We start from the raw sequence: 288358 nt of genomic DNA, 5'->3' as shown, positions 1-288358 counted from the left end.
TCGATTTCATTGTTTATTTCCGTAACAATGATCAATCAGCAATTAGTAAACAATGACGTAACAATCACAATTTGTGCAGCCGCTCAGGCACTCCTCTCACTCAAGCAAGCTGTTTAAGCATGTGTGTAAGCATTGCATCGTTTTCGTGGTTCGCGTGTTATATGTTCGTTTCAGTTGTATTTGAGTAAAATCAAATAACTCGATTGTCATTATGTCTTACGAGCAGCTTTAGTTTAGTTCCAATATTCAAAAATTAGTCCCGGAAAGGTGCGATAGACCAAGGTGAAAGTAGCTATCAGGGGTGGTGCAGCCAGTTTGCGTACGATTTCATTCAAACCGCTATAAAATAAAAACCAATATTTCTAACCCGGTAATTTTTCCACTGTATGTTCATTGGCATTTATTGTACACGCTACAACTCGAATTAACTTTTTACGACCAGGGGTTAAAGCTATACAAACCACCAAAGTACGACAATCAGAAGACGAAATTGCGACCGAACGACCAGCGTGCGACCACGGATTTCGAGCCTTAAACATCGTTTCGGCTGCGTCGAGACTACAACATACGCAGTCATGCGTGGAAAAATTGAACTTTTAATTGCATTTTTGACCGTCATATATTTTAACAACACGGTTATTTCGACAACCCATATGTTTTTGAATATACGTGCCGCGATTTAGCCTTCAATAGTGGCATCAAAACAATAAAATAGCATAACCTCAACCGTCCTTGAAACAATAAAATTTTACTAAATGACTTTGTTGCTTTCGACGCAAACAGCGATTTTTACCTGATATTTTCAACAAAATTGCCATTGTGTTCACTTCTCATCAAAAGTTATATGTGATATTTTCAAGTTTCTGCCTTATATGTTAGAAACATTACCCTTTTGCGTATTTCGTACATCACTGGCAATTTTTAAAGACTATGTTTTGATTTAAACTATGACCATATTTTTGTGTACTGGTAGATAAAATGCTTAGAATATAAGACACACAATCAATTCCAACAAGAAGTTTTTATCACTCGCATAGTCGCAGTAAAATATTCTATATGGCAGAAATACATTTGCAGCAAAACCAACGAAGTCCCTCTACTGCTGATGCGCTTAAATGCGGATTCAGCTCGGTGCAGTGCAGATGGAACCACTTATCGCACTGATCGCACGCAATCCAGCGTGGTTCATCAGGCCCACCATTGAACTGCACCTTACATACATTGCAATGTTCCTTGTTTTTCTTTTTGTTTTATAGACAAATTTCGTCTCCTTTTCAGAGGTTTGACTTTTTCTAATCTCATGTTTTTCTGATCTTTGAATTTTGCCTATCTCTTTTCTGTCTGCCCTTTTCCTTTTTTGTTCCTCAGCTAGCCTTTTTTCCCGGTTGAATCTTTCAACTCCGTTACAGCTCGATCAGATGACAAATTATATAGTGGCATATTTTTGTAATTTTTCACGGGCCTTTTCTTTTCTGGTATTTTAAACAACTCTTTTCTAGCCAAATTTGTCGAATCCGTATCAACACAAAAACTTCTTATTTCTCTTTTTCTATTTTCTAGTTCTTTCAAAGTCTCCAACTTTAGGTGTCTCCATGCGATATATACCCCAATGCCTTCTATGTCTCCACACTCTAACTTCTTTTCAAACAGTGTCTTTTCATCTCTATTCATATCCCTTTCCAACGCCTCTAAAGCTCTCCTGCACTTGGTGACAGACTCTCGTACATTTTGGAAGCCGGGGATGCTAAAGCACTTGTACTCTGATCATTTAGGTTTAGCTCAACAACATCTGATGTATTACAACCAGGATCGGGTGATCGAGATGTAGATGGCTGGTCATCCAATATATCAGACATATTCAAAGTGATAAGTGCGTCTTCAGGCTGTTCGTCGTCAAATAAAAGTAAATCCAAGTACGACACATCATGATCTAGTTCATTCGACGCCAACATGCTTTTAGTCGGGAATTCTATATTTCCACCTTCAATAAACTTTGGGTCAGCAAGCGACATTGGGGCCACGTCGAGATTATCGAAGACAGGTTCTACGTCAGTAATCGCAGAGCCATTCGCTTCCCATATCTGTTGTTGAGAATTAGCGTGGGCCGAGGGCTTTGGGGATTTTGACATTGATGGTTCATCGTCAACAAATAGGGTGGACGGTAATGCTTTTTCCAAATCCACAGCTCCAATATTTGGAGGCCAGACGCCACATGATTTGAATGAATTTACTATCACATCCAAGCGTGAGGTTCGTAAGTACGCCTGGGTAAAAACTCGACCAAACGTGTACTTATCAACCACACACTGCTCTTTTCCAAAAAAAGAATCACAACAGCGACTCCAATTTCCATAAAATTCTTTGTCCAGTGGCTGCAGAATATGTGTAGTGTGGGCAGGCAAACAGTAGAGAATGATATTATTTTCTCGGGCTAACGTGCTTGTGCGAAAATCTTTGTGGGACGTGTGACCATCAAGAAGAAATACGACGGCCCCTCTTGTTGACTTGTTAGGTAAATTAGGTATGAATAGTTGTTCCATCCAGTCATAGAATGAATCTTTAGTCATCCAGCCTTTATCAGTTACATGACATCTGCTGCCATCGGGAAAATCCAGTGCATGAGACGGATTCATACGCTTGCCGGGGAAAAGTATGTAGGGTGGAAGGATGTTACCGCTGGCGCGAAATTTTGGAGATGGTTAAAAAAAACACAACTCCACTCACCTGCCAATTTTCATGTTTTTATCTATCATATTTCTATAGATTTTCAAGCTATCCCAAAGGGACGATGGGTAGTTGGCAACATGGAAAAATAGTCCGTTTTTTTTCTTCGGTCGGTTATTCGGTCGTAACTAATTTTTTCGGCATTAATTAAATCGATGAAGTTGATGACCGCAAATAGGTCGTGTCCGCAAAGTGGGTAAGCCACCCCTACCTGTAAGCGGCATGTGGTTGAACGTGTTTATAAAAATGATGGGTTTGAACAGGTAAACCGGTTTAAAAGCACCAACTCTCCGAAACACTTTTAAAACAATCGTCAAAAATTTTGGAATGGTCTATTTCTTTTTCTAGTGCAACTTGCTCGTATTTTTAATGATTTACACTAAAATACAGAAAGGACGCAAACCAGGTAACGAAAAGACGACACCTAGGCCGATGAAGTTCTAGCCACTCTTGGTCGAGGGACAGGCGATCACTCCCACGCGACCGATGTTCCCGCAAGCATCGACTCATTGTTTAATTTGGTAACAATGGCCAATCAGAAAGAATTAATAATGAAGTAACAATTGAAAAGTGGGGGTCGCTCAGACACTTCTTTTGCTCAGACAGATATTGAATGTAAACAATGCCCTGTTTTCGTTACTTTACGTTTTATTAGCCAGTTTTCAGTTATGTTTCCAAAAATTAGTTGTGAATCAGATAAATTAAGTGTCATTATGTCTTCAAGGGAGCTTTAGTTTAGTTGCAATATTAAAAATTATATCATGAAAAAGCTGTGATATTGACTATTAGTTATGGGATGATATTACTGCATTTGCCTTGTCTAAGGGTGATTGTTACTTTGTAATCGGATTGAATTGTTATGATATAATGTATTTGTGAACAAGGCGTTACACTCTCAACCACGTTGACTTGCGCGCTTAGTTAATCTAACTGGAGCTGACGCGACCTTTTTCGGAATTATGATGATATATATATAACATGATAAATGCGAAGCATATTCCATTAAATTTTTTGAAATAAATTTTGACATTTTATCGCAAACGTTGAAATTCTTTTTACGGTGATAATCTTAGTGGCTACATTGCGATTGAGCGAAGTGAGTGTTGAAAAACAGTTCAGATATGTCGAATTCGCAAAAATACGAATCAAAACAAGATATAATCGGACACTTTATCGCCCATTTTTGTGTCTGCGGATTGGCGTGTTTTTTTCTGAGTAGAATGCTTTTATTTTGTTGGTGCAAGCGCAGCTTAAATTCATCACAATTGAGATATAAAAAGCAACGCATTTCGGTCACGGATTAAATATTTTACGCATCGGAAAAATCTTTACATATCCTCGTGATCGCGAAGACTGTTTTAGAAGCCGTTTCGCAGAGATTTTGAGGCGATGAAGATTTTTTAATGATGTCCTTCATATACATTTTATTGTTCTAAATTAAATTGTACTTTCTGGGATACGGTAATAAATATTTTGCAAGATCGCAATATAATCGGGCAGTTTATCAAATAGGCTATTATCATGCCCGCGATTGGCGTGGTATTTTAAATTAATAATGCTTTTATTTTGTTTTAGTAAGTCGACGCAACCGCAAGATACCTTTAACACAATAAATTAAAATAAAAACGCATGTTAAATTCTCGTAGTTGTCATGAATTGAATATCACATGACAGAAAACGTCATTACATATACCCTAAAAAAGTAAGCAAAAAAAAGTTTGAGAACCACTGCGGGCGTAACACGATAATGCAACAGTATTGCAAGTGAATTTTCTTTTATTCCACAAATCCAAAAATTATCTCTTTAGCACAATTTTGAAACAGAGAAAAAACAATAATGTGTTGCTTGCGAACTACAAACACTAATGAATAATGAAGAAGTCTAGTCTATGTGGGTTTCTTCCAATTTTCAGATAATATCATGGCCCTGGCATAGCGGTTCGAATATGGAAAGACGGCATTGGCAGGAGTATATAAATATTGAACTCAAAGAATAGTTTCTCCTGCAAAATGAGAGCCGCAAGCCATGCCAGGAGTTTCTGGTAAAATTGATCCAGTTAATACCCTAGCATTGGCTTGTGCTCGGCTTCCGTAGTCAGGCAATTCAGAATATGGCGGAGGGGAGTAACTCTCTTCGTCACGATTGAAAGAAACTGTTTTGCCTCTTTTGTCTTGAAATCTTCTGATGTCCTCCACTTTTCCAATAGTAATCTTCTGTCTCTCTGATTCGTATGTTAATGGCTTTGTCTGAAAATGCTGTGTTTCTGAACTTCGCATATTATGCTGCGGAAGTCTGTCATCTCTATCATAACCTGCCAGTCGCTCTGTGAAAAATATTTGGTGGTTCAATTTTTAAATGATCCAACAGTGTATGATAAATATTTCATGTTGTAGTAGGTAAATAAATCATTATGCCAGGGTTTAGTTGGAGTTGAAAAAAGCACATGGCCTACTTTTAAAGACAGAATCAGCTGATTAATTAACAATATAGTGTGTGGTAAGCTTACATAAACTGACTTTAATTAGGAAAACTGATCAAAGATATATCGATCACGTATATATATATTTAATATTGCCAGGAAATGAAAACTACATCTAATTTAGATTCGGCATTATTTGCAGAAAGGCTAAACGTGGAAAGCAATGGCGAGTAACTGTCTTATATTTAGTAACCTTCATCTTCTTTGGGCTTTGAAAGTGAAATACCTCCGAACTCGAGTGGTAGCATAGGTCTTCTATATTGTTTGTGTCTTCCAACTGTTGCACTTGTTGCTTTAGGATAACTGTAATTTATATTTTGAGCAAGGTAGACTAAAAGCAGTAGTGCAGCGGCTAGGGCCTAAGCCTATATCAACTTTCTGTATATAAATAAAATCCTTATGGAAACCTACTAGTACTACCTACCTACGAATTTTAAAATATGGGTTATTTCTTGTCAGTATGTGATTTATATAGATAATTTCTTTGATATAATAACAATTGGAATCATGATGATTAAATAGTTTTACTTTAATACTCTTCATAAATTCCGTACTTACTTTGTTGAGACCACTGAACTCACAACTGTTCCGCTACTGCATCCACATACGGTATTAGTTGAGAACGTTTGGGGTGTGGTCAATTCCAATCTCATATCATCGCGTGTGGTGCAACTTGCTGTTCTTCTTAAAAACTCATTTTCGGACAATGGAATTCTGCATTTGGTGAATTATGAGTAACGAGTAACATAGTAATGCACATGTTAAAGTGAATCTTGTAAATGAATGCTCTGCATACCTGTACGGTAGAGTATAATGAGGTATCGTCACTCCGGGGAGGTATCCTTCGTTCTGATCACGGCGAATATCACGTGATTTCACACGTGACTCATCTCTCCAAGATTCAACGTCACAAATATTATCTAGCTCAAGATCGTAGTTGACATAACTTGATTCCTAGTTACAATATAATTCAACATGATACAAATGTATATAGAACGGAAAATTTGTATTTTTCACATAAACTTCCTATGACTTACCTTGCTTTCCATTCGATTCAATTTTTTGTTGCTGTCTGGAACACACAGCAATATTGTCAGCAAGAAGCAAGCCACAAATGATGTGAAACATGCAATGGCGTAAAATATAACTAACGTTACTGTGATGGGAGGAAGTGTGGATTCAATGAGAGAGCATCCAGAAATCTTGTTATATGTTATTCCCCCTGAATGTAAAATAATTCATCATTTACTACATCTTCCATTTTCCTTTGTGTTGATCGAAATCGGTGGTTGTTAATTTTCTTTCTCAATTTAACGATTTCTACTATCATAAGCTAAAGCATAATAAAAGAAAGTTTACGAAGAATTTTCCTCAATATATATAAATTTAGTATGAAATAATAATACAATATGTAATGGAATATTTGAATAGAGCATCTAGGACAGTTAAAAGTATGTAAACAATTCAAATCATTATGATAGTGTGTTCATACGGCAAGAAATAGAATTTCAGCATTGTACCTGCTGTAAAGAAATATCAATTTAGCCTAATACACTCCCAGTCTCATCCCCATTACTGGAAAAAAATTATTTTGCTAACCCATAGTTTAGTTTCAACATGCCTGTGAAAGTCCCGTTGAGTTGTTTATCCCACCGTGTGTAAGCTGTACACGTTTGCAATTTTGAGTCAAATTGAAACTTCACAAACGATGAAAACTTGGGCAGAGAGACTGTTGCGGATGAAAGTAACCCAGCCAACGTGATGACGCAAGAACTGATGCTAAAGAATATTCCAGTTAGAATCTAGAACGAAGAGATATGGTAGAATATTTACGTTGTTACAAGTAAAATTGCAATATATTTTACCACAAGTCAGACAGAAAATTTTACTTGTATACTACGTTCACTTTTTTTTTTATCTTAAAAGAAATTTCAATGAAAAATTGGTTCCCCAACTGAACTTAGAGGTAACTAATACAAATTTGATTATACTTGAAATCAGTGTTCACTATTAGCGCACTTTTTTGCGAAAATTGCGAAGCACTTTCGCAACTTTTTTAGGGACTGCGAAATAGCACTTTTTTCGATTTTGAAGAGAAATAGCACTTTTTTCCGATTTTGAATGGAATAAAAATTCAAAGTTAACAAATATTTTCGAGTATTAAGTTGACAAATAAGTAACATACTGGTACTTTTGTAACTCAATTCTGCATATCATAACGATATTTACCGGAATTCTAACCTATGAGATGCAGACATAGGAGATAAAGCTTTTGCATTAACGGCAAAATTCTTGTTTATAATATGATTATTATACAAGCACACGATTCCGCTTCTCCCGCAAAAAACGCTCTCGGGGCGTTTCTTTGAACGAGAGTGGTCATGTGACTATCAATGATATCGATGAATTCAAAATGACTATAAAAAGTGTTAGTAAGGTGTTATAGTAACTTTGGATGAATTGTGACCAAACTGCACGATTTTCAAATCAGACTTAACTTTTAGCAGCATGTCACAGATTTGCAAAATCAACAAATTCACAAAATACCATTAAGTGCCATTTTATTGTAATCACAATGTTGAAAGGACGTGGCATTTTCCGGAATTTTGCGATATTTACACAACTATTTCCCATTGATATGCGAGGAGGGGTGGGCATAAACGTGGTGGAAACATTAAAAAATCGGCAACAAAGCCTTTTTACTGGTTAATTCCGTTGTAATAGCTAATTGTTCTTGTCACCGATCGTTTTGGCGGCGATATCCAGGTTTTGGGTAATCTATATTCCTGCCCTCTCTTTTTTACAAATATGAATTCTTGTGGGTCGGCGGACATCGAAGTTTTATATTTCGGGTTTACCCGTTCGTTCACATCGGCAACAGCTGTTGAAGACATTGAGGACTCAAATTAACATTTGCGCTGGCTTTAATATTACCTATCAAGATTGTAAATTTACCGTCCCAATTTTATGTGAATGGTAATATTATTGTCCATACCGTGATGCAGATATTTATTAAGACGATAAGTAACTTTCTCATGTATTTATATGGTGATAAACTTCGCAAATCTGAAATTGTGCCAATCCTGAATGTTGATTTGAAATAGTGATTGAATAATTCGGCTATAAAGGCATTTCTGCGTGGTCATAAGACGAGATGACGTTAATGAACAGCACTTCTTTTGCAGGATATTTTAGGTATGCGACTTAAAGCTAAAAAGATTGGGCTCGAGTGCCTAATAGAGGTCAGGCGCTAATTGTAACTAATTCCCTCAAGTTTCAACGTGTTTTCAACAAAACAATACCCCGGCGATAATTATAGCTAAAATGTTACCGAGCAATTCACAATTTTATTTATGGAATTTGCAAATTCACCAGTTTCTTGACGATTTTGATATTGTCACGCCCTAATTATTCGTGCAAAAAATACTCCCCTTCTTCCGCGGCGGTTTGACGGGTTCTTTGTTCCATTCTTCAGAAAGTTCTGACACGGGGGATATAGAATACTGAATCCGGAGGGTTGAATCCCTGTCCACTTACTGGTGATTTTCCGTTTTAAAATGCGTGAAACATTCTCTATTTTAAATTAAATGACGTTTCGCGGGCTAGAGTTCTCCCCGAAAATGATGTGTTCCAGACGTTAGTTAGACGATAGATAAAACATTAAATTAATAATTTTCGTGACGCACCGTTTTCGAAAATACAAAGTTATATCGCAAAAAATGCCTAAGATACATTTGGAATGAAACATTATTTACGGTGAATTCAGATCACATTTTACTCTCCATGACACCCGGTATCCGAAAATACAGTTGTATCTCGAAAAATGTGTTTTGTTACATTTAAAATAAAACATTTTTGCGATTAATTTAGATCATATTTTGCTTTTCACGACACCCGTTTCCGAAAATACAAGGTTATATCGCGAAAATGTGTTTTGTTACATTTAAAATAAAACATTTTTGCGATTAATTTAGATCCTATTTTACTTTTCAGGACACCCGTTTTTGATAATACAAGGTTATATCGCAAAATGTGTTTTGTTACATTTAAAATAAAACATTTTTGCAATTAATTTAGATCAAATTTTACCTTTCATTAATAATAATTTTCAACAAAACAATACCCCGACGGTCATTAAAGCTGAATTCGTTACCGAATAATTCGCAATTTTATTTACGGAATTTGCAATTTCAAGATCTCACTTGACGATTTTGATGATGTCATGCCCTAATTATTACTGCTTAAATGCCTCAAAATACAACAAATGTAATCATTTTCGACGATAACAGGCGCAACAATTCGTAAACGAGCCGTTATAACGAAATTCGTGATTGATTTTACCTCTCTCTTGTTTACAATTTTAACATCCCGCCGGCCATGTATGGTCGAATAAAATGTTCACATATTCGAAACATGACTTGGCCAAGGAGGGAAGGGATCACTAAAGAGCTAATAGAAAGTACATACGCGAGGGTATGCTATTAATATCGAGGATATTTGTGAGCATATCACAGGACGGAAATATTTTGCACCCGGCTGTTTGTTGGCAGAACAACGATACGCTTAAGTTAATTGATCGAATACAGGGAAGTATTTATTTATCATCTCACTTGCGAACATCGAGGTTTTGGCGGAATTGTACGATCATGTTGTCTTCCTTAAATAATAACTTTTTCAATAAATGTTCATTTTACTTTTGCGTCTCTATTATATGTCTGGTTTTCATTTATTTTAAATTCGAAATTGTCCGAAATACTCCAACAGGTGTATAGGTACAATTATAATAGTACTTACCAAAGTACCTACCAGGGAAGTTTAGTACACACGATGTGTAAAGGGCGTCGTAACTCCCGTTTATTAATTATAATTTTTTTTTACATTCTGCTTAAAAAACAACGGCAGTCATCTCACGTAACTCTCGCGACCAAATCTTTTTTGTTTTGTATGGCATCGTCTTGGCGACGAATTTATTGCCGACTGAATTTTCATTGTGTTTTAGGTTAGTTATTTTCTGTTTGTTGGTTTCTAAACTTTACAAACTTGGGTAGCAATTACTATTAATGTGAGATTTGTGCATATGAACGATTGAATATCGCGACTGGATGTCCGATATCTGAGAATGCGTAATTCTCTTTCAACATTAATTTTCAGGATATCAGCGTTCATGTGGTCGAATAAAAATTATTTATCAAATGGATTGGTATTTCGAGACACTCTCAAAATTATTTGGGATCCATTATCATATCATTCATTTATTTTTTATATTCATGTTTTTCTCAAGAATCACCCTTGTTATATTTAGTGTACCTTCGCAAAAGAAAACTCTTTGATGTCATTGTTCCTATTAGTGTAATTGAAATATATGGAAACCTCGCAAGTGGCGTTGTGATGCGAATATTTGATACTAGGTCAGCAGCATTACAAAGAGTGCTATTTATGAATGCTGAAAGTACATGACATTACTAAACCTTTTGCCAATATATGATGTTTTCTGCCCGATTTAAACTAACTCGCACGCAAACCAAGGCAAGTGGACATTTAAAAATTACTTGTCTTTGGGTAAGCTCTGAAATAGTATAATATAAATGTAAATGAGAAATTAGGTCACGCTAGCTCACGAAACAAGGATGTTCAAGGAGGATTTTCAAAGTGATCTTGTGTAATATTTCGGAGAAAAAAGTTTGAAAGGAAAGTAGGTCAACCTATCTCCTAAAACAGGGGAGTATCCTGCATAATATTTCGGAGGGAACGTAAGTTAACCTATCTTTCAAAACAGCGGGTGGCGACTTTCAAAGTGGTTCAAAATCACAAATTAATAATTATCAGATTAGGTTTAGAGATGAATCGAAAAGTTGAATTTCCAGGGCACCTAACCCTAATTAGTTGATTGCTATTTATATTTGGGGGGGGGGGGGGTTTGCACCGGATTTGTACAAACGATCCACCCTGTAACTAATATGGTTTCCAGCCGGCCTCGTGTCTGTTAGATGGAAGGAGTAACTAATGTGAAAGTCTTTGCTGTTTACGCGAGTAAGCAACTGACACCGTGATACATTGCATGAAAGTTTTGTCCGCGGCAGGTGTTAGCAGATGTCATTTCGTTGCCGATGAATTTGCTTGTTTTAATTAAACATGAATTCCCTTAAAGGGAACTCGGTTAACGAAAAGGCTTCTCGTTAATTCATAATATTAACCGGAGGAGCCCTTTTATCTATGCCGTTTTAAATGGGTTATATGAAAGGCTAGGGCACCTAACTTGTTAAAATCGGCAAAAGCACTTTCGCACTTTTTTTTTGGACTGCGAAGCACTTTCGCACTCATAATTTGCTTAGAGTTAACACTGCTTGAAATACTTTGCACAAATTTCAGGAATTCCGACGCGTCATACACCTCCAGATACATTGTCTGAATTTTATAAAATACCCGATAAAATTCAGTGATTACTACATTTGTTATCGTGTACATGCTCCCACATCAACAAAAGTGCAAAGTATATTACTCACCATGTAGGGTGTTTTTATTCTCGAGAGTACCATGTCACATAATCCTGATAATGCCACCATCGCCGCTGATAAGTAAATAGGCAAAGGATTTTGTAATTCATTGGTTACTTGATCAGATGAGAATGAGAGAACTACATGAATTGCTGCAAAAATCATTCCGCATACCTGAAGTCATAAAAATTTTACTGTTTACTTAATGTGGCTAGTATGTTGAAGAGTTGGGAACGTCACTGACTTATTCACAAAACAATGTTTGTAGTTTGCAAAATGGAATTTTTGATCACATGGTAAAGTATAATAGATGGTATATATATCCAATATGAATTATTGAAACATAGCCTATAGGTTAGGCATACGCTAACGCTTTATTTAGCATTGTCTGTTACAGCAAAGAAACGGAGATCATGCAGGCAAAGAACATATGAACATTTAGTTGTAGTCTTGTCACGACAAATCCAAAGTACTCGTTTGTTGACTCTGTTCGTGAGTCCTTATCCTTAATATACACCTGAGTTACGTAAGGTTTTTTTTTTTTATCTAGGACCGAGACCGAGTTTGGAAGGCCCGCATCCCGATAAACTTCGTAATTTTCAGTTCAAATTGATGAAGGGAAATTGTGACGGAAAAATTACATTAAAACTGTATAGACTTGAGCTTTTGTTAACCAAGTCAATATAACAACTCACAACTGATTACCGTTTTGAAATGAGAAAGTTATGGTCACACTCACCATTTGAAATATCGCAATTATGATTAAAAATACTTTAACGCATTTTCTGATAGATTTCTGATGATATTTCCATTTCTCAACACAACAGAGCGGTGAATACTTGTAGCGTCTTCTTTCAGTATGCGAAGCACTACATCTGTTTTCCAATTTTTGTAATGATAGATGTCGTGTGCTGCGTAAAGGTAAGGAATTGAGAAAAGTAAGAGATTTGCATTTCATACCCAAATCTATTCATTCAGTCATAACTCGTGACTTTAAAATCTGCAGTTTTTGGTCATCCAGGGGAACGCATGTGGAATAAAAGTGATCAAACATATTTCGTGAATTCGTGAAAAAATGAAAAGCAGCATGTATTTTTAGCAAGTGTTTATAGCTCAAGGAGATCAATGATAAATTTGCACGCATTTAGTAATATGTGCGGAATGAAGCTTTTGTAGTACTAGTTGCTGTGTAGAACATCCCCTTGACCTTTTGGAATAAATTGAAATTGATCTCCTCTGCTCTACCACAAAGATTTCATTCGTACTTGTGTCTTGTTCTCTTACCCTACAGTTACCCTACACATAGCATATTGGGGATGTAAGATATAGGTACAGGCAAAGAATAAGATAATAAAGATAATCAACATGTTCATGCAAACTTGTGAATGTTCCATTTTAAAACTTCATAATGATTTTACTAACCTTGTTGTCGGTGTATCATCAGTTGGGCTTTGGCTACGAAAATCCCGATTCTTGTTAGCAGCCATTGCTCGCAACTCGCTACATCTTCTGTTATTCGTTCTCGAACTGACCCGACGGAAATTGATAGGCAATCTATCTTCAGCTTTCATTTTACTTCAAATATGCATCAATAATTCAGCCGACTGTCGAGAGATGAAGTCAATTGAACTGTTGATCTATTGCAATATGAATAATAATAATTCGTCTATGTTATAATATCCATGCTTGTTTGTCTTTCGTTGGATTCAATCTATAAAGCTTTTATCCGGGCATAAACTATGCTCTTCAACACGTCATAAATTAGGCAGAACGCGTTATGATCTGGGCACGTTATAAGTACCACTTGAAAGAGACACCGTTACAGCAGAATACCGACAATGCGTAACGCACTTGGTCCTTTGAACAGGATACATGCGTGTTACTGATGTTCACAGGATAATGCAGTGAATTTGGTGTTGTACAAACTCGCGTTGATTTAGTATAAGTAACCTATGCTGCAAGCACTCGCATTAGAGACTGATTCTCGAGCCAACTTAAGCTCACTACCTTAGGTGTTGAAAAGCTTCAATAGCTAAATTATGGAATCGAAATGCAAGTCCAGATTGTAGGGAATATTCGGAGGATGAAAACTACGTCATCAAGGAAGCTAGCTAGCTTCTTCAATGTAACAGACGATGGCTCTCGATTTCCGTCTAGCGAAAATCAAATTGAACGACCATCTTCGGCATCTGTCGATTCCTATTCATAAAACCAAACGAATATTGTAGTGAACATCTAATAACATCACATTGAAGTTCGTGAAGTAAATTCACTAGGAAAAAAGTCGAAAGAAATGAAAACTTAGCTCAAATGAAGACTGATTTGCAAGACACCAAGTTCACAAACGAGAATATTGGTCGGAGACCGAAGACTTATCGATCGAAACTGCGATTTCGATTCATGACTCTATAGTTAGGGTTGCCACTTCTGGATACATTTTTTTTCGAATCGAATCTCGAATCAAAACTTTTCGAATCGAATCTTTCCGAATCTGATTCCATTAAGCTTTTTTTTTTTTATTACATGCGTATGTTTGGCCAAACTCACAAAAAAGCTCAAATCTAGAAGAAAAAAATTTGAAAATGGAATAGGCTATATAGCAAGGGTGATGAGGGTTTTTCAGTGAATAAGCCACACTTATTTTCATCATGATAAAAAAGATGTAGGTCATAGATATCACTAATAAATGCATTGATGAAAAACTTGCTGTTGCAACTTATCTGTGAGTCTTACAATACTGAGTTATTGTGTTATACTTGTATCAGGGCTGAGGCAATTTGATGGAATTCATATGAGAAAATAAGCAGGGAACAGTTGTACTGTTATGTCGTAAACACAGTAACAGCACTGCTTTCCCTTGTCCCACACCAGTATATGTGACCGTGGTATTTCCCTTCTTGTTATATTGAATTAGGGACGGCCTTATTACCGATTCTTTATCTTCAAAATCTTAGTACAATATTTTATATTTATGCTAGCAGCATAGAGTAATACGACAAAAACATTCTAATTGCATCTGAATTACTATAAATGGGAAATGCTTACAAGAATATGATTGAAGACGATAAAATTAACCACGATTAAATTAAATTAATTTCGATAAAAACAATCGTTCATCCGACTACGATTGCGAACAAAAATTTCCATAAATATTAGAGACAGTATTATTTGTGGCAAACAGCGTTATTGGCTAACTCGGGCTTCATTATTAATGTGGACTACGTTTAATTTCGTAATTCAGAAAGTCCAAATGTGCATAATGGACGCCGCGCTGACTAGCGATAATTGGTTGACGCTTTATCTCGATCAAACATGGTCGCTGGGGCTAAAGTAAGACGACATTCGCACCGTATGCTCGGTCTGGTATGAAATCTGCCACGTGTTGATGTAAAACAGTGCACAAGTTGCCATTCCTCAAGTATTATTTACTCCCACCTGTCCGTTATGACATTTGCTCGAAATAATCCGAAATGTTTTATCCGCTTGTATCGCGCTAACAAAATTAAAAGTAAATACTACTTTTTTTGGTAACAGCTGAAAAAAGACGTGTATGTACTATTACATTATGTCCCCCTGATTTCGTTTACCGCCACTCGAGTGGAAGCCTGACAAACGCAAACAAAATAAAAATATATTTTAGGATGAGATACATGATTGTAAATTAACATTGCCGGCCGATGAACTCATTCAGCAATAGTAGTCTTCAAATGTACGCGAAATATTGCTCTCAGAACAAAGTTTAAATTAAATTTCAATCAAAATTAAACATTATCTAGACGTCGGTAGCCGATTCTTTATCCAATCATGCCAGGGCGTACAATAACTTAGTGGCAGCGCAGGTGTGCTGTTGAAAATTTTCATCAAAATTGTCACGAATTTTCAGGTATACGATCCATTTGAATTCGCGCATAATGGAAACTTCGGCTATTTAGTGGAAAACTGAACTCGCAGTTTGCTGGTAATTACGCCACACATCATCTCGAGTGATGCGTAAAAGAGTGTGTTGTGTCGAACTTGAAACAAATGACGGCAGACAAGTAAAAAAGTCAATCACGAAAAATTCATTTTCATTTATTTACGTCCCGTAATTTGTTGCTATTTGGAGTGCCGCATAAACGCATTCGGCAGTTTAAACGCCACCGAAAACAACGATTAACAAATATTCAATGTTTTTCTTTCGGTCCCGTAATTTGGTGTTATTTGGAGTGCTGCATAAACGCATTCGGTAGTTTTAACACCGCCGAAAACAACGATTAACACACGTTCAATGTTTTTTTTTCGGTCCCGTAATTTGGCGTTATTTGGAGTGCCGCATAAACACACTCTGGCAGATTTAAAGCCGCCGAAAACGACGATTTAACAAACGTTCAATGTTTTTTTTTCGCTAAATCGCTCTCTTTTTCCGAATCGCGTAAATCTGATTCGAATCGATTCGGAAAAGATGCGATTCGAATCGATCCGATTCGTAAATCCGAAAGTGGCATCCCTATCTATAGTGACACCGCGTGTCTCATCACTACTAATTAATTAATAACTCGCTAATTATATGACATAATTCATCCAAAATCAATAGGCTTCTGGTTCGAGATATGATGAATGCACATGCAAAATTTGGAGCAGATTAAAATCTAGCCTTCGTGAGATATCGCGTTCATCAAACAGACTAACAGACAAATACCTATTAACATACTTACCGATCTTAAGATCGATAAGTAATTATAGTATAAGGTAGTTAGCCTTGGGCACAATATGTGAAACTTTTCTAATAAGGGAGTGGCAATCAATCCAATACCTATTATCTCAAACAACTAAATGGGACCGAGTTTTGGAAGGCAGAATATCCCCTAAAAGATAATGTAGAAATATGATCCACAAACCATCAAACAACATCTTTTCATTTCATAACATCTTCACACATCTTTAGTCAAAACGCTCAATGGAACTTGTAATATTTACGCCTAATAGGGGAGCAGATTATTATAGAAAAATGTCAGCCTAATAGATGATATGTTTGTATATATATATATATATAGATGATATTTTGTTGCTTTCATTTGAATTGTGTCGTGTTGAATTTCTAATAGCAAATGTTTTTTACTGTGTTACGTCTTGTATTGCGCAGATGAAGTTTTTAGTCTTTGAATAAAAAATTAAATTTGCTTCGCATCTGATTAGATGAAGGATGAAATTTTTTGAAACGAAATTTATATGAAAAAGTTAACGTGCACCCTTCTGTACTTTCTTCTGAAATAAACTATTCAACGCACGTAGTAAATGAAGAACATAAATTCCACAAAAACTTTCATCATAATTTATTGTCATCCACGACTCACTGTATTAATATTACATTTTTAACTTAACAAACCTAATGTAGAGGTAGAAAAATAACTTACTCAAAACTATTGCGCAACAAATTTGGGAATCTGAAGTGTACAATAAGAATTCAGCAAATTGGTTTTGGAATCAGTATTCTCAGTATTTGATAATGCTTGCATAGGCATAGCCTATATTTGGTAGCCATACTAAATCTTAATTTTTTGATGAACTTCCTTAATTAATTTTTTTTTTCGAATTCAGACATGGAAGAAAAAATTTGTACCTTTTTAGGATCGCTGTTAAAACGTTTTTTTCCTATGGCCAACTGCTTTGCTCTGGAATTTGATTTGCTGTTGTAAAATACAAGAAATACACAAAAATAAATTAGAAATTGAGAAAAATAGGAAATTATTTCTATTCATCACACTATTAAAGTAATCGATAATACTTACATTTTATACATTTCAAATTAGTCTATCCTCGTTTTCCGTACAAGTTCAGTTAAAGTTAAATAGATAATGGTAGATATTGTTAAATATTGGGAAAATAGGAGCAAACTAGTTGTTGATTCTAATGAAGAAACATAATTAAAAAAAATAAAATCTAGGAATACTTTACTCCCATTACAAGTTTAATTTTGTTTGCATGAAAGTATACTATTTGGGAATATTTCCATGACAAATATACAAGCAACATGACTCCTAATTTGACAGTTATTAATTAAAGTATTAGCAATTAGCATTATTCAAATAAAGACATAGAATACATACAATATCTCAAATTAAGCAACTTCATTCGAATATATAATTTTCTGAAATTATATTTAAATAAATTTCTAAAATACTGGTATTGGGAAATATTCAGTATATTCACATACCAGATTAAAATGTTATATATTTTAAATGATATGAATCAATATAAGTCCAAGAAAGCCACGTCAAATTTGTCAAACGTTCAATACTACGCTAAAAAAACAACACAACATAGAATATCCAAGCCACTAACCTCTCTTCAGAATCTTCTACCTGTTCAATTTCTTTATTAACATCTTTCAGTTCCCGTTTTAATTTCTGTAATGACATAAAAATGTATATACTACGAAACTGCAAGAAGGAAGTGAACTGAATATAATATAACATGTCTATCTATAAATATGGGAACCAACAGATAACAGAGCTATATATATATGAGGGTTAAACATTAATAAGCAAAACAGAACTAGGCAATGTTGTGTTTGTATATCATAAATTGTTACTGTTGAGCAAATGATCATCAGATCTACTTTTCAGTTTTTTAAAGTATTCATTTCATGTTAGGATATTGTAGTTGAATTATTACGCCTAATTTCATTGGTTTTTTAATGCTTTTAGCAAAGAAATTTGGTTAACTTCGAGATCCCCAGGGAATTGATGATAATCTGTGGGAGGTGGCATATCTAATGGAACACCCCAAAATCATATTTGGTGGAACAAAGGGAAAAGTTATGAACAAAGTCTGTTGAAATACTTAACAAGTCGAGTTAAGCCAAATCGCCGGATGAGAACAGAAGGGGCCTAAGTCACATTTTCGGAAAATTGACTTTTTTCAATATTTTGGGGATTTGAGCCATGCTCTACGAGGTGGTGGTCTTGAAATCCTGAATTTCTCAATAATAAAAATTTCAGCTGGACTTAAGACTAAAATATTTGGGAACAGAATGGGCCTGAGTCCAGCTGAAATTTTTATTATTGAGAAATTCAGGATTTCAAGACCACCCCTTGTAGAGCATGGCTCAAATCCCCAAAATATTGAAAAAAGATAGTCCTAAGTTCCAATATGATGGGCATGAACATCGGAAATGAAATGTACGAAACTCACATCCCTAAAAATTTGTTCAGTGCAACTTAGGCCTAAGTCACCTTGTTTTACCTTGCATCCCGTACAAAAAATTTCAGAAGTTGTTGAGGACAGAATGGGCCAAAATCCTTTATGGGGGTAAAAAGGCAGGAGGGAATTGAAGCTGGAGTGCCAAAAATATTGATTACAAAGATATTCTCATCCACATTAAAATAACCAGAGCTCAGGACTTTACTAAGTGTGAATATCTAGAAATTCAAAAATGAAAAAAATTCCAAATTGTTTTTTGCGTTTTTCTCAAAACTCAAAATTGTGACTTCGGCCTGTTCTCTTCTCATCCGGCGAAATTTCAAGAATTTGCACAGCTTAAGCTAATTTTTGATCAGATGGCATTCAAAATCTGCCACTAAATTATGTCAAACAGTCTGGTATATTTCCATTATAATTTCAAGTTATACACTCCAGTGGGTGGGTTAAGAAGAATGCTCCGATACATGGAAGATCTTCTGACCTGACTTAAATATCGAATATTATTCAAGAATAAACAAACCTCAATCTCCTCCAGCAGTATTCCCTTTTTCCTCCATATAGCCTTCAAAATTTCTTGATCTTGGATTGGAAGGTCAAGCACTATGAAAAACAATAAAACAAAGACATTATGCAAAGCTTCCAATTGCAGTAACAGCTAAGAACATTCACCAGAATGATACATATTGGATAAAGGGATCTTATGTAGTATCGTACCACAATAACTTCTAGTGAGCGTGGCATAACAATTTCTGCATATTTCATTTTTAACCCCAACCTGACTACGTTATCTGAAAATTATTCCACTACGACGTAACAGTGACAAAATAAGGACCGCGACTGGGCAATCGTAGCTAAACTTTAGCAAGGTATATGACGTGATTGTGATGTCGCAATGACGTAATGTTTGGATGACGTAGTCAAGTGGAGGTTAGGAATAACATATGCAAAATAGGTTAAGAAAAGCCCACTAGGAGTACTTGTGATACTAAACTACCCTAGACCCTGATAAAGTGAGTTTGTAAAACCACAAAAGCCGCAAACAAAGTACCGTATGCCATGGATGCCATTGGGAGAAGAATCTATTGTTTAATATGTATATAACAAATTCATTAGAAGTAATCTTAATGGTATCCAGGCCGGATAGCGACTGTCATAATATCGACTTCATAATAGCGAGGTAATCGAGTGAACGACTGTCATAATGACGACCGCATTAAAACAGCGACTGGTAGATAGCGACTTATCTCTAAGTTAAGATCGTCTGCGCGTCTTGGATGACAGTTCGTATAGTTTGGAGGGCCTTATTAGGTACGTCACTATGACGTCGTAGGGACGTAGTTTTTGGATAAAGCAGTCGAGCAGTCAGGTGGGAGTTAGGATTGACATATGCAAAACTTGTTATGCTATGCTAACTAGAAGTAACTAGGGTGGTGTAGCCAGTCTGCGGACGATTTCATTCAAACCGCAATAACACAAAAACCAGTATTTCTAACCCGGTAATTTTTTTACCGTAGGTGCATTGACATTTATTCTACACGCTAAACTTTCTACGACCAGGGGTTAAAGCTATACAAATCACCAAAGTACGACACTCGGAAGACGTATTTGCGACCGAACGACCAGTGTGCGACCACGATTTCAAGCCTTGAACATCATTTTTGCTGCGTCGAGACTAGAGCAAATGCAGCCATGCATGAAAAATCGGGCTTCTAATCGCATTTCTGACCCTCATATATTTTAAGAACACGATTATTTCGAACAAAACTCGTCAAATTATAAACAAAGCACCGCATCACAGCAATCAAACAGACAAAAACACGGGGGTCGCAAATTGGTCGACAAAGATATTATCGATGTATTGGAAATGCGCACCCCCCTATTCTTCATCCTTTGAACGTAGAAAAGGGAACTTTAAAGATGGTTAAAAGAAATCTCATATATTTGTACGGATATTCAAGCTTCTTTAAAGGGACAATGGGTAGTTGGCGACATGAAAAAATGGTCCGTTTTTTTCTTCGGTCCAGTTTTCAGTCGTAACTTTTTTGTTTGTGGCCGCTTTTCAGTATAATTTCGCAGAGCTACGAGGAATAAGTGGACGATAACACATGAAAAATATCCTCGCAGTTCGTTAATTTTTTTGGCATTATTTTAATCGATGAAGTTGATGGCCGCAAATAGGTCGTGGCCGCAAAGTGGCTAAGCCACCCTACTTTAGGTACCGGTACCGGTACGAAACTACATGAGACCCGAATTTCAGAAGCCCGACACCTCGCTGTTTGACCGTACAGTCGTACAAGTATCAGAGTCTACAATCACTGCAAACAGTGTCACACTATAATATTTAGGCACCATGTAGACTAATAAAATACCGTACCGGTACCGGTACCGTATGGTACCATAAACAGATAAAGGTCTGATGGTACGGTAGATTGCGACTTCATACTCAGCATTTTAGGTCGGAAAAATGATACCGTATCGGTACCCTAGTCTAATTGATAAAAACAAAATACAGAAATAAATAAAACTGATTACAGAATCAGGAGATACTCACAGGCTGATTCTGCCGTCATCTTCATATTCTGAAAAGTTACCGGTACCGTATGTCCAAAAGTTCGGAATATTCAAACTGTACGGACGGCCTGTATTATTACGATGACTGCTATTTTATTTTGGTTGACGAAATAATAAATCCCTCTCTCTCTCTTTACGGAGGAGTAGAACTAGAATACCGGTAAGGCGGTAACTACAATAACCAGACAGCCAAACCGTAAATATGGTCAAACTGAACTGCAGAACTCTGTATTTGGCTGGTTTGGTAATGCCCCAAATAACCACACGATGACGCTAGTGAGTTGTTATGATTCACAACAGCAAAAAATTAACCGCTAAAATCAACGACTAACTTACCGACTGAAATCCAATGACATTTAATGCTCTTGTAGTTTTAGTTTTTATATGTAAAAGTCAAGAAAATAGTTGATGGCTCAAAATATTTTTTATTTATCATACAAAAAATGTATAAGAAAAACAAAAAGATAAACTCTTGAATAGGAATCGGGCAGCTGATACTATTAAAAGATGTTCCGTTTTCAGACAAACTTTTGGTTTTGCTAATTCATATGGTAATTGTAAAAGTTGAGAAGAAAATGATCAAAAACAAGGGAGCCATATTCAAATATTCACGAAGCATATGAGCTAACGGCTGCTTTGTTACACTTGAGTGGTAATGGACTACGTCTTCGTTTTGCTATATTTCGAAACTTGGGAAAGCAGCTTAGGTCTAGTATTTACGTGTAGTTTTTGACGGATTTTATAAACATAAACAACTAAAAAGTTGTCCCGAGCACTCACATCGGTATTTGAGCAATCCTGACCGAACTCACAAATCCTAGCGTCTGCCAGTGATACTTGCATATGTAGCCTACCAAGAAGCATATACTAGCACTGTCACGTCAGCCGAATAATAAACTGAAAGTCTACTCAATTACTGCCATATTTCATACTAACTTTACATGCACAAGCTTGTGTAATTTCCCTCGCACAATCTTTTCGTATTCATATTATTCTAGTGCTACTTGGTATAACTACTCTGTCATTAAGCAGAAACCTTTGCGGAAAGAATACCCTGCATACGGTGCATTGCATTATCATTTCAGATTCAGATAATTTATTTTATCATTCAAGAATCAATGCATGCTCTCGCATGCTCACGAACTAGTTTGAATTACCTTTCACTTAAGGGAAAGTGGGGAATCGCCGCCATCTTGTTTTTATTTTCCGCCAATGATCGAGGTAAATTTCTCAATTTTTTTCTTTGAAGACATACTTTTTCAACGCAATTCTGACATATGACTTTTTTCTGTAGTGAGGTATTGACGAAAACGCGTTTTTTTATTGTGTGTGAACGCTCAGCAATCTGCCTGAGTGATGTATTCTATGTTTTCAGTAATTTATGTGTCTGGAGGACCTAATACAATAAGAACGTTTCATACAATTTTATATTTCCCAAGTATTCGAGATTAGATTCGAAAAAAATATTCGATTCTGAAATCAGGTATTCGAAAATGCCCAGCCCTATTTACAGCGCTTTGCACGGCCTTTGTCTGTTTGCGGGGACGTTGTACCTCATCTAAGGGCGGATTCAAACATCGAACGGCACACGTGATTCCGGATATAGTACGAGTGTGAGAGCTGATTTTCCACTGTGCCCCATTTCCAAACGTGTCCCACCTTTTCCTACCTAGATTTACTCTCTGAAAATGTCTGCCATTATACGTCAAATTTGATGTGTAATAATAGTGTCATGTTTTACTGTTTATAACAAACATTTGAGTTTGTTTCTAGCTCACCCATCACACTATCTCGGACTGCTGGACTTATTCAATTGCTATAGCCCACATAGTTTGATTTTAGTGCTTGTTTTAAACCGGCTTACATTGGTATGAATAACTTTGCGTGCTTTGAGTAGGAATAATCACGTAGCTTTAGAAAGGATGATAGGGGTTGCCAAGTTATAAAAAATAAGTTAAGCATCAGAAAAAAGTAAACAGCTAAAAAGTATGAGAATATTTAGGTAGGCCTACAGGAGAAAATATAAATTGTCTAAACTAAAGGCAGAGGTGGTCAACACGTCGACCGCGTCTCAAACAGTCAATCGCGTCTGATGTTGGGTGAATTTAATATTCTACCCCGAATATTGCCTTGAACCAGTTTTATGCAGAGCATGCAGTGTGTTTTGAAACAACGAATATAGTACCGCTCATGCGCAAAACGAAATACACACATACAGTATTTGAGTCTGGGCAAGTCCGATAGAGCATATTACCACATGTAAGTTTCGCCGCTGCCAAGGTTTAAAAATGGCTGTGCCGAATATCGCGTGTCTTGGCTAACAAACGATCCTAAAATAACTTCTGCAGTATGCGAAAGATATTGTCTCACTCCAAGAGTAGTGTGATGAATTTTATTCGAGAGTCGCGGCTAAAAATTAGGCAGGTTTATATATATATATATAAATTGTATGATTTGAATAAATTTTAAATAATGATGAAACATTAACTCCGGGTACAGTTGCATAATCAAAATTACAACGAAGTTTGAGGCGATTTTATCTGCATATTCAGTACCCATTTATTTTTGTTTATGACCTTATTACCGATCACTCGATCGCGAGCTATTTTGAAGATTTTAGTCGATCGCGGTCGAAAGCAGATATTCCTTAATTTACGGGGTACCGAAGAACTGAAAGTTTAGTAAATCCCAGTTCTAGAGACTCGAATTTAGTTTAAATGTAAAAACTATACTAGAATATATATTAAAAATTTTCTATTCCTAAACTTTATCTGTGCATCTCGATACAGTACCATAAAACGGTAAAAAGGTAGGTCGTTGGAGTAATACGTTGTTTAGGTATGGGCAATTATTCGACCAATGGTTTTTTAAGTGATTATCAATCATGTGTTTTCATTCACTGAAGACTGCAAATGTTATTGTAGTATTGTGTCATAGAAAAAATCCCGTTCGTAATTTATAATCCGAATTTGCCCGTTTTATACTAATACAATATTCTCATGTACACTGAAAACCTTTGAATTAATTAACCTATTGAAATTGAATTAGTCAACTTTGGATAATGCATCTAAAATAAAAATTTAAGTTGGAGAAATTCCGCACAGTCTAAAATAATTTGAAATTAACATACGCAACTGTGGCAATTTGAGTGGACTTCACGTTAAATACAGTGATTTCTAACATATGTTTACATTCTCGTTTTCAAAGCTCCGGCTTAGTTAAGAAGTACCCCCTCTCTTCGCTTAGATTAAGAAGCAACCGACACAGTCCCATTGAAATTTATTATAATTGTTTCCATTTCCTTGAATTCGATTGGTAACTGGGCACGTGAGTTATTCATTTGATTGATCTGTCTCGCGGACTTTACGCTAGCGTCGTGCGATACATTTTTAATAGTCTTATTTTATGCATTTCATGAAATTCGGATATCCTAACAATGAGAAATTTGAATAAAGTAGGCTAGGTCAAGACTATGCGTGTTTTGAGGCAGAGAAAAAAAGTACATCATAATATTTCCTTTTTTAATTGATAATAATTGGTCTTGGAAAACCAATTGGAAACACTTCCACATTATGTCTTGGAGTCACTTATGAATAACAGGTTCTGTGATTGAGTCACATTTTTAGCTGCAATGAGCAACTGCGTGGGCTAATTTTTCCACAATTTAACACATTTATTTCGCCATTATTGCCAAAATGTGATAATTGCTTCATAGTCATCAAGCAAAATGGTATATATATATATTAGTAAATGCCAGTGGTGAGCTGTAGCCGGAACGCACCGGAACTGAGTTCCGGTTGTTGGACATTTCATTGCGTTTGCGTTCCTGCTGTTGAAATAAAATTATGCCACAGAAAGTCTAGTTTCTCTGGTGAACTTAGTTATTACCTTACGTTTTGTTTTGTCATAATTTATTTTACATCACCGCAGACAAATACTTCCCATACAATTCGTCCCATACATTTTTAATAATAAAATTTGTATTGAAGTGCTATGAATATTCTTGTAATTCTACACAGACATATTTCCGATAATTTTTTCATATTTCATTGCAGTTCTTCGGCTCTATATTAGGACATACAAAAATTCATGTGAGCGCCGTGTTGTAAATATATTACATTTTCACGAATTAGGTGCGTTCCGGTTGTTACGATTTTTTCAGCTCATCACTGAGTAAACCCATATTTTTTCGTAAAGACTAGTTAAGCCATGAATTCAATTTCAACATTAGTTATTTTCTGTGCCTGCCTTTACGTGACAAATGGGTATTCTTGCGGACCTTGCAACCTCGAGGAATGCGAAGCTCCTCCTTGTGAAGGGTCCACAGAACTAGATACTTGTGGGTAAGTACTATGAGTACGAAAGAATTGCTGCATGGTATTTTTGTAGAGATTCTGCGTGGAATAACGACTCGCATAACAACGAACTTTCGGCTCTTGATTTGTAAAGAACATTTGAGCTGCACTTCTACAGTATTTTACACTAAGTTAGTGTAAAGCATGATCTCACGACACACACTATTTCACAAAATTTATAATCACGCAATTGTTTTGTTCAAACATTTCATAGGTGCTGCCAACGATGTACAAGCCAAAAAGGCGAGATGTGTGGAGGAGAATATAATGATTTCGGTAATTGTGATCCCGATAAAGTCCTGGTCTGCAATTATGCGTCTTACTTTATACTGCCCGACGGAGAAGTCATTGATGAGATGCTTGATCCATCCTACCCTGGAACCTGCATAACATCGTAAGTTGAATACCACTACTTCTACAAAAACACTACAAATTTTACAGTTCTGGCAAGCATTATGGACATCTTTTTGTTGACTCAGCCCATATTAAATGTTCAAAGTGTCCCACGATTTAGTTGAATTGTTTAAATACCATATAGATGGTGATAATTATTTTTACCACGGAGTACCGTTAATAAACTTTTTTGTGATGCTAAAGTGCAATCAATCCGTTTTGAAATACACGGATAAAAAGTGACTTTTTTATTTATATATATATATATATATATATATATATATATATTGGAAGTTCTGAATTTTTACAGCCTGTTTGTAAGCGTATTATATATTCGCTATATAAAAAATGATTTTTTTTTTCAGCAAAGAACAAGAAGATATTTTCAATATCATTGCCGTTGGGTACGTGTAGCATACCTTCAGAAACAATTGAAGAAAAAGAATGTAGAAAAAATGCATTGATCAAATTAAAAATACACAATGGCAAACTGAAGTTACTGTGTTTCTTGTTTTCTTAGTTTCCGGGGTGGATTAGGATATCTTAATATGAATTGCATGCGAATCATACGTAAACGTATTATAAGCGAGAGTCGTAACCTGTGGGCTAGGTTAATTTTTCACAATTGAGGAGACTTCCTTTAACCCCTTCAGCCCCTGCTTTCTTTGGTTATACATGGAAGACGCTTATATCCTGGTCTAGAACCTGATATGATTGCCACTGACGCATTAAAATACGAATGAAATAATATATAAAGTAATATATATGCCTTTTTAATTCTACTTCGTAAAGTACGAAAAATGCCAGTGTATTTCACGTGGTTACGAGTTGAGAGGAAACCTGCATGAAAGGTCTCGACCTATACAATAATATTCGTTTTGCTATTACAAATAAACTTTGGCAGTACTATTCGTCGAAGAATAGCAACCAATAAGCTGTTGAAAATATACTTTGGCAGTTGTATTCGACGAAAAATAGCTGAGAATGGATAAACTCAATTGTGTTTACGCGAATATTTATAAAATACAAGCGAATACGTTCACATATGAAAGGTTGCGTCCTTTTTATTAATATTTGCTTTGCAATTGAAAATGTACTTTGCCAGCAATTTTCGACGAAGAAGAACACTTTATGCTTGCATAATAATTCCAAATCCTAAATATGTCAAGTTACTCTTTCGAACCTAATAAAATCCCTAATAATTTATGTGTCGTGGTTTGGCAATAAATTTAAGCCATGTATATTTTTCATTTGGTATGGGTTCCCAGAATATGGATCTCATATTTCTCGGCGCTCCAGAAGTAAGTGTACCAATATGAGGCTAACTAATTTTGTTTGCCTACTGAACACCAAGTTGTGTAAAGGAACGGAAAACATGGGCAGGGGTTATATTCACTTGGCTAACACAGACAGTCCCGAACAGTAATAGAACTAAAATAAGGAAAATTTGATCTTGTGCGCTTAAAGTAAGAATTCACTCAATTATACTTATTATCAAAGTTGAATTGTTTTTGTTCAGATGCGTTCAATCTACATGTCACATGACCGTCATCCCAAATAAGTTGAAGGATCCTTCTTGAATTCAACATAACTAATCAAAGGATGATTCTGTTCGAGACCTAAGTAAATTGTCAATAAATGGTGGCCATCCGTGTATTAATTGGTAAATGCTGATTTCTTATAGATATTTCCATTATTTATTAATTAATGTCACCTGAGAGTTATATAAAATTTGTACTAGCAATAAATCGAAATATATATTTTGAAACCTAAATCCATGTTTTACAGTATCAATCAATTCTTGTGTTGAGGTGGTACTATTTTCCATTTGTAAAATGAAAGTAAAACAAAGATAATGGATCCCGATTCCACTATTAGTGATGCAGATTACAATAAAATTTAGCGCTGTTTTGCTAAACATATAATTGCGCTTTTCCTAATTCAATTAAATCAAAAAACAAGAATTTGCTTCAAGACAACAAATTTATTAAACAAAATTTTTCGGTATCTGTTTCGAATTCTTAATGTTCCATAATTCCACAACTTATTCTCTTGAAACCGAGTGTCTTTCAGAAGCTCTTCCACAACTTACTTTCTAGAAATGAAAATAGGAAAGATATTACTAAGACAAATTTATAATATATATCATTTATCTAATTTTAGTTCATTTCATACTCTTACAACTTGAACATATAGAATCATACTTAGTAAGATTAAATTTTTGCCGCTAAAGAATCTAGAGAATATCTTTTCATATCCTAAACTTTTCTATAGTTTTTCTTAATATTCTGTTTGCCAACTCAATTTTGGCCAAAATGTTAAAAAAAATTCTAGGTATCAACTCAAAATGACAAACTGTTAATATTCGAAGGCAAATAAAAATAAATTTACTTTTGTTTTCTGCAAGTTCCTGCAGTTTGAATGTCAACAGGAGGATACAGGATGCGTCCATCTTGTAGTATTACAGGCTTAAGTTTCTCACTTTTGCATTCAAGATCTTTTTCGCAAGTTCCGGCATGGTTCCCTAATCCACCGCATTCCTCTCCTTCTTGTTTAGAACACACATTGCAGCAACTAATTATAAAAAATAGTTTGGTTGGGCAGCCATTTGGTTATCTTCAAGATACCACACCAGTGGTTCTTAAACTGGGGGACGCGAGAGGTCACAAGATGGAATCGGAAATTTTCTTGTAACGGCTCCTGAAATGATCTCCGTGTTCATTAAAAATACCGGCTTTTCGCGAAAAAATATATATTGTGATATTCAATTTATGACAACTAGAAGAATTCAAAATGTCTCTCCATTTTAATTTAATCTTAAATACCACGCTAATCCGCGGACATAATATTGTGTGATCAACTGCCCCATTATACTTAGTTTTGATATATATATATATTGCGCTCATGCAAATTCGTCATCGTCGTTAGAAAGATCTGGTATAAAATCCCAGAAAGTATATTTAATTTATTACAATGAAAATACATATAAAGTATATTGATATTTGAAAAATACATATTCATCGACTCGAAACCCCCGCTCTTGAGTCAGTGGTGAGAGTACGCCACTCAAAAGAGCCGACTTTTTCAAAGGATATGTGAGGATTTTTCTGTTGATAAAAATATTTAATCAATGACCAATATACGTATTTAAAATGGTTGATTTATTCATTTATTTTGCGATAAATTAAATCTGCGATTGCGTCGAAAAAATAAAAGCACCACTACTCCAAAATACCGCAGCAATTCGCGAACATAAAAATGTGTGGCAAAGTGCCCGATTACATTTTATTTTGACTGGTATTTTCGCAAATTACAGCAATATGAGCTGTCCCTGCAACTCTTATTCCGCTCCATCGCAATGCTGCCACTCGATTAATTTTGAGATATCACCGTTAGAGTAATTCCTAAGTCTGCGATAAAACACCACAGAGTAAAATTTATTTCAAGTCGGTAGTTTTAGAACACTACAGGTGTGGAAAATTTCTGATTTAGGAAGAATAAACACCGAAATAAAGATTTTCACGTCTCAAATAACACGTCACTGACGAAAGCAATCGAGATTTATTCAAAATGCAATCGCAAACGTCATTAGCGACTTTATTTTGCAGCGGTCAAGGGCCGGGGAAACTACAACATGCATAATAACTATTAAAAATCGAACTGCTTTTCTTTATGCTGAAAATGTACTTAATTCATTTGCACTTCTCCATTTTATAAACTGTATTTTTGTACCTGGTGGTTGTCCAAAGGTATTGGTAGTGGATTTTGGAGACGTTAGGCAAGCCAAGAAGTCTATATATTTTATACACACAGTATGTGATTTTTGCATTGCTCAGTAAACAATTGAATAAAATTTTACGTGTCTTATTTTAACGTTTAGGCAGAAAATACATTAAAAACCAAAAAGCATACGTTTATTGCGTGTTTAGTTTTACTTAAAACTTAGTTTGACTTTATCAGTTATTGCAAACTGAGTGGAAACAAGAGATTGTATAATGACCACTATTTGAGTATGGCTTTATACATACGAAAGTGAAGGGCGAAGTTGTACTCCGATGCGTTTTATGCCTAAACAATTTGAGCAATGACGCTATGAGACCAACATTCTTATGGCGCCATCTTAATAAAATGTAACCTGCCCATCACAAAAGCATTTTTTCATATTAAAAAGGGGGGGGGGGCGCAAAGTTTGTAAAAATTTTTAAAGGGAGGCGCGGCTCAAAAAGTTTCAAAACCTCTGTTCTACACAGAGCAAAAGTTCAACACGAACTGAAATTATTTTCTATATATTTTTCGATAAATATAACTGACTCGCTAAAAAGATTGTTTAATTATTATTACGATATAGGTTTTTGTGCATAGTATCCAAATTATCTAATATATTCTAAAAAATGATTAGTTTAATATTGAAGGAAGCATTAGCTTTGGTCTCTTCGGGCAACCTATAAAACTTGGGTATATTGGCGAAATATTTCTGTTGGAAAGCCTACTTTAGTTTTCATTCAGAAATCCTAATAATATATATATATATCTACATTGGGGATAGATTGTATCAATTTTATATTTGTGTTATTTGTGTATGTATGAGGACGGTAGTACCTAAACACTGATGGGTAAATGTCTTGTCCAATATGATTCAGAAATTAAATATAATTATTTTAATTCCCCATACGCTTAAAACATAAACTGTATTACAAAGCAAAAAACAAATTCGAACATTTTGAGTACTTACCCACATACCCCTTTCACCAATGATCCTTCGCATAATACGTCTGGACAGATGTACTCGCTGCATTCCCAGCAACTGAAGGCTTTTGTAGATGCTACAATACTGCACAAAACTAACACTGTTTTCCAGTCCATGATTTACAAGATGTTCATAAACTTTCTATAGAATTTATTTTAGAGATTTGGTATTGTGTTATTCATAAATTTAGTCATTGAAATATTAAAAACAAAATAATATGAATACTTTTTAAAAATGGAAATTAATGCCTGATTCAAGCTAACATATGAAGGATATAAAATTAAAAACAACGACCAGATGCTGAGATGATCAGGGAAAGTCGAACCTAGCAATAAATTTTCTAGATTTAAAAGTTCATTTTAAAATGTAACCACTAATATAATACCGAGCAACATCTCATATAAAAAAAAATAGGACTTCTACAGACGATTTGTTTTGAACTATGCGAACTGAAAAAAACAGTATTTCTTTTGAAATGTTTTTATTCAACCTACAGACTTTTTGCATTAGGTAGGTGCAGAAGAATAGTGATTCACAGACATCGCCTTCAAGTAAATTAATTTTTTGTCAAATATCGTCAACAGTTCTTATTTTTCATCGTATTAGTAAGGAAATCGTTTTGAGAAATTTTATGAGATGCCACGAAAACACAACAACTTTTATTCTTCCAGAAACTTTCAATACGGTAACTATTATGTTTCAGCATTCTGGGTATTTTGTTTTATATAATACCAATTTTTTAGAGAGGTTAAACTTGTCAGTGAGTTCGGCCTACGGCCTATTTGGCCTACATTTGAGTTCATACAAATCAGTAAGTTATCGCTACTTTATAATATATCACATATCTTTGGGTAAACAAATAACAGTTTCAAATCCATTAACAATATTCTAATAGAAGGCTATACAAATCATATGGTATTATAGACAAAATATGCACAAGTCGTTTATGATTTTTTTTTATCCCAGATGCGAATCCGATTTTAGGTGACGACACCAATTTAGGTCTGTGAGAGAATTTCGCTTCGTTTTGGAATTTTCAAACAAATAAAAATATGTGAGATATAGCGGCTTGGTTTAATTTTAATGAAACTTTGAATAAGCTATGACGCAATAACTACCACAGTCTCCATAATAGTTAACGCCGTCATATCTAACTAGGTCTCAACCTTTCGGTGGCGCTATGTCTTCCAGAAGCAGTATTAATTCAATAACGACCTTACGTCCATCTACGTCCTACGACTATAATCTAACCCTCAAAAGCAGCATCGACGCAATAGCCGCTATACCTGGCAAAAACCCTTATGGTGGTTGTGATAGTTTACTGATTACAAAAGCCAACAAAACACGTCGAACGTTTAGAAATTTTTGCGTTTAAATATTTACAATTCGTTTTATAAAACACCGTAAATGAAGCGATGGAAAAGCGTTAAAATACTGCTCTTCTCTTTCAATCACTCTCGATCTCGATAATTACCCATATGTTCGCTCCCTAAAATTTTCTACTTTTCTTTCCCTCAGGTCAAATTTAAAAAACAAGAGAAACCGATCATCGAATCTTATTTATTACGCAGAATAATCATTCTAATCGGTTTCAAATTCTTGATTATCCATAGATTCGAATCCTATTATCTTGAAACCAAATGTCGTCCAGAAACTCTTCCACGAACCTTACGATCTAGAAATGTGAATAGATAAGGTTAACGATTACGTTAAGAATGTCGTAAAACATATTAATGATATTATTTGTCTCTTCTAAGGTCATACAATTTATATCGCATTACCAAAATTCAACATATAAATTTAGATTTTTTTATTTTCTAAAAATCATTTATTTTGTCAAATTGTATCAACGGCTTAGTCTATATTTGTTTTAATTTATTTGAAACTTACTGAATTTTTTACTCTAGTACAATAACTATTGATCGCAATTTTTTGACACATCATTCACCAATTTAAAATGACAAAATCTTACTATCTCTCGAATTTAATGAGGATATACTCACATGGTTTTTCTGCAAACTCCTGGTTTCTGTCTGTCCAAAAACACATGAAGAACAATACCATTAGCCTGAACTAACGGTAATGTTTTAGGCTGGTAGCATTCCAGTTTTTTTTCGGGATCACATTTTCCGCCGTGGTGCCATATTCCGCCGCATGACTGGCCTTCTTGCTTCGAACATTACATTGCAGCAACTGTATTTATTTATAAAACAAAACTTTTGTAACGATAAAACAAATAAGCATCTAGTTATTGATGTCCATTTAAATTTAGAGGAATTGTTTGTAAGTTTTGTAAAATTAAATGATAAATAATATCAATAACCTTCTAGAATGTTTGCATTATTAGAGAGCATATTGATTAATAGCGAAGTTGCTTCAAAGTAAACCATAATATTCTGACATCTTCAAATACTTATATAAGCAATATAACCAATATATTCACGAGGAAAAAAACGCTTTTATAACAAAATGATACATCTATAAATTATTGGTTTTCACATTCCATCGTAATTGTGTAATAGATAGAGCCACCATATGAATGTATATTAAAAACACCGTTGATTTTGAAACTTTATCGGCTTCGCTTTTGTATGTGAAGTACACATGATTTGTACTGATAGATGCCACCTGTAGAGTTATCCTAGTTTACTTATAACTTGGTTGTACTCATCGTGCGCTTGAAGTGTATTACAGAGCAAAAATCAAACAATAAGTAGAGAATTTTTCAAATACTCACCCACATACACCCTTTACCAATGAGCTATCTGGACATGATACCTCTGGACAGATGAACGTGTCGCAACTCTCGCAAGTCAATGCTCTTGTGGATGCTACAAAACTACACAAAGCTAACAGTATTTTCCAATTCATGTTTCGATATCGTTTGGACGTAATATTCTATAAAAGTATCAGAATATACTCTAAACCAAAATAAATTCAAATGATGAAATTGAAATATCGATCACCTCAAAACTTTTATTCTCAATAATATAACAAATTTGGCAAAATCAATAAGTTACGCAAATATTTTGGATTTCATTCCTCTTTTCTGGGTAACTATGAAATATTGTGCTACTTCCCAATTTTATAATTAACTTGATATTTATTTTGCCTGTTTTCTTTTTCGAATCACACAAATCTTAGGGATTGCTAGTAGAAAATTTAGAAGTCATGATGTTTAAATCTCTACACGGTCTGTAGTATTAAACTACAGCTTTTGTGACAATTAAAAACTAAATGCTTGAACGAAGGATTATATAGAGTGAGATTTCCTAAGCCATATTATAATTTATATTAGAATTACTTTCTTTCCAACACTATGGCTTTTATTTCAACGATGTCCGTAAACATTTCTATTCAATTTAGAGTTTTGCCAGAATAAGTCTTGGAAATATATAAAATTTAAAATATTATTAAGAGTATAACCACCAATTAAAAGATAATTCTTTCATTTAAAACCCAAGTGATTATGCTACAAAATTTCACAGAAATATATGTCCCGTTCAATCACATTTATTTTTTTTTCGGTTGATTCTTGCAACTCATAATACAGATTTTAGGGGTCAATACAAATGACTGGTCTATACAAATGGTGACAAAATTTTTATTATATATATTTTAAATTCAGTCTTGATTTATGCTACTAAGAGCAGTTGAGCTGAACTTACCAGTAAATTGTAGTCTTCCAGATGCAAAATGTAATTTCGGAAGTTACCCATTCAAATAATTCTATGATACATTTCATACAATATAGGTAAAATCTCTTAAAGCATCTGTTGTATAAAAACGATAGCTACAGAACAAACTCTGAAAATGATTGTTGAAATACTTTTATTCAGCTATAGAATTGTAGTAGTTGATCAAAATAGTTGTTGGTTATAACTATGAAACACGATTAAGAATTAATTGCATACTTTTTTATATACACAAAAAATTTCATAGCGGAAAGACAAGTAGTTTGTTACATGTTAACCCAATAGACCACTGAAAGGGTTAATAATTATGAAAATATGGTCATAGCAAAATATATACTGCATTTGAGTATTTTTATGAACTTAGGTGTACATGTGATTAATATGTTGAGTTATCTTTATTGTAAGCAATGAAATTTTTTAAAAATGGTTCTTTGCACTTTCATTTAATTTTTTTTTTTTTTTGACTAGTATGCTAGCTTTTAAACAATAACTTATAATGTGAGGTAAGTGTTTTATTACAAAATATTTGAAATCCCAAAATTTTGAATACATTAACTATTTTTGTTTCAACATGCTATGGAGTTATTTTATTTTACATAAATTCAATTTATATGAGATGTTAAACCTGTCAATGAGTTTGGTGATGTATGGAGGAAGAATGCATCACATGACTTTCTGGCCTACATTTGAGTGCATACATTATCATCTTGGGGTGAACAAATGTCAGTTCCAAATTTATTAATCTGTACAAATCATCGAAAACAAAATTCTAAATCTGTACAATTTATCTGATATTGCGAGGCAAAAATAGTTTATAAATTTTTTTTACTTCAACTGTGAATTCGCTTTTATATAGCGATACTAACTTAGGCCAGTGCTACAATTTCATTTTGTTAGACATGAGATGGATCTACAGTACGTTTTGTTAATATGTTTTTGTTATTATAATTAGAATTCTTCTTTTTGTTGTTGTTGTGGAAAAAAATCTTTTCTCTTTAGAACCAATTGCTTTGAAGGTTCCCGTGGTTGAATTTAAAACGCTATCATTTTTATTTGTACTCATATTTCCCTGAATCCGATGAGATCTATTGTTTCATTCAAAATTTTGCTGTATTATTCTTATTCATAGGAACACCGTTTTGTATCCCGCCACGCCTGATGAATTACGTCGGTGTTCCGACACATTTTGGTATGAGTCGCTACCGTAAGGTATACCGGCATTGGCGTAAGTTATTTGCCATCCATGTCCGATATTTTAGCATTGCTCGCTTTATTGTTTTCATATTCTTAAACAAACGCAAATATGTGAGATATATCAGTTTGTTGGAAACTTTTTCAGAAGATTTAAATTTGTATGAAAGTTTGAATATGCTATGACCAGTGGTGGGATTCAAATTTTTTGTCAGCCGGTTCCATCACATATTTTTCAGCCGGTTCTGTTACAAAAAGTCACGTTTTCCAGTAATGCTAACCGGTTCGCTGATCTCATAAAATTTCGTGAGATGGTTCTATAGAACTGGTGCGAACCGGCTGAATTCCACCACTGGCTATGACGCAATAACTGTCATAATTGTCAAAATCGCTATACACCACTAGATTGCAGCTGTTAGGTACCACTATATCTTTTAACATACTCTTGTAATTGTAATATTAAATCCAAATTAAAACTGGTCACAAATCGCTTTAGAAAACAATTGCTTTGATGTTATGTGCATTTAAATCAAGTCGCCAGTCGCATGACAGTATAGACACAAAATTACTTTGCTCCATGTAGCCGCAGTGTTATATATATATGGCGTCTTATTGCAATTTTAAACGGCGAAACGTGTCTTCTTGAACGTTTATCATTTTTTTTTGCATATAAATTTATAAAATTCATTTCATAAAAATGTTTTTCTCTCCCAATCACACTACATTGAGATAAATGCCCACATTAGTGCTTCCTTACATTTTCTACTTTTCGCTTTCTAAGCCCAAATTGAAAAAACAAAACAGAGCCACTTTTATGGAATTTATTGGACAGAATAATCTTTCTTATCGGTTTCAAATTTTTGATATTCCATAGATTCTCGTTCTATTATCTTGAAACCAAATGTCGTCCAGAAACTTTTCCATACCTTACGATCTAGAGATGTGAATATATATTATTGAGCAGGTTAAGTATGTCGTAAAACATATTAATAATATTGTTTATCTTTTCTTCAAATCGTATCAGAGGCTAAATTGACAATTGTTTTTAATTTATTTGTAATTTCCATATTATTGGGTTCCAAACCTTTTACTTTACTACTAATTCTCTACTACAAACACAATTTTATTTTTAATATATTGACACAGGGAGAATCAAAGATGACAAAATATGTCAATATGTCATTATTGAATAAAAGTTGAATGGAAAAAAACTCACATGGTTTTTCTGCAAATTCCTGGTCTCTGTTTGTCCACTCTAATGTGAATAACCTCTCCATTGTTCAGATGTATCGGTTTAGGTTGCTCATAGTAGCATTCCAGATTTTTTTCAGAATCACAAGTTCCGTCAAGGTTCCATAGCCCGCCACATGAATCGCCCTCTTGCTTCGAACATACATCGCAGCAACTGTAATTCATATAAAAATTTAAAAAAAAGCAATTTTAGATATTAATGCGGTAATTTTATAGGTTATTACATAGCTTTCCAGATCTGTCATGATTTTGTGAAAGATCGCCACCAAACGAATATATGCCAGAAACACGATCAAGTTTGAAGTCTCATTGGCTTTTTTAATGTGCGGCAACGTACAAATAAAGCGTACTGATAGATGTCATGTGTGGGACTATCCTGATTCCAGTATAACTTAGTCGTACACATCGTACGCTTAAAAAAAAAAACGCTTGAAAAAACCAAACAATCACTACTGAAATTCTCAAATACTCACCCACATACACCTTTTGCCAATGAACTTCCTTTCTGGCATAATACCTGTGGACAGGGGAAACTGCCACATTCAGGGCAAGTCAATGCTCCTGTGGATGCTACAAAGCTGCACAAAGCAAACAGTATTTTCCAATTCATGGTTCGATCTAGTTTGGACATAATATTCTATAAAAGTATCAAAATATATTCAAAACCAAATAATTTCAAAGGATGAAATTGAATTATCGATTATCTCGAAAGTTTTATCCTCGATCTTATGACAAATTTAGCAAAAGCAATATGTTACGCAAAAATTTCGCATGTCTTTCTGGATAACAAAATTTATTTTCAATTTTTTAATGAACATGAACACTTATTTTGCCTGTTTTCGTTTTCGAATTACAAAAACCGTAAGGATCGCTAGTAGAAAATTTAGATGTCGTGATGTTCAAATCGCTACACGGTCTGCAGCACTAAACTACAGCTTCTGTAATGATTAAATTTTCTGCTTGAACAAAGGATTATATAGAGAGAGATTTTCAAAGCAATATCATAATATTTATTAGAATTACTTTCTTCCCAACACTACGACTTTTATTATATCCATTTCCACGATGTCCGTGAACATTTCTATTCAATTTAGAGTCTTGTCACAATAAGTCTTGGAAATATAATGAAATTATGCTACAAATTTTCACAGAATTGTATGTCCCTCGAAATTATTTTTCGATTGGTATTTGTTGTAACTTATGATACAGGCTTTAGTTGTCAATTTAATCATACAAATGTGGCGAACGAAGTAATATAAATCAATTATTGGTAATGAGAAATTATATTTCTCAGATATACACTATTGATTCAAACTAACATATGTATAATTATGAATAATCTCATCACGGTCAATTTTCTTCAATCATTTCATATAAAAATGATAGCAAAGATCAAATTAAAATAATCTCGTTTGATTGATGAATTGAATAAATATTAGGCGAAAATGAAAATTTTTGCTATCTTGTTTACTCAACCGAGTTTGACGAGTGGAAACTTCTTTGAGGAAACAAGTTCTGCCAGTTCACATCATGATATCTGTAAATAAGCACAGCAAAGTAGCTTTTCTTTGGTGGTTAGGAGTTTGTAGTTCGGGCGCAGTTCTTTTTTGAATTCGGTCTACTCTAGAAGGTTTAAAACTTTAAAACGGTACACAAGCCATATTATGACAGCAATACTCAATGCATGGACGTATTGGTGATTTCAAGTGCAGTATGCTTCCACGGGACTAATATCGGCGTGCACGGCCAAGAGATCCAAATTTCATTGACGCGTTTCGAGCCACTGACGTTTTATATTCATTCCAAGTCAATTCTTTTGATATGGTGAGACCAACCAGCCGAACTTAGATTATTTGCCTAGGTTCTAGACCAGGGTTGTCCAACCTTTTTGGCCAAAGGGACACATTTAGTTTACGAAGATTGAGCGGGCCACTTGACACGGTTGTTATGTTCTAGCTTTCACTACACCGACTACTGATTAATGAAAAAAAAAAAAAAATAATCACACCAAAATTATAAAAACAATAAAAATACAAAGATACAGTTAAGTCAAAAGTTTTTACCACACATAGATACTTTAATTTCAAGTATGACACCGCTTTCATTCAGTAAGTTTGTCCATATTCGGTGCGATAGTCGATGCAGCCATGCATACCGAATTTTTCATATGACTATTAAAAAATAAGTGATCTCGCGGGGGATTTGACATGGTTCATCCACAAAACAACTTGCTCGTACAAATAACTGCTATCAAATATTAAGGTCATAAAAACTACCTTTTCTAGCTTCACAGAAAAAAAATTGAAATACAAGGCATCTTTCTCCAGCAGTAACGCTCACAAAGGGACATAAATAAGAAATAAGCTTCCAATAGCTGGGTGGTACTTCTCAAGCGATTGAATGACCAAGAATATTTTTTTTTATTAGAGATTTCAATAATGGCCCAGATTTGTGAAAGGCATCGTGATTCGAATAAAACCGCGCGGATCACTCGGGGACCTTCGGTGGGCCACATGTGCCCCGCGGGCCACGGGTTGGACGACCCTGTCCTAGACTCTAGGATTTCCCGAAATTGGAATTGGAGATACATCAGAATTGATATATTGATTTGACGACAAGACTTTTCTTCTCAATATAATAGTTGCCAGCCACTGCGCCTCTTATTCGGAACCCCGTGACAAGTCTGTTTCCTGCGATTAGCAAGATCCAAACGGCATTGTTTATCGGACACCGGGTCGAGACTTCATGTAAAATGTTGTGTCGTCAGCTGAATTAGGTAAATTGCAAATGAGATCATATGGAATATCATTGATGAATATTAGGAACAATGTAGGCCGAAGAACTGAGCTTTAGGGAATTCTAGAAGAGATTAGGTATGTCCATCAGCTGGTGCTAGCCATCAAGAACAACGTAATAATTTGATGATGGAACAAATTTGACTAGATATACCTCAGTTTCAAATTTTGTGCAAAAGTCCGGCGTGTCAAGCTCTATTTAAGATCGAGTTTCAATCACACTCACAGTATGCCTTCTGAATTCTAGTAATTAATTGAAGGTGGATATATTATGATATATAACTTTTATTTCATTGATTTTCAATTTTTTCCTGAGCTCATTTGGGCCGATTGCATTACTTATAAATTAACTGATTTAAAAAAAAGCGCCACCACACGGATTTCTTTCAGTCGTTTCCCGGATGTACCTGGTCCATCATCTAGAATTCTTACTAAATTTCCGCAACCAGTTTTTACCATTTGTCCTGCAGTGCAATTGTTCTCAAGACCTTCGACGCCACGACAACAAATGTTATCCGCACGACAAGGTCCATCTTTTTTGTTGAACTTTCCAAATAATTTGAATACATTGCAAAAAAGTTAAAATACAATTGTGATGTCATAATCACATTAAAATTTTGCTGCGAGACGCGTTTCAATACCCAACCAATTTTATTTGTAAATACCCAGGTAATTTTCGATGTTCACATTGTTTGTCAATTACAATTAGCAGAACGCGACAGCTCACATGCCTCCATACAAACAGCATTTTAGGGGTTTCCAAATTATAGTTTGCCTTACTTGAAAACGTGTGTTTATTGGACACGTAGTGGACATAACGATCGTTCAATATTATGTTGGTCTTTTTGTTGTTGTTCTTTGACACTTTTTGGACATCTGATGGAAAATCTAAAAAACCGCTTTTTTCTTTCATAGCTGGACCGATTGATTCGAAATTTTTACTGGTTAAAGATGAAATGTTTCTCCAGAAGGCTTTTACTTTTATTTATTCCAAATATTTCTGTTCGCTCTGTGAGATTTGTTTTTGTTTGCTATGACGTCACTGAATGTTCTGCGGACGCATAGCCGACACTCCTCTTCTTTTTGATAACGTGCCATCGAACGTCGATGGTTCGTAACGAAGTCCTTACGGTACTTTGCTAAGATTTTTTTCCTTACGGTGATCGACGGTACGGTAAACCGTACTGTACTGCGAACAGACGTGTCCATATATTTGGGCGTAGCTCTCTTGTTTACACACTGTTTGATCGTGACCAATAAACGTTTGACTTAACTCGCGTTTGCATCAAGTTTTATAAGTTTTCTTCGATCTTGGTGCCAAAAGTGTTTCATTATCACTGCAAATCCAAACCCAATAACCCACAAACATTCTCTTTGCTTCCTAAAAATTATGTCTTGTGATTTTTTGGGTGATTTCTGATTCCCTCACTAATAAACACAATGTGACTTAATCACATTGTGACTTGACAATAAAAAATAAACAATCTCAAATTTTACTAACTCAAACTTTCACTTTTATTTATAGATGTTCTGGAACAACTGAGAAAAAGTGTCGAAGCAAAATGTGGACTATTTATCTCATTTTAAATTAATATCATTTAGAGCCTGTTCTCAATATATTTTATTAAGAAATTGAATCGTGAAAATGTTATATAATTTACTATCACAAATGATAAGCGTATGGCGTATAAAAGTTCAAATATCAGAAATTTCACCATTCCTGTGTGTAATCTGCTATTAATTTCGCTATTTGATTAAGGTTTGATTAAGGTTACTATTGAAATAATTTATATACTATTTTGTTGTAATTGACTTCATGATGAATGTGGCTAAAAGTGAAGACAACATTTGTTTTGCTCAGCGATCTGAATCAACAACATCAGTTTTTGAAAAAACTTTCGGGGACAGTTGGTGTAGTACTCCACAATTTTCCTCATTAGTTGAAGGCCTGAAGAAGGACATTATGCAGATGCTGAAAAATGAAATCAAAGCATTGGTAGAAATCAACTGTAGAAAATTGATGGATGTTGAACAAGTCACAAAGTCTCAGGATTCACAGACCAAAGTCATCCTAACAGATATCATTTCCTCACAAGAATATGTAATGAATGAATTCAAAGAACAGGAATGTAAGATAAATAAACTGCAAAAGCTAATGGATGACTGCCAGTCTGATATAAATCTTCTGAAGCAAAATATATCTGAATTTCAAAAGAATGAACAACAATACAGACAAACAATAGATGAGATGGATCAGTCAAACAGGAGAAATCTCCTTGAAATACATGGCTATCCTGTTATGCAGAATGAAAACACTATGGTGATTGTGAAGGATGTCGCTAAAATGGCTGGTGTAGAAATAAAGCCATCATCCATTGAAAATTCTTATAGATTGAAAATTTCTGACAAGTCAATTTATCCCCCAATTATCATGGTCAAGTTTTTTGATGTGAATCTTCGTGACAAAATTTTCAGCGGCCGAAAAAATATACAGAAGCAATTTAAGAATAATGCAGGAGATGCTTGGTACTTATCTATTCGAGAAAATCTAACAAAACAAAGGAGAGCTCTATTCAAAGAAGCAAAAAGCCTGGTAAAATCCAATGGCTACAAGTTTATATGGACAAATAATGGTGATATATTGGTACGCAAAACTCCTAAGGCAAGAGTTCTTAAAGTGATGAATCAGAAAAGTCTTCTAAAGATTTGTTAAAATTGCATATGCATTGTATATGTTTCAACAGAAAAGCAAAAGTTATCAAGTTCAGATTTTCTTTTTGGGAAATATACACCATTACCTTGCTGCTTTTATATTCTTGTTCACTTTGGTGGATAAATGGACATGTCTTGAAAGGCTTTCAACTGTGTTCTAACTAAGGATTCACTATCATCATATTTATCTGATGAACCAAATAATGTGTATCCGAATAGAAATGTATCTGAATATATGACAGTTGAAGATGTTAACAGTATCTTAACATCAAAGCGGTTTTTCTTAATACATATGAATGTCAGATCTTTGCAGAAGAATGTTGACTCACTTCAGAGTTTGTTATGTCAATTCAATCATCTTCCAACTGCAATTGCTATAACTGAGACAAAGCTCACCGACCATTCTACTTTGAACATTCAGCTTCCACACTACAATTTTGTGAATATTAATTCCAGGACCAATGCTGGTGGTGTGGGATTCTATATCCTTGAAAATAAGAAATATAATATTTTGAACTTCCCAGGTCAAGAAAGCTTGGATTATGAAAGTATTTGGCTGGAATTGGAACAAAAACAATCAAACAAATCTGTAATACTAGGGTCAGTGTACAGGCATCCTAGACAAGATAACGTGAAGTTCTTGGAATTCATGGATGAAATGTTGTGTTCGCTAAATCGAAAAAACTGTCATTATTATATTTTGGGAGATATGAATATCAATTTGCTGCAGTCAAATAGCAAGAATATTCTTGATTATGTGAACATGCTTCAATCAAATTTCTCGTTTCAATTAATTTGCCAACCAACTAGAGTGACAGACACTTCATCGACCCTAATTGATCATATTTACACAAATTGTCTTAATGCCAATCTTGAATCAGGAATATTATTGAGCGATATTTCCGACCATTTCCCTGTATTTTGTCTGAGCAAAATGAACACTCTTGATAAAAATTCAAAAAGACCTAGAAAACATTGTATGAAAAATTTTAATTTGGATAACTTCAGAAGTGAAGTCTTCGACAACTTTTCCATACTGCCAGATGAAAACTCAACTCCATCACAGCTTGAACAACTTAGTGCAGAATTTATAGATACGTTCAAACGCTTAATTGACAAACATGCACCAATTCGCAAGTTGAGTCGTAAGCAGATGACACTGCTGTCAAAACCATGGCTCAGTCATAATCTACTCAAATCAATCAATCACAGGAATTCTTTGTACAAGTCTCACTTCATCTCTGGTTCATTGGACCAAAAAGCTCACTATAAGAAATATGCCAAAACTGTTCAGCGTTCTATTGAAGAAGCAAAGCGAGTATATTATACAAACAAATTTAAAGAAAGCAAATCTAATTCAAAGGAAACTTGGAAGACAATAAAGTCCTTAATCTCGCCCAAAAGGAATTTATCTTTCCCTGAAGAAATTCTAAATGGAAATGGTTCCATTGTTAAAAATCCATTGGAAATAACCAATTGTTTCAACAACTATTTTGTGTCTATTGGAAATTCTCTTTCGTCCAAGCTTCCGAATTCTGATGTTTTCAAACACTATGTGCAAAGGCAGGTCAAAAGTACCGTTTATCTGGAACCAGTGAGTGAAAATGAACTATTAGCTGAACTAACCAAAATTAATATAAACAAGGCTATTGGGCCTGATAATATTCCACCAAAATTCATTAAGTTTACAGCTGATATTATATCTCCCTACTTAGCAAGTCTGTTTTCTTTGTGTATAAAAAATGGTATTTTTCCATCAATTTTTAAAATTGCCAGAGTAACACCACTCCACAAAGCTGGAGATCGTAAAGTTTTGTCAAATTATCGTCCCATTTCTATACTCTCCTCTATTTCCAAAATTTTTGAACGTTTGATTTACACACGCTTAAAACTATTTTTTGACAAGCACAATGTTATAAGTGACTATCAATTTGGTTTCCGTGAGGGCTGTAGTACCACCCATGCCGTGCTTGATATCATGACATCTGCTATGGATGACTTAGAGAACAATAAAATTAATTGTAATGTTTTTCTTGACTTATCGAAAGCTTTCGATACTGTAAATCATTCTATTTTGCTAACCAAACTGTCCATGTATGGTATTCGTGGTGTTGCTGGTAAATTACTGACTAGCTACCTGTGGCAGCGAAGTCAATATGTCAAATTAGATTCCACAACTTCACAATATCTCCCAATATCTTGCGGAGTTCCACAGGGCTCAATTTTGGGGCCTTTACTTTTTATAATCTATGTTAATGATTTAAATAATGCTACCAATAGTGACACCAGAATGTTTGCTGATGACACATGTATTGCTAAAAGCCACCACTGCCCTCATATTCTTCAAATTCTCATAAATAATGAAATAAGCAAAGTGGATGCCTGGATGAGAGCAAATAAATTGACTGTAAATTATTCTAAATCGACCTATATGCTTTCTCACCAAAAAAATATAAGTAAAGCTTTCCATGTATCTTTTGGTGATAAAATGTTAATTGAAGTGTCATGCATGAAATATCTTGGGATAATTATTGACAACAAATTTAAATGGCATGCTCATACTGAATATCTATATAGCAAGTTATCAAGAGTGACTGGGATTATGTTCAAACTTAGACACTATTTGACATTGCATGCTTTAAAAATCATTTACTATTCATTATTTCATTCTTGTATTCTGTATGGTATCGTAACTTGGGGTTGTTGTGACAAAACCAGTCTTAACAAATTACAGCTAATCCAAAATAAAGCAATACGAGCCATCTGCGGGGTGCCACGCTGGGCAAATTTGAGTAGTTATTACAAAATCCTTGGTATTCTTAAAATAAAAGATCTATATTTTTATGAAATGGGAAGGCTCATGTATCAAGCGGTAAATAGCACTGCCCCTCGCGTAATACAACAATATTTTGTTACAACAAAAAATGCACATACATATGGTACTCGTTCATCTCAAAAGGGAGGATTATTTGTACCACGATTTTCATCCTCGCGGGCCCAAAATTCCATAAAGTACCAGGGTGTGAGAATTTGGAACGATATTAACGAAAACCTAAAGGAAATTCCCAGTTTTAATGTTTTTTCCAAGAAGTATTTCCAGTCTTTTCTGAATAAGTACTGATTCATAACTTTTCTACTTGTACGTTTTTATTTTGTGTGATATAAAACTAAACGCTTTTTCTTGCCGCTTCTATTTTAAATTCGTCTCAATATGTGTCACATTACTCTTGTTGCTCAATTGTTAGTTACAACAAGTTAAAATGTTTTATAATTGGTATAATATAAAATGTAATCTGTCAACCTTTTTTATGCCAGGAGAGTTGTTTCGATTTAGTGACCGTATGGTCCTTCCAACCTCCTATCAATTCCGTTGTTAGTCGATTTATTCTTCTTTTACCTATCGTATGTTGTTGTTTGTGTTTGATTTATTGGCTAATGACTGGATGATGAATAAACTTCTATCTATCTATCTATCTATCTATCTATCTAATCTGCGATGTCGACGATGGCTTCTTATGGCACTAACATTGCAAAACCGGAAATTCCGTTTTTAGGGAAGACGGTGATTTTTGAATAATGACTTCATTAATCATTAGCCTTCGCGTAACTAATTATTTAATATTGTATCTAAGTAATTATTAAAAATGATGAAAATAGGATATTCGTAGAGCTAAGACCTGAGCACGAGCCCACGCAACCCGAAAATCGGGCCGGGTCGGGCCTGAAATGTCAATCATCACGTTCGGGTCGGGCCGGGCTTCTCTATCATTAAATTTTTTTTTAAAAAGTACATGTTTAATAAAAATATATACTAAAACTATGTGTGGATACTCATCAACACGACACATACTGAACTAAACTCTTGCAACGACAATTCAAAAAACTCCTAAATAAAATATGAAATTTTGGGTTTTCTTCGGGCTCGGGCATTGCAAATCCAGTTAATTAGTCGGGCTCGGGCTGAGTCGGGTTTAATACTCACGGGCCTGGATCGGGCCGGGATGAAATTTTTGGCCCCGATCTTACCTCTAGAATAGTGTATGGTTTTCTTGTCTATCTCGAGCGAGAGGAAAGCCATGATACAGCTCAATCATCAGCTGTGGATCTACTACTTCTCGTCCGGTCACCATATCATGTCGGATGTGGGAATAGTCAACAAGTTATTCGTTTTTGATACATGGTCTTGTAGGAGGAAGTCGTACCGGTGCGTAAGCCACCAAACAATGCCAAATGGCCCCGCACTCTTTCGCAATGAATCGTCCCCACGGAATATGATTTAGTGATGCAACGACGTGTTCCTTCTCTTAGCACGTTGCACCCATCGCTAAGACAAATAATATCAATAAAAGAAACATCTACATATTATGGTTCTTATTCGTCTTTTAAACAGAATTCAAAGGCTGGTACCAATCAAGCAACGGCTTTTACTACAAATTATTCAATGATCGAGTCAATTACGCAACAGCAAAATCTAACTGCCAGAATCAAGGAGCGGATCTGGCATCTGCGGGCTTTAGAAACCCTACCTTTCTCAGGTGATCGACGTATTCAAAGTTGAATATTTTCTAATTATTAATTGGGGTTACGAGAGTCTATTTAGGTTTCCCTGCTCTATGTCTTTGCGCAAGTGAATCGGTATTTTCTGGAGCCAAAGGTTATTTTCAAATTCATTTTTTTTCGTTAGATTTATGGGAGATACGATTTATGGTGAGTGCCGTGCCCTAGTGGCCAAAACTTTCGACTAAATCATAGGTGTCCCACAGGCAAAATGTGGCCCACAAAAACAAATTGTGCGACCCGCGGTGAGGTGCCAATATTCAATGCTGTGCTGCCCGCGAAACAAATTTAATATAGTTCAATCAGGTGAGAGTAATTCTAATCTCTTTGCGTTGCATGATCTATGTCAATGAAGTTACAATTCCCTAACTAACAGCTATCTTGTGAATAAAATCAAACACCTCATTACTTACATTTACGTTGATTCTGGTGTTGTACCAAGTGGCAAAAGTAGGATGTTAGATTATTATGCTACTATTAGTTTGGATCACGCCAAAAATATCTACTTCAGCTTGCTTTATATCTCTGCGCCAGTGGATCCGTATATGCGTATGAAAGATGAAATAGCCGAAATAATCAATTGAACTATGTAAATTTGTTGTTATTTTTGTTGCAGCGAATTAATGTCATTGATCACAGCTGGCAACGAGCACACTTGGGTTGGTTTAAGCAAGCATGAAGGTAAATTCATCCGGGCTGATGGCAAAGTTTCAATTGAAAATAACAATGCAGAACAGCCAAGTAATTCGGGAGGTGATAAAGATTGTGTACATTGTTGCGAGATTGTGTATATATGCGAAGCAGGGGCTTGAAAATAATTGATTCTGTTGTTATAAATCTCGTGATTGGTTGCACACAACTGTTAAAAAAAGAACTAGCGGGCACTTTTATTTACAAATAAAAATTGAAGTGTCAAAAAACTTTTTTCTGTTCTGATTCATCACAAACAATAATGTGGTAATCTGTATCAGCTTGGTACTGAAACTGTTGACAGGTTTAGGTATTTGATATTATTCTCTTACAGTAGTTCACACTCTTTTTAAGCTGCGCCCCATTTTAAGAATTTGTCAAGTTTCGCGCCCCATCTCAAACATAACTAGCTAACAATATGCTTCAAAAATATGATCGTCCAAATTAAGGCGGGCGAGATCAAATTACCCAATAGTTTTCTCTGAATCACTGCTATATTAGCGCATCTCATGCGCATTTCATCTGCGTGGTGAAGTGATCGAATCGACTTTATCGTTATTGCTATATTATTTGGACCAGGGATGACCAATCCATTTTGTGCGCATGACGGGCTCTCTTGGAGATAGTTGTGAAATTTTTTTACAACTACATAAAAAATTTATATTTTTTCAAGTCTATTTAAAAAATCCAAACTATCAATTGTTAAAATTGTATTACTTGTCATTAAAACACTTCTTTAAAAAAAAATTCGGGTTACTTTGAATAATAAAAGCTTAGTTATTCAGTTGAAATTTATTTAAATTGCGACCTTTAAAAAAAGACGTTGGAATACCGATTTAGACATAAGTTTTTTTTGAAGTTGAATAAAACCTAGAGTACGAATGTTTGTTGGAGTACTCATTGCCAGGTCACCAAAATTCAACGGTTTTAATCTTAACAAAGATAATATCGTTAGAAAATGTTAACATGAATTACACATGTTATGAATTATTATAGAAGCATATTAATATATGAATTTGAATCAAATGAAATTTATAATTTGTGATATATCTGTCAATATCCAATGTTTCTTTATATAGGAATTACACATTTTATGAATTAAAATAGAACATCCCATTTTAATTAAAACAAAACGTCAAATATCAGTTTCCATATAACTCCGGAAAAATTGAAAAAAATAATAAAAATAAAATGAATACACTTCTTGTGACTTCTTTCTTTATTGTTAAAATTTGAAATCGTTTGGTTCTGTAATTTCAGATAAAAATAATAAGTTTATTCGATGAATGTGTTCGATGTTTCATATTCAAAAATATTTTTTCAGATTGTATTCGAAGTAGTAAAATATTCGGTTTTGGTCATCCCTGGTACAGATATTTAAAATTTCGACTCCGCCTTCACAACGATGGTCGAAACCTTTTTCAAATTCTCTTCTCGCAAAGGTATTTCATTGGTATACTACATTTCATATTATTCAACTTCTTCGAATTGTCAGCGACGTAAAAATGAACGCAATCTTCATCCAGTCCATAGCCATTGCGTTCTCCTGTGTTCCATTCACTATTTTCTTTGGTTAATTGTATACAATCATCAGCCCTAATAAATATTCCATCGTGACCAAAGTCATCTAGACCAACCCAGGTATCATATTTACCTGGCTTTATTATTGAGAGTAATTCTCTGCAATACAAACAAAAAGCTATGGTCAAATATATGAACACGAAAGCCAAAATGAAGTAACACCGATATCAAATCTTTTACAGTACGCTACCGGTATAGTCTTTCCGACCTCGACTGGCCGCCAGATCACTGAGGTGCAACCACAGAGCCACCACACGGTGCGCAATTTTTACATAATGACGTAAGCATGCAAAACTTTAGTGTGAAAAACGAATCCCAATTGGACCACAGACATTTTTGAAATAAATAAAAAGTAATAACCTTCTAGCGACAAAGGCAATCTTCAACCATGGTACATATAAGTTACAAGTCAGTGAAATGAATATGCATTCTCCAACTGAAGCACATCTCAGTCGCGCCCTCATAATGATCTTACCTAAGCTAAGGCCGTAAGAGCACAATCAAGCCTCCTTTAAGCTTAGCTTGGGTTAGGTCGGCACAACGTTTCCCTCTTTAGTTTCCTTGCAGCCTTCTTCAGCTTAGGTTCGGATCATATAAAGATACCGAATAAGATGAAGAGAAGAAAATTATATACTTCACATAGAACCGTGATTAAGCTGATGTTATGTCTCTGGCGTCTGGGTTGAACGGAGAAGTTATTGTAAACAAGGCAAGAATTACCAACGGTATTACACATACCTGTAACTGTAGAGTTTTATTAAATATTTTTAGAAAAAAAAAATCTCTGAGAAGCAATTTCTGTAGTAATCTCTGATATTTGAATCTTGGCGAATAAATTTTACTTGTCTAATTTCTCTGAAGTTTTGTGTATTTTGGGAAAACTTTCACAAAAATAGAATTTGGATTTTATTAAATTATATGACGAAATTTGCTCGTAAAGTATTTTTTTAAATTTGAAAATTGAGTTATATTTTTAGGAGAAAATAAACGAGAAGAGAAGAGAGACTTGAAGAATACAAAATGAGAGAATATATAATACACTAACACATCGTTTTAAATAAAAAAAATATATGTAATTTTATGGGAACCTGCTTGAAAATGAACTAACATTGTATAGTATGAGCAAAGCCTCACCGTTCCACTGATAATGACATATTTCGCACAAGAATATATCATTCTAATCAAAATAAGATAAAATTTACCTACGTTTCATCATCTCATATAAATTTATTTTCAGCTTTCTAAAACACTGGTAGTCCATTATTTAATCAAAAGAAATGCGACATTGTCAATTATACGGTTATGCATCACTGAACCAGATGAAAGTATAGCAAGTCTAACCCATAATAAGTGGTCAAAATCTGTTGAAATTTCAATTTACATTCACATAATGAGGTACAATATATTGCAATTATAGACCAAGGAAATCAATGTTATTTATTTTGCTGAATGCAATTTAAAGTTGATTTGTCTTTTCTAATTGCATTTCTTTAATAAATAACATTTATTATTTTTCCGGTAAATCTGCGACAAGTTTATATTTTATTTATATTGAGTATAAGCTCAGCTTTGTCGTGACCATGTCAAATGGAATTTTCTATGAATTATACCCTTAAAATTTTATATAGACACGATTCGTATTTTTCCGGCAAATAAGACCTGATCAATTATTAGCAATAAAAAATGTTTTTATTTTTATTTTACCGCCCAATATTGGGGAAAAAACTGTATTGCTTCGTTCCAACTTTCGTCATTTTAAGCACCAAATCGCGCTCATAATTTTATATGGCAAAATATGTTAGAGCCAGACCCACGTTTATGTCAAAGAATCGTAGCCACAGAATTATGTATTTCATCCAATTAAAAAAGTGTTGTCTTATCTGCTGCCAATTTTCGCTGAACGGGCCAAACCGTAATGCTTCTAAATTTTGAAATAACGATAAAGAACATAAACAAAATAAGTGACGCTTCATCGCAATAGGGAGTAACCTCATTGCAGGAGTCATGTTGGAAATTATTACAAATAGTTAAATAAAATTCAGGGCGATACTATGTAAGACTGTAAGCAAACCCAGCAATTTAAGTCCGCAGTGCTATCGAATGTATTGGACCATGCTATAGCCGTACGTAGGCCTACTTTGCTACTGGAATTATTTATTCATTTTCAATATTTTACAGGCATACCAACACTGTTTATGATAAATGTCTACATACAGTTCCAATTGAGGGAGAGTACGGTCGACTCGAAATAAATATTTTCTACTTTAAGTACTTGACTATTTGCAATTTACAGTGTTTAAAGATTAAATTTTTCGTTAGAAGGCTATTGTTTTTATTTATTTCAATAGTTTTTGTGACTTCCATGGGATTCACTTATTTGTGTGCCATTTCGTTATCAAAATTAAGAAATAGCTTTCCTTGTTGGGGTTTCTTTTTCGCGTAAGTTGATATCTGATGGTCAGCTGCGGACGGTACCGGTATACAATGAAACGACTGTTAATATTGTCTTGATTATAATGTTGTAATTATAGAATCTTCTTTTAGAAACTTATAAAAATATGCATATCATCTCCATTTAAAATATTCTGAGACTTCAAATCATGAATAATATGTCTTCATTTTTATTTCAGGTGTCGTGGATGAAATTTGAGCAAAGCTAGAAGAAACCAAAACGAATGAAGGAACTAGAAGAATTCAAGAGGCTTGAGAGATGTCGGCAGTTTCACGTGCGAATGCCGTTTTATTTTATCGTTGCAAAGGGCTTGATTGATCTCAGAAATTCGTGGTTGCTAAACTAGCTTCACACTCATTTTATAGGTCATAGTACTTTCTACGTTTACGCCAAATTACACATTTAAACAATCACTCACTTCAATTTGTTAATTTCTAACATTTTTTTATTAAAAACCGCAACGTCATGTGCAGATCAAAATGCTTTATTTTTATACCCTCTTTGTGACAACATTGGTGGTCACCCACTATAAAAAGATTAAAGATTACCTGCAAACCAAAACTACGTTTATTTTTCACGTGTGGACTGGGATAGTTTGCCGGGTATGGGTGATACATTTTTACACATTTTTTATGACTGAATTAGGCTACTCACTAGACCAGGGGTCACCAACGCGTAGCCCGCGGGCACCAAGTCGCCCTTAAAGACCATATGAGTCTCCCGGAGGTCTGTTCCAAACTAAGCTTAATAACGGGGCTTATGAGTAAGCTACATCAGTTAAATATTGTCCTGTTATTCTTGTATGGCACTATATTAAATATTGTAGCCATCAACCTGATTTTTATTTGACTTCAGTAATGTGACGGGTCAATTATCACTCTTCCAATTATGACATCACACTGATATAACTTACCACGAACCCGCGCTTTTTCTTGTCCGTTGTTTTGTGGAGCAGCAATAATATAATTATTGATTCCAAAGAAAAATGGCAGAAAAACGATGAAAAACCCACCATTTTCATAATGAATGGGGGTGGATATATTTTTACCACCATGATAACTGCCTGCACGTGTCTCATTTTTTGGGGCGATTGTAGCGACGGCAAAGCGAAAATGTATTTCACGTCTTGTCACGAAATCTACCCACTCACTATCCACTGGTCAGCGCAGTACGGGCAGAACAGCTCGCGATTCAAATCATACAGCAATACTATTTTACGAGACCATTGTTTCGTTCAACCTATCTTTGTGAATCAACATTTTTGACATAAACTCAGAATAGGATGGGATTTACATATTTATCCCGGGGGAGAAGATAGACCATAAGACGGCTTAATCATATAGCGAACCAGGGCCTCTCGTCCGGTTACCATTTCATGTCGGGTATGGGATTAGCTAAGTATTTGTTTTCGTAAGCATGAACTTAATGGCGAAGGAAGCCATCCCAACTGCGGTAAGGGGTCCAGCAATCCTCTCGCACATAACTATCCTCACATAGAATTCTAACCTGTGAACCTAACGCTTAGCACACTAACGATGGCCACACAGCCGCGATTTTTTAGAAGTGTACATTGAATTGGTAGCCCGCGGCTCAATCTGTAACCAGAAAGTAGCCCTCGGCTTCGAAAAGGCTGGTGATACTTGCACTAGACAAATGCGACGCTACATCACGTTAGGTAAAGGAACTGAAACCTATGGGTAGGAGTATATTCACTTTGCTAACACTGACAGTCCCCGAATTCGTGATAAACTAAAATAGGGAAAATCGGAATAAAATTTGACCTATCCCTAACCTTCTGGTAAACACACTACGGGAGTACCAAATTATATAAATATTCTACTCAAATATACGAGAAACACTTTAACTTAAAATAAACGTCATGCAATCAATAAAACCAAGAACAAGTTGTTTTCCGAACCGGTCTAATGTTTTGAAACGTTTCTTCAAAGTTCCGATTTTTTGCCGAAACGGCAACGTCTATCAAAGATATAATTATTTTGCGGTACTTCCGCAGCGTTTGTACCAGGTTAGGGTTATACATATTTGTTTTGTTGTGTGTAACGAGAGTGCATGCACTAAATTTTTGTTTTATTCACTTTCTTATAAACTTTATAAGAAAGTGAACGTACCAGTTTGTTATGTTTACTTAGTAATGGCATTATACTTTTGCCAAAATCTCGTCGTGAAATAATGTCTCAAAAACACTATAGCGAAAATATGTCAAATTATTAGATACTTAACAGATACGTATAACATATTTTGCTCAATTTTGTATCATTATTTCCGTCATTTCAACTGTCTTATTAACACGGGAATTGCGTGCATTGTTATATCCACTTTCGATTTGAATTTCTACCACTAGATACAGATATGAATGGAAGGAACCCGCAACATGCATAGTCTAGTTGAGAATTTATCATCATCGTAACAATCTTGAAAAGAATAAGATGAGTAGAGGTGAAGGAGGAACATGTATTTAGAATGGTTGTTTGTTACACAAATAGAAAATTGATAATAACGAGATTTTTATTCCTGTGAATATCAAACTCTAGTATATATATATATATATATAGTAAATTTGCATGTGTTGCCAGAAAAGCACCTCGCGTATATTTGTTCGTGCAGAGCAGTTTGTTTATTAGCGTATTACTTACAATACACAATAAAATTCGGATAAGTTTGATAAAAAAATAAAAAAAATGTTCAAAGGTTACGTTTATTAGCTTCATTTACACTACAGGATTTTAGCCTTCGCTTAACTAATAGTGAAGAAAAATGTCACAGAAGCAAACGTCTACTTTTAAAAGTTAAAATTATTTGAATTTAATTTTGAATATATCAGTTTACAAAAACAATCAGTAATCACTAGATTCGAATTATTAGGTTATTGAAATACGCAATAAACAATAAAATTATAGAGTGATAAAAGATCAATGTACAAACAAAGATTAATAATTATATATATATATATACATAGTATTTTTTAAATAAAAATATATTAGTATTTGCAAATATCAGATAAAACCGACATTTATTAGAAATACATAATTCTGTTCAATACTTTCTATAAAATGAAAGATTCAAACATTAAGGGATACGGAGCTGAACAATGGACAATCCCATTTGCTATACTTCTATGCATGATTCAAATAAACGCAGGTCAGTGTTAATATAATATTGCTGAAATTCTGCATCACTTTCAGTCTAAATTCAACCTATTTTATAGAATATTAATTGTCAAATATTTGCTTGCATGTTCTATTGTCACTCATAATATCGTGCTTCTATTTTTTCGAATATGATTAGGCACTTAAGAATCAAAAAAGTTTGGGAAACCTGTATTTTTTGAAAAAAAAAGTCTTCCCTAATCAGTTAGATTGGCCGAGCTCAGCACTGCAACTTCGTGCATTTTAATGATGAAATGTCATCATACGGAACTCGTTGTTTTGGAATTATAAATCCGAAATAAATGTAGAAAAAGAATTTGAAACAAAACATAAATTGATTTAATGTCATTTTGTACATATATTACTCCATATATTATCATTGATGTAATTTAATCAATTAGATTTATTACGATGTTTATTACGATGTGTTGGAAATATATTATTTTGGCCGTTTCAGTGAATTGGTAACTTTAAATGAAGTTTAGCAAACGAGTTTTGTACAGATGAATCTTACATGCTGACACTGCTTTTTATTCTTCAAATTCTATTTGAATTTCTTATTTCGGCTCGAAATATCAACGGTTAGAATATAAATGACAATAACATAACAATGCCACTTATGACTGAAACGTTAATTTGATAGGCTTGATATTGTCTTCTTAACCTACCGCCTTAAACGGTTTCCAACAGAAGAAGGATGCAAAACATAAAATCTCTGACGGTTGATAGCATTTTATTTTATATATTTTCAATACCCTATTCAAAAAAAGTTCAATTTGATTAATAAAATGCACAATATTCGTGTTGGTAACTCTTGTTTCAGTACGTATATTACTTGCATCTATTCTCAGTGAAAAATTGTATACCAACTTTTGGGGCTTATTTTGAGCGTAAAAACCCTGCTTTTATTTTCATATTTATAATTTAGAATTTGATTGCGGAACCCTCAAGCTTCCTATTTCTTCTTTTTGCGATGGAGAAATTGACTGCGAGTAAGTTAGTTTGTATAATATATTGGTGGTTTCATTTTTTCTACATCACTGTACAAGTACATTTCAATCGTAACAAATGTTCGTTAAACATAGCAAGAAATTCTTCAAATGTCACTGCAATTAGTTCATCATGAATCATTAGTATGAACATAGTAACCCCATAACAAGATTGTTCATATCTATTTTATTATTTTAAACGTTAACAATTGGTCAATTTGAATACCGGTAATAATGGGCCGAATACCGGTATGCAAGCTTCTCCCCTTCACCTTACTGCAATGACACATGGACACTAAAGTTATTTTACGCCGAAAAATGTCATAAAAAAGATCTTACACTCTTTGAGTCACAGCGAAAAAATAAAATTAATCAGGTCTCCAAACTATATGAGGATTGAGAAATACCAAGAAGAGTACTAACAACAAAAACAACAACAAGAATTTAGCAAAACGATCCATTGATCTACTTTGTATCACAATAATATTCAACGCTATTCTTTTTCCATAGAGATGGCATTGATGAGATACGACGCAACTTGAGTCTTGACCAATCTGGAATTCCTTGTCGCAGAGACGGGTTTGTTTGTATGTTACCTGAAAATCTCAAACACTTGCAATCAGCAGTTTGTTTAAAAGGTAGAAGTAATTTGTTTATTCAAAAAATATAAAGTGTTTCATCCTTAATTTTAGGCAGATTTGGCGCCACTCCTAACAAAATATAACCTGTTTTGTACTCGAGAATGAACATTAAATGTTATTCTGTATTTGCAAATATGGTATTTTGAAGAAAAAAGCCCCCAACATTTTATAACAAACCCCGGAATTATATATTTTGTCATAAATACGTCCTCGCAACGGGTAGAAGCGTTAGAAGCAGCATATCATATTCCAGGTGCATAAAACATCGCCAGTCATAAACACCATTAAACAATAATAATAACTTTTTCGTTGATATAAATTCAACTTTTACACATTTATTTGTAGATGCTGAATGTTACAACGACGAATTCAAATGTACAGACGGATCAGGGTGTGTACCACGTGAATCGTATTGCGATACCTATATCCACATCACCCGCCATTGCATGTCAGTTGAAAATACAATTTCCATAACTTTATATAAAAATGTTTGTTTATATTCATAGAGCTGTTGATACGTCTTCTCATTATATGAGTTCATAATTCACATTAATACCAAGCGCTATTAAATGTCTTGTGTCTAGGGACAACAGCGACAAAGACTTACGGCGGTTCCTGGACAGCAACAAAACTGGACATTTATGCCGATCCGTCACACATAGATTCTGCTATCTTCCCAAAAGTCAAGCTCATAAAGCCTCCTCCCTTTGCAAAGCAGGTGAAAACAACAAACATCTACCTAGTATCTAGTAAAAAAATTTGTCGGTTTTCCCGTGACAAAGACGAGTCTGTGAAACCCAAGCAGTCCAATTTAAAAACAAATTTTTTTGCAGACTGACTCTAGTATTAATTCATAAATTTTTTAATAAATAATCATTTATCATTAAAGTTTTTTTGCCAATGTTAGATATCACATTATTCGGTGCTACTTTGGTGATATCATCGGATTTTTCAAGTTTTTGTTAAACTATTTGTTCCAAGCATTATTCATATAACTTTAATTTACAAAAATATATAACTCAACAACTCTCAGGTGCATTTTTTTTACTTTCCTTTGCCATTATTTATACAGCAAAAAATAGAAAGATTAATTCAGCAATAATTTAAAACAGATGTGGTAAATATACCACTTATGCTTTTCATATATATACATTATAATTTTTAATCTCCACTCCCAGTAGGATAAAACAAAGAACCAATCATAAAATTTCGAGTACGAAAAAAAAATGATGAATTGAATTTAAATGAAGAGCAAAAATTATTAAAAAGAGTGTGATATAATGATTGATGATGCAATATGCAGTATGGCTTTTTTGTGAATATTGTTCTCGGCCACTCTGTGAAGTTATTACTGCCTTCGCTAAAATAAGTCCGTTATCTGATTTGTGTTTCAGATCCATTTTGTCGAAGCGATGAAACACTTTGCCAATATCCATTTATTTATTGCCAAAAGATTAACTTTTGCACTCAAGGGGGTCTTTGTACGTGAGTAAATTACTAATTATGGAAATATCGTATAATTTTGTACAACCAATCATGTGGGTCTTAGACTCATCATATTACGCAAGTATAGCAATGCGTGTGTAAAATAATTAAGAGCAGAAATTTGATGCCTCACAATAGTCTACAATTATGTTATCTTGCTCACATTTGTAAGAAAGCATGAGATCCCAATCGGGGTTTGCCACTTAGTATTCCATGAACAACCGTTTTACTCATAAACTTATATTTATTGTTGTATATTCAAAACATTGTGTCGATACTTTTGCATCTTGGTCAACTGTCTAATAAATACGATTGTAATATGATGCTTCCATATTCTACTCTCATTGCATCCAATTGTTTACAATCATTTTGTTCGACTCAAAGTTGACAAATTGTTCACTTGGGTAAATTCTTGTTGCTGTTGGGGTTGGTTGATTCTGTTACGGTTGTTTTTATAAATCGTATTATCTCAACTAATGAACCTATCGACCTAAAATTTACACTTCTTCTATAACTTTCATTCAATTTCAAATTACTTCCTAGATCTCTGGGATACGATATTTCACCTCTAATTCAACTGTTTGATTTATATTGAAGTGGAACAGTTTTTATTCCACCACGAATAACCGTCTCCAAATTGTTTTACCAAGCGGGGTACCGGAAACAACGTACTACACTAGAGTCCACATATTTGATCAATGCTTCCATGTTTTAGGGAAAATAGCCCATATCCTTCCGAGCCTAACTTTGATCGAAAACGACAAGAGGGAGATATGCTATGTTCTGGTATGGACGCTCAACGAATGAATCGAAAGTGTCCACTACCGGCGGAATTTATATGTGATTCGTATTCACATTGTTCGGGAGGTAATTCATTATTTAAATTTGTTTTTGAATAAACTGAGAAACTGTTGTTGTATAAACTCATGCTTTAGTATCAGAATTTTGTTTATTAGAGTTTTTCGTTTATTTACGATTACCATACATTGGTTTTATTCAGAATGATTAAATCATTTAACATGTATTATTTTCAATTCGAGCATGTTTATTGGATGATAGCATTTAGATCCTGGAATATGTTTGACTATTATACAAGCATTTCTTAAACTTGACTTAGTTCTTAGAAAATAGCAGTAAAAGCTGTAATATATAAGATGATTAGCAACTTACTTTATTAGATCAAAAGTAGCAACAACCTCTATGTTGGGTATTTATCTTTCGCCCAACAAATATTGTTGGCAGTATAATTTTGATATTATCTCAATTTCTCACAAACTGATGTTTTAGATTATTTCCAAAACTATATGACTTGTAGTCAACTCGGTGGCATTCTTTGGCAAAACTAGGAAGCGTTTCCAAAATTCAAAAATATCAAGAGTTTTTTTGGTTTTTTGTCGTTTTAAAAAGTTTGTAATGATGCAATATTTCAGTATATGTTTCTATTTCCCCTTTATTTTCGTTATTACAGGAGTTGATGAATGCTTTTGCGATGGAAATGAACCCATACTAAATAGAAGTAAGTTCATTTGTAAATAAAAGTAAAATAAAATACAAACAATCAGAACAGATATACACATATAATTTAATAAGTGAAGTCTTGTAGAACAAAAAATGAACGGAATGTTTTCTCAAATGGATTTACTGGTATTTCATTTAGTTACTTTCATTTTTAAAATATAAAAAAAGATACAAAGAATAAAATATAAATATTATCTTGTCACATATCTCAACGGTATTGTTAAAAAAACGATTTTCGTTAATATTATGTCGATTTTACCTATATTAATTCTTATTGTATTACAATTGGAGTTGAATTGGAGAATTGGATAAAAAGTGGCACAGTCTCTTACTGTTTCTGAAACTTGAAGTATTTTGCTAAAATATCAAAGGAATATCAAAAATGTTTAACTGTTTAACTGATTCAGAAGAGTGTAAAAGTTTCTAACGAAAATATCATTTAAACGGCTAACCTCATTTTCTAAATTTGTTGAATTTAATTAATTTAATTTAATTAATTAATTTAATTTAATTTAATTATCACCAATTAAAAGGATTGTTCAAAATTAAGCAACTAACAAAATAATATAATAACTCGCAGTCTTTCATGAAGAAGAGTGCTTTCGCTGTTTCACATCTAAAGAAATAATTCCTTACGGAAAACTGTGTGACGGTATCATAGACTGTCCAGATTTATCAGACGAATGTTTATGCAAACGAAAAGGTGTCATAGACATCTGCAAACACGTTGTTTGGGGTGAGATTTCTTTCTGCGATTACTTGATTTTTGGAAACAATTTATCCTAGAAAAAGACTAAGAATTTTGCTTTTGAATAAAGGGCAACAAGATGGGACACCGTACTTCTCATGTAATGCCACGGAGGCAAACAATAGTACAAAAGTATGCGATAAAATGTAAGTAGGTCACAGCATATTTTGAAAGTATGGAATAGGAGTTAGAATATGAAGACCTCGGTAAGTTGCTTCAATACAAATCTAACTTTTTATTTGAAATTGATTTTGAGCTCAATCTACACCTAAAACGACCATAATTTATGGAATGTTTTAACAGGCTGTACGCTAACATTCCCCTTTTACCCTTCTAAAATATCTATTTGTATATTCAATTTGAATAAAATTTACCATAATTATATTTCAGACAAGACTGCATGGGAGCAATTGACGAAAAATTTTGTCCAGAAACAAGTTGTCCGGGTAACGCGAATTTTATCATATCTATTAATATTTTTATGCAAAATTTACTTCAGAAATACTGTCGAAAATATTTATATTTGTTTTCTATTATTTGGTCTATCATAGTTTATCAGATATTTTGCAATAGATTTGGATTTCTCACTCTTTCAAATATTTTACAATAATTCAAATCTCGGTCTTACAGCACTAAGGCTAATTTCATGACCTTAGAGGTTGTGAATATAGGACATTTTAATTGCCATATGTTATCATTACACAGATGACTCGTGGGATCGGACAGCAGACAAATGTAACTTCCCTTGTGAATCACTAAACCCCAACCGTATGTTTTACAATTTTATAGAATATATATAATCATTGAAGATTATAGTAATTAATATGGAATGAAACAACAATTACAATATACAACTTAAGTCTCAATTAATATTTCAAACCAATTGGGAGCGAAAAATGTATCAGATAGTTTTTGTTTAATTCAATAAGATGTACAATAATTACAATTTGTCAATCACGTGTTGCCTCAAAATATTCACTGAATAAGCTCATCATTAAAAATTTATATTTGTTTTATATCAACCGTGAGGCTCAGTTCACGAGCATATTTTCAAGTCTATCAATAGTCTCTACTTTAGTTCTTTATTTTTTGTTGTTTATGGGATTTAGCTTCTAAATCGGTCTGTTCGATTCCAAAAAAATACATATTTTTGTTAACATCTGTACTATATCTTGCTGCTAAAAAATTCAGTTCATCATTAAAATAGCCCAATTCTTAATTTGAGAAATATAGCAAATTTATCGGAAAGAAAATTGTTGATGTGATAATAAAAACAGTAGATAATGATAGATATTCTAGATAGAGAAAATTACGCCTTTTGTCATTTGACCAGGAAACAATGAAAATATTTGTGTAATTTACCATTGAAAAATTCTCGAATGTTTGTGAACTTTCTTTGCAAACAAACCTGTCAAACTTTCATTATCTCTGATGGTCATTTATATTTCTCAACATTTTTGTTGTTTGTACATACTGACACAAATTCTATAATTAAAACCTTTCAGGTCCAATTGCAACAAAGTGCGATGGAATCATAGAATGCAGTCAGGCTTACCACGAGGAATGTTGGGGTTGCCAGATGATACCCGAATTTTGCAAACACTTTTTAATTCGAGGGGATTATCACTGTTCAAGCAAAACGAGCATTCCAGCCTGGAAGATATGTGACGGAATAGCTGATTGCGAAGGAGGAGAAGAAGAAATCAAATGTCCACGAAGGTAAAGTATTTCTAAATTGCTTTCTGGCGTATGTCACAAACTTATATGTATTGAAGAATTAATAACTATTTCCGCATCATATGGCGTTTCATGCGAGGACCAATCTCATCAATGTACTCGCGGCAACGTTTTGTTTTTCATTTCACAAGTTCTGCTTATTAGTAACATCAAATTAAGTTTAAAATAAAATTAAATATCGAGCGTGTGAAGTGAACCTAGCACCTAGTAATTAAGCCTAGTTTTCCACCTGAGATGGTCTGATGTACTTAGCAAACTATAATATACCACAAATTGAATATAGATACGGGAGTTTCGAATTGGAAGACCTAAAATCATATCAAAAATAATAATAAAACGACTATTAATGAATAAAAATAGTATTAATAATAATAAAAGTTTTGTGAGATGTATACTTCTCACACTGATTAATGAGATCAGAACAAGTAGATTGATTTCAACTTGTCATTCTTCCGTCCACGAAACTCTCTTTGATAAAAAAAAGTTTTCACATTTTATTTTTTTTATTTTCAAAGATTTAATTGCGAAGGGAATAACCCAATAAACGTACCTGACCACAAAGTCTGCAACCTTCATAAAGTATGTGAGACTAATTTATGTTTGTGTTAATAATACGATAATTGCAAATATTTTGTTTTGTTTTATCGGCTACTTTAAAAACATCATCAAGTCTCAAAGACGATAATTACACTTTCAACCTTGGGATGGAAAATTTTTTTGCTAACAAATTACGTCGATATCTGAGTCCTTATCCACCAAATCGTTTTGTCCGTCGCGTAGCTTAAATCTATAGTTAGCATCGCTCTGAGACGTCTCGTTGTCGACCATTTCAAATTCACAATTAGGTTTGGGTTGAAAACAGAGATACGAATTGCTTAACATCAAAATCTATTGTTTGATCTCTCATTCTGAGCAATAAATTTACCAAGTATCAAGTACACGGAGTAGTGAAACTTGGACCCATTGTGATGTAACCTACACTCCCGCGAATAGAACGATCAGTACCAATCGGGTACATCAGTGTTTTTTATGCGCGAACCAATCAGTAGTGAGTGCCTTCGTTAGTGATTGCTCAAACGGGATTTTAATTCTTGATTCGCACGAAAAAACACGAGGTTATAGAGTTGGATCGCTTCCATATTCCGAGCTTCTGACATTAACTGTAATAGATTGCACAACTTACACCTATAACATGTGGTACTTACAATTCCGAATAATGTTATCAAAAATATTTATTGGAAAAACGAAATGCTTTTATTTTGATATGTTGGCTATTACAGGACTGTGAAGATTCTAGCGATGAAATGAACTGCACTGAAACAACTCACTTTTACTGCAATGACACAGGAGATGTTAAATTCATCTCTAAAAATGAAGTTTGATTGCATTTTGACTCCTAAATATTATATTACAAACTGAGGTATGCTTTTTACATACCTCAGATTAGCTCTGAAATCTAAATGAAATATTTTCAAAACAGGAATTTGCAGGAATTTTAGAGAAAACATGTGTTCCCAAACTGTGGGAGTAGCAACAATATTATTCCTTTTGAATATTCTCTCAACTATAAAAGCAATATATATATTAGTGCGCTGATGGATGGTTAATAACTTGTAATTGACAAAGTTACTAACCATCCATCAGCGCACTATTATATATATTTATTTTCCAGTTCGCGATTCCAGCAGATAAAATGTATCAGGCCATTAAAACAATAAATAGCTAGGGAGGAAGAGTTCCTCGAATTGGTAGTAAATGAAAAAATATTTTGACACGACACAATTTCTTGCAGTATGGGATTTGACCAAGCAGACAATAAACCCAAACTTAGTAAAAGGGCAAACGTTGGATGCAGAAACGATTATTCTGTAATATCCTAAATGTCCTGACATTCGTTGATTCGTAATTCATTTGAAATCGAAATCGTTAACGGTATTTTAGTAAGGAATATAGGTGTCGGATCGCTTGATCCCGATAGAGTTATATACATTTGGCGTTATGCCCAAGTTGTTTTGATCTTCACATACTGATAGAGACGTGACAACTAAAATAGTATTGCTTTACCAATATATAAATTTTTACAGATATGTGACGGGAGTCAAGATTGTAAAAGTGGTAGTGACGAATGTCTTCCTGAATGCATTGTCAGTGCATTTTCAGACACAAATTCAATGATCAAGAATACGTTAGTGCTTGCCATTGTATTGGTGACAAGTTAGTGTATATTATATATATAAAACCTAATTGTACGAACCAAACCATACAGGTTATTTCTTAATTACTTAATGTATGTATATTGTAAAGCCTAGAATTATTTAAAACGCAGAATTATTTTTAAAACGTAATAATCTTTGTAATGTCTATCGAACGAAGCGTGGTTCCGCACATACATGAATCAGTTCAAAAGTATTTCAGTTCGAACTATCTGGGGCAATCAGCCAAAGTAAGTTATCAATCATGTCCGATTTGTGAATTTGCATTTGCAAAATAGCTATTTTCAAATATAAGCTGAGAACATTGCAAATTCCTGCGACGTTTTGCATCAATTTATTATCTGTCGACCGTACTCTTCAATTAGAATCGATTCTGAACTGTACGTCGACATTCTTTGTCATACATAGTGTTAAGTTAAGGCCTGTAAAATATGGAAGATAAATAAATATTTTCATGAATGTCTAGAATAAGATAATAAATAGGTGTGAATACAACTTGCCCAATGTTTTGTCTGAAATAATTTATAAACTTCCTCAAGAATGCATCTATATATAGGCGTCAGTACATTTGCATCCGCATACATTTGCACCCTCAAACATGTTAAACGCACCAATAGTCATGATCGCGAATAACCATGTTTCAGACAAACTTTAATTACCAACTATAAATATATATTCGAAATGAAGACGGATTACCAGTTCTAAGTAGTTCTTATCCTTGATGAGGGTCGCTACGTTTTCACTGTCCTTGCGAGTTACAATCCTTTCCTAGTTTCATCGGTCATTTTTTTTTTCGATGAAATAACGCAAACGTAGTCGAATGTGCGGTGGTTAGCAGACGATGGGGAAGGAAACTGGTTGTACATAAATTAATCAAGTCAGTGTTAAATCAATTGTACAAAACAAGAGATAGGTGATTCAAGAAAGAAAATAGATAAGAGAAAAATCAAAATTAATCGGGTTTGCAGTGAGTTCGTCTTCATTACTATTTATAACATTAGGATGTCACTATTTCGGCGCAAATGGCAATATAACCTCTTTTCCAGTCACGAATATCCGTGGGTGCAAATGTTCATGGGTGCAATTGTAAGCGGATGTAAATGTACGCGGGTAAAAAAGTACGTGGGTGCAAATGTAAGCGTGTGTAAAAGTACCTGGGTGCAAATGTACGCTTGTGCAAATGTACGCGTGTGTAAAAGTACCTGGGTGAAAATGTACGCGGGTGCAAATGTACCGGGTGCATATGTCCGTGGGTGCAAATGTACATTTGTTCAAATGTCCGTGGGTGCGAAAGTTCATGGGTGCAAATGTCTTTGGGCGAAAATGTACGTGGGTGCAAATGCACGTGGGTGGAAATGTTCATGAGTGCAAATATTCATGGGTGCGAATGTCCATGAGAGCAAATGTTCATAGGTGCAATCTGTATGTGGGTGCAAAAATCTGCGGGTGCAAATGTATTGATATAATTGTTCATGGGTGCAAATGTCCGTGGATGCAAAAATATTTAGATGCAATTGACCTGAGTGCAAATGTACATAGGTTCAAAGATAATGGAACCCTATATATATATCAATCTATCGTTTAACATAACTTTGCCAGTTATTAAATACTTTTTTGTCAGGTACCGTCACATTGGCAGGAAATGCGTTCGTGATTATTTTCTCTATAATCAAGTTATTCAAGATGAAGAAAGATAAAAAGAATGCTATGATCAACAAAATCTTGATTTGGAATCTGTCAGCGTCTGATTTTCTCGTTGGGGTAGATCAACTTGAATATTTTAGTTAAATATTTGAACATTTTTAAAACATATGATTTTACTCAGGTATACACAATGACCATATGCGTAAAGAGTGTAACAATGCAGGGTGAGTACTGCAAAGAAGATGCAGAATGGAGAAGTGGAATTACCTGTTCTGCTATTGGAGCTTTGCTTATGATTGGAACAGAGTCTTCAGTTTTTACTCTGACGATCATTACAGGATTTAGAGTGTATACTCTTCTGAGGTGAATGACAGAGTAAAATTGATTATATTATTGCTGTGCGTTTATATGAATATATATTTCAGACCATTTGTTGAAGTTAGACTCAGAACAATTCGTCATATTATCGTATTGTCATGGACTCTTGCTATTGCAATTGCCGTGATTCCGTTGTTGCCAGTTACTCAAGACTACTTTGTGGACAATGTATGGTATGACAAAATTTTCTGTTAAATATTGTAAGAACAAATATGAAATGTTCTCTGTCATATATGTAATATCTATTTGTTACTCTATTAGTCTATTAATAGAATTATTTGTTTGTCATTTCCTTATGGGTCGGCATTTCTTAAATGTAGATTTTTTTTTTCCGTCGGAACATCAGTTTCTAATGAAAGTGTACAGTTTTTGACCACCATGATAAGCTCTTTGTTTGAATTTTTATCGTTGTTACTGTTATTCTATAATAGACTTGACAAGAATTAGCATTCATTAAGAATCTTAACTTTTTTGTAAATTACCATGTAAAAAAGGGTTTTTCAAACTTAGGCTACTTAGTCGGTATTCTACAAAATTGTTCTTACTGAGATCCAAATCAATGTCGACCAAGGGTTACAGAAGGCGATCTACTGATGTTGTGCCAATATTTTCTGACAATGACAAATAATTTACAATTTCAGGTTGAGTCAAAATCCATTTTTTTCAATAATCAACAAAAACGAAATAAGGGGAATAAATCAATGGATTTCAACAATACAAACTGAAAATAATGATACATTGAAGTAAGACAATTTTTTAACTGATATAGGCATTTAGAAATATTATGTTTAACTTTTCGTTTTTTTAACAGATTAAGTGACTCATGGTCAGCATTGGAAACTATGCTCAAAAGACTAAATCCTAAATTCAATATTGACCGAAAGTTTGGATATTACTCAACTCATACCGTTTGTCTCCCGACACTATTTCCGAATCCAATAAAGGATATGGCATGGGGTTATTCACTAATCCTTCTCATCATCAATTTCTTGGCCTTTTTTGTGATTTCAGTCGGATATTTTGTGATATATAAGTAAGAACAACAAATTGGTTACGGGGTTTCCAAAGTGTGTTCATCGGATAAAAAAAGTGTAAAATTTTTATTTTACCGACAGGAATTCAACTCGAGAAAATAAAGCATTGACCAACCAACAGTTAAAGAAAAGGGCAAAATCCATGCAGAAAAAAGTTACCGTGATCATCATAACAGATTTGTTGTGTTGGATGCCAATTTGTATCATGGGATTTCTACAAGTTGCTGGTAATTATATGTCGAGAAAACTCAATTGTGGCCATGTACTGTGAGGAAATATAGCTTAATAGCATTACCCATTTATATAAAAATTATGGTTATACGTATGAATAGAAAAATAAATTAAGTTATGTATAAAGTTTTCAAAGCGAGGCATAGCCTTAAATTTACTTTGATGATTGCAATGACAATTGTAATATATATTACAAATTATTTATCCGCAAGAACATTATGAATAATGTTTTAATCATTTATTTTTCCATGAAGGCATAGATATACCAAACGACGCTTATCTTCCTGTTGGGCTGATGATCATACCAATCAACAGTATGATAAATCCTATGTTGTATTACGCTCTTCCCACACCTATCAAATATATTTTGGCTTGGTTCAGAAAAAGGGTTCATGCAAGTAAGTATGCAAAATTTGTAATAACCCGAAGTAAGGAATCGTAAATGATTTTTGAAATTACCGGTTTCACAGTTATAAACTATGTTTCGAAATATTTTTATTTTCTGGGGAGACTTTAGGGAAAGACGAATAGGCCACCGGTGCTGCGTTAGATCTTCTGGAGCATATATTTGAGTATCGCTTCATTGTTAAACATGGCAATTTATTCTTGCTATTTCCCAAATTACTTCATACCAATGTTTAACCCTAGCTTCATTTATTACAGTTTGATGTATTGTAAAATGATGATAATAAATATATTTACTTTACCTAAATGTTCATTATTCGACGTATCATTGTGCTTTAGAACACGAACATGCAGACGAAACCCCACAAAAGAAAATTGACAAAAATGGAAAACAACTTGAAAACTGAACAAGTATAATGATGCATCTTGGCGAAAGAGCACTTCTAAATAGATTTAAAAACTCGGACAACCTTGTAACATAGGCTACAAATAAAAAGTGAAATTGACAATTTTAATCTTCGAACATGCAATATTTAGCGACACAGTTTTGGTATTGAAATTTTGTTACTTCAGTAGTATGTGTACCAGGTTAGGGTTAGGCCATATTTTTTTTGGATTTCCTCATTTTAGTTCTATAGTATTACGAGTTTAGGTACTGACTGTGTTAGCCAAGTGAATATGTCCATAGGTTGCCGTCCTTCTACCCAACTTGATGTAAAGTAGGCGAACAAAATCAGTTATCTCCATTTTGGTACACATACTTCTGGAGCACCGAAATTTTTCTTGTTAGGATACTGTTCAAAATTTGAGGAGTAAAGTTCAAATGTTATTGAATTTCGACTTTTGTGGACAACTACTCTCTATCGTTTGAAAATACAAAGCAACATACTAATATTTGATATTTGTCAGTAATTTCATTATAGATATCAGGGAAAGTTGAAAATGTTCAGCAATTAATCGATGAAATCTCATTTTGCCGAACAAAATGTAGAATTCTTTCCAATTCTAAATAGATGAAAGTTTGCTTTGAATGTTTCTATATTAACTCAATATTATTTAGTTTATATTATTCAGTTTGACCAAATGTAAATTTTTTTCGTTATGTAATTATTTTCGTTATTATGTCGTCATCTAAATTTCGAAAACATTTGCACGATGAAACCAGGGATTGCGGCCGTGGTTCAATAAAAACACTTGCAATCAGAATCTGTCTTTCAGAGAAGTGTACAACATTCAACGAAAGTTTGACTATGGGATTAAATTGCAGTTTAATTTGCGTTGTTATTTTGTTGTTGAGTTCTATTTTGCCATGTGTCTCCTGTTTTTATTTGATATGTCATAGTTACTTCTATCGCAACCTTCTATTTCCAAATTGGAGAACTGATTCAGGTTGTCAGCTTTCTTTCCGAGTTAATTCGATATAATTTATCTTTTTTTGACTTAGTGTTTGATGTTATGAATCATGTTGGATTACGAGTCCTAAAGTTTAAAACTATTATGGTAAAATATTGTGAAATCATCAATAGCAGCATCTAAATTAGCGTCGGCGATCACCCAATGGAATAATCACAAAACCAATTACAGAAGCAAGACATCTCGTAACTCAATTTCAATTTCTCGGCCTCTTTTCACGATTGATGGGGTTGAAATTTTTACCCCATCGAGAAGAACCCCATTTGTTAGTGTTCACTTAGATCTTCGCTGTCGAATATTTAAACGTAACAACAAATTCTTGATCTATCAATTTTAATATTTTACTGTCGGCTAGTTATGTGTTACCGTTACCACGCATAAAAGGTTGACAACCACTACTGCTATTGACCATTGATTTTCAAACTACTACAACATGACATGTAGAAATATAAAACTTTTCGACATTTTCCAGTTTATTCTACAATCCGCTTGTGCCATTTCCGATGACAATTCGCGGTTAGTTGTCGAGCAAACTGGCGACAAAGTTTTAAAAGGACCAATGCATGGCAAACTTCGAATTTGTCCATATGTCGGATTGGTAATGCTTATTATATTGCGCTTTTACAATTTCTTGAAAATTTTGTAAATCATCGTTGACGTGTTTCTACGGCCTAACACTACCAATATTTTACTGCCCAGAAATCGTGACACATTCCTCATTTCAATCAATACCAAGTTTTCTGTCAAGTGTCTTTGTATTTTTCTTCACATTTTGCAACAATGTATTGTGTTTCTTTAAAAATATCTTCTAATTGTAAATACTGAGGAACTGTAAAATAAAATAAAGTGTACATTAGAGCATATTTTAAATGTTTAAAAGTTAATCGAGTCGTAGATGATACAGATCATCAAATTCGCATACGTATTCAGCAAACCCAAGTTAAACATTATGAAATATCAAAAGCAATTAACTAACCTCCACCACTACGATTCAATTTTCAGTTATAACTATCCTAAAATTGATCATGATAAAATCATATTGTTTGACAGTTAGAAGTCAATGTGATTCAATATGGGGCCAGCAATGACTGTGTTTATAAGTTGTTTTAAAGCGGGAACAACTTCAGCTAATTTCCATCAGTCTGAAAATGGGGATATACTTAAGTTTGATAAAATTGAAGATTTTTGGGGGAACATGTTTTTAGAACCAAGGCAGGGCCGAAAGCAGTATAGGATCTGAATTTGATCGTTTTGCATTCAAGTAGTTGCTTTCTAGGATCAGTAACGCGGAAAAACTAAGATCAAACCAATGAATTATAATAAGAAGTTTGAAAGAAGTCTGATATGTATGCTTGAGTTCAAACAAAGTATAATAGGAGGTTGGTGTTTAAATTTTGAATTAATACAATGCCTGCTAATGAAATCCATTTCTATGCTGAAGGTTTTCGGAATTTGCTCGCCGTGGCTTTTGAATCAAACGTTCGCAAAATGTTTCACATACATCGTCCTAAATTCTTTTAAATTTGAGCTAAAATGTCATATGCAGTTGTAGTATTTCTTCGTAAAATTATGGAAATCGACTGGGTGGTTTGCTAGAATGACAGGAAAAATACTGACATAGCTTCATTTCAGCAAATTTCAATAATGTTTTTATTAAAATTCAATTTGCTTTTATTAAAATTGCGTTTTATATATATCTTTTATTAAAGTATTTAGTTTTATAAAATTAAAGTATTTTGGGGGTCAAACCAATGAGTATTTTCGTTCAAGTATGGACACATGATTTACCCTGTGCAAAAGACAGGCCCAAATTTGGATGCACATAGTTCACTGCACACACATATTTTGAAAATTTTACGAGTTTGCAAATGCGAGTAATTCTTGGCAAGTAAGTACAAAATTTATATGAGTGGCACAAACATATCCTCTTAATTTAGCCATTTTAGCTACATGGGCCGTAGAAGCTACGGGATATGGACAAATAAAATGTACAAAAGTTGTCACCTCTTTCTGTATATTGAGTAAGACTGACTCTATATCGCGCGCTTAAATGTTATATATTGAAGATACAATTGCCATTGGCTTCTGAGACATCAGAGTTGAGTGGCTAAAAGGGGAATTTTGGTGAATTTGATGGTATTCGATTTTGTTTAGGATTTTACTATTTACATAATCAGATTTACCTGAATTTTTTTAAAATAATTCCACAGAAATATTATTCGAAAATTACGACCGTTCCTTACGTAGTTTGAAAAACTCACAAGAGTGTGTTGTGTGAAGTTGTTATAAGACATTCTTTTAAAATTATTATTCCGTGGCAAGCCACTTCGGAAGAAAGGCCAGTGTGATATATATATAAGACCCAATAGTGGGATTCAGTCGGTTCGCACCGGTTATATAGAATCGTCTCACGGAATTTTATGAGATCAGCGATCCGGTTAGCATTACTGAAAATAACATGACTTTTCGTAACAGAACCGGCTGAAAAATATGACATTTGTGTGATGAAACCTGCTGACAAAAAATTTGAATCCCACCACTGATTAGATTCGATTGCCTATGGGAATTTGTAAATAAAGTGATAACCATAATACCAATCGTAGCCATATTATGTTTCGCTATAATTGTCACAATTGCAACGTCAAAATATACCGCATTAACTACCGTAATCACTTAACTGTCATAGCTGCTGTAACTTTCACAGCGTCCTTATGTCTTTTTTGTCCGGTATAGTGATAGCTTTTGGTCTTTTAGGGATTGTGACAATTATACTGAAATTTTGACGAGAATTTATAGATATAACCGCGTTAGAATGAGTGGTGGAACACACTAAATTTTCAATATTGTGATATCTATCGATTACTTGTGCCAACTAGAACGTTTTTACGCGGTACTTGCCTGGTGGTATTCATAAGTTAGGCATAGGGATGGATGGGGTCTCGATCTCCGTTGAACAGGCCTCCTCTTTACTTACGATAAAACCTGGTAATCCCAAAGCTATCTTCGGCGATCTACCATAAAATGAATTTATATTTCAGGGCATTGGAAATTATTCACAGCTCTAAATATTGGAGTTTGCTGTCATTATCATCTGAAATGCTCATCAAGATATTACTCATCTGTGCTGGCATAATGCACGCATGTAACGCTTCATCCTGTGGACGTTGCAAACAGAAAAAGTGCAAGAAGCTAACCGAATGTATGGGATCGATCATAAAAGATAACTGCAGGTTGCTAATTGCATATGTGTCTTTTATAATCATTCATTTTATTTGAAGATGTGTTCAACTAAATTTGTTATTCAAACGCAAATTTGTCTTGAAATAATCTTTTCACAAAATACAATAGAATTCCTTATCATACTTATCAAGGCTTCCCTAACTGGGGGTCGCGACACCACAGGGCTGCGTGCGAATTTTAGGGGCCGCAAAGAGTAAACCAATTTCACATCTATTGTACTTTTTCAGACTTGATTGGGAACACAATTATTGAAACTAGTCAGAACATAAATCTCACGATTTCGAGAAAATACATAGGATCAAAGAATCGGTGCATCTGCTAATGCCGACTTTGATCGGAAAAGCCAAAAAGTGGCGCTCTTGCATAAAAATGCTGACTCAACAGGGGTCGCGGAAAATTTTAATATATTGGAAGGGGTCGCGAGCTTAAAAGTTTGGAAAGAGCTATAAGGATAGAATTTAGTAAAACTAGTTTGTGGAAAATATTTATTAGAAATAACATGTAAAGTTTCATTTTAATAGTTATTTAGAAACTGATCTTTCACTTAAACTTTATCAGATGTTGCGACGTTTGTGCCAAACAAGAAGGTGAACTTTGTGGTGGATTATGGAACTTACAAGGTGCTTGCGATAGCCACATGAAGTGCCACAAGGAAAAACCTGAGACCATCACAACGGAAGATGGGAAGATAATGCCATTGTATGATCCGTGGTATTTTCAGAAGCCTGGTATTTGCAGAAAAACTATGTGAGTAAATTGAAATTTAATTAGATACTAAGGAAACACCCGTATAGTTTTAATACTGGGTTAAGGCTTGATTAACTGAGGCAAAATATGAATTTTCTTAATATCATTTTTTTCTTGTAGATATAGATGTATTCAATTTAATTGAGTCTTTCAATTTTCGAACTACTTTAAAACTTGTAGTTTTAGATTCTAAACAGAGTTGTAGCAAGAAAATCATAGTTCTGTCGCCACAGCATTGGTAAGGCTGTATGCCGAAAGAGTTTCTACATTTGAGTTGCTACATTGGTAATATTGCTATCAACACAGGCTATGCGGCTAAATATTCTGTAATAACCGTTTATTCTATAATAATATTAATTAGTATATTTTATTGGTGAACATTTTCTGCACCTATGAATGTTTATTCCTAGATCGTAGTATGGCAACAATTCACGCAGAATATCGCGGGAAACGGAAATCTGACCGGAAACTGCATTTCATGAGAAAAAAATTCAATCTACTAACCAATTGGAATAAATAATAAATATTGTAATATACGTCTTGTTCTTGTATAATTATTTGAATAGTCTAAAATTAGCCGCTAGACAGTTACAGTGAAACATTTGGGCAGTTACAATGAAATACTTGTGAATTAATAGAAACGTATGCAGTATGTACTGGACATACATGACTAAACATTGACTGGCTCAAGTAGTGATGGATGTTTCCCCGAGCATCGATTTCATTGTTTATTTCCGTAACAATGATCAATCAGCAATTAGTAAACAATGACGTAACAATCACAATTTGTGCAGCCGCTCAGGCACTCCTCTCACTCAAACAAGCTGTTTAAGCATGTGTGTAAGCATTGCATCGTTTTCGTGGTTCGCGTGTTATTTGTTCGTTTCAGTTGTATTTGAGTAAAATCAAATAACTCGATTGTCATTATGTCTTACGAGCAGCTTTAGTTTAGTTCCAATATTCAAAAATTAGTCCCGGAAAGGTGCGATAGACCAAGGTGAAAGTAGCTATCAGGGGTGGTGCAGCCAGTTTGCGTACGATTTCATTCAAACCGCTATAAAATAAAAACCAATATTTCTAACCCGGTAATTTTTTCACTGTATGTCCATTGGCATTTATTGTACACGCTACAACTCGAATTAACTTTTTACGACCAGGGGTTAAAGCTATACAAACCACCAAAGTACGACAATCAGAAGACGAAATTGCGACCGAACGACCAGCGTGCGACCACGGATTTCGAGCCTTAAACATCGTTTCGGCTGCGTCGAGACTACAACATACGCAGTCATGCGTGGAAAAATTGAACTTTTAATTGCATTTTTGACCGTCATATATTTTAACAACACGGTTATTTCGACAACCCATATGTTTTTGAATATACGTGCCGCGATTTAGCCTTCAATAGTGGCATCAAAACAATAAAATAGCATAACCTCAACCGTCCTTGAAACAATAAAATTTTACTAAATGACTTTGTTGCTTTCGACGCAAACAGCGATTTTTACCTGATATTTTCAACAAAATTGCCATTGTGTTCACTTCTCATCAAATGTTATATGTGATATTTTCAAGTTTCTGCCTTATATGTTAGAAACATTACCCTTTTGCGTATTTCGTACATCACTGGCAATTTTTAAAGACTATGTTTTGATTTAAACTATGACCATATTTTTGTGTACTGGTAGATAAAATGCTTAGAGAATATAAGACACACAATCAATTCCAACAAGAAGTTTTTATCACTCGCATAGTCGCAGTAAAATATTCTATATGGCAGAAATACATTTGCAGCAAAACCAACGAAGTCCCTCTACTGCTGATGCGCTTAAATGCGGATTCAGCTCTGTGCAGTGCAGATGGAACCACTTATCGCACTGATCGCACGCAATCCAGCGTGGTTCATCAGGCCCACCATTGAACTGCACCTTACATACATTGCAATGTTCCTTGTTTTTCTTTTTGTTTTATAGACAAATTTCGTCTCCTTTTCAGAGGTTTGACTTTTTCTAATCTCATGTGTTTCTGATCTTTGAATTTTGCCTATCTCTTTTCTGTCTGCCCTTTTCCTTTTTTGTTCCTCAGCTAGCCTTTTTTTCTCGATTGAATCTTTCAACTCCGTTACAGCTCGATCAGATGACAAATTATATAGTGGCATATTTTTGTAATTTTTCACGGGCCTTTTCTTTTCTGGTATTTTAAACAACTCTTTTCTAGCCAAATTTGTCGAATCCGTATCAACACAAAAACTTCTTATTTCTCTTTTTCTATTTCTTTCAAAGTCTCCAACTTTAGGTGTCTCCATGCGATATATACCCCACTGCCTTCTATGTCTCCACACTCTAACTTCTTTTCAAACAGTGTCTTTTCATCTCTATTCATATCCCTTTCCAACGCCTCTAAAGCTCTCCTGCACTTAGAATCAATTGGAGACTCTCGTACATTTTGGAAGCCGGGGATGCTAAAGCACTTGTACTCTGATCATTTAGGTTTAGCTCAACAACATCTGATGTATTACAACCAGGATCGGGTGATCGAGATGTAGATGGCTGGTCATCCAATATATCAGACATATTCAAAGTGATAAGTGCGTCTTCAGGCTGTTCGTCGTCAAATAAAAGTAAATCCAAGTACGACACATCATGATCTAGTTCATTCGACGCCAACATGCTTTTAGTCGGGAATTCTATATTTCCACCTTCAATAAACTTTGGGTCAGCAAGCGACATTGGGGCCACGTCGAGATTATCGAAGACAGGTTCTACGTCAGTAATCTCAGAGCCATTCGCTTCCCATATCTGTTGTTGAGAATTAGCGTGGGCCGAGGGCTTTGGGGATTTTGACATTGATGGTTCATCGTCAACAAATATGGTGGACGGTAATGCTTTTTCCAAATCCACATCTCCAATATTTGGAGGCCAGACGCCACATGATTTGAATGAATTTACTATCACATCCAAGCGTGAGGTTCGTAAGTACGCCTGGGTAAAAACTCGACCAAACGTGTACTTATCAACCACACACTGCTCTTTTCCAAAAAAAGAATCACAACAGCGACTCCAATTTCCATAAAATCCTTTGTCCAGTGGCTGCAGAATATGTGTAGTGTGGGCAGGCAAACAGTAGAGAATGATATTATTTTCTCGGGCTAACGTGCTTGTGCGAAAATCTTTGTGGGACGTGTGACCATCAAGAAGAAATACGACGGCCCCTTTTGTTGAGTTGTTCCATCCAGTCATAGAATGAATCTTTAGTCATCCAGCCTTTATCAGTTACATGACATCTGCTGCCATCGGGAAAATCCAGTGCATGAGACGGATTCATACGCTTGCCGGGGAAAAGTATATAGGGTGGAAGGATGTTACCGCTGGCGCGAAATTTTGAAGATGGTTAAAAAAAACACAACTCCACTCACCTCCCAATTTTCATGTTTTTATCTATCATATTTCTACAGATTTTCAAGCTATCCCAAAGGGACGATGGGTAGTTGGCAACATGGAAAATAGTCCGTTTTTTTCTTCGGTCGGTTATTCGGTCGTGACTAATTTTTTCGGCATTAATTAAATCGATGAAGTTGATGACCGCAAATAGGTCGTGTCCGCAAAGTGGGTAAGCCACCCCTACCTGTAAGCGGCATGTGGTTGAACGTGTTTATAAAAATGATGGGTTTGAACAGGTAAACCGGTTTAAAAGCACCAACTCTCCGAAACACTTTTAAAACAATCGTCAAAAATTTTAAACATGGAATGGTCTATTTCTTTTTCTAGTGCAACTTGCTCGTATTTTTAATGATTTACACTAAAATACAGAAAGGACGCAAACCAGGTAACGAAAAGACGACACCTAGGCCGATGAAGTTCTAGCCACTCTTGGTCGAGGAACAGGCGATCACTCCCACGCGACCGATGTTCCCGCAAGCATCGACTCATTGTTTAATTTGGTAACAATGGCCAATCAGAAAGAATTAATAATGAAGTAACAATTGAAAAGTGGGGGTCGCTCAGACACTTCTTTTGCTCAGACAGATATTGAATGTAAACAATGCCCTGTTTTCGTTACTTTACGTTTTATTAGCCAGTTTTCAGTTATGTTTCCAAAAATTAGTTGTAAATCAGATAAATTAAGTGTCATTATGTCTTCAAGGGAGCTTTAGTTTAGTTGCAATATTAAAAATTATATCTTGAAAAAGCTGTGATATTGACTATTAGTTATGGGATGATATTACTGCATTTGCCTTGTCTAAGGGTGATTGTTACTTTGTAATCGGATTGAATTGTTATGATATAATGTATTTGTGAATAAGGCGTTACACTCTCCACCACGTTGACTTGCGCGCTTAGTTAATCTAACTGGAGCTGACGCGACCTTTTTCGGAATTATGATGATATATATATAACATGATAAATGCGAAGCATATTCCATTACATTTTTTGAAATAAATTTTGACATTTTATCGCAAACGTTGAAATTCTTTTTACGGTGATAATCTTAGTGGCTACATTGCGATTGAGCGGAGTGAGTGTTGAAAAACAGTTCAGATATGTCGAATTCGCAAAAATACGAATCAAAACAAGATATAATCGGACACTTTATCGCGCATTTTTGTGTCTGCGGATTGGCGTGTTTTTTTCTGAGTAGAATGCTTTTATTTTGTTGGTGCAAGCGCAGCTCAAATTTATCACAATTGAGATATAATAATGATGTCCTTCATATACATTTTATTGTTCTAAATTAAATTGTACTTTCTGGGATACGGTAATAAATATTTTGCAAGATCGCAATATAATCGGGCAGTTTATCAAATAGGCTATTATCATGCCCGCGATTGGCGTGGTATTTTACATTAATAATGCTTTTATTTTGTTTTAGTAAGTCGACGCAACCGCAAGATACCTTTAACACAATAAATTAAAATAGAAAGGCATGTTAAATTCTCGTAGTTGTCATGAATTGAATATCATATGACAGAAAACGTCATTACATATACCCTAAAAAAGTAAGCAAAAAAAAGTTTGAGAACCACTGCGGGCGTAACACGATAATGCAACAGTATTGCAAGTGAATTTTCTTTTATTCCACGATTCCAAAAATTATCTCTTTAGCACAATTTTACAACAGAGAAAAAACAATAATGTGTTGCTTGCGAACTACAAACACTAATGAATAATGAAGAAGTCTAGTCTATGTGGGTTTCTTCCAATTTCCAGATAATATCATGACTCTGCTATGGCGGTTCGAATATGGAAAGACGGCATTGGCAGGAGTATATAAATATTGAACTCAAAGAATAGTTTCTCCTGCGTAATGAGAGCCGCAAGCCATGCTAGGAGTTTCTGGTAAAATTGATCCAGTTAATACCCTAACATTGGCTTGTGCTCGGCTTTCGTAGTCAGGCAATTCAGAGTATGGCGGAGGGGAGTAACTCTCTTCGTCACGATTGAAAGAAACTGTTTTGCCTCTTTTGTCTTGAAATCTTCTGATGTCCTCCACTTTTCCAATAGTATTCTTCTGTCTCTCTGGTTCGTATGTTAATGGCTTTGTCTGAAAATGCTGTGTTTCTGAACTTTGCATATTATGCTGCGGAAGTCTGTCATCTCTATCATTACCTGCCAGTCGCTCTGTGAAAAATATTTGGTGGTTCAATTTTGAAATGATCCAACAGTGTATGATAAATATTTCATGTTGTAGTAGGTAAATAAATCATTATGCCAGGGTTTAGTTGGAGTTGAAAAAAGCACATGGCGTACTTTTGAAGACAGAATCAGCTGATTAATTAACAATATAGTGTGTGGTAAGCTTACATAAACTGACTTTAATTAGGAAAAATGATCAAAGATATATCGATCACGTATATATATATTTAATATTGCCAGGAAATGAAAACTACATCTAATTTAGATTCGGCATTATTTGCAAAAAGCCAAACGTGGAAAGCAATGGCGAGCAACCGTCTTATATTTAGTAACCTTCATCTTCTTTGGGCTTTGAAAGTGGAATACCTCCGAACTCAAGTGGTAGCATAGGTCTTCTATATTGTTTGTGTCTTCCAACTGTTGCACTTGTTGCTTTAGAATAACTGTAATTTATATTTTGAGCACGGTAGACTAAAATCAGTAATGAAGCGTTTAGGCCCTAGGGCCTAGACCTATATCAACTTTCTGTATATAAATAAAATCCTTATGGAAACCTACTATCTACTATCTATCTATATATAGGTTATCTCTTGTCAGTATGTGATTTATATGGATAATTTCTTTGATATAATAACAATTGGAATCATGATAATAAAATAGTTTTACTTTAATACTCTTCATAAATTCCGTACTTACTTTGTTGAGACCACTGAACTCACAACTGTTCCGCTACTGCATCCACATACGGTATTAGTTGAGAACGTTTGGGGCGTGGTCAATTCCAATCTGATATCATCACGTGTGGTGCAACTTGCTGTTCTTCTTAAAAACTCATTTTCGGACAATGGAATTCTGCATTTAGTGAATTATGAGTAACGAGTAACATAGTAATGCACATGTGAAAGTGAATCTTGTAAATAAATGCTCTACATACATGTACGGTAGAGTATAATGAGGTATCGTCACTCCGGGGAGGTATCCTTCGTTCTGATCACGGCGAATATCACGTGATTTCACATGTGACTCATCTCTCCAAGATTCAACGTCACAAATATTATCTAGCTCAAGATCGTAGTTGACATAACTTGATTCCTAGTTACAATATAATTTAACATGATACAAATGTATATAGAATGAAAAGTTAGTATTTTTACATAAACTTCCTATGATTTACCTTACTTTCCATTCGATTCAATTTTTTGTTGTTGTCTGGAACACACAGCAATATTGTCAGCAAGAAACAAGCCACAAATGATGTGAAACATGCAATGGCGTAAAATATAACTAGCGTTACTGTGATGGGAGGAAGTGTGGATTCAATTAGAGAGCATCCCGAAATCTTGTTATATGTTATTCCCCCTGAATGTAAAATAATTTATCATTTACTTTATCGGCCATTTTCCTTTGTGTTGATCGAAATCGGTGGTTGTTAATTTCTTTCTCAATTTAACGATTTCTACTATCATAAGCTAAAGCATAATAAAAGAAAGTTTACGAAGAATTTTCCTCAATATATATAAATTTAGTATGAAATAATAATAAAATATGTAATGGAATATTTGAATGGAGCATCTAGGTAAATGTATGTAAACAATTGAAATCTATATGATGGTGCGTTTATACGGCAAGAAATAGAATTTCAGCATTGTACCTGCTGTAAAGAAATATCAATTTTGCCTAATACACTCCCAGTCTCATTCCCCATTACTGGAAAAAAATTATTCTGCTAACCCATAGTTTAGTTTCAACATGCCTGTGAAAGTCCCGTTGAGTTGTTTATCCCACCGTGTGTAAGCTGTACACGTTTGCAATTTTGAGTCAAATTGAAACTTCACAAACGATGAAAACTTGGGCAGAGAGACTGTTGCGGATGAAAGTAACCCAGCCAACGTGATGACGCAAGAACTGATGCTAAAGAATATTCCAGTTAGAATCTAGAACGAAGAGATATGGTAGAATATTTACGTTGTTACAAGTAAAATTGCAATATATTTTACCATAAGTCAGACAGAAAATTTTACTTGTATACTACGTTCACTTTTATTTTAAACAAATAATATCTTAAAAGGAATTTCAATGGAAAATTGGTTCCCCAACTGAACTTAGAGGTAACTAATACAAATTTGATTATTCTTGAAACACTTTGCACAAATTTCAGGAATTCCGACGTGTCATACACCTCCAGATACATTGTCTGAATTTGATAAAATACCCGATAAAATTCAGTGATTACTACATTTGTTATCGTGTACATGCTCCCACATCAACAAAAATGCAAAGTATATCACTCACCATGTAGGGTGTTTTTATTCTTGAGAGTACCATGTCACATAATCCTGATAATGCCACCATCGCCGCTGATAAGTAAATAGGCAAAGGATTTTGTAATTCATTGGTTACTTGATCAGATGAGAATGAGAGAACTACATGAATTGCTGCAAAAATCATTCCGCATACCTGAAGTCATAAAAATTTTAATGTTTACTTAATGTGGCTAGTATGTTGAAGAGCTGGAAACGTCACTGACTTATTAACAAAACAATGTTTGTAGTTTGCAAAATGGAATTTTTGATCACATGGTAAAGTATAATAGATGGTATATATATTCAATATGAATTATTGAAACATAGCCTATAGGTTAGGCATACGCTAACGCTTTATTTAGCATTGTCTGTTACAGCAAAGAAACGGAGATAATGCAGGCAAAGAACATATGAACATTTAGTTGTAGTCTTGTCATGACAAATCCAAAGTACTCGTTTGTTGACTCTGTTCGTGAGTCCTTAATATACACCTGAGTTACGTAAGGTTTTTTTTATTTTTTATCTAGGACCGAGACTACAATAGTTTGGAATGCCCGCATCCCGATAAACTTCGTAATTTTCAGTTCAAATTGATGAAGGGAAATTGTGACGGAAAAATTACATTAAAACTGTATAGACTTGAGCTCTTGTTAACCAAGTCATTATAACAACTCACAACTGATTACCGTTTTGAAATGAGAAAGTTATGGTCACACTCACCATTTGAAATATCGCAATTATGATTAAAAATACTTTAACGCATTTTCTGATAGATTTCTGATGATATTTCCATTTCTCAACACAACAGAGCGGTGAATACTTGTAGCGTCTTCTTTCAGTATGCGAAGCACTACATCTGTTTTCCAATTTTTGTAATGATAGATGTCGTGTGCTGCGTAAAGGTAAGGAATTGAGAAAAGTAAGAGATTTGCATTTCATACCCAAATCTATTCATTCAGTCATAACTCGTGACTTTAAAATCTGCAGTTTTTGGTCATCCAGGGGAACGCATGTGGAATAAAAGTGATCAAACATATTTCGTGAATTCGTGAAAAAATGAAAAGCAGCATGTATTTTTAGCAAGTGTTTATAGCTCAAAGAGATCAATGATAAATTTGCACGCATTTAGTAATATGTGCGGAATGAAGCTTTTGTAGTACTAGTTGCTGTGTAGAACATCCCCATGACCTTTTGGAATAAATTGAAATTGATCTCCTCTGCTCTACCACAAAGATTTCATTCGTACTTGTGTCTTGTTCTCTTACCCTACAGTTACCCTACACATAGCATATTGGGGATGTAAGATATAGGTACAGGCAAAGAATAAGATAATAAAGATAATCAACATGTTCATGCAAACTTGTGAATGTTCCATTTTAAAACTTCATAATGATTTTACTAACCTTGTTGTCGGTGTATCATCAGTTGGGCTTTGGCTACGAAAATCCCGATTCTTGTTAGCAGCCATTGCTCGCAACTCGCTACATCTTCTGTTATTCGTTCTCGAACTGACCCGACGGAAATTGATAGGCAATCTATCTTCAGCTTTCATTTTACTTCAAATATGCATCAATAATTCAGCCGACTGTCGAGAGATGAAGTCAATTGAACTGTTGATCTATTGCAATATGAATAATAATAATTCGTCTATGTTATAATATCCATGCTTGTTTGTCTTTCGTTGGATTCAATCTATAAAGCTTTTATCCGGGCATAAACTATGCTCTTCAACACGTCATAAATTAGGCAGAACGCGTTATGATCTGGGCACGTTATAAGTACCACTTGAAAGAGACACCGTTACAGCAGAATACCGACAATGCGTAACGCACTTGGTCCTTTGAACAGGATACATGCGTGTTACTGATGTTCACAGGATAATGCAGTGAATTTGGTGTTGTACAAACTCGCGTTGATTTAGTATAAGTAACCTATGCTGCAAGCACTCGCATTAGAGACTGATTCTCGAGCCAACTTAAGCTCACTACCTTAGGTGTTGAAAAGCTTCAATAGCTAAATTATGGAATCGAAATGCAAGTCCAGATTGTAGGGAATATTCGGAGGATGAAAACTACGTCATCAAGGAAGCTAGCTAGCTTCTTCAATGTAACAGACGATGGCTCTCGATTTCCGTCTAGCGAAAATCAAATTGAACTACCATCTTCGGCATCTGTCGATTCCTATTCATAAAACCAAACGAATATTGTAGTGAACATCTAATAACATCACATTGAAGTTCGTAAAGTAAATTCACTAGGAAAAAAGTCGAAAGAAATGAAAACTTAGCTCAAATGAAGACTGATTTGCAAGACACCAAGTTCACAAACGAGAATATTGGTCGGAGACCGAAGACTTATCGATCGAAACTGCGATTTCGATTCATGACTCTATAGTGACACCGCGTGTCTCATCACTACTAATTAATTAATAACTCGCTAATTATATGACATAATTCATCCAAAATCAATAGGCTTCTGGTTCGAGATATGATGAATGCACATGCAAAATTTGGAGCAGATTCAAATCTAGCCTTCGTGAGATATCGCGTTCATCTAACAAACAAACAGACTAACAGACAAATACCTATTAACATACTTACCGATCTTAAGATCGATAAGTAATTATAGTATAAGGTAGTTAGCCTTGGGCACAATATGTGAAACTTTTCTAATAGGGGAGTGGCAATCAATCCAATACCTATTATCTCAAACAACTAAATGGGACCGAGTTTTGGAAGGCAGAATATCCCCTAAAAGATAATGTAGAAATATGATCCACAAACCATCAAACAACATCTTTTCATTTCATAACATCTTCACATATCTTTAGTCAAAACGCTCAATGGAACTTGTAATATTTACGCCTAATAGGGGAGCAGATTATTATAGAAAAATGTCAGCCTAATAGATGATATGTTTGTATATATATATATATATAGATGATATTTTGTTGCTTTCATTTGAATTGTGTCGTGTTGAATTTCTAATAGCAAATGTTTTTTACTGTGTTACGTCTTGTATTGCGCAGATGAAGTTTTTAGTCTTTGAATAAAAAATTAAATTTGCTTCGCATCTGATTAGATGAAGGATGAAATTTTTTGAAACGAAATTTATATGAAAAAGTTAACGTGCACCCTTCTGTACTTTCTTTTGAAATAAACTATTCAACGCACGTAGTAAATGAAGAACATAAATTCCACAAAATCTTTCACCATAATTTATTATCATCCACGACTCACTGTATTAATATTACATTTTTAACTTAACAAACCTAATGTAGAGGTAGAAAAATAACTTACTCAAAACATTTCTTTATCAAATCAATTTTTAGCAAATCTTCTGATTTTTTTTTCAGAAACAAAAAATGCAAGTTTTATTTTGAATGACTTACAGAAAATTGTGAGTAAAATATTACGTGCTATCAATTTAATATAAAAATTTAAAACAAATTTTTGTTTTATAAAAACAGAACAGATAAAAAGTGATTCGAACACGACAAATTTTATTGGAGCGTTATATTACACAAGTTTTGAACTGTTATATTTCTTCCTCAAATGTGACAATCCAAATCAAAATTTAAATTCAAAATATGAGAGATTTATAACGTGATCTTGGTATAAAACGAATACATATAAACTTGATCAGTTTTATAATTTGTACGATACAGGACTCAAATATTATGGCTATTAACTAACCTAATTAAATGCGATATTTTTCAAACTAGTTATATATATTTTCAAATCTTCTAACGTTGAAAAAACAAACAAACAATAGTTTAAACAAACAAAATTAAAAATACATAGATAAAGCTAAAAAATAATCAAATAAAATAAAGCCAACGTAAGATATAAATCTGAAAAAATGTATAATGTTCTTCCATTGATGCAATTGACTTCATTTTAGTTTATAATCAACTTTTCCATTCCGTTTCAAGATGACAACGTCGAAGATCCGCCTGCAGATCGTGAACTTTCGACAGGAAAAATGTCTCTCTCGCAAAAATGGCGTACACGCATATTGTTAATTGTTCTGTACTCTCTACGCGTGTTCTCTGACATGATTGAAATTCTCTGGCATGGTTCAATCTATAACTCGACACTGAAATAGCACATTCTTTTTATGAACGCTTTATCCACTTATTGCGTTGCAGGCCAGAATGTACGGATTGGTAAGTGCATCAAATAATGATTTCTTAATAGCCTGCTTCTTCGTTTATTCTGGGCCATTTCCAGTTCAGGAGCTGCGCATGGTGAAATCTCAACACTAAAAATAGATACAATAGATATATGAGCTTACAGTGAGGTAAATTTACAATCAATTCAAGTTTTCCTGATACGCAATTACAAAAAATGTAGCCAACCACTAGTTTGTCATTGTACATTCTAACGGAAACATTTTTGACCAATATTTTGAGTAGAAATTTGCTTATATGAAGTATGAACAAGCAGCGCAAATTGAAAGTACAAGAAAGATTAGAAGCTCTAAAGTCTGGATGGAACTTACAATGTAATTACAATGGAACATCGTCATTTGCCTAAGAATACAACTAGTTTAAAGACGTTTTGATATTCGTAAAAAAAGGAGAAGAGTTGATTTCTGACCTCTTTATACTTGTGTAGATTTCTGAATTATCCATCACCAAAGAAAAAGTTCCTTGGCTTGGTCGAACAACTTCAATTTTCATTGTTCCGATGTCCAACACGTTTCCTGCAATTTCCACTTCTTCTAGAGATGATAACTAAATAAAGGGTCCAAAGCATTTTTACTCAGTTCGGATTACTATCGGATGTGTGAGAAGATTTACAGGTAGTGAGAAGAAATAGTCGGAGTTTACCATGTTTTATTTATAGTGTAGTCATTTTTTTTTTAATTCCGAGGAGTATGTGCGACTGCATAGGCCAGCATTTTAGCGTTTGAAATTTATTTTTCTCGTAGATGGAGCCGAGGAAGCGAGAGTCAGAATTTTTATTTATCCGGAGTCGTTTATTTAATTAGGTTAGAGTCTGAACCAGACACTGTCATTCGCAGAAAATTAGAAACAGAGAGTGGCGCAGGTGACAAAAAGGAGAGATTGTCCAAGAAAGGAGATAAAAATGATTATGATAAAATAATTAAAACGAGAGAAGTTTACCTTGTTGTTCGATGCTCGACGATAAGATTTCTCTCTTTTTTCGTTGTCGATAAGGACCAATTGCAACACATCTCGTCCTAGAAAGAAATACCACTTATAAACTTTTCATTTCAACTTGTCAATGGCTAATATTATCATATCATATTTATCCTGAAAGTACCTCTGAAATGATTCTTGCAAAGTGCCATTGGTGTAACGCAAACAGTGTGATAAAACGTATCCTCCATTTTTCCGGTATAAATCAACTGCTGATCGATGCTCCACTATAATAAAATGTAAAATGGTGTAATAAACGACAAGTTTTAATGAAAAAGTTGTTTGAACGGGCAAGGATGGACATAGCCCAATCCGTATATCTCAGATGAATAGTAAGCAATAACAGGCCAAGAGCCACTACAGTAATAGACTGTTCCCAGTTTCGAAGACAATTTCGTTATGTTTTTTGCTCTTGTGAATTCTACCAGATTAGGAGGAACCACATGAGGCATGATTCGTAATGAGTCAAAGTGGTATAAAAACAATATATAAATCTGTAACAATATTTATCTATCATAATTATATATCTTCATTATGCTCATCATAATTGTCAACAACATTACATACCTTTGAATATTCAATTTTAGTATAAGCAGGTGGTGGTCCATTGTCATTAGATAAATCAACTAATTTTCCAAGCTTTCCAAATTTTCCTGAGAAATGAAATAAAAAATTTTGGAAACTCAACTTTAACAAAAGCTTCGTCTATTTCTTTAGCATCATTTTATTTTTGCTTTATAATTTAATTTCTTTGTTTTCCGCCAAAATACCTTAATTAACGAGAAATAAATACGAACCTGCTTTTACAGCTGTTGTATAAGCATCGTGTCCAATTTTCAACTGACAACAGAATACATCGGTGATGACGTCACCCGTACTTGTCACCATAACAACCTAAATAAATTAAGAAATAAAGGCATCTTGTGAGAAGTACGTTAGCAAGAAAAAATTTCTACTTACCCTGTACATATTTATATCTGTCCTGCTGACTGCAAATCGTGAGTAACTCAGCAGTGAACTGGCAATAACCTGAACAAAAATGTTTCAACATCTTACCAGGTAATTTAAATAAGTTATGAAAAATGCAAAGCAGTATTCCTAAACGTGGAATACATTTCCTGGCTTGGAACATATCCAATTTTTTACAGTAACAACATAACAAAAAAATTTGAGCATTCGAAAATGATTGATTGTATATACGATGACAGACAGACGGCTACAGACAGGCGTAAAAAGGTCACACATTTTTTAAGGTTATATATATATACTTGTTTCGCAGCTCCTCATAGTTGATTTAAGCTTGAGTGTAACAAAACGTTTCAAATCATTTTGCTATAATTTATGGAAAAGGGCAAAAAACAATATTTAACAGAGTTTTGTTTCAATTTTTTTCGATTATAATATTATATCACAATTTAGAAACTTGAAATGAATTTATGTTCACATCTTTATAAACTCTGGAAATCGTTTGGAAAAAATGTGGGCAGACGATAAATCGCGAAATTGGTATTTCAATTTAAAAAAAAATTAACATATTGAATCTTTGATTTATTAGCACAATTGCTGTTGAATATACTTTTTCTCGTCCATCGAATAACACACCCCGTCATGCCAAGCAGGTGATAAATATAACTCCTCCAAAAAAAATAATTAATGAAAATTTTCATTTGATTAAAACAAAAATGGTTGATATTTTAACAACACTGCTATCGTAATTTATTTACAAAAACCCTAAACACTTCTAGTTTGCAATTAACGGTTCGTTAATTACCTCTTGTGGCGCCAGCAGCCTATGCATGGCGATTTGCCTTTCTCCACCTAAAGTATTTGTGTATTCTTTGTCCATATCTTCGGGTGGAGAAATCTAAAAAATTGGTGGAATGTGAACAAGTAAATGAATAAATTTTATGTTACTTTTTAGCAATTCTTCATCAACGTTAACAAATGTGAAACGTTTGAAATGTTTATATTTACCTTTGGCAATACTCGCACAAGGTTATTGATGCTCAGTGTCACAGCCGTGTGATACCAGGAGTCGAAAGTTCCCAGTAATTCCCCGATTTTTACGTCACACTGCGCCGGTACATCTGCTAAAAAAGTATTGAAAAAAAATAATTATCAAAGAAATTTGCTGCTGGCCAAGTTCATATCAGTGGATAGGTTTAAAAACTAAGATAAATTTAAATTCTCTTCAAGGAAACGCATCTCCGGGCATTACGATGTTGCATTATTTTTCAGTTGTGTAATGCAAAGTATCATCTGATTAACTAAAAAGAACCTTACCTCTACTTAAAATGTTGTCATTTGCAACAGGCTGATTTGAGCCTATTGGAATAAAGTATAATCTCAGATCAATGTGTTGAAACAAAGGTGCTCTTGTAACTTGACGTTTCCTGGAACCAAAATTTGATATGTTATAATGTATACCAACACTGAGAACACTGCATACATGGTTAGTCAGTTGGTTTTCTGATAACTTTTCACTTGGGCGGATCCAACGAGTTTGCTTTATTTGAGATATTAAGCTGTATTACCTTAAATTGTAGTAGGCCCGAGCCATGTGGCCCACGGTCTTGTCATTCCCAACAAATACAAGTTTTACAACTTTCTTGTGAATGGTTCGTTCTTCTAAAGCATCGGAAATCGATATTCGACCACGACGGCTCGCCCTGTGATTTAAAAAATAGTTGTTTCCAATAGGTTATTGACTCCATTTCTGGTTTCTTTTCCAGTATCTAATTTGCATGGTAGGTCCCTTTTAGCGCCAGTCTTCCGTGAAATATTGATGGATGACAATATATATGGCATCCTACTATTATAATACAGATTATTTTGATTCGTTCTATTTTGGTACACATGAGGTGAAGTTGTTGGCCGTACAAAATCAATAGTACTAACGAATGCGTAATCAATTGAACCACAGTTTTTATGCTGCCATGTACGATTGCTGTAAAATATGTTGAGAGACTAAAATGAGGTTTTCAATGCGAGGCATGTCTGAGTTGTTTGTCTGTTATTGTTGGCAACGCTCCAGTTTCAATACTAAATTAATCGTTTGCTTTATGATTTCAGTATTTATATATACTAAAACTAGACGAGTAATGTATATTATTTAAATACTGTATATTAGATAAATGACAAACGAATGCAGACATTTTTGATTTTGGAAGAGAAAACTCATTCAAGTGAAATAGAACGCCATTTCGACAATTTTTTTTTGTTAAACTATATCGTGTTTCTGCAAAAATTGCTTCACACTCTCGAAAACAATTATAGATTCTACCTCATAGCCTCCTTGACTGCAAACTTTACTCCACCGATACCGTGGTCTTCTGGTTCACGAAATTTGCCGAAGGAAGAAAACGTTCGTTTCCTCATTGCATCAGAAGCGTGCTCGTGACCAATTCCGGAATCGATTCTGAAAATCATAAAAACGTGAATACAAGTTTGCAATAAAATAAACAACTTACAAAGTATGCAATGCAAATTGATCTTGCAGAAAATGAATCAAATTCGAGATCACAAATTCGAGATCGAATAACATTAAGCCAAGGCCAACAAATAAAAAATATGACCAAATCTAACAGCTGGGAGGTCTGATGATTTGCCAGAACGAACTTATGAGGTGTGTGTCGACGAATTCAAATATTTTAAAGTATTTCAAAAATTTTAAGCTACGCTGCAAGTGTAATTAATATGAGGTAAAAAGTGCTTTTAAGGCAAAATATATAAACATGAAATTTATTAAAAAAAAATCGGTCAGAAAATTGAAAAAATCCTAGTCAATAAACTACTATATTACCTTCGACGTGCGTCTTCGTCATCTTCGCCTGCTCCTATCAAAAACGTTGACTTTCTAGGACTTTCTGTAAAAAAAATTTTAACAATTGTTTCTAAATTATCTTGGTGTAAATTACAATTATTGAATAACTACAAATGCATACGCTAACTCAGTATAACCGCATAATGAAATATGATATTGCTTCTTCGTTAACCCAATGGGGAGGTTTTAAATTTAGAGTACATGAATATGGTCACAAATTGAGTTAGGAAATAACATTCAACAATTCGTGTAAAAATGGTTTGCTCCAGCTCCAGCGTTGAGTTATTCCTGCTATACATTGTACCTTTCGTTCAATGTATAATAAAGTAATATAGTTTGCCAGGTATTGTTTCCAGTACAACTGGTATCGTTCTCGCAATAGAATGCTATTGTTGCTTTGAAATGACGTCAGTATTGCACGAAGTTGGAACTGCTGTCTCAAGTTTCCAGGAAATTGCGTGGACTATGGGATATCTCGAGCATACATTCAGTATCAAACGCTTTTAAAATTCCTATTGCAAGGTAGTTTAAAATAGGACTGTGCGTTTGAGCTACGCATCACGTTTAATCATACCTGACCGACACACCAGGTAATAACAAAAGTCACCAGAAATTAATTTTTATCGTTTGTTTGAGTAATAACTTTTCCCAAAAACTGGTTGCAAAATGAAGTTAATATGAATAACCCATTTGATAAAATCGATGCAGTAAAAACCGTACTGAAAATTAGCTGACTGGATTCATTTGCCGATAAAGTTCCACCGGTGTTAAAAATCACGTTAATCAATGTCTAATTAAATAAATAATTTCAACTATTATCTTCGAAAACTGAAAATTTTGAAAGTCTATATTTTGTTTATGGAATACAATCTTACTATAAAATACCCTGCCCAAACTATAATACTCAACAACAAATTCATTTCCATACCTCCATCCGTGGGTGTGGAAGCTTTATTCGTCCTGCTCGGATCATAATCGTTTTCCATTTGTTGCTGTTTTCCATCAGTGAAAATATCATTTCCTATAATGCTAGTTCTATCATGTCCTGGAAGTGATCTTATGCTCAAGTTGAAGGAAGATCTAGGGCTTACGTCAACGTTCAATTTACTGCGTTTGTTTTTAGTTATCAGAGGTGATGAAGACGCACCAATTGTTCCCCGGGTCCACCTCTCACGCTTTTTACGTCCAAACACCGGATCTGAAGCTGTTCTTGTGCGCAATGATTGTGCATCAACTAATTCATCTGAAGTTGTAGACGATTGTGTTGATGACATCGAAGATACAGAGTCGCCTAAAATGATAAAAAATAAAAACTAGGATGATGTTATCTAGCTCGGGAGCTCAGTAAAAGGAATAGTTGTTGATCAGGAATACTTATCAGATGTACTTTTGAGATACTTTTTAGTGAACATTTAACACCTCTAGATATTACCTTGTTATTGTCTCGTCACTAATATTCTGATGCTTTTGGATTGATTATGTTTGTCTTAGACTGAGGTAGATTGAAAGATGGGGCAGGACAATTACCTAATTTAACTTAACTCAAGAATAAACAGAATTTTATGTTTATATGTTAAATGTAAAATAACAATGGGATAATATTGGTTGACATATTTCTGAAATTAAATGAAGCTCACGAGATTCTGCGGCCGAAATTGTCTCTAATTCTCCTTCCTTTTTGTCTTTCCTGGTTGATCGTCGTTTGCTACGCACAAACCTTGATAACCTATTATACTTCTTGCTTTCATTTCTTTTTCGTCTCATAGTAATGTTTTGTTCATTTGGTCCAGACTCAACGGATACCTCCGTCTCAATCTGGCTCGATGTCGTGGTCTCTATGGATTCGCTACGTTCAATCATAATCGTCGGAGAAGAGCATGGAGGTATGTCTCTCTCGTTTACTATTATCTCGCTTTCCGTTATGCTCGAATGCACCGGTTCCACCGAACTACTCTGTCGTCGTTTTATTGTGTTTTCCAATAAAAATGATTTTCTTTGATCAAAAGTCATTGATTTTAGTAACGATGTTAAATCGTCATTTTCCTCTTGATCGAAACCTTTTTCACTGAATTCTTTCCAAAAACTATCGCTATCTTCCGCCTCGGCTAACTTTGTGAAAGATATTTCTGAATCGTCTGTACTGGAAGAGTTAGAAAGTGGAGTTTTATCTCCTTTGTTTCGTAATACTACATTTGTTTTGTACGACTCTTCTTCTGTTTCTTCTATGCGAAGATGCTGCACAGCTGTAGTTAGATTTCTTGTCTCATTATTTGATTCTTCGTCATCAATGACACCACTGTCACGATAAGCATCCTGGTCATCAAGGTGAGCTGAATCTGCTTCAAAGAGTTAAAATAGCATTTTTAAAAGTGCGACAACTACTTTTTGTGAACAAAATTAAAACTGCAATGAAAATATGAAATTAACTTTATAAGATGATTTAAAGTAAAATTTCTAAAGCTCTTTTCAGTTTCAGTATTACCTCTTTTTCTCCCGATGCTTTTCCTTGTACTTCTTTTCTTTTCCTGAACATATTCTTTCGCACTGTTTCGCACAAGTTCGTACATCGTATCAGACAATTCAGATTTGTCAAATGTGTATAAAGAAACCTGTGGAAATGTTCAAAATGTAATTTTTTTGTATAACTATTGATTTACTCCATACTTTACGAAGTGCATGGCATCACGGAATTACAAATAGAAGAACTATTGAAACCATGTTTGGCAAATATTATCCAAATAAGGAACTACAGACAACACTAGCGACATTGCCGATATTTTTTATGTTGAAATAAAAATGTCATTCTGGCACATTACTGCAGGTTGCTTGTCAGGCAATTTTTGACTGTCAATTTTCTTGCTTGGTAATTTATGGTCTTTCAATTTCAAAAAAGACAGACAACGTTTTATCAGATTCCAAGTAGTATGAATAAAATTGAACTTGGCAAATGAATGTGTAAAACCGTGCCGTGGTTTTCAAATTAAATTAAACGTTTCATAGAATTAAAATGAAACAGATCAAAATTAACGTCACGATGAGCGTATCGGGTCAGACTAGAGAACATTTGTATTTTTGTGCTTATTTGAGACTGTCTGAAATAGTAGTTTGCAACAAAAATCAAATGCAATGAAGAAATATTGATTTTGGTCCCATTTTGTTATCGAGTCATTGATGTATATTGAATTTAAACTGCAGTACTACTATCTATCTTATCTTTACATTCAATTTTTGCCTATTTTCTTACCTTGGACCCAATCAGCTCTGCTGGAGTATCTTTTGCCAGAGAATTTGCTTTTGTTGCAAGTTTCTTTGCACCAGTTTGATTGTCCAAACTTCCTGAAGCTGTTCGTCGTAAATACGAATTGTTTCTTCGTGGGGTGCCCGGTAGGACAGCGCCAGATTGTCCGACAGAAGAAGACCGAGCTGGGGAAGATGGATCTCGAATTCGACAGGTTTCGTATAGAACGCTAACTCTCCGGTGGCCCGACCCTTTCAGATGACTCAATGGATCTTTTTCAGCCATATCTGACGCATCTTTTTCGCCGACTTTGTCTGTTGAAATATCAAATTCAAACATTAATATAGGTTCAAAAACAATTTTAACGATAATTGCAAAGTCAGCTTCCTACTGTAAATTTGTGACATTTTAGATGGATTTCTTTTTTAACATTTCATCGCTATTCAAAATGTACATGCCAATAAATTTAAACTTAAACTTATGTCATCAATTACCTTCTAAAAAATCGACGAGTTTTTCTGAAAACGTTTCTAGTTCCACGCGCAAAAAATCTTGTGCTTCTCCGTGCGTTTTCATGGTGGAGGCTCTCTCCATGATCGAGAGTGCTTCATGACATAGTTCCGGGACCAGCTCGGAAGGTATACTCTGAATTTAAACACGATTAGTAAAAATATAAATATTTACTTTACTCAAGTCAAATTTCAGATACTCTGGATATATAGCAAAAAGTCCCCATGGGCTAAAATTCTTCTATGTATTAAATAATTCATTTGTATTGCATAAAATCTACATTAAATGTATCTCAGGCATCAAATGATTAATATTCATATAGTTTATAGGGTGTTCATAAAGTCCTGTCACAATTTTGACATTTTGTTATGATTTCCACCAACAATAATTCCCACCAACTTTTTATTTTAGTCATACTTTTCCAGTAATTTTGTACATAAACTTCTATACTATATGATGCTTAAGATAGCAGTATGTGGTAAAAATAGAAGCCATGATTATCGCATGAAAAATAGGTTATGAACAACAAAGCATGTACTCTTTGTTGCAACGTGGCTGATAAATACCATGTTTGATATTCATGATATCTGTCCTCATTTGTTTTGTTTTTGAGGACGTGCATATATACAGTTATATCACACATATTTCGTATATAATTTGAACATAACATTCGATTCATAGATAATTTATCATCGAATTCATTTAACATTAAATTAAATCCGGTGGCATCGCATTGTGACAAGGCGACATGATGTCACGCCACATGACATGCCTTACTCATCCCAACCACACATCGATGTGTTTAATGTCATCATAACATCAGCAAACAAAATTCAGAACAAAGAAAAAAACTGCTGGAAAATTTTGTAATATCATAATAAATTTATTAACCTCTAAAGATTGCTCCAATGTTGCCAAATCACAACAGTCTGCTCCATACACTGATTCAAATATATGTTTCATTACGTATCGAAACATCCCGGTTTCATCTGTTAGTTTCGATGAAGATCCACGAGTCTCACGAAGTTTTCCGAAAGCTTCCATAACAGCTTCACATTCCGGTATACTTTCGTCAATGAAAACATGGGTTTCGGAAGATCTAAAAATATATATAACATGAATACTACAGGAAGCAAGTAAATGGATGCATCACATTTTCTATCGAATATTTCGAAAAACAGTTTATGTATCTTGATTCTACAGGTCGAAACTCACACGATTAAATTATAAAAATATCTACAAAACCTCGAACAGTGATTTGAAATGTTATACTCACGGCATTTTAGCTGATAGATAGTCAGCCAGAGGAATTTCGTTGTCTTGGAAAAATATCATCCGATAAAAATGACCTGCAAAAATTTTCACATCAATAAATACCATTTATTGTGCTGGGGTCAATTGCCCTACATATAATTTGTCAGTTGAATTATATATAAATTACTTTAAATCAACAACCAGAAAAATGAAATAGTCAGAATGACGGTTGTTGTGTCGCTACTAAATTTCGTTTGTCGCTTCAATACACCAAAACGAAAATCAGTATTGAAATTGAAAAAGACAATTGAGTGGTGGTTTTGAAATGTTCATTGTGCTGCCCAATTATGATTATACCAAAATTGTGTCAATCTGGTATTTGTATATATAAAATTTCATTTAAAAGTTGTAGACGTGTTTTAAAACTTAAACGTGTTGTGTAGTCAGTTGTGCCATGACCAGAAAAATATGCGTGTTGATCATAAAATTTTCTTTTTTTCTTCAATCCAAAGCAAAACTGAATACTAATTATATTATATACTAAGTATATTATTTTTGAACATGGACACGACACATGTGTTTATAGAACTAATCATAATAATAGTAACAAACAAACACTATATTCATATTGTAGATCTCACTCAAAAAAGAATAATCTATAAATAAATCTTGTACGAGCAAATAATCTACACAATACAAGAGTAAATGTATGGCGTCATCACTTTTGCCCTGCCCAGGAAAACCCTTTGTAATGCAGTAAACAAATTATTGCATCGTGATATGACGTTACCATGCATCAGCATATTCCGAATCTCAGTAATAATCGATCATACATGACTTCTGATATATCAACTTAACATAGTAATGCATACAAAAACTGCCGCTTATAAGCGTGACTTTTACACCAAATTTCTATATTGGGAAATAGAAATACTTAGCACGAGTATTATAGATTCATGCGTCTATAGAATTTAATTTTAGCAATCTGGTAACTGACATATGATAACTTCTTTAGGTTGTACTGCAAACCCGTCCTACAAAAGACGTTTGAATGTTCAAAATAAAATATGAATTTGAAAGTATAATTGTCTATTCATATTTGATGAAAATCTCAGCTGCTAGAGAAATGGTTGGCGCCAGCATTCTAACTTAAGCGCGCCCAGCTTTCTGTCTTAGCATAAGGCATGAATTGCAAATTCACATAGTAGCCTACATGCGAATATGATCACTGGAAATCGTTCAAAAAGTTGATTGCTGGGCGTCTTACAAGTTCATCCAATTATTGTTATATTTTTATTAGAATGTATAAAGTACTTCGGAAGTCGAAATAATAGGCATTGGCTAACAAGTTATACCACGGGCCATGTCCAACACTGTAGTTTCTTGTGACAGTTATTTGCCTACATTTGTGTTTTCCCAATGCTATAGTTTCAATTTTTTACAACAATGCGAACATTTCCAAAACAAAAATTCAACGAAATTATTCATTCTTCAAATACTGACAATGCATTTTTCGGTTGCCGTCCTTTTGTGCACCTATTTTGTTCTATTCGTGGTAAAAGCGTAAAGCACCGAAAATTCGGGTTCATTGTTATCAAAAGAAATTCAATAGCTATATGAAAAATATATTTCAATCAAACGGCCCTATACATATCATGTATTGTTAGATTGAAAATTATTTAAATGTGTATAAATGCAAATAGAAGCAGAACATAGATAGCAAAAGTGGTATTCTTCTTTAATAATTGTTCAACTGAATAAGCCGGTATTCAATACTGTTTGGTTATTTTGTTTCTTGTCCAAGCGCATAGTAATGGTTCGACATTTTCATATGACTGTATCTTCATACAAAATATTTTACCTGGGCATTTCATTTCAAGTTGTATCATATCCAATACTTCCTTAACAGGATGTGCGACGTAAGACGGCCAAACATAAAACATTTCAAATGTGCTGTAACATTCTTGTAGAAGCTCTAACGGTGTGTGAGGACTCTGAAATTTTTCAAGGTATTTTTATCAGGTTATTTTGAACGATAAAATAACATTATGAATACATTATTATGAGTTTTTTTTTTGTATAAATAAGTCTACAAAATTTCCATATCTCACCATTATTATTGTCTCTGATAAAATATGCAATAACGGTAAAATTTTATTTTCCTCTCCGTCTTCAAAAATCTGTAAAATTAACATAAAATTTAGAGTCATTTATCATTTTATTATAATATGTCAATCTTGGGGCTTTAATAACATTGAATTTTATATAGTACGCGAGCATGATATAGTAGTTTCACAATACACTACAGGAAGTATGTTTTTCCCTGAAAGACAAAACGCCTACCAGTTTACATTATTATTTCGTAACAATTGTGTTGAATGAAAATGTATTGTAGTCTAAAAGCACGGAAACGAAAGCAGGATATTCAGGTTTGTGAGGGGGAACAATTGATTTCGTTGGCCGACATTTCAAAATAGGAATATTCTGCACCATGAATGAAGATCAAACAAATACAGTTATGCTCCTTTGTTTGTATATTCATAGCAAAACGAATTTTGCATTATGACAGCTATGGCCACTTTAATGTAACTTAAACGGTATGCTGTGTTGAATAAACTTCACTCAGTACAAATCGTAAGGTCTATTCAAAAACTCTCGCTCACTACTCAACTAGTGAAAAATAATGGTTAGATCCTTGGTGAATAAAAAACAAGTCATTGACTAGACATAACGATTCAATATAGCATTCCTATAGACTAAAGCAGGGTGGTCCAAACCCAGGCCCGCGGGCCACATGTGGCCCGCCGCTTCATTATCTGTGGCCCGCGTCACATTCGGAGAGCAATCAAAAAATCGCATTTCGTGTTGTTTCGTGATAAAATTAATCAGAATTTTTTTTTGACATATTGTTACATCACTTATGTCACTGAATTGACTATAGTGTTATGGCTATCTGAGGCAACCAGCAAAGTTGAATGACGTGCTTGGCATTCAAATTATTATCTGGCTTTTTATCTTTTTGGTCAGGAATATATGCTAACAATATAGGCATCATAGAAAACTAAAAATCGAATGCGGATTCTATTAGCCTGGGATGGCTATGTCTGATAACTATGTGTTTGCACAATAAAAATGTTTGTTTTGCATTGTACTGTTTACCTATTCTTGGCACTATTGTGACCCGCGAACAATGCAAAAAAAAAAATTTGTGGCCCGCGGAGCCGACAATCTTGGACCACCCTGGACTAGAGGCTTGTAATGTTTATGTGAAACGTCGAATCTTTTGAAGGTGTCATTGAACTTTGTTTCTATAACTTTACAATCTTTATGACAGTTCACGAATTGCTTGTGTGCCTATATCCATCGTAATCGATGAAGTAAACTTTAAAGTCCAGAAACCCGTTGACCTTAAACTAGAAATGAAATAATGTTCTCACCTTTTTGGCTACTTCTGTCAGGCATTTGATGACGGAAATAGCTTCTTCCGGCCTGGCAAGTATTTTGTGACGTATTTCCCAGTATTTAACGCTTTCTCCGACTGAAAGTAGAAAATATAAATTTTGTTTTGACATGATTTTAACCAGAAATAAAAAATGACTCATGTTAGCGTATAATGGTAAAACTGTTCCAGCTACATATTTTGCCATGCTGAATAGGTAGAGATTACGTAGTCCGGACCCTATAGCTGATAAATATTCAGTTACGTATAATCCACCTCCGACACAAATGACATACATTATGATCAAAATAGAATTGAAATGGAAGTGATGCTTCCGGTGAATAACAAATTAATTGTGTCTTGTAGAAATTTAAGTTGAGTATCCCGAAGATTGATTTGCAAGAAATGTGAACTTCCGGACACGTTAATCTGTCAGTCGGTTATATTTTCTATTGGGGTCAAAATGAACTGAGACTGCGCGGCAAAATTAATCAATAGCTGGTCCTTAGTCAAAGATAAGGTATACTGTACATAAGGGGCATAGAAATGTCACTATCTTTTTCAACACATATGAACGATACACGGATAACTGTCATAAACAGTGGCCAAGGAAGGTGTTTCACATGACCCCAAACACAATGGAGGTTTTTTTTCTGCATTTGATAATGCCACGGAAGCCGTAATGTACTGAAAATGTATGTATAAAGATTGACACAAATGCAATAATGAATCTATTAGTTCGATAATATTCCTATCTATGTTAATACACGGTATATAAATTCATCTTCGAGTGTACTCCATATATTTCATATATGTCGCGTGAAATGATGTGCTAAACTGGTACTAGTTATTGGTGAAAAAAATATTCATTTGATTATTTGGCTCAGTAAATCCCCTGATTTCTCAATTGCATGCACTTTCAATGAAGATAAACTCCAATTTGCTTGAGATAACAAGAAGTAACGAAAGGTTGATGAAATACCGGTAGGAGAGAATCATTGGTGAACTCGTTTTTGCATTGTGAATTTATTCACACACTGCGTAACTTGTGTCATCATAACATAAAAATGGTTATGTATTTTAAAAACAATGTGCGTTGATAATGATTTGCTTATTGGTTTCTGTTGCAGTTACCTACTATATAAATTATCAGCATTATTATGGCATACCACGTAGGTCAAATGAATGAATCTAGTCTACTCGAAAAATTTTATCTCGCGCCTTCAGATGTCATACCTGTCGTTTAAAATAAAATAAAAAAAACTTGGCCACCAAAATACATATATACATATCAATCTACTATCACATATTAATACATGATTTTACTTGTGTGTTTTTATCATACAAAAGTAAAGTTCATTTTCGAGTAGTAAAAGATTTCTGCACCTTGTCGTGAATTTGGGCGTTTTATACTCGTTGTTTTTCCTTGTTTATGTATGAGTATCGTAAATTGAGTCATTGTTTTTAGAAGTTCTGGATCCGATGACGGCAATATAGCATGTAAATTCCGAATCAAGCCTTTACTTTTAGAACGATTTGAGTTGGATCTAAACTTTTTCAGTTTTGTACCATTGGCAAATAATAGTATGTCGCTCATAATATTGTCAAACATTGTGTTATAAAATTCCATTCCACACGAGATTATAAATTAATAAATCTTTAATATAGCTTTAAAGAAATGTGTAATGTATACATGAGTTGAGCTTCAAATCTGAATGAAATATTCAAAGGATTCGTGATAAAAATATATATATATAAAATATTCTATTCTCACATTAATTAAGCATTTATACAACATTCATCTTCAAGTGTCTCCAAAGAAGCACGAAACAAATATGAAAATATCAGCTTAAATGTATGAAATTACTGTTGTAACCGTTCTATAAATTATTACACATAATCCGGAACCCAGAAAAATATATGATTGTGAAGAAAGTGGGAAGCTCCTTATTTTTCTATCCTTTCTCTCTTTTTCTTTGTGAATATCTCTCTCTTTCTCCCACTTTCTGTTTTAGTTCTCTCACCCAACCCTCCTCTGGCAAGCATACATAATACTTTTCAAGGTAAGTTACTACGACGTCACTTATTTTTAGCATTTTTTTAGTAATATACATAATTTTTTGTTAGTATACGTGCTAGTGTGCTTGTAATATATTGTTTCCTTGTTTTAATTACCTACACGTACTCGATAAAATTGCAAAATTCAGTTTCGTAAGCGTCATATTCACCTTGTTGTCCACTTACGCACGGATGAATACAACTTCCGTTACGTATCGAAATGAGCTTAAGAACGTCTATTTGTCGGGCTAATTTTGGAATACATGAATGAGCATGGTGTAGTCTAATGAATCACAACTTGTCATGCCGCACATTTGCTTTAAAACGAGTTTGTTCAAACTGTAGCTGCTATTATCTCATCCCATAGATTAGGATTTTGCGATAACAAACCCAAATTTTTTAGCGCTGAAAGCAGATACTATCCAACTAACCAAAAGTAAGAGCGGCATTTGATTCAAACTATATGTGATAAACTTGAGGAAAACCCCAAAAAATATTTTGGAAGAATCTATTTTTGAATTTCCGCTACTAAATATAGAAACGGTTTTATTGGAAATTATCACGATGTTACATCACAAATTACCATTCAACAAAATACATTATATGACAGATCAAAATGAAATTTTTTACTGTACTGCTTAATATCACTTAAATTATGATTGAACCCCACTAAACCTCAAGTTTAGCAGCAAAATGCCTTCCGACATATAAGGAGAGAGACAGAGAAGAAAGAAAAAGAAAACGAGAGAATCATCTGGGACGTGGTTCGTTATCTCAAATGCTTACGTTGAAACAAATCTTGCACCTCAGCTGTACTTTTTTACTTTTGTACTTGACCGTTTTATTCCTCTCCTAAATATAAAGCTCAAATTTTGGTTTCTCTGATTTCTTTGTAACATGAAAATCAAAAAATATAAACTAGATCAAGTCATACGCTCACTATGTATAGACTAACTCCGCATTTCAAAAACTCCTACTACATAAACTGCTACTATGTTATTGCATCCTACGCATACTATACTACAGCGAATCATATTTTTTTCTACTATTAATCAACTGAAACAATTAAAGTACTCGTACGAACTATACTATCTATAGGTTTACGTAATGAGCGGTGAGGTGACGAGTATGTCAAAAAAAAATGTAAAAAAATTTTAGCAAAATTAAATGGCATATTACGTAGATCAAATTTTGGCTTGCAATAATATTTACACAATAATTAGGTTTATACCAGGCAGGCCCAAGAAATAGATAACCTATGCATCATAATCATATAGGTAATGGATTATTTGTTTTTAGCAATTTTTACCAGCTAAACAATTACCTACTTTCATAATAAAATGTAGGATTTTTTTATAACAAACACCAAATAAATGACTCATTGTAAATTATTTTTATAAAAGATGAAAGAAAAATATCAATAAATACTGTACGCATATTAAGCTATGTTAGGATTTGTTACGCATGGATGTTGTATTTTTGCATACTCCTTGTGCCAAGCTTCCTATGGAATTCTGCGATGTAGTTTTTTTTTACCCCATCCCTATTTTACGAAATTATTACTAATTTTAAAGATACTGTATAGTGTATAGAATATTGTTTACGACTATACTTTTTCAATAGATACTGACGTCATCATTTATGACGTCATTGCACTTGCAAACAGAAATTTTTATTACGATACGACACAGGATTTTAGTCTGTTGAGGGTTTGCTCACCTAACTTTTATTTCATATAATATGCCCGCTCGTGCCGGGGCCGGAGAGTTATGTCACCGCCATCTCCAGTCAGAGCCGCAAAGTTATGTAAGATGATTCACTTTGTATTTTCTTACTGACCTCCTTTTTGTTTTTTGGGTCACTCTTTACATATCCATCATAGTTCATAATTTATATTCTCGATTTCAATTAGGTACTTACCAATTTTACTCTTGCAAACTGATAATTCTCCCGTTTCATGACTAACAGAAGATAAAACGTCGTTCACACATTTTGTTAAATGATTCATATCATAAACATTAGCTGCCGGTGCCATCGAGAATCTTTTCATAACAGAGAATTCATAGTCTGAAGAATTCTGTTCCCAACCGCGCGCTGAATAATATAAAAAAGTCATTTAGTTTAAAAATATTTATCACGTTCATCGTTGTTGCGCTTTTTCATGAAAAAACAGACTAACCTTTGTTCCAAATGAGAAAAACGTCTCTCAGTTTTGTAAAATCCCAACGAGTCAAATCGCACATTTTAGCCAGGTATGTGAGAGATATGAGAACTCTATCCAAATCTGATTTTTGTTGAAGATTTTCTTTTTCTGCTGCAAAGAAAATCATATAAATCCTTATATTCAATTTTATTTATTAAAGAAGTCTTAGAATACTAATAGATCATTTTTAAACAACGCTAATATGAATTGTTGCTAGTTTTGGTGTGAATTTTCATGTTTGGGACACAGAATATTTGAGACGTGTCGTTTGTATGACTTCCTCAAGATAAAACTTGGAAAAAATGCATATTTGGGATCTGTATTGCATAATGTATATCCACGGACCTCCTGAAGTATGCGCACCAAGATGGAGCACAACCAGGAATCAGGGTGTGTACCAGATTAGGGTTCAGCTTATGCGACATCTTGGTGCGCGTACTTCAGGAGCACCCAATCCACTTTATCGACTGTTTAAATGTATACTGCACTTATTTCACTGTATCGACTGTTTATATGTAGTTGGAAGGGGACAATAATTTAATTAGTAAATTTAAAATCAAGTTAGTCCTTGTGAAACTGGAGTTTGTCAAATACCTCTTGTATTTTCTGTTTCCTGTACGATATTAGGCTTCGACACACTTTTACTTTTTCTCCTAAAATCCGAGTTCTCGATTGCCAATTCTTTTTTTGATTTTTTTGAGTCTTCACTTTTCCTTCGACTGATATTGAATTTTTTCTTTGGTGTTGGTTTGTTTTCAGGTATGGGCTGATCAAAATTTCCACTTCCTCTTTTTGACTTCCCGGTAGGGGTCAAAGATCCCCGAGGACTCGCACTTGGGGATTTCCCCGATAGATCGCTTTTGTGGTGGGGGCTGCCCGGGGCAGATATGTTCTTGATTTGACTTAAAGTGTTGAACAATGGTCTTCCTCCTAATAACGGGAAACAAAAGTATGTTGAAAAGGGCTCGGGGTTTCAAATATCGACTGTCAGAACAGCGATTGTCATAATGGCGACTTCATAATAGCGACGTAATCAAGTGAGCGACTGTCAAAACAGCGACTGGTATGATAGCATTAAAGTTAGGGTTAGTCCAAATGAAATATTGTTTTAAAGTCCCTTTTGGTTTCAATCTTTCACTACGCATTGTTTGCCTGTTTGTGTTTGCATACGTGTGTAGAGAGGTCCCTAACACGTTAAGTCGCTATCATAACAGTCGCTGTTTTAATGCGGTCGCCATAATGAGAGTCGCTCACTTGATTACGTCGCTATTATGAAGTCGCCATTATGACAGTCGCTATCCGGCCTGGATACCGTTGAAAAGATGTGATCGAGTTTTTGCCATCAGCGAATAAGTAAACAGTATATAGTAACCTGCGATTGTCTCAACTCAACAAAAGCATACATACTAAGTATTATTACGGACTTACCTAATCCATACGATACTGCAATATACTTGTAGATGAGACATTCTGTGTACCTGAAATAGACAAATGGAACGGCTGTGAACGTGTTATGGGTAATGTACTAAATTATATTGATCATCAATAAATATATCCTCTCGTACATGAACAAAATAGATATTGAAAGTTGCAAATTAAACCGCTGCTTCAGAGCGTAATTGTGCTACTATAGGAAGCAGATTATAAATTATCTGTATCATTTTAAAATTAATGCTTATTCCTCACTCAAGTAATATATTTTTAATTTACAGGGACAATTAGTCTAATTCGTGTTAACATGTAGTAACAAAGTACAAGTGCATCTTAAAGCATGACACATATAAAATTGAGAATCACAGTGAATTTATTTTTTTATCGCCGTGACTATGTTTGATGTCTATGTTTTTGTTTGGTAAATGATGCCTTACTAATTTAGTAATACTTTCGGAAAAATTCCATAAAAAATGCTTTTTTGGTTTATTAGTCATAGATGCATTGTTTTATGATCTTCTGTTGAATATTTTCATTGTGGTATAATCATTATATCATTTATTGAAAATATCGTGCGAATGGTTTGCTGTGCAATATGGTGTATTCATCATGCAATTCTACTATTGATTAGTATGCGTGATGATGACTCATCTTGATTTCAGGTTAAAAGTTTTTGAAATCTGAGCATATGAAAAAATCATATGGTTTTCTGTCGTGTATTATTTCAATTTTAACGAAAAACTGTCTGGATTAAACAGAATCATTGTCGTTGTGGGTTTCATTTTTCCTCGACATGATATATCCTGTGAAGCTACGTTTAATATTAATGCTAATACCAATCACTACACATTGAAGTCGATTAAATAAAGGTACCAGAATGAATAGAAATTGCCCAGATTTTTAATTTTTTCACGGTACCAGAGCGGACGAGGCTCTGATATGAAAGGAGATCTTGTACTTGTGATGACAACATGTCAAATCTAACACATTTTCCACTAGACCAGGGGTGACCAAACTATTTTTAAAGGGCCAAATAAATATAAGAATTCACGGGCCCGATCAGTAGCGCAGTCAGTTTTTTAATACTGAAAAAGTCGATAATAACGTGTTTTCTCGGAGCTAAGTTTGTCATGATCGTTAATTGTTTCGTGGTCGTGACGGAGATTCGGCCCACGCGCCGTAGTTTGGTGACTTCAAACCAAACTATAGCACCCACTACCTCGTGGTAGTCATCGTCGTCTACGTGAAAGTGAAGGCAACAAAAACAGTTTGGTATTTTTAAGTTTCCATGACCATAAAGGAAATGTTCGATATTAATATGTATTGAATTTAATCATCTATAGCTCATGAAAAGCGATAAACGTCGGTGTAACTTTCGAAAACACGCTGATGAGTCCGAGAAAATCGATCACAAGATTCTAAGGTAATTGATAGGTTATAGTTCATATTGGTCTTCCTGGTGTAGAGTCATAACTTAATCACATCACTAGTAATAAAAATGTTAATAATACTTGAATGTTGTAATCATTTTAAAACTTATATTACCTGCAAACGTACTTGATGTGGATGAAGTAGCTAATAAAATGGATTTTCAATTACTTATTTTTTTGGAAGTGTCAGCCTCACTCTACATATAGCCAACTGCATTTCACTACTTCCGGTATGCAATGTTGACTGACTCATTTTAACCCTCTGCGCTGGCATGAATTATTTCTAATACATAAAAGGAAATTGATGTATACATTGGCCATACATGTGCCGTAAGTGTATTTAATAGAAAATCTATCAGACAAGTATGAATGACTTAATTTGTATTAAGTATGACTTAATTTGTATTAATGACTTATTTGCTTAATTTGTATTAACGGTTATTTTTACAAGGCAATTGCATGAAACTCACGGACCATTTGGATTTTTAGAAGTGTACGGTATTTATTAATGAACAGACATTCACATAGGCAAATTCATCCCAAATTATATGGTATATTGTAGCGTTTCTCAATACTTCTTGCCCGGAACACTTTACCTTTTTATCTAGCCTCGCGAAACACAAAGAAATCAGAAGGTAAAACTGTTGGGTGCTTACCAAATAATTTAGCCTATGATAAAATTAAAAAGTTTGCTGCAAACTTGACAATCAAATAGTTATGCCCACGGTTAACGATATTCGACGATTAACGAACACTCCATGCTTTCCAGACTGACACGAGACCTGTCCGCCTGTTTGTCGCCAGTTGAGAGACAAACTTACGAGTTACGACCGAGATAATTCCGATCCCTTTAGCGCGGAACGCTCCGAAGAAGCTTGCGGAACTACAGTATTCTGTGGAACACCGTTTGATCGCTGGTATAATGTCTTGGTCTAAGAATCATAAACTGGGTAAATATCTAATCATTTTATGTCAATTCTGGTTACAGTCATCGTTGACTTTCATTCAGTATTTGCATTTTACCTATAACTAAGACTAACTCGGCGCATTTTTATACCTTGAAGCGTCAAAAATTGTCTTGGAAGTGAATTTTCGGATATTGGTCATTGTTGTTCCTTCTCAACAACAGATTACAAAAAAATAATAGTTTATTTGAATATCGATAGAAATAACAGTTTGGACTTTTAATTAATTGCCGTTTGTCATTGCTTTAATATAAAGATTAGTGTGATTGATTGGGAATTCATAAAATCATTTTTGCTATACTTACTTGTATATGCATAAATTATGTCATCTGGCAAATTAGAATCTCAAGTATTCGTGAGAGAGTAATATTTCTAAAAGGGGAACACTACTTTTAGACGGATAGAAATGTCCTTGTTTTAATATCGAAACAAACATTTGACATTATACCATGATACGTTAAATAATAGTAAATATTATGACTCTACATAAAATTTGATTCGTCATAATATTATTGTCAACACGCAACCTACGCGTATTTAAATTACTCTGACTAGTTGATCGTTTATTCGCAACTGTTCCATATTGACGCTACGTCATGATTACGTCATTTTCTCATCTACATGTTATCTTAAGTAAAAGTTTCACTAATAGCCTCAACCGAAAATTGTCACGCATCCTGCAACCTCCGAACAATAAGTTTCTGCACCGTAGGATAAGTAGAAACTGTGATAATAATAACTGCTATTGTAATTTGTCCGCCTTACTTTCGTTAGAACTTTAAGATCTATATAATACGTTAGAAGGTACAACCATATTGTTTCTGGTCAATTTGATTAACCTTTACCCTCGTTTCTGAAGCCTATAGGGAGAAATATGATTGAAATAATGCACAAATCTGGTCAGGTTTACGACACAGAACTGTAAAATTTCATGTCGAACATGTTTTTTTATAATTATGGTACCAATTGGGTAGTACAGTTATACAATAAAAATATTGCTATAGTATGGAATGTAACAGTAATGTGATGAAAAGGTACTCCCTTAGTGTGTGTACCAGGTTAGGGTTAGGCCATAATTTCATTTCAATTTTCCTTATTTTAGTTTTATTACGATATTGGGGACTGTCTGTGTTAGCCAAGTGAATATACCATAAGTTTCAGCCCCTTCACACAACTTGATGTAAAGTAGGCGACAAAGTTAGTTACCTCCATATTGGTACACACACTTCTGTAGTGCCGATGGAAATTGTGATTTATTTTTGATAGAGGGCTAGGGATACTTAAAGCAGATAGTATTGTATAATATATTTGTATAAAAGATTCATAGAATCTTAGGCTTTAATGACGAAGAATATATAAACATGCTGGTGAACTAGTATAAAACCTAGTGTCAAATCTGAATCTTCGTGTAAGACTCTGATAATATAAAATCAGCAGCCCGGCTCCGACTGTTATCCAAAAGTTGTATTCGAAATTGTGATCTATTTTGATCGAGATTTTTGGATCCCGTCCATCACCGGTTTCGCCTTGTATTCTCAGTCATGTTATTGATCACAAAACGATTTGTATTTGTTCTTTGGACCCGTACATATAAACACGACTTTGACCAAGTATGGATACCAAGTATTTAGTGCGTGTAGATGTACTAGCAGACGTGAACTAACTATAGGCATGTTCTAACTCAGGGTCTCGAGTTCTGTTAGATCACACAAACCTAACCAATATACCCCACCTTATTATTATTCATTTTTTGTCATTGATAAATTTTTGAAACAAATTTGGGCTCATAATTTGAAAGGTCACTTCCGCCCAGACGTTATGCAAGTGACAACCATGAATGAAAAATTTCGAAAAGTGAAAAATATGACAGTATTATTATTGTCGAATTAAAAATAGAGTGCTATTAGAAAAACTGTCAATTTTAATTGGTTTATTTGTAATTTCAAATATTCATCATTACTGTCATACATACTCCATAATATAAAGATTAATCGATTAATTTAAGTTGGAACAATCTAGTGGTATACGAGGCAAAATATTTTCCGAGAAATTTGATCAATATAAATTGGAACTTCACTGGAATTTGTCATTTAGATGAAACTATATTTATAATAAAAGTAACAAAACTGACGGATGACACTTTATTACCATAAAAGTGTAAAAAAAAATGGAACAAAAACGAGACAATTTATCACAATTCCGTTATAGCCTCTTCATTTATATTGAAGGTTGGCCGTTATCTAACAATTCGACTCGTAATGGCAACCACATGTATATTCATCAATATAATTGATGTCAAAATACCTTCATTGTTGGATAACAAAAGCAGTATTACACTATACATGACAAACTGAAAACGATGGAGAAACAGTTCAAATTTTGCATTCTCATATAGCGTTACAAATTCCAATACAATGACTTACAGTTGAGCGACTGCCGAGTCTTTATTTAACTTTTTCCAGAATTCGTTCGATCCATCTATTTTCGTCGTCGATCCACCATTGGCGACGAAGTCATCAACCATTTCACACATTTCCTTTAGTGACGTCATATTTCCGTTTTGTTTCAATATTTCACAATATTCTTCAATTTTCAATTCGATAAATCCAATATTATTTTCGCTCAGTATTCCATATTACTCCGTTTTGTTCTTGTTTAAAATGTCTTTTTAATAGCAACTAATATGTGGATAAAAAGTTTTTTATCCCAATAATTAGCAATAAATTATTGACTGTATATTTGAGCACAGAAACCATCGGTTAAAAGATCATTTTCTGCAGTTAAATGTGATAACTGATACTCAAGTAAGAGATAAATTTTAGAAGTCGAAGCGGTGCTTTAATTTTTTGTATGTAAAATAAATTAATACAATGGCAACGCTTGACTCTGGAAGAGAGAATGAATGATACATTGCATATTGGTATTTCTGCAAATATTGAAAGCTAGGTTCCGAATCATAAGCGAAATCTATTCCCGAAATTAAAACTAGCAAATTCGCTTCTGATTTCCTAATCCTAATAGCATGTTTTAATGTCAATTTATGAATGAAATGCGAACAAGCATCGGACGCGCAGCAAGCAATTACGTAACAATATGTCAAAACATTACTTGTTTTGTAAGATGCGTGATGTGTGACGTCATTACATAAACATTATGACGTTACACTGACTAATGTCGAATAAAAATATGTAGATTCACTGTTACTTTTCGGTAATTACCCTACGATTTGTTGATACTAGCAAGATATGGATGATTAGTAATTAAGATTAGAATTTCATCTATTTCTACATGTAACTTAATGCAGCTTTTTTACGACAAACCAATTAAATAGCTCTAGAATATACGTAAGTTTACTATGGTTTTGATAAAGAATGTTATCTGTGTATTTTTAACAAGGTATGTTTTATTATTTATAAGGCGTTTTTAATAAGTAAGTGAATAAACACTGCCACATATGTTAATACGCCTACATGCCTTTCACTCATGTTAATTACTTTTCTCCATTCCTTGTCATGTTTTACATCTGGCAACGTCTTGCTGAATACTTCAAATCTTCAAAAAAGTTGGTGTTTTCAGAGACATTCTACCTCCAATATTTGAGTAGCACAATTACCGTAACATTAGACTGTCGATTTCACTCGTTTTCTATGACACCCTTTCACATCATAAAATAAATTGAAAATTACAATCTTTCTAGCTGCATAAAACTGGACAGCAGTTGCTAAGCGTCACACTATAATATAGAAAACGATCACTTCACAATTGTAACGCATCCCCCGACTGTTTTCGTGGTCTGACTGGCTGTTGCTAAGAGTAGTGTGGAAGCTATTCATAGCGTGGTATGGTTTAGGACTTCGCTCAGACGTTCGCTCCCCTTTAAATCAGCACCGATGAAGTCATCTTCCGGCCTTTCTAACTGTCCTATATGTAAAGGCTATAACAGTCATGCAATGATCATAGTATAGTAATTGAAATTCATAAGTATTTTACATCTTATGCAAAATTGAAAACTCTAAAATTGTCACTATTTGTTTTCGAAGGTAGAACCAAACGCGACCAAAACGGCTATATTCGTAGTAATATTCAAAAATTGGACTCAATATAAAGTCCATTAAATGTTTATTAATTTCATACTTGAAATTCAAAACTAGCCAACTTTATGATATGCTTCAATCTGACTGTAAATAACGGCCGTATTACAGCATCTTCACTTTACATACAAAAGGCGATAAAGTCAAGACTTTTCTACGCGCTGCCATCCCTGGTCTATCAATAATAAAGCTAACTTCCGGCAATATACTGTAAAATACCACTTGAATTTTGTCATTTCTTTGTGTTATTAAGTTAATTTTAAATGGAATATCTGACGATTTAGGCTTGTTGAAACCTGATGAAAGCGAAAAAAGAGATTAGCCTATTCCTTCCTTGATTACTCGTTTACTAAATAAAGACAACTTTCAACCTAATAACTCACGCAAATCTTTGAAAACATACACGTATAGAAATTTTCAGATCAATACCAATAATTAATTGCAATTTGATGAGAGTTTACCACGGTACACCACCCGAACCGTTATTGCTTTGGATCAATCGTTCTCGGTTAAGATTTAGCGATACACAAATAAAAATTTTGGAAATTTTGGACTAATTGTTAAAATGTACCGACTTGACCCTAAAAAAATATAAAACCATAAAAATAGCAGATAGTATAGTTTTTACGTTAATTGTGACACGAAAAAGTTTATTTTCATAGAAATGTACGTACTTGCTCTTTGAATCAGCTCAAATGCATTCTTATATTCTAGTAAAAATGATAATGCACCCTATTTTAAAATGTAAAAACGTCATCGCTCCATATTTTCATAAATCTGAAACATACGTTTTAACTATGGAACATTATCCGGTTTTACAACAAAATTTTTCGTTTCATAATGTACGTTCGAGTATGGCTATGAATAAAACTAACCCTCCTGGCGTGATCATGCATGGCTAGCGCAAACTTGTTTCTTCCCTGTATGGACCTATATCTCTAGTATTCAAGTTACACTGAACATCAGCTTTGTTTTAAAAATCTAATCATGCCGTACAAAAAGAAGCTAAAAATACCATCACGAAAATTTTATCAATGAGTTACTATCACATTTATTTCCACTATAGTTTAAAAAATCAATACCATGTACATACTTTCCAAATCCGGCGACAAATAAATGTCCTGATTGGCAGGAAAAGTCAACTGTTCGTTTGAAGTCGAAACGCGGATGCGTCAACCACGTCACGATGCGTTGTCTATCAAGAAGGCCGTTTCAAAACAGAAAGCGTCCCGGATGTGACGATTCTTCTAATCAGAATAGACTTGTTAAGACCTTACTCATTCATAGGGTGGAAATGGAATGCAGCTGATAGATGATTGTGGTTAATATAAAAAGTCACTGAACATCAGTCTTGTCAGTAGTTTCTTAAATATAGTCGTTGTCAACAAAATTTTCCAAAAAAAATCAATTAAAAAACGTTAGTACGCCATTGCTGATATATTTAATTTGATTTTAATAGCAAAAAAATGTAAAAAATATATTTCTAACTAACAATTACAATAATGACAACTTTAACACCTCATTTGTTTGTTCCTCTGGTCGTCACGCTTCATCGGCTTCCTCGATGTTTCTCAATATAGCTCATTGTCGCAACCGTCTGGCTAAGTATCGACATTACTGCATATGAAATACAAACGGCGGTTAGTCGAAAACGTAGAATAGTGCGATATATCGAACATCATTTTTTCTTTATATTTTTGAAAATCGCGCGTTACGAGAATTGGACACATTCGGATATTAGATAAAATTATACATATGATATTATTTATTGTTGGGTACACAAATGAAATTTCATCCACGGTACAAGAATGTTCTATGTAGGTAGGTCGAACCACTGGCCAAATTCAATATAACAATAAGTGGAATGCTAAAGTGTTTTTTGTATACGGGTATGCAGCTGTCGTAATAATGTTGTAACGACAATTATGACATAACAAAAAGATGACCTATTCGTTTCCAGGAACTTGTACAGGTCGTATTTCTAATTTTGAAATGGGAATGATAGATTTTTGAAAAAGTGCCATTTAGAAAATTAAATTTATAGACGTAAGTCAACCACAATACGATGCTAGTTACTTGAGAGGGGTTAAAGGTCGATAGCTAAACATAATCAAAGTATAAATCTCCCCAAACGTTTTTTGAACCATGAAAAGATTTGCCTTAACATTTTTCGGTTTTCATAATCACGTGAATCCATATTTTCATGCTTGAATATTTATAAAATTGAGAACCAGAAACTGGCGACTGACGCATGTGTAAAGCTCAAAATCACACAATCCCAACCAGAATACCCAGTTAGAATAAGGAAACAGAAAGTTTTTGATTGATGCAGACATTGGTTAAATCAATGAACAACATCCCTCTTCACGTAAGTATTCGTCTTGTCATTCTTATATATACTTCATAATATCTCTGCGGTTGTATGTCTGTGCAATGACATTAAACAACATGATGCGCAACTCCGGCATTTTTGTCCGAAGATCGTATTCGATAGCACGCTCCAATGCACATACTTGACGAGACGAAAACGAGCGGATGTGTGCTGCTTTCAAGGCGTAGCACGAATGGTGTTCGTGCCTGCTTTGACAGTTGTTGTCGATTTTAATGATATTTTTGAAAGTTGGGGTAAAAAGAAATCGGTAAAAGGTAAGGTGAATACTATTGTTGTATATCACACCCGGGCATCGCACTGTTAAGTCCATGTGGGAAAGCCAGCCTTTGTCAAATACTACGAAGGTATTAATTCAGTACGGTACGTAGTTGCCCATTTGCCGAAATTACATATTTACTTACCCCTTATGGTTTCAAATAGTTCATGCACCTCCAGTTAGATTTTTTTAATCAGTGAGGATATATACTCATTGTTGATTGCTGCTCATTGTAACATACTATTACGCATTCACTTTTATTTGCGTATTGAATCAAAGTGTTAACAAGTTCACCTAACATTTCACTCATACCGGTCTATATTGTATAGTCTGATTTCTCAAGTATTTGGAGCCACGAATGCTTGTAATTTTCTGACTAAACCCTTTTATTAGTTGGTTTGCGAACGAATCAGATGTGCGTGGAGTCGTAATTTTTGAAAACCAAATTTTGGTTAAAGACCTTGCGTGCATCATGTCAGGGGATACTGAAAGATTCAGTCTAAAGGGAATTATAGTTAATCGTTATATTTTTTTTTTACTCCACATCGATATATAACATATTTTATGTCTTTTCGTGCAACCGTTTAATTCTACGGTGCATTTCATCTTTTATGAATTTGGTCACTGATTTAAATAATAAAAAAACATGCTCGTAACCAGGATGTTATGTTTTTTTTTATTTTAAATACTTATGATGGATATTTGGTATTTTTTGTTTTTTGAAAATGTTCTTTTTTTCTTCAAAATATTTATTTTGAAATGTTTTGGTGTTTCATTAACTTTTTAAGCTATTAACCTGAATCAACAAGCGTTTTAGGTGTCGCTGCCTGAAGACCTCTTGAGGTGCCTCGCGACTCCTGTCACACAATTTAAGTTAGTTTCCACTTATATTTGTAATTATTTTTTTATATATCATACCATGTTTAAATTGTGTTGACGAATAAATGATGATTGATTGATTGATTATATACCAAATTCAGTAAAATATTTTTTAAATAAAACATGAGATATTGGATTTATTAGCTTTTCCATTCTGAATCATATAGACTGCTTTATTTATTCTTAACGAAAATTAATAAATCTCCTCTCTTTCTTCAGATGTGAAAGTTGTGGACAAACCTGTCTAAGCATTGCGAGACTCTTGCAGCACAAGAGGCAATAGCAGAAATAGCAAGTATATCAATCAAGAAATTAAGCCGACATAAAGCAAAACTTTCAACTATTCGTCTAATCTCAATTTCCTATTATTTATTCACAGGACAACTATAGCAGACGGGGAGATATCAGAAGTCTGGCGACATATCAGTGACAGTGTGATTCCGAGAAATATAATGCAATTGAAAATAGAAAATTGCAATAGAAAAACAACCTATGGAGGCATGCAAAGACATTTGACCCTCCGGTAGAGTTGTGTATGGCCCCCACATCCTGCAGGGCTTGAGGAAAATAACTAAAAATTCCAAAGCGTAAGATTGCATAAGCGGTCTTATTTGTAAAAAGGCACAAAACACGCCAGACATACTTAAAACAGCTTTGGAAATGAGGATTACGGGTACCTCACTGCACCTGTGTTATATTTGGTTCATCAACTTTTGGTAGTACTATAGAAGAAATTCCGGAAGGGGGATAATCATCATTCATGATAAAATACTATCATATATTTTTTGAACAACTTCAATCTATACCAGGGATCTCAAACTCGCGGCCCCAGAGAACTTCCAGTGCGGCCCTCGAACGCTTAACAGTAATTGTAATAGTATTTTGGAAGTTTTTATTTTTATCTAAATGTAATAGATTTTTCAAACCTTCTAAAGTGAAATTGATTATTCACACAGAAAACAATTTACTGAAAGTAGTTTTGAAATATTGATTTTTTTTGTCCACATTTTGACCCAATTAAGAATACACATCAAGCTAGCAAAAGAATACTTGAATAAAACACTTGAGTAATTAAATTAAACGCAAAGTACATGAAGAAGGTGGCATTTTCGAAGAAAATGGGAGTTGTAACATTTCTGCTCTTCACAAAATTCTGAAGCACATTGTTTAATTTGTCATATTTCCATCAATACAATCAAAAAACACAATAAGCTCAGCAGTCAATATGACAAATTCGAAGACCAACTTCGAACAGAAAATTTCCATGTGTTTGTATATTAATATAATTATACAACGACTTAGTTACTAAAAATCAATATCAATAATAATTCAAGCAATCCTATGCCACGCAATGTAGTGCGAAATGTCTTGTCGAAAAAATCTGTCATTTGTTTTTTTACTGATCTATACATGAAATGATAAAAGTAACTTTTTTGCATTACTGGAATTAATTAAACATTCGTAAAGATCCAGATAAACCCATGATCATGTGGCCTCGTTAGTTAGAGTTGGTACTATAAAATCATTTCAGACTGGCCTTAGTATGCTGGTGACACAAAAAAATGCCAAACGCCAGGACAAATGTAATTATTAAAACATTGAGTTTATACTGTAGTATTTTTGTTAATTTTAGGTTCATATATTTAGATAAGTTATTTTTAGTGTATGTATTATTCTTTCCTTATTCAAAGCTTGTTCAAAAATGATTTTGATGGTTGTACATAGAATTTTACGATTTTTTATAATAAATACTGTAACTTGCAAATGTTGCAATAATAGTGGAATGCAAATATTAATATGTAATTGCATTTGAAATTGAAGAAAATAATAAAACTTAATCCAACTGTTTAGTTGCATCACAATATATGTCACAAACTAAAACTATCTTAAAAATATCTTTTAAGTATACATTATCAAAAACTGTTTGCGGCTCTTTTTACAATTTTCAAAATGCAATGCGGCTCTCGAAAACCCATGAGTTTGACACCACTGATCTATTCTAGACGATTCAAGCATTGCTTTGGGAAATTATATCACTTCAATTAAATTGAAATAATCTCGCTATATTAAATACAAAATCGTTGCTATCATAAAGGTAAACCAATTCAGCCACTCGAAATATATTGGCCTTCACAAAGCAATGGAGGCAAAATTGAGAGTTCATGAACTATGAACATTTGTTCTTTTCTTTGTCTTGAACTTTCCATACTCCACAGCCCCTATTAATTTTTTTAAATTTTAATTACCATGTGATGGTCATACATATCTTTAACTTGTATTTTCTGTCATGATGTATTATCTCGATGTGCCAAACTATTAATTAGTGTGCATATTTTGCTTCCAGATGACATAAATGTATTGTCATGTTTATTACCTCAGCTTGGAGTATTGACAAGAAAAAGGTGCCAGTAAATTAGGTAAAAAAATTTTCAACTCATTGTTATAATCAGAATTCACAATCAATAGGAATTATAAACAGCCAACAATCAGTGAGAATTATATGCGAAATCCCTCAGAATAAATTTGTCTAAAATCGGAGGAAGTCAAAAAATATAGGTAGTTTCTATCCACACAAGCATTTCAAGAAGACTTGCTCGAGCCAAACTAAATGAGCATCGTCAGGTGATCGGTAAGGCTGCAAGTTGAATTCAGCCCTGCAACCTCCTGCATAGGAGATAATATTAATTAGTGGGCTATGAGCTAAATTCTTAAATTTAAACAAACCTATCTACGATGCATTATGTACCAGCAATGTTACCTACGATTAACTGAATATGTAATATGTCTAATAAATTCACCTACGAAAGCAAGTTCGATAGGTGCAAACTTTGTGTTATGGAATTGTATCGCAGCACAGTTTTGTATGACACCCTCTTTAAATGAAATTTCAATGATTAAGCGCAAACATTAAAATTACTAACTTTGAACTTTGTCATTATCTGCAAAATGTTCCACACAAATCTTTCCGCTATCGCGTTTGTAATCTTCTCTGATAGAAAAAAACGTCTATGATGTCCAGAATTGCTCTTTACAGCTTGCCTGTTATTCCAGCTTTCCAAGGAAGCAAAACTTCTTAGATATAGAGATTATTTTGTTTCGTTACAGGCGCAAAAAGGCAGGTACTACACGTAAAAAAGACGCCGAGTAGCAAAAGCGAGCGGAAAACGGACGCGAAAGGCGACGAGAAATATGTGCATTGGAGCGTATCATGAAATACAATGTTTTGCCTGTAGTCTTATGGAGTGACGTCAGAGTTGCCTATCATGTTGTTTAATGTCATTGGTCTGTGCGTGTGAGTGTGTATGAATTAATTTAATAATTTTAGCTCAGTGAACACCTACCTCTTTGGCAAAACCTTCCATCTTATATTTTTCACGTTCTAATCTAAACCTTATCTAAGGTTTTGTTTGCCCTCCTGATTTCATAATCAGTTTTTATTTATATATTTGTTTTTATCAATGTTTTATCGCTGTTATGCTGATTATGCAGTCGACATAAACTTATACTTTTTCATGTTAAAACTATTATGTTTGACACATTCAGTAGATAATTTGATGCAGGGGCGTGAAATATTTTTGTCAGTGGGCCATATAAACAACTTCAGACAACTAGCTGAGCCGCATCTAGTTTTTCCGTGTACACAACAAAATAAAAAAATACTCACAATGCAGAATTCGAATTATTTAACATTTTAGTGCGACACTTGAAATTTTGAGTTCTTTCATAGTTTGTTAACATCAACTTTGACATATGTTGTAGCAACCCTTAATTAACTGACTTATCAAATGTTTATTAGTCAGATGACAAGAGAAGAGAATCGTTTAGCCTTAGAGCAATGAATTAGGATTGTATGCTTGATGGAGAAGAATCTGAGTGTTGACAAGGGCCACACTGCTTGACTTGACGGACGGGCTGTTGCCCACGGGCCGCCTGTTGCACACCCCTGTTTTATTGCTTTTGAAAAATGTGAAGATGACGTGTAAAAATGGTTGAATACGGAAATATAAACTTGGACTTCTTGTGACGGCTGTAATTCCAGAAATCCATTCGCACCTAACCATTTCCCAAGGGAACACCTCGCGGGGTAACCAGCTGTTCAATGGTGAGTTTATTAGTAATAAACGTTTTTATGTTTACCGACAAAAATATTGTAATACATTACGTAGTTTTTGTTAAGCACAAAATCATAAAGATATGGAAAATCTTCAGTAATCATAATTAGAATTGTTAAACTTGCTACAATATAGATCAAGAATATCAAGCACGGCAAAAATGTGACGTATGGGATATATATTTTCACATTTATGATCTTCGTCACAAGGCTATTTTTGATCCTCGACGAGATTGGATACTTCTGTATTGCCTCATAATAAGAAACTATTTAAAAAAATAAAAATTCCATCGCGAATCAAGTCGAAATTATTGCACATATATATTTGAGAAATATATCACATTGTTTTTAATTAGTATAATAAAATCTGTTTTCAGTTTTGTATTTTGTTAATTTCGTATGTTATTTTTTACTGAATGGGAAAAAATAAACTTGACTATGACATACGATATATAGGCAAACTGGCACTCCAGAAGTGTGTGTAGCAATATGGAGGTAAGGGTAACTAATTTCGTTCGCCTACTTTACCTCAAGTTGTGTAAAGGGACTGAAACTTATGGGCAGGGGGTATATTCCCTTAGCTAACGCAAACAGTCCCGAACTCGTGATGGAACTAAAATAAGGAAAATCGGAATAAAATCATGGCCTAACCCTAACCTGGTACGCACACTGCGGGAGTACCGGCAAACTAGCCTATCTCTCGTAAACTAAATACAATGGAATTTACTACACTGATGTATGAGTGACGTCAACTAATTGCTAATAAAACGAATCACTCGACCTTAATATGTCGTCAACAATAAAACCGGTCGCGAATAAGCTGGCGTGGTTTCGAAAAGGATGTACTCATTTTCGCAGGATTAAGTTAATTCAACGATAGCCAACGTTGGTGAAGGAAGTTTATTCAAAAGTACCGTGCTGTACTGATGCTTTTGCCGGTGGGTTTGAATATTATACAGAAGTAGATGAAATTGTCCAGTGTCAATAACTTTTACGCCACTTTTAAGTTGAAAAGGAAGAAGTATATAACTATCATGTACTATTAAATGTAAGTATTGTAATATATTTTTAAAGTTTTTGGAATGTCGATGTGTGGAATGTTGATACAGTAGTATCGTCGCGATATTTGACAGCGATCGACGGTTCAAAAGGGGTGTGATGAAGGCGTGTAATAGTATCCACGTGTGAGGACTTTTGAATAGTTACCGTACCTATCCAACCGCGAGCGCGGGCGAGTAGAGGGCGGCTGTTTTCACCTTGTTTCTTTATTTATTGTTCATTATAAGTCAAATTGTTTTTAAATAATAGGCTTATCAGTTCAAATGTCACTAATTACGGATGTCACAATAGTCAACTTCAGAAGTTATAAACTTGATCTGTCTGTTGTAATAGTATGATGGCGGTTAGGCTACTACTATTTTCGCCGTAGGCAACAAGCCAACTTCCGAACTGCGAGGGTTTACTGAAGCGGTACCGGTATATGACGCAACAGAGTTTGGCGAAAGATGGATCAACTTTAAGACTTACCTAAGTGTTGGGGTATCAGAAAATGGACTGCTATCTTGTACCGTAGTTAATAACTTTCTGTTAGTTTTTCAGATTACTGCAGTACTGTATTCATATACAGATATAGTATATTGTATTTACTGATTTATGGTATTGCAGAAGTTTGGATTCATCTTTTTCCTTCAAACATTATTCCATAATCTATCTCATCGAGGGACCTTCCATCCTGTGTTCCCAATCAATTAAGTGGTGGATTTATAAAAAAAAATTAAAAACGGACCTTGTTCCTCAAGCAACTTGGACTTTGAACTCTGAACTGTCGAATTGTCAAACTGCTTCCAGACTCAGTTTTTCAGTTTGGAAATACAATACAGACTTTGGAGTTTGGATAACACATACAGAATTATCTGTTTTATAAAATAAATAACAACGATATGCCTGAGAAATCTGATGAAAGACTTACATCAGGTAAAAAAAATTTATATTCAAATACTTCTGTACTTACCAATGCCTTTTCGATTCCTGGATTAAAATGGGCGTTCATTTTGCTGAATTTGTGAAAAAGCTATACCTCAGAAATATACCAATTATGTTAAGATGGATTTGTCAAATTTTTGAAATTAAGAATACCGGTATATATTATTATTCAAGCTTCTGATAATTTTGAGAATATATTTGTTGGAGAATATGCAATGTTAATCATACCTGATATGCTAAGAGTAAGGTAACAGTCATCAAATTCATAATTTTAACAACGTTTAGCTTGCCCTGTATAATGATAGATTCACATTAAGACCTAAATTATTTTGAACTTCGCCATTTTAACAAAATATTAGAATATGCAAGACAAATGCACAGGATTAAAATTAAGTTTAAAACATGCGACACAAAGTACTAGATGGGTAATCATACCTTGTAACATGAAGCAAGCATAGATTAAAAGTCGATATCGAAAAACATATATATAAAAGATATTAATATGTCAAAACAATTGTTTAAATTCGTTCGATATTTTATTCCATACATTTCCTTTATTATTCTAACTATAGTATACTTATCAAATTCTCAAAACAACAATTTTTTAATTAAATGAGGTTATTTTAACTTACTGCCAAGCCAAAGAAGTGGCAATATCAAATATAACTAATTTTGGATATTCTTTGCACTTTAGTTGGAAAATAATTTCCATCTTAAAATTGACATATTAAGTCTCTGAAATGTATCATTTCATATTTATGATTATGATGTATTCAGGGTTGTCCAAAACGAATCGAATATTCGAATGTATTCGAATATCAAAGTATTCGAATACTTTTTCGGCTGTTTTTCGAATAATTCCGAATAGTAGCCACTTTTCGCCGTAATCGTGGTGTTTCGTTTTATGGGAATCTTCAAACGACTTTTTACGCTGTCTCACGTATTGTAATGACGATCGGCACTTTGATTGTTTATATTCTGTGCGACCGTACGTCGCATAGTGTTGCGACACATTTGCACGTTTGCGTGGGTGGACATTGCCGACAATCGTCTACGAGGCTTTTAATTTACAAATTCATTTCCATTACGTCGAAAAATTGACAATTACCGTATTTCCCGGCAATAAGTCGCTTTTCTAGGGGGGCGTCTAATTGAGAAAGTATGTAGTTCTATGTGGTCTGTTTTTATTCGCATGAGTCTTCTCAAGCATGATTTGTGTAACCTTATATTTGGGTCTTAGGGTCTGCCAATCATGATATTTAATCGCAGACCGGTTATCGTTACTTTAATAAAGAGAAACACGGCCACCGAGAAAGTGATTTGTGACCCCTTCGTTTTGCCGATTCAGCAGAACACGACAGGGACAGGAAAACACAGCTGTGAAATAACCCGTGGACGTACAGTGTATTACTAATCTTATTCCAAAATTATTTCAACATTCGGGTTAATAGGTTGTCCAAAATGATTGCCGTTTTACAACTTAAATTTACCGCTCAATTGTTAAAAATAGTTAATTCTGTAAGTATGATTCTACCAAACTAACATGATCTGGTTCTAAACATATAAAATTATTAGCGCATATCAGCATAACTGAACAACAGGGACACAATTTTTCTACCCGTCTTATTGGAGGCCTGTATTGAAAAAAAACTTTTTTGAGTGCTAAAAATAGACATCGTCCTATTTGCCATGTGGACTTATTAGCCGGGAAATACGGTATTTATAGCCGTCATTGTTACGATATCCAATAAATTGTCATAAGTTGGAAAAACAAGTCATTTATTAGAAAATAATTTCTGGCAAATAATTCCGATAACGATAGTTAAAAGTATCGATCCTTTAGCAGGATGATTTTTTGTTGCGCAAAATAATCCAATCCATGACTGGTACCAGCATTTAAAATGTCATGTCGTATTAATTTAATTCTGTTCAATGTAACTCATGGTTGTATCGACAATCTGTGGACATAAAATGTGTGGTAAACTGACCGATATTATTAAATATTGATTCCCATTTTTATATTGATAAATTAATGGAATATTAATACCAAATAGCACGGTATTTGTGGACATGAAATACGTGGTAAACTGCCCAATTATAATTAATTTCGGATTCGTATTTACAAAGTAATAAAACTATTATAATTCTAAAATGCAACGGCGATCTGTGGCCTTAAAATGTGTGGTAAACTGCCCGATTTACCAACATTTGAGTTGTGATAATAGAATTAAATTAACACGGTCAGGCATTTTAAATAGTGGTATCGGTCATGGATTCGAATATTTTGCGCAGCACAAAATCATCCTAGTAAAAAGTCCATACTTTTAAATACAAACCAATGGCAACCATTATCCAAATTAGTTCCCAAGAGCGGGATAAAGTATAAATTCTTTTTCCGTATTGTGACAATTTTTTGTAAAATAAGAATCAAAAACTAAATATATTCGGCACAATATCACGGCAATCTGTGGACATAAATTGTGTGGCAAACTCGCGATTAATATTAACTTTTGATTCCTATTTTCGTATTTACAAAATACAACGGCGATCTGTGGACTTAGAATGTGTGGTAAACTACCCAATTATAAATAGTTTTTGATTCCTATTTTCATATTTATAAAATAATAAAAGTATTATTACTCAAACATACAACGGCGATCTGCGGACTTAAAATGTGTGGTAAAGTTCCCGAATATAATTAATTTTTGATTCGTATTTTTGTACTCACGAAAAAGTTGTCACAAGTCGGAAAAATAACTCATACTTTATCCCACTTTTTGGCAAATAATTTGGATAATGGTTGGTATTTAAAAGTATGGGCGTTTTACTAAGATGATTTTGTGTTACGCAAATATTCAAATCCATCATCGATACCACTATTGCCGTATTAATTTAATTCTGTTAACATGACTCGTGGTATATAAAATATATACTGCAATAATCTGCAAATATGAAATGCCTGGTAATATAGCTAGGTTTAACTTGTAGATAGCAGTTGCTTATTGCTTATTATATGGAAATTCCTACATACATTTAGATGAGCTTCAATTCGTGGATTTTATTTTCGAAGTATTCGAAATTTCATATTCGAAAAAAATAATTTCGAATGTATTCGAAATAGTGAACTATTCGATATTGGCCATCCCTGGATGTATTATTTTTTTTGATATAATGTTTTCTAATTTTAACAGGTGACGCAAATGATGTCACAAATATAAGCAATGAATCTGTTAATTTGAAGCAAAAGATTTCTCTACTTAATGGAGTTTGTTTAATTGTCGGAAATATTATTGGATCAGGAATTTTCTTGACACCTAAAGGAGTTCAGGAACAATGTGGATCTCCAGGATTAAGTCTTATTATATGGACAGTAAGTATATTTTTTTCGGTACTCCGTAGTATGTGTACCAGGTTGAGGTTAGGCCATAATTTTATTTAGATTTTCCTTATTTTAGTTCTATTACGAGTTCTGGAACCGTCTTTGTTAGCCAAGTGAATATACTTGCAGGGGCCATAGGTTTCAGTCCCTTTACACATCTTGATGTAAAGTGGGCGAACATGTTGGTACACATACTTCTGGAGCACCTTTTTTTCTTTACCATGTTTCGTTGAGTCGAGAGTACATGACTTATAATGAAGAGAGACCACTTGCATAGTCATGTCTCAATATATGTTAATTTTTTGTATTTTCTTTGGTAATAAAATTAAACGAACTGTGTGTCTCCATCGAGAATTAGTTCATATAACGGTCAACACCGAGCCCACATGTACCTATTGTATATAGTGCGATAAAGATTCCTTCTTGATTTACTCTGGGTTCCATGAATAATGTCCGGCTCTTTTTTGTTACCGCGCCAGGTTATAATGCGTAAGCTCAATAAATTGTTTTTTCATTCATTCATAAGGCGCAACCGACACTGGTACTGAGTAATCCAGTGGTGAGCTAGTTACGGCCCACGGGCCTGATCCGGGCCATAGAAGTGTTTCATCCGGCCCACTTGTGTCTGCTGAAATTACGACCATAGTTTTTATGGATATGAATCTCCGTTCAAAATGTCGATAAAAAGCCCCGACTCACTTTTCTCCAAGCTAAGGTTTCATTTATCTAAATTAGGATCATTTTATTGTACTTACAAAAAAATGTCAAAACTATAAAACTGATTTATAAGTGTTAGTTAATTTTGTGATTACTTTACTTTGTTAACCCAGTTTTAATATTCTCAGGTTTGTGGAGTATTTTCAATGATTGGTGCGATATGTTACGCTGAACTTGGAACTACTATTGTAAAGTCGGGAGCTAGTTATGCTTATATCTTAGAGGCATTCGGCCCAATGATTGGATTTGTCCGACTCTGGGTATCAGTACTTATTATAGAGCCAACTGTTCAGGTAAAGTTTGCATGCTCATTATCATATTGAAGTTTATTAAGAACACATTATCGAGATTTTCAAACAACTTTATTATTTTGAATTTTGTAGAAATATGAACTACTGTAATCATAATCCGTAGCCCCTTTTCAATGACTCTCAACATTTGTATCCCCCAGCTAATATAAAATTATCTAGTTTTGCCTGTAACATGTTAACATTAGTTATTTTATGGTTCACCGTAGGGATGTCCGTATCCGAATACTAAACTATTCTAGAATGCTTCTGAAAAAACATTTCGAATATCGTTTAAACTAAATTACTAGAACCAAAATAATACTTCACAAGTGTTTCAGTAACTTTATTTCCCAACATAAGTGGGTGAAATGAGCATGTGACATAGTCTGTCAAACTAAACTGATGCGAATCACTGGAGCATTCTCCGAGAAAGTTATTTCTCTGAATTAAAGAAAACATACTGTTGCCATCACAAGCTTCTAATCAGAGCTGGGAAGCTGATTCTTAATCACAGTGGCTTTGGCTACAGCTCCAGGGACCACAGTTCCTTTTTAGAGCTCCTGAAGTATGCGCATGGCTCACAACCTGAACCCTAAACTGGTACACATAATAATGTTCATGTTGTGCGGCATGGATGATGAACAATACCTAAATCTATTTTTCTGAAAAAAAATAACGATCTATGACGAGAACCTAAACGCAAATTGAAATTAAAAAGTGTATACTTACTTTTGAGACACCCTGTATATAAATTTAATTTAATATTCTAATCAATATTATTATATTGAAGTAGAAATTTACGAGCCGAAAAAGGCAGATTTTATTATTATTTGTATGCGATGATAAAAAAATTTAAGTCAAAAAATAATTAATGAGATGGTTGGGAGTGGAAGCTACTAAAATTTCTCGCACCATAGTTTCAGACTTCCCAGTCCTGCTTGTCAATCAAAATAAGACACTTAATTAATTAATAAAATGAGACATGAAACAGAAACATTTTGAAATTTATGGGCACACATGAATGTATTTTCATAATAAATCCTGGTTGCAATGTAAAAAATTTAGAGCTTCTACATGTTTTCCGGTTAATCTGGTTCGAAGTTTGCCTATTGTGAGGCCGGCACTTGAAAACACCCTCTCTGCTGGCGCGGAGGTTGCCGGTATGCAAAGATATTTATTTGCGAGAGCAAATAAATACTCTGCCTCTGTGCGATTTTCACTCCACCATTCCATAGGAATAGCATTGCCGCCAATTTCCTTCTGGATGTACCAGTTTATTTGTCCTAAAATCAAATCTTCATTGTTGGGAGAAGAATCATCGCTGCCATCAGAAACCTGCCCAGATTCAAGTATGTCTGAAAAACTGCTTTTAGCATTGGGCTCATCACATACTGGTGTTGGTGTTGGTGTAACAGTTTCACATGACCCAGCTTGATCGTGGCCCATATCCTCCATTTCAAGTTTAACTTTAATCTGCAAATATAAATGCACTGACAATAGAATATAACAATAGATAGAACAACCTGGTGTTTGACCTATTCGACCTAACTTCGTTAATCCATAAATCAGCAAAGGCAGGTTTTATGAGTTATACGATACTCGTCAAATCGAAGAAGTGACTTAAACAAAATGTAGCCGCATAAACAAGCCAGACCTCTATTTTCACTTCATAATTTTGTAAGCCATATTCACGGGTCTTTTTGACAAAAGAATACAAAACTTGTACCTGGGCAATCTCGGATCTTGTAAAAAATCTGGATCTGTAATTTGGATCCAGAAATGTGGCCAGTTTATATATATCATGAGCCACATTGCTGTCAAATCTGGTTTTTAGAGAACTGATAATGCTTCTTTGAATTTGTTTTGGAATGTTCCATCTTGTGTCGGCCTATAGATTTTGTGCAGGCCACGCACCATGGGTATAAGGCACGATATGGTCACATATTTTTCCCCCTCTAATGCAGTAGTAGCAGTCTGAAATTATTTAAAATGGATGGTTTAGGGTTGTGTTACTGCAAGTACTTTACATTCAGGTTTTGGTACTGATAAGTCAAATTTACAAAGCACAAGTAAATTTCACTGAAGTTCTATGTCAATTTTGTTTATTGTTACAGAATTGAGTAAATCTCAGTGAATCTCTTTCAATATTATAAATACCTTCAAATCTTCCAACAATTTCACCAGTTTTTGGCAAATTTGCCAGCACTCGTCCTTCATCTCCAATGTTGCTGCCTTTGATATGGGCAGAGTTTGTAAATACTGCCTTATCACCCATTGATGGTTACAAAGATTTTTCAGCATATCATGTGTTGAGTTCCAGCGCGTGGTGCAGTCCATGGACAACTCTATGGTCGGTGGAGTATCTGGCTCCCTGTTGGCGGTATATCTTTTTCTGATTTCGTCCATTGCCTTTGGGGAGTGAGTGACGGAAGTGCTGTACCAAGTGCCTCGCAGCTCCTGAACACAAAAGAACTTGGTTTCGCATTGATGTAGTGTAGTAAACATTAAATGAATCTAAAAATCTACTGAGAGACGAGCAGTATCCAGTAGGTAAGAGTCTATATGGCTATTGGTGAACCAATTCATAATGTTCCTAAGGAATTGATGAATGGATACAGATGAAAATGACAGAATAAATAGCCAATCAGAGACATTACTATTAGCAGATTAGGCCACCGTTCAAAAAAAGTATTTAGTAAGAATTAGTAAGTAAGTTACCTATTACATGCGTTATTGAAGTCTCACTAAGGCAGTCTTTGATACAGAGTTGCAAAGTATGGGCAGCGCAGCGTATGTGGTGCAAACACCACCCATACTTTTCCTTCAATACTCTAATAGCCGATATCACATTGGCCCCATTATCAGTTACAACTGCAACAACTTTACTGGGGGGTATCGCAAACACTTCCATGGAAGTACGAATCCACGAGGCGATGTTCTCTCCAGTGTGGCTGTCAATAACCTACCTGGCAGGTAGCCTGGACATAACTTTTTATGTCACGGCCCGCCCAGAAATGGCATGTTATTCCGATGTAGGACTCCATCTTGGGGCTAGACCACATATCCATAGTCAGAGCCATATTTTCAACTGATTTGAGAAAGTCAATGAGTTTGAGTTTACAGTTTATATATCTGGCCTCTATTTCTCGGGTAAAAAATTGACGGCTCGGTATTTTGTAGTTGGGCTCTATATAACCCATCAACTTCGTAAAATTGGTACCGTGTACCATATTTACAGGCCGCATGTCACCTACTATCATGTTCACCAACAAAGAAGTGATTTTAGCATCCCTTTGTTTGTTGAGTGGCCTTTGACCAAATTGAATCATTGTCATTTGGCCATGTGAAGAAGACGTACTGTACAGGTGGAAGGCTCTTCTGATCTACCCAAGCTAAAATAAACACGAAATATTTAGTCAGCATTGTGACAAGAAAGGGCGTCCAGTGCAACACTTATAAGAGTATTTTTGTGATAAATGAGTGAAAACTGTGGTTTTTCTGTTCTGTTTATCCAGGGGTCAGCAAACTATACTATGGCCCAATAGAATCCGGCCGGCAGAAAAGCTGTATTGACGATTGCCTCTGTGTACCAGTAACAGAATTTATTTTGAGACACTAAATTATATTATTACCTATATATAACTCAAAACTACTTGTTTCAGAGTCTATGAATTGATTTTAGTTAGACAAATGGCAACATAACAAAAAAAAGTTGTTGCTGAGTAGTGCAAGTGGTTAATGAAGCCAAAAATATTAAAATGCTTGAGATGTTACCGAAATCAGTGTAAAAAAAACATGATTCATTTGCCATCCCCTCAGTTTTTGACTTTATTTAAATATGTGCAGCTCGCCAATGACTTGCAACCTTTGGCCCGCAAACAACAAAAGCTTGCTGACCCCTGGTCTATATTAAGCTAACGTCAGAACGTTGATCTGTTTACACTTGACATAAACTACAGCACTAGTACCTCGAAATAGGGTGCTTCGCCTTCATGTGATTAATTAAACTTCCTGTGCTGTTGCAGTAAGACAATTCTTCATTACAATGTATGCATGTAACTATCAGTTTATCCTCCCTTTCCTTAGGCAATGAAAAATGACTCCAAACATCTGAACTCCTCTTTCTTCCTCGCCTCAATGCCATTGTAGACTACCGGTATGTTATACTGATACTTACTATGTGACTGGATAAACAATCAAAGAATCTAAATCTACCGATATTCATTTCAACAAAATCTCTCTTTCTGCTGCCGCCCGGCACAGTGCCGTACGACTGTACTAGTACCGTAGCCTACTGCAGTACTGGCACAGATAAACTCCGATTCCATTAGGCTACCGGTACGGTACTGCTGCACTGCTATTCAATTAAACGACACCTTACCGTACCCATCTTTACCTTTAAAACTTCCACCGTGCGTTATGCAGTTATGATAAACTCGCAATAGAAAACTAATCACTTCCATAACAGAGATACCGTACCGGTTGCCTTCACCGTCAACATCAGATTGTCGGCAATAATCGCACAAGTCTGGACATGCCCAGACATGCCCGTTTCGTCACGCTTGATAGAAAGCAGAGGTCACTATGGTTCACGCGACGGACGATTCTGCACTTTCATTCACTTACTAACCAACGACTAACATACCATGATGCGCAACTAAAGCCTTGACCAATGAGGAGTGTCTGACGCGATACGCTCCATTGCGGCAACTTGATTCGTTAACGCCCACTCGAGTTCCCAGCGTTTTGCTGCAGTTTTACCATATCTGTTGGTCGCGTCGAACTCGAGGGCTGTAGTTATTGTATAATCAGCGGTTATTATAGCTAATAAAGGTAAGTCTACCATTTCTATACGTTAGATATATACTATCAGTATGTTTCCATTAGCGGGTGACTATTCAGGGAGCTACCATGTGCTGATATATGACAGAGCTGCCGAGTTTAAATCCCTGAATTAGATGATACATTCAGACATTACCTGTCTACCTGTACCGTACTAGACTCATTCATGTTGATCATAAACTGACAGTATTCATAGATCTTAACGAGGAAATGAAGAAAAGTTTACCTTGAATGAGGAAAAGTAAGACAGCTATTGAAAAGAGAGCTACCAGGCTACAGACAGACGGCAAAAAGGGGTCTTACTACTTACTGAATACAGCGCGAAACACCGCAAAGAGCGCGAAACAGCGCAAAAGAGCGCGAAACAGCGCAAAACAGCGCGAAACAGAAGGAAACCAGCGCAAAACAGAGGGAAACAGCGCAAAACAGGAGACGCAGTCATTACCACCTCCTGCCACGAAAGAACCGCGGCGCCTCTCGCCATGGTTTTATGGCGCTATTTGCGGTATATTTACAAGGTTATGTACCGGATTATAGGTCATCATGCGAAATTTTATCTACCTTTTTGGTGCTCCAGAAGTATGTGCAGCAATATGTCGCACAACCTGAATCCGCTACACACACACACACATACTATTTTCAGGTTGTGTGCCATCTTGGTGCACATACTTCTGGAGGTCCCTTTTTACCTAACCCTAACCCTAAAGCCAACTATATCCATATGGAAAATGTTCTAAATTTTGGTACCCAAAATGTGTCACCAGCAGGGGCAGACCTGCCATTACAGCATTACTGGCTACATACGTTGGTTTGTGTTTTTAATTTGCTGCCGTGGTAATCCAACTCAAAACAAGGTGCCCCGAACTCATTGAAAAAATTTTTCTGCTTCATACTGTTTCCCTCTGTTTTGCGCTCTTTCGCGCTGTATTCAGTAAGTAGTAAGACCGGGCAAAAAGTGTTTGGAGAGATTTAATGCAGGACCCCCAACAGATCATGCATTCAATTATCTTACCATCAATATCTTTTCTGGATTTCATTCTATAGATAGAGACATACCTAAATGTGATATTTTCATGACAATTTGCTATTAAACAAGGTATTCTGAGATTTATAAAAAATAACTTATGTTTAATTTCAAGGTGCTCAACGTGTCAAAAGTTATTTTCCAGCATGGCATCTTTGGCTCGACATATTCACAAACAAGGTAAGATTTACATAATTATAGACTCCTACATAAATTCCATATTTACTAATACAACTTCCACAACTCAAGATAAACACGAAAGGCAATTTTTTTTTTAACCGCCATGGGATAAATCTGTCAAAATAATTGAATTTTTTTATTTTTAGGCAGAGATATTAGTGTGGGGAGAATTGTAGTGGAAGATCATTGCAGCCACTGTCCCTATTTTACCAAATGTGGTCAAATACTTACAATTGTTGCTGAAGAAATGTCCTGAGTGATCAAATGTTATCCTTCAGCTGTGATGCAGTTAAGGTTATTCCTCACACTCGAACAGAGCATTCCAGGTTTACTATACCCTCCGCCTCCAGTCTGTCGGGAAATTATTTGATAGATTCACAGCCAAAGAAATGGATAAAACGAGAGGTGTGGTGCTTCATATTTGTCTGGATGTATGTTTAGATACCATCATTTTACGGAACATATGACTAACTGGCAAAAATTGCTTAATTGGGTTTTTATTCATACATAAGGCTATAAAACGCAACTGTTTTCTAAGCAATATTGGTTTGGAATGTAGGCAATAAAGCACTACCTGATTCATACATTGTGCGCACCAGCTTAACTGGCGCTTGATCGATTTTAATTTCAAGTATTAACCCTGTTTGATTGACATTCATGGTACTCAATAATGCGATATCCTAATATTACACACCTGTTCCCTATGTTTTCCAGATTTACTGGATTCAAGTTCTATATCAAGTCCATATAATCCAATACATTGCTGGGTTTATTTTACAAAAAATGCAAAAACGATGCTAAGACCCGGAAGACTGCAAAAGAATTCAGTCATTATTTAATCCCGAACCGGACTGTTTGGTAACTGACTCTATGATTGCAGTAATGCAAGAAACAGAATATGGACGCCTAACCTTACCATTGCCCAGTGTCCAAGCTGCTCGAAATTGAATTTAGATTAAACTATGCTCATGAAGGTGTTACAGCCACAGTTTTTGAAAATTTTAATATGGAATCATTTAGTATCGCCCAAAACGATACCAGCATGCTGGACATCTTGGAAAAAAAAGGTGCCATCAAACAGAATTTATCCCTACGAAAACTGCTTAAAAATAAATGTAGATGAAGAGCATGATCTCTTTTCACTTTATGTTGCAAGGTACTGCTTTTAGATGTGATTCCAGTTTTATTTTTATTACTTTAGCAGTAATTGAACAAAGCAATCTATTTTCCATAACAAAGTTTTCATTGCAATATAGTAGGTATATTTTCATGATAATAGGCAATGTAAGTTGCATAATAAAAATACAAATACAGCATATCTAGAACTGTTTGAGTTGTCCCAGCGACAGATGATTTCCAGTTGCGTATTTCAGAAATGAAAATTATTTTCAAGCCAAATCAGACGCTCATCAATGCTATAAAATGGTCGGAGCATTTTTTTAGGCGCTCCTGTAGTATGTGTACCAAGATAGCGCACAACCTGATAACCCCAACCTGGTACACATATTACGGGAGTACCCTTTTTTATATCCAAAATTTGGCCAAGTATTCATAAAATCAAACCATTTATCCATAGACCATGCTGACCCAGAGCTCTGGCCCACCTCTCTGCTGCATCAATCTTGCAGCAGTCTTAGATAGCACCTGGGCTGCATACTTGACACACACTTTTGGGTAGCTTTAAGTGGGATTCCGTCAATTTGCAGGAGCGGAACTCTTCGGATGAAAAAGAAGGGTAATGCACGATTTAATAGGCGAATTCCACCAGCGTGACTCGCAAACACATTATTGCGTACTGTTTTGAGTAAATGAAATGATCAGAACCATTGAAACATGTATATGGAAAAGTTAACCTCAAATTGTTTACCTCATTGAACATTTTTAGGTTTGCACTAAGTCCATCTGTAATGAGCCCCAAACACTTTCCCAGAAAATGCTAGCGAGATGGTCTGAGCGGATAACGTCAAGGGCTTTGAAAACTTCCCAATCAAACCAGGTGCATAAAACTTGCAGTGCATTGTGTGCAGGAACTTTTTCTCTGCTTTTCTCGACTCTCCCAAGTCAACAAAGCCATCATATTCAACCATCATATCTTCTTTTGAATTGTAGACAATATTTTCTTTGACTAAAAAGATGAAAAAAGATACTAAGTTATGTCGGGTTTTGAACCAAATTTCGCACATTAATGTTTGTTTACTAATAATAATTGTACAATTATAAATTTGGGCACTCCTCAACTAATTTTGTTCGCCTACTTTACATCAATTTGTGTAAAGGAACTGAAACTTATGGACAGATGTATGTGTATTCAATTGGCTATGAGTCCCTGGGCTCGTAATAGAAGTGAAACAAGGGAAATCTTCAAAACACTGTTCCCATCTCTTCCCAGATGAAATAAATATTTCACAATTTAGTGATCTAAAATAATGATAAAAGAAATTTCTTATTATTGCTCAAAGGAAGTGCCCACATAGCAGTGTTGTTATGTCATTTGCAAGATGATACTGTTAATGGAAGTAAAAATAAAAGGTACTACACTGAGACAAACAAGCTGAAGTTACTGATTTACTTTGTTAGTGAAAAAAATAAAGTATTTTCAAGGTACTAACATGATGATATCAACACCAGTGGTGGTGGCCACCAACATTGTGAAGAAACAGATGATTAGAAAAATATGTAATACCTTAAAGCTGTGGAGGCCCTTGTTCGAATTAGATCTCGAAAAGGACACAGAACTGGAATTACTGCTGCCAGTTATCCCCTCACAAATGATCGATGTTGAAATAATATGCAGGATATTTGATAAAGTTGTTTCTTTTACGTCAATATTATTTAGGACTTCCGATGTTACACTAGTCCAGCCATGATAAATTGCACCGATCTCCAACTCTGAATCAATGTTTATAGCTAAACTTGATTGCTCTGCAGCTGATTAGGGCTTGAGAAAAAAATGAATATTGTCTTCTAAATCTTGGTATCGCCAGTTGGAAGGCGAATAAGTCTTGCAAATTTTTATGACATATTTTTTCAGCTACTTTCCTCTTTTTTGGAGAAGATCTATTCAAAGTTGGCGTTCATCTTGAGTATTGCACCAATTCAAAGACGCGACTGTGAGGCTTTGTTGAATATTTCTCTCTTCCTGTATAAAATTACAATCTTGAACATACTGGAATGCAACATCGATTACTCATGTTGATGAGTGATGTGAATAAATAGCATATAACAGTATAATACAAATTATGCAATTCTAAAAAAAAGTAATACAAAAACGTAAAGAAGAGATAAAACGAGTTGACTTTAAAAAAAGAAATTGGTACTTTTGGTGTTTTGTAAATCTGTGAATACTATCAGACTATAGTGCTGATATGTTAGTAGTAAGTTATAATAGTAGAATTATATCTCCAAGAATGGAGGGTGTGTAACTAAAAAGATCGTAACCCAGTACCGGACTCACAGAACATAAGAAATAAAGTAGCCTAGGCCCTAGGTTACGATAATCGGGTAGAATATTGCAGTATTGATGTGTTTCATAGAACGCCAAGTTACCGTACCTGCGTTGTCTTGAGGGGGAATACTAGTTGAAGCAGAAAAGTAAATCTAATCTATCTTGAAATAAACTAAAGAGACCGAGCTTAAGATGGACAACCGGCATTTGATTAAAGTATTGAACCAACTTAATGAAATACTAGGCCTAGCCTATAGGCTGCTGAGCTAAAAATATACAGCGAGACATTTTGTGCACATACCTCCGTCTTCACCGAGCTCCGCGCAAATCAAGTGATCGCAATAGAGCGTGAAGCTGCAGAAACTCGTAACGCGAATAACTTTGTTTGTTTTATTAATGTGGGCGTGGCTTTCTAGACTAGTTTCATCCCCCTGCTTACTAACGTACTTTGGAAAAAAAAAATACCGAAAAAGATCGTGCGCGACGTCGCAAGTTTTATACATGTTAAATTACGATTATCCGAAATTGGAAAAAACTATTCGAATACAGCTCTAAACGAAAACGAAAACGGAAACGATAAGGACATCCCTAGCTTCACCGTCACTAATACAAAAGCCAACAAACAAAAGTAGAAAATAACTTAAAGGAATTATACTTTAATTAAATTCATTTATTTTATATTTCTAGGCAGCAATTGCGATTACATTTGCCAATTACCTGATTCAACCATTCTTTCCTACCTGTGAACCGCCGTTTTATGCTGTTCGTCTTCTCGCTGCAGTTTGTGTGTGTGAGTTGAAATTTCCCCATATTCATATTTTTTGATAAAAAAGACGGCTTGTCGCCAGGATTCACCCAAACAAGTGACCCAGGTCAATTTCTAAGTGATGTGACAGTAGAACGGTACCTTATCAAATTTAGGAGAGCTTTGTGTAACAAACAAGCATAGAATGAAACCCTGATTTCTATACAGATTACTAGAAATTTTATAAATATCAATCTGTTTTCAAATAGATATGTTATTTTATGTTTCGAATCCACCATGATGTTGATAGATGAATAGAAGAATTCTATCTCGAATGTGTTTGAATAGCTCAAATGAATCTATAACTGAAAAGTCATGATTTATGCCAAATGTTAACATTTTCATTTACTATGGTTACTGTGGTTAAATAATCACTATATTGACTGAACCTAGTAATATGCCAGAATTGACCAAACCCAGTTTTTGAAAGGTTCCTGCCATTCAAATGAATACTGTATGTATATTTATGGTTGATCGAGCGAAGCTATTGCCATTCATCCTTTTCCTATTCATTGTATAAGAAACTCGTTTCGGTGGTTGCCACTATTTTTTCAACATTGTGGGGAAAACCCTCAAAAAAGTCAGATGGGAAACTGATGAAACCAAATGGGAATTGTCGACGTATTGTTATCATGTTTTTAAAATTGAGATACATTACCCCGCAGCTGTTATATTTAGTTAGGGAAAACCTAACACAAATTAAAATTTGGACTTTAACGACAATGAAATTCTATTCATTTTACATAAATTTCAGGTTTCATCATGGCAATGAACTGCATAAGTGTACGGTATGGAACAAGGATTCAAGATATATTTGCATATGCTAAAGTTTTTGCATTGATTGTCATCATTATTACAGGATTCGTTTGGATTGGATTAGGTAACAGCCAAAAATTCACTTCTTAGATTTAATTTTTTCTTATTACTGTATGATTCTTTTCAGTGTTGTACTTTTTTTGCCTCTATATGTTTCATGTGAAGATGCTCTAAGGTGTTTTTCTATACAATTTATTACATATAGTCATCTCATGATGCTTTATTAAGAATATTCAATGGGTCTCCATGCTAAATTAAATTGGAAAATACTCGTTACTTTGGCATTAATTGAGTGGCCAATATGCAAAGATTAGATTCGTTTTGGGTAGAATATAAAGAAATATCTTGGGAATAACCTATAACAGAGATGGACATTGCATTCTAATAAAATTACTAGTTGATATAAGTAATTGACCAAAGAGGTACCATCTGAACCCAGTTTATCAATCAAGGAAACTCCTAACAGAAATTCGATCGAACTATATTTTTTGGGATAGTGGAAATCAGTCAGATAATAATTATATGGCGTACCCAAATATTATGCCTGATTATAAAACCCATATAAAAAATGACTCTTTTTCATAAACTTCAATTCTGAAAAATACTCCATTTTCCAGTTATCTTCAGTAGTTATAATTAGACCTCGTTTAAACATAATACAGAAGTAACAGAACAATATTATTAATGATTGTTTTCATATTACGCTTTGACTATGTGGTTGATTGTTAATACTTGTACCACCTGTTGTTAGATTAACAAAACACCACAGATATAGATTGGTTTTGTTTCGAACTACTCTAGGTACTTGATATCATTATCATCGCTTTACATATGTCATTTCGATAATCATCACACTACTGGTTACTAAGGATGTTGTTCTTCATTGAACATGGTTAGTTAGTTAATGATAATTCGCCAAAGGCCTTCCGGAAGGCCCTTTTAATGAAATAGTTTTGAAACCTGATTTCGTGTAGTTTGATTTTGAATTTTCTTTAGCTTATGGTATTAATTGATTGCCAGTTACTCATGAACACAATCATGGGTTACAATTTCTATAAAACATTTTAGTTTTTTATCACTGACCTATTTACTTTTAATAAAAATTTCAATTTTTTGAAAAATTTGAATAAAATCAATTTTTTAAAATCCTCATTTCTCAGATAAAAAACCTTTGTGATCTAATTTTTTCATGTTTATGAATTTCTTGTATCATGTTGTTGCACTGAAAAACTAAATTTGCTAACAGAAAAAAGCGCAAATACAATTTTTTTTGTAAATTATAAATTTTTCATCAAAAATTTTAAACGATCAGTTTTATAAGAGGGATTATTGTTTAAGTATATTCAGTTAGGTACATTTTTTTCTCTAAAAACCCAGAACACAAATACCTAATACCAAAAAAAACTTTGAAAATTATTACTAACATAAACAACATGATGGATGGGAGACCCTTTCAAAATTTTTCTTGAAAAGGGCCTTCCGGAAGGCCCTAAGACCCGGTATCTGGAAACCTAAAAAACTTCTATTTTCAGTAATTAGAGAATGTACCACTATCAAATAAATAAGTAATATTATTTTAAGCCATGTTATCTGGAAAGAAAGTTACATTTCTTATTTTTGATGGGAGGGAAGGTGTTCCCCAAGTGACAGCTGGGCATTAATTTTCAGTAAATGAAAGACAATCACTCATTGAAAGTCAGCGCCTACTTGGACAATAAAACTTTTGAATTTGAAATTTTTGCTCGTCATGTAAAGAATATCATGCAAGATTTGGTTGATATATTGTCTTTTTTAATGAAATATAACATCCAAAGATGAGCAGTGCGTGATTGCCACCAGGTAAACTCATGTTTACCTGAGAGCATTTATTAGTAGAAAACCCATGTTGCTCTAAATTGACAGTGGTCACAAGAGCGCATTAGTTAGGCATCTTAGAAACCAAAGGATCCAGTACCCACATTATAATGATGACAGTGACAAATTTCAAATAAGTTTCTGCTACTTGCAGTGTAGGGATATTTCCAGAGTGCCATTCTCATTTTGTTTCTAGCTAGTTAAAATTATCCTTTTATCAAATCTATCTGCAAAAAAATTTGAAAGTTTGGATGGGCAACTTACTATACCATTAATAATTCGTCCTAAGGCTCTGTAGGGATGGCCATTTCCGAATACTAAACTATTTCGAATACATTCTAAAAGGTGACAGCACATTTGAACCTACGTACATTTGAACCCGTAAATCTGAACCCGTAATTTGAACCCAGGACAATTGCACCTGTATACTATTGCACCTATGGACATTTGCACCTACGGACATTTGAACCCATACATTTCCACCCATGGATTTTAGCACCCGCATATAGATTGAACCCGCGAACATTTGAACCCGTGTACGTTTGCACCCGCTTATATTTGAACCCATGTACATTTGCACCCGCGGACATTTGAACCCGTGTACGTTTGCACCCGCGTACATTTGAACCCATGTACATTTGCACCCGCGGACATTTGAACCCATGTACATTTGAACCCACGAACATTTGCACCCGCGGACATTTGAACCTACATACATTTACACCCGCGTACTTTTACACCCGCGTACAATTGTACCCACAGATATTTGCACCCATGAACATCTACACCCATGGGCATTTGCATTTACGGATATTAGCGTCTTTACATATACACCCTTATCCTTCCATGCTATATACTATAGTATATAGGATTGGAAGGTACACCTAGGATTCTTTCTCCAAATGCATACGTTTCGAAAACACCATGGAATTCTCGATTATATACTCGAAGGCTTTATTACAACTATTTTCTATATATTTAAATTATATTATATATTTATATTATACTCCGTCTGTCATTGTCATCGCAATTGTCGATATCATAAGACTCAATGGACAAAATGTTCCGCTGTAGAATGCGAGCCAAAATTGGGGAGTATGATTTGTGCTTTGAACGGTCGACGACTCTTGAAGAGCGCGATCAAGAATTTTAATTGATATGTTAGTTCGATCCCGCGCAAAGTTTTTCCTCGCATCAATGCCCTTTTTCCCTCGCAGATAGTTCGATCCCGCGCAAAGTTTTTCCTCGCATCAATGACCTTTTTCCCTCGCAGACAATTCCAAACTGTTTCTTCAGGACGTTGTAGCTGCGAAGATGACAAGTCCCTTTGCAAAAATAGGTTGGAAACTTGGCGCCTACATTTTCCAAGACCACAAGAGGAAACGACTTACTGATTTACAAAGGCCACGAATATTGTAAGCGAAATGATCGGGTTTCAGATGCTACTCATTGGCGCTGCCGTCAGTTTAGGAAATTTCGATGTAAATCGACTGTTGTTACGATCGGTGAAAATGTAATAAAAGAACTAGGATATCACAGTCATTCTGGCGACAGCATTAAGACTGAAGTTGGGATCATCCGTGCAACATTAAAAGAAGCAGCATCAACACCATCAAATACATCGACAAGATATATTTTAGGTGAAGTATTGAATAATAGATCAACAGATGTGCTAATGCGCTTGCCAGGCAAGTCGACTCTGGAGGCCAATATACGCAGAGTAAGGCGACAGAAAAAGTGTTCACGTAACAATCCTACAAGTGCTAGCTTTGATATTCCGAGCGAATATTTAGATATCATTTTGCATGACACTGGCCCGGAGGATCGTCATCGGATAATGGCCATCGGAGTTCGATTACTACTTGCACATCTAGATAGTGACACATATCTTGGCGACGGTACATTTGATGTGGTGCCTGATATTTTCTTCCAGTTGTATACAATTCACTGTAAAGTGGGAGCATCCTATCCACCATGCGTATATTTCCTATTACGAGACAAGCGACAAGAAACATACGTTCAGATGTTGGAAGTGTTGAAAATCATTTTCCCAAATGCTAACCCCACCAAAATCATTGTTGATTTTGAAATAGCAGCTATCAATGCATTCCATGCACAATTTCCTCTGGCCGATATTAAAGGATGTTATTTTCACCTGTCACAAGCTCTAATTCGAAAAGTTGGTTCTATCGGATTAAAAGAGAAGTTTGATTGTTTACCCTCTTTCAATCTGAAAATTAGAAGTTTGGCAGCTCTGGCTTTTGTTCCCATTAACGAGGTTGCCGAAGTCTTCACCTTGCTTTGCGACACCTTCGAAGATTTGCCCGAATGCAATCAACTTTTTCAATATTTTGAATCTACCTACATTCGTGGACCTCAAGTGGGTTCACGTCCAAGAGAAGCAAGATTTCCCCCTCGGTTGTGGAACTATGCCAAAGAGATTGAAATGATGCCTTCGGCCCCAAGAACAACAAACGCTGTAGAAGGATTTCATCCGAGTATATGGGGTTTGCTGAATGGCCTACAAAAAGACATTGCGGTCCACAAACTGACTGTGGCAAATGCTCATGTAGGAGTTACGGCCCATCAAAGATCAAAGTATGTACAACTTGCTGTTAGGTTGTCAATTAAAGTTTTTTCATATGGAACTGAAACCGACAAGCTGAGGTATCTCCACTCAATAGCTCAAATGCAGTCTATTTGACTTTGATCGTGATATAGTAAAATTTCGTGTATCGTCATTATTTTGATTTGTTGTTTAACTATTGTATCATAATTGATAAATTCCTATTTGTGAAACGTCCATAGCTACTCTATCTCAAAATTGATCGCCCATTCGACACAAATTTGTGAGTGATAACTTTATTGATATATTAAAATAAATGTAATCCGTAACCTATGACGTCGTTTGTAAATTGCAATATCATATTTAACAGACCCTATATGCTGAATATGTTCGATTTACTCTAAATAGTGTAAACAACAAAAACCATTTTTGGCCACGATAATGATTTTAAAACTTCTTCACTTTCGAATATTTAACATATTTACATGACTCACGATTTCTATGTATAGTTTTGTTCTGACATTCTAATGAAACAATACTTCAATAAAACTGGCATTTGGCTATGAACATGTTGTTACAAAAATGGCATAGTTTCATTATCTTAATTTCATATTTTCTTAGAAACGAAGAATTTGTGCGTTTATTTATTTATATACAGACAATAGTATTCAATTTATAGATTGATTTTAGGAAAAATGGCAAAACCTGATTTGAGACAACACTCATTTTCAACAGTAAAGCGTGGTCGTGTATGCATACATATAACAATTTTGTAAACATGCTAGCAAGAAAACATGAAGTGGCCACAGAGCTCCCAAATCTCATGCTGGGCGGGATATCATAGTAGGCGTTTTCGGTGAAATAATTTTAGAACAAATTTATAGGACTTGACCACTAAAAATATTACTGTAAAGCTAGTTTTAGTAAGACCCTCATTTAAGACTTCATTGGTCTGTGAGATATTTGTTCCGTATTAGCCCTGGTTTCAGGTATTTCAACGAAATACCGCTTTCTAGGTCATCGTCTGTTTTGGAGATCGCGGCTAACGAATGAGATAATGATTTACAAATGTCAATGTAAAAAGAAACAGCAAACGAATAAAGACCTTGGCAGAACAATGTTGTTTATATCGTTAAGAGACGTTTATCTCTCGGACTACAATGACACTCAAAAATGCTTGCTTCGTAGAAGCGGGTAAATGCATATACACCAAAACTAACTACAAATGAAACAGTGTTGAAATTTAGAATATTGAGCTTGAGCCTGTAGCATGAAAATTATTTGCGACTGGAAATTGCCGTTGGGGCAAACATTTTTTGTGAAAATGTGCGTGGGTTCAAATGTACGCGGGTTGAAATGTATGCGAGTTCAAATATAATATACGTTGGTTCAAATATACGCGGGTTCAAATGTGCGTGGTTCAAATGTACCCGGGTTCAAATATACGTGGGTTCAAATGTCCGCGGGTGCAAATGTTCGTGGGTTCAAATGTACATGGGTGCAAATGTCCAGGGTGCAAATGTACATGGGTTCAAATGTCCGCAGGTGCAAATGTACATGGGTTCAAATGTACGCGGGTGCAAACGTACACGGGTTCAAATGTCCGCGGGTGCAAATGTACATGGGTTCAAATGTACGCGGGTGCAAACGTACACGGGTTCAAATGTCCGCGGGTTCAATCTATATGCGGGTGCTAAAATCCATGGGTGGAAATGTATGGGTTCAAATGTCCGTAGGTGCAAATGTCCATAGGTGCAATAGTATACAGGTGCAATTGTTCTGGGTTCAAATTACGGGTTCAGATGTACGGGTTCAAATGTACGCGGGTTCAAAGATAATGGAACCATTCTAAAATAATGTTTTCGAATCTGGAATTCCGAATACATTCTAAAATCGAAAATAACACATTTTTGTTTTAGTTGATTAAAACCCAGTAAATTAGGAAATAAGCATCAATAGAAATATCAGAATGAAGCCACAGACCAATAGTATATGTACACAAAGTAATTGATAGTTTATAGCTATTAATAAAAAATAATAGCAACTTGTGACACAGTCAGTTTATTAAAATTATTCACTTTGTACAAATGACCATATGAAAAGATAGCCAAGGAGTTGTCTGACGCTTTCTATCATTGGTATCATGATATTACGATAATAGTCGAGTCTATTGACAAAAAATACTACTTGTATTCAGATAATTGTGTATATTTTCTGAGAGTAATTAAATTTATTGGCAATACAGGCAACAACAATCGAAAGGCAATACAGGCAACAACAATCGAAAATCCATCATGCCTTTAAAAATTCTAATATTTAAGCCTTGAGTATTCTACTACCTACCAGTGTATTTGTAGATAAATTTATGTGAACCATATTGTTATTATGTGTAACATATTGTTGTGTTTGGAGTTAGAAATAAATTAGTAGAGAATAGATGACCAGCACTGCCAGCGCGCAGCCAGGATTTTCGAAATCGGGAATTCCCATTGCCGCCTGTAACACCCACCGCGATTCCGCACTCGTTAAAAGAGCCGACTTGTCAGCGTATAATGATCATTCTGTTACGTAAAATATTCAATCCATGACAACTACGAGATTCTAAAATATCTTTATATATTAATTTAATGTGTCCAACATAACTCGCGGTTGCTTCTTCTTACGTCAAAAAAAAAAAACATTACTATTCGGTCCACCGCAATCTGTGACCGAAAAGTACGAGATAAACTGCCTGATGTATTTAATTTTAATATGTATTTTTGCAATCTTGCCAACTCGTTATCGCCGTTAGAAAAATCTCAAATATTTATATAAAATCATGTTAAGTGTAGAGAGTAATTCATTCCATACAATGAATATACATATAAAGTTTAGCAGTAAATTAAAAATACATATTCGTCGCCGCGATTATGCCACCTGTTAAAAGAGTCGAATTTTACAACAAATACTATAACAACGAATATATATTTTTTCTGTTGTGCAAAGTGATGAATTCGTGACCGACACGGGCATATTTAAAATGTCTTGCTCTTATTAATTTAATTGTCTTCAATTTATCCTGCGGTTGCGTCGACAAAATAAAATCCTCACCACTCTTATATACCGTTGCAAACCACGGCCATAAAAATAAAAACGTGAGGTAAACTGTCCGATTAAGTATTGTTTTTATCCGTATTTTGCGAATTCGGCAAATATTCAGATGTACTTGTTAACAGTGACTCCGCTCGATCGAAATGCTCAGAGTAAAATATCTCAGAGTAAAATTTATTTCATCACAATAAAATTGATTGAATATGCTTTAGATTAATTATATTATATTATATACATCCTTCCCACAACCAGGGAAAAAGTCGCGTTTCAAACCTTGTATCGTGTTAACACGAAAATATTCGACGGCAATTTAAATGGATAATCAGGCAAATCCCGCCCTCAATTAGTGACGATATGTTTCTAAACGCCGACCAAACATAATGTGTGCCAGAGGCACACGAAATTTTGCGATTTTCACTGCCTAGAAAAGCGTTTTTTAAATTTTCGCGGGCCTCAATAAAACTTATGTTGTTTACGGTTTTATTTTCAGTATTTTAAATTGCCGCTTTTCAATCAAAAAGTTGTGTTGTCTTTAGAAACTCGCCGCCGATGAACGTATTTACCAGATTCACAATTCCGTGCGCATACAAAAATAAAATAAATGTTATCGTTATCGTGGAACAAATTTGTGGAAAATTTTCGTTTTAGAGAAAATAACACAATCGTAAAGGCGTTTACGGGCCTAAATAACACGTTACGCTGATGAGTGATGAAAACAATCACGCGCAAGTTTTCTGTCGAGAATGTTTTCATTCAACGGAAACATCTTGAAAGCGGCGTCGAAAATGTGTGACGTCACACAAATATCCGATATTCTTATGAACGTGAATTCCGATATTCGAATGACGAGATATTCGAATACATTCGAATACTTTATTCGAATTGGCCATCCCTGGCCTCTGTCTCCACTTTGCCTATCATCCTCTGCTGTAAGGGGATTGTATCCATGTCTTAATCAGACTCTATGTCTTATTAATCAGACTCTGTCACTTTCTTCGTCTGAGAATGAAAATATATTCATCTCTGTTAGTTCACTGTCTATGCTGCATGCTAAGAAAGCATTCAGCACATTCACTAACTTCCTTTCTCAACTTCAGAATTCTAACTCTCAGTCTTTTTTGCTTGCTACCTAAACTGCTGTTTGATTGTTCTTCATTCATTCAAACCAAAGCTACTCTCTGCATTGTGCTCAAAAGTAATTTCCTAATTTGAATCTTTCTTAAGTTCTTTCTATGTTCTCTTCATCTGAAACTCCAGGTCCCAAATCTTTATAGTCTATTTCACACACTGTAATATTATATCACAATTCACAATGTAATATCATAAAATAGCACTCCAGCTTTCTCTAAAAACTTGGAAAGTATCAACCCAGAAACCACATTCAAGCACAAATTATAATGATACTGTATGTAGTAGCAATCAATTTTTAAATTTGAAATATTCTTCTGTATAGCTTAAACTTAACCTAAATATATTTATTATGTTGTTCAATAACATAAAATGATAATTTGTGTTTAATTTTGGCTTCCCTTCGAAAAAAACAGGCTTTCCTCTCAATATTAAGGGTCCAAATCGACACATATAACTGAGTATTTTTGTAGGGCCTTCCGGAAGGCCCTAACATTTTCTATAGTAATGTCCAACTTTTATATATCATTAAACATTCTGTATTGCATTTTGTTTCTCAATAAATCAAGTAACCAACATGAAATCATGCCTCGTGCAAAAAAAAGTACCTGCAATTACGAAGAAAATATTTTTTGACACCAGAACAACAAAAATTAATCTAATATTCTGATCAATAAACTAGGTAACTTGCTTATAATTGGAGATATGAAGACAAAATAATGACTATGTCATCTGATAATCGCCAGGCTTGCAACTACTACTTTTATTGCTTTCATCTAAAGCCCTGTACTCTTCATTTTGGTAAAAATAGATGAATAGTGTAAAAAAAACATAGGGCCTTCCGGAAGGCCCTTTTGTCTACATGTTTATACAAAATTTACGACATTATCGAGTGGTAGCAGTTCATTCCAATCACATTGCAATTGTTGTAAATCTATAGAAACTTGCAAAACAGTAAAAAAAAGTGCCTCGATTAATACCTGGGTTGCCCATAATTGCGATTTTTGAAAAATATATAAAAATTTTCATAGGTGACAAAAAGTTCTTATTTTCAATAGTTGAGCAGACTAATAAAAATTATATATGTGCAGTAGCTGTTAAGTGTCTGTAAATAACCTTCAATGAACTATTCAAAGCTGAAAAACTAAGAAGTTTTTCTGCTATATAGTACTGTGAAAATTTATTGTAAAAATGACCTAAAATAGGGCCTTCCGGAAGGCCCTTTTTCAGTCGAATTATCATTAATGTTGACCGAGGGATAGATTCAATTATCTTACAAGTTACAATGCATCTAACATCTCGACAGTGTTCGGTGCATGTGAATTCACATACAATTAGAAAAATGTTTGGATATTATATGATTGATAACAGAACAACATTTTTTTATATCTCTCTACTCTATGTCAAGGATATAATATAAATTTGCAGTAGTTGTAAAATTCAGGTAACATTCTCATGCAGCTGAATCCTATATTTCAAAATAGGGAACGTATAGTTCGATTCCGGTGCTTTGTTGGACAAAATTATGTTCAGGAGTAAAACTCTTCTTTCTGCTTACTAACACGAATGTATTTCTGCAATATTTCATTTGATCAATGTCAGACTTCTTCAGACGTGCGTAATTCAATTACAAGTTAGGTCCCGCAGAAACTCAATCGATATCAAAACATCATCCCTCTAGAGACCCATACATAACAAGAGACGACTTTTACCGAAAAATTATATATTTTTCATCACATGCCGTTTGTTCCGTTTCTTGGTTTATTGAGTTTCTCTTTTTATATTTATTAAAATTCTACGAAATTCTAGTAATATCTGTTTAAAGATTGTAGTATTTTTTTTGTTAAACTCTCTGCATACATAAGGAAATGGATATATTGATTGAGGAAACTACATTATAAATGCCTTTGAAAATTGGACATGTTGTGGGCATGTGTAAACAAAAAATATTGAAAGGGGTGATATTGAAAGATTGCATGAATTTGGATATGCTTTTCAAGAGAACGAAAAAACAATGTCTATCCATCCATATATAAAAAGCCACACTTTATCCAAAAAGATTACGACACAATCATATTTGTAAATTTGAAAAATGCAAATGATCAAATTTTAGTTAATTTTTAATTGTATTACAATTTACAACAAATTGTTTTAACATACTCATAAAGTTGTAGAGATGGATTTATGCAGGATTTGATATATTTCTGGATCATCTTTTGAAAAAGCTCTCATTCCTAATCCTAGACATAACAGATTGAAAAGATAAGCATGCTGATTAAAAATTGAATGCTTATTAATATTTTATAAAAGTAAAAATGAATAAATCAATTTTAATCATACATATAAGCAAGTAATCCAGACTGCATTACCTTGTAATACAAAACATATGATTACGCTATACCACAAGCCTAATATAAATTACAGAAAAGGTCAATTTTGAAGAATTTTGGATTTTGAACATCCAAATTCAGGATTTTAATTCTTATTTGGTAATCATGTAACATTTTCATTTTTTTGAGGCAATAAAGCAATGAAACCACGAAAAATATAGTCAAATTTTCTCCATTAGTTTTACAGTATTTTCAATTTAACAAATGATGATCTGAATAATAGTCGGTAATAAAACTCCCAATTTATATAACATTACTTTTGTATACTTCCAGGAAAAAGTTCAAGTTCTTTCAGAGAACCATGGGCTGGGATGACAGATAATGTTGGAAACATTGCTCTTGCTATGTATTCCGGTCTTTATGCTTATTCTGGATGGTTAGTAATTTCTTATTAAGACAATTTTAGGCTATATTGAAAGTAAAATTTCAAATTTTGTCATTTGAATGGGTCACAAAATGTATTCTGGTTGGTGAAATTTAGCCTTTATATGAATATTTCTGGATTTCAAATTGTACGTAATTTGTAATTTCCAAAAATTCTATTCATTTTTAAGAATGTACATTTGAAAAATCTCGCCTAGGTTAAAATTTAATGGGTACTGGTTAATAACCACAATTATGAGCAGGGGAAATTCCTGGCAACTGTTCTTCCAGGCAATTTTTTCCAACCGGTGAATATTGCGTATTGTTGAATTTCAACTGAAGGTATAATAAAGTTGTACCAGTCTTCTCATCCATCGACTAATCAGAATGTGTGATTGTGTCATATAGACAGTGAAAATATCCTTTTGAATTTTCTGTTTTGAATCAATTTGTTTATGCATGTTTATTACAGGGATACATTGAACTTTATGGTTGAAGAATTACAAGACCCCTACAGGTATGTAAGGGACTGAGATTGAGGAATAGTATTTTTGTGCTGTGGCCAAGATTTCACGAGTAAAAAATATAAATTATGTACTGTAAAATTTATATTTTTCCAGTCAAAATCGTGAATTATATGAAGTCTTGTGGAAATTGTATTTTTTCCATTTTCAAATTTTATTTTGTGGATTTGGTGACTTTTCGATGATGTCAATTATAATACAAAGTTTTGAAAACCAGTTATGCAAGTAGAATAATTCGTAAAATTCAAAACAGTTGGGACAAATACAAGCTGATGTATAATGTACCACTTGTTGCACATGGTATACTAATTTGTATTACTTATTTTCAGGAATCTTCCAAATGCTATCTACATATCGATGCCTATTTGTACCGTTATTTATATCCTCACAAATATTGCATATTATGCTGTTCTATCACCTTCTGAAATGATCTCATCAGACGCGGTAGCAGTGGTATGATAATTTTGGTTTTTGATAGTAAAAATGTGGTTTAAATAATCTGATTCGAAAATATTGTTTAAAACTTATTAGAATTTATCTTCTTCATTGCACTGAAATTAGCATTCTCAAGTTTAAGACCATTGGCTTCTATGTTTCTTTGTTAAACATGGCACAATATAGAAAATTATCGATGTTTACTATTCAAAAAAATGTTAGGAAGTACTCATGATTGTGGATTTTTTTTATGTTGGCCAATTCCGATATGTTCAGGGAGTTATAATGAGATTTGGAAATATTGATATTTATTCGAAAATTTTACTTTTGAAAATTTATTGAAGAGTCGTTACGTTATTATATTTACTTGACTTCAGACATAACATAATAATTATGTTATGTCTGAAGTCAACAATTATTGTCAAATTTCAAAAAATTCCAATTTTTATCCAGACATTTGCGGCAGAAACTCTTGGGGTCATGAAGTGGACTATTCCAATCTTTGTCGCAATGTCAACGTTTGGTGGTTTGAATTCTTCTATGATGGCGTCATCAAGGTAATATGAATATGAAATCGAACATCATCTTTATATTCAATATAAGTGGTTTTCAACCTTTTTGGCAGAGCAGAGCCGTAATAAAACCTTTTAGAGGCCAAATAAAGAACCCTGTGCAATATTTTATTGATTGTCTAATGCAGGGGACAGGGGTCGGCAACCTTTTGTTGCTCGCGGGACAAAATTAAGTCATTGGCGGGCCGCACATATTTTTAGAAAGTTGAGAACCGAACGAATGATACTTTATATAATAAAAATGAAGCAGTGATACATCTCTCAAATAGAATATAGATTTATTTCCTCATTGCATCTCAAGTCGCGGGCGGGATTCTATCACTTCGCGGGCCAGATCTTCAAAGTGTAGCAAATTTGATAATAGTTGCAGAATCTTTTCAATTTCAATTCAGAATTTTTTTACACCGTGGTATGATATGATAGATCGAAATAAACGAGATTTTCTTATTGCATTTTAGGTTATTTTTCGTTGGAGCTCGTGAAGGTCATCTTCCTGATTATTTCGCCATGGTTACTGTTAGCAAGAAGAACGAGAGACACACACCTGCACCTAGCATGATATTAACGGTACATTCATATTTACCATATAAAGTTTTATATGAAGTACCTGAAGTTTTGAACAGTTTATATTATTAAAATTTTACTCAGCGCTTTGGTGCAACGTGTTGAGCAATAGGAAGACACTCGCTATCGCAGCCCTCATTACCCTATGAGGGATCAATCTCTGTGTGAGAGGAGTTTTCGAACTCTTTGGCGTCGTGGGGTAGCACTTATGGCTTCCTCCACCATAAAGATCATGCATCTGAAACAAATAACTGGTAAACTATCCCTACATCCGACATGAACTGGTAATCGAGCAAGAAGCTACCATATGATTAAACAGTCTTATCGACTTTCCTCAACCCCAGGTTAAATATGAAAGTCCTACCTTCTTTGCTGAACACAAGTTCATGAGGAGTCATTGATAAAGATCTCACTCAAGAGTAATAAAGTCAAAAATCTGCAGTGGCGGAAGTCTCCCTTTTATAGCATGATAGAAATATTCTATTTAAACATCCAAATCTAATATACAATACATTTGTTTCAGGGTCTCTTAACTCTGGTCTATCTTTGTGTTGAGAATGTTTTTGATTTGATCAATTACTACAGCTTCATGTATTGGTTAACAGTCGGCTTGTCAATCGTAGGTCAAATTATTCTACGATTTAAACGACCAGAACTACCTAGACCACTGAAGGTAAGAATTTCACTAAATATTTTTTATTAATATTCTACCAGTATTTACCCAGGTAATGGATTCATGAACCACTAACCCAGGTGTCCCAAAGTGACAACGTACTCCTGTAGTATGTGTACCAGGTTAGGGTGGGTTAGGCTAGTGATTCCCAAAGTGGGCGATATCGCCCCCCTGTGGGCGAAAACGATACAGAGGGGGCGAAAAAGTCGAAGGGGGTCGATTTCGCGAAACCTGTTTTTGCTCGGCGCATCGTGCACTTGATTACTGTACTCTGCGTGCTTTCGTAGGTTTGAATCACGTGGGCGATGTCACACGCGAAAGGATTGCTGGACTCGTCTTCGCAGTAAGGTACGGTAGTTTGCCTATCCCAGTGGTCGGGAAATCTGTACTAATCTGGCTCGGGACGCTTCACTGAATGGACCTTTGACCCCGGAAAATTCTTACCATACTCTACCATTCCAAAATTTTAAGTGTTTATTTTAAGAGTGGTTTCGCGAGTTGTTGCCTATAAAATACAGTTTTTGTTTCTAATTTTTGATTACTGTAGTTAAACTGAAACTCCTAGGAAGACAAGGTGGTCATTGACTTATTTTATTCAAATTTCCGAAACACAACTAAAAACTAACGAATAGAATTCAAAAACGCAAAAATGAGGTAATGTTCTCGACCACGCCTGAAAGTCTGTCTGAGTGAGGAATGTGCCTGAGTGGATGGATGCGAAAGTGGGCATTGTTACGTTTATTTTTGCACCTTGTTGATTGGCCAGCACAGAAGAGTTGATGCAGGGGCTGGGGCTCAATAGCGCAGTAAATATTCGAATATATTGCAATGCAATAAGAAAATAAAATTCATATTTTATTCGAGGGATTCATCACTGCTTAATTTTTGTAAGAATGTATCTTCTTAAAGAAAATCTTTATCAAAATTTCACGAACCATGCGAAAATATTCACTTCGATGTTTAGAAGTACATATTTGTGCGAACAATTATTTTCGAAAATGAACATTACAAAGAACAAGCAAAGAACTAGGATTAGTGTCGCCCATTTAGAAAATCTTCCAGTCGTTGTGATGCTATCAAGCGTGATGCAGCAACAAGACAGTGTCACATTGAATGTCATTGTAATAATTTTTTAAAAAGACGACTGAGTTGAGTTCACGAATTATCGTAGTTTTCGCACGATGTTCCGTTTTAAACTTTCAAAAAGTATATGCGATCTGCAAAAGAATAGCAACCCTAAATTTTGTCCCGCGAGCGACCTCAAATTTGCTGACCCCTGGACCATCCGAGTCCGGGAATCCAAAACAAATGGCTGATTAATTCTATGGACTGGTGATCGGACTGGAGGACGTGGTAGGATGAGGAATCGGGAATGAATTTTACCGAAGACCGGTATATATCATGTATTTTGGTGAAGGTCATCAGGCTGTAGGGATGAATGAGATTTACGAAAATCATTATTATCAGTTTTGGAAATGAATTTTTTTTCAATATTTTAATATGAAATGTGGTGAATTTAGGGAGTTAAATGCAAGAGTACACGGCGGTTTTTGAGGAGGTAGAACCCTGGATTCTTCCATTCCCGACCTCTGATATGGTAAAAGAGGGGTTTTCAGCCGTGCTGCCATTGCTATCAAAACAACGAAATTGCCTTTCCGTCAGTAAACGGGGTAATTTTAGATATAATAAAAAACTCGCTGAAGAACACCAAGCGCATCCATCTCATTAAAAATCACTAGGAAATATGATTTGTCTTCTTATTTGGTCTGTAATATATTCGTTTTAGACTTTCATTTTTTTGCAGTGCCGGGGGCGATGAAGTTGTATAAACTACTATAGGGGGGCGATGGTACAAAAAGTTTGGGAACCACTGGGTTAGGCCATAATTTTATTTCAATTTTCCTTAGTTTAGTTCTCTTACGAGTTTGGGGACTGTCTGTGGTGGCCAATTAAATATCCCCCCTGCCCATAGGTTTCAGTCCCGTTACACAACTTGATGTAAAATAGGTGAACAAATATAGTTACTTCCATATTGGTACAAACACTTCTGGAGCGCCCATTTCTGTGATGTTTCTGTGATGGAAGGAATAACAAAACCGATTCAATTAAATCTAACAATAGGTAAACTGCCATAGTATAATGATACACAGCCATTGTGGAGAATGATGTGGCATAACAGTACAATTTGACATTGAAGCTCAAAACTGCACAAATTCAACAAAGATTATAAGTCTTGATAAAAAATGCAACAACAAGACTCTCATCGATACAGACATAGATTACACATCTATGACTCAGAGTAATCGGTAGTTTATTTTCTCACCAGACTGAAAGCACACTTGATTTACAAATTGCAATAAATAATTAAAAGCATTTCAGGGTGAGGAGAGCCGCGAGAAACCAAATTTGGTTATCGAGCAGCGGCACTTAGTCTTCTTTGCTATGATGAAAATATTTTTTTAACACATTCATCTAAAAAATGTTTGCCATCCCTGACGTAAGTGGTTCTGATGTAAATGTCTATAGAGTTATAGATTCTGAGGATTTGTATTACATTTTCATCAATGCGAAGCAGCAGGAACCAGCTTCCTAGTGCATCGTCATCTCATTTGAGTATAATAATGTGCGGGAAACCGAAAAGAAAAGTATTACTGAATTAAAGTTCAATACAGTGTGGTTCACATAAATGTCAATTTCACACAGCTATTTCACATTTTATCCTCATAATAAACCACTGCACTAAAGAGCTCTAACGAGCTATCCATTGGTCATTCTCCAATAATAAGCTTATTTAGTTGGGACTTGGTTCAACCAACCATATTTTCAAAGGTGAATTGGACCTAAACATGTTACTTTTAATGTTTGGTTGAAGTCTCCTTCCTACTTGCATGCTTAGAATGTATCCAATTGGGTAGACTGAGCTATAGACCAGAAGTGAGCAACAGGCGGCACTGCACGACAAGCCTTTAAGTATGGCTCTTATCACTGTCATTTTTTCCCATCAAGCGTAAAATACTAATCTGACAGTCTATAACCAGGAGGTCGTATCGCTCCCCCCAGTCTATTTTCGGCAGCACTTTGTTGTCGCTAATGTATTTCATTGCTGCAGACTTTTATAACGCTTGTTCACAATATTATATTGTGATTTAAATATCCTCATTTTTTAATGGTTGTGTACATGGAAGAACTAAATTGTTTATTTTCCTCCAGCTCGATATCTGAAGTTAGTTATATGGCCCACCGACAAAAAAAAGTTGCACATCCCTCTGTAGACAGTAGTTTTTAAGTATAAGTAACTGTTTTTAAAATATTTTTTGGAGGAATAGTGTAAATATCTTCTTACTCAATTTCCATTTTTTTACAGTTCAATATCGTATTTCCATTTGTTTTTTGTGTCGCATGCTTGTTCCTTATCGTTGTTCCGTTCATCACTGAAACTGTGGATTCCCTTATTGGTACAGCTATGGTATTATCAGGTTCGTGAAGTAATTACTGAGTTTCATCGAGTTTTGTTTTGAACTGTAAATTGCTTTCGTGACTTGATTTTAATACAAGAAAGTAATGCTCAAATATTTAGAAACAAAAATCAAATGAATAATTACGCCAGAAAGAGAAAAAAATTTATATTCTCTTCTTCACCACACTACCATACTTAACGTAGATAACTATTTTTTTTAGGTTTTCCAATATATTTTCTGTTTGTCTATATCAAACCATCAAGGCACCCGAAATGTTTGCGAAGCTCTATCGGTGAGTCTATTTTTTCGTTGTCTATACAGCATCCCAAAAAAATGCTTTTCAGTTGTATAAAAATCCAAATGGTTTCGGTCCCCGCCATCTTGGTTCACATACTTCGGGAGTACCCAATTTACCATGTATACATTCGCTTTTCCATATTTTTTCACTCATAGTCACTTCTTCATTACAGAGTGGACAACAGAATTTTTGCAGAAAATTATGCCTACAGCTACTACACAGAAAGAAATTGAACACGATTTTTAGGATATCAACAATAACACGAACCTCATTAGTTAATTGTAAGACAGCATTTTTCTCAATGCAATACATCATGCTTTTACTCAATATATATATATATACCCAGAATGGAAGTGGTTCTGAAATATAACTGTCCAATTCCTATTAATTTATTTGGTACTTTTTTGCACCCGTTTAGGTCTCTCTTTAGGGTATTGATTTAAATTTTGAATGTATTTATTTGGATATTGTGTCTGACCTGTCAATAACACATACCTCATTAGTTAATTGTAAGACATCATTTCTCTCAGGCGAGTATAGAATGCAATATTGTCACGAGTGTTCCAACTATAGTTGCCCATGCCCACAGAACTAGACTGATTCATCATGCTTTTACTCACAATATATAAATACTTTGAATGAAAGTGGTTATGAAATATAACTGTTCAATTCCTATTTATTTATTTGGTACTTTTTGCATCTGCTTCTGTCTCTCTTTAGGTTATTGATTTTATTTCCGATTGTATTTGTTTGGATATGGTTATATAAAAAAGAACAGGATTGTTTCTGACCTGTGTCACCCATGAAAAAATGTAACATGTGTGCACTTTGCAAATAATACCAAGACTTATATAATGATTTTAAATGGACATGTTTCCTTATTGCTTATGCTATCCTTTTTCTTTTTTATGTTTATGAAATTGTTACACATTTGGCTTATTTTTAGATGAAATGCTATTTTTTGCACCAATCAAAATTGTTTTTGCATCTTCTGCACCGTCTTAACTCTTAGCATCGTGGTAGCTATTCATTTTTATCAATTTGGACACGCAGAATAATTGAAGTAAACATTGTTTTAATTAGTATCCTCTATTCTATTTTGTCAGTAGTTACTTATTGTTGTCTCATAAGATATTTTAAATGCTTAAAAAGACATTTTCAAATAAAATAATATGAATTATTTATAAAATCAAGAATTAACTGGATCGAATATAACCAATTTTCAACGTATTCGATTTGGACATCCCTGGGGGCATATTTTGATCAAATGGAATAACTAGATCTAGCGAAGTGACACTTTGTTGTTAGGAAAAATACAACTAAAATTTTCTTTGGCAGAACTTCTGATTACCAACACTCTTCATTATTACCGGTACTTATTGCATTGTTATAAATATGGATGCATGCTTACTCGATAAAAAGCCACGGCCATCCAATTATTGCAGGAGCTCAATACATGAATTTTGTGACTCCCAGTACTTTTTCCATCAGGATCCTACGATTGAATTGTTAAAACTTATGTCAGCAGATAAAAAGAAATGTTTGAACTGCTGCACCTGTTAAAGCACTGCATCAAATTGTACATTGGCAAAAATTTTCTTTTCGCACTATTATGGAGCCTGCATCATCCGCTATTGCATTTAATTTAAATACTTTTTGCATGTGTTTTTTTAGTGTTGTAAATATTTTTAGCTAGTAATAACTTATTGCTTAGTAGATCATGAACCTAATAAACAGAAATGAAATGCCTATATTTTCAATATATAAATCACTTCATACACAGTTTTGCACTGTTAAATATCTTTTTGTTGTTGTTTATGCGAGAAAAAAGAATCTGGTCTGTGATAGTGCATTAGATTTCCATATGAACCTGATAAACAGAAATGAAATGCCTATATTTTCAATATATAAATCACCTCATACACAGTTTTGCACTGTTATCTCTTTTTTGTTTGTTGTCGTTTATGTGAGCAGAAAAATTTATCTACTCTGTAATAGAACCGCTAGACTGGTCTTTTAAGAATAGATAGTTGCTTGATACCTTTGGTGATAAAGATGGTCTGTCTTACAAAAACTAAATTGGAATGTTTTTAACTAGCTACCGTACATATTGGTATGTTATTGTCGAATAAACATTGAACAAGCTTTGCATGAATGACTTTGTGCTAATAAAATTGCGGACTCTATTAGAGCAGGGGTTCGCGAACCCCCAGGGGTACTTGGATGGATAGCAGTCGAGTTTTTGTGTGTAGCTGTTTTTTAATATATTTCATTACTACCAGAAGAAAATGCGTGCCGATTGAAACTCAGCGTGTAGATTTTCCCTGATCTTGCGTTGTTATGATTGTGAGGCAACAATGTGAAATTTACAGCTTTGCAGGCAAACTGTGAAATCTCATAACACAGTGTGCTGCGAGCATTGCAGAAAGTGATATGCTCATTGAAACTTGGGAGAGATTTTAAGAATACATTAGTTTGGCGGAGGACAAGGGCAATAGCATCAGGACTTAATTTAGTTACAAGAGTTAGTCAATAAATTGTTGTTGCAGCAAATTGCTAGTAAATATATCACAACTTTGTTTGGTGTCCGATTACCGGGGGTTCGTGTTGATTGTTTCGTGACTGGGGGGGGGGGGGGGGTACTTGACAGAAAAAAGGTTGAGAACTCCTGCTCTAGAGGGTTCGAGTTGGTGCTTCCCAACCAGTGGGTTGCGATCCACGAAGAAGCATTTTCAGATGTTACATACAGTCTTCGATTGGATCGGGAAATTGTGACATACAGTACATAACAATTAAAACTATGCATTGTGTAGCGTTATTAATTTCATTACGCCCTTACATGCCCCAACTTCCAGGTGTCGAAGGCTGTTTGTTACGTGTGAGCTGGTCTCCTGTCAAGCCTATATTTGGTCTGATAATATGTGAGCTCAAGGTAATTAACAGTAAATTGCACATGGATACATTGTTTTTTTTCCTCATATATTAACAGGGACACACAAACATAATAGCAATAAAAGTGGGCTGCGAACTGGAAAAGGTTGGGAAGCCCCACTTTAGATGTCATTTTTTCCATCCATTTTCCAATGAATTATGTTTAATTAACAGGCTAGACAAGAGAATTGCATATACCTCGCATTATTATCGTTATATAATACTTTGGCAAGTAACAAAGGTACTATAGAATGGATGCATGTAGACAATAGTAGTTTAAAGACTGTTTTGAACATACCGATAATTTGTCCCATTGAAAGAGCATTAAGGAAGGTTATAAAAGTCCTGCAGTTTGTCATAGCAAGATGACCATAAAAGAACATTCATCACAGCAGTATGGGATGTACCAGTCTATAATGCACTTCCACTACTTGGCAACACTTCACAAGTGCTATTTTCGGAATCACTTTCATAGCTTTTAAAATATTTGTAGATATGAACCGTTCGTTGGTGTCACAAGACACCAAACAGGTATTTTTTTCGACCAGGGTACCTACCGTCAATACAGGCCAAGTTACATTCAAATCCGAGAATCTATTATTATTATACGAATAGGGTTAAATATATAGGAAAATAGACTATTGCACAAGACAGGGGTTCCTTGCAGCTTGAGCCTCCACACAGTGTTTCATTGGGGTTCCATTTCACCAAAAATGATGAAAATCACCGTGTATATCACTACATTCGACAAAAAATCTGCAGCTGATCGCGACACATGGAGCTTCTGTTTATTTGTGCGGCTTTCTTTGGCGATGTCCCGATGCTAACTTCGTTTCCGGTCGGCTAGCGATATTTGAAGCAGATTTTAACTGTAGTCGTTGAGGATGAGTTTTTAGAGCAACAGGTAGATCATCTTTAGCCAAAATCACAAATAGTGCAGGAATATGCCTTTTAACACTTATCCTGGTAAACACAGAAAGAAGAAATACAAAATTTGATATAGTTATTCAATTTTTACAACCTATTCTAAATCTGTCAAGCACCAAATTTCTCAATTAATATATTCAAAAAGCGGGAGCTTTTTCATAAAACTGTCTGCATCGATAAAATCATACTTTTCTGTGAGTCCTATTTACCATATGTACCCTGTTCTTGAATTACAGTGCAATGCCGAAAAAAGGGCAATATTGATAAAATGTTGCATAGGTGCATATCCGTTTAATCCTGCAATTATTGGGCAAGTTGTGTACCAATGGATAATTTTGCTAACTTTTATTGTTGCAGCTATAAAAAAGAGCTAGCCTCTTTTACACAATTAAAGATAGTCTTTTTCTTGTCATACTAATTTGAGAAAAAAGAAAAATTGTCTCAATGTATAAGATATGGCTACTTTTCTATATATTTTTCAAAACTTACCCATCTAAATTACTCTCTGTATCTATTGGCAACCAGATATCTTCATGTATCTTATGAGTCAATGCATCACATCTGTGAAGATTCTTAAAATTGAAGAAACAAAATAAGTAAAAACAGTGTTCATATTTTGTGGAACTAAACTTGATAAGTACCTGCAAAATAGAAGCAATTCAAGGTTTAATAAACAAAAATGAGAATAAAAAAATTGATTATTTGAATAGTGACACTGTATTACTAATTTTGAAAACATTGCCAAATTAATAAACATTGAAGATGTCGTCAAGCTGATTAGAAAAGGGTATTAGTAAATTCTGATCTACAAAACATGTATCTCTAAAGCTCTTGAGAAGTATATAACGTTACACAAGCACTACTCAAAACCCACTCACATCATGTTTTGTCATCAATATTCTCACACAATTTCCAACTTTGTGTAAAGCTTTTCCTTGACCCTGGATCAACATAAGTTTAGTTGATGGGTGACGAAGTTTACTTATTGCATATCCCAAAACTTTGCTCAATTGACTATATTCGGATATTTGAACCTGTAAGATAAAGTAAAGAGGTAGATGCATTGGAAAAGTGTTATATACCAGCGTTTTGGAGACCCGAATCCACGTATCAAACACTCAATGTAACTCGAATCGAGATGTGTGATCGCCAGAGAGACTGGACTCAGAACTTTAAGAAAATTTTGGTCTGGTGTGGTTCAGTACCATATCTGCATATTGTACAACAATTTTTGCAAATGTCATTCCTGACCACATCATGACTTCGTCATTAGTGATGTAATGAGGCCCGCCAAAATATAGGCTATGAATGGTTGCCCAAAAGCATACAATCATCCGAAATCGAGCAAGCTATTTCTCTTGTTTATTCGTCATAATGATCCCGATATGAGAGGGGTTAGTGAGTAGGAATTCTGAAATACTTGTGGTTCTAAACAACACTAGGCCCGATTGTTTGGGTCACGTGTAGTTTCGTACCTAACGTACTTCTAGTAGGCGAAGCATAACAATTTTTCCACGTGTCAATCCTAACCCCCACCTGACCACACCATCCAAAAATTACGTCACCACAACGTCACAGTGACGTAATAGAGCCCTTCAAATAATGCAAACTGTCATCCAAGACGCGCAGACGAGAACCCGAAATCGAACAGTAATATCTCTCGTTTTCTCGTCGCAACGATCCCGATAGGAGAGAGATCGCTGACGTTAGTCAGTTCTTCATCGTCAGCGCCAATGCCATTTCGGGCGATCGTACAAGTATTTGGCAAGCTCTATGACGTGATTGTGACGTCATAGTGACGCAATTTTTGGATGACGTAGTCAGTGAGGGTTAGGATTGGCATGTCAAAAATTGTTATGCTACGCCTACTAGAAGTACGTTAGGTACGAAACTACACGAGACCCGATTGTTTTAGGCAATGCAATTTGACACGTCCATTCATGCTATCAAAAATAATCAAGAATTTACTAGCTTGTTACAGAAAGAAAGCGAAAAATGGCAATAGTCACACGAACGTGATTGAAACCTAGTTTAAAAATAACCTTAGTGATACACCAGATTTTGGCAGTGTCCGATGCAAAAGTCCAAACACTGGAATAATCAAAAACTTACTGTACCTTACATATATTTTCATTCTTCAGCACGTCGGCAAACGGATTTTCTAGTTTGTGGCTAATAGATTTATCCCTTCTGTAATGTTCCATCGTAGAAGAACTTCGGGAGATTAAGAGCAGATTATGCTGACACACCTCCTGTCACACCTCCAAATACACAAACATTCAAAAATTACAAAATTTCCCACTCGAAAAATTAGGGTGTTCAGTAATATAAAATAACTAGCATGGAGCAGTTATATTCGGGATTGTGAATTAAAACTTATCTTTTGTTGATTTCAAAATTTTCATTGTAGTTTTATACGTTATCAAATTAAATATCCGTATAACAAAACATATAATTGCAATATAACAATTATTGTACAAATTCTGAAGGTGCACATGTTTGGTTGCTCCACTGACAACCAAACGAAGAGTAAAATTTTTGCATTGGCGTCTTGTTTCTCTGTATTTTGTAGATTTGTATTTAGTAGATCCAACCAAGAAGAATCTGTCCCGGTACCGCTACCGTTCTAGAAGCGACTCAACGAATTGTAATAATTCGGCGTGTACCGGTACATACAGTATAGGCTCAGGAAACGGTGTTATTGGCCATCACCAAACACCGGTACTGAGAAGTTACAATACATCAATCGAAGACTGGCATAGGAAAATGGGTCTTTTTGACCAATTGCGAAAATGGCTGGGTATGAAGAAAAAAGAAGCAAGCATTTTGTGCATAGGTTTAGACAACAGCGGAAAAACAACTGTCATAAATCATTTGAAGCCTCCCGATACACAACGTCAAGATATTGTCCCAACTGTTGGATTTACTGTTGAAAAATTCAACAATTCTAGGTTCGTATTTTTGTTTTTATTACGGTTACGGTATACAATTACCCCGAAATATGTTTTGCAGTGGTAGATAAATTAGAGCACATAGTCTAGTATTGTTCTACCATACCATACATGTTTTGAATTAGATACTCAAATTATTGGGGGGGGGGGCTTAGTATAGAGTGGGGGGCATGAGCAAAGACCTTGTATAGATACGATACCGTGCCTTTTCCAATTCCTGCAATATTAAAGTAAATTGTCTACCAGTATGATGCATTTATTCCTCTTGCTCTCATTCGCTGGTTTTTATTATACACAGGCGAAAAATATAACGCAAATTCATGTATTTTTATAGAAGCACAGGTGCCCTCAGATTGCTGGAAGTCTGTAAAAGGGGGCCACGAATCGGAAAAGTTTGAAAAACGCTGAGCTAAACCATTATTTCGGCTTCATGATTGAACTTATAGAAGTGCTAAGTTAGATTTTTAACAATATTAAAGAAATGCAATTGCAAAAAAACAGGCATAACATTATCCTTTTTTTCAGTATATCCTTTACGGTCTTTGATATGTCTGGACAAGGACGATATCGTAATCTGTGGGAACATTATTACAAAGAAACACATGCAATCATATTTGTGTTAGATAGCGCTGATAAACTGAGAATGGCTGTCGCAAAAGATGAACTTGATCATTTGTTAAATCATGTTGGTAAGTATTACTTTTTATATAACCTGGTTGGGAACTGAATATTTTAAAGTTTTTTAATTTTTTCACTGATAAAAGTAATAATCATTTGCACATTCATATGCCTTCACTACCTTGGGGCTATGGAGACAGTTTTTGAATATTCTATTGAATTCCTAGCCGGAGACCTATTTTCAAACCTCTGAAGTCAGAACTGATGTAGAAATTTTAAAAGTTCAGGGTCAGATTGGAAATTCCATCTTTCTATTTCTAACTGGGGTAAAGTCAACATTTACGTTGAAATCTAAATAAGCATTCTGATTTCTGACGGTTTTGAAACATTCTCAATAAACAATTTGACAAGGCTGGCATATGCCAAAGTGTTTGTAGTCAAGATTTTGTTATCTCGAGCTGGTGTTGGTCGAGTCTATATTTCCTTGATCTTGGGATCGAATTTGGGTGTAGGGATCAGAATTGAAGTTTTTAAATGCTCATAGTGTCTGGTGTGAATTTTTACTCATTCTACAGCACTGTTGTATTTTTCATACTTATATGTATGTCATTGTTTTGCTTGAAACTTTCTAATTTTTACTAGTTTATACACATAAGTTATGTGCATTCTTGAAAATATTGTTTATCCAGTAGCAAATATGTTTAAAAATTTCTTTAACATCTAAACATGTAATACTGGGTTTGTTTTGTTATATTCAGATATAAAGATGAGAAAGGTTCCAATACTGTTTTACGCAAATAAAATGGATCTACAAGATTCATTGTCGGCTGTAAAATGTTCTCAACTTCTTGGATTAGACCATATTAAAAACAAACCATGGCATATATGGTAAGAAAATAATGATTTATATAGTTAGAAATATATTTTAATAAGCCACAAAATCTATTGGGCCTTTGAGTGTAGATTATCAATATCAAGGATTTCAAAGTACCATACATAGGCCATAATTTCCCGCATTTGTCTTTATGTTCATGATTATGATTTTTTAAATGTTCTTATTGAAGATGACCCAAGTTTTGTATGTATCCGAAGGTGATATTCGAATATTTTATTTCAGAATAGTAAATTGTTCAGATTTTGCTCTCCCTGGCTCAATACTTCAATCCAAATTATCACGCTGCGTGGGAATTATTTATTTCTAAATTAAAAAAAAAAGGTTTAAACATTCCTTAAGCAATATGAATAAATTATGATTTATTTAGTGCAAGCAATGCAAAAACAGGTGATGGATTGCAAGAAGGAATAACCTGGTTGTCTGATCAATTACCATCTGGATAAAGAGATCAATATTGCATATTGCGTAATACTTGTTTTTAATTGCACATTTTACCATTTGAAAGAATGTGTTAATTTATCAACATCATAAGTATGGGTCAATAATAGGATATACTGCTCATACTTGATCCACCTATGAACCGCAGTAGTTCATAAGCAATTGTTTTAAGCTGAAATCAGCTAAAAATTATTATACTATATAAAAGTTAGATATATATAAATTTTACATTTTTTTAATATCTTTTTATACGACTTATTGTTTTCGTACATTGGTGCTGTTATTGGAACTTACAGTATATACAAGCGATACATTATGTTCTCATGCCAAATTTGTGATCCAAGGTACTGATGGGTAGTATGGTTCATGCATGTGTCAGAAAAATTTGTTGTCTTTTATGCCTGGGTGACAGAGTTGGAGAGTGTTATACCCGATTTCAACTCTTCAAGACGCTTGGTTTGCAATCATAAATTTTATTGTCCAGTTTTCGTATTAGTTATTATCGTTTGTGGGATGTATAAATATTAATGGGAGCTCCTGAAGTATTTGCACCAAGATGGCGCACAACCTGAACATAGTATGTGTACCAGTTTGGGGTTAAGGTTGTGCGCCATCTTGGTGCACACCATTCAGGAGCACCAAATAATGTTCTGAATAACTATTAGTTGTGGTTGCAAAAGACTAACTACCAATCTATTCTCTATGTCTTTGCGCTATTGGATTTGACTTTAGGATTTGATTAGTATGTGTATAACAAGAGGATGATGTTGCAGGAATAATGCTGACTATTCTATATGATTAAATAGTCTTTCTGTACACCAACACCAACACAACACTATTTCTGTAATACTACTTCTGGCCTGTTCTGAATAGACTGGATTTTTTTTCGAATAGCAGATATATATAACTTTGATGCCATAAAGAATATTTATAACTATAAAAATTAACTGAAATTCTGAGGCAGACGAACATTTCAATCTCTTAGGATAATCTATTTTCAACTCTTTCTCTTTTTTATGTAAATAAATTTATTGTTGTAATTATACTGATTTTGACACTGCATGATTTTGATTCTGTGGATTTTGTTATATCACATTCATCAATAGATAAGTGTTTCATCTGGCATATTTCACTCCCTCATAAGCATTCCAGAATACTTTTTTAATGACGGATTTACTTGCCAAGTTTTCTATGCTTTGTTGTTTCGTTAAAATTTGGTGCATCTCTTTTTATGTAGTAAAAGTAGTGTGTATACTGTATTTCGATCATTGTGAAATGACAATAGTATTCTTTTAAATTTATAAATGAGTAAGTACATTTTGAGTTTTTAAATGTTGATTGGAGTTCGTAAAAGTTGAATCGGACCAAATTGATTTTTGAATTGTCAAGTTTAGTTGACGTTTTAGGCCAATTCTTGGGTAATCTAACCACTTCATAAAATGTGATATCTTTGGTAAGCTTGCAATGTAAAGGTTTGTGTCAGTTTTATTTTCTTAGTGAAAAGAATCCGAAAATATTTTATGGTTATCCTCATATTCAAACTTTTTTTGATATAGTACTTCCATATTGTTTTTGAAATTGGTTGATGCATTACAGTTACACAATATATTCGCATAGAATGTATTGGGCCACAATTTGAAAATTTCCCTCATTCTGCCTCATAGAGGAAACACTACTTCATCCAGAATTTATACTTTCCGCTTATACATATGGCCTGTTACCTAAAATTTTTCAGTGCTCCTATTTGGTATTTTGCCCAGCTGGCTATTTTATTGAATAGCCATATGAACAACGGGAGTTGTACAGTGTCAAGTTTCATTGTATTTCTGTGTGTGTGTGTGTGTGCCAAGGGGAACTTTCGAGCAAGTGGTATTTTGATTGCTCATTGCAAAAGATGCTATTTATTATGTAAAGTACGTTGGGTACTATTAACTGATGATTTGCTCTTATCTTTAAAGAAACATATTATTCTGTGCTACACTGTTCTATCTGTATGATATATTTTTAATATATTCCTTTGCAATTGTGAACTTTCCTTCCTATACTATAACTGTGGAATTATTGTAAGTGAATGGTATCTCGATAGGCCTTTTTTAGAAAAGGTCATTCGCATGGCAATAAAGTATAGGATAATCTTCAATGACGGTGTCATGAGTTCCCTATCATGTGTTGCGAATAATCTGGACAAAATAAGCCTTAAATTTTTTTATGTTTCTGCCAGTATACGATAACCGTACATAAAATCAAGCAAAAGGTTGTACATATAATTCCGTCTTATCGACTTTCCTCTCTTCCGGGATAAATATTTAAAATCCCATCCTAGCTTTTTCGAGAAAATTTCTTTTTAAAAGGCACAAATATTAATTTAATCACAATTTATCCTGGAGTTGTTCCAAATTTATAGAATTTTAGCATTTAATATGATGTTGAAACATTCTGATTCGATTGGGAAAAACAACTTACATCGCTAGTACTGAGTATGCATACATATACAGTTTCTACGTCGGGAAACAAAAATGCAATTCATATGTAAGTACAATGATATTGGTGAGGATAAATCCTACGATATGAGTAATTTTGACAAGGTTCTGCATTATGCTGAATTTTACATTCTCTGTCATGGATAGGAAAAATCTCCCGCTACAAAAATTCTCCAAATATGAATCAGTTTCTAATTTTCGAAATTGCGAAGAACTTGAATTCGTTGTTGTGATAACGATAGTGTTGACATACCAAGTATACAGTATGCCCATTTAGTAAGCAGTTTTGACATGCAGAAAAATCTCCCGTTACAAAAATTCTCCAAATATGAATCAGTTTTCCATTTTCGTCCTATTGTTTCGAGAAGGCGAATAAATTGAATTCTCTGTGATAACGGTAGTGTATACAGTATGTCCATTTAGTAAGCAGTTTTGACACAGTACAAGCAAAATTGACAGTCACGCGTACTCGTGTTACGCAAGTATAACTTAATTTCATGTTTGGGCTTAGCACTGCTTACCTTGTATTTTGTTTGCTGTCCTGCCAGTTTCATGGGAATCATACTCGACTGGACCTAGAACTCACGACATGGGCCCTTTCCGGGGCAGATTAAGCCCCTTATTATTTTTACATGGACAGATATAACAATGTTGTGTTACCCCGATTTTGTTAAGAGCGGCTCTTTCCAGTTTTGATGTTATTCGATTACACCAATAGCATGCCTGTAGGTCTTATGAAGGTATATCTAGGCTAATTTAACAAATTTGTGAAAAGGAAGCAACGCGTGACTCATATTGAACGCACGTCACTCATTTCGACCAGCGACTTACAGATAGTCCCTCTCATTGCAGCGCCAGTACCATATGCAAAATACTGTGTTTAGGATCTCAGTTTTAGGCTGAGCATGGGTAGATGTGTGAGGAAAAAGGTCGAGATTATGCCTGCAAGCAGTCGCTATAGAAAGCTGGAATCACGACTGTAAGAAGTTGATATAACAGTTGCGTAATTAGTAGCAATAAAATGTGCAGATTACGAGAATCAGTATGAGAAGGACGTTGCTTGCCAAATACTGTTAACAAAACTTCAACAATTAATCATAAAAAGATTGATTATTCAACGCTTGGACAATTTGTTCTCAAAGTTGTCCGATGAGTGTCATTATGCTGTTTGCAATATTTACAGAACCCAGATTTTATATCTCGCAATATACCGTGTTTCCCCCAAAATAAGACCTAGCCTGAATTTTAAAAATGATTTTAATATGCCCTTAAAAAAATAGGACCTAGTGTCTTGGTCGAAAGCGCGAATTTTTTTTTTTTTGATCTAGTGATAGCAAGAAATCTTTCCTACTCGTTGTAAATGATTAATAATCTATGTTTAGCAGTTTTATTTTTTCAAATAAAAATGTTTTATTTATAAGTAAATGGATATCGGTTTTCATATTTTGTATATTTGGGAATCTCGTAATTCTATACTTTGTAAATAAAAGACATCCTCCAAAATAACCCCTAGAGGTATTTTTCAAAAGAATATTGAAATAAGACACTGTCTTATTTTCGGTGAAACACGGTAGGAATGCTGTTTCTTCGATTGCATGAAGATTAACTTTGCATATTTAAAGTTTAAAGCATTCAAGAACGCTCGACTCTCATGCTTACAAAACAATTGGTCGAATTGCACAGTGCCCGACTTCATCCATTCGGCACCCATTCAACTACAGTTCCGTTCACTTCATTCAGAGTGACTGTAAAATGTAATTATAAGTAAATGGATATCGGTTTTCATATTTTGTATATTTGGGAATCTCGTAATTCTATACTTTGTAAATAAAAGACATCCTCCAAAATAACCCCTAGAGGTATTTTTCAAAAGAATATTGAAATAAGACACTGTCTTATTTTCGGTGAAACACGGTAGGAATGCTGTTTCTTCGATTGCATGAAGATTAACTTTGCATATTTAAAGTTTAAAGCATTCAAGAACGCTCGACTCTCATGCTTACAAAACAATTGGTCGAATTGCACAGTGCCCGACTTCATCCATTCGGCACCCATTCAACTACAGTTCCGTTCACTTCATTCAGAGTGACTGTAAAATGTAATTCGTTATATAAAATTCCGCATAGTCTCATTTAAAACGTGAAGTTGGGTTTGCGTTGTATTTTAGACATGTGTAATATATATATATTTGTAAGCAATTGCAATGATTGGGGCCTATGGCCGGCGAACCACGAATTTCTCCTAAACAAAAAAATCGGCGCTCCCGTAGTATGTGCACCAATATGGCGGACACCGGAACATAGTATGTGTACCAGGTTAGGGTTACTACTCCCGTGGTATTTGTACCTGGAACTATGGCCTAACCCTAACCTGGTACACATACTATGTTCCGGTGTCCGCCGTCTTGGTTCACAAACTACGGGAGTACCAAAAAATATGCTAATACTCCAAATTCATAATAACTGACTAGGCAATGATTGATGAAAGCCAAATCACCAAATTAAGAATTTTAGGTTTTATTCGAAATAATCCCGGAGTCTGGACGATGAATGGCCAAAATATCATGATTTAGGAATCGTGATATGCCAACCCTATTCAATGTCAACGCTACAAAGTTCCCTGCGATGACGTACCGAGCTGATTGCAGCAATTCGCATCAATCATTCTTAGTTTGTCCGGAATGGAGTGTAGCGCACTTTAACAAAATGATGGGAGAAATATATCATCATTGTCATCTGTCAGTCATTCTGGTGGCCATCGCTATACGAGATACTAGTCTCGAGATCTTATGTGTGCAACTGTGCAGCTCAAACCGGATACGCTGAGAGTCGGTGAACCATCGAGAACTCGGATTTGTTTAGGCTCTGTAATATTGAAAAATATGGCAATATCTGCAATCTGCATATAGGCAAACAAGGGGACATCCATTATTCGACTGAATTGCTTAATGCTAACTGTGGGGATATGTTAATGTCTCTTTGTCATTTATTATATTATGATTTTTTTAAATTTCCACCAATCAGTGTCATTTTAAATGCATTTGAAATTGGTTTGAAAGACGCACTTTAAAACGTTTTCCATTGGTTTCGTTATAACATTGTAAAAGTATCTTCAGCAAAATTTAACCTATATGTAGCTATAAATTACATTGCAGGAAAACACTCGCGTTTTGGCAATGTATATCAAAAATGTTCATACATTTTTTGATTAAGAGTGAGTGTTCAGTGCTGACTAGTTATAATTGTCCCCAATTTAAGCGTGCATTCTACACTTTCTTCGTTACTATCAAATACCATTACTTAAAAGAAAATAGTGGTAGAACTAGCCATACTATTCTAACGACAAGAACTCGGACGTGCGTCATCACAATGTTTTCGAAATACATCCGCTTTCTCTTTGAAAACGCTGAAGGACCCACCATTTGAAGACGTCCGCGAGATGCACAAAAAACTTCGCATTTCGGGATGGCGCTAGTGGGCCGGTCGTAGAGCGGAAGACAAAAGGGGTCTTGTGATTCCTAAAGAAATTCCTAATTTTATTTGCGTGGCAACGGTCTTTCTCGCTTATTGGTATACCGGCAAATATGGTTCATACACGCACAAACCCGACACTCTCTACCTCTAATTAGTAGTGCTTTGTACAGAGCCGTCATTTGACAAGTATATATAGCCTATTTTAAAACGTGAAGAAAGCTATCAACTTCTAGCCATTTTAGTCTAAATTTGTTCAATTTTTTGATATTTTCTAATGTGTATATTGATTGACGCTGATATGTGAAAATGAATTCAGTTCTGCAACGTAAATCATAAGCATTCGAACAAAAGTATAGTTTTTTGTAAATAAAAAAGACTTTTGCTTGTACATAACAGCAAAAAGATTATGTTATTTAAAGCTTTAATTCTATCCCGCCCAAACACCCTTTCCTCGCTGCATGAAGCGACAACTTGCAGTTTAACGCACGATAATTATGCTATTGACCAATGTGCCGACATTTTATTTGCAGTCGGAACACTTTTCAAATGCGAGCGTAATGAAGACTAATACTTGATCACGTTTTAAAACAGCGTATATTATGCACTGGCCTATTCTTGTAACGTATTCATAACAATTGTATCGGTGAGTTGGTCAGAACAAAACACAAGAGAAATTGACCATTTATATCCCATTCGTTTCTCACGTACTTTTTCATCGTCTTAAATTCCAGAGTGGACGAAACAGAACCACGATGCGTGGGCGGGTCCGTATTTGATCCGCGTTCTCGCAGTCTAGCAACGCTCTCGTTGCCGATAAACCTTTCTTGTGTTAACATTGGTTTATTTCTAGCGTGTTAATATTTAACGTTTTATGGGATGGGTATTGGAAAACCAAGGACTAATGTTGAGACAACTGCGACTAACTAGCTCTTTTCACAGCACGCAGATTAGTATACTGGCAGGACCTCGCGTTCATCCACCACGATAATCCAAAATGAGTGGTCTATCTCAAAGATTTTTCACAGTTGTCGGTGATGCCATGGTGTGGCCTCTTGTGGACTTGGCCGGAGATTTCGTGCAAAAGATCTCTATCCCCGTGGGTTCTAAAAATAATGAAACTGACGAACGGATATTTATTGAAAATACCGGATTTTCAACAACAATATTGAACGGAATTACAATATCAATTTTACTATTTATTCTGTATCTTATATATCTGACAGTCCGAAAACTAAACCAATGGCTATTTATGCCATTGGACAGGGTACGAAGACTTGGAGATATAGGGTAAGTATTAAGTAGTATTTTCATATTAATGTAGTGTTTTATGCGTAGGACCACGAAAACCTTGGGATATAATGAACAATTTATATGCGGTTGCATGTCAGTTTTCTACCCAAAATACAAACACAAAAAAACAGCATGGCAAAAAAAGAAAATGTAGTTTTTTAAATAAATAAAATGTTAAATTATGCTAGCTTTTTGATTTGGCACATACTCTTTTGCCAAATTAACCAAGAAATGAAAATTATGGTTTGGATTACTTCAATTGATGGACTTTTTCCAATAATGCTGTGGTTACTTTTATCTAATATGCGTAATTATTTTCATACTGGTCGCAAAATCCCTTCTTTCGTCAAATGATAAGATCAAAGCAATTTACACGGTCGAATGCTTAAATGCCAGTTTCAAAGATTTGTGGTTACCCAACATTTTGATCAATTACCGGCATACGCCGAAAATGTGGTCTTTGATTATCTTTTGAGCCAGTTTACTACAAAAACTATACTCGTGTACGTACAAATGACTTGAATTCTTTGTTCTCTTTGTTAAGTTTCATAAGCCCTATTTCTGTTGTATTCCGTAGTAAATATAGAGTCATAGACCATGAATAGTCTTCTATTTACTAAAATTTAACTCGACATAAATGGCTTTCAACCCTATATTCTACACATAGGTATATCAACCACGAAGCTGGAGATTTATCTCGAAAAGAAGTTGCCAACCTAATGCGACAAAGGCGAAAAATGGGCCAAGACATACCTCCTGTTTATCCAAATGGATGGTTTCGGGTCATCGATTCGGTTCAACTTCGACGCAAAGAGGTTAAGCAAGTACATGCCATGGGTATGAAATATGATTATTTCCTTATGACATGAGATATATTCATAACCACAATTGAACTACAACATTTTTTAATCCTCGTTTTTCTTAGTTTAGCAGCTCATATGTCGCGCTCACATTCCATACAACAACTATAAACTATTGTGCATTCATATGCTTGATTGTTCTTTTGCTTGTAGTAAATTAGAATTAAAAGTTTTAGCGTTTCAATGTATCGATCGTCTTTATCTATTTTACCATGGATTTCGAACATAAGTATTTCAACTTCGTTTAATATTAATTTTTCAATTTTTAATTATTCAATACAGATATTCAGTATCTTCGTGTTGATTTGTGTTAGTTGTGATTTAGCATAACGGTCGATAATCTTTTTATTATATAATCATCGGTCAAGAAATTAGTTAATCCAGGAGTGTACTCTTGTTCGCCATGCTATTGCTTTAAAGTGAAATGAATATAATATAAATAACAATTTTGGACAAAAAATTCTAAAAATTGCTTCCGGAGATTCAAGTAAAATCCCGAAACTTTGAAATTTTCCCAGGTCTAAACTTTGCCGTATTTCGCGGCCAATCTGGTAAAGTTACTGTGATGGATGCTTACTGCGCTCATATGGGAGGAAACCTAGCAGCAGGTGGACGAGTTCTCGGAGATTGCTTAGAGTGTCCGTTCCACGGTTGGGTGTATAATGACGAAGGAAAAGTTGTTCGAATACCCTACACTAGTAAAGGTAAAACTGCAATTTTCTATTTTCCGTGTTAACAATAATCGATCAAGTTGATTAATGTGAATTATCGGAATTTAAGGATGTCAAGATTATTGTCATACTACAAAATGCAGACCACCTTGTAAACTTCATTCCTCTTTTGTAATAAATCTCAACGCCGAATAGAATTATTTAGCTGAAAGTCATATGCTAAACAGTTTGAATCACATAGAATTAATATTCCTAGGGCGTCCAATGAAATACTGAATATACCGCAGCCCCCACGTTGTAGAAACACAATAGTACTATGGCGAACAGCGTTTCGTTAAAATAAAAACGCAGGTCTTCAAACTGTGATTACTAACTATAATGGGTAAATCAACTTTAGAAATGGGTTTGCTATAATAGAGAAATGAATATGGCCAGCCTCACGTATTTTAGTAAGAGACATGTCTCTATTGTGCTAAGGTGCCAATGTTTACTTAATATGTTTACATGAGGTATATATTATTGGAAACGATCTATTCGTAAAATACCTATAGACATCATGCCTTGTTGAAGAATGTTGCGTAACCATTAGATCACCCCCTCAGATATTACTGCAAAGTTCGTGTAATATTAGGTATTGTTATCATTTGCAATTCTATAGATGTGATGTAGAGATGGGACCGTTTTGTCGTCGATTTTACCCCTTGGTGCTCGGTATCCATTCATTTTAAGCCCTGAATGTTTACTTTCCTATGTGTTTAGTTGTCTATCGTACAAAGACAACAACACACTTCTATGTTACCCATAAACAAAGATATTCATTTCTTATCGCGATGTGTTCTCAAGCGATTGAACAAAACATTCAAACGTCAAAGAATAGTCGTCGTCAACGACATATCGTACTTTGTAAACCAACTTGATTCAATGCCACGCTTTTACCATCCATAAACGTGAGTGGTTTTACAATCGTATTTCATGAAAAGCATATCCTTTTCACGACAATGGATTTCATTAAATCCAACAGGCACGAATCATTTCAATAGAAATTAGGTCAAACGTCGACTTATATCTGCTTATGTTCAACAATAATTTTGCCAGGTGATATTGAAACTATATTTCAAATGTTTTCATTTATTGCCTTTCACTAAATCCAAGAACTTGACATACTTCCACACGCAGACGTTCAAAAAGTACTCCCATCCCATGTAAAGATATAGAGCCAACATATAAGTGCAGGCCAAAAGGAAGTTTAAATCGTACTCTCATTTCCTTAGTGTGGTCACCTTTATGCGTGAACCCATCAGTAAATTTGAACTGTATTTAGTCAAAATTGAAGTATCACTTTATATGAAGATGGTTACAAAAAATTTTTGAATAATAAAAAAAAGTCGCATCGCCACGGCTCAATTATATTCTGTGATGACTATGGACTTGGGGCTATTTTTTCTCATTGGTAAATTTTGCAACAACTGTATCTATTGCAGGCTGTGGATATATCTTTGTATTTCTTCGTCTAGGGTCAAAATAGGGGTGGACATACCAACACACGTTATTACTTTCACTACGCCTATCCCATCCATTCAAATTCCAAAGTCCAGAAGGGCGAACTGTATTAGGCTAATTATTAACTGGGCGCCCTCTGTAGTAGAACTACCATATATGAGCCACAACTGATCGATTGTAAATTAAATGTCACGAATGGGTGAATGTGTTACTATAGAATAAATTTATGTACAAATAAATAATTCTAAATAGAACTAGAAACCGAAATAGTGAAACTACGTAAAAGTCCTATTATTAGTTTAGGAAGTTATTCTTTCATTTTGCGTGGTTTGTCGTGTGGGTGCGGTATATTCTTCGACAAATACAAGTAAACAAAAGAAGAATGATTACAATCTGGCGATAGTTGTCTTTGGTATTGGATGTCTATTGTCGTTTTGACAAGCACGTTGGACTTTTCAAAAAATTCAATGAAATTCATCTGGAAATGATTATCATTTCCTTTGCTTGCAATGCTATCTTTATATAATGTCCTACAACCTACTTTCTGTCATTCTTTTATCGTGTTTTGTGTGGCATGTAGCATATTATTTTACCCAGAGATATATGCTAATTGTTTGTATTTTGCCTCATTGCTCATATCGGGAAATGATATGATGTAACAATGTTATTCAATGACCAAATAATTCGGGATACGCGTAAAAGTATTATTCAATAATACAAAATGACTAATAATAACCCGGGTCTTTTGCATTGCTGTTAAACAAGAAAAATCGGTTCGTCCATTGCAAAATTGTTGCCCTTTTGTCTGTCAGGGCTGTCGATTTTTTAGTGATCTATATTGAAATGAAGCAACATATGCCCGGCCATTAGATTTTGTACTGATGTGAACTTCCAACGCCCTGTAGTAACCGGCACCTTAATTAATTAACAACCAATCATGTTTGAAGTCATACAAGTACACGTTGACATCCCCGCTATCACGAGCATGTTTATTGTGTAAGCGTACATTGCGGATCCTGATCGCAGGTAATTGCATTATACTGACCTCCATCTTATGACCGAATGAGCGTCTGTTTGTTCAAAAGTCAAAAATTTTGTCATTGAGTATGTGCCATTAGATACTGCCCATTTGAGAGAAGTGTACAAAAACCTAGAAGCTTGTTTTGGTTATAAGTCTAAAATGTTATTCGTTGCCAATGTCACGGGCCATGAATATTGAACCGCTCAAAAACCTATTTATTCATAGCCTTCTTCAAAATATATTATGTCAATAGGTGGGTTTCTTACGGACGGATATTTTAGTTTCGGCTACAAGGTGACATTTATGGTTATATAAATTAGCCCACGTTGGGTGGATGTATGTGTGCATTTCTATGGAAAAAGAAAATAATTCTATTGATTAAAAGGTCCCTTATTGACATAAAAAAAAGCTTGGAACGTTTTCTTGGGGTGGCTTAGTGCACGGTTTTAGAGCGTGTTTTTCTGGACCTAATATATATACCCCTATTTGTCTTTTCCATGATAAATTATGACGTTAACTAGATGGGATGTGCGCTATGCATGTTTTATCTGTTTAATATTATGACCTGATGTTTACTTGTCCGTTTGCTAAATAAATATGTTTAATCATGTCCGAAGTGCCGTTACACCACAGACAGGGTCACCGTACCTTTCCCAAACCCGCGAAACGTGACTGCGCTCATTAAAGACGTTGTGTTGTGTAATATCAGGAAATTGTAATGTTTGTTTTACTGAGCACGTTATAATCGTAAGATTAATGATGCTTTAGCATGAACTCTCTTTAACAGAATGCGCATTTTATTCTGTTTTATCTCTCAATATATGAGGTATTGCAAAGAATTCATTCTCCGATATGGCTTTTACCACGATAATGTATTCACTAGTCAATGCTGACGAGATACTATCGTCAGTGTAATCGTGCGGTTTCGAATCTAGGAAAATTTCGTTTTTACTTGAGTCAGCCAAAGCCGACCTAACTTCGACAGCGTTCTGCGTCAACAATCCATATATACTCATCAATTGAATAAAGCAAATGATTGCGTTGATAATAGTCGTGAAAAAATATAATATCCTATTTAGTCGGCTAAACGAATCTGGACTAATTAAATGATCTTTTTATTTAAGTGCCATCAATTGCCAAGACGAAGGTGTGGCCAAGTCGCGAAGTGAACGGCGTGGTTTTCGTTTGGTATCACTGTGACAACATCGAACCTCAATGGGAAATTCCTACCATTCCGGAAATCAAGCAGGGGTCATTTTATTATAGAGGACGTGTGGAACATCACGTCAACACTCACATTCAGGTAATTAATTATAGCTTAAAAGCCATTTGAAATTCGTGCAAGTAAAGTAGGGTAAAGATCACTCAAAATTGCGAACCCACCTATTGTGTTGAATGATGGTGATCGTATAAAGCGTAGCACAATAAGCAAGCCGTTGATCACGACTCAAATGACATTTCAACTTGATTAGTGTTACTTTTAAGATAATTTAAAACATGAATGATGACCCGACTTCGTTTATAAAAATGACGCATTTTACCGAGTTCTTGAAGGCTACAAGATCTCGAAGGTTCGGTAATTTGATTCCAGAAGATTAATGAATAACCAGGTAAATGTTTTGCTCCATCACTCTATAATGGTACGAATTGGACCGGATTTGAGTTGAATACCGCAATTAATAATCACCTATCGAACATTTAACATTCGTCTTTCCAATTACCAATCCCATACCTACTGCAAGGGACTACTAGTCGATCATAGACCAAATGTTTCGTTAACACTTTTCATTTCCGGAAATTAAAGGAGAAATGTTTATTACTGGAGAGGGATCGTATTACTCTGTTTTCAACTCCGCATATTGTTTTCAAAATGGTTGTTATGGGCACGTTTCGCCGCGTTGATATATACAATGCTTTTAGAGAAAAAATATGTAAGTAACTCTCCCTACACTGAGTTGAAAATGTATGTTATTACCAAACCACGGTTTTATCGTATATTCGTCGTTGGTAAACGACTTCTAAGTTCCTTCGTATAGTTTGTACTAATGATCGTCTCTTTTGTGTGTATTTATTTGTCTTCGTACTATTGTGCTCCTTGATTTCAACTATGGGTAATACAATTGGATTGTACTCGATGTTTGTGTTGGATTTGCTATGCAAAATATGGCCCTCTGGATCTGCTGAGTCATGATGATATACATAACGGTACTAATAATTACGTAGTTGATAAAATGTGTAATTTAATTTACGCCGTGTTTACAAGCGTGAATTTCTAATAGGGTGTTTTGGATTCATATTTCCCGCGTAAAAATTTTCCTTTTATTTGTTAGTGGTCGGTTACCACAAGGTAGCTCGCGATTTGAATGCGATAAATTATCCACCTAGAGACACCAATCCTCACGGCTTCGCCCACAATCCAGTCTATCCATCTAACACAATTAACCGACTAACTAATCCCGATACCAGACATTAACTATAGTAATCGGACGACGTAAGCCATATGATTGAATGGTTTTATTGTAATTCCTCTTCCCGTGATAAATATGAATCTCAAAATTGCATTAGGCACGGGGCTTGTCAGGGCCTTCATGTTTTAGAAGATGACTAAAATACTTCCAGATCAATGATATCAGAACCAAACATCTCATTCTTTATAAACTGTGTAACTATGGATTTCGTGAACCTATAAAATCCAGTGCAATGTGTAAAAATTGTTGAAGTCATATTCAAAATTTTACCAATACTTGTTGGGTAACCTGAGTTTTCCCTCAGAGCTCTTGTTTAGGTCCAATTTTCTTCTTGATATATATGAAGGATCTAATAACCCAGGGGTGTCCAACCTTTTAATACAGCAGGCACAAAAATCTTGGTTATTAATCCTCAGCTGTTAGGGTATTGTAACGTCATAAGCATAGATAATAAATTGTACTAGAATATTGGCTTTGCAACGCGAATGGACTGAGATTTTTCAAACTAAAATAAATCTCGTTTCGTGGGCCGTACAATTTTTCTTTGTGGGCCGCATTCGACCCACGAGCCGTAGGTTGCACACCGCTGGTTTAAACCACAGCTCAATCTATTAATAAAACTAAAGTAGTAAATAGTTTTTTCATATAAATCGAATAATTTTTGTTTTAGGATATACCGGAAAATGGATCAGATCTAGCACATCTCTCTCATCTTCATGTTCCAAGTGTATTTTGCGGGGTTAACCTGGCGGAACAATTCGATTCCTGGTTCAATTTTGCAGATCATATTTTTAAGGTATCATTTTATAGAATATGTATTGTAAGCCTTTTGAAAATGTTCACACATGAAATATATAACAGTTATATGGCTGAGAAGTCTGACTGTATTATCATTACGATTTTCAGCCTCTGAATTATAATCTTCTGAGAGCTAACCCTTTCATACGAAACATTATCATTCATCAATCAGACAGTGTTTTTATACATTTTATATTACATATATGACCTGATGTAGTGCAAAGGTATCTTATTCTATATAATTTACTAGGTTGATTGTAAAGGTTCGGACGACGACCTTCCACACATATCGAAGTTTGATATGACTCACCATCTTGAGTTCTTCAAAAAATGGAAATTTTTCCATATCGATCTTCAGGTGGAACAGGTGAACATTTCACGTTTTTTTTTTGTTTAATTTAATCCAGTCGGCTAAATCTCCGTTGGTGATAATAAAGTTTAGTTGCGACGAGCTTCATATTATATACTAGGGATGGGCAAAATTTTTTAGTATAAGAGCCGCATGCAGCAAATCAGAAATATGCTAAAGCCGCATAATTTTTGAAATTAGGAATATTAGAACTCATTTAATCATTTTGCATTGTAACTGTTACATATATATTATACTAATTTGGGAGATGCGCCTTTGTGTAGTGCGACGCGAAACCGGCGTTTCGGCTATTGACTGCGCCAACATCAGCAAAATTTTTTTTGTATTGGTCTTTAACACGAGCAATATTCCATGATATAACAAAACTAGCTTCAATTGATGCATCGGATTCCTTGCCAAATAATATCATAAGTTCCCGCTGTCTTTTTATTAATTTAAATACGAACGAAGTTTTTGATTCGTTTCCTGATGCTAACTGTGCTGATTTTATTATGACTTAGCAGCCTATGATAGAGTAATCACAAGGGTTTATTTTCTTGACTAATAAAAGCGTATACTTCTTCCCATTCTGACTTGACAACTTTGTTTTCATCTTCGTATTTTCGCTTCTTACTTGAGAACATATAGCACTGTATCTGAGACTAAACCCAATCAAGCTACAATACCGCCAAAGCGTCAACGTACATTTGACCATTGTGACGTAAGATTTTTCGCTTGATTGATTCAAAATTCCACGCCACAATAATAAATGCAAGCCAGAAGAGCCGCAAAAATTCTCTGGCGAACCGCATGCGGTTTGCCACCGTTGATATATATATACAGTGATACATCGGTGGTCGAACAACTCCATACTAGAACAATTCGGTAGCTACACTAGCTAAGCAAACAATTTTAGTGCCCGAACACCCGAGCGCCGCCGAGTGGGATGACGTCACTCGAACCGCGCTTCTTGGTCTATGACAGTATAGTGCAGTGCCACTCAACTATTTTTACCGAAGATCCGCATACAAAACATCAAAATCATTTGGGTCCGGTGTTTCCATAATTTATATTTCGGCATCCGCAAACGCGCACTTCCTCGACCGGCTAACGATTATTATCAGATAATCAAGATTGTTTATTATGGTGTTATAGTTCTTTTCATATATACAATAAAAGTCATTTTATAAAATGAAACTTTAAAAGTGGGGATAATCCAAAATAAAGAATTGGGTGCGATCCGAATCAAATAGTCGAAAGGTCCGGATTCGGACCGCGATCCGCCAGTTGAGTAGCCCTGGTATAGAGTACTGGTACGACAATCTTCACGACTGACGCAAAAGCGAAACCGCCACAAGGTGCGCAATTTTTGATAACGTCATCGCACACAAAAAAACGAATACCATGGAGACAACAGAAATATTACTCAAACTGTACACGTTTTGTTAATATTTTAAAATGTGTGAGAACGAAACAAAATGATTACCGTTAATTGTTATGGAAAAAAAAGTGAATAATGTCACCCACGTACACCTATGTAGATGACTGAAGTACGAACCACAATAAGTTGAAACCGTTACTGTATAGGGACGGGTTTGGGAACCTCAAAATGAAGCTCGACAACTAAATATATAGCTGAGCAAACTTTGACAAAAGCATACTGATAACATTGTTTTCCTATTGCAGATTGGGCCGGGGATTGTACATTTACATATGAATTTACCGTTCGCCAGATCGGTTCTCGTTCAAAGTCTCACTCCTGTGGGTCCACTACATCAAGTAATAATTCACAGTTTCTACACTGATTGGAAATGTCCTACGTGGTTGTCAAAAATTTTCCTCACCTTCGAAGCTATTCAAGTAAGCAAAACGTTTGTATACTGTAGATTAACTGCTAAACTAACTACTTAGCTATACGCAAGATATGACGGTCTTGCTTCAGGAAACTTAAATTTGATAATTTTAAAGGTTGACAGAGATGTTATGGTTTGGAACAACAAAACTTTCAGTGCCAAACCATTGCTTGTTAAGGAAGAGGCACCAATCACAAAATACAGACGGTGGTTCTCACAGTTCTATTCCGAGAATAGCCCAAAATTCAATTTCAAAAGCAACGATGACGTCAGTTGGTAGCATGACGTAAGAAGTGATGAAATTTAAGATTTTTTGGACAATTTTATGATAGGGCATTCTGCTGAAATTTTTTTTCCCGTTGTTTAGTTGATTTGTTTTGCCATGTGACGGCAGCAATCTGGTAGTGCCGAAGGCCTCCTCCAGTACAAAGCTGTAGTTTCCACTCATTAGAACAGTGAGTGACATGTTAACAAATTATATTCATTTCGTAGGGCCAGAAAAAATCTGAATCTAAATTTTCTTTGTTATGTTATATTGTGTAGCTTTTATTTTTCGCTATAATGCAAAAATGTAAAATACAAATAAAAAATGCGAGTGAAATTATATTTTGTTATAATTATATTAATTATCTTTAAACTATGCTTTATTTTATTTTTTTCTATTTTAAAACATCGGTATTATGGGATAATTCTTTGTACAATTGTTAATTATATTTTTACTCAAAATTCTAATTATATTTATCTTTGTAATTATTTTTTCAAATCTAACTTTATGTCAATTTCTAAACAATATTTTTAATTTATCTACAAATGAAAATGTAAAAAGGCAAGAACAACATAATGTCTATTTAGTTTCAACCTCACTATGTTTATATAATTTACATTTTTGTGCATGCGTTGAAGATATAAATAATACCATGGTCTTCCGCAAATAACGTCGAGGTAGAATCATGATAAGAAAAAAAATTCACTTTTTAATATGAACTATTTTTTATGTTTTTTTGAAACATTGATATTTTTTTATCGTTAGCTGATACATTGGGAGAAAATTGTGATCATATTTGTCTACTCCACTTTATAATATGAATCAAATTTGGTATGTCAAGTCACGACAGCTTTTATTTTTCAAATTTCCATCAATTGTTCTGCGGGGTCGATCTGAGTCACTTTGTCGTCATATGCGGACAACCAAAATAGTAACACAAAGCTTTCTAATTATTGTACATAAATTGTTTGAAATAAATGTTTGCATAATTAATTAGAGAAGTAGTGTATTAAAAATTTTTCGTTAATGGTCACATCGATAAAACTCGAATATGAGTTATGGAACTGTATGTAACCTTTATTGTAACAAACAAACTTAAATTTTAGAGGTTTCAAATTCTCGTGAGTCGATCGAGAGTCGGGTTAGTTTCTAGCCATTCACACCTCATTCTTAAATGATAGGCCTAGTAATTTTCTTCAATATGGTATCACTTTACAACGAGAATGACAGTATAACTTGTAAACATATTGTTGAATGATCTTGAATAGAGCTCGACCGATATCACTTTTTGGCACCGATACCGATAACGATATATCGGCCAACTAGTGACCGATAACCGATATCGACATACCGATATCTACAACCTGAACCCGCAGTAAATACAAATAGAAAGAAACATTCAGTTTTAGTCAAAAAATAAAGCAGTCCTACACAGTGCTTGCATCATTAATAAAAGTTTCACAGCAAATAATAAGAACACACATTAATGCACAAAAGAAAAAAGGCAGTGGCTTGCACGTAATTTACGGAATTATTTCGAGTTCGGAAGGGAAGTTACAAATTACGTAAAGTCGTAATTATTGGTCGAGCGCTTTCGCATTTGAAACGTGCTCCTTCCAAGCAGTCAATTCCGTCGATTGTAAAAAATTAAAAGTTTAACACGTAGAAGAAGTTAAGAGTTCCGGTATTCGCAGCCGTTTTGAGCCGGCATGACGCGTTGCCACCCCGTTTGAGCGTTTGGTTTCACGGTCAAAACGATATTATTATAAGCGTTATCACTGTAATACAATTAACACCGACAGACTTTTTTGTGTCCACGATTTGGTATCTTTTTTATTCGGCGCTGATAATGATAAATAGGAATGTGTGATAGTTGATTGTAATTCCGGAAGGCGTATTTTTTTTCTCTCCGTGAAACAGACATGAAACGAATTTTACCGCCGCTATAAGCGCTCAAAAGGAGAGAAGGCTAGGCTACTTTCTTTTCCCGACTCAATCACTTTAATTAATACAAATCACAGCGCATTAAAAAACAAAATAAAATTTATTAGCATTAATTTACAACGAGTTACAGGTAAGAATTTATCGCCGGCTAAATAATTAATATTTAATCTAAATTTATCGCAAATAATGTTATAACATTTAGGCCGCGAAATGATTTGATATAAAATGAAGCTTGGTAATCGGAATATCGTCAATAATTCAGCATCAATAATTATTATAAATTGCTAACTAGGTAGCAAAGTCCGATAATGTAAAAAACGGAGCAATAACAAGTCTTCGTCGCGAGGCAAGCGCAGGTATAATTAAACGAGAGAATACGCTTGTCGTTGATTAAAAACTCAAAAACCCGAAATTTTTATTCAATACGAAAGTCGATTTTAAAAAAGGCAACTATCGTTTCATAAATATCCGTATACCAGTGTCGGTAATGATAAAATTGATCGCATAAAATTGGGACGGTTAATTTGCGAAGGTGATAAAGAAAATCAAAGCCAACACAATAAAACAAGATAAAAATCAGAATAAATTTAATTTGAATTCACTCCTTGGTATTTGTCTTTAACATCTGTCGCCGGCGTGTAGTACTGTCGGTAATATGAAAACCAAACTTCGATGTCCCATTCGGAAAAGAAGTGGATTCAAATGGTTTTTATGATAGGTTTAAACGTGTGAAAAAATATCGCAATTACGGGGTCATTACGTAATCAATTTTTCCGTAATTACGGAATTGATTTTTGTCGATTACGTGCAAGCCTAGTGGGGACGCAAGATATTCAAAGGCGAGGATTTTGCGCCGCACGAAGAGATAAAAGAGAGAGAGAAATATAGAAGAGAACTCTCTGTTCATTGAAAGGCAAAATGAGAGAAGCCAAAAAAAGAAAACGCTCGGCCGCAGATATTTCCTGGCTGGCAAATTCACCCATTTATATAGTTTGAAAATATATGAAGATAAGCGGTAAATTATATATGAAATGATGATACCGAAAACAAGATCCTTTTATAATAGCCAGTTGTAAAAATAGTATTTAAAATTTTCACTTCACAAACTATCCAACGTGTTTTTATAGGTTTTGTTTTCTAACACAGTAAAAAGTTTTCGCTCTTGTTGTAAAAAGACTGCTTCCATCTAAGGCTGTTTCACGTCATATAGACAACTGATGACGCTAGCAGCTTGATTTAATGTAGATCTTGTACAAAGATGTTTAATTCTTCATAAAACTACTTTTGGATATTTTGTAGAAATCACCCGCCATGTTTTAAAGTAAAAAATCGGTAATTATCCAGTCAGAGTTCGGGTTAGAAATTATATACCATTTTGTATTTCCAGCGCAATCTGTATTCCTAATGCAATACCGGAATACTTACCAATTTCTCAACTTTAGCGGTGGCCATTCTTCTTTAAACCAAAAACTTTAACTTCAACATTCAACAAAGGCGTGAAATCTTATGTTTGCCTGAAGACCTGCTGTATATCACTTCACTTTAACATTAGGCAAGTTGGTTGTCGGCCGTTGGGTACGTCAGCATGGAAATGTTTGAAGAATATTTGGATGGTTAGAAAGAGACTTTCAATGAAGTGTTATATCCTATGAGTCGATATCATCCGGCCCTACTGTTTGAAAGACACCACACAGTGGTGGCATTTGTACTTGAGAAAAAATGAAAAATTGTACGATAGGTATCTAAGAAAGGGAATAAAATTAGGACAAATCATTGTTGCTAACATTGAAAAAAATCAGTATTCTGGGGCGATAATACCAGGATAGAGACCGGCCTATTTAAGCGCTACATCTCCATTGGCTTTGCACGCGTTTCCCATTTCGGATTCTATAAGAAAAATATTTTTTAAATATGATGGAGTTAGCCACCGATCTAAACAAAAAATTATAGATTTACTGACGAATCCGTTAGTATTTTCAAAATATCCAGATAAATTTCATTTATTATATCACATTGAGGTGTTGCAACACGAAGCAGATATGATTGATCACTTATGACATGAAATACACTACTCTATTTCGAGAAAGAAATAACGATAACTTATTTCTGCACGTTCCTGGCTTAGCTGAGAAGCGGCCTTCAGTATTGAAGGGAGACCGTTTGGCAAAAAAAATTGAACATGGATGGCAATCCTGGAAAAGACTTGTACGAAGGTTATGTTCATGAAGTAAGGCAAAATGGCGTGATTCAATTTGACAATTTTTTTTACGATGAGTATATCAGTGAAATGAGAGTATATATAAAATTCAGACTGAATCGTCACCCATTGAAAATGATGCACAGGGCACTCACATTGGTGAAAAATTCGGAAAGCATTCTGTTCCCTGTCGATGACAGTTATCTCCCCAGATTGGATCAAAATTCGAAACTAGTTATGAAGACGGGGTTTATAGAAAATAACCCACATCAAGTAGAAGCAATTCAAAACATCGCGAAAGAAAATTCATCAAAAATCTATATCGTATATGGACCTCCGGGAACTGGAAAAACAGTAACAATGGTGGAATCAGAGTTTCAAACAATTGAAAAATATACTGATTTTCATAGCCTTGTTGCTGCATCATCTACCGGTGCATGTGATTTGTTAGCAAAACGATTAATAAAACACGTTGACCAAAAAGACATTTGGCGTTTAACAGCGCCCTCCCGTATGGATATTCCAGAATCCATGGTAGAAATATCAAGGATTGGCACTTCGGCTTCAAGAGAAAACCTTAGTAAATACAAGATTATTGTCAGCACTTTGATAACGGCAGGAAGAATAGCATCTGCAAATTTCGAACCGAGGATTTTCGATAGAATTTTTATCGATGAATATGGTCAATCCATGGAACCAGAAATTATTGGTATCAATATCAGGAATAATAGGAGATGAAGGAAATGTTGTTTTAGCAGGTGATCTAAAACAGTTGGGCCCAATAATTCGCTCTCGAATAGCCAAAAAACAAGGATTACAAAATTCATTTCTGGAAAGATTGATGGGAAATTCCTTGTACGAGAAGCAAAATGGCAAATTCAACGAACATAGAGTGACGAAGCTATTAAAAAATTACCGTTCCCACGAAGCCATTATCAAAGTTTCAAACGAAGAAATCTATGATAACGAATTAGGGGTTTGTGCTGACAAATTAATACGAAATTCTCTGTGTTCGTGGGGTGAGCGTCCACAAAAATATTTCCCGGTCATTTTTCATGGCGTTCGAGGAAAAGATGAACAAAATGAAAAGAGTCCATCATTTTTCAACAGCAAGGAGGTGAAAATAGTTAAGCAGTACGTTGAGAACCTTTTGTCAGATCGCAGGCATCGTGTTAAACCAGAAGAAATAGGAATAATAGCACCATATCGCAGTCAAGTACAGAAAATCAGAAAAGAAATTAAGCAAGCTGAAATTAAAATTGAAAGCGTGGAAGAATTCCAGGGTCAAGAACGACGTGTCATTATTATCAGTACCGTGAGAAGCAACGAAGAAAATCTCCAAACCGCTTCCTCGCCGATCCAAAACGATTCAACGTCGCTGTGACTCGAACTAAAAGTCTTTTATTATTAATCGGAAATTCCAAAATTTATGCATGGATGAATACTGGAGAAAACTTTACGATTTCTGTAAAAACAATAACTCTTTCATCGGAACGACTGTGACTGAAAATAAAATTTTGGACCTCACTACGTTCATGCCTACGCAAAACGATGACGTTTATGATATCACAGAGGATGACGTCGAAGATTCCGGAGTTCCAGAACTGAAAATGGACTCGTAGTTTTCAACAAATTTGTGCTGTATCCCATCAATATTGTCCACTCTGAGGTAATTTAGTTTTACTTGTATTTAAACTATATATAACAAATATTATTCTAAACAAGGATAGCAGATTGGATTAGATGCAATTTTTAGTAGTATCAACCAGCAGGTGTGAGTACTGACACCAATATTTATGTGTCATATCAATCAATTTACAAATCTGTGTTATAAAAAAATATATATAAAAAATGAATAAAAAAAAATCAATTTACAAACTTAATCCGCTTGAACGAAACAAGTTCTCCCATAATAAAAGTTTGAAAGTATTTTTTTGTGAACTACACTTATTTTGATATGTTGCATTTTTGTACTTTTATTTTTTATTTTTTTTAAAGTAGGCCTCAACCCACCGATACTTACCTTTTTTCATACTTACGTCTTTTCAGGGGAGGCTTGTAGATCCTGTTTCCTGTAAATACCTTTAAGCAGGCAAAATAAAATCACCAGTAGAGAACAGAGGTTTAGAGTTGACGAACACTTCCGTGACAAGGGAGAGTTTGGAGAAATGCACCTTGGTGCACACTCATGTAAACTCTCCCTGTCACGTGATGTCCGTCTCCTCCGAATATATAAGAATTCTAAGAAATAAACATAAAAAACTTTTACCAGAAAAAAAGAAGCTAAAACTCCTAGTGTATTTGGCGTTAATAAATGTTATGTTTGACTTGCAATTAATATGTCAGACTAGATTTTATATATTATACTGTAGATACTGGACTTATTTTTGTTAGAAAAATGAATATAATTAGTCTGTCTCACAGAAGTGAGACATAGTTAAGTTATAGATAGTTTGGTTATTCCCGGAGGAAGAAAAATACTAAAGGGGTTTGTTTATCGGCGTCTTAGAACGTGAGATTTTCCATAGTTAGATGTTATATCCGGATAGAATCTCCTTCCAATTTGGAAGCAACTCATATATTAATATACTTTGTCTCACGCTCCAAGAGGTGCTGATATAAATTCCCTATTACTGATTTGATTATATTATTTACATCCTTTGTCTTGACATATCGGTCTTCTTTATCGAGAGCCTTTTTTAAGTTGATTATCTGTACCTTAAGGATTTGACAGATCTTAAGAACAGACAGAGCGCAGTTATTATTATAAGTGAACATGCCCCGATTTCTTGCAGAGACGACAAGACGGAGGGAATACGCAATCTCGAGCAGGATGCCCAGATTAGAAACAGTTCAGGCAAGTTTTTATATAAAGCTCTGCAGGGAGGGACGTCTTGCAACGCATCCCACCAACGTTGATGAAGTCTGGGAAATTAGATGCATCAAACTCATCAACTATGGCCTGTACATAGCCATTTCAGACCCTGGTGTTTTTTAGGAAGATCTTGAATACTCGCCGAATATTTCCAAATTTTAAAAAACTAAGCATCGACTTTAACTGGTCTATTGTGGCTTCAGTTATAATACCTCGCACTCTGATTCGTGTGCCAGGGCCACGAGGGAGACCAAATTTAAGTTCACCCGAGGGAGTGTCCAGGATGTTACCGACACTATTAGGAAAATTATCACGAGTAGAACCACCATCCGTGGACTGAAAAGTTAAATTCTACAAACCCCGTCGAATAGGAAAAATACCCTCAACTATAGGGATTTAAAGGGACGCAGTTTTTCCACGGAAGTGAAAAGCTCAAAAAACGCCGAGACGGTAGGTATGTCTTGAGCTGTTAAAACATCAATCGACTCGCCGCGAGAGACCTCCACCCCCTTTACTTTAACTACCTTAAGTAGAGACGCCGCCACGCTTGAAAAAAGCGATTTAGGCGACACAGAAGATACCAAGGTAGACATGGTCTTAGACTTCCGACTGCACTCTGAACTAAATCACTAAATCAGTGCCGAGAGGCAAGTGTGTCCTGGCAGACATAAAACGACCAAGAAAACAAGTTAGACAACCAGATGTTCCGCAAAAGGGGTGAATTTAGCAAGATAAGCTATAAAAGTTAGCTGTTCTATATTTATAACTAAACTACTATTTATGGTAGTGCAGGAACGAAGACAACAATGAAAACAAGTTGAACAGCTACTACTACCTAACCAAAGCAAGTCAAACGAAAGCGATAACGAATTACTAAAAAAAGAATTTCGTTAAAGAAACGCCGGGGTGGCCTCAAGGAAAATACTCCAGAGAGCGAGGCCACTTCCAATACACCAAGAAATCGGAGCGGGCTGGCAATGCCACAATTTAGTTGTACCTTAATGACTCATTACTACATTACTCATCGTGACTAATTCTTTACATTTATTATTTAGATGGCGTAGTAATTTGCATTGTATTGCTATTGTATATATATGGTGAAAGTAATACCGAATCTATTTATATTGGTATTTCAAGAAAAGCTTTCTTCATGCAAAAAGCGGAACGGCATTTTATTTCCAAAACGTTCGGTGTTGAACAGAAATTTGTCTACTGTTTTGGTCGTAATTATTGATTGGCAATTTAGTGTTGTACTTGCTTAAATGAACTTCATATGTACATCATCATTCTGGATACCTAACACTGTAAAATGATTTACTATGCAGTATATCTGCGAAAACAATTTCCAATTCAAAGTTTCCTATATATTTTAAACGTAAATAATAACTATTATAAATCGATACCACTATGATGGGAAAATTGTCATCCATATTAGAGTTATTGGGAGGAAGCAGAGCCCAATACCCAAGTTTAATTGAGTCATTGAACTTTCCAGTCAAAAGAAAAATTCAGGTTCATCGACATCAAAATCCTTTAAATGGTATCAAAGACATGAAACTATATTGACTTTTGATGACCTAATATCATATCAAAAACAAAAGTAACCTTAATCAGATAATGGTAACTCCTCCATTAATAGGTCCCATATGGCCACAAGCTAGTAAGTTTTTGTTTTGATAGCAGTCAACCGACTGACTTGATCAATCGTACTTCTTCAGATTTATATTCTATTTTGCACTCAGCAGCCCAAAATCGTCTCCGATTGCTAAGTGAAGTCTCTCTAGCTAGTACAATGGTTCTCAACCGCCGGTTTGCGTCAACCTTCGTGCCGGTACGCCAAATATATTCCAATAATATATCTCAATTAAAAAATGCAAACCATTGATGTCTTGTCCTTTTATTTTGAGTATTCAACCTTTATAACCCACATTATCTGAATTTGAATGAAGATGTACATAGGAAGGCAAGTTAAGTACAACAGTAAACTGCGAACCAATCACGAAGACCAAAATAGTAGATTAATTTTTCTGCAACTCAAAGCGTTTTGGAAATACAATGCATTTCTGCGTTTTGAACGAAATAAGCTTTTTTTGAAACAACAGTATAAATAGATTTGCCATTACTTTTACAATAACAATACAATGCAAATTACTCGCCATCTAAATAACCAATGTAAAGATTTAGTCACAAAATGATGAATTAAGAAAATCTATTTCTAAAAAACTGAGTAGGGGTGGTGATATGGCTTCATGCGGCATTTGAATGACCTCATTAGAAAATATATCACATTCAAGTATGAGTCATATGTATAAGGTTGGCGCCAGTATAAATGATCTTAAGTGGAACAAGTTCTCCAATAGTAATAGTTTAAAAGTATTATTTTTGTTGTTATTTGTTATTTTAGTTACATATTCACGATGTCTTCAGAGTTGTACCACGCGCGAAATACTACAAGAGTCGGTTGACAGTTTGACCAGATTGAGAAGTTGACAATATACTTCATTGAATTCCAAATTTCATTTTTACTGATACACTCAAAAAAGTGTGTGATGAAAATATTTGTATAACGGCAAATAAGCTGAACTTATTCTGATGACTAATATGTTGCATTTTTCTACCATAAGTCAACGCAGTTTTTTAATTGATCGTTATGATATATATTTGTTAGCGTCATTGCTCCCACCTGGTTGATAATATAAAATAGCATTTGGTCCAATCTGCTATCCTTGTTTGAAATACCTACATATAATTTAAATACAATTAAAACTGAATTACTTTCAATGTACAGTATATATATTAAAAACTACGAGTCCATTTTCCATTCTGGAACTCCGGAATCTTCGACGTCATCCTCTGTGATGTCATAAACGTCATCGTTTTGCGTAGGCATGAACGTAGTGAGGTCCAGAATTTTACTTTCAGCCACAGTCGTTCCAATGAAAGAACCATTGTTTTTACAGAAATCGTAAAGTTTTCTCCAGTATTTATCCATGCATAAAATTTTGGAATTTCCGATTACTACTAAAAGACTTTTAGCTCGAGTCACAGCAACGTTGAATCGTTTGGGATCGGCGAGAAAGCCAAGTCGAAATCGTGCATCGGTTTCAAGATTTTTTTCGTTGCTTCTCACGGTGCTGATAATAATGACACGTCGTTCCTGACCCTGGAATTCTTCCACGCTTCCAATTTTAATATCCGGTCGCTTCGTTTTTTTTTTTTTTTTTTTCTGTTCTTGACTGCGATGTCGTGTGATAATATCCGATTGCTTAAGTTCTTCATTTATTTTCTGTACTTGACTGCGATATGGTGCTATTATGCCTATATCTCCTAGTTCAACACGATTTCTGCGATCTGACAAAAGGTTCTCAACGTACTGCCCAACTATTTTCACCTCCTCGCTGTTGAAAAATGATGGACTCTTTTTTTCCTGTTCATCTTTTCCTCGAACGTCATGGAAAATGACCGGAAAATTTTTTTGTGGAAGCTTTCCCCACGAACACAGAGAATTTCGCATTAATTCGTCAGCACAAACTTCTAATTCGTTATCATAGAATTCTTCGTTTGAAATTTTAATAATGGCTTCGTGGGAACGGTAATTTTTCAATAGCTTGGTCACTCTATGTTCGTTGAATTTGCCATTTTGCTTTACGTACAATGGATTTCCCATCAATCTTTCCAGAAATGAAGTTTGTAATCCGTGTTTTTTGGCTATTCGAGAGCGAATTATCGGGCCCAACTGTTTTGGGTCACCTGCTAAAACAACTTTTCCTTCATCTCCTATTATTCCTGATACTGCTACCAATAATTCTGGTTCCATGGATTGACCACATTCATCAATAAAAATTCTATCGAAAATCCTCGGTTCGAAATTTGCAGATGCTATTCTTCCTGCAGTTATCAAAGTACTGACAATAATCTTGTATTTACTAAGGTTTTCTCTCGAAGCCGAAGTGCCAATCCTTGATATTTCTACCATGGATTCTGGAATATTTATACGCGAGGGCGCTGTTAAACGCCAAATGTCTTTCTCGTCAACGAGTTCTAATAATCTTTCCACTAACAAATCACATGCACTGTTAGATGGTGCAGCAACAAGGATGTGGAAATCAGAATATTTTTCCATCGTTTGAAAAACTGATTCCACCATTGTAACAGTTTTTCCTGTTCCTGGAGGTCCATATATAATATAGATTTTCGAGGAATTTTCTTTCACGATGTTTTGAATTGCTGCTACTTGATGTGGGTTATTTTCTATAAACCCTGTCTTTAAAGGTAGTTTTGGCTTTTCAGCATCTCTCAGTAGATAACTGATGTCATCGACTGGAAACAGAATTTTTTTCAATTTTTTTACCAATGTGAGTGTCCTATGCATCATTTTCAATGGGTGACGATTCAGTCTAAATTGGATATATACTTTCATTCTACTGATATAATCGTAGTGAAAATTTTTGTCAAATTGAATCTCAACATCATTTTGCCTTACTCCATGAACATAACCTTCGTACCAATCTTTGCCAGGATTGCCATACATGTCCAATGTCTTTGCCAATAGACGATCTCCCTTCAATACTGAAGGCCGCTTCTCAGCTAATCCAGGAACGTTCAGAAATAGGTTGTTGTTATTTTTTTTTCGAAATAAAGTAGTGGATTTCATGTCATACGTCATCATATCTGTTTCGTGTTGCAACTCTTCAATGTGAAGTAATGAATGAAATTTATCTGGATATTTTGAAAATACTAACGGAGTCGTCAGTAAATCTTTCATTTTTTGTTCAACACTGTGGCTAACTACATCATATTTTGAAACAATTTTCCTTATGGAATCCGAAATTTGAAACGCGTGCAAAGCCAATGGAGATGCAGGAATAGCACCGCCCGAATAGATCGGCTTCCGTCCTGGTATTATTCTCCCAGAATCCTGATTTTCATCCGTATTATCAAATAATGAATTATCTTGATTATCTCTTCTCAGATACCTATCGTATAATTTGTCAGTTTCTTCACGTACAAATGCCACAACTGTGTGACGTTTTACATACAGTAGGGTTGGGTGATATTGATTCATGTGATATAAAACTTCATTGAAATTCTTGTTCTGACCATCCAAATATTCTTCGAACATTTCCGTCAGTTCTTCTCTGTCCCATATTTCTGTAAATGCCCCAGATTCATATAGATTTACAAGAAACTTTTCTCCTGCTTTCCGTGTACTAACATCATATATGTTGGCGTAAATAGGCATGGAAGAATTTGCAAAAGCCCTTCTTAAAATCACTGTTGTTATATGTTGTTCAAATAATTCCTAAAAAAAAACAAGTAATATAATGTTTTGACCATATCAATTAGCACGTTTGAAAACGGAAATTTGTATTTTGTTGCCATCATGTTGTAAAAAGACTGTTTCCATATACAAAAATCTTATATTTAATGTGTATATGCTTAGTCTGTGGTTGTTCTTTTCCATAAAGCCAATTGATAGCGTTAGCAGCTTACTTTAATGTAAATTTTGTACAAAATTCATTAATCCTTCATAAAACTCCTTTTGGATCTTATGTAGAAATCACCCGCCATGTTTTAAAATAAATAATCTGTAATTTTCCAGTTAGGGTTCGAGTTAGGAATGATTTAACATTTTGAATTTCCAGCGCAATCTCTACTTCTAACCCTATACCGAACTGACTAATTACCAATTTTATCATCTAATGCGGTGGCCCTTCTCCTGCATAACGTTTAAACCAGGGCTCGGCAACCTACGGCCCGCGGAGCAATATAATCAGGCCCGCGGCGCTTTACTGAATTATAGTAACAAAACAGTTGTTTCGACGATTATTTTCTTTAAGTAACAGAATTTATTGTAAGACTAAATCATATTATAATCTAACATGCATAAAGTTCACAATTACTCGTTTAATGAGCCAATAATTTAATTATAATTAGACAAATGACAACCAAACGTAGAAAAGTTTATGCTTAATGCGAAGGATATAATGGCCCAGAAAATATAAAAATGAAATTTTTTGAGATGCAATGAAGAAATAAATCTATATTCTATTGGAGAGATGTATCACTGCTTGATTTTTATTATACAAAGTACCATCCGTTCGGTTTTCAACTTTCTAAAAATAAGTGCGGCCCGCCAATGACTTGATATCCTTAATTTTGGCCCGCGAGCGACAAAAGGTTTGCCGCCCCCTGCTTTAAACCTTAACTCCAACATTCAACGAAATATTCTATTCGCCTGAAGACCTGCTGCATATCACTTCACTTTAAACAATATATTTTATATTTCTGTTTAGAATTCGATAAAGAGATAATTCGTGAAATCCAAGAGCTAAATATGTCAAATTCAAACTACCGCCATTAACCAGTACCTGCGGACATAACTGCATGTATGTCATATTACGATACTATAAGATTTATCTGGTTGAATCGTAGATATTTATCGCATGATTAGACACCGTGGGATTCCCCGGTACAGATACCTTTGTCAGGCGAAGTTTAAATTGATCTTGCACTTGTTTTGGACTCGTGTCATTTGGTCTGTATGAAGGTACTCTATTCATAGCAAATAGGGATACAACTTTCACGAATTCTTTGTGTGGACGTTTTAGGTCAATGACACCAGCGTCACTTGTGTATATATCAAATTTGTACTGCTTGGAGAAATCAGTTCGGTTTAAAAAAAATAGTCATACGATACATACATCCAATAGTGTGGCTCGTTCGTATAGGCACTTCGAAATTGTGCTACGGGTTGTTTCATTTTAGAGATACCATTCAAATCAAAATTTTATTACGAATTTAATCACATCCAATGCTTTATAATATATTATACAGTGTATCAATGAAGATCTATGCGCATTGGAACTGAAAAAATGCTATTGACGTATTTCCACATTGCTAGTACTCGCGAATAAATTGTAAAATCTCACTAAAAGTTTAAAATAAGAAAGAACAAAGTACGATTATTGGATTATACATATTCTATCAAGACTGAGTTATGAATATAGGTCAGGAGTTTCGTTATAACACATGTAACGCAGGCTGAGGGATTGGCGTTGGGGGAGCTGCACAATATATAGTGTACTTCAAATAGGAGGGCTTTTTCGTTAAAATCACTAACTTTATCACATGTCACTAAAATTTCGAAAGTGATTTTACGGACCGGCGGACTAGCAAAACCAATCCAAAATGTCAAAAACATAATTAAACGAATAGGATTACGAATGAAGTATGCAATTCAGAAGCAGAGAATTCAATTTAATGAGAAACTCTTTTAAAATTTAAAAAAGCCATTTTTCTGCATTCACATTCAATCACATTTTAATCACTGATGTACATATAAATTGATTTAAGAAAGCACAAGAGTAAATTGCGAACCAATAATAAAGACCAAAATAGTACATAAATTTCTCTTCAACTCAAAACGTTTTAAAAATACAATGATTATCCGCGCTTCGCACAATTAGGCTTCTCTTGAAACAACAGTAAAAGTAGATTTGTTATTACTTTTACTATATACAATAGCAATACAATGCAAACTATTATGTCATCTAAATAATTAAAGTAAACAAATAATCACGAAATAATAAATTATTACAATCTATTTCTAAAAAATGAAGTAGATGTGGTAATATGGCTCCATGCGCCATTTGAAGGACCTCATTAGAATATATATCGCATTGAAGTATTAGTCATATAAATTAGTTTGACGCCAGTATAAAAGATCTTAAGCGGAACAAGTTCTGCCATAATAAAAGTTTGAAAGTTATATAATTTTTGGTATTTTAGTTCACATATTTACTTTAATTTAATTGAGTATGAAAATCAATTCCTAATAATTTATTAAATTTATAGGATATCGGAAAATAAGCTGAACTTATTCCGATGACTAATATGTTGCAATTTTATACCAAATGCCCACACAGTTTTTAGATTGATTGGTATGACACATAATTGTTTGCGTCATTGTTCCAACCTCGTTGAGAATATAAAAATAGCATTTGGTCCAATCTTCTATTCATTTTAAGAATATCAATTGCTACATATAATTTATATAAATTAAAACTAAATTACTTTATTACTTTTTATATACAATATATATATATATTGAGAACTATGAGTCCATTTTCCATTCCGGAACTCCGGAATCTTCGACGTCATCCTCTGTGAGGTCATAAACGTCATCGTTTTGCGTAGGCATGAACGTAGTGAGATGCAGAATTTTACTTTCAGCCAAAGTCGTTCCGATGAAAGAACCATTGATTTTACAGAAATCGTAGAGTTTTCTCCAGTATTTATCCATGCATAAAATTTTGGAATTTCCGACTACTACTAAAAGACTTTTAGCTCGAGTCACAGCGACGTTGAATCGTTTTGATTTGGCGAGGAAGCCAAGTCGAAAACGTGCATCGGTTTTAAGATTTTTTTCGTTGTTTCTGACGGTACTGATAATAATGACACGTCGTTCTTGACCCTGGAATTCTTCCACGCTTCCAATTTTAATTCCAGGTTGCTTAATTTCTTTTCTGATTTTCTGTACTTGGCTGTGATATGGTGCTATTATTCCTATTTCTTCTGGTTTAACACGATGTCTGCGATCTAACAAAAGGTTCTCAACGTACTGCTGTACTATTTTCACCTCCTTGCTGTTGAAAAATGATGGACCCTTTTCTTCGCGTTCATCTTTTCCTCGAACGTCATGAAAAATGACCGGAAATTTTTTTTCGTGGACGCTCACCCCACGAACACAGAGAATTTCGTATTAATTTGTCAGCACAAACCCCTAATTCGTTATCATAGATTTCTTCGTTTGAAACTTTGATAATGGCTTCGTGGGAACGGTAATTTTTTAATAGCTTCGTCACTCTATGTTCGTTGAATTTGCCATTTTGCTTTACGTACAATGGAGTTCCCATCAATCTTTCCAGAAATGAAGTTTGTAATCCGTGTTTTTTGGCTATCCGAGAGCGAATTATCGGGCCCAACTGTTTTGGGTCACCTGCTAAAACTACTTTTCCTTCATCTCATATTATTCCTGATACTGCTACCAATAATTCTGGTTCCATGGATTGACCACATTCATCAATAAAAATTCTATCGAAAATCCTCGGTTCGAAATTTGCAGATGCTATTCTTCCTGCCGTTATCAAAGTGCTGACAATAATCTTGTATTTACTAAGGTTTTCTCTTGAAGCCGAAGTGCCAAACATTAATATTTCTACCATAGATTCTGGAATATCCATACGTGAGGGCGCTGTTAAACGCCAAATGTCTTTCTTGTTAACGTGTTTCAATAATCGTTTTGCTAACAAATCACATGCACTGTTAGATGGTGTAGCAACAAGGATGTGGAAATCAGGATATTTTTTATCGTTTGGAAAACTGATTCCACCATTGTTACAGTTTTTCCAGTTCCTGGAGGTCCATATATGATATAGATTTTCGAGGAATTTTCTTTCACGATGTTTTGAATTGCTGCTACTTGATGTGGGTTATTTTCTATAAACCCCGTCTTTAAAGTAGTTTTGGCTTTTCAGCATCTCTCAGTAGATAACTGTCATCGACAGGAAACAGAATGTTTTCCAATTTTTTCATCAATGTGAGTTCCCTATGCATCATTTTAATGGGTAACGATTCAGTCTAAATTTGATATATATTCTCATTCCAATGATATACTCGTTGTGAAAATTTTTGTGAAATTGAATCTCAACATTATTTTGCCTTACCTCATGAACTTAATCTTCGTACCAATCTTTGCCGAGTTTGCCATACATGTCCACTTTTTGCGAAGAGACGATCTCCCTTCAATATTGAAGACCGCTTCTCCGCTAATCCAGGAACGTGCAGAAATAGTTTATCGTTTTTGCTTTCTCGAAACAGAGTAGTTGATTCCATGTCATACGTCATCATATCTACTTCGTGTTGCAACTCCTCAATGTGAAGTAATAAATGAAATTCATCTGGATATTTTGAAAATACTAACGGAGTTGTCAGTAAATTTTTCATTTTTTGTTTAACAATCTGACTAACTCCATCATTTTTTGAAAATATTTTTCTTATAGAATCCGAAATGGGAAACGAGTGCAAAGCCAATGGAGATGCAGGAATAGCACCGCCCGAATAGATCGGCTTCCGTCCTGGAATTATCTCCCCAGAATCCTGATTTTCTTTCGTGTTAGCGAACAATGAATTATCTTGATTATCTTTCCTTTGATACCTCTCGTACAATTTGTCAATTTCCCCACGTACAAATTCCACCACTGTGTGGCGTCTCACATACAGTAGGATTGGATGATATCGACTCATATGATACAAAACATCATTGAAATTTTTGTTCTGGCCATCCAAATATTCTTCGAACATTTCCGTCAGTTCTTCTCTGTCCCATTTTTCGGTAAATTCTCCAGATTCATAAAGATTTACAAGAAACTTTTCTCCTGCTTTCCGTGTACTAACATCATATATGTTGGCGTAAATAAGCATTGCAGATTTTGCAAGAGCTTCGCTTAAAATTACTGTCGTTATAAGTGATTCAAATAATTCTTGATTGAAAAGAACTTAATGTTTAACAGTGTTTTAACGATATGACCTATCGAGTTTAAAAACGGATTTTTGTATTTTATCGCCGGTACATTTGTTCAACTAATGACAATGATTCCACTACAGTTGGAAGTATAAAAGTAAAAATATTTAAAAAAAAAACATCATGCTTCTGAACGTGCTAAAGCTCATCTATTATAGTCTCAATATAACAAAGCCTATTTGTAAAAGATGTTATATTTTTATATCAAGATGTAATCTCTGTCATATTCTATTTTATCACAAGTTTATATAATGTAGATATAACAATCAAAAAATGATATATATATATATATATATATATATATATATATATACATCTATTTGCTGCATTTCGGTCACATGTTATTTTTTGCTGCAGTTGGGCTACTCGTTTTCTGTGACATATGGTGAGCCACTAACAGCGTTATTTTTAGCGGTTTTCAATAAAAAATGGTATGACAATTTCACGCAAGTAATACAGTTCGTTTTAAATATAGTGGAGTTGGTGCCCAATCGTCGTCGCACAATTCCGAGGGACTACGTTATTTAGCCTATTTGCAGGAATGAGGAACATCATTGGATATGGTCGACACCGCGAGCTGGCTATTTAATCATAGTCCATCATTAAAAACGTTCACGCTTTAAATGCTTTGCTTGTAAGCCACTGCCCACCTGTTGAATATATTTGTAAAAATATAGTCTGCAAAACGCTCTGCCCGGAAACAGAGCTCAATAACCTGTAAACATTGAAATCACTCGAGTGTGACTAGATTGACGGGTACTCGAATCCGAGACCCAAAAACCCGATTTTGCAAAAAAATAAACCTCGTCCTTTGGCCTGATCACTTTTGTGGGTTTTGTAGACATCGTGACAGACCTTCTTGCCAAGTTTGGCACGGATTAGTTCCCTGTAAAGTGTTCGTTTGTTCCCGAAACCCCGAATATACTTTCGTATCAAGTTTCGTCGTGCGTAACGACATCTGACTCCGACTGCGCTTTCGAACTGAAGTGCTCTCGGTTGCCTAATCACAAATGAGTTTCTCGTGTAACAGACGATATTAGACCATGCACATGAAAATATGGGACTACTCATTTAATTATTTTTATACTCGTAATAGATGACACACATGGAAAAATAATAAATTGACAGTATACATACTGAAAAGTATTGTTCAGGAATTGTTCAGAACTAAAATCTCATCGTCTACAAAATTATATTTTGCGAAGTAATTGCAATTTCAAAAATAGAATAGACTATTTTATTGAGGTCAAAGTGTAACCTGAAAAGAGATCCAATAGCGATATTTTGAAAGTTGTTCCTAGTGGAGTTTTGAATACCACATGACAAAATTTCCATAATTTCATAAATTGGATTATCTGTTAAATGACTTATTGCTGAAAGTTACGAAGTCGTGAGTTAAACTTCAAACACATATAAATGAGCGAATTTTCAGTCAAACTTAATTTTTTTTTGCATTAGTCGATGTGAGAATTTTATAATTATATCTTAATGGTGTCAATTACCTATATGACCTCAGACCCCAAAATGGAAAATTTGTTCTAGTGCATTTGGATTAAAATTTTTAGTATATTCGGATATATTTCAACATAAGAAAGCTAAAAATGTTATCATCAATAAAATTCGAAAAAATTGGATTTTAAATTTATTTTTTTATCGTTTTTTTCGGCCATCACTTTTGATATATTTGATGAAAACCAATGATGTCAATACCAATCACTTGGTATTTCAGAGACGCATTAAATTCGCAAATAAATGGAGTTAGAAAACTAATTATCGCATATCGAAGTTACTATAGGGTTTCATCGATTATCTCAATTTTGTGCGTTCGATGTCGTTTTTTGTTGTATTCAAACGTATTTGTCTATAATAAGTGCATTACACGTGCTTTACATCACTTTTAGGCAAAATAACTAGAAAATATCGATTCATGATGTTGAGGGTCTTGAAATCGCCATAATTATTAAGTTGTTTTGCGATAATTTATTGTATTAACAATTGAAAACATTTATATGAGCAAGTTAAAACTACACGTTGTATTTTGGTACCTCCCACCATTAAATCCAACCATCACCTGAATAATTACCCGTTCTTTGAAATAAAATATATTCTTTCAAATATAGTTACCATTTCCAGAAAACTTTTACCATTACCAGAAACTTTTCCTAATAAATGCAATATTTCGTGTTCTGATGATCGTAAGTTGCATAATTATATATTTAAAACGCGAGAACAGAGGGAATGGGGGTGGAAAACGAAATAACTCGGCATCGTCAGGAGCAATTCAGACTTTCCGTACATAGACGTGTCCTAATTCCTGCGTTGCCACAAGTCTCAGCAACAAATTGTACCCCATTTGTTTAATTAGGAATGCTGTCGCTAAAAGAATAACATGAGCTTTTAAATATGCCAGAGTTCCAGTTCGTTAGAAAAATTTCAAGAGCTAAGTAGATCTTTTTAATCTGAATTTCAATTTCAGGCAATATATATATCTGAGTGGGATGCGTCCAAATTAGTCCACAGTGTATAGGCCATTAACTGATTTGCTTATTTAATAGTCGGAAAATAGTTACGCCAGTTAATGTAATTAATATTATGTGTTTACAACAATGCGGAAAAATCTTAGTAAAAGTACACAGTAATCAAGAATAAATATCACGATGACCGCTATATATCACGCACCACACTTTTTCTAGTATTTCGTTGTCAGCGATTCAAAGTCCAGAAACGTTATGAAGGTATTTCGAACAATTTTTACAAAATGAATAAAAATAATCTATATTCATTTGCCAAAATGGGCATGGTTTCAGAATCCAGTTTCATTTTTAAGATAAGGGAAAATCAATATGTAGATCAAAAATTGGTGCGCGTGTTTCGTGCCGAAATTTTAAAGAATTTAAAAACCAATTGAAAGATGCATTATCAGAAACTTAGAAAAGAGGCGCGATATTACATATTAGAAAATAACCTGAGTATCTTTAAGAGAGAATGTAAGAGTAAATTTATTTCTCATTCACTTTTAGTTTCACACCAATCGCTTATTCACTTTCTCATAAAGCATAAGGTACATGTATAGGTACATAAATTTTGAGTTTGAGAATTAGATACAGATGTTAAAAAAAGACATTCCTTGTCGATCACCAACATATTTTACCAGGCTCGCACCGATTTCGATTGTAGTTTTGTTGGCATACTCAGAATCAACACTCACTTAGAGGCCAGCTTACAATGCTATATCACTTATATTCATGAATGGTAATAGATAAAATTTTATAGTGCACAAGAGGGGTTTGGCTGATAAATAACTTTCCAATCATACCAACGGTTTGTGGATATTCGGCCAATATGTCTTTTTTCCGATATTTGCTAAACAACTTCTTTTTTCAGATCAACCATATGATTTTTCTTGTGATATTTACTAGTTTTATCCTCACCGAATTCTTCATTCTCCAAATACCATCTTTCCTTCCACATGCTTTGGATGACTCCGAATTATCTTATATACTGTACAATGAAGCACATATTTCTTCAATCATTTATTGAACCGCTTTAACGTCTTTCATTTATTAAACCCCCAAAATGGAAGCAAAGCGCTTTGTTTTTTGTCTGTTTTCTTGTTAGCATCGTAATTCACCACATCTGCGATTAGGAAAACCACGCTAACGTTATTTGATCTAAAATGCATCTTCAGCAAAAAAATGATTTTGTTGATTTGGTTTGGGAAAATATGATAATGTACCGGTATGGATGTTTGACGCTCCAGAAATATGTGAACCAAGATGGCGGACACCGGTACGTAGTATGTGTACCAGGTTAGGATTAGGTCATAATTGTATTCTAATTTTCCTTAGTTCTATTACAAGGTCGGGGAATACCCAAGTGAGTCCCGTAGTATTTGTTCCTGAAATTATGGCCTAACCCCAACGTTGTACACATACAATGTTCCGGTGTCCGCCACCTTGGTTTACATACTTCTGGAGTACTGAATGTTTCATATTCATTTATCGATATAGATAGGTACCAGTTTATGGGACGACGTCGCCGCTTTTTTGTTAGCTTCCAAGCAAAATATAAATAAAGTCGGCAATGGTCAAGCATGTTGTTAAGAATATGGAATATGTTGCCAAATCAAAAATTGTTATCATATGTAATATGTTTTATTAGTTAATTTTCTGATTGAGCAATGCTAGAATGTACAGAATTGATTGGTTTGAAAAACTTGATCTTTAATGCTCAAAACAAAAACTAATCGGGTGTCTATGAAACTAATGAATATTTGACATTATGATAGTTGTTCAATAAATTATATTCACCTTCAAGTAACGAATTGAACTTTGGCAACTTCATTCACAAGTTGTGGCAAACAGTGATTCATATCCAGGAGTTCAAATAAAACTATTAATATGCAACTTACTAAATATTAGCTGGCAGAACAAAACAACATGATAAAGTTTTTATATATGGTCCATTGAATTGATATATCAGCAAAACCCTGAAAAGAAACTCTATAAACACTCCTAATAATATCACGAAAAGACTCTATTCTGTCACTCTGGAGAGGATTATTATGTTTGCTCCATATATTCTCATGGCTGTCATAATTAGATAGTGAGATACTTTGCACACTTGAAGTGATATCCCCACCAATTCGATTAATTATGGGAAATCCTTACCAAGTACGGTAAGGCGAGCAAGGTCCGACTGAATTTATCCTTTATTTGAATCGATAACTAAAACCGACTTCTCATTAGAGATGTACCGATACCACTTTTGTCGCCGATACCGATACCGATCCGATACCAGCTAAAAACGCCGATACCGATACCGATACGCCGATACTACAAAAATGCCGATATTACCGATATTCCAATACCGATACTATGTAATTATTACTTAATTAGGTGTGCTGAGTAGGGCAGACGGTTTAAAACAAAGGTCTTTGAGCTTTGTTCATAGTACACATTCTTTCAGATCGAAAAAAAAGATATATCACATAATGTGAAATTATTGTTTGGTGTCTGCTCTAACTGATTAAGATACATTGTACAGTAACGCTAGTAATCTCGGTGTTCAATTAGAAAACTCATAAGCCGGGATGTCCAATTTGAATTTAATGTTATTAACGCGACCTTCGAATATCGTTATTCGTGTTTAAAAGAATATCGAATATCACCCACACATTCTAGCGCCGTCGTCCTACGTTCAAATTAAAAGCATTTTACAAATATTTTATTTCGTGGCTAATCGTAATCGTCGACGCAATAAGTCAAAGCCAACATGAAAGAATATCAATCAGCACCGACAAAAAGAATCCCTACCTATAACCGTCGAGGATGTTTTTTTACTTTACTTTTTACTTTACAATTGCTATCATATATTTTGAGACAGTCAATATATCTATAAAGAAATTGTGTAGTTAAACAAAATTAAAATTAATACCTGCGTAGAGGGATAACAGTGTCGGAATTTAGTTTATCGATGTCGACGGACTAAATGACACTCGTACTTGACGACAAACAGTCAGAATTTATACCCGTACCAAAAAGCCGTGTGCCGTTAATAAGGACCCCAATTCCACTGTATGATTTGAAACTGGGCGACTAGTTGCTTTTTGTTATGTGCTGTGTTGATATATTTCCTCATAATTACTATGTAAAATTAAAAATGTCAATATAAAAATTTGACAGCGAAAATTAGTTGAGCTAGTTTGGCTGATAAATAGCTAAAAACACGCGAATCCTATTCTCTCGCGGGGGTGGGACATGTGTGGCTCATAGCTCACGATCTCTCCAGACAAAAAATGAATTAAAAAGTAGTATTCCAACTTAACTTTTAAAACATTCTGAATCATATCAAAAAGGTGAATATATCGGAAATATCGGCCTTAATCTGACCGATACCGATACATGGCCGATACCGAAAAAATGGCCGATATTGCCGATACCGATACCCGATACCAATACATCGGTACATCTCTACTTCTCATCGCTCCTGACTAAGCAGATACATACTATATATGACGTAATAGGTCCAGTCTGCAAGTTTGCACATTTAGGGTGAAATTTACCATAACAGTACTCCAAGTTCCAGATATGTTTCCAGCGAATTATTGGAAAACAATACGATAGCGAAAAAAATTTCCTGTTAATCCTCAAAATCTTGTCAAAAGATAACCGGGTCTAAAAAGAGAAATCATGATATATATTTGTAGCCCCAACTTAGCAAAAACAACTACAAGATAGATAGCTGGGCCTAGAAACTGTCGACAAGAACCAGAATCACAAAAAGTTTCACACAAGTCCAAACTATTTGTGCGACAGCAAAATGTGGCCCAAATATTACCGTCGCCCAAGTACAGCGAAAATAACCCCGTGTTGTCGATCAAATCGATAAAATAGGAATACATATATATAAATTGCATATTTGCTATTTTACAACCGACCGTTATGAATATTTTCGATGGGTGCATTGGTTTCAACATAATTTTGGTAATTTATAATACTGAGTCACCACGTGCTATTTTTGTCAGGTTTTGGCGTGCTCGTTTCAAACTAATTCCATAAGAGGAGAAGGCTGAATTATTAATCGCAGTGCATGTTATGGATTTTCCTCAAAATCGCAATAATATATGTAAAGTTCGACTGGTTTCTATTATAGTAGCACAAGATACTATTTACCTCTGGAAATAGGAAATCTGATAACAATGATTAGCGTATTGCAAACCATGTCGAGTCAATCAGTATATTTGTGATCACGACCATTCCAATAAAATGTATTCGAAATTCAAGTAATGTGAAAATTGTGGTAAAGTGTACGAATTATATCAAAAAAGGCTAAAACATCATCAATTTACAACTTTACTCGAAGAATATAAATCAGTACATGGCCATATTTTTTTTTACTCAGTTGTTAATCTTGGGGATAATACAGGGCTTGGCATTCAGTTTCCGAGATAAATATAGCGAAGAGTTAATTTACGTCTGCTACTCGTGTATGATGATTAGGGTGCTCGCCGCACATGAAGTTTGTGCATTCCTTCTATATGCAATCAGAGCAAAGTGTGTGTGTTTGTATAAGCAAATTTACTGAAAGCAAAGTTACGCGCATCACTCAAAAATATAGAACAATGATCTCTGAGCAAAGTTACAAGAGACAAATGAAGTTGAGCGAACTTCTGATACATTTTTGCACTTTTTAGCAAGGTTTCTAGTGCTTTTTGACGGTTTTTTATTGTTTTTACACGTTTTAACAAAATAATCACGGCGTAGAAATAAGAATTGTAATTGGTTAGGACTGCAACACAAAATAAAAACTTCATCACAAAACTTAGATTTTGAAATGTTTGTTTGTCGAATTCAAAATTTACCGCAATTTTAAAATTTGAATTATTCGTTTGCTGAATATGAAAACCTTTAAAAACTTCGAATTCTAAACCTTTGTTTACCGAATATGAGATATAATCTTCACAGCTGTTTGCAAGTTCACTAAATGTTTCGTTTCTGCACTTGTTTCAGTCCTATACATCATTCAAAAGAATATGAGACAAAATAAGCATATGGTTTGCCTTGAAGTTGTGGGAGTGACGGTGTCGTAGCAATTGTGTTCATGAGACAGTGGGTAAAAATTTATAATTGAGTACGCTGTGAACAATCAAATGGCGATAAACAAGAGAGTTATGCTCAAATTTATGAGCACATAGCGCAACATAGTGGCAAAATTGTGATGACGTCATATCACACGAAGAAACGAATCCCATACAGCACACCGGGATACTTGAAATAAATAAAAGTAATAGCGTTCTAGCGAAAAGTTTAGTTTCAAATTGATTAGTCCAGTAATCAAAGAGTTTTTTTCTGCTACAAAGAACAAGTACAACAACAACATAATAACAAAACGATCGTTATGTCCACTAACGTGTCCAATAACGCAGAATGCAGCCAGCCTTGCACAATGGATATGACGGCAAAATAAATGACATGAAAGAGGAAACACTTAAAAGTTAGATATCAACCCTAGCGGTCTAGATTCACGTTGGATGGATCGTTTACAACGTAACGATTTGTATATGTGACGAATGAGAATGTAGTTATGATAAGTCTCCGCGGTCATTTTCTCACGGTGTTTCGTATTTCCACTCAGAACGAGGCTTCACGGAAACTGTAACTCTTACGTAAAAATCTGAAACTTGCGGCTTGGTAGGAATATACTGCTAGACCAAGCAGGTTTCGAACCTAAAATACCTAATTCACAACCGCCGTGTATAGAGGCAGGGTGTGTGGTAACTGCATATGCGTGTTATTTGGGTTTTTAAAAAACTTCGAAGTCTTCTCAAGATCCACTGCATATTTTAATCCGTCTCCTGTTCATTTTAATCGGTTCATATATTACTCGATTCCACACTTTTACGCTTTAAATTGAGCAACTTGACATTCGAAATGTCTATCTTCATTATCTCCACGTTTTAGCAACGGATAAAATTACTTATCTAGAATTAAAAAAAAAGTCGGTGATTTGACAACTATTTTCATTTATAAGTTTACCGCAATACTTCCCACTGAAGTTAAACTTTAATTACTTATTGTATTTGAGATGTTTTTAACAACTGATTAATTTCAGCATTTCAACCCATTTTTCTTAAATGTGTGATAATTATGATAAAAATACATTCGGTTATTATCGATTGTTCGAGCAAATATTCATTTCATCTTTAAAGTATTTCGAGATATTAGGAGGAAGTAAAAATCTACCACGAAGGGTAAATTTATACTTTAAAAAGGATACCTAAGTTCATAATATGCACCATTTCTTACGGCGATGAACGAGATCCGTCAAAGATTTTAGGCTAGAGCGAAATGTTAACAGGAAAACATGTTTCTCACTTTGGAAGGACCGTTTGCAAACGCGATGACCACTACACTACGGAAAGACATCAGGGTCGGTTTCAAGCCGATTTCACGAACCACGGGTGTATATGTTTCCCTATATAGAAGTCTCCCAAGAGTATTGTTCATTTTAATATGACCCACCGGCGTATGCGTTTCTGTAGTGTAGGGGTCATCACGTTCGCTTTACACGCAAACGGTCCGCATCGTTTAAAAATTGGTATTTATCTAGTTGTTGTTAGGAATGATTTGAAAATTGGAATTTCTTGCGCAATCTTTTTTTTTTTTCAATTTTGAGTGGTAGCGAGTGTGTTTATTTTTTGCCCTAAGATCCGAAATTTTGAAACAAACGATTTCATGGCATTTAAAGTTAGACACAAAGTGGTAAGAACGTATTTTTCAATACTATTTTGCTCTATTCTAGAGCTATTCACTGATATTTGGCCGTTTTGGGGCTTACTATCAGTTCATCCTCCAAAGACTTACGCTCAGCGGCACCTAGTCGCTACCCCTACGCTACGGTGACTGACGAGGACACCGCCGTCAAAATATTACTTATAGGCAGATTTTCCTCGAGGCAAATTCGGTAATTAACATGCTGCGTTTGTTCGTGCGGTTATATATGTTTATTGTATATTATTACTAAAAGTTTGTAAGAAAGGGATAAGATTTACATATTGGTCCGGTGTATGTATGTATGTTTATTTGTCTCGTAAAAGCAATATAAAAGAATTAGTAATTATAAATACTGAATACGGTATGTATGCACAAGATCATACTGGCCTAAAACACGAATATGCGTCATACATCCCTTTTGATATGTATAAATTATATTACGGTACATCAAATACGTATAATATGGTCCTTTATACAGACAGTTGTGCAAAGAGGTTGGGTGGGTTTGGTAACAGAGGTAAGAGTGGAGTATCCAAAACTGTGTGTACAAAGGAGTTTGTATAACAAAACAACATCTATATATATAAATACAGACACAACACAACATGAAACACACTGCATGTAAATATAGTAATAAGATTAAGAATTTGGATGTAAGTACAATACCATTGAGTGATGATACCACATATATACTATAAAACGGGGAAATGGTCAAGTTTAAGGGTGTGTACATATATGGTATGAACCACACAAGGGTGATAGTGTTGTGAGTGGTCTATGGCTGTTATGGCTGTTCGATTTTTGGATTCTGCCAAAAGCGATGAAGTTTCAAAAAAAAAAATATGAAATTTAATAAGAAGCATTTCCACACACAATCCGGTGGGGGTGATGAAAGCCGAAATGACTGCGTAATCAAACCTGAGTACCACGCCCTTTTGCCAGGTTACCAGTACGTGTGGGTTATGCGATTAAAAATCGGTTATGCTGTCCAGTTAGTCAAGTTATCAAACATGGCATCATTTATTGATGCAACCCAGTGGTTTTTTTTTTTTTTTTTTTTTTTGGTGAAGCATAATTCCAGTGGAACATTTAAGGGGCCCGAGGAATCCAATAGTGCAATAGTTCAGTTGTTTGAATAGTAGGCTACATATAGAAAATCTAATACTGGAGACACAAAATTATATTTATGCAAGTGTCGTAAGTTTTATAATATTGGCGAATCTAAATGGATTACGAGTTGGATTGCGCGAGACCAACTTACTGTACTTCCAACATGTGGTCGACTATGTCGAGTATATCATGTCTTTTTATAGTCTTTCTTGGCAGTTTAGTGTGTTGGCCTGTAACTTTGCTCAGATATCGGTCTTCTGTATTTCTGAGTGAGTGCGCGTGATGTTACCAAGTTAGGCTTTTTCAGCTCATCCTCTCATTGGACACTGAGTGTACAAATGGATCTTTACAAGTCAGTGTATTAAATATACACTATCCAACTGGAGATCCAGAGTTCAGACCTCAGTCCAGTCGCGCTTATATGAAGATCCTACCCAAAGCGAAACCCATAAAGGCACAAGTAAGCTTTCCTCACTGCTTCAACTTGTAATGGGCCGGAATCGATTCTCTTGCGTTCTTCCTTAGCTTGGAAAGTTAGGAGAGAGCCTTCAAATGATCAATGAAATTTTGCAAGATGATCAATGAAATCCATCAGTCGATGTAATGGTTGACACGAATCATCCAACTGAGCGAAGTCGGGCCAATTTTGCCAACCAGTAAAATTTAGGCTAGCCCTACTCGCGGCCAAAGTTTAGAAGTTGAGACGTTGAGCCCTAGTCTCGTGGAGCTGATGACTTTATGTAAATGTTTAATCTATGGCTGCAAAAATTATACATAATGAGATTTTTTCCTCCGGTAGTGGGAAAGCCTACAAGAAAACATCTTTTTTATATGGCGTTCGCTTGGGGCTAAATTGGTCGCCATGTCAATCACGTCATCGTAAAGTTGTCGCCCAACTAACGACTGTTGAATATCGCGTCACCGTCGGCCTAAAGCTGACAAACTTTTTGCGGGTGGTGGCATTTTCGTTAACCGTCTGCCTAGCTTTTCGATTGTCAAGTTCAATATCAAGTTTACAGCTTTTGGTTTTGCTGTAGGTAAACATGTATGCCTAAAGGATAATGGCAAAAGGTCAACTTTTCTTCCTCCACCTCTGCCTGGTTACACTTTAAAATGCGGAAAAAATTACTTATGTTTGCTAAACTCGATTCAGTGGATAAATAATAATAGATTGAGCAGATAAATAAAAGTACTTCATTGTTACGTAACATTAAAGGCACACACTTAAAGGCACACACTAATTAAAGTAATCGACATAGAAAGGTGAAAATAATTTATTAATCCATATACCCAGCATTTAAATTAAAAAACAAAACAAAAATATCCAATCATATTTTAGGTATTCGCGGCGCATTTAGCAACTCGCTGCATTGCATCATTTTTCTTTTTTTAATCTCATTTTTGGTGTTCCGCGAAGCGACCTAAAAAGTGCAAGTGTTCTGTGGCTTGGGGTAGGGGTGGCGGGAGGAAGCCGCCAGCAATCCTCTGGTACTAAAATATCCCCTACGGGATTTGAACCTGCGAATCTAAGCGGGGTAGTCTTAGGTTAGAAATCAAGCGCATTCCTAGGGCTTAGCACGATGCGCCACTCAACGCAAACGTAGTCAGCTGCAGTGCACTGGCTGACATAGATACTAAATACATTAAAATACGTGTATACCCTTCCCCTGGGTGTTGAAATCTCAGAAATGTTCTTTACGGCCTTACATACCTGTATCATGATCGTTCTTTACCAAGAGGTCTAATCTAGAGACAGACTCAAAGTGCTTCAAACGGACCTAAGGTCTCCGCGATCTATTCGTCTACTCAAAATGGCATTAATAAAATTTAAGCAGCAGCAAATACATCTGAGGTATTAAATAGAGTAATTTCAATTCACCCATCAATATTGATCGCTAAGTAACAATTTGTTTTTGTTACGTTCTTATTGTGGGGCTACGTCAATAACAGTCCACCTCTTCACGAGCTCCATAACACCAAATATTTGAATGGTCTCGAATAGTTGATCTATATATCATCAGTTGTTGTCGTCGGTATGCTCTTGTCTTGAGCAGTCAATTATTTACTTCACATAGAACCGTGATTAATCTCGTTGCTGATGTTATGTCTCCGCCGTTTGGTTTGGGCGAAGAAATTACTATATAGTAGGCATCGAAACAACGTCACATTATGACCTCTCTTTTAACGACATCGCCCGCACGTTATGGTAAGAAAACTTAAAAGTATTCTTGGCTGCGCCAGTTAATGAGCTAAGATTTGTACGCCAATGCAGAGAATGCATTGATATAACGCTGAACCTGTACACGCCGTTATTCTTTCATTGAGTTGTAGGACGGTTACATTTTTGATGGCATTCACGTGCGCGTTTACTCGACAAATGTAAACAGACAAATGTAATGGAATTGCTGGATTCTTTGTACTAAGCTCCCGTCACTGATGCAAAAATGTGTGATCTGAGCTAAACACCTCTGTCAAGTTTTAAAATAAAAAATGAGTAATTATGCAGTTAGGGTTTTGGGTTAGAACGATTCGAAAATTTGAATTTCCGGCTGAATCTGCATCCCTCACCTTAACTGAATAGGTACTATTTTTATTTAATTCGAGCGTTGTCGGTGTGTTGTTTTGGGGCGGGGCTTGTTACAAAAGATCCTGAGAATATTACTGTGAACTAGGTATTATACTATGAATAAAGCAAATCCAACCGCCATTTGCATTCTGCAACTTTGAGATCACGCGTCAGAAGCGTGATCGATCGGCTCGTAACGACAACCTGGAGTAATTAAAGTAATCAGGTAAAAACATTTGATTACCAACAATCAGCTTTTTTCGTCAGATATTTTTGCGCGGGAAGCCACAAGCGACATCGCTTTCAGTCAGTCACAAATGTTCGTGATAGGATAAGATTTGATTTTGTGTAGGATGTATGGATAGGCTGACTGTTGGGTTAGGACAGCGAGTTCGAAACAATATTCAGGTGAGCTGAATGTTCTTTATACCCATTGTTTTCATTGCTATTATATTGCTTTCAATTTACTATTGTATAAGTGGTAAATTAGAGGTTTTCGGGCCTATAGGAATTGGACTTATTAACTAATACAGAAGTCTAGATTGATGGATGATTCTCTTCTGCATCCAACTCACTAACAGCGGGTTCCATCGTTTTCTCACAAATAGGCCAAACTTAAAACCTATTTGACAATAAATAAGCTTATCATGAAGAAACTCAAACGTAACACATTGATCTACGTAACTACGTAAGCTGCATTCAACATGGTACGCTTAACATGAATGTAATGCATTACTTTCAAAACTTTCGCAAATGCAGCGCAAAATCCATGGTTTAATAGAGATTCGCCATAGCCTTTTTACTTTAATATATTATTGTGTATGGATTGGATCTTTGTACAAAGACCCTACCAACGTTCAAAATAAGAGAATTAGTAATTATCCAGTTTAAGTTAGGAATGCAGATTGCACTGGAAATTCAAATTTTTAAATCATTCCTAACCCCAAATGGATAATTACTAATATGTCATTTTAAAACGTGGCGGGAGCTTTGTGCAAAAGATCCGATAGATTCAGTCCCACTGTCCATTGATTATGCTAGCTACATTTCTGCGACAGTTTATTTATTTATATCTTAACTTTTTTCAGATGAAGAAATATTGAAGGTTAAAGATTCAAAGACACGAACTAACGGACAAGGAATATTACAAGTAAATAATATTTGAACATTTTATTTGACTTCCGACGCCTATTGATTCCTGTATACCACTGTTTTTGTTCAAAATGCTAAAAAATTCGATGCGAGCGCACCGCGTCTCTGGTCTTGCGATCAGAGTCAGCATTGTTATGCCACTTATCTGATCATGTGTTTCCTCTCGAAATTGTAAGATTTATATTTTCACAAGTTTAATTGTATTTCGATTCAAAATTCCAAAAAAGTCAGATACTACTGGGTTTAAAATGCTAAATAGTTCGATGCGAGCCAACATTGGGTGCTCCTGATGTATGCGCACCAAAATGTCGCATAACCTGAACCCAAACCAGGTACACGACCTGAGTTCAGGTTGTGCGCCATCTTGGTGCACATACTTCAGGAGGTCCGAACATTGTTATGCCGCTTTTTTGATCCTGTGCATTCTATCGAAATTGTAAGATTTAGATTTTGCACAAGCTTTAATAATTGTGTTTCGAAGCAGAAGTCCAAAAAATTACTATAAATATAGTATCTTGTATCAAATTGGTGTACTCTTTGCGACCCCTAAAATTCGTTGCGCGCTTCCCTGCTGGATAGCGATCCCCAGTTTGCGATCTCTACCGTGAACAATGTGATAATGCTACAAATTATTGATCAGAGGTAATTAATTAGTCATATACTCCATGAAAGAGTTAAATAAATTCATTGAGTATTTTATTGTTATTGTAATATTTGCAATTTGTGCAGTTTGAAGACTACACCTGATATGTTATAGAGTTTATATTTGAAAATTAATGTCAATCGCTGAATAAATTTTATTCGTCTATTCGTCTAAATTTTCTGAATTTTAAATTTTATGAAATTATATGTCGAAATTTACCCGTTACGTATTTTATTAAAACTTACGTATATTTTTAGAAAAAAATATTCAGAAAAGAGTCTCACTTTAACAATACAAAATGAGGTACAATATGATACACTAACATATCATTTTAACTGAAGGATGTAATTTTGGTGAAATCAGCGACATAGTTGAAAATGACCTCAATTGAATTACATAGTTGGTTTTTTGTATCTTTAGCATAAGCATAGCTTTGTAGTGTCTCTGTCAAATAACATTTGTGGGAATTAACTACCTGAAAATGGCATAGTTGGCTCAACGAAATTTAGTTTAATTCAAATTTAGAATTGGCTTACACAAAATCACGATCTATATATTGATTTTCAGCGTTTTAAAACACTGCTTGAAAGTCGACAGAACAATTTATCATTGCACCAAAAGAAATTCGTCAAGTGTCAGATTTTCATCCTTGAGTGAGATGGAGGCCTATCAAGTCTGAAGAGCAAGTATGTAATCATATCATTTGAAATCTTTCAATTTACATGTCTATAAATAATTATATGTTGTATTTTTTTTCGGGAAATCGACAGACAAATTATTAATTTTAATATTTTCAGTATAATCGCGAAATTAACTATTCTGTACTACAAATTAACTGTAGCAATATCCGGTGATTAATGGCGTAGTCAGTATAGCGCTGCACGTTCAGGGGCTAACTGCTGTGTTGTCCCATCTGCTGTTGTTTCGTTTAATCGTCCAAACCGAAAGACCAATTACTATCTTGTAATGTCAGTTTAGGTGAAGTTCATTGGGTCAGCATAAATAAAAGGCGTTTCATCGCAATAGGGCGTCACGTTGTGATTACTACAAACAGTGAATTTTTTTAAAGTGATACTATAAGTTAATCCAGCAGCGTATATCTGCAGAGATACTGAAAGGATTTGAACTATGCCTCGTTGAGTGCAATTCGGTTAAAACACAACCCCAACTTAATAACCATGCAAATATTAAAACTTATTGTTTACCTTGTTGTTTATCATAGGTTGCCTATATACACACTAATATGCATAATTTGTTGAAATCGTAGTCCTGGCCTTTTTTATTAATCTGATGAGCGTTTTTGCCACAAATGGTAATGGTAATCAAGACTAATTTCTTAAATTTAACTGTAGCTCATCGTGACTTGCACGCTCTGGTAGTAAACAGTTGATAACCATGTCATTGATGTTCCCAACTATACTTCAAACTGAAATCGCCCCAAATTTCCAATAATGATATTATAAGAGTGAGTCATACTAGTGTATTAAGATAGCCGTTAATCTTACACCTTAAAGAACTCGTATCCCAACTAAAATTTTCAAAAACGATACTGTGTAAATTATATTCAACCAAGTGTAAACTTTTTTTGGTCCATATCCCCTTGGTAAAAGTGCTAAGTATTCATATGTTCATGACTGTTTAAATTTAGAGTCATGGAAATATATGTCATATTTTCCCTATTGTTGGTGCAGGTCACGTCGTGTTATGCCTAATCACGTGTGAAGAGCTTAATTCATATAAACTCTCGTTTATAATCTCTACTGAATGGTGTTAGTTGAATCGTTTATACGGCACACGCCGTATAAAATATAGTAGTTTCAAATCTCTGGAATTCTTACTTTTTTAATTAGATATTAGAAACTTGGGTGTCGCTGCTCGATAACCAGTTTAAAGATCACTATATACATGAGATCCCACCAAATTGTAAATCTACTATAGTCAGCCTATATATCCGTTGCTAGTAGTCTCAGTAATCATACCGTCCCATGTTCATAAGTTTTCGAATCTGGAAATATAATTCTTATTTCCTTATCGTTTATTCCGTAGTAATAATCTGTCCTGTTCTTATTTATATATATATATATATGTCTACAATGTCTGTGGCTGAAGTTATTTATCGACCTATATTTTCAGGAAGTTGCTGGGAGCGAAAGACTATAGAGAACTTGAAGGTAAAATATAACACACTAATAAACTATTAACTATTTAAGATTTAGATAATGAAATACAACATAGCACACTGACAGATCATTCAAAATAAGTAATATTTATTGATTTTTTGAGGGGCGTAAAGGAAAAATTTGTTAGATTTTATCTTACCGCCTTATTTTTGATATTTTCATTTCTTGAATATGTAGCCGTATTTTCAACGTGCTCTTCATGAATATAAATATATTTTATATGATGTGTTGCAATATTATACGCTGACAAATCATTCCAAAGTAATGTTTATAATTTAGGGGGAAATCTGTGAATAATTTGTTAATGAACTGAAAATTAATATTTTCATTTTTATGTATCTAAACTCTAGTAAAGTATAAGCATAGTTTCTCTGTGCTCCTGTCAAATTACATTTTCTGTAATTTATATAAACCCAAAACTTAATAATGACGTAGTTCGAACATCTATAATTCAAATCAATATCATACAAAATTTACCTACATTTCATTATCTCAAATAAATTTCAGCTTTCTGAAACACTTCTTGAAAGAGGGAAAGACAATTCATCATTATATCTAAAGACATGCGGAGTTATTCGTCCGATTATGCATCACTGAGAGACGTGGCTGCCTCGAGTCTAAAGAGCAAGTATGTTATTAAAATCTTTTGAATCTTTCTAATTTACATTCATCACCACTATTCACGGATCTCCACAATCAATTTTAAAATTGGTATCTATTACTATTCCTAAATAAGTTAAAATTACTTTACTTAATTTAAATGCTAAACATTTTAATAGGTTTAATACCAGGTGAATTTGCAACCCAATTTCTTAATTGAAAACCGGCATTATAAAATATTAAAACTAAAATCTAAAACGGAAGATATCACCATAAGTTTTGTTCTAGCAGTCTCACAGCAGATTGAAAACGCTTTTCAGACATTGTAAATTTGTGTTATGTTAGGATTTCTTCAAAATGTATACCATATAGGAACTGAAATGGAAACACAGTAAATTGTTCGCGCGATGTACCTTTTGTCTATTTTGAAACTACCGATGGAGCCCAATACGACTTTTTCTCGGTATGTGACGATATATAAGATAATTAATGCAAAATATATCGAACATTTTTTTTTGCAATATTTTAAATTACAATCGTTCGTATTTTGTCGATATCTTTAAAATAATTTTGAGTGCCGAAAAAACAAATCAAATTTGATTAACTTCAAAATACGATTCCGGTCTACTTATAGTTGGCAGTTAGGGACGTATTTCGTGCAATTTTCAAATTGTGATTTTTCATTTATTAAATAATCGTAAAAGTTTTCCCGACTAAAATTCGAGTAACGAAGAACACAAATAAATTACTATGACAAGATATTTTGAATGCTCGCACCGGCTATGAATTGAATATTATACTCGAGAGATAACTTTTTATCCTCTGCAATCTTACTTATATATAATGTCACATTTGAATTTGCGCTCGTTGTCATATTTCGACACTACTGATGTCAAATTTTATTAGTGTTATTACTTCTTTGGACAGTCACAAAATTGGACAAGTCAGTATTTTATTAAGTAATCGGAGCGCCTAAGTTTCTCCCACGGAGCACTTTGAGAACCTATGCCTTAATAGACCAGGGAAGAAATTTTCGTAAAAGTGTTTGAAGTATCGTTGTACATGTTTAATAGCTGAGTTTTAGGCAGAATATTGTACAATTTTAGCATCTCTTTGAAAATTAGCTGTTTGCATCTAATAATTAAATATTCACTCCAGCCAGTATGTTCCCCAGCTTTTCTTTTTAAGGGGGGTGTTTCAAAATTTCGGGGGTGGTAAATAATTTGCTATTAAAGATAAAAAACTAGGCTATTTGTATTCTTAAAAAAATGGTATGGAAACGATGTACACGGCCCCCCAAGTTGATTGACGCTAGCCAAAACCCACAGCAGAAGTGCGGGACGACACGGCTGGGGTTCAGGGCGCGCTCAAGCGGCCTGACAAAATTTTGAGAAATAGGCACCAAAATAGGCTAAAAGCTTGATTTTAGATACACCTAGCATCGCAGTTTGTTATGTAATGAAATCAATAATTATAATATTTAGCTGATAGAATTCCCGGGGAATAGATAACAAGCACGGCTTTCAACCGTAAATATATACTACTACGTTTCAACAAGTAATTTGCAACTGATAGTGACTAATGAATTTACTTGCTCATCTGGCATTGTATGAATGGCTACTTATGGCTTGTTTTGTTACACATTTCTAATTTTCGCTGACAAATCGCTGAAGTTTGATTCTTTTCAATAAAGAAATAAAAACGCTGTCATTCATCTAAAAACGTCTGTTTTCAGTGCCTAGTCTTCGTTTTGTGACATCTTTAAGCTTTCTTAATATACAGCTGATATCTAAAATACTGCAGTGTGTAATCCTAATACCCATACGTATACATAAGATACCGGAATAATCCAATTGTTACGAAATAAACGTGCTTAAACTGTCATAATGATGTAACAATAGACGGTATCTAAACTCAAAAAGTACCACATGAAGGGTTAAACTATTTCACTCAAGTTCGGCGGGCCATTTTGAATCGTCACGCGGGCCGTAATTGGCCCGCAGACTGCGGTTTAGAACCCCTCAGTGTAGAATCGCACCTCAAAATTAGGGGGGGTATTTGAAATTTTAGGGGGGTTGTTCACCCCCTATAGGGGGGTGTAGGGAAATCACTGAGTTCCAGCTCACCATTAGGGATGTCCGTATCCGAATACTAAACTATTCTAGAATGCTTCTGAAAAAACATTTCGAATATCGTTTAAACTAAATTACTAGAACCAAAATAATACTTCACAAGTGTTTCAGTAACTTTATTTCCCAACATAAGTGGGTGAAATGAGCATGTGACATAGTCTGTCAAACTAAACTGATGCGAATCACTGGAGCATTCTCCGAGAAAGTTATTTCTCTGAATTAAAGAAAACATACTGTTGCCATCACAAGCTTCTAATCAGAGCTGGGAAGCTGATTCTTAATCACAGTGGCTTTGGCTACAGCTCCAGGGACCACAGTTCCTTTTTAGAGCTCCTGAAGTATGTGCATGGCTCACAACCTGAACCCTAAACTGGTACACATAATAATGTTCATGTTGTGCGGCATGGATGATGAACAATACCTAAATCTATGTTTTCTGAAAAAAAATAACGATCTATGACGAGAACCGAAACGCAAATTGAAATTAAAAAGTGTATACTTACTTTTGAGACACCCTGTATATAAATTTAATTTAATATTCTAATCAATATTATTATATTGAAGTAGAAATTTACGAGCCGAAAAAGGCAGATTTTATTATTATTTGTATGCGATGATAAAAAAATAATTAATAAGATGGTTGGGAGTGGAAGCTACTAAAATTTCTCGGGGCTATAATCTAGCACCATAGTTTCAGACTTCCCAGTCCTGCTTGTCAATCAAAATAAGACACTTAATTAATTAATAAAATGAGACATGAAACAGGAACATTTTGAAATTTATGTGCACACATGAATGTATTTTCATAATAAATCCTGGTTGCAATGTAAAAAATTTAGAGCTTCTACATGTTTTCCGGTTAATCTGGTTCGAAGTTTGCCTATTGTGAGGCTGGCACTTGAAAACACCCTCTCTGCTGGCGCGGAGGTTGCCGGTATGCAAAGATATTTATTTGCGAGAGCAAATAAATACTCTGCCTCTGTGCGATTTTCACTCCACCATTCCATAGGAATAGCATTGCCGCCAATTTTCTTCTGGATGTACCAGTTTATTTGTCCTAAAATCAAATCTTCATTGTTGGGAGAAGAATCATCGCTGCCATCAGAAACCTGCCCAGATTCAAGTATGTCTGAAAAACTGCTTTTAGCATTGGGCTCATCACATACTGGTGTTGGTGTTGGTGTAACAGTTTCACATGACCCAGCTTGATCGTGGCCCATATCCTCCATTTCAAGTTTAACTTTAATCTGCAAATATAAATGCACTGACAATAGAATATAACAATAGATAGAACAACCTGGTGTTTGACCTATTCGACCTAACTTCGTTAATCCATAAATCAGCAAAGGCAGGTTTTATGAGTTATACGATACTCGTCAAATCGAAGAAGTGACTTAAACAAAATGTAGCCGCATAAACAAGCCAGACCTCTATTTTCACTTCATAATTTTGTAAGCCATATTCACGGGTCTTTTTGACAAAAGAATACAAAACTTGTACCTGGGCAATCTCGGATCTTGTAAAAAATCTGGATCTGTAATTTGGATCCAGAAATGTGGCCAGTTTATATATATCATGAGCCACATTGCTGTCAAATCTGGTTTTTAAAGAACTGATAATGCTTCTTTGAATTTGTTTTGGAATGTTCCATCTTGTGTCGGCCTATAGATTTTGTGCAGGCCACGCACCATGGGTATATTTTTCCCCCTCTAATGCAGTAGTAGCAGTCTGAAATTAATTAAAATGGATGGTTTAGGGTTGTGTTACTGCAAGTACTTTACATTTAGGTTTTGGTACTGATAAGTCAAATTTACAAAGCACAAGTAAATTTCACTGAAGTTCTATGTCAATTTTGTTTATTGTTACAGAATTGAGTAAATCTCAGTGAATCTCTTTCAATATTATAAATACCTTCAAATCTTCCAACAATTTCACCAGTTTTTGGCAAATTTGCCAGTACTCGTCCTTCATCTCCAATGTTGCTGCCTTTGATATGGGCAGAGTTTGTAAATAATGCCTTATCACCCATTGATGGTTACAAAGATTTTTCAGCATATCATGTGTTGAGTTCCAGCGCGTGGTGCAGTCGATGGACAACTCTATGGTCGGTGGAGTATCTGGCTCCCTGTTGGCGGTATATCTTTTTCTGATTTCGTCCATTGCCTTTGGGGAGTGAGTGACGGAAGTGCTGTGCAGCTCCTCCAAGTGCCTCGCAGCTCCTGAACACAAAAGAACTTGGTTTCGCATTGATGTAGTGTAGTAAACATTAAATGAATCTAAAAATCTACTGAGAGACGAGCAGTATCCAGTAGGTAAGAGTCTATATGGCTATTGGTGAACCAATTCATAATGTTCCTAAGGAATTGATGAATGGATACAGATGAAAATGACAGAATAAATAGCCAATCAGAGACATTACTATTAACAGATTAGGCCACCGTTCAAAAAAAGTATTTAGTAAGAATTAGTAAGTAAGTTACCTATTACACGCGTTATTGAAGTCTCACTAAGGCAGTCTTTGATACAGAGTTGCAAAGTATGGGCAGCGCAGCGTATGTGGTGCAAACACCACCCATACTTTTCCTTCAATACTCTAATAGCCGATATCACATTGGCCCCATTATCAGTTACAACTGCAACAACTTTACTGGGGGGTATCGCAAACACTTCCATGGAAGTACGAATCCACGAGGCGATGTTCTCTCCAGTGTGGCTGTCAATAACCTACCTGGCAGGTAGCCTGGACATAACTTTTTATGTCAAGGCCCGCCCAGAAATGGCATGTTATTCCGATGTAGGACTCCATCTTGGGGCTAGACCACATATCCATAGTCAGAGCCATATTTTCAACTGATTTGAGAAAGTCAATGAGTTTGAGTTTACAGTTTATATATCTGGCCTCTATTTCTCGGGTAAAAAATTGACGGCTCGGTATTTTGTAGTTGGGCTCTATATAACCCATCAACTTCGTAAAATTGGTACCGTGTACCATATTTACAGGCCGCATGTCACCTACTATCATGTTGACCAACAAAGAAGTGATTTTAGCATCCCTTTGTTTGTTGAGTGGCCTTTGACCAAATTGAATCATTGTCATTTGGCCATGTGAAGAAGACGTACTGTACAGGTGGAAGGCTCTTCTGATCTACCCAAGCTAAAATAAACACGAAATATTTAGTCAGCATTGTGACAAGAAAGGGCGTCCAGTGCAACACTTATAAGAGTATTTTTGTGATAAATGAGTGAAAACTGTGGTTTTTCTGTTCTGTTTATCCAGGGGTCAGCAAACTATACTATGGCCCAATAGAATCCGGCCGGCAGAAAAGCTGTATTGACGATTGCCTCTGTGTACCAGTAACAGAATTTATTTTGAGACACTAAATTATATTATTACCTATATATAACTCAAAACTACTTGTTTCAGAGTCTATGAATTGATTTTAGTTAGACAAATGGCAACATAACAAAAAAAAGTTGTTGCTGAGTAGTGCAAGTGGTTAATGAAGCCAAAAATATTAAAATGCTTGAGATGTTACCGAAATCAGTGTAAAAAAAACATGATTCATTTGCCATCCCCTCAGTTTTTGACTTTATTTAAATATGTGCAGCTCGCCAATGACTTGCAACCTTTGGCCCGCAAACAACAAAAGCTTGCTGACCCCTGGTCTATATTAAGCTAACGTCAGAACGTTGATCTGTTTACACTTGACATAAACTACAGCACTAGTACCTCGAAATAGGGTGCTTCGCCTTCATGTGATTAATTAAACTTCCTGTGCTGTTGCAGTAAGACAATTCTTCATTACAATGTATGCATGTAACTATCAGTGTCGGTACGGTACTGCTGCACTGCTATTCAATTAAACGACACCTTACCGTACCCATCTTTACCTTTAAAACTTCCACCGTGCGTTATGCAGTTATGATAAACTCGCAATAGAAAACTAATCACTTCCATAACAGAGATACCGTACCGGTTGCCTTCACCGTCAACATCAGATTGTCGGCAATAATCGCACAAGTCTGGACATGCCCGTTTCGTCACGCTTGATAGAAAGCAGAGGTCACTATGGTTCACACGACGGACGATTCTGCACTTTCATTCACTTACTAACGTACTTTGGAAAAAAAAAAATACCGAAAAAGATCGTGCGCGACGTCGCAAGTTTTATACATGTTAAATTACGATTATCCGAAATTGGAAAAAACTATTCGAATACAGCTCTAAACGAAAACGAAACGAAAACGGAAACGATAAGGACATCCCTACTCACCATATTAAGATTTTGTGGCAACGCTTCCGAATGGCCAAAAACTTAATATGGATACGTAAATGGAAATTGTCTGTCAAATGGAATTTTTTTTGGAAAACCCCCCAAATACTTTATAATATCATGATTCGGACAACTATCGTTTTTTTTTTCTGGCTAATAAGCGAATAAGACAAGAATGAATTATAGCAATAAAAAACCGTGTTTTTGTCATATTGCCGCCAATATTCGGAATAAAACTTGCATTACTTTGTTCCAAATTTTGTCAAATTTTCGTCATTGTTGAGAAGGAACTTTTTCCCTTGTGTTTGCAGTAATACTGTTAGTTTAGGCACCAATGCGCGCTAATAATTTTATATGGCAAAGTCTTTAGAACCGGACCGGTGTTCATTTCTTAGTATCGTTGGAATGAAATTCAATGGTATCAGCAATTATTCACTGGGGCAATGGTTCTCAAAGGGTGGGGCGCGCTTTGCAAAAGGGGCGTAGACAATTTTGAGGGGGCATGTAGCTAATTAAATCTATTTTTTGTTTGTTGGACTTATTCGTGCATTTTTTGGATATTTACATTCCATCCCCGTATTTTCAAGGTATTTTTGAATGAAACATAATATTTGTTATATGTAGCTTATTGCTAGCTAGGTATTTTTGAGGTGTGGCGAGCATTTTCATAACAAGAGTTACATTGTAATTACCACAATTCGTAAAAATATTTTCATAGCTATACTATACTTATGAAAAAAAAATTCTACTCAAGATATAAGTACCAGTACTTCTTTATCGATTTCTCCGTGAATCCTTCCTCGAAAACGTCTACCTAACTGCTAGAACAGCATTGTATCAATCATAATATAGAGAGGAAATCATTAATTCTAAAACATTGAAACTTATTTCTATTTATAATGAATTAAATTGAGTACACACTGAGTTTTGCGGATACAAGGATGTCTATATATCCTGTGTCATATTTATATGTATATTGCCTTCTTTTATTGATAGCATAGTCATTATTATCTTGCATAGAATTATTGATTTAATTTTATGGGCCAATCTGGCTAATCTTATATATGTAATTTGAAAGTATAATGGTCTATGACCATGGTAGTAACCAGTTAACCGTGTCATTCGTGTTCCAAGCTAGAATTACTTTAGCTTTCCAATAACGATGTTATATAAGTAATTCCAACCGAGTGTATATCATTTGCAACTGGTTAACCACGCCATGCAAGCATACAAGCCCCGAACTAAAATATCGTTTCCAGTGGCGATAATGTAACGCAGTGGTTCTCAAACTTCTTCGTATTGTGACACCCTCCAAAAAATATGCTCAAGTTTCGACTCTTCGTGGAAACCGTATTAATACCTTCCAATAAAGGACCTTTTTTGCAATGAGTTTTTTTTTAAACGATCAAAGAAAACTAAACCAAAGTCAGTGAAATTGCATTTAATGGGATGGGAATACTTGCGTCTTTTTACAACCGTTACTTGGTAAGATTTGTGAGAGCCGCACGCATTTCTCTCTCACTCGAGATCGATATTTTGTGCGTATTACGACCATGGTCGCAAAACCTGATTCGCATGAATACGAAGTCGCAAAAGGGATCAGAGTGCGCAACGCTATTTTTTTTACCAATGAAGGATAATCCTTATTGAAGAAAATCCAAATTTCTTTTTACATCGATTGCGTTCAAAAACGGCGAAGAAAAGCAGCAATGTAATGTTGAAGCAAGATTTTGGCCAGTGAAACATGTTATCTAATAAGCCCAAACGGCATTTAGTATCATCGCATTCCCAGTTGCAACAAAAATCAGGGAGCTTTACTTCTTGAACGATCCAAAGTCAATGTAGCCTACGTCATACTTGCGCTTTTAGCCTTTTCTTGTTTAGTATCATTTTCACGCTTGTATTATTACTTTTTCTACGCGCGGCAAAAGAGATTCCGCAAAAAAAAAAATTACGACGCCCACTTTGAAAACCACTGCTGTAACGTATCAATATAGCCGTAAGTCCTATTGGTAATACTTCGTTCATGTTCATAACTGTCTGAATCTAGAAATATATTTCCTATTGCTATATCGTTGATTGCAGGTACTAATATGTTAGGTTATTATGTGTATACATCTATATAAATGATGCAATAGAATAAATACACGGGTTTGTCTATATTTCTTACGTTTTATTTATACGGGTATTACGTTATTGCTAACATGGTTCTGATTATTCTGCGTAGAATTCACTTGTTTTTTTCCACAAAATAGTATCATACTAAAAAAAGAATCCGACTAAGCGCAGAAATGTATCTGTAAATTATCATGGTCTATATCAGTGGTTCCTAAACTTTTTATTCGCAGTAATATATACCCACCCAGTTTACAAAAACATTTGAGGTCAGATAACAAATAAACAAGGTAAATCATAGTTTATAGTGTTTTTTTCAACGAGATATTTTAGCTTATTGGTCTTCCAGAGCAGTGATTTCAACTGGTGTTCCGCGAGAGACATCCAAGTGTTCCGCGAAAAATTGCTCTTTCGAGGTATTATGACGTCATTTGAATAATATAAATAGCGTCGATTTGAAAACGGGGAGTCAGAGTTTTGGAAAGTCGGTATAAAAAACTTGTAACCAGATAAGAAATGACAGGCCATATTCCCTTTTAATGGACTTTATCTTCTTCCCTTTTTTTAGTGATCCATTCCATTCTTGACCAAATAATGTTTCAAAATGTGACCATTATACTCGACTATGGATGGAGTCATCATCGGAGTAGATTACATTCGTTGCTTTTGAAGCTTTTCTTGCTGTAATAATTAGGGCGTGGCATCATCAAAATCGTCAAGTGAAGTGTTGAATTAGCAAATTCCGTAAATAAAATTGTGAATTTCTCGGTAACGATTTTACCTATGATAATGGTCGCGGTATTGTTTCGTTGGAAAAGAAAACGTTAAAACTCGAGGTGATTAATTCTAATCAGCACAAAAGCAATTGGGCAATTCAGCACCAAGCAATTTTTTTGGCATCAGGTCGCGCATGTAAGATATCGTTAAAGAAGTGCTCTTCATCGTCATCTCGCCTAATGACCACGTAGAAATGCCTTTATTTCAGCTTTTAAATCAACATTCAGGATTCACGTAATCACAGATTTATCTTATCACAGTATGTAATTGATTTATTCCGGAAATAACACTGACACCAGTATGGACCATAAGAAACTCAATTACCGTCTCAATAAATGTGTGCGATAATATTATTCGCTTAAAACTGGGACGTTTAATTTGCCAACGGCGATGAGTTAGATCCAAGCCAGCGCAAAAGATAAAAGTTAGAATAAAATTGGAATTTAAAAGCGCTCCTTAATGTCATTAACATCTGTCGCCGATGTGAACGCATATAATTCTACAAAAATTTGAAACTTTGATCTCCGCCGATCGGCAAGAATTAATACGTGCGCACAAGAACAACAAAGGTGGTAATATGAAAGCGTTCAGGGGGCAAAAAAGTAGCGATAATGACAAAATTAAACAGTAAAAATCGCTTTGCTGCCAATTTTCATTGTTTCTAATAATTTCCAAATCGACCTCCGACCTTCTTTCTGAACTCCTGTTGCGTATAAAAAAAAACGCGAGAGATTGAGAGCTGTTGAGAAAGAGCTGCGTGTTTGTCTCTCCACAATTACAGAATAAAATATTTGAAAATCATCGAAACAGACCTAAATATCACAATAAAATACCATTTCTGTTTCTAGCTACCGTAATCATAGTATTCATGAGCAAACTTGCAAAAACATTTATTTGTAGCTCTGAATCGGAATGTGTCACGTCTTTCCCAGCTAAAGTTGACAAGCTATATTATTGATTTCGGTATTTTATTTTCATGCCGAAATGATCGACGTCAGTTAATTGCATAATATAGTTTATTTTCAAAAATCTCGTTTGGAGTTCCGTCACAATTTTAAATTGAAAAATGCGTTCCGCGGTACAAAAAAGGTTGAAAAATCACTGTTCCAGAGAGTATTTTTTTCTTTAATTTTTGGTGACATTTTCGTCAGCCACAATCTCAACTCAACCCGTTTACTAATTGAATGGCAATTTTTTTTTGATAGCACTTGTATCATTGTTACAAACGAGTTCGTAAATGAAAGAATCCAGGTTTCTGACTTCTGCCTTTTTTGCATGGTTTGTCAAATTATGAGAGATTTTCATTAAAAAGATACATCTTTATAAAAATCACGTATCGATGCATTTCTCAAATATAACATATGAATTTTATTTCCTCATTTCATTGCATTTCATGGAGCTCCATTTGAATTAAATATTTTCTGCGCTGTTGGAACCCTGTCCTGTGCAGCGTGTTCCCATTCGTCTAATTATATTTAAATTGTAGGATCGTTAAACGATTAACTGTTCACTAAATTATCATGTTATAATATAATTATAACCGTGCCATTCATGTTCCAATCCAGAATCGCAATAAATTTTCAATACTGGTAATATTGGAGTGAGTTTAATCAAGTACATTAATATAACCGTGAATATTACTAACTTCTGTACTGGTTAACCATGTAATTTGTGTCCCAAACTGAAATTTTCAAAAAGGATAATATATAAATTAGGCCAATTGCACAAATGTAGCCGTAAATCCTACACACCCGACTTATACTTCCCTTGGTAGTCCTAGTAGCCAATACCCATACGTTTCATGTTGATATGTGTTCGAAGTTGGCAATCCTCGGTACTACCAGTAACCATACAATTCATATTGATAAGTGTTCGAAGCTGACAATCCTTGGTAGTCCAAGTAACCATGCGATTCATATTGATAGGTGTTCGAAGCTGGCATTCCTTGGTAGTCCAAGTAACCATACGGTTCATACTGATAAGTGTTCGAATCTGGCAATTCTTGTTAGTCCAAGTAACCATACGGTTCATATTGATAAGTGTTCGAAGCTGACAATCCTTGGTAGTCCAAGTAACCATACGATTCATATTGATTCAAGTGTTCAAAGTAGGTTGATAAGTGTTCGAAGCTGGCAATATTCCTAATGCGCTGTTATTAAGTGCGAGTATTCATATCTTATATTCATGCGTGTATGTAATATGTATGACGCTTTATTATTGCAAATATTACGACTCTAAAATCGTTTATCATGAGGTACCAAAGCTAACATGTCCTTATCATTCTGCATACCATATACCATTTTTTTTTTTATTAATCTTGGAACCCGTTTTCACCAGAGGGTATTAATGTAGTTGTTAATCCCCTCTCCCAAAATTCGTGTCCTAAAATTAAATTTCCTATGATATACTATAGCCGCAAATACCTTATAACCAGTATAGACCTTCATTGGCGGTGTTCCTAGAACCCATGCCCCTCATGTCCATAAGTTTTCAAATCTAGAAATATATTCCCTATTTCTTCATAGTTTATTTTGAGTATCAATATGTTATGTTCTTATAATGAATGTAGAATGTCTACAATCCCTGTGGCTAATTTAGAGGACCTCAATATTAGGTAAATATAACGCACAATGCCTGTGGTACACAAACATTTTAAGCCGTTCAAGTTTGGAATATCTAAATATGTAAATTACTTGTATATCTATCAATAAATAATATCTGCAATTTTTTCGGGAAACCTGCTGACAAAGTATTATTTTTATTATATTGAGTATAAGCTCAGCTTTGGTTTGTCTGTCAAATGGAATTTATTTTGGAAAATCCTCTAGTCTAAATACTGTATAATATCTTGATTCGGACAACTATCGTTTTTTTCTGGCTAATAAGTAATTCCAACCGAGTGTATCAATGTGAATTCTATACGATTTGGCATTGGTTAACTACGCCATGCAAGCCCCAAAATAAAATATCGTTTCCAGTGGCGATACTGTAACGCAGCAAATCAGCAATTAATTTTATTTAAACAAAAAATTAATATTTTTGTTTTTTTAAACTCCTAGTATAAGCTTAGCTACTCTGTGTCCCTGTTAATTACAACTCCAAAGATTGATAAGGACATAGTTTAAAAGACTATGTCTTTAACCAAATCTCTTTTCTGTATTTCTGTTAAATAGCATTTTTTGTGATTTAAATAACTTGATAATGTCTTAGGTCAACGAAATTTAGTTTCACCTAAAGTTAGATGGACTCGGTATACACATGAACATAACATTGGATTGATTTTTTTTTATGTATTTTTAATATAAGTTTACCTTTGCTTTACCTCTGCCAAACAGCACTTTTTGTGATTTATAAACCCAAACTTGATAATGAAACTATATATTTATTTTCAGTTTTCTAAAACACTGCTTGAAAGAGTCATTGCATCAAACAGAATCGACATTGTTAATAGTCTGGTGCATCACGGAGTGAGATTGACGCCTATATAGTCTAAAGAGTAAAGAGCAAGTATATATGTAATCTTATAATCTTTCAATTCATATTTTGTCACGTATAAACTGATATATATATCATGTTCAATCCCGCTAGTCAGGAAGAGCTGCAAATATTTCAATTATCGCACAAGATGTCCAAAAATATTATCCATTGGGAACCACTACATTAGACCGTTTTCCTTTATCAATTTTACTCTTTCATTTTTGTTTCGCGAGTCAAGATAAAAAGTGTAAAAGTTCCGTGGCCGAAAAAGTTTGGGAAACGCTGGTCTAGAACAGTAGATTGGACATGGAATAATTGTTCCGCGGCGTGCTTGATTTCACAATAAGTTTTACTAGAACATTTATCAATGTGTTCTAGGCACCGATCTTGATAGGATCTTGATCTTGATAGATCTCGATAGAAAAGGTCTGAGCCTAGAACACATTGATAAATGTTCTAGTAAAACTTATTGTGAAATCAAGCACGCCGTGGAACAATTATTCCATGCTGAGAACCGATCGCATTTTTTTATTTCGCAATCTGTTTCTGAATATCAATAATTGTTTTTTCATTGTTTGATCACAATTAATTTCAAACAAATTCATTTATCGCCATATTTAAACTGCATGATTACTCTTTTCTTGTCATTGTTGTAAACTGCTTGTCTGAGGAAGTCTGATTTTGGTCAGACGAAAAGTTACAGAAATATATTTGTGTTAGTGTGTAATAAATTAGCGTTGCTGTTTGTATAGCGTTGCGCAGTTGTAAGTTTTAGTGAACCCGTCATCTCCAGGGATGTCGCGCGCTTTGGTGTTTGTGCTTATATGATAGTGCCCTTAGATGCTTTCTGCCTATGACTTTGAAACATCTTGGGTTGTTATCGAAAACCTAGGATTTTCAAGATAAAACTTTTCATGTTTTATACCCTTGCACGGAATTGGGCTTTTATGAAGTTTGGATTGGGCTCCTAATATCAACTGTTCAATAAAATGGGGTTTGGCGAGAGCTTTCAGGATAGCGCAGGGATAGCGCTGATTTTTTTTCGCCAAGTTAGATCGAAACAGCTAGCGAGTCCGATCGAACGCTAGAATACGCGTGTTTCAGCAGTCTTTGGAGTCTAAAAAGCGTTTCAAGGTACGGAAGATTGCCATCTATGATACAGAAAAATCTTTTTTTTTCTTTTTAAAAGAGGGGAGGGGGGTCGACCCGCAAAACCACCCCCGGGCTACGCCACTACGTTCACGGGCAGGTGTGCAGTTTTAGCCGGTATGCAATAAATTTTTCTGCTTTGTTAATATATCCAATCGCAATATATCCAATTCATATCTAATTTATCAAATTACATTTTCTGTCATTCATAAACCCAAAACTTGAAATAGTTCATATAGTTTAAATAATGACATAGTTCGAAAAATTATTGGTACATTCAAATTTTTACCCCCCAGCCGAAATTAGATCAAATTAATTAAATATTTTTTTAAAATTAATCACATTGAGCCACCACAACTTTTTGTTGAATCAAGTTTTTTATATTAGTGCTCGATTTAATGAAATATTCAATTTTTCCCCCGCTATTGTGTTTCATTCTCAATTTCGTTTGCACTGTATATTAAATATTTAGGTATATTACCACAGTTGAATATGTTTCTTTGGAAAAATGAGATTTCGGAAAACACCCCCGCTCGCTTTAAAATAACAAATTAATAGTTGTTCAGCTTGGGTTATATGGTTCGGGTTAGGAATGATTTGAAAATTTGAAATCTGCATTCGGGTGTTTTTTTTTTGAAGTTGATGCTTCCATTGTATTGAATTTAAATCTGTCATTGACTTACCTCAATCTACCCGCCCTCCATTTGAGCCAAATCTCATCGGAAAACTTGATTAGGGCGCTTTGTGCCAGACGCTTCCCGATACGCGTGTGCCTTTCGCTCAGTCGTGTCGCGTTGAAAATGAGAGACATTTTTTATTTATTTTTTTTTTGAAAGTTTTGTTTTGGTACCGCTCTGATAAATACAAGCGAAATCGACTCGACAACAAAGTCTCTCACGGAAGAAAAAATTACGTCACCGTTCTGGCAAGCCCAAACCTTGCTTTTGAAGCAAAGTGAATATCAAAGGGCGCATGTTTTCGCGAGTAATTTCGAGCGAGCGCATTTAATGTTTGTTTATTATTGTGCGGGTAATGATTACTAGCTTATATACGCGCTGAAAACGATTGCTCGCTAGCTCAAATTACTTTCTTTCAAGTAATAACATATTCCTCTGTATATTTCTAACTTTGAAATACTTACAGACATAAAACTCAGAGAATTGAAAATATGATAAAGAGAAATTACGTGCTACCGTGGCCACAAACAATCGGACAAGCATATATCATGCTTGGAAACGACGCAAAAGTTTCTTATTGCTTTTGTTTTGATTTACTCTTTTGACTTAGTGCACGATGAGACGTATACGTAAAGGATATTAACTCTTACTCAACAAACATATTAGGGTCACATTTTTATGATCACCTAAGTGCTTTCCCGGCATAACAAATTAGTAGTTGTTCAGCTTGGGTTCGGGTTAGGAATGATTCAAAAATTTAAAATCTTATTCAGGGATGTGTTTTTTTTTTCTGAAATTAATTCTTCCATTGAATTGAATATAAATCTGTCGTAACTCAAATGCCCGACTCAGATTTGTGTTTGGTGAATTTGAATTTTTATTTAAATAGAAAAAAATTCTGATAAATAATAATTTATTTCTAAGTCATTGTCGCATGGATGTCTTAGCCGCACAAAAATACATTGGAAAATGCCCAATGATGTTTATTGTTCTTACTTAAGTAAAACAGTAAAGATGGAAAGTAATAATGTTAAGCTAAATATTGGAGAAATGCAAGCAAACGTATCAACAAAAAAGCGCTGAACGTTTCCATGAATTTAAGAACGAAATGAAATGGTTACTTCTAATTCTCTGATAAAGCGTAATAAATTGGTAGATTTAAAAACACGCAACATAAGAACTTTTCTTTATTTTTTTAGAATTTATACAGTCAGTGCTGGTCAAAACTAAATTAAAAGGCTTTCGGTAAAAGGTATCGGGCATCGGTGATAATATTTGCTATCGGTATTCGTATTGATATCGGCTAAATGTAGACTGATATTTCCACGATAAGTAACTTTTTGATCAATTCCAGAATGTTTTTAAAAAGTAGCTCGAAATACTGATATGAAAATTTTTTCGCTTTTCACGGTATTAGCCTCGTTAAGTATGAGCAATGCTGTTTCCCAACCGCGCGAATAGAAACGCGAATAAGATTATGACCTGATTTTAGCCATTTATCAGCCCAACTAATTTGGCTATTTTTGCAGCCCATTTTTTATATTGACATTTTTACCATTACATGGAAATTATGAGAAAATATATCAAATGGGAATTTTTAGATTTGTAAAATACAAAACACGACGTTATAATGGCATAAAAATCTGCGCACGCAACTCGATGTATTAGTTATATAGAGTGAGTAAACATTTATTTATTTTACCCCCCACAGTAGCCAAACCCGATGAGTTTTCTAACCGAACACCGATATTATTAGCGTCAGTGTGCAATGTATTTAAACCAAAAAACGTATTAGGATTCAAATATTAATTTCTTATTATCTGAAATATGTCTCTTTCAAACTGAAAAATTGTGTGGCATGAATAATGCTTGTAAACTGTTACTTCAACTAGTTTGAACTGCACACTTGAAATAATAATTACATATCATGTAAATGTCGGCAATTTCTGCTTTAAAATATTGATATCGGCGTTTTATCGTTGTTGTCGGATCGGTATCGGCGACAAGTGGTATCGGTACATCTCTCTTGTTGGAATCTCTAGTATAATGTAACGGACGTTAATGTTATGTTTAAAATAGACATCCATCCCATGCGTTATTGTATCAAATGATATGTTGTAAAACAATGTACTCTTTTACTGCAAACATTAAAAACTTGTATGATATCGAATAGCATCCCTTATTATGCCACAATAGCATGTAATTGGTTACACATACTAATAGTAAGATTCATTTCCTCAGCTACAGACAAAGTTTAATTGTTTTATTCCGTATATATGTTTGATCCGAGGTTATTTTGAAAGTTATCGGCCATTGTACTTTTGGTGAATGACCGTTCATAGACTACTCCCTTTAAGGCAATTTAATCTCCTGTTCGTGGGACGAAAATAAGCATGTTGACGTAAACAAAATCTTGTATCGTCTTGTCTTCTCATATTTTTGTTTGTTTATTATTATTCCGGTATTTCGGATCATTGCAAGTCGGCTATTTAAGAGTTAATGCTCGCATTAGAAGTTTGTCGTTTAAGTAGTGTTAATTTAATTGCCGTAATAAACGGATTGTTTGCTTGTTTTATATTTTGGTTAAACAGGTTCATTCATATTACATAAATTATTAATGTTGCTATTGTTTGAAATTAAGTATGTTGTCGACATACTTAGGTTGGACGTAAACTTTAGCAACCCTATACATCTACAATATGCGTTTCGACCTCTACAATAATCATTTTTATCACCACACTATTTGTCGTATTTCATCACATATTATTCGTCTTTCGTACATTGTTCATGTAGATTGGATATTTCATAGCCAGTAATGGACTACAATCATATTCAAAGTTGTGGAGTTGTTAATATTGTGAAACTAAAAGGTTATAAGTCTGAGGGAGTTGATGACGCGCAGCGTCACCGCCCAACACGTTATAGGCGCCTTGTAGAGCCTCATCATACGTAATAAGTTTCTCATAATTTACTTCCTCTACAAATAAAAAGGCATAATAACTAAATGTATATATATTTTTTCAGGATTACTCAATTATGAAACTTGACGACTCTTTCTGTTTTTCAAAAGAAAATGAAACTCAATTATTCAAATAGGAAGAAGAGTTTTATTGAAGATAACTAAGATGTGCTAGCCAACAAATGCGTTGAGTCCACACACAAGACTTTTGATATAGAAAAATTGACTGTTGGTTTGAAACTGTATCCCATTGTCATACGTACTTTGAGATCGTATGCATGTGCACTGATTACCAATATGTGGTCGCAAACAAATGCACTGGGCAGTACACACGAATGTATTTATATCAAATAAGACTGTTGTTTAGAACTATACAAAAATGCCATACACACTGTAAAGGGATTATAAGCGGAAGTTCAACATGGCTCGACCCGTGAAGAACTATTTATGTAATTTGAATAATTGCAAACAAATTCTTGATTATATATTCATTAATAAATTGAATTATAGCTCAGAAAACTGAATACAATTGGTATTTGTATTTTAACACCCTGTAATGCAATCGTTTATTTGACGTCCTGGTATGAAAAAATTAAAATATTTCTTTCGTTTTACGTTATACTTATATTTTTATTACTGTTATTGTATATTACTGATTTATTATTTATATTATTGTTTTAAGCTTTTTTTGAAAATATGCTACTTCCATGTTTGGCTATCTTATTTGTTATAATCATTATTTTCAATAGTATTTTTAGATATTTTTTAACAGGAAAACAAGATATCGTGAAGACAAAGGAAAAGTATTGACAGGGATTGCCATGGCTTTTTTTTAAATATTTGTTTCGTTATAGATAGATTTAGACCCATTCCTGCCATTAGGAAAAATAGGGTTTTTTAGGCTTAGATATTTTTAATGTTATTCTAGCTTCTCAGGCACAGAACTATAAAGGGACTGGAAAAACTAAGAGAAGACGGACCCAAGGAAAATCTACAAATTACATGTAAATATTTTTACTAATTTTATTAGGCTTAGATATTGTTAATATTATCTTAGCTTCTCAGGCACAGAGGTTTGAGGGCACTGAAGAAATTGAAAAAAGACGGAACCAGAGACAAATCTAACATACCGGTAAATATGTTATTATTATTATTGAATATTTATTAATAAAGCTTTTTTCGATAATTTGCTGTATCCATATTTGCCTATCTTATTTGTCATAATCATTATTTTCTCTCCCATTTTAGAGATATTTTCAACAGGAAACAAGATATTGTGACACCGACGAAAGAAGAAAAGTATTAACAGGGATCGCCATGGCTTTTTCACTATTAACATTTTATTTGTTATAGATAGATTTAGACCCATTCCCGCCATTAGGAAAAATAGGGTTTCTATTAGGCGTAGATGTTTTTAATGTTATTCTAGCTTCTCAGGCACAGAACTATGAAGGGACTGGAAAAATTAAGAAAAGACGGATACAAGGAAAATCTACAAATTACATGTAAATATTTTTACCAATTTTATTAGGCTTAGATATTGTTAATATTATCTTAGCTTCTCAGGGACAGAATTTTGAAGGCACTGAAGAAATTGAAAAAAGACGGAACCTGAAACAAATCTAAAATACCGGTAGATATGTTATTATTATTATTATTGAATATTTAATAATAAAGCTTTTTAGTAATATGCTGTATCCATATTTGCCTATCTTATATGCCATAATCATTATTTTCTATTCTATTTTAGAGATATTTTCAACAGGAAACAAGATATTGTGACACCGACAAAAGAAGAAAAGTATTAACAAGTATCGCCATGGCTTTTTTACTATAAACATTTTATTTGTTATAGATAGATTTAGACCCATTCCCGCCATTAGGAAAAATAGGGTTTTTATTAGGCTTAGATATTTTTAATGTTATTCTAGCTTCTCAGGCACAGAACTATGAAGGGACTGGAAAAATTAAGAAAAGACGGATACAAGGAAAATCTACAAATTACATGTAATTATTTTTACTAATTTTATTAGGCTTAGATATTGTTAATATTATCTTAGCTTCTCAGGCACAGAATTTTAAAGGCACTGAAGAAATTGAAAAAAGACGGAACCAGAGACAAATCTAAAATACCGGTAAATATGTTATTATTATTGAATATTTATTAATAAAGCTTTTTTTGATAATATGCTGTATCCATATTTGCCTATCTTATTTGTCATAATCATTATTTTCTCTTCTATTTTAGAGATATTTTCAACAGGAAACAAGATATTGTGACACCGACAAAAGAAGAAAAGTATTAACAGGGATCGACATGGCTTTTTCACTATTAACATTTTATTTGTTATGGATAGATTTAGACCCATTCCCGCCATTAGGAAAAATAGGGTTTCTATTAGGCTTAGATGTTTTTAATGTTATTCTAGCTTCTCAGGCACAGAACTATGAAGGGACTGGAAAAATTAAGAAAAGACGGATACAAGGAAAATCTACAAATTACATGTAATTATTTTTACTAATTTTATTAGGCTTAGATATTGTTAATATTATCTTAGCTTCTCAGGCACAGAATTTTGAAGGCACTGAAGAAATTGAAAAAAGACGGAACCTGAGACAAATCTAAAATACCGGTAAATATGTTAATATTATTATTGAATAATTATTAATAAAGCTTTTTTTGATAATATGCTGTATCCATATTTGCCTATCTTATTTGTCATAATCATTATTTTCTCTTTTTATTTTAGAGATATTTTCAACAGGAAACAAGATATTGTGACACCGACAAAAGAAGAAAAGTATTAACAAGGCTTGCCATGTTTTTTGTTTTGTTTTCAATATTTTATTTGGTATAGATAGATTTAGACCCATTCCCGCCATTAGGAATAATGGAGTTTTTATTAGGCTTAGATATTTTTAATGTTATTCTAGCTTCTCAGACACAGAACTATGAAGGGACTAGAAAAATTAAGAAAAGACAGATACAAGGAAAATCTACAAATTACATGTAAATATTTTTACTAATTTTATTAGGCTTAGATATTGTTAATATTATCTTAGCTTCTCAGGCACAGAATTTTGAAGGCACTGAAAAAATTGAAAAAAGACGGTACCAGACACAAATCTAAAATACCGGTAAATATGTTATTATTATTATTGAATATTTATTAATAAAGCTTTTTTTGATAATATGCTGTATCCATATTTGCCTATCTTATTTGTCATAATCATTATTTTCTCTTCTATGTTAGAGATATTTTTAACAGGAAACAAGATATTGTGACACCGACAAAAGAAGAAAAATATTAACAGGGATCGCCATGGCTTTTTTACTATAAACATTTTATTTGTTATAGATAGATTTAGACCCATTCCCGCCATTAGGAAAAATAGGGTTTTTATTAGGTTTAGATATTTTTAATGTTATTCTAGCTTCTCAGGCACAGAACTATGAAGGGACTGGAAAAATTAAGAAAAGACGGATACAAGGAAAATCTACAAATTTCATGTAAATATTTTTACTAATTTTATTAGGCTTAGATATTGTTAATATTATCTTAGCTTCTCAGGCACAGAATTTTGAGGGCACTGAAAAAATTGAAAAAAGACGGAACCTGAGATAAATCTAAAATACCGGTAAATATGTTATTATTATTATTGAATATTCATTAATAAAGCTTTTTTTGATAATATGCTGTATCCATATTTGCCTATCTTATTTGTCATAATCATTATTTTCTCTTCTATTTTAGAGATATTTTCAACAGGAAACAAGATATTGTGACACCGACAAAAGAAGAAAAGTATTAACAGGGATCGCCATGGCTTTTTCACTATTAACATTTTATTTGTTATAGATAGATTTAGACCCATTCCCGCCATTAGGAAAAATAGGGTTTTTATTAGGCTTAGATATTTTTAATGTTATTCTAGCTTCTCAGGCACAGAACTATGAAGGGACTGGAAAAATTAAGAAAAGACGGATACAAGGAAAATCTACAAATTACATGTAAATATTTTTACTAATTTTATTAGGCTTAGATATTGTTAATATTATCTTAGCTTCTCAGGCACAGAAATTTGAAGGCACTGAAAAAAGACGGAACCTGGGACAAATCTGAAATACCGGTAAATATGTTATTATTATTATTGAATATTTATTAATAAAGCTTTTTTTGATAATATGCTGTATCCATATTTGCCTATCTTATTTGTCATAATCATTATTTTCTCTTCTATTTTAGAGATATTTTCAACAGGAAACAAGATATTGTGACACCGACAAAAGAATAAAAGTATTAACAGGGATCGCCATGGCTTTTTCACTATTAACATTTTATTTGTTATAGATAGATTTAGACCCATTCCCGCCATTAGGAAAAATAGGGTTTTTATTAGGCTTAGATATTTTTAATGTTATTCTAGCTTCTCAGGCACAGAACTATGAAGGGACTGGAAAAAGTAAGAAAAGACGGATACAAGGAAAATCTACAAATTACATGTAATTATTTTTACTAATTTTATTAGGCTTAGATATTGTAAATATTATCTTAGGTTCTCAGGCACAGAATTTTGAAGGCACTGAAGAAATTGAAAAAAGACGGAACCTGAGACAAATCTAAAATACCGGTAAATATGTTATTATTATTATTGAATATTTATTAATAAAGCTTTTCTTGATAATATGCTGTATCCATATATCTTATTTGTCATACTCATTATTTCAACATCTATTTTAGAGATATTTTCAACAGGAAACAAGATATTGTGACACCGACAGAAGAAGAAAAATATTAACAGGGCTTGCCATGTTTTTTGTTTTGTTTTCAATATTTTATTTGGTATAGATAGATTTAGACCCATTCCCGCCATTAGGAAAAATAGGGTTTTTATTAGGCTTAGATATTTTTAATGTTATTCTAGCTTCTCAGGCACGGAACTATGAAGGGACTGGAAAAATTAAGAAAAGACGGATACATGGAAAATCTACAAATTACATGTAATTATTTTTACTAATTTTATTAGGCTTAGATATTGTTAATATTATTTTAGCTTCTCAGGCACAGAATTTTGAAGGCACTGAAGAAATTGAAAAAAGACGGAACCAGAGACAAATCTAAAATACCGGTAAATATGTCATTATCATTATTGAATATTCAATAATTAAGCTTTTTTTGATAATATGCTGTATCCATATTTGCCTATCTTATTTGTCATAATCATTATTTTCTCTTCCATTTTAGATATATTTTCAACAGGAAACAAGATATTGTGACACCGACTGAAGAAGAAAAGTAGTAACAGACCCATTCCCGCCATTAGGAAAAATAGGGTTTTTATTAGGCTTAGATATTTTTAATGTTATTCTAGCTTCTCAGGCACGGAACTATGAAGGGACTGGAAAAATTAAGAAAAGACGGATACAAGGAAAATCTACAAATTACATGTAATTATTTTTACTAATTTTATTAGGCTTAGATATTGTTAATATTATCTTAGCTTCTCAGGCACAGAATTTTGAAGGCACTGAAGAAATTGAAAAAAGACAGAACCAGAGACAAATCTAAAATACCGGTGAATATGTTATTATTATTATTGAATATTTATTAATAAAGCTTATTTTGATAATATGCTGTATCCATATTTGCCTATCTTATTTATCATAATCATTATTTTCTCTTTTATTTTAGAGATATTTTCAACAGGAAACAAGATATTGTGACACCGACAAAAGAAGAAAGTATTAACAGGGATCGCCATGGCTTTTTCACTATTAACATTTTATTTGTTATAGATAGATTTAGACCCATTCCCGCCATTAGGAAAAATAGGGTTTTTATTAGGCTTAGATATTTTTAATGTTATTCTAGCTTCTCAGGCACAGAACTATGAAGGGACTGGAAAAAGTAAGAAAAGACGGATACAAGGAAAATCTACAAATTACATGTAAATATTTTTACCAATTTTATTAGGCTTAGATACTGTAAATATTATCTTAGGTTCTCAGGCACAGAATTTTGAAGGCACTGAAGAAATTGAAAAAAGACGGAACCTGAGACAAATCTAAAATACCGGTAAATATGTTAATATTATTATTGAATATTTATTAATAAAGCTTTTCTTGATAATATGCTGTATCCATATATCTTATTTGTCATACTCATTATTTTAACATCTATTTTAGAGATATTTTCAACAGGAAACAAGATATTGTGACACCGACAGAAGAAGAAAAATATTAACAGGGCTTGCCATGTTTTTTGTTTTGTTTTCAATATTTTATTTGGTATAGATAGATTTAGACCCATTCCCGCCATTAGGAAAAATAGGGTTTTTATCAGGCTTAGATATTTTTAATGTTATTCTAGCTTCTCAGGCACGGAACTATGAAGGGACTGGAAAAATTAAGAAAAGACGGATACAAGGAAAATCTACAAATTACATGTAATTATTTTTACTAATTTTATTAGGCTTAGATATTGTTAATATTATTTTAGCTTCTCAGGCACAGAATTTTGAAGGCACTGAAGAAATTGAAAAAAGACGGAACCAGAGACAAATCTAAAATACCGGTAAATATGTCATTATCATTATTGAATATTCAATAATTAAGCTTTTTTTGATAATATGCTGTATCCATATTTGCCTATCTTATTTGTCATAATCATTATTTTCTCTTCTATTTTAGATATATTTTCAACAGGAAACAAGATATTGTGACACCGACTGAAGAAGAAAAGTAGTAACAGACCCATTCCCGCCATTAGGAATAATAGAGTTTTTATTAGGTTTAGATATTTTTAATGTTATTCCAGCTTCTCAGGCACAGAACTATGAAGGGACTGGAAAAATTAGGAAAAGACGGATACAAGGAAAATCTACAGATTACATGTAAATATTTTTACTAATTTTATTAGACTTAGATATCGTTATTATTATCTTAGCTTCTCAGGCACAGAATTTTGAAGGCACTGAAAAAATTGAAAAAAGACGGAACCAGAGACAAATCTAAAATACCGGTAAATATGTTATTATTATTATTGAATATTTATTAATAAAGTTTTTTTTGATAATATGCTGTATCCATATTTGCCTATCTTATTTGTCATAATCATTATTTTCTCTTCTATTTTAGAGATATTTTCAACAGGAAACAAGATATTGAGACACCGACAAAAGAAGAAAAGTATTAACAGGGATCGCCATGGCTTTTTCACTGTTAACATTTTATTTGTTATAGATAGATTTAGACCCATTCCCGCCATTAGGAAAAATAGGGTTTTTATTAGGCTTAGATATTTTTAATGTTATTCTAGCTTCTCAGACACAGAACTATGAAGGAACTGGAAAAATTAAGAACAGACGGATACAAGGAAAATCTACAAATTACATGTAAATATTTTTACCAATTTTATTAGGCTTAGATATTGTTAATATTATCTTAGCTTCTCAGGCACAGAATTTTGAAGGCACTGAACAAATTGAAAAAAGACGGAACCAGAGACAAATCTAAAATACCGGTAAATATGTTATTATTATTATTGAATATTTATTAATAAAGCTTATTTTGATAATATGCTGTATCCATATTTGTCTATCTTATTTATCATAATCATTATTTTCTCTTTTATTTTAGAGATATTTTCAACAGGAAACAAGATATTGTGACACCGACAAAAGAAGAAAAGTATTAACAGGGATCGCCATGGCTTTTTCACTATTAACATTTTATTTGTTATAGATAGATTTAGACCCATTCCCGCCATTAGGAAAAATAGGGTTTTCATTAGGCTTAGATATTTTTAATGTTATTCTAGCTTCTCAGGCACAGAACTATGAAGGGACTGGAAAAATTAAGAAAAGACGGATACATGGAAAATCTACAAATTACATGTAAATATTTTTTACCAATTTTATTAGGCTCAGATATTGTTAATATTATCTTAGCTTCTCAGGCACAGAATTTTGAAGGCACTGAAGAAATTGAAAAAAGACGGAACCAGAGACAAATCTAAAATACCGGTAAATATGTTATTATTATTATTAAATATTTATTAATAAAGCTTATTTTGATAATATGCTGTATCCATATTTGCCTATCTTATTTGTCATAATCATTATTTTCTCTTCTATTTTAGAGATATTTTCAACAGGAAACAAGATATTGTGACACCGACGGAAGAAGAAAAGTATTAACAGGGCTTGCCATGTTTTTTGTTTTGTTTTCAATATTATATTTGGTATAGATAGATTTAGACCCATTCCCGCCATTAGGAACAATAGAGTTTTTATTAGGCTTAGATATTTTTAAATCTTATTCTAGCTTCTCAGGCACAGAACTATAAAGGGACTGGAAAAATCAAGAAAAGACGGATACAAGGAAAATCTACAAATTACATGTAAATATTTTTACTAGTTTTATTAGGCTTAGATATTGTTAATATTATCTTAGCTTCTCAGGAACAGAATTTTGAGGGCACTGAAAAAATTGAAAAAAGACGGAACCAGAGACAAATCTAATATACCGGTAAATATGTTATTATTATTATTGAATATTTATTAATAAAGCTTTTTTTGATAATATGCTGTATCCATATTCGCCTATCTTATTTGTCATAATCATTATTTTCTCTTCTATTTTAGAGATATTTTCAACAGGAAACAAGATATTGTGACACCGACAAAAGAAGAAAAGTATTAACAGGGATCGCCATGGCTTTTTCACTATTAACATTTTTTTTGTTATAGATAGATTTAGACCCATTCCCGCCATTAGGAAAAATAGGGTATTTATTAGGCTTAGATATTTTTAATGTTATTCTAGCTTCTCAGGCACAGAACTATGAAGGGTCTGGAAAAATTAAGAAAAGACGGATACAAGGAAAATCTACAAATTACATGTAAATATTTTTACCAAATTTATTAGGCTTAGATATTCTTTTATGATAAGAAGTTCAATTAGGTGAATTTTATTAATAAGTTCGATTTTATTGAATATTTTATTATAAGATATTTTTTTCAGAAGATTACTTACCAAGAAATAAAAGAAGCCGAACAATATCTGTGAAGACAATCACGATAAGGTATAATATAATGCATTAATGACTGGGTTTTTATAATATTGGAAAAGTCTTGTTTCCCAAATTAGTTAATTCGTTTGGAATTTAAATATGGGCATAGGGCGTTTCAGATTTTTCTGGAGCGCGATAGGACCCCATCAACAAGTCCTAACGAGTGGAAAAACCGACACCTCTTGGGTCCACATGGAAGATCGGTATTTTATTTTGACAATTTAAAAAATACTTTTTTATTTTAATTATTAAAAAATACAATGTTACTATTTGCAATGAATATATATTACTTATTATTTCATTAAATATGTGACTACTGCACTTACTTTGCAATATGTTTTAGTTTTATTTTGCATATATATAATAAATGAAAAAATAGATCTGTTTAATAAAATAACGATTTTGACTGTTTTGTTCTATTCCGTATCGAAATGGCAGATCTAGTCGGGCTATTGAATTATATAAATCTACCCAGCAATTGTCTGTATTAGACAATATTATAAGTTCGCAATTGATGAGGGTTCCCGAATAACTACAAAAAGAAATTCATTGAAAGGTCTCCAAGAAAATGGGTGAATTTTACTTTGCAACTTCATGCATGGGTGGTGAGCATAGTCAGTGTTACTTTGAAACGTGGGTGAGCATAGTTAGTTTTACTTTGCAACTTCATGCATAGCAGTTTTGCAACTTCATGAATGGGTGAGAGTTTTACTATGTAACTTCATGCATGAGTGAACATCACTTCATGCATAGATGAATGTAGTCAGATTCCGTCAATTTTACTTTGTAACATATAGTGAGCGTAGTCAGTTTTACTTTGTAACGTCATGCATGAGTGCATGGGTGAGCATAGTCATTTTTACTTTGTAACGTCATGAATAGCTGAGCGTAGTCAGTTTTACAATGTTATGTCATTCATGGGTGAGCGTAGCCGGTTCTACTTTGTAACTTCATGCATGAGTGAGCGTAGTCAGTTTTTACTTTATAGCATCATGCGCGAGTCAGCATAGTCAGTTTTACTTTGTAACATCATGCATGAGTAAGTAAGCGTATTAGGTTCAATCAGTTTTACTTTGTAACTTCATGCATAAGTGAGCAAGTCAGTTTTACTTCGTAACTTCATGCATGGGTGAGCGTAGTCAGTTTTACTTTGTAACTTCTTGCATGGGCGAGCGTAGTCAGTTTTACTTTGTAACTTCATGCATGAGTGAGCATAGTCAGTTTTATTTTGTAACTTCATGCATGGGTGAGCATAGTCAGTTTTACTTAGTAACTTCATGCATGGGTCAGCGAATCAGTTTTACTTAGCAACTTCATGCATGAGTGAGCATAGTCAGTTTTACTTTGTAACTTCATGCATGGGTCAGCGAATCAGTTTCACTTAGTAACTTCATGCATGAGTGAGCATAGTCAGTTTTACTTTGTAACTTCATGCATGAGTGAGCATAGTCAGTTTTACTTTGTAACGTCATGCATGAGTAAGTAAGCGTATTAGGTTCAATTAGTTTCACTTTAAAACTTCATGCATAAGTGAGCAAGTCAGTTTTACTCTGTAACTTCATGCATGAGTGAGCGTAGACAGTTTTACTTTGTAACTTCTTGCATGGGCGAGCGTAGTCAGTTTTACTTTGTAACTTCATGCATGAGTGAGCATAGTCAGTTTTACTTTGTAACTTCATGCATGGGTGAGCGTAGTCAGTTTTACTTTGTAACTTCTTGCATGGGCGAGCGTAGTCAGTTTTACTTTGTAACTTTATGCATGAGTGAGCATAGTCAGTTTTACTTTGTAACTTCATGCATGAGTGAGCATAGTTCTTTTTTACTTTGTAACTTCATGCATGATTGAGCATATAGTCATTTTACTTTGAAACTTTATGCATGGGTCAGCGAATCAGTTTTACTTAGTAACCTCATGCATGAGAGAGCATAGTCAGTTTTACTCTGTAAATTCATGCATGAGTGAGTATAGTCAGTTTTACTTTGTAACTTCATGCATGAGTGAGCATAGTCAGTTTTACTCAGTAACTTCATGCTTGGGAGGGGGTAGTCAGTTTTACTTTGTAACTTCATGCATGGGTCAGCGAATCAGTTTTACTTAGTAACTTCATGCATGAGTGAGCTTAGTCAGTTTCACTTTGTAACTTCATGCATGAGTGAGCATAGTCAGTTTTACTTTGTAACTTCATGCTTGGGAGGGGGTAGTCAGTTTTATTCTGGAACTTCATGCATGGAAGAGCGTAGTCAGTTTTACTTTGTAACTTCGTGCATGGGAGAGCGTAGTCAGTTTTACTTTGTAGCTTCATGCATGGGTGAGCATAGTCAGTTTTACTTAGTAACTTCATGCATGTGTCAGCGAATCAGTTTTACTTAGCAACTTCATGCATGAGTGAGCTTAGTCAGTTTCACTTTGTCTCTTCATGCATGAGTGAGCATAGTCAGTTTTACTTTGTAACTTCATGCTTGGGAGGGGGTAGTCAGTTTTATTTTGGAACTTCATGCATGGGAGAGCGTAGTCAGTTTTACTTTGTAACTTCGTGCATGGGAGAGCGTAGTCAGTTTTACTTTGGAACTTCATGCATGAGTGAGCATATTCAGTTTTACTTTGTAACTTCATGCATGAGTGAGCATAGTCAGTTTTACTTTGTAACTTCATACATGGGCGAGCGTAGTCAGTTTTACTTTGTAACTTCATGCATGAGTGAGCATAGTCAGTTTTACTTTGTAGCTTCATGCATGGGTGAGCATAGTCAGTTTTACTTAGTAACTTCATGCATGGGTCAGCGAATCAGTTTCACTTAGTAACTTCATGCATGAGTGAGCATAGTCAGTTTTACTTTGTAACTTCATGCATGAGTGAGCATAGTCAGTTTTACTTTGTAACGTCATGCATGGGAGGGCGTAGTTAGTTTTACTTTGGAACTTCATGCATGGGTGAGCGTAGTCAGTTTTACTTTATAGCGTCATGCGTGAGTCAGCGTAGTCAGTTTTACTTTGTAACGTCATGCATGAGTAAGTAAGCGTATTAGGTTCAATTAGTTTCACTTTAAAACTTCATGCATAAGTGAGCAAGTCAGTTTTACTTTGTAACTTCATGCATGAGTGAGCGTAGACAGTTTTACTTTGTAACTTCTTGCATGGGCGAGCGTAGTCAGTTTTACTTTGTAACTTCATGCATGAGTGAGCATAGTCAGTTTTACTTTGTAACTTCATGCATGGGTGAGCGTAGTCAGTTTTACTTTGTAACTTCTTGCATGGGCGAGCGTAGTCAGTTTTACTTTGTAACTTTATGCATGAGTGAGCATAGTCAGTTTTACTTTGTAACTTCATGCATGAGTGAGCATAGTCCTTTTTTACTTTGTAACTTCATGCATGATTGAGCATATAGTCATTTTACTTTGAAACTTTATGCATGGGTCAGCGAATCAGTTTTACTTAGTAACCTCATGCATGAGAGAGCATAGTCAGTTTTACTCTGTAAATTCATGCATGAGTGAGTATAGTCAGTTTTACTTTGTAACTTCATGCATGAGTGAGCATAGTCAGTTTTACTTAGTAACTTCATGCATGAGTGAGCATAGTCAGTTTTACTTTGTAACTTCATGCATGGGTCAGCGAATCAGTTTTACTTAGTAACTTCATGCATGAGTGAGCTTAGTCAGTTTCACTTTGTAACTTCATGCATGAGTGAGCATAGTCAGTTTTACTTTGTAACTTCATGCTTGGGAGGGGGTAGTCAGTTTTATTTTGGAACTTCATGCATGGGAGAGCGTAGTCAGTTTTACTTTGTAACTTCGTGCATGGGAGAGCGTAGTCAGTTTTACCTTGGAACTTCATGCATGAGTGAGCATATTCAGTTTTACTTTGTAACTTCATGCATGAGTGAGCATAGTCAGTTTTACTTTGTAACTTCATGCATGGGTGAGCGTGGTCAGTTTTACTTTGTAACTTCATGCATGAGTGAGAATAGTCAGTTTTACTTTGTAACTTCATGAATGAGTGAGCATAGTCAGTTTTACTTTGGAACTTCATACATGGAGTTGTACTTTGTAATTTCATGCATGGGGTGAGCGTACTTTGTAGCTTCATGCGTGGGTGAGCATAGTCAGTTATACTTTGTAACATCATGCATGAGTGAGCGTAGTCAGTTTTACCTTGTAACATACTCAGTTTTAATATAAAACTTCATGCGTTTGTGAGCGTATTCAGTTTTACTTTGTAACGTCATTCATGCATGAGTGAGCTTAGTCAGTTTCACTTTGTAACGTCATGTATGAGTGAGCGAAGTCAGTTCACATTTTTAACGTCATGCATGAGTGAGCGTGGTCAGTTTCACTTTCTAACGTCATGCATGAGTGCACTAAGTCAGTTTACTTTGTAACGTCATGCATAAATGAGCATGGTCAGTTTTACTTTGTAACGCCATGCATGAGTGAGCGTAGTCAGTTTTACTTTGTAACTTCATGCATGGGTGAACGTAGATACACCAAAGAAATTGCTGACTAGCATGACGGAGTATAGCAAGTTAAAAACCATAAAGGGGGGATTCGTTTTTCGTGCTTGGGAAGAATCAGATAAAATAAATATTTGACGAGAGAGTCGTGCTTGAGGAGACCCAATAAAATTTATATTTGACAAAAGAGAGACACCACCATAAGTATATCTCATTCTGCATGTACACTTGTGCAAGTGATCATTTCTATAGAAAATTTTCTTTCTAGGGTCACTTTGGCGACGATCTCCATGTTTAAACCAGAAACGTGACAATTTATACCAACCAATTTCGACACGCAGTTTTGTACATATATGTTGAGCAATACAACAGAGTGTGTCAATATGATATGTAGGGTATAAGCGACTTAGTACTTATGATGAGGATCTACTTTCTACAAGAAGCCTATAACGTGTTGGGCGGTGATATTTTGCGCTATTAACTTCCTTTGATGTATAACCTGCCAGATTTCTCGATAATTAAAAACTCTACCACTTTGAATATGATTGAAATATATTGCAGTCGATGAAATACCGACAAGTAAATGTGATGAATAAAACAACAAAATTGTGTGGTGATAAAAACAAATGATCCCAGTATCGTAGATATAGACGTGTGAATAATTGGCAATGTAGAGGGCCCAATAAATGGATATAGTAATGTTGAGAGTTGCTAAAGTTTACGACCAACCCAGCAGGCAGGTTAAAACATACTTTATTCTAAAAAATGCAAACAATAGCAACATTAAATTATGCAAAATAAATCAAACTCCTTACACTAAATAAATAGTAAACAGCCGACTGGCAATGATTCAAAATAATAAATAAACAAGAATGAGCAAAAAAGAAAAGACCTATAAAGGGTTTTGTTTACGCCGACAGGCCTATTCCTGCCCACAAACAGATGGTGAAATTGTTTCAAAAAAGGGAGTAATTTATGAGCGGTCAACCAAATAACAAAGCTCAATGACCGATATCTTGAAATAAACCCTGTCAAATATATACAAAATAAAACAAAGAAACTTTGTCTGTAACATGCTACGTCGAGATGGTAATCAATTAATTTTAGTCTCTGCTTAAGATAGTTATTTAACCCAATGTCAGGCATTCAAACTTGCACAAGGTTTTAAAATGCCAGATCAAGCCCCATAAACGGCGCTCCAGAAGTGTGTGTACAAATATGGAGGAAACTAATTTTGTTGGGCCACTTTACATCAAGGACAAAAACCTATGTTAAGGAGTATTTTTACTTGGCCAACACAGGCAGCCCGATTTCAAAATATAACTAAAATAAGGAAAATCTGAATGAAGGTATGGCTTAACCCAGTTCACATACTACGGAAATATATAACTTATAAACTGCTTGCAATTTTATTTACAATTACCAGAATAATAATGAACGTGAAAGACTTCTAACATCCCCCCCCCCCCCATGTTTGTTTTTTGTCACAATATTCAAACATAGGTGAAGCAAGTATTTGCCTGAAGCAGAGGGCTAAGATTTTTTGCAATCTTGTAATTTTCATGTCATACGATGCATCTGTTATTGAAGCTGACGTTTGCTATCTGTGCCCAAATCGTACGGTAGCCTACTTTCAGTTGATTAATTTTTGCTGGCATAGTTTCGGAAGAATCACAAAGTTGCAAAATTATCGCAATAACGTTTGTAAATTAGATTGTAGTCTATTATTTATAGGTCAAGAGCAGTGGAATGAAACGTAATGAAGACTTGGATAATGCTGTTAGAAGAAAGAAACATATATAGTCCAGTACCGACAGGCTGTGGCTGCTAGGACGTGTTACCGTAAATGATTGGGAACCACTGCATTAAGTAATAGAATCAGGTGCTTCTGGCAATAATGAAAATGGGCACCACAGAAATATCTGCACTTTAGTAATTTCCATAGACGATTTTTCAATGGGCTCAGTGTTTAGAATTAGACTAATTGGCAGATTCGAATCGGTCAAACGACATATACCTCGACATTGGCCGGTTGAAATAAAATACTCAAATAATAACTTGAATCTGTTTGTGAAGGATGAAAAAGCTGACTGAACGTAAGAAATTTGGTTCGCGGATTCACTTCTCAAATTATCTTACGCATCTTTTCGCAATTACGCATTTTTATCGAAAAAACTAAAATGATCAGGAGCTAAAATGAGATATCATTTTATTTCCACGAATACTGTAAAAGTGTAAAGCAAACGCAAACGATAGTTTCAGATAAACGACTTCCATTCAGCTATAACAACACTTCCTTTAAAACAATCCAGTGTGTGTATACAAGTAAAATGAAATATGGCGAACTCGGCGACCACATACACCACATAACGTTTGCACCTAATATATGACTAAGTATTCGACTTCGGTACTCCCGAAGTATGTAAACTAATATGGCGGGCACCGGGACGAATTATGTGTATCAGGTTAGGGTTAGGCCATAATTTTATTCCAATTTTCCTTATTTTGTTTTATTTCAAGTTAGGGGACTAGCCAAGATACTCTCGTAGTATTTGTACCTGAAATTATGGCCTAACCCCAACGTGGTACATATACTACGTTCCGGTGTCCGACATCTTGTTACGCATACTTAAGGAGCACCGGCTATCGTGTCCATCTATTTGAGTATCGTTCTTTTATTATTTCAAATATAGTCTGATGGTGAAGATGAATAGAAGGAGGTAAAGCAATTGCTGACGTGTAAGTATGTCCACGGTGCAATATACTGCAAGGAAGTATTGGCTGAAGCAATGAGGTAGCTAGTGGCACATTCTAGAGCGCATATGCTGTAGGCAATATGCTTTTTTCATGAAAAAAGTGCAAAGCGAAATAAAGATCGCAGAAAATCGACTTTAAAAGTATACAATGCAGTAAATTTCTACTAGACTCCGTATAGCGAGCGACTCATACGTTGAGTAAGTCTGTTGGCGCTTTTCTAATTTGGTGTTGGCATAATATAATTTGGTGACGTTTCAATGCAGACAAACTTAATCAAGGAATAATGATATGGTAAGAACGCTGGCGTATAATGAAAAATATTATCACAGGGTAAAATCAAATCTAGAAACACATTTATTTATAGAAGTTTGACATTCCTCAAATTCTCGTCTTTGTTCATGTGTCGCAATTCGAAAAATATTCTTGATTGATTATTATTGATGTGTCTGAATAGCTGAGTCAATTAACTGGCCAAGTTTAATTTAAGTCGCCAATCCGAATCAATAAAAAAAGATAGTTCCCAGGTTATTCGTTCCTAATGCGAAGTCTAGAATAATTAGAAAAGCCATAAGCATCTCGAACAGTGATTATCAAAATTTTATTATATATCGTAATTTCTACAGTCTGTACGGCAAAGTATATTATATTTCCAAACCGCGTAACTATATGACCAGGCTCATTAACTAGATTCGAGCATTGAATTTCCAACTTTTTCGCGGAATATAATGATTCAAGGCATGATGATTCAATGATTAAACAAGAATCGTTTAATTTTAGAAAGTTAGATAGGTCTTTGGCAATATTTAATTAAGCAAATTCACAAAAGGGTAATTTACCCTGTACAAAGATCTGCATAATGAATTTCAACACTTGTGACAGGAGCCGTTGTAAGTTAGGTAGAAGTTGTCCATTTTCGTATATAATTTTTGATAAAAAAAAAACGCACTATAATGTTTTTGTTTCTAATAAATACGCGCATCCCGCCCTTTCTTTACCTCATATATATTTTGACATTTCAGTTTTGTAATGCGAGAATTATCCTCTTTTACTTTTAAGTTGACCTGATATGACTCAACACGGTGTGTAACTATGATTTTTACAATATAATATATATTTCCCATTATTTGTTCTTTCAGGGAAAAATGGGCTTGAAAAATATTCGCAAAGGGTTGGAGATATCGTTCAACTCTTCTTATCATATAACGAGGTATTAAAAAAGCTATTGTGGACATTCCAACATCTTTTTCAATATTTGTATCATTGCGGTTGACATACAGACAAAACGAAATTAATCAAAATTACATGAAGAATGTATTACAGGAACAAAACAAAACAGCACCATTTGTTTTGTGAATTATTGAGGAGCTTTAAAAAAATCATCCAATTAGTTTTTGATTTTCAAAAGAATTCTTTACGGCTTTATGCTTAGCAAGAGTTATTTGCAAACTTCAGAATGTGAAATTCAGCTACAGAGCAACAACATTAAAAAATTTAGTTAGATAGCAAGATTTCATTTTAGGTCAATAATGATGCATCATTCTCTATAACAGATATTACTAAAGTTGTAGGAGCAATTTACAAGGTAAGGAAAATATTTCATTTGGGATATTGTCGTTGAATAGCCATAAATTTGACTTGATAAATTCATAAAAAATATTTTTTTGTTATTATTTGCTATACACTATCAAATACATCTATTTTGAATCATTTTTAGTTTGAATTGAGTTTCAATTTGAAAAACAAACAAAAAAATGAAAATTTCTTCTGTTTTTCAGAATATAATCTTATATTACACGCAATGGGTCAGTAAAACAGTTGAAAACTCTGGTCTGTGTTGTATTGTGTTCGAGCATTTTCTGGAAAAGGGCGAATGCCGCTTAATCTAAGTTGTAATTGTTTGCACCAAAATTGTTCAGGGAAGAAATATTGTTGGCGGTGAAAATCTCTTGAACTTGTCCCATCCAATTCGTTTTCAATCATTTCAAAAATTATATAATGCTGTCAGTGTTCATCAACCCTGTTAAAGATGCTAATGACGTTATTTTCGAGAATTCGTATGACCCAGCCGATGAGGAATATATCATAAATGAATTCCTTCGGCGATTAAATGAGGCAGCAAATACAAATATTGAATAGAAGTTGATTTTTCGTCGGGAATATATGCTAACAAAGCCGGCTTCATAGAAAACTAAAATCGAATGAGGAATCTATTAGCGTTGGTTGGCTATGCCTGATAACTAAATATTAATGAAAATAAAGCTGACCAATTGAGACAGACAATCTTAAACGGGAACTTTCACAGTTATGAGTTTGAAATCTTACACTAAATGTAGATATAATGAGATTTTTGTACGTTTTAGTGAGTTTTTGGTAGTTTTTGCATGTTTTAGCTTGATAAATGGCAAATAACGATCAATGTGTTTGGACAATATTCTATACAAATATTGAATAGAAGTTGATTTTTCGTCGGGAATATATGCTAACAAAACAGGCTTCATAAAAAACTAAATTCGAATGAGGAATCTATTAGCCTTGGTTGGCTATGCCTGATAACTAAATATTAATGAAAATAAAGCTGACCAATTGAAACAGACAATCTAAAACGGAAACTTTCTCAGTTATGAGTGTGAAATCTTACACTAAATGTAGATATAGTGAGATTTTTGTACGTTTTAGTGAGTTTTTTGGTAGTTTTTGCATGTTTTAGCTTGATAAATGACAAATTACGATCAATGTGTTTGGACAATAAAAGTGCTTGTTTTGTATTGCACTGTTTACCTATACTTGACACTATTGTGGCCCGCAAACAATACAAAAATAATTGTGGGGCCCGCGTGTACTAGAATACGTCAGCGTCGGAAAGTTCTCAACAACTTTTATCATTTTTTTGCTGTTCCGGTGAAGATATCCGGTCAATATCTTTTGTTAAGTCACTTTCATATTTCTTCCTATCTCTATTCATGAATCGATATTTTTTTCCGTCTATGTAATCAGAATGTAGAAGAAACGTTTCAAAACTGCTTTTTTCGATATTGTAATCGTACAAATGTGATGATACTCCACGTTCGGTTGATTTATAGTCGATGTTTACAGCACATCCTGCGATACTGTCGATCGTGATGTTAGTATTTAGAACATTGAACCATTCTCCGTTTGATATGTCTCCGTTCAGCTGATGCGCCGAATCATGTCCCTGAACACTTTACACATTGCTGCCATATGTTGCAGTTAAAAATATGAGAACATGAAGCCAAAAAATAAAATGTTCCTTCCCATCTTCACCAACCAACAATAAAATTATTCGGGTACAGTTGTTTGCCAGGGCAACCTGTGAAAACTCAATGCTGCTGGATGCAAGAGAATAACATGTCGTTTTGCTTTATGTGTTTTTTCATTCCGATTGTAATGATATTGAAGACGTACTTAAGAGTAAACAGTACATCTCGCTTTTTATGTGCGATTCAAGCATGGATGAAACTTTTTCAAGCAAGGAATGTATATCGATATACCGTGAATTCACACGACCATCTGATGTATGTTTTCTAGGCATATATATGATAGAACCAATTTTGGGCATATCTTGAATGCATATTTCAAACGTATTTTGCGTATATTATGTAGTTTCTATAATCAGTATAAATAAATCTATATCTTATCTTAGAAAAAGTTTCGACAAGTTCTTTTTCAATATCTCGTTGTTTTGGTAAAATTGCAACTGTACCGCCTTTCTAGGGTCACTTTGGCGACGATCTCCATGTTTAAACCAGAAACGTGACAATTTATACCAACCAATTTCGACACGCAGTTTTGTACATATATGTTGAGCAATACAACAGAGTGTGTCAATATGATATGTAGGGTATAAGCGACTTAGTACTTATGATGAGGATCTACTTTCTACAAGAAGCCTATAACGTGTTGGGCGGTGATATTTTGCGCTATTAACTTCCTTTGATGTATAACCTGCCAGATTTCTCGATAATTAAAAACTCTACCAATTTGAATATGATTGAAATATATTGCAGTCGATGAAATACCGACAAGTAAATGTGATGAATAAAACAACAAAATTGTGTGGTGATAAAAACAAATGATCCCAGTATCGTAGATATAGACGTGTGAATAATTGGCAATGTAGAGGGCCCAATAAATGGATATAGTAATGTTGAGAGTTGCTAAAGTTTACGACCAACCCAGCAGGCAGGTTAAAACATACTTTATTCTAAAAAATGCAAACAATAGCAACATTAAATTATGCAAAATAAATCAAACTCCTTACACTAAATAAATAGTAAACAGCCGACTGGCAATGATTCAAAATAATAAATAAACAAGAATGAGCAAAAAAGAAAAGACCTATAAAGGGTTTTGTTTACGCCGACAGGCCTATTCCTGCCCACAAACAGATGGTGAAATTGTTTCAAAAAAGGGAGTAATTTATGAGCGGTCAACCAAATAACAAAGCTCAATGACCGATATCTTGAAATAAACCCTGTCAAATATATACAAAATAAAACAAAGAAACTTTGTCTGTAACATGCTACGTCGAGATGGTAATCAATTAATTTTAGTCTCTGCTTAAGATAGTTATTTAACCCAATGTCAGGCATTCAAACTTGCACAAGGTTTTAAAATGCCAGATCAAGCCCCATAAACGGCGCTCCAGAAGTGTGTGTACAAATATGGAGGTAACTAATTTTGTTGGGCCACTTTACATCAAGGACAAAAACCTATGTTAAGGAGTATTTTTACTTGGCCAACACAGGCAGCCCGATTTCAAAATATAACTAAAATAAGGAAAATCTGAATGAAGGTATGGCTTAACCCAGTTCACATACTACGGAAATATATAACTTATAAACTGCTTGCAATTTTATTTACAATTACCAGAATAATAATGAACGTGAAAGACTTCTAACATCCCCCCCCCCCCATGTTTGTTTTTTGTCACAATATTCAAACATAGGTGAAGCAAGTATTTGCCTGAAGCAGAGGGCTAAGATTTTTTGCAATCTTGTAATTTTCATGTCATACGATGCATCTGTTATTGAAGCTGACGTTTGCTATCTGTGCCCAAATCGTACGGTAGCCTACTTTCAGTTGATTAATTTTTGCTGGCATAGTTTCGGAAGAATCACAAAGTTGCAAAATTATCGCAATAACGTTTGTAAATTAGATTGTAGTCTATTATTTATAGGTCAAGAGCAGTGGAATGAAACGTAATGAAGACTTGGATAATGCTGTTAGAAGAAAGAAACATATATAGTCCAGTACCGACAGGCTGTGGCTGCTAGGACGTGTTACCGTAAAAGATTGGGAACCACTGCATTAAGTAATAGAATCAGGTGCTTCTGGCAATAATGAAAATGGGCACCACAGAAATATCTGCACTTTAGTAATTTCCATATACGATTTTTCAATGGGCTCAGTGTTTAGAATTAGACTAATTGGCAGATTCGAATCAGTCAAACGACATATACCTCGATATTGGCCGGTTGAAATAAAATACTCAAATAATAACTTGAATCTGTTTGTGAAGGATGAAAAAGCTGACTGAACGTAAGAAATTTGGTTCGCGGATTCACTTCTCAAATTATCTTACGCATCTTTTCGCAATTACGCATTTTTATCGAAAAAACTAAAATGATCAGGAGCTAAAATGAGATATCATTTTATTTCCACGAATACTGTAAAAGTGTAAAGCAAACGCAAACGATAGTTTCAGATAAACGACTTCCATTCAGCTATAACAACACTTCCTTTAAAACAATCCAGTGTGTGTATACAAGTAAAATGAAATATGGCGAACTCGGCGACCACATACACCACATAACGTTTGCACCTAATATATGACTAAGTATTCGACTTCGGTACTCCCGAAGTATGTAAACTAATATGGCGGGCACCGGGACGAATTATGTGTATCAGGTTAGGGTTAGGCCATAATTTTATTCCAATTTTCCTTATTTTGTTTTATTTCAAGTTAGGGGACTAGCCAAGATACTCTCGTAGTATTTGTACCTGAAATTATGGCCTAACCCCAACGTGGTACATATACTACGTTCCGGTGTCCGACATCTTGTTACGCATACTTAAGGAGCACCGGCTATCGTGTCCATCTATTTGAGTATCGTTCTTTTATTATTTCAAATAGAGTCTGATGGTGAAGATGAATAGAAGGAGGTAAAGCAATTGCTGACGTGTAAGTATGTCCACGGTGCAATATACTGCAAGGAAGTATTGGCTGAAGCAATGAGGTAGCTAGTGGCACATTCTAGAGCGCATATGCTGTAGGCAATATGCTTTTTTCATGAAAAAAGTGCAAAGCGAAATAAAGATCGCAGAAAATCGACTTTAAAAGTATACAATGCAGTAAATTTCTACTAGACTCCGTATAGCGAGCGACTCATACGTTGAGTAAGTCTGTTGGCGCTTTTCTAATTTGGTGTTGGCATAATATAATTTGGTGACGTTTCAATGCAGACAAACTTAATCAAGGAATAATGATATGGTAAGAACGCTGGCGTATAATGAAAAATATTATCACAGGGTAAAATCAAATCTAGAAACACATTTATTTATAGAAGTTTGACATTCCTCAAATTCTCGTCTTTGTTCATGTGTCGCAATTCGAAAAATATTCTTGATTGATTATTATTGATGTGTCTGAATAGCTGAGTCAATTAACTGGCCAAGTTTAATTTAAGTCGCCAATCCGAATCAATAAAAAAAGATAGTTCCCAGGTTATTCGTTCCTAACCTTGAATAATTAGAAAAGCCATAAGCATCTCGAACAGTGATTATCAAAATTTTAATATATATCGTAATTTCTACAGTCTGCGGCAAAGTATATTATATTTCCAAACCGCGTAACTATATGACCAGGCTCATTGACTAGATTCGAGCATTGAATTTCCAACTTTTTCGCGGAATATAATGATTCAAGGCATGATGATTCAATGATTAAACAAGAATCGTTTAATTTTAGAAAGTTAGATAAGTCTTTGGCAATATTTAATTAAGCAAATTCACAAAAGGGTAATTTACCCTGTACAAAGATCTGCATAATGAATTTCAACACTTGTGACAGGAGCCGTTGTAAGTTAGGTAGAAGTTGTCTATTTTCGTATATAATTTTTGATAAAATTAAAACGCACTATAATGTTTTTTGTTTCTAATAAATACGTGCATCCCGCCCTTTCTTTACCACATATATATTTTGACATTTCAGTTTTGTAATGCGAGAATTATCCTCTTTTACTTTTAAGTTGACCTGATATGACTCAACACGGTATGTAACTATGATTTTTACAATATAATATATATTTCCCATTATTTGTTCTTCCAGGGAAAAAATGGGCTTGAAAAATATTTGCAAAGGGTTGGAGATATCGTTTAACTCTTCTTATCATATAACGAGGTATTAAAAAAGCTATTGTGGACATTCCAACATCTTGTTCAATATTTGTATCATTGCGGATGACATACAGACAAAACGAAATTAATCAAAATTACATGAAAAATGTATTACAGGAACAAAACAAAACAGCACCATTTGTTTTGTGAATTATTGAGGAGCTTTAAAAAAATCATCCAATTAGTTTTTGATTTTCAAAAGAATTCTTTACGGCTTTATGCTTAGCAAAAGTTATTTGCAAACTTCAGAATGTGAAATTCAGCTACAGAGCAACAACATTAAAAAATTTAGTTAGATAGCAAGATTTCATTTTAGGTAAATAATGATGCATCATTCACTATAACAGATATTACTAAAGTTGTAGGAGCAATTTACAAGGTAAGGAAAATATTACATTTGGGATATTGTCGTTGAATAGCCATAAATTTGACTTGATATATTCATAAAAAATATTTTTTTGTTATTATTTGCTATACACTATCAAATACATCTATTTTGAATCATCTTTAGTTTGAATTGAGTTTCAATTTGAAAAACAAACAAAAAAATGAAAATTTCTTCTGTTTTTTCAGAATATAATCTTATATTACACGCAATGGGTCAGTAAAACAGTTGAAAACTCCAGTCTGTGTTGTATTGTGTTCGAGCATTTTCTGGAAAAGGGCGAATGCCGCTTAATCTACGTTGTAATTGTTTGCACCAAAATTGTTCAGGGAAGAAATATTGTTGACGGTGAAAATCTCTTGAACTTGTCCCATCCAATTCGTTTTCAATCCTTTCAAAAATTATATAATGCTGTCAGTGTTCATCAACCCTGTTAAAGATGCTAATGACGTTATTTTTCAGAATTCGTATGACCCAGCCGATGAGGAATATATCATAAATGAATTCCCTCGGCGATTAAATGAGGCAGCAAATACAAATATTGAATAGAAGTTGATTTTTCGTCGGGAATATATGCTAACAAAGCAGGCTTCATAGAAAACTAAAATCGAATGAGGAATCTATTAGCGTTGGTTGGCTATGCCTGATAACTAAATATTAATGAAAATAAAGCTGACCAATTGAGACAGACAATCTTAAACGGGAACTTTCACAGTTATGAGTTCGAAATCTTACACTAAATGTAGATATAATGAGATTTTTGTACGTTTTAGTGAGTTTTTTGGTAGTTTTCGCATGTTTTAGCTTGATAAATGACACATAACGATCAATGTGTTTCGACAATATTCTATATAAATATTGAATAGAAGTTGATTTTTCGTCGGGAATATATGCTAACAAAGCAGGCTTCATAGAAAACTAAATTCGAATGAGGAATCTATTAGCCTTGGTTGGCTATGCCTGATAACTAAATATTATTGAAAATAAAGCTGACCAATTGAAACAGACAATCTAAAACGGAAACTTTCTCAGTTATGAGTGTGAAATCTTACACTAAATGTAGATATAGTGAGATTTTTGTACGTTTTAGTGAGTTTTTCGGTAGTTTTTGCATGTTTTAGCTTGATAAATGACAAATAACGATCAATGTGTTTGGACAATAAAAGTGCTTGTTTTGTATTGCACTGTTTACCTATACGTGACACTATTGTGGCCCGCAAACAATACAAAAATAATTGTGGGGCCCGCGTGTACCCAGTGTATATAGAATACGTCAGCGTCGGAAAGTTCTCAACAACTTTTATCATTTTTTTGCTGTTCCGGTGAAGATATCCGGTCAATATCTTTTGTTAAGTCACTTTCATATTTCTTCCTATCTCTATTCATGAATCGATATTTTTTTCCGTCTATGTAATCAGAATGTAGAAGAAACGTTTTAAAACTGCTTTTTTCGATATTGTAATCGTACAAATGTGATGATACTCCACGTTCGGTTGATTTATAGTCGATGTTTACAGCACATCCTGCGATACTGTCGATCGTGATGTTAGTATTTAGAACATTGAACCATTCTCCGTTTGATATGTCTCCGTTCAGCTGATGCGCCGAATCATGTCCGTGAACACTTTACTCATTGCTGTCATACGTTGCAGTTAAAAATATGAGAACATGAGAGAACATGAAGCCAAAAAATAAAATGTTCCTTCCCATCTTCACCAACCAACAATAAAGTTATTCGGGTACAGTTGTTTGCCAGGGCAACCTGTGAAAACTCAATGCTGCTGGATGCAAGAGAATAACATGTCGTTTTGCTTTATGTGTTTTTTCATTCCGATTGTAATGATATTGAAGACGTACTTAAGAGTAAACAGTACATCTAGCTTTTTATGTGCGATTCAAGCATGAATGAAACTTTTTCAAGCAAGGAATGTATATCGATATACCGTGAATTCACACGACCATCTGATGTATGTTTTCTAGGCATATATATGATAGAACCAATTTTGGGCATATCTTGAATGCATATTTCAAACGTATTTTGCGTATATTATGTAGTTTCTATAATCAGTATAAATAAATCTATATCTTATCTTAGAAAAAGTTTCGACAAGTTCTTTTTCAATATCTCGTTGTTTTGGTAAAATTGCAACTATACCGCCTTCAAAGCCAATTTCCATTTTTTCTAAATTTCTATTTATCAACCGATATTTTCCGTCATCTATATATTTATAATGAACTGGAATTTTTTTGTATTTTTTTCGTTCGATGTTGAGCCAATCGTATCAGCAAATCCTCCGCGCTTGGGTGATTTGTAATCGCCCATTGCCATACATACTTTTATCCTTAGTAATGCAGGTGACAGGGGTACCATCCAGACAAATGCAAAGGATAAATAGCAGCAAACTTGTGAATGATATATCTATTTTCATCTTTAGCAACCAACGTTAAATTGTTGAATCCTTGCGTCTGTCGCTACGACAAGAAGGGCATAATCATGATATGTTCCTTGTTTGCGCGTTTTATTGATTGCAAAAGAAACGTGAAATGATTTGTCGGCAACATTTTTTCGTACATGGTCTGTAATCTCAAAAAACATACACTATCATCGCATAATTTTGTATGTAGCTAATCAATTGACACGCAGCCCCTGCTCACAGCAACTATAGGGTAATTTATGTCATCCATGCAAATCACGGGAATTTGCACTACAAATATAAATTTTTATTCTGAAATCTGAACGAATCTAATTAGTGCACACACTCTCAATCTTGAGAAATGGATTGGAAGAGGCATCATGGATTTTGCATTACTGGATGCATAACAAAACGATTACAAGCGCGAAGGATTTGCGTATGAGGTTGACTATAACATCGAAAAAGAAAAATACAAAAAGTTCAAGTTCATTACAAATATATAGACGCCGGAAATTGGAAACAGGCTTTGAAGGCGACATTGATGTAATCTTACCAAAACAACGTAAAATTGAAGAAGAACTTGTCAAAAATTATTCAAAGATAAGATATAGATTTATCTATACTGATTATAAAAATTACATAATGAATGCAAAATATATTGACAAAAACATCGAAGGAAACTCGAGAGGGGTTGGGTAGGCATGCGCAATCGATATCCGACTGCAGAAGATTTTTTGCTAGTCTTCAACAGAATGATTGAAATAGGAAATGGATGGAATGCCGTATAATATTGTATTTTAAATTTGTATATGTAGAAAACTAATAAAAGTAATTTTTCCGAAGAACGATGTGTTGTATGACATTACTCTCTCTAAAATATTCAGTGGAGTGTTAAAATATATTAAAGTCAACTTTTATCTTTGATGAGTAGTTAAATACTTGATATTTATATTATACAGGGTGCCTCAAAGTAAGTAAGGGAAGGTGGGCCACGGGGCACAACAGAAAATCAACTCTCACACTCATACTATACCCGAAATCAGGTCTGCGGTTCAATTTTTGATTCCGCCCTTCGTTGAGTTACAACGTCCTCGCAAACGGACAACGGCTGTGAGCGACGTAAGTTATGGGATAAAATTTGTTTAGAGGGTTGAAACTAAAATTTTAGCATTGAAGTTTTATTGTTTTTCTACCATAGCTTTTCCAACATGACAAACCAACGTCTGATATTTTTCAGCTTCAGTCCGCTGTAAAACATTCAAAACGTTGGCGTTTCGATGTGCATTCCTGATCTCGACGTGGGGTAGTGAAAATATTTGTTCCCTGTGGGGAACAATGGACCGGGGTTTAGTGGGACATGCTCCACTGGGCACAATTCGACAGTTTTTGATTCATCAAGTGCTTGGAAGTCTAGAAATGCGTTATGTTTTGAGCCCTATTAGGTTACCTTTTGACCCATAGCTCAATATGAAATGTAAACCAGATTCAATTTGTTTTGATGCAGGTCCGAAAAAGTAAATAACTTGCCTTTGGCCGGAATTAGAAATTTTGCTTGGTAATATATAAATGCCGGTTTTATTTTAAATATTACATCATTGTTTCTTGTTCTTTTCGAATGTCCCCAGGGCCTGTCCGAATGTGTCCCACAAGTGGAACACTTGACAAACGTTTTTAAAAGCATTTTGGTGAAAAGATGTGTGTCGCTAGGGAATTTCTTAGTTAATAATACTTTGCCTTCCTAATTTATATGCTTCTTGCCAAACAGCAATTTTTCACCTCATTTCTTGGGTCAATCTCCTTGTCATTCTGTGGGTTGATGAAAAATGCAAACAATATCTAAATTTTACTTTTAGGATGTTTCCTGATGAAATGAACGCTCTATGATGAGTACCTGAAAAGAAAATCATAATTGGACACGAAATGGACATAACGATTGTTTCAATATTATGTTGTTGTTGTTGTTGTTCTTGTTCTTTGACACGTTTTTAAAAAGTCGCTTTTCTCTTCGAATACTGGACCAATTGCTTTGAAATTTTCAGTGGTTGAAGATAAAATTTTTCTCCAGAAGGTTATTACTTTTATTTATTTTAAAATTTCCTGTGGACTTCGAGAGATTCGTTTTTTGTGTTCAAAGAAGTGATCAGAATAAAAAATAGTGACACCTTGTGGCGATTGCGCGAAGGCATATCAACTGAGAAGCGATCGTAATTCTTGCTCCGCTAAGAGTTGTTTATGGGGAATCGAGATGTTTGGGGTTACCGGTACCCGCAATGCAGCAATGCAACCGTTTGCGATAACTTCTTAGCTAGTTGACTATTACTACAGCTTCGCTTGGTGACCATATATTTGTTGACTGCGGTATTTACTGTTATCAGTTGGTATTTCAAATTATTTCTCAATAAACTCGAAAGGTTTTTGAGGTTAAGTTAAACTACCGGTACTATTTCGCTCGGTGTTCAATCAATCAATCAATGTTCATTGTTGACTGCGGTATTTACTGTTATCAGTTGGTATTTCAAATTATTTCTCAATAAACTCGAAAGGTTTTTGAGGTTAAGTTAAACTACCGGTATGGTTTCGCTCGGTGTTCCATCAATCAATCAATGTTCACTTTCCATATATTTCAGTATTTGTAGACTGTGGTTCCCGTGTTAAGCGAAAGTGAAACCGGTACCGGTACGATAACTGGGAAAGCTATGACAGTCCCTGTGGCCTGTACGGCACGTACCGGTACCGTTTACAGGTTTACGTACCGTCTTACCGATACCGGTACCGTAGTCCGTTACGGTACGTACCTGTACAGCTGTACAGGTACGATATCGGTAGACTAGTACAGTATTACTGTACTAGTTGCATTAATTATATTTGTTTAGAGTGTGTGCCTGCATTGAAATTAAGTTTTTGTAATGAGCCAGCATGTCTGCACAGCTGCTATGCATTTCTAATTTTTCGCTGTTTCGTTACATTTTTTTGGAAACAACATTTGCATAAATACGTATGGTACCGTATGCAGAGAAAGAAACTTCACAAAAATTTCAACATGTGCAGCAGGTTAGTGTACATAAATCAGTAAATACAGAAATATGCAGAGGAAGAGACTTTACAAAAAGGATAAGATTTACATAATTATCCCGATGGAGAGGAAAGCCTATAGAACGGCTCAACCATATTGCGAACCACAGCCTCTTGTCTGGTTACCGGTAAGGTACCATTCCAAGTCTGGTATGGCTGTATGGGATTAGTTAGTTATTTGTTTCCGGAAGCATGGATTTGATTAGTTTAAGTGGCCAGCATATCAAATGTCTAATAGTGAAATATATTTCATATTTTCGCTATTTTTTTCGTGTCCATATATTTGAGCATTGCTCTCTTGTTAAAAGTGTATACTTATTTTTGAGACACCCTGTATATATATATGCTTTATATTTAGGCTTACGTCCCGTTTTAAGCGGGACATTCCCACTTTTCACGTCTTGTCCCGGCTTCCCGGCCGTTCAGCCAAAAGTTCCGGTTTGGCGTTAAGTCAGCATAATACACGAACATTACCAATTAGCATGTTCTTGGTACTGTTGTTGCTGTGTAGCGTGCCGGAAGCCTATACTTACTGAGGGCGGTTTTGTTTGTTCCGTTGTTTTCCGCTAACATTGTTGGCGGTTCATTGGTACAATTTGTTACGTGTAAGCCCTGTACGTTGCTAGAGAGGTTGCTAGTCAGCAGGACGTAAAAGTCGTACGCAAGAATGTAACATCGAACAACGTCTTTTTAAAAAGGTGTTATCTACAGAACAATATGGTTGGGCGAATAAGTAAATTATCTTTGCTTGAAAGCGTACATAAAAAATTCTAAATTCGAATTATTTTGTATCGTTAGTAAACAGTAATATAGAGTATAATAAGTAAATTCTCATTGCTTGAAAGCGGCAGGCAATTTTATTATTCTTTTTCTTTTTGCTGTACATAAAAAATATCTAAATTAAAATTATTTTGTATCGTTAAAGTCAATTCCTTGCTATTTTCGAACTGAACCCGATATTTAGACAGAGAATATGCGCATGAACTCTCGTTTACAATATGGTCAATGAAGACTGCCGGGATGGCTTTAAATGTAGGCTTATGTGGTAAAATCGGAAAATGTGAAGTCAAAAAAATCACAGCTAATGGGTCTTGGTCTTTGGAGGTGTCCCGATTTGAAGTCATTAAAATATGGTAACTCTATATATATTCCATGTGAATGTAATGAAACGGATATAAGTAAATCACAGCTATTTGCTCGAATTCCGGGTGAGTTTGTCTTGAAGTAACACAGGGCTTTGTATTTTTTTTTGTAAGAAAAGCAACGTGTGGCAATGAGGAAAGTGTTCAGGGACATGATACTGCGTAACAGATAAACTGGGGCAGATTGGACGGTAAATGGTTCGATGTTCTGAATGCTAACTTAAGGATCGACAGCATCTCAGGGTGTGTTGCAGCAAACGAATATAAATCAACCGAACGTGGTAGATTCTTTTATCAGTTAGATTACAATATCAAAAAGATAAGATTTAAAAAGATTCCCCTAATCTCTAATTATATAGGAGACGACAGATATCGAATTATGAATGGTGATCGGAACAGGTTTATATAGGAGACAACAAATATCGAATTATGAATGGTGATCGGAACAGGGTTGAAAGTGAACTAACAAAAGACATCGACGCATTTTCGTCGGAACAGCAAACAACTGATGAAAAAGTCGCAGAGGATTTTCCGACGCTGATGTGTTCTATGCATAATGATTACGAAAATTATATAATATACACGGGAAATCTTATTAACAATGATATCGAAGCAAGCTCGAGAAGTGTTTGGTTACAAATGCGCAATCGGCACCCGACAGCAGAAGATTTGTTGCGAGTCTTCAACAAAATAATTGAAATAGGGAATGGATGGGAAATTGTGAAATTGCATTTTTCCAAATGTGTTTATGTTGATAACTTAGACAATTATACCAAAGAATTAAATTGATGGCTAATATTACCCTCTCGAATATATTCATTATCTGGAGCGTTAAAATATATTCAAATCACGAATACACAACGTTTATACTCTGGTGCAGTTTAAAACTCAAAATATGTATATATTAGTATGCTATGTATTTCCAATTAAATGTAATAAAATTAGTATAGATAAAAACACAGATATTAGCTCAAATTCTGGTTTGAGTTTGTATTGAAGTAACACGTTGAATCATTAGTCGCAGTCGCATGTTGAGAGATTTAGTTTTATGTTTTTGATAATACTACAGATATTTCGCGCGATACAACCACACGTTTAAACAAGCAATTGCCGACTTCTTGAACATGAACCGACTGTAAACAACATAAAAACACAAATCTTTGAAGTTTGATGAATATGCGCCCTATAGCAAAATATTTGTGGATGAAGATGATTTTGTGTACGATCATCTTGATTTTAGGCGTTTTTTGGTAAGTCTGATAAACGGTATTCTTGCTACTAAATGGTCTCTTTCTAACCTTGTACTGGCCAAATTCGAGAGAGACTGGTGCAGATTGGTGCGGTATATTAACTCCTTGAACTCTGAATCCCCAGAACGACGCTACTCTCTCATCCTGACATCCCACGGCGTCTATTCAATTCGACGCGTTAAAAATTTGTAATATTCCTAATTTTAAATCAATGTAACTTCTAAACCTTTAGATATCAGATGGTATGTAATATGTCTTATAAAAGCTAATCTAGTCTTTTATTTATAACTGGCATCATTTCTTACGAGATGTTTTAATGAGATGTGTAAGCCTATTTTTAGCCCCATCTACTAATTTTTTGTATTTTGGTAAGATTTGACAACTTTTTTAGAAATGTGTCATCAATTTATATAAAATTTTGAAAAGTATACTCAATTACCTATCAGGAGATATACGGATGATTTTCTTAAATTACGCATAACTCATTTTGTTGCAGAATTTGTGCTATCGATTCCAATGGTTTGTGAACAAAATTGATCAACTATTTTGACGCCAAGTTTGCGTAACAACGCAAAGGGCGACGACGACCTTGTCGTGATAACGTTCACGCGACGTTTCGTGCGTAACGCTTTGCGTAAGGTAGATTGCGCATTTGGTTGTTCACAGCTTGAGTTCAGATTGTGCCATTATTGCATCAGTAAAATATCCTCGGACGCAGATGAAACCTCTATATTCAGACGAATCTTGATCGAACATAGATAAAATTGCTAAAAATTTAAAGGCCATTTTATATATGTTTATTATCTGAATATGGGACGCAAATGAATGGCCAAAGTGAAATATTTGATTCTCATGCATGTATAAGGTTCCGCGGGAAACACCAAGGCTAATTCTTCACCTTTGGATATCATGAAAATTGAAAAAAAAATGCGAACGTGAAAGACATGGTGGCACCAGTAGCTCACCTGGTCAGTGTTTTATATTTTGCGGCCTCATTCGATTTTCGAAATTTATATTCATGAATTCGTTCATTGTGGGCATCGTCTATTATAGGATAAAATTCGCCTCATAGCTATTTGACATGAATACAAATAACTCGTGTCTGTTTATATAGGCGCTAATTATGAGGACCTAATTATCTAAAGTAATTTACTTTTGTTATTTTGTCAACTTCTTTGCACATTCTGTCGCATCAACCCCTTATTCTTACCGAAGCATTGAATGAAAATCACAAAATGTATGCAGGTTTTCAAATTGAGTTGGCTTGTCTGACAATATTTCTCTTACGGAATATTTTTTATCTTTGTTTCAAGTAAAGTTATGATGTTTGACGACTATAACTAGATAAGTATAAATCACTATTTGTTTATTAGGCTATCAGTAAACAATGTATGAACAGAAAGTATATGGTGAATAACGAATACCAATAAATAAATATATATACAAAAAGAAATGCATAATGCTACTGATAATCCACTATGCGCTCCCAAGTTTTTGGATAGCGTTCCAGTTTAGGCAAAGACTGATATATAAATGATCATTGTGACAAATAAATGTTTGACACAATTTTGCAATATCAATAATTGCAAATTATTTTAAATTTGTGTCGTTAGTCGGTTTTCTTGTGTCTTAATGACCGAAGTGGTAGATCTTGATTTGGCAAGGTATCAGGCCTGTGTGAAGTTATTCGTGGCTATTCGTGTAGACCAGGGTTGTTATAAGGTTGAAGCCTGGATAACGCTCTAGGTCATGGTGATCCAAGGTTGTCGGCTCCGCGGGCCACAAATTTATTTTTTTATTGTTTGCGGGCCACAATAGTGCCAAGAATAGGTAAACAGTGCAATACAAAACAAACGCTTTTTTTTATTGTGCAAACACATAGTTATCAGATATAGCCATCCCAGGCTAATAGAATCCGCATTTGATTTTCAGTTTTCTATGATGCCTATATTGTTAGCATATATTCCCGACCAAAAAGATAGAAAGCCAGATAATAATTTAGACTGCCAAGCACATCATTCAATTTCGCCAATTGCCTCAGCTAGCCATAACACTATAGTCAATTCAGTGACATTAGTGTCAAATATATGTATCATTAATATGTAACAATATGTTTTTCTGATTAATTTGATTACAAAACAACTCGAAATGCGATTTATTGATTACTCTCCGAATGTGACGCAGGCCACAGATAATGAAGCGGCGGCGGGGCTGGGTTTGGACCACCCTGCTCTAGGTAGTTTCTTATAGTTTAAAGATGTTGGTGTCATCGGGGACTCAGTTGTTGGTTTCTGCGGGTGGTTGGGTTTGCTCTCTGGTGTTTATTCTTCTGGAGTACGGATTTTTGCTTCATCATCAGGTGGTATTGTTCGTGACCGGTCAACGCTTTTGGACGTGCGCCATGTTGAATTTGTGGCATGTATGGGAATGCCATATTTTGAAAGAGGTCAATAATTGGGCTCCTAGAATACATTGGTACATATCGCCTAAGAAATTTTCTGTTCCTCATGATAATTCGACCAGATCCGTCAACTTTAACCATGTATTGGTCAAACTGTTTCTCCTCTATGATAATTCCCGTCTTATCCCATTTATTCGGATGTGTGCCAGTTCGATTTTGGATTCGGACATGATTTCCAAGGCGAGGAGTTGTCGCATGTGTTCAGTCCAGCGTTCCGCAGCCTTCATGTGACGATTCCTCAAGGCTTCCTCTCTGACTGTTCTTGTTTCTCGCCATGTCTGTTGAGGTACGTATTTTCCGGGTGGAATAGGAATAAAGTCCCGAATTGGCCTACCAAATACCTGCATGGCCGGAGACATTTTAGTATCCTGATCTGGGATGTTGCGATATTGTAGCATCGCTCGCTGGAATGCATCCGTGTTTAATTCTCAATTTGTGAATATCTGTCGACTATGACAGAGTAGTTAAACACTTTATAGTGAAAATAGTCTGCACATATAAATTGGAATGGATATACTGGTTGGATTGTGGGCGTAGGTGGGTTGCTTGGCTGAGATGGTGCCATACGATTGCAGTGCAGTGCTTGTCCTCGCAGCTGTGATACCATTTGGGATGCCTGGCCAGAAAACGGATGTCTCTGCTCGTGATGTCATGACATAGAAGATACCCTTGATGGGCAGAATGAGTGGATTTTAGGATGCGTTCCCTGAGGTACGGTGGAACCACAATCCGGTTCTTGTAGAGCAGGGTGGGCCTTTTTCGGCTCGGGTGCCAAAATCGGCTAAATTTAACGACATAATTCTTCCGCGTGCCTACCAATAGAGAAACAATGCTTTGCTACTGTCAAAACAAAAAACTTTTTAAACATGTACAGACAGATCCACTATTCGGTAAAATATCAGTCCGGCAAATAGATTTGATTACTTTTCTTATTCTATATCAGTGAGCCTTCTGCTGCTGCATTACCGCTGATGGAGATTTTACATTGGTTTTATATTTGGTAACTTTCAAAAAAATAGACAAACTACTCGTTTCATCTTTTGGGATACTCCTGTTACGAGACTTAATAAAGTTCATAACTGAGAACAGAGATTCACAAGCATATGTAAATGAAAACATACATGAGTGATGCAGTTGCAAAGTTTTTAAGACACGGAATATTTTTGGCAATGGCATTCCAATCATGCAATAATTCGTTTTCTGCACTTCTCTCTTGTATTCCCTTCCCTAATCGCTTATAGTTCTTTCGAAATCAATTTATAACAGTAAGGTAGCAAATAGTAACTCTAACCAACATGAGCTATACTTCATAAATCAGGCAGAAATGAAGAAAAAGGGCAGCACAGACGAACTATATTACGTAAGAATGTAGCCAAATGAATGCTGCGGTCTTCTCGACAAAATTTCTCGGGACCTCACTCTTTTGTTACGTCATAATATATTTTTTGTAGTCAATTTTGGCACGCGTGCCAGGGGTTGCCCACCCCTGTTGTAGAGTATTATCCCGTCGTAAGTGTGGAGGTCGTTACGAAATCTATGATCTTCGCGTAGTTCCACGGGGAGTTCATACGGAACTGGGATGCCATCTTTGATCATAGTCATGAGTTTTGACATGCCTGGGTCGCTATTAGTGGCTACTTTTACGTCGTCCCACTGATTGTAGGCTGTTGAGAGCATGGATTGTGGTGACATTTTTGCAGGATGTGAGAAACTTCTCTGATTCATTAGATATGCAGATGTTAGCAATGAACTTTGCCAGGTAGAAAGGGTATCGAATTATGATCATCAGAATGGTCAATTGCGTTATCTAATGCAGATATGTCATCAATCAATGTCATCTTTGTTGCTTTACCAACTGGATGTCTTGACATGCTGTCAGCCGCTAGGTTTTTTAGGCCTGGAACGTGTATCATTTTGAAATGGTAGCGTAGCAACTTTTCTTTTAAGTTTATCAGGTGAGGGTTCGAAAAGTTCTCCAGTGATCTGTCTCCAAATATTTTCAAGAGTGGTTTGTGATCAACAGCAACTGTAAGGTTCTCGCACCCAAGAACAAAATAGCGCGCTCTCTCAAGGGCGTCAACAACAGCTAGGGCCTCGCCTTCTACTGACGCATAGCGTGATACCGACAAGTGTTATTTTCCATCCTGATTTGCAGCAGAATGGGTTTTGTGTGGGATATGAACAGTGTTTTTGAAGAAGCCGGAATCCTATCCCGGTTTTGCTCCAATCAGTGATTAGGCATGTGGGTCTATCTTTGTCATAGATTTCGATTCAATTTCTCTGATGATTGTTTTTTTGGATTCCTCAAAGAGCTGGTTGAGTTCTTCCGTCCAGACAAATTTGGTCGACGGCTGGAGCTATTGGCGGAATGATAACATCTTTTCATCTGATGCAAAAGCGTATGATACCTGGTTCACCATGACAAACCAGGACCGTGCATCGGTTAAGCTCGAGCCACTGAACAGCTTGGAAAAATGCTTTTTCAATGCTGTCCGACCATAATAATGTGTCATCGATACACTTCGTTTTGTCAGAAATATCAGAGGCGATTCCGTCAAAACGTCTGCTGTAGCCATCGCCAGATGCAATATATCCCTGTGGGGCTGTTTTGTAACGGTATCTGCCCCAAGGTGTGATGAAACTTGTTAGATGGCGGTCATCTTTGCGTAGGGGTAGGCTATGGTAGCCGCTCCAAGCATCGAAAACTGTCTTCTTTGTGATACGAGGTACCTGGTGAGCTTGGTAGAAAGGTGATAAAGTGTGATGTGTTTCGCGAGTAGCAAACTTGTTCAGGGGCTGTAGATCAACAGTTCGTCGAGGCTTACCATTTTTCTTTGCGCATATAACCATTTCGTGGCACCATGTGATCGATAGGGACAGGTTCGATTACTCCTAGTTGAGTGTTTAGGGAACAAATGAGTATTTGCTATTGTTTTTGTATTTGCGGTTGTTTCTGGCTATTTCTGTTGCTCTCTGATCTGATCTTATGAAGACATACTCCTGGTTCCGAATACATGTATTGCAATTGTATATTTACAAATACAAAGATCAGTTCAAGTCATGACTGTTAAATCTAAGTTTCACTGCAAGCCCGAGTTCGTTAATTACTTGTCTATCGTTATCCCCTTTTTCTCTCCTAACGAATGGTCGCTTTTATGCTGGTTTTGGTATCCTTAGGGCATGACGCATTATCGTCATCGTACCCTACAGCAAGGGTCCGCAACTACATTTTAGCGCGACCAAAAAAAATTTCAACTTCTCGCGACCCAAGCATTTGGTAAACATGTAATTAGTTATCGATTTTAAGACTATTGTCGACACTAGCATTTTTCTTGCACAAAATTATATGAAACTTATTACATAAAATTGTGAATAATAGCGTTTATTATGACTAATGCAAAGTATAAGCTTTGTGTATAATACACAACATATCAAATCGAGGTTTAATTTGGGAGACAGCAACTCGAAGATATTTTTCTACCTCTAGCCTTGATCTGTAATTGTATTTTATGTATGAAAATGCTGATAGGCGGGAAAATGTATTGTTTTTTTAATGAATTTTGGATGCTTTGCTGTAAGATACACGTGGAACCAATCTTTATACAATATTCGCTGTTATTCCGCTTATATTTAGGGTTTGAGTGATGTATTTCTATCCGTTGAGGGTGAGAAGATGAGTTATTTGTCGGGCGTTGATCCCCACTGCTATAAGTGCTCCCTACGGAGCCTCAGGGCTCCGCGAGCTATTCTTTCACTTGGAAAACTGACTTGGTTAATTTTGTATCTGTGAAGAAGCATTACCATCACTAATAAAATTTGACGACGGTGGTTTCAAAATGTGGTAGTGATTCAAATATAACATTATCTATAACTAAGGGCGCAGCAGCCATGGTTTTCTATAAGCAGGGTTGCCATCTACCCAGAGCCAAAAATAGGCGTGAAATCATACACGGGTCTCCCACTTTTTATCATTAGAAGTCGCTTCAAACGTGGTTGTACCGTAAATATATACTACTACGTTGTACGCAGCTCTAAAATTGCAAAAAGCTATGGAAAGAGACGAAGTCACTGCCACACGCAATCTCTAAGATAAGGGTGGGCAACTTTTGTCGCTCCCGAGCCAAAGCCAAGTGTTACGAATCTTGACGGGCCGCACATATTTTTTCAAGAAAGTTAATTTAACTGAACGGGTGGCTGATGAACCACATTATTCATACAGATTAGAAATTCAAATTTCGGACTTTAATAGCGAGCGAACACTCCGACAACTCGTTGACTCAAGTCGTCTTATTATACAAAATATTTACAAATAATATTTAATGCGACACTAGGTGACACACTAGATAAAATCAAAATTTTCTAAATGTCTATCACTAATCCTAGTTCTTTGCAAGGAAAATTTTATTTTGGTTAAGTAATTGAAAACAAAAGCGATTTTTTTTCATAAAGATTGGAAAACGAATTATTAATGAAGAACAAGAATAACATAACAACGATCCGTAGGTTTAAGTGAGCACTGTGGGCCGGATTATTTTACTCCGTGCGGCGGATATGGCCCGAAGGCGGCCGACCTCTAACCTAAAGTCCTCATACTTTGGTTTCCCACAATGCTTCTTGTGTTTTTATGGTAGTATTGTGGGCACCGATTACTGTTTTCCACCTTTCTCGATAGCAGTAGTTAATAAAAAAAAATTCTTTTCATGTTCGAAACAGAACTCATGGTTACGCTTACTCTAAATTGCAGTTTGTCCCTAAAAACAGTATTCCTAAAAACTAGCAGCAACTATTGTGTGTGTCACAGTTTGCCTGGAAATACCGCAAACCGCATTGTTGACAGAAAAAGTTCGTCCATCGTTTCCACGCAAGCTTTGTACGCAAAACAAGTATTGGTCATCCAAGTTTCTAAGACCAAATAAGCACGCGACTCAAAAATAAGCACTTTACTTAGAAAAATAAGCACATCGTTACTTTATAAGACGCGGGCTGGAAAATAAGCAAAAATCTTAGAAATAAGCACGGTATGGCAACCCTGTCTATAAGGGAGGGGGTTCAGAATAGAAAATTCCCGAGCAACACTCATCGCTCAATCCATGGCCGACCCGTGAATTTAAAATGTCTTGTCATATCAATTCAATTGTGTTCATCGTTGCTCGCCTTTAAGTTGACTAATATACTACACTACGGCAACCATGGAATACTTTTTTAACCGTCTACTAGCAAGGAATGGATTGAAATCGTATTTTTGAGTTGCTCTTTCAGCACTTAGGATTATCGCAATGTTTCGTTGTTAAGGCAGAGTTTGCAGTTATGAAGCCAATTATATTTGATACTTTCATATCGAATTCGGTCTATGCATAAATGTATCAGTGATTTCTAGATGCAGTGATGAGACAAATATCGACCGACAGAGTAAAATGATCAAACTTTCATTGGAGGGTTTAAATATGGGGTCGGCAAACCACATTCGGATTCGGCCCGCGACGCTTCACTGAATTATATTAACAAAACAGCTTTATTGACGAATATATTCTTTACGTGTCAAAATTTGTTTTGAGAAACTAAATTATACTATAACCTAACAAGTATATAATTCACATTCACTCGTTTATTGAGCCTATAATTGATTATAATTAGAGAAATGGCAACAGAACGTAAAAAAGTTGATGCTGAGCGCAAATGGTTTAATGACGCTGAAAATATTAAAATAATCAGTCTTCGCGCACTGCTTGAAATTTCTGGGTGAAAAAATGTGATTCATTGGTCATTCCTTTGGTTTTTAACTTTCTAAAATACGTGCGGCCCGCCAATGACTTGCAAGCTTTATTTTGGCCCGCGAACGACAGAAGATTGCCGACCTCTGATTTAGACTTTAGAGCCAGTGGAGTTATACAGTCATTCCAACTCAAATCCTCGACCCACTGCCCTATCTCCCTCCACTTTCCTATCCTCGATCCGCTGCCCTGTCTCTCTCGCCTCGGCCAACTGCTCAACCTTCCTATCCTCGAAGCACCGCCCAATCTCTCTTAACCTTCGTATCCTCGACCCACTTTCCTATTTCCCCAACCTTCCTATCCCCTCCGACTTTTTTATCCTCGACTCATTGCCCTATCTCCCTCAACTTTTCTACCCTCAATCCCCTGCACTATCTGCCTCAAACCTCCCACCCTCGACCCACTGTCCGACCTCCCTCAACTTACTTATCTTTGACCCACGACGCTATACCACTGAGTACCTAACCTAACGGCGCTAAAATTACGACTCGACCGTCAAAATGAACTTTACCACCTTGCGACCAACTCCCATGTGTTATACTGGTCGAGTATGCCAATGAGATGATTCAATCGTACGTCGACAAAACGGCATTCGTAAATTTAGGCTGGAATATCAATTGGTAATCAATAACCATAATTAGTGGATTAAAAATGTGCTACTAATTAGGCTACTGATGGCATCGGGCTTGGAGTCCCTGTTTTTAAAATTTTAACAGGCCTTTCGATATCGAAATATCTGAGTACCTTTCCAGAAACTCATTCAATGTCGCCTGTATTTCCGTGCAGGGCAAAACGACGAGAAAGTAATCGAATATTTGCACGCTTAGTCTTTTTCAACGAATGTTCTGCCATATCTTTGTTGTATATACAAATTTTTTTTACGTGGCTGAGGAGACTGAATATTCAAAAACAGTCAAAAATATAAGTCGCTTAGGGAGTGTAATTCCTTCCAAACTATTTTTAAGACATGAAATGTTTTGTCGTAGATAGCGTTGCCAACTGCCCTCCAATCCAGCGTGTAGTCCCAAAATTGAGCTTATCTTATTTGAAACTTATGAAGCTGCAAAGGACGCAGCTTTTACTATAAAATGTCAAAGAAAAATACTTTATACGAACAGGAGCACTATTGCTCATTTCGGATCGGCATCATATTGTTACAAGACTCACGACATGGCCAATTATTAAGGGCATAAAACGGCTTGTTAAAATTTAGAAAACTGTCATTCCCAGCAAGAAACCATCAGTAGCCCAATTAGTAACACATTTTTAAACTGTCAATTATGGTTATTGTTTACCATTTGAGATTTCAGCCTACATATTATACGAATGCCGTCAATCCTGTTTTGTCGACGTACGATTGAATCATCTCATTGGCATACACGACCAGTTTAACCCATGGAAGTTGGTCGCAAGATAGTAAAGTTCAGTGTAGCGATCGGGTAGTAAATAATAGTACTGAATAGTATAGAACCGTAGGTCAAAGATAGGTAGGTTGTAGCAGATAGGGCAGTGGGTCGAGGATAGGTAGGTTGAGGGAGATAGGGCAGTAGGTCGAGAGGGGAAAGGTTCAGGGAGATAGAGTGGTGGTTTCGGGGATGCGAAAGTGGGGGGATGGGGCGGTGGGTCGTGGATAGGAAGGTTGAGGGAGATAGGGCAGTGGGTTGAGGATAGGAAAGTTGAGGGAGGTCGGGCAGTGGGTCGAGGATAGATAAGTAGATTGATGTAGGGCAGTGGGTCGAGGACAGTTTTCAAGTGAACGAATAGCTCGCGGAGGTCTAAGTGTCTTTAACGAAGTCCTGAGGGTGCGTACGGAGCATTTTGAAAACCTGAAGTCTACGTAGTAGGATGTAACAATGCGAACAACTAAGTAACAAATGTTTCCTCGACTTTTGATCTCTTGAATTCTTCCTCTTGGATCTACACTCTACCATTGCAAAATTATTGGTTCTTATTTCAAGAATTAGGACTTAGTTATTTGATTAGGACGTATATTGACCAAAACACAACTAAAAACTAACAAACAACACGCGAAAATTGCCAAAACGAGATAATATCCACAACCACGAAAGACTGTCTGAATGGAAAAAAGTATCTGAGCGCTTCTGAAACGTTTATTGTTACTTCATTTTTGCAATTATGCTGATTGGAAAATGTTACGACAGTAAATAAGGAAGTGTATACTCGGGGAAACATTCATAATTATAATCAGTGATTTATAAAGTTGTTATACATAAATACGCTACACAGACGCAATGCTCATATTTATGGAAAATTTAAATTGTTTCGCGATCCAGAGCGGGGGGTTTCGCGTCCCAAATTTGGGTCGCGACCCCGTAGTTGCGGACCCCTGCCCTACAGTACGTCTAATTGTTACGTATTTTATGACTAAGATATTACTTCTAATTTTAAGATTAGAGTGACTAAGTTTAAACACGTAATCTATTAACCGAAAGCAGATAGTTTACCCAATATCCTATAGTCCTATGAGTGTCCCTGTCTAGGCCGGCTTTTACCTCTTCTTTCCAGTGGAGGGATACTGGTACTGGTGTGTGATGAACGACGGGCTTTGCTTCAGGGTCTATCATAAGTTTTTTTGGCGGCCCGTCCATCATATAGGGAGCGGTTGGTGTTCGCAGGTGTTGAAAGTGCTAGATTTGTATTATTCGATTAGATACTCCTGTAGCTTCTGTCGGTTTTCCCCATTCGGCGAGTATGGTAACGACGTTGGGATTGGTGGGGGAAGTTTGCGGGGGGGACATGTGCATATTTATATGTCACCATTTTTAGTCCCTGTCAAAGTTTTGTCTGTCATGTTAATTGATGTCATTTCCCTGTTGACTCCGCCAATCTTTGAAAAATTAAACAAGTTCAATGCATGCTTTCTTGCCCAAGAACAGCTTGTCCGAGCTGTCGGTAATGTAAATGATCTGACGGGAACGAACTTATTTCCCGTTATCAGTTGTTCCTGAAAATCTTGCAACTAGGGCGCCAAGGATATGTATCCATTTGTTATTGGTCGCAGTCATTGTTGTTGGGGTTTGAAATTCTTTTTAAACCCCAATTTAGCAAAGTCAGATGGCAGTATGTCGATCATAATATCAAAAAATAGCTGTGGATCTGACTTGCGTTTTTCCCATCTTTGGCACATATTGGTGGTGGTCCAGAGCCATTCCGTTGGATGAATTCTTGTAAACTGAGCGTAATGAATTGGACATAGAGTTCTTCATGTCATCAGGTTCCTGTGATGGTTTGACCATTTTTGATGATGTTTTGCCTCTACAAACTGATTCGAAATGGTGTAGTTTCAAGCAGTGGTAGCAAGTCTGATTGAAAGCAGGACAGGAACGTTATTTGATTCTCAGTGGAGCACTTTTGCCGTGTAATGTTTCTCCGCAGTAAGTACATGTGGCTTGCATCTTATCGGATGTGGGCTTGACTTGAATGCGCCCCTTTCGATATGACCTGATGGCGTCTGTGGACTGGGAATCTGTCGCTTGGCAGACTGTCGCTTGGCCACGAATGCGGGCGCCAAAGTTTCTTACTGGTTCGTCTCTGTCTTGTTTCATGTTGGCGAGCTTGACTCTGGCGATCATGGCATTTTCCTTTGATAGCGTTCAGTATGTCTTGTTCTGATTTTCCTGTAAGATTAGGTGAGGTGCGAGTTAGATCTTTGCGCAGTGGATCGTCACAGCATTCCAATAGTTGGAAAATTATGTCTTGGCCAAATATTTTTGTGGCAGCTTTGTAGTCTGTCCATCTTGATTCAAAATATGTCCATTCTTCAGTTGAGCTAGCAGATGTGATGGTTGGACGTTTTACTTTCTCAACTTGGGTTGTGGGTTGTTGAGTTTTTTGTGCGCTGTGTGTGGTAGCGTGTAAATTCAGTAATGCAGCAACAATAGAGGCCTCATCCTCTGTTTCAAATTCACATTCGTTGATTGGGCATCTGATCTTTGGCATCTTGATGTCACAAGGTATCCCACATAGGGTAAATCATAGATAATTATATATCACTATTTGTTTATTAGGCTATCAGTAAATAATAATTTACCCACTATATGAAAAGAAAGTATATGGTGAATAACGATGAATACCAATAAATATATAAACATAAAGAAATGCACAATGCTACTGATAATCTACTAATAACTTTGTCATTTTTTAGCTCTCATTCTAAAAATAGGTTGGCTCTGGTTTTACTTGCGAAATTCTGTTGACAAGCTGGTATATATAATTGTGATGGATCATGGCTAAGGCAAAGTGCTAAATTTGTTTTCGATTGATATTCATGCTAAAATTTAAAACAAAATGATATTTTGTAATGTGGTTTAATATTTTGATAAAATTATATTTAAGCAGGATCAAAAAAACGCCGCTCCCGAAGTATGTGCACCAAGATGGCGCACAACCTGAACCATAACCTGGTACAAATACTATGTTCAGGATGTGCGCTATCTTGGTGCATATACTTCTGGAGCTCTGAAAAAAAAACGGAGGTTGGCAACAGCAAGCGGATGTACTTGATGAATATCCAGCTTGTCAAGTTGAAAATAGTACGACAAATTGACATGTAAAAATAGGAATGATTTAAAACAGAGGAATAAGACTCGGAAGCATGAAAATGTTTTGTGAAACCGTACGTATATGCATAAGCTGCCGGGAGACCATTATGAACGTAGAGGATAAGAGCATGTATATATACTGGAATGAATTTTCTCGAATCATTGACTATACTCTATCGACCGTAAAGAAGATTTCGAATTTTTAAAACTATTAGTATATTTTGCAATAGAAACGTGAATAAAAAGAGAAGTGAGAATCTGTGAATGGCTTGTGTGTAAATCTTGCCAATCCTTCTGACCATTACTTTTTACCGACGGCGTCTATATTAAGAAACGTATAGCAGTCACATCGCATGAACTAAACTGACAACACAATCTTGTCCCAAGCCAAGCTAATTCGTGGCGAGTTCGCTTTACGTAATATCAATACTTTTCGAAATTCTCAAAATACCCAAATCAAAACCTAATTAACAATAAATTTGGTCATAGTAATTATATTTAACGTATTTTTTAGCATTTTTTTTATCAATGGCTAAATTGTCAAATAGTGATATTATCTTACAGGTTACGAGTTAGTCATTATCTTCATTCATATACTGGTGTGATAAAATATATTTAGATAATTATAAAACAACGTAATCAGCGTTATTTTTTAAAATACAATATTCTGAATAATAGCAAACATCGAGGACTGTTGATGAAATTAGTATATATATATACATATATATAGATAGATATGTAACTAACATTGATAAATAATAGTTGGTTAGCTCAAATAAGACTTTAGTCAGTTTCTGGACATGTTGAAGGAGAAAAGTTTGCAGATATTGCGACATCATGCAAGACGTTAATGAAGGCTGCAACCTGTCACAAAGTTGGATTTGGACTTGGAAAAAATCCACGAATCACCTGATGATCTGAACAAAGTAAAGCACGCAAGTTTTTTCGATAAGATTCGGATATCACCAGACCTTGCATATATATATAGCTAAGGCAAAACGAGACTGCTGTTCATGTCCACAATGGGTAGAGAACAAACGTTTGAACTCAATGGAAGGAGTATTTATATTCCGGTATTTGTAACAGTTCATGATGCAACAACAAATACTTCGACTTGGTAATTTAATTTACAATATCTTCCAGTACTTAAAAAGTTTGATATAAGTTTTCATACCTTTGTCGAGTGGACATAACAAAGCCGTAAAATAATTTTCATAGTCAGAAAGAAAAACTATAGCTGCATTGTCTAAAAGGTTGTCTGATTAAAACAAATAGAATTAAATGAGTTTAACTGCAGACCAACAAAAGAATAATAATTTATCTATATATCGAATATTATATTATATATGTACATGTATTAGTAATTTTACCCATATTTGACACCGCTTCATTCGCAAGTCCGTTCATTTCCTCTCCGTGCTCGAGGTGAATAAATTCTGCAAACGTTCAATTTGTTTCAAAAAATTAACAAATGTCTTAAATTAGAAGGAAAATAATAAAAGAGTCTACTAGTACTTTTCATTGTTATGCTAATCAATAACTTTCCACGACGTTTTGAAAGCATTCAATTGGGATACATTTTGTGTACACAACATACCATCGTCTGATTTCTTAATATGATAAGTTCCATCTCCTTCATAGTCAACATGAAATTCAATTTCAACATATCTGGCAAATAAAACGGTGTTAAAAAAAGTGTCCTTCTATGCAACCTGTTATCTAATTTTATAATTGTGTTTTCGAGAATTTATTGGAAAGCATTATTAATTAGTATGCTATCAGATCCGAGGAAATAGACTCGTAACTCTTGGACGAGTTCTTAGGTAGATTTGGTAATTTAAACAACATATGAAAATGTAGAAGAATCACTATAGGTAAAAAATTTATTTTTAATTTTAGCTATTTTCAACAATATTTTACTTATTGTAACACATTTATACTCTGTAGATTTTGCTTTTGTTTTCATATATTTACCTGGACCCATTTTCCTTTGAAACAGCTTGGAATCCAGAGTCTGTAGACGTGATATTAGTGAATCAGGCACAAGAGACCTTAGACGTTGTTTCACCAGTCCAGAATACCACGTAGTTTTTGATAACTACAAAATGGGAAAAACTTAAATTACGGTGTTTCCCCGAAAATAAGTCCTATAGCCTGAAAATAGGACCTAGCCCAAATTTAAAAATGATTTTAATCCAAGCCCTACCCTTAAAATAAGATCTAGCCGATAGCGTGAAATTTGTTTTGACCTAATCGAAGGCACGAAATCTTTCTTACACGTTTCAAATGGTTAAACTAAAACGCGTGAGAAAGGAAAAGGTTCAATGAGTAAAATCTTCATTGGAATTTATGAATCTAGTGACTGGCATGACATTCCAGAGGATGATGATATGGTCAATTTTGAATAATGGCAGTTTTTTGTTTAATAAAAACGTGTTATTTTTAAGTAAATGGATATCGGGTTTCATATTTTGTATATTGAAAATTTCGTAATTTTCTACTTCGTAATTTTGTTTTTGATAAATGGCATCCTTCCATATAAGCCCTAGTGGTATTTTTCGAACTAAAATTAAAATAAGACCCTGTCTTATATTTGGGAAACACGGTGTATGTTAGCATTGGTTGATTAGAATTTAATACTAGTTACACAAAAATGGTTTTGATTGACTAATAACGGATTGGAAGTAATTACTTTAATATTAACTTAAAGAGTCATGTTCTTCATTAAAATCAGCAAAAACAAGTGGGTTCAACACACTTCTATAATTTAGTCTCAATTTGAGTTGTTATCTTCATCTCCACCGTACTTTTCCAGCATCGATTTCCATGCCCTCTGAAATACAGCTTTTCTGTAACTGACTTGCATTTGTTATCAGTGCAATTGATGACAATAGCAAGAGTAATTTAAAAATTGAAATCATGCTCATTATGACCATAAACGCTTCGTGATTTTTCTAATTTACCTCTAACAAATAGGAAAACGTGTTGTTCGTATATGGGTTTGCTTTGTATAAAAGTTCATCTGTATTATATGTATCAAACAAAGGTTCTTTAAAACGCATTATTCAAAACATCTCAACTATATTATCAAAAATTAGAAGTTTATTTCAATGAAACAACCAAAAATGGAATGAACTGTTGTTCACATAGCTGCAATGTGAATGCTGCTATAGTCTATATTCTATTGTGCTGCTTTTATGCCTCCCAAGGCCCTTTTTCATTTCATAGTTCTTGAGTAGAATCTTACTTATTGTTTTGTTCTATCCTTCTATGTTTACTTTACGTCAAAATGAACTGTTTATAATTTGGGTGAAGATTCTCTGAGTCAGAGGACGCACAGGATACACGCAAAAAATCAATTCATGTTGTGACGATACAAATCTGTGGCAGTTCCACATAAAATATCCTGATTCAGTAACATTTGAATTAACTAGTTTGAATGAAATATATTTTATTCGCATTGCTCAAATTTTCTGTATATATATATATTTCTATTTTATCGATTTGGTCGACAACACGGAGTTATTTTCGCTGTATTTGGGCGACGGGAATTTTTGGGCCACATTTTGTTGTCGCCCAAATAGTTTGGGCTTTATTTTCTACATAAATCCCTCAAGCAAAAAGTCTGAAACTTTTCGTCATTTTCAACATTACCCTCAACTATCACCACATAATGTTGGATTTGAAATTCAAGTAAAAAAACTCTGGTTTTTGCCGACAGTTTCTAGGCCTAGCTATATCCCGTTTTGCTATTTTTGCTAAATTGTGGCTACAAAAATAAATCATGATTTTCTCTTTTCTAACCCGGTTATCTTTTGGCCAGAATTGGAGGATTAACAAGAAAAAATTTTCGCTATCGTATGGTATTCCAATAATTCATCGGAAACTTATATGGGACTTGCGACACTGCTATGGTATATTTCACTCTGACAAAATGTGCAAATTGCAGACGAGACATATGACGTCATATATGGTCTGCGTCTGCTCTGTCAGGAGCGATGAGAGAAGTTGGTTTTAGTTATCGTTTTGAATCAAAGGCAATTCAGTTTGTACATAAGGATGCGGGACATGTTATCATGTAAAACAAAGGCTCTGAGATATTGTATGCAAAGAAATAGTTTGAGATGATGTTATCACTTTGAGTCTGCAAAGTATCTCGCTACCTAATTATGGAAGACATGAAAATATATGGAACAGACGTGATAGTCCTATCCAGTGCGACAGAATAGGATTTCGCAGTAAATGTAGTCTAGTCCAATATTTTTTTTAAAAAAGTAAACTTTATATTATTTTGTAAAATAAATTTATGTTCTGTTTTCCTAGTCACAGATTTGGGAAAAAACGAAGCTGACAGAAGATCATTGAACGTGTACGGAAGTCTGTCAAAGATCAGGAAAAGGAAAACTTTCCAAGCAAACTCGAGAACATTAAAATAGAAAGTTTATAGTATATATATATAAGATAATTTTGAGTCATTTGAAAACATGTGGAAGGAAAACCGTTATTTGAAGAACAAAAGGTTCAATGAGGATAAGACAAGTGAATATTGTCAGAAAAGCGTAAGGTCAATCTGGAAAAAGGTAGACACAGTAAATATGGGGAAAAAGACAAATTGGTTGCATCTCTAGAAATTTGTTTATAAGCCAGAACTATTGTGCACTAGAAAAGGTTATCTATTACAATCCATGAATATAAATATAAGTTCATTAAAATTTCGGCAGGAGACGCACGCACCAATCGAATTTTGTAATCTGTGTATTGGGTTTCTCATGTCTTAAAATAGGACTGACCGGATTTTGAAACCCATGCCTATTTTGGCAAAAAAATAGGTTATTTTATAAAAATTCTTCTAAATACCTCCATAACGTTTCTGGATATTGAATGGATGACAACGGAATATTAGAAAAGTTTGATGCATGATATATAGCGGTTATTGTAATATATATTCTTGATTACTATGTACTTTTCGCATGCAAATGTACTTTGTTCGAACACAATTTTTTGGAAATAAATCATGTGTGACCAGGTGTATACCACCGTGCTTATTTTAGCCGGAGATGTTAAAATACAACGCTGAGTTGAATTGTTTGTCGGTCAATGGTACAAAACAGTCACTATAAACTGCATGGTCAGCGTAGGTCATTTTGCTGTTACCGATTTTGAAAGACTGATCTTGGGGTGGGGGGTGGTCATGAGACGTTATAACAGTTGAAAAGCTGGATTGGTCGTGTAAAGCTGGGCGATTTTACTTCTATATAAAGCAACGATCTGCATTGCGTTGCTAACAATATTGCCATATCTCCTTTATTGAACATATCAAGAAATGCGCAGATACGTTTTAATATTACTCCTACGCCCCTCTCTTTGAAGTCCCAGGTGAGCGATTTCATAAAATTACAAAGAGGGTGAGATTTGGGTAAGTCCCTGCACCCTTGGCACAAATAGAAATAGCTACTATGACTTCAAGTTTACTGGTGACGCGGTTTATTAGTTTTTTTTTATATTCAACTTATTATCCAGTATACTTGCGTGAATAACATACGGATCTTCCGTACAACGGTAATTTTCGTATTTTGCGAAATTTTTTATATTAATTTATGACATCATATCACATGAACATCTCTGCTATGACGCCAAAATTAATTTCACTCAAAAAAACCGTATGACGTCACTATAATTTTTCACATTGTCGAAAATACATAATACTAGTTACATTAACTGGTGTCACTAATTTCCGACTATCAAATAAGCAAATGAGTTATGGTAACCTCTTGTACATTGTTGGCTATTTTGGACGCATCTCACTCGGAAAAATACCTTATCTGAAAATCGGAAATCGAACACTGCGCAGTTGAAATTCAGATTACAAAGAGCTAATTAGCCCTAAAATCTATTTTACGAACAGTGGCATATTTGAAACATCTGTGATCCTTTTAGCGACAGTATTCCCAATTAACAAATGGGATACAAATTGTTACTTAGATTAGCGGAAATGTAGGAATTAGAAAAACTTTCTATATCGGAAGTCTAGGTCGCTCATGCCGATGCCGGGTTATTTCGTTTTCCACTTTCATTCCTTTTGTTCTCCAGTTTTAATTATATGATTAAGCACGGTCATCACAACACAAAACATTGAATTGAATGGGAAACGTTCTTTGCTTTACTAGACCGGGCAATTGGATTTAATTCTGCGGGAATTTGAGTTTTCATACATCGCCGATTCTTCTTCTCGTTTCCGAAATGGTGACTATATTTATTTAAAAAATGGTTAATTATTCAGGTGATGATTTAATTTAATGTGAAGTACCATAATACTAGGTACAGTTAAACTTGCTCATATAAATGCTTTTGATTGTTAATACAACATATTATCGCCAGAAAACTTAACAATTACGGCGAAAATTGCGTTTTTGACAACATCGCCATAAAGGAGCGATATTTTCGATATTTTTGCCTAAATTTGACGAAAAGCACGTGCAATGCACTTATTATATTCAAATATATTTGAATACAACAAAAAAAACGACATCGAAGGCGAAAAATTAAAATAATCGATGAAACCCTAGTAACGACGATATGCTATCATATGTTTCCGAACTGCATTTATTTGGAAATTTCAAAATTTTGAATTATTTTTCTAGCCATCCAATATCATTGAACAATATATCGCCAAATGCGTCTCTAAAATACCAACTGAACGGTATTAACATTTTTGTTTTTTATCAATTATATCAAAAGTTATAACCAAAAAACGATAAAAAAAAAATTTTTGAATCCAATTTTCTCGAAAACTATTAAATGAATTTTAATTATAAAACTATTTTTAGTTTTTTTTTATTGAAATCTATCCAAATATATTAAAATTTTCAATACAACTACAATAGAACAAATTTTCAATTTTGGGGTCAAATGACAAATAATTAATTTAAACCACTCCTTGGAAAGATAAATACAAAACTTCCGCATAGACTAGTGAAAGAAATTTCAAATTTGACCTAAAATTCGCTGATTTATATGTGTTCGAATTTTAACTCGTGATTTCGTAAATTTCAGCAATATGTCACATCTCACACAATCCAATTTATGAAATTATGGAAGTTTTGTCATCTGCTATCTAGAATCCACTATGAACAACTTTCAAATATCGCCATTGAATCTATTTTCAGGTTACACTTTGGCCTACGTAGATACACAATATATATATATACAGTATATACACAATTACTCTTTATACTTTCGTGTGAGGGCATGGAGAATTGAAGATACAGGCAGTCAGAAGTGGCACTCAGAACGAGTGGGCAACAATATCGTTCAGCGAGCGATCAACCGTGACGCCAAAATAACAACATATCACGCTGTAAATAGGGCAAGGCGACAAGCCTCAGGCACACCTTAAAACATCCAAAACCACTGTTTTCGGCTATTTCATGGTACGATTGTAACTGGTGTTTAATTTACCTTGCAAGCAAAGCATTTAGCTGTAGCTGTGAACGTTTTTAATGAAGGACAATGATTAAATAGCCAATGATTATATCTATTCCATGCGGTGTCGACCATATCCAATAATGTTCTTCATTTCCGCAAATAGGCTAAAAAAAGCAGTCCCTCGGAATTGGGCGACGACGACGATATATATACATAGTCCGTATATTAGTCCGTAAAAAGTTTTCAGTCTTGTTGTAAAAAGCTTTTTCTAATATACAACCATTAATCTATTTCCTAATTTCACATGCTTACCCTGAGGTTGTTCTTCTCTATTCAGCCAACAAATAGCGCTGCCAGCTTACTTTATTGCATAAACTTCAACACTAAACAAAGTGGCGAAATCCCCCACCTGTGTCAGATTGCTTTGAATGTGTACGACGTATACTATATTTCTTGCTCTAATGCGACACAGTGATAATTCTTAAAACCCAAAAGCTAAATATGACAAATTCAAACTATTACCAAGATATTATATCAAGATATTACAAGATTTGATTGGTTCAGTGGTATGTATTTGTCATGTGATCAGAGGCCATGGGATTCCCCTGTACTGATACCTTGGTCGGGCTACATTTCAGTTAAGCTTTTATGTGTTTTAAACTAGCGTGATTTGATATATGTATTTACTCTATTCATTACAAATAGAGACGCTCGTTTCGCTATTTTATCTTGAATTAATATCTTTTTATAGCCATTCAAAGTTCATTACCTTCTTGATTCAGTATTCTTTTTTGAAAGTACAATGCGTGGGTGGACGGGTAGTGAGTTGGAGCCATTTTCTGTGACAAGGAGTGTTGCTGATGTATATGTTGAAGTTTTTTGTGGTTTATTCCCAAAGTTGTACATTGAGCATGTTTGTGTCAAGCAGACTGTAGTAATACCTGACCTAAAATTTCATAATATATATACAGTTTTTTAAGCATGGACTATTTTTCATAAACATTGTGTTGTACAATTTAGCCCACAACTATTAATTTTATTCTCACTTCTACTTTGGGACACAACCAGAGCATTTTTTTCTGGAAAACTTCCTCTCAATATATACTTGATTTTTAAAAATTATGATTTTTGCTTTTGATCTACCTGAACCTCCACATGTTTTCTTAGTCATTGTAACTACTATTTCCCAAAGTTTTGTATTTTTAAGAATGAAACTTGTAGATTTTCATTCTAAATTACGAATGAGCTCTCTCACTGATGTCTTTTAATGTGTCCTCATGTAGTTTGAATAATTTTTATGTATTCTTCTACTTTAAAGCAGACACCTAATTTAATGCTCTTCTGTCGCCTGGCCACTATGCCAAGTTGCCGACATCTGAATTTGTATTACGAGACTCCGATCATCCACATGGTGCCAATGAAAACATATTCCATTCTCTTCTTTGTCCGCCAAGCTTGGGGTTGGCTACTTTACTTGAACTATTTCAATTGTCGAGTTGCTGTTTTGAACAATAATTAATTCAGAATCTTGGGTCTCCTGATCACACAACCAGAGTATAACAACATTTGACAATCGATGGCCAAATGTGATGGAATGGAGGGTTTCAATACATTATCAAGTATTCTTATGAACCAAAATAAAGTAGAAAAATCTTGGATGAAAGATCACTTGCTATAGAACTCGGGGGAAATTTATAAAAATAAACGGTTGATATTTAAATGAGTAATGGCAACTTAAAATCGCTTGGTCAATTATCTGCGGAGAAAGGCGATTTTCCTAAACAACAATAATATTTCCAATGTTATTACAATTCGAGAAAACGATGCATATATACACCTAATGCCCAATCAACATTTCACCAAAATAACCACGATTCATTTTTCAACCGGATCATTTTTAATTCGCCAAGACGTTTTGCACATATTACGAAACCACTTTTTTTATAGTACGTATTTTATCATAAAACTATGTTCAGGAAACACTAATAACACTAAACAGCTGTTTTGACGATTATATTTTTTGAGTAACAGAATTTGTTGTTAGACTAAATTATATTATAATCTAACATGTATAAAATTCACAATTACTCGTAATTATAATTAGACAAATGGCAACCAAACATAGAAAAGTTGACGCTTAATGCAAAGGGTAATTTGGCGCCGAAAATATTAATATGAAATTTTATGAGATGCAATGCAATGAGGAAATAAATCTATATTCTATTCGAGAGATGTATCACTGCTTGATTTTTATTTTACAAAGTATCATTCGTTCGGTTTTCAACTTTCTAAAAATATGTGCGGTCCGTCAATGACTAGAAACCCTTAATTATGGCCCGCGAGCGACAAAAGGTTGCCGACCCTTGTAATATACTATTAAAGCAGACACCTAATTCGATTCGTTCTGTCACGCCTGACCACTATACCGACATCTGAATTTTTATAACGAGACTCTAATCACCCACAGGGTGACAATGAAAATATAATATTCCACTATCGTCTTTGTCCGCCAAGCATGGGGTTGGGTACATTTTTACTTGTGCTATTTAGATTGTCGAGACGCTTTTTCAAAAAAAAAAAATCCGGAAATCTGGGTCTTCTGATCACACAACTACGATACAACAACAGAATGGGAATCGATGGTTAAATGTGATGGAATAAAGGGTTTCCATACACTTTTATGTATTTTCATGAATCAAAATATAGCAGCAAAATTGGAGCTCCAGAAGTGTGTGTATCAATATGGAAGTAACTAATTTTGTTAGTCTACTCTACATCAAGTTGTGTAAAGAGAATGAAACCTGTGGGCACTAATACAGACAGTCCCGAACTCGTAATAAAACTAAATAGGGAAAATATGAATAAAATTATGGCCTAACCCAGCGGTTTCCAAAATGGGCGAAAACGCCCCCTTGTGGGCGTTTGCAACAACTTGGGGGGCGCTGATGGCGATTTGGGCAATTGGGGGGCGCTGATGGCGATTTGGGCAATTGGGGGCGCTGACATCAATACGGAAACTCACAAGAAGTGTGATATTTTATGTCATTTTCTCCTATTTTTTGGTTCAAACTAGTTTGCTTGAGATTTCGGTCTTGGAAATTTCTCGCTTATAATGACTTTTTTAAATTCGTATTGTTTCATAATAATACTAGTCTAGCGCATACGGCATATGCTTCCTTCTCCATGTACTTCACGTTTCGTTGTACTGTATTGAATAACAGCTTCATTTTACCATATGGGATTCTGTGAAGCTTTGAAGCGGTAGTGTAAGTAGTCTACAACACCCATATGTTATAATTTTGGTTTTGTTAAGAGCAACACGTGAGAGCTGGGCATCTAATTAGACTGACGTACGCCAAATAGGACCATTTTCATGTTGCGACTTAACTGGTTCATTTTATTTTTAATTCTTTAGGTCAATAAATACCAAAAGAGCAATGCTCAAGTATATGAACACGTTCATCAGAATAAGCGAAAAAACAAAAAGAAGAGTGCCAGCATAAAAACAAATCTATTACGTGTAAAATATACAAATCCCACAGTTATAACAGGAATATTTGAAATAAATAAAAGTAATAGCCATCCAGAAAAAAAAATTCATCTTCAATCACTGAAAATTTTGAAGAAATTTGTTCAGTAATCGAAAAGAAAAGAGATATTTTAAGA

At 34.7% G+C, this 288358-nt stretch overlaps 15 protein-coding genes and 5 long non-coding RNA genes across 27 annotated transcripts; 10 read left to right on the top strand and 10 right to left on the bottom strand.

The window, feature by feature from the left end:
* Nucleotides 1–4497: 4497 nt before the first annotated feature.
* On the bottom strand, nucleotides 4498–13269 carry LOC120337298 (uncharacterized). Its single transcript, XM_039405048.2, has 9 exons — nucleotides 13121–13269; nucleotides 12438–12609; nucleotides 11708–11872; nucleotides 6826–7006; nucleotides 6242–6426; nucleotides 6001–6158; nucleotides 5763–5918; nucleotides 5398–5507; nucleotides 4498–5048 (listed from the first exon to the last, which is right to left on the bottom strand). Exons 1-9 carry the CDS (start codon nucleotides 13267–13269, stop codon nucleotides 4711–4713), a joined length of 1614 nt encoding a protein of 537 aa, XP_039260982.2. The 3' UTR covers nucleotides 4498–4710.
* On the bottom strand, nucleotides 13202–21657 carry LOC144428289 (cytohesin-3-like). Its single transcript, XM_078117309.1, has 5 exons — nucleotides 21432–21657; nucleotides 19401–19480; nucleotides 18020–18084; nucleotides 17298–17364; nucleotides 13202–13335 (listed from the first exon to the last, which is right to left on the bottom strand). Exons 1-5 carry the CDS (start codon nucleotides 21454–21456, stop codon nucleotides 13276–13278), a joined length of 297 nt encoding a protein of 98 aa, XP_077973435.1. The 5' UTR covers nucleotides 21457–21657; the 3' UTR covers nucleotides 13202–13275.
* Nucleotides 21658–25495: 3838 nt separating this feature from the next.
* LOC120337355 (insulin-like growth factor-binding protein-like 1) lies at nucleotides 25496–26694 on the top strand. Its single transcript, XM_039405126.2, has 3 exons — nucleotides 25496–25794; nucleotides 26021–26200; nucleotides 26565–26694. The coding sequence occupies exons 1-3, from the start codon at nucleotides 25661–25663 to the stop codon at nucleotides 26611–26613; spliced, it is 363 nt and encodes a 120-aa protein (XP_039261060.2). The 5' UTR covers nucleotides 25496–25660; the 3' UTR covers nucleotides 26614–26694.
* A 1483-nt stretch (nucleotides 26695–28177) lies between these two features.
* On the bottom strand, nucleotides 28178–31080 carry LOC144428010 (venom protein 302-like). The gene is made up of 3 exons (XM_078116644.1): nucleotides 30932–31080; nucleotides 28591–28773; nucleotides 28178–28294 (listed from the first exon to the last, which is right to left on the bottom strand). The coding sequence occupies exons 1-3, from the start codon at nucleotides 31060–31062 to the stop codon at nucleotides 28288–28290; spliced, it is 321 nt and encodes a 106-aa protein (XP_077972770.1). The 5' UTR covers nucleotides 31063–31080; the 3' UTR covers nucleotides 28178–28287.
* A 5559-nt stretch (nucleotides 31081–36639) lies between these two features.
* LOC120337357 (single insulin-like growth factor-binding domain protein-2) lies at nucleotides 36640–40431 on the bottom strand. Of its 2 annotated transcripts, none has more exons than XM_078117275.1 (5): nucleotides 40335–40431; nucleotides 38560–39850; nucleotides 37557–37720; nucleotides 37049–37237; nucleotides 36640–36766 (listed from the first exon to the last, which is right to left on the bottom strand). In XM_078117275.1, the coding sequence occupies exons 3-5, from the start codon at nucleotides 37712–37714 to the stop codon at nucleotides 36760–36762; spliced, it is 354 nt and encodes a 117-aa protein (XP_077973401.1). In that variant the 5' UTR covers nucleotides 37715–37720; nucleotides 38560–39850; nucleotides 40335–40431; the 3' UTR covers nucleotides 36640–36759. The 2 variants fall into 2 exon arrangements, with proteins under 2 accessions (XP_077973401.1, XP_077973402.1); XM_078117276.1 differs by having other exon boundaries at nucleotides 40286–40405.
* A 25519-nt stretch (nucleotides 40432–65950) lies between these two features.
* On the top strand, nucleotides 65951–70304 carry LOC144411748 (relaxin receptor 1-like). Of its 2 annotated transcripts, XM_078117301.1 has the most exons (7): nucleotides 65951–66129; nucleotides 66438–66563; nucleotides 67032–67133; nucleotides 67202–67423; nucleotides 67506–67651; nucleotides 67910–68053; nucleotides 68400–70304. In XM_078117301.1, exons 4-7 carry the CDS (start codon nucleotides 67233–67235, stop codon nucleotides 68465–68467), a joined length of 549 nt encoding a protein of 182 aa, XP_077973427.1. In that variant the 5' UTR covers nucleotides 65951–66129; nucleotides 66438–66563; nucleotides 67032–67133; nucleotides 67202–67232; the 3' UTR covers nucleotides 68468–70304. The 2 variants fall into 2 exon arrangements, with proteins under 2 accessions (XP_077973427.1, XP_077973428.1); XM_078117302.1 differs by lacking the exon at nucleotides 67202–67423.
* Nucleotides 70305–72512: 2208 nt separating this feature from the next.
* LOC144428074 (venom protein 302-like) lies at nucleotides 72513–73965 on the top strand. Its single transcript, XM_078116738.1, has 3 exons — nucleotides 72513–72703; nucleotides 73272–73460; nucleotides 73871–73965. Exons 1-3 carry the CDS (start codon nucleotides 72570–72572, stop codon nucleotides 73875–73877), a joined length of 330 nt encoding a protein of 109 aa, XP_077972864.1. The 5' UTR covers nucleotides 72513–72569; the 3' UTR covers nucleotides 73878–73965.
* A 4518-nt stretch (nucleotides 73966–78483) lies between these two features.
* On the bottom strand, nucleotides 78484–83182 carry LOC144428161 (uncharacterized). Its single transcript, XM_078117004.1, has 9 exons — nucleotides 82800–83182; nucleotides 82117–82288; nucleotides 81386–81550; nucleotides 80847–81027; nucleotides 80268–80452; nucleotides 80028–80185; nucleotides 79790–79945; nucleotides 79427–79536; nucleotides 78484–79078 (listed from the first exon to the last, which is right to left on the bottom strand). The coding sequence occupies exons 1-9, from the start codon at nucleotides 82946–82948 to the stop codon at nucleotides 78741–78743; spliced, it is 1614 nt and encodes a 537-aa protein (XP_077973130.1). The 5' UTR covers nucleotides 82949–83182; the 3' UTR covers nucleotides 78484–78740.
* Nucleotides 83183–84600: 1418 nt separating this feature from the next.
* On the bottom strand, nucleotides 84601–109723 carry LOC120337289 (uncharacterized). Of its 5 annotated transcripts, none has more exons than XM_039405034.2 (28): nucleotides 109337–109723; nucleotides 104516–104565; nucleotides 103682–104017; nucleotides 103064–103198; nucleotides 102805–102978; nucleotides 98825–98925; nucleotides 97499–97567; nucleotides 97249–97381; nucleotides 95410–95482; nucleotides 95025–95232; nucleotides 94118–94268; nucleotides 93630–93937; nucleotides 92868–92994; nucleotides 92023–92724; nucleotides 91314–91676; nucleotides 90365–90428; nucleotides 89846–89980; nucleotides 89097–89231; nucleotides 88846–88955; nucleotides 88537–88649; nucleotides 88334–88426; nucleotides 87523–87591; nucleotides 87360–87456; nucleotides 87130–87215; nucleotides 86687–86789; nucleotides 86527–86603; nucleotides 85997–86133; nucleotides 84601–85658 (listed from the first exon to the last, which is right to left on the bottom strand). In XM_039405034.2, exons 1-28 carry the CDS (start codon nucleotides 109462–109464, stop codon nucleotides 85532–85534), a joined length of 4404 nt encoding a protein of 1467 aa, XP_039260968.2. In that variant the 5' UTR covers nucleotides 109465–109723; the 3' UTR covers nucleotides 84601–85531. The 5 variants fall into 5 exon arrangements, with proteins under 5 accessions (XP_039260968.2, XP_039260967.2, XP_039260964.2 ...); XM_039405033.2 differs by having other exon boundaries at nucleotides 88537–88652; nucleotides 103064–103195; XM_039405030.2 differs by having other exon boundaries at nucleotides 88537–88652; nucleotides 109337–109722.
* Nucleotides 109724–115790: 6067 nt separating this feature from the next.
* Nucleotides 115791–118334, bottom strand: LOC144428100 (uncharacterized). Its single transcript, XR_013478089.1, has 2 exons — nucleotides 117453–118334; nucleotides 115791–117195 (listed from the first exon to the last, which is right to left on the bottom strand). It is a non-coding gene; the product is annotated as an uncharacterized LOC144428100 (long non-coding RNA).
* Nucleotides 118335–118495: 161 nt separating this feature from the next.
* LOC120337300 (Y+L amino acid transporter 2-like) lies at nucleotides 118496–156187 on the top strand. The gene is made up of 16 exons (XM_039405053.2): nucleotides 118496–118633; nucleotides 119501–119690; nucleotides 120308–120616; nucleotides 123817–123995; nucleotides 124850–125014; nucleotides 135190–135292; nucleotides 136062–136187; nucleotides 147425–147527; nucleotides 147987–148031; nucleotides 148368–148491; nucleotides 148927–149030; nucleotides 149504–149612; nucleotides 150133–150282; nucleotides 153647–153758; nucleotides 153961–154032; nucleotides 154211–156187. Exons 3-16 carry the CDS (start codon nucleotides 120583–120585, stop codon nucleotides 154282–154284), a joined length of 1500 nt encoding a protein of 499 aa, XP_039260987.1. The 5' UTR covers nucleotides 118496–118633; nucleotides 119501–119690; nucleotides 120308–120582; the 3' UTR covers nucleotides 154285–156187.
* Nucleotides 125319–129495, bottom strand: LOC120334436 (uncharacterized). Its single transcript, XR_013478087.1, has 4 exons — nucleotides 127730–129495; nucleotides 127169–127468; nucleotides 126738–126985; nucleotides 125319–126484 (listed from the first exon to the last, which is right to left on the bottom strand). It is a non-coding gene; the product is annotated as an uncharacterized LOC120334436 (long non-coding RNA).
* Nucleotides 129754–133169, top strand: LOC120331340 (uncharacterized). Its single transcript, XR_013478088.1, has 4 exons — nucleotides 129754–129844; nucleotides 130993–131057; nucleotides 131204–131462; nucleotides 131772–133169. It is a non-coding gene; the product is annotated as an uncharacterized LOC120331340 (long non-coding RNA).
* A 722-nt stretch (nucleotides 156188–156909) lies between the features above and the next one.
* LOC120337344 (ribonuclease P protein subunit p25-like protein) lies at nucleotides 156910–160240 on the bottom strand. Its single transcript, XM_039405114.2, has 4 exons — nucleotides 160014–160240; nucleotides 158775–158930; nucleotides 158386–158468; nucleotides 156910–157932 (listed from the first exon to the last, which is right to left on the bottom strand). Exons 1-4 carry the CDS (start codon nucleotides 160098–160100, stop codon nucleotides 157758–157760), a joined length of 501 nt encoding a protein of 166 aa, XP_039261048.2. The 5' UTR covers nucleotides 160101–160240; the 3' UTR covers nucleotides 156910–157757.
* Nucleotides 160241–160452: 212 nt separating this feature from the next.
* Nucleotides 160453–164828, top strand: LOC120337339 (ADP-ribosylation factor-like protein 6). Its single transcript, XM_039405108.2, has 4 exons — nucleotides 160453–160847; nucleotides 161373–161536; nucleotides 162224–162353; nucleotides 162728–164828. The coding sequence occupies exons 1-4, from the start codon at nucleotides 160663–160665 to the stop codon at nucleotides 162801–162803; spliced, it is 555 nt and encodes a 184-aa protein (XP_039261042.1). The 5' UTR covers nucleotides 160453–160662; the 3' UTR covers nucleotides 162804–164828.
* Nucleotides 164829–167775: 2947 nt separating this feature from the next.
* On the top strand, nucleotides 167776–180218 carry LOC120337310 (cholesterol 7-desaturase nvd 1-like). The gene is made up of 8 exons (XM_039405069.2): nucleotides 167776–170038; nucleotides 170709–170878; nucleotides 171420–171605; nucleotides 175218–175396; nucleotides 177232–177357; nucleotides 177610–177726; nucleotides 179395–179568; nucleotides 179677–180218. The coding sequence occupies exons 1-8, from the start codon at nucleotides 169746–169748 to the stop codon at nucleotides 179839–179841; spliced, it is 1410 nt and encodes a 469-aa protein (XP_039261003.2). The 5' UTR covers nucleotides 167776–169745; the 3' UTR covers nucleotides 179842–180218.
* Nucleotides 180219–184808: 4590 nt separating this feature from the next.
* Nucleotides 184809–185351, top strand: LOC144428238 (putative helicase mov-10-B.1). Its single transcript, XM_078117184.1, has one exon. The coding sequence runs from the start codon at nucleotides 184809–184811 to the stop codon at nucleotides 185349–185351; it is 543 nt and encodes a 180-aa protein (XP_077973310.1).
* A 3396-nt stretch (nucleotides 185352–188747) lies between these two features.
* Nucleotides 188748–192238, bottom strand: LOC144428058 (putative helicase mov-10-B.2). Its single transcript, XM_078116708.1, has one exon. The coding sequence runs from the start codon at nucleotides 192082–192084 to the stop codon at nucleotides 189646–189648; it is 2439 nt and encodes an 812-aa protein (XP_077972834.1). The 5' UTR covers nucleotides 192085–192238; the 3' UTR covers nucleotides 188748–189645.
* Nucleotides 192239–210684: 18446 nt separating this feature from the next.
* On the top strand, nucleotides 210685–212860 carry LOC120328706 (uncharacterized). Its single transcript, XR_013478031.1, has 3 exons — nucleotides 210685–210786; nucleotides 211467–211528; nucleotides 212741–212860. It is a non-coding gene; the product is annotated as an uncharacterized LOC120328706 (long non-coding RNA).
* Nucleotides 212861–214313: 1453 nt separating this feature from the next.
* On the top strand, nucleotides 214314–233155 carry LOC144428060 (uncharacterized). 2 transcript variants are annotated; one of them, XR_013478030.1, is made up of 4 exons: nucleotides 214314–214344; nucleotides 214861–214981; nucleotides 227644–227758; nucleotides 232579–233155. It is a non-coding gene; the product is annotated as an uncharacterized LOC144428060 (long non-coding RNA). The 2 variants fall into 2 exon arrangements; XR_013478029.1 differs by having other exon boundaries at nucleotides 227644–227766.
* Nucleotides 233156–288358: the final 55203 nt, after the last annotated feature.

Source organism: Styela clava, chromosome 10 (genome assembly GCF_964204865.1).
Source record: "Styela clava chromosome 10, kaStyClav1.hap1.2, whole genome shotgun sequence".
NCBI lineage: Eukaryota > Metazoa > Chordata > Ascidiacea > Stolidobranchia > Styelidae > Styela > Styela clava.
This window is presented reverse-complemented; position numbering and strand designations above follow the sequence as displayed.

What these genes read in the sequence shown, in the direction of transcription:
- LOC120337300 (XM_039405053.2), top strand. Translation starts at nt 120,583, where the DNA reads ATGCCTGAGAAATCTGATGAAAGACTTACATCAG. An exon ending in ATTCGTTTGGATTGGATTAG is followed by an intron (nt 136,188 to 147,424) that starts GTAACAGCCAAA and finishes GTATACTTCCAG; the next exon opens with GAAAAAGTTCAAGTTCTTTC. An exon ending in CTTTATGCTTATTCTGGATG is followed by an intron (nt 147,528 to 147,986) that starts GTTAGTAATTTC and finishes TGTTTATTACAG; the next exon opens with GGATACATTGAACTTTATGG.
- LOC144428010 (XM_078116644.1), bottom strand. Translation starts at nt 31,062, where the DNA reads ATGGACTGGAAAACAGTGTTAGTTTTGTGCAGTATTGTAGCATCTACA. An exon ending in TTGGTGAAAGGGGTATGTGG is followed by an intron (nt 28,774 to 30,931) that starts GTAAGTACTCAA and finishes TTTTATAATTAG; the next exon opens with TTGCTGCAATGTGTGTTCTA.
- LOC144428074 (XM_078116738.1), top strand. Translation starts at nt 72,570, where the DNA reads ATGCTCATCAAGATATTACTCATCTGTGCTGGCATAATGCACGCATGT. An exon ending in ATCATAAAAGATAACTGCAG is followed by an intron (nt 72,704 to 73,271) that starts GTTGCTAATTGC and finishes AAACTTTATCAG; the next exon opens with ATGTTGCGACGTTTGTGCCA.
- LOC144428161 (XM_078117004.1), bottom strand. Translation starts at nt 82,948, where the DNA reads ATGAAAGCTGAAGATAGATTGCCTATCAATTTCCGTCGGGTCAGTTCG. An exon ending in CATTATACTCTACCGTACAT is followed by an intron (nt 79,946 to 80,027) that starts GTATGTAGAGCA and finishes CACTAAATGCAG; the next exon opens with AATTCCATTGTCCGAAAATG. An exon ending in AGTTCAGTGGTCTCAACAAA is followed by an intron (nt 79,537 to 79,789) that starts GTAAGTACGGAA and finishes TATAAATTACAG; the next exon opens with TTATTCTAAAGCAACAAGTG.
- LOC120337344 (XM_039405114.2), bottom strand. Translation starts at nt 160,100, where the DNA reads ATGGAACATTACAGAAGGGATAAATCTATTAGCCACAAACTAGAAAAT. An exon ending in TATTGATGACAAAACATGAT is followed by an intron (nt 158,469 to 158,774) that starts GTGAGTGGGTTT and finishes TTCAATTTTAAG; the next exon opens with AATCTTCACAGATGTGATGC. An exon ending in ACAGAGAGTAATTTAGATGG is followed by an intron (nt 157,933 to 158,385) that starts GTAAGTTTTGAA and finishes TGTGTTTACCAG; the next exon opens with GATAAGTGTTAAAAGGCATA.
- LOC120337289 (XM_039405030.2), bottom strand. Translation starts at nt 109,464, where the DNA reads ATGACGTCACTAAAGGAAATGTGTGAAATGGTTGATGACTTCGTCGCC. An exon ending in TGACAGAAGTAGCCAAAAAG is followed by an intron (nt 97,568 to 98,824) that starts GTGAGAACATTA and finishes TTAATTTTACAG; the next exon opens with ATTTTTGAAGACGGAGAGGA. An exon ending in TTGCAAGAATCATTTCAGAG is followed by an intron (nt 86,604 to 86,686) that starts GTACTTTCAGGA and finishes ATTTCTTTCTAG; the next exon opens with GACGAGATGTGTTGCAATTG.
- LOC120337357 (XM_078117275.1), bottom strand. Translation starts at nt 37,714, where the DNA reads ATGTCCAAACTAGATCGAACCATGAATTGGAAAATACTGTTTGCTTTG. An exon ending in TTGGCAAAAGGTGTATGTGG is followed by an intron (nt 37,238 to 37,556) that starts GTGAGTATTTGA and finishes TATGAATTACAG; the next exon opens with TTGCTGCGATGTATGTTCGA.
- LOC144428289 (XM_078117309.1), bottom strand. Translation starts at nt 21,456, where the DNA reads ATGAAGATGACGGCAGAATCAGCCT. An exon ending in GATGACGGCAGAATCAGCCT is followed by an intron (nt 19,481 to 21,431) that starts GTGAGTATCTCC and finishes TGTTTTTCATAG; the next exon opens with TGCTTGACCTTCCAATCCAA. An exon ending in TTAACAGCGATCCTAAAAAG is followed by an intron (nt 13,336 to 17,297) that starts GTACAAATTTTT and finishes ATATTGCAATAG; the next exon opens with ATCAACAGTTCAATTGACTT.
- LOC144428238 (XM_078117184.1), top strand. Translation starts at nt 184,809, where the DNA reads ATGGGAAATTCCTTGTACGAGAAGCAAAATGGCAAATTCAACGAACAT.
- LOC144428058 (XM_078116708.1), bottom strand. Translation starts at nt 192,084, where the DNA reads ATGCCTATTTACGCCAACATATATGATGTTAGTACACGGAAAGCAGGA.
- LOC120337298 (XM_039405048.2), bottom strand. Translation starts at nt 13,269, where the DNA reads ATGAAAGCTGAAGATAGATTGCCTATCAATTTCCGTCGGGTCAGTTCG. An exon ending in ACTCAACGGGACTTTCACAG is followed by an intron (nt 6,427 to 6,825) that starts GCATGTTGAAAC and finishes TTTTACATTCAG; the next exon opens with GGGGAATAACATATAACAAG. An exon ending in AGTTCAGTGGTCTCAACAAA is followed by an intron (nt 5,508 to 5,762) that starts GTAAGTACGGAA and finishes TATAAATTACAG; the next exon opens with TTATCCTAAAGCAACAAGTG.
- LOC144411748 (XM_078117301.1), top strand. Translation starts at nt 67,233, where the DNA reads ATGCTCAAAAGACTAAATCCTAAATTCAATATTGACCGAAAGTTTGGA. An exon ending in GGATATTTTGTGATATATAA is followed by an intron (nt 67,424 to 67,505) that starts GTAAGAACAACA and finishes TTTTACCGACAG; the next exon opens with GAATTCAACTCGAGAAAATA. An exon ending in GGGATTTCTACAAGTTGCTG is followed by an intron (nt 67,652 to 67,909) that starts GTAATTATATGT and finishes TTTTCCATGAAG; the next exon opens with GCATAGATATACCAAACGAC.
- LOC120337310 (XM_039405069.2), top strand. Translation starts at nt 169,746, where the DNA reads ATGAGTGGTCTATCTCAAAGATTTTTCACAGTTGTCGGTGATGCCATG. An exon ending in AATACCCTACACTAGTAAAG is followed by an intron (nt 171,606 to 175,217) that starts GTAAAACTGCAA and finishes TTTTTATTTAAG; the next exon opens with TGCCATCAATTGCCAAGACG. An exon ending in TTGCAGATCATATTTTTAAG is followed by an intron (nt 177,358 to 177,609) that starts GTATCATTTTAT and finishes ATAATTTACTAG; the next exon opens with GTTGATTGTAAAGGTTCGGA.
- LOC120337355 (XM_039405126.2), top strand. Translation starts at nt 25,661, where the DNA reads ATGAATTCAATTTCAACATTAGTTATTTTCTGTGCCTGCCTTTACGTG. An exon ending in ACAGAACTAGATACTTGTGG is followed by an intron (nt 25,795 to 26,020) that starts GTAAGTACTATG and finishes AACATTTCATAG; the next exon opens with GTGCTGCCAACGATGTACAA. An exon ending in CCTGGAACCTGCATAACATC is followed by an intron (nt 26,201 to 26,564) that starts GTAAGTTGAATA and finishes TTTTTTTTTCAG; the next exon opens with CAAAGAACAAGAAGATATTT.
- LOC120337339 (XM_039405108.2), top strand. Translation starts at nt 160,663, where the DNA reads ATGGGTCTTTTTGACCAATTGCGAAAATGGCTGGGTATGAAGAAAAAA. An exon ending in GAAAAATTCAACAATTCTAG is followed by an intron (nt 160,848 to 161,372) that starts GTTCGTATTTTT and finishes CCTTTTTTTCAG; the next exon opens with TATATCCTTTACGGTCTTTG. An exon ending in AACAAACCATGGCATATATG is followed by an intron (nt 162,354 to 162,727) that starts GTAAGAAAATAA and finishes TGATTTATTTAG; the next exon opens with TGCAAGCAATGCAAAAACAG.